Genomic DNA, 285,934 nt, shown 5'->3' with positions numbered 1-285,934 from the left:
GTTCATTTGTTATGATGAACCTTAACTCAAAGCCGGCCTGCATTTTGAGTCAGTTAAAAGACGAACATAGATTGAATGTCTGTTTTTAATACCGGTGAAGGTAGATCATGATCATCAGAAAAGAACTTTGGACGTATAAAATTTACATAATGTTTGATGTTTTATATTCAAGTTCCATCCGTTTTAGTCCATACTATCCGAGTTGACCGGACCCAGTTGCCCGAGGCATCATGAGTCTAACATTAGTTCAGTAGTCAGTTATTCGGCACTGACGTGATTTATAACAAAACTTTCTTAAGTTGTCTTTTTAGTCATATAGTTCTTGAACTGTTTCGGTTTTTATTAATATATCATCACATTAAGGATTCGCGCGGTTTTCGTGTAATTGTAAAATGTCATTTATCTAAACAAAAAACCGCTTCTTAAAAATACAAGTGATATTAACTCAAGAAAATAGCTATTTAGAAATATTCTGCAATTTTTTTCTAGTTTAACCTCACACTGTGTGACATTCTGTTTCTGTCTGTCCCAAGTTAGGAGCCTGTTATTCAGTGGTTGCCGTTTGTTGCTGTGTTACATTTTTGTTTTATGTTCATTAATGTACATGAATAGGGTCGTTCGTTTTCTCGTTTGAACTTTTTTACATTTGTCGTTTCGAACCCTTTTATAGCTGACTATGCAGTATGAGCTTTTCTCATTGTTGAAGGGCGGACGTTAATTTCTGTGTCATTTGGTCTCTTTTGGAAACGTTTACAATGCTTAGAATGCCAAAAAAAACTCAACAAAAAACAGTGCATTCTATCCCCCCATGTTTTAGAAAAAGATTGTACAAACCAAATAATAATTCACAAATTGATCTAGAATTATGATATTTATGAATAAATTAATGACGGGGTAAATTGTACCATCAGGAAAACATCTATCGCGTGGTTATGTCGGCGTAAATGTAAAAAAAAAGGAGAGCACAGCAGGGTGTTTATTTCCATCGTGCAAAGATATACGTTTTGTCATAGATAGTCAGAATAAAGATTGCTGATGTGCAATATATGGTGTATAAATGTACTATAATAGTTGCCACGTGCTCAAAACTCGAAATATACATGAGGTCATTCGTCAAACAATTCTGTAAGTTGGATGGGAATAATTGACTAACATGGGAGAAGTATGCAATTCAACTCGGTTTTAGCGATATACTTCCCCACCCATCAATCACTTTATAAACTTATTTCTAATAATTAGTTGTTTGCATAGACGATAAATTAGAAGTGATAAACAATAAGAAATAGCGATTCTAATATGACGTCCTTATTACGCTTGAACACAAAATATGTTTGACACATGCGCGCGAACTTACTGTTTATATTAATGTTATTTCCATCATTATCCTTTAAAGATCTTTAAAATATATACATTTAAGAAGCTAACATAAACTTTTATTATATATTTTTATGAAACAACATATATTTACCCTGCTCGTAGCTTTTAAACTAAATCAAATATTAAATGCAATGCACAGACTCCTCGAGGACGAAACGGGAACAGCCAAACATTTTTACGGTAATTTCGTACGCTTCGACCTATAAAAATGCTGTATTTGTCCAATTAGAATCGAAATATTTCGTTCATGTCATGCTCTATTCTCATTTTAACATGGATAGGCATTATATTTGACCACATTTTACACCTCGCTAACGCTCAGTGTAAAAAATCGACAAATATAATGCCTACCCATGTTAAAATGAGCATAGAGCATGACATGAAGGAATTATTTCTTAACCAACATATATATTGGTAGTGATTAACCGATTTATAAATAGCGATTAATCGATAAAAATTGCGGTAAACCGGTATATAATTATCGGTTAACCGATAAATTCACCGTGACCTCTTGAACCAAATGGTACACCATATAAATTAGTATTTATGCATATTCATTCAAATTTTTTTTTTAAATCAAGCCGTGAAAAGGGAATAGTTCTAATGTATCCAAAATCTACCGGATGATCAAGATGCGAAAGAATTTCCTCAAAGCTCCCAGACGGCGATCTAAACTTTCTGTTTCTTAGATGTTATCATTGCAACCATATGGCATTGCAATACCAAGTTCCCTTATTCGGACATGTTCTCTTTCTTTTCGGTAGAAGTACTTAAATATAAAAAATCCCGGATTTTTTTTGTTTGATTCAAGATGCTCAATCTTAAGTTTTCCATGTTGTGCTGTGTATACTATTTAGTTTGTTTTAGGTCAAAATTTCGCTTTTTGCCTTGCATTGTCAGTTTGTTTACGACTTTTAATATCAATTTTGTAACACTCATCTTTCTTTTAAAGAAGCATTTTTGTTCAAGTTTAATAGCATCAAACATTACATTATCAATGCTGCAATTATGCCACTTGAATGTGGGAAATTGTAACAGAAAGGGTTCCGGTAGTAACTGACCTCATTTTGTCATCCGGTTGACAGAAGCGGTCCTGTTTTAGGCGGTTTATAATTTTTTTTCATTTATGAAAGTATATGAGACTTGAACGCCAAGAAAGAAACGCTGGTCTGCGTTAAAAATTATGTTCTAGTACTCGATGTCGTTTACACTTATACATTCAGTAAATATACTTTCTTCTACATCATTATCACATAATGATGTTCAAATTTTGAATACTTACTAACTATTTGAATAAATCTAAAAATAAACAAAAATAGATTTGAATAATAATACAAACAAATAAATAAAGAACAAAAATAGTTATATTCAATTGTCAAAATCATCATTAGGTTTGCTATGACAACAAAATAGTTGACAGAACCACTGTCGAAAGCTCGTGAATCCACTGTTATAAACAACGTTCTAATCTGATACAAGGTTGCTAGAGAGGTTTATGACGTTTCGACGTTAGATATATATATCATGTCGGAACGTTTGCGTTTTACTGATCGGTGGTGCGTTGCCTTCCGTCATTTCAACCAATGAGAGTTTTGGTGGATATTACCGAAAAGCAGTATTTGCTTTGCCAATGGAACATAAAAGAAGTATGAAATATATACGAAGAACGCTTTCTTGCTTCTCACAATTTTTCAAGTCCCAAATGTGTAGGTTTGTAACCTGTTGTCACGCAAGATTTTTAAAACAAATATACCCAAATTACTACTAACTTCTTGTTTTATCTTAGCATGATACAATTTAGTACATTTTTGAATTTCACAATCAACATGTATTTTCGGTATTAGCAATAGCTCAAGGTTTTGAAGATAATTATCTGCATAAGCATGAACTCAACACACAAATGATACAGGGGACACTCTTTTTTTCAAAGAAAGATAAACGGCAATGAAATGTATGAATAAATGTTTACAAACTCCTTAGCACAGTTTGATTCGTAACTGTTTTGACAGTCTGGGGAAACCTGGTTAAATTATTAGCCGGAATTAGCTTTGACTGACTAGCTATAGCTTGCAGTAACGGCGATTATCTCCAACTGTGAAAGTAATTAATGAATTTATAGTTATAGCATAAAAATCTTTGAATCTTACGACAGTTGTTTATTTCGGAGCAAAATTGAACAAAGTTCCTTCAATAAAACATGTCTACACTTCGCAATGCATGACGACAGAACCGTCGGTTATAATTTGTAAGACAACTTCCAAGCGAACCATAAGACATTGTTGGCAAAAGTTTTGTGTAGCGTAAAAAAGAATTTAAATTGTCTAAGTTAGTCAGACAAATACGAAGATGGACAACACAATATTTGGAAATCTATAACTTTCAACAACAACAAAAAAGCCAAAACAAGCTCAGAAACATAACTTTAATAAATGCATTATTTATTCGAAATACTTTTTATCCATCTACATGCAACCTGTTATTCCCCCTTGCTCATCAACTTCTGAGTTGAGTTGTTGAAAGAAGAAAATCGCATGACGAAGAGCGAAATTCAATAAAATTATTTCAGTAAAACCTAGCTTCTACTCGCAATGTCATCTGGTATAATTTTAAAGACCCTTAAGACAATGTTGACAAAGTTAAGTGAAGCGTATAAAAAATAATTTAAATTTATCAAATTCAGATTAACACGAAACTAGGAACTCAATAGGCAAACCAATTTTACTGGCACTATTATGTTTATTAAAAATTTGTAATACGTACAGCATTCTAACAACGAATTAACTGATTGGTCTCTTTTCGTCTCTAGACGGTAGAGTGAAACCGAAAAAGTTTAACTTTGAGCAACAAATCTTCAGTGTAAAGGATGCGAGACAAAAATAACAAAATTGCATGTTTAATATTAATATACCATTTTCATGTTTGTCAGGAGCTCAACAGAACTTGATAAATTGAAAATACTTTTTGAACTAGATAACTAATACTTTTTGACTGGTTAACTAGATTACTTATCAAGTTGGGCTATAAACAGCTTGTACTTGCTTATGCTAATCAAATTTTTACAACTCTTACATATTTGTGATACTGCATATACTGAATTAATCTATACTAATAATAGGGTGTATAAATTTTACAACTTGGAGGCAGTGTCGTATTCATTGTGTTCTTTATAATAGACGTATTAAGTTTATGGTTGACTAACTCGACTTTAAAACCGCCGTATTTATACTTTTAAGTGAATTTTGAAGCACGCTAGAAAAATATTGAATATACAGATTATAATGGCTCGAAAAGACAACCGTCGGAATATATGTATGATTTTATGTTTTGTGACAGTAGTCATTATTGCATTACTTGCTGTAGTTATATACCTTGCCGCCAGGGGGACTAACTGTCCAGGTAAGTAAAGCTTGTGTTATTATTTACAAATCTTTTTATAGATACATATTCTTAGATAACAAGGTCACTTCTATTCTACAGTAAGACAAGACAAATGTTATGCAGTCCGTTAGAATTCAAACTTATAATTCTGAGAAAACATTTAAACACGAAGCTATAATTTATCCATTTGATATCTATACTTGTTTCGATCAATCACTCATCTGAATCCAAATTTAAAATAATGATAGTAATTTCACAGTCTCGTGAAAGGTCAATGCTTAATGCAAGTGCAAATTCTCTATTTATCATTTTAAAAAATCTTCAAGTTTTGTAAACTATAATGCTAATAGTACAAGGTCGTCATAATTGTTATTCGGTATAGGATATCATACTGCAAACATCGAGTAAATAAAACAAGTGTTGTATGTGTATATATAGTGAGTAACACATTGTGTTTTGGCTTTTTACAGAAAGTGAAATGTCTTCGATCTTAAAAGAAGAATATGGAGAGTTTAAAGGAGAACAGGTTTATCAGTAAGTTACTTTATATTTCAAAAAAATTAGGTCAACCACTTTAGCGTAGCTTGACTCTTGAATTTGTCGCTAGACACATTATTTGCAGCTGCTAGTCTCATGTGTCAGTCAAAGGAAAGGGGCGGTATACTTCCTTTGCAATGTCAGGCTTTCAACTTTAAAGGATTAGATCCCTAGGGTGACTGAGGAATAGATATATGGGCACTTTCGTCTCTCTTTCGACTGTCAGTCCGTGAGTTAAACTAGTGTCAAATTGGGTCGCCTGTTGGATTATGAGGGATGTAAAAGTACACAGCCACGTCAGTCAGAATGGGGTCGGTTGAATCCGATTCCTCGTTTAAAATAGATGGACGCACTGCGGTTTCTGCGCGTTAAAAATAGACCGCCTTGCAACAGTTATTTGTGCAAGTGGACCTGTTGGAAATATTGATTTTCTGTTCCCACACAATTTACCCTCACTTTCAAGTAGTAGTCCAAAAAGTCATAAAAAAAAAAACATCTATAAATATTCATGGTATGCTATACCCTAGTGTGGGAAATCACATTGTTGTTTACTTTAACATGTATCGTCCAGTGGCAAACATTTCAAAAATATTCAATACAAAAACAAAGCAACAATAAGACGAATAAGAGGATTCTGTAATGATATAGTCAAAGGAAATGAATTTCAAATGATATATAGTACGGGTTAGGAATTTATAAAGTGTGAACTGTTAACTATTAACTTTATATTTTTATGAGTATTGTCTTAAATATGGATAACAGTAAGAGTATACATCAACCCATGAAATTCTGCCTTCTTACATTATAATATCGGTCGCTGAAGTTCTAAATAAATTTATATATGTAGCAACGTCACAAGCGGAGTAAGAAAACACAACCCTAAGGCTTTGTGATGCTCATCATCGGATACATAATGTAATTATATGTCTCTGTCATCTGTAAGTGGCGAAAATATATGTTGTTTTTTTCTGTTTTAGATATACACTACAAAACAAAAATAATGTAAAAGTACAGATTATCAATTTTGGAGGAATAATTACCAATATTTTTGTTCCGGACAAAAATGGTAAAATAGCAGACATAACTTTAGGATACGATAGTTTAGAAAGTAAGTTACAGACTTTTGCCCTTTTTTATAATGGTCGATATAAATGTGCATTTTAAGCTAAGTTTGTTCAGTTGAAAAATGGATATATAGCCACAGAAACCATGTACTGGTATCGACAGGTGTGATGCATGTTATAAATGAGAATTACTAGGTAGAGCAGATCCTTTAGTAAGAGAAGTGATTATCTTCCATTGATGTGATAGTCTTCTGCTATTGCGATTCGTATCGCAAACGTAGTTATGTTCTCCAAAATATAACAAAGCATACTATTTTTAAATGGCGAAATTTCAAAAATATTTAGATACACTGTATATATATTATCAGACAATTCATGTCTGTTTGAATTATTCAAATATTTAAAGGACCCTTCAATACTATTTATTAGTAATGTTTACTTATATAAGTAACACACTATATGTTTAACCACCGTCAAAAATGCGTACGTTGAAGAATGAATTGAACCATTAAGTTAATCTTACTTTTGATTGTTGTGCTCAATTTGAACTGTCCTGAGGTATAGGGAACTAAAAGCGCTCAAATTTTAAGTTATTATTCTGTTCTATAGGATACACAACATCTGGTCCGTATTTTGGTGCTATCATAGGAAGATATGCAAACAGAATAGCTAATGGTAAATTTGAGCTGGATGGAAAGAATTACACGTTAGAAGTGAATAATGGCCCAAATGCACTACATGGTGGGAAGTTTGGGTTTGATAAGGTATAAACATTGAAATAAAATGATGAATTGCATTAAAACATATCTTTGGTCAAGTCGCCAAGTTCTATATGCGACACTTGGCAACAACAGTCAAAAAGCTATATAAAAAAAACTAACAACATCTCATGGCATTGAGCTTTTTTTTTAAAGATTTCAAGGGTTTGAATGTTATCACATTCATCCTATTTGTAACATGAATGTACATCTCTCTCTGATCTTCAAGGGAGTGATCTGATATTATCTACAGATGAATGCATTAACAGATCGTTATGCCTACTTTATGGACATTGTGGTTTCTGGTCTGTGCGTCGTACCATCCGTCCGTCCGTCATACCGTCCGTTCATCCCATTTCAGGTTAAAGTTTGTGGTCGATGTAGTTTTTGATGAAGTTAAATTCCAATCAATTTGAAACTTAGTAAACATGTTCCCTATGATTTGATCTTTCTAATTTTAATGCCAAATAAGAGATTTTATCCCATTTTCATGGCCCACTAAACATAGAAAATGATAGTGCAGATGGGGCATCCGTGTACTTGGGACACATTCTTGGTTTTTTTCTTGGTTCGTTCGTCCATCCCGCTTCATGTTGAAGTTTTTGGTCAAGGTAGTTTTTGATAAAGTTGCAATCAACTTGAAACTTAGTACACATGTTCCCTAAGCTATGATCTCTCTAATTTTAATGCCAAATTAGAGTTTTGACCCCAACCCCAGAGTCCACTGACCATCGAGAATGATAGTACGATTGGGGCATCCTTATACTATGGAAACATTCTTGTTTTTTTATGTATTGTACTATTCTATTTCCACGTTACCCACTTGTCAGGAATGACGAAGAATAGAATTTAAAGACAGTTCATTATACAGCCGATTGCATAGAGTGCGTAAGCAAACATAACATATTTGGTTAGCTTGCTTGCTAGCCGAACCGTGAAGTCATTACTTTATTAGGTAAACTACCCTCCTATAAGAGCAGACTAGTCCGACAGATAACCAGTCTATGTGTCTGTTTGACTAGGCTACTTCGAAAGATGGGTAGTATACCTTAACTAATAATGACTTCACGGTTCAGCTAACAAGCAAGCTAACCAACGATATTACCTTTGCCTACACACTCAATGAAATCGGCTGTAACTTCTATCTCAGAAATTGTTATTGCACTGTCTGGTTCCACTTTAAAATGAAATTAAAAAAAACAAACTTGTAACTATGTAAATGTGTTTCAGAAAGTATGGGAGGCTTCAGAAGATGATGATATCTTAGCATTAAAGTATGTCAGTGCTGAGATGGAGGAGGGTTATCCTGGAGAAGTGACAGTCGTTGTAACCTACATGCTGACGGAAGACAACGAACTTGTCATCCATTATACCGCTAACACCACAAAGAAAACTGTCATAAATCTTACTAATCATGCATACTTCAACTTGGCAGGTCAGGTAAGTGTTTGTAAAAGACAAGCGAAAGATACCAACAGGATAATCAACCTCATAAGTCGAACACGAACGGACAATGGTATGGCTAAAAACGGAAGCCGACATAAAAAAACAGTATTGAAAACGCAAAATAGAAAACTAAATACTCGAACACTCGGGAGTTAGTTCGTGTGCTTGGTAATCATGCTTGACATGTGGCACCACCCTGTAAATAAAAGATTAAAGGCTTTCTAGCAAGGGAGATTGGTACTAAAAGTAATTGGTGACAAACCCATTAAACAGCAGTCTGAATGTTTAGTTGACAATACATAAGCAAGCAAAAGCTGGTCACTTACCATGCTGCAAATAATATCTTTATACGATAATGACCAAGAGAGTGTGTTAAAAGATTGATACACACATATATCAAACTTTCATTATAAGAGACATGAATGGCTTCAACAGCCTCAGGAATATAGAACAAGCAAACAGAAGGATAGTAAACATGCCGTTTTGATTTTGAATTTCAAATGATCTTTTCAAGTTATCTATTTTCTATTCCTGAATTTTGAACTTTGAATTCAAATTAACTGTTCTGGCTTGTTTTAAGCTAGAGAACCACACATTCTAGTGAACTGAAGTTTGCCATCCTCCCCAAAATTGACCAGACCAATTTTCTGTTCAAAATACGGTGTATGTTTTCATACTAATAATACGAAATGGTATAGCTTAGAATCGATTTTTTTTTTACAGTTATGGGTAATAAGTAATTTTTATTTTTTTTATATTTTTAGGGCACTGGTGATATTTTGAAACATACTGTAGAACTGAATGCCGACAGATACCTTCCCGTAAACGATGTTTCTATTCCAACAGGTAAAATCACTATTCAGACATAAAATGATTTACTTATCCCTTTTATGTCCCAAAAGTATGCATCTGTATATTGAATTTGTAATGAAATGAATTATAAAGTTACCTGTTCTCCCTTGAGAAGTATGAACATTGATTATTTAAGATGTCAGATTCTATTATATCTTTTGATATTGACAGATTCAACTGTTGGTGACATGCAGTCCAAAAGTTAATGCAAATCCCAAAACCTTTGAAACATCGGCGTAGTTTCATGATTTAACATTGAATGAGCAGTGACTGCCTATGTTTATTGTCGCCTACCAAACACCCTCCTTTTCTCTTATTATGATGGGCATATAAACTGGTTCCGATCAGTTTCATAAATTTTGATAGAAACCACATTACATCACATCACATAGTTGTATCTTCCAATTTCTCGCCGTATCCATATGGAACTTCTCCTATTTTCATTGGAGAAAGAAGATCACTTTATAATGTTAGCTTTAATATAATATTCATCCACTTTCCATATTATTTTTTTTATTTTAAATGTTTTATACAAACATTAATAAAGTAATTTTGCAGAATCTATATATATTTATAAATGAGATGCTCTTCAGATAGACAAGTCTGAACTTGCAGATTTACTATTACCCGGTGTGACCAATAAATAAGATGTTGAACGATCATAGCTTTTATTTATCTTTTCAAAGGCGATCCTGAGACAGTAGAGGGAACTAAAATGGATCTCAGAACTTCCATAAAGTTAGAAACAGTGATAAACGATGTGCCAGGCAATGTAGGATATGATCATTGCTACTGTTTTAATGATGCTGGCTGGAAGAAACTCAGAGCAAGGTAAATTAGCATTTAACTATGATCATCAAGATATCTCACATCGTCGAATCAAGAATATTGAAAAGGAGTGTGTTAGCCTTTCATATTGGAATACGATTTGTATTCGTAATCCTTTGCTACTTGCATTAGCCATACATATATGTTTGCTTCTTCATATAGGAACAAGACTCCTTGACCTCTTAATCCACTATTGTGTTTATGATTACAGGTCAAACTTTAAGCTAGGCAGGTTTTATTGGTACACAAAAAACCCACTCGACCTATAGCTCTCTGGATTTGAAATTAGTGAAAGTTGAACTGTAAATAAGAAGAGAATAACGTCTTCTGATTAAAGTTGAGAAGCAAAGCGATACTATAGACAATATTGGTTGATTGGAATGAAATATCTGTTCATAAGTGTTAACAAAGATGTTTTAATATTAATAGCATCATTAAATTCAAATAACATATTTTTTGTCTGTAAGATGTTTCCGCCTTATAGCTTCATTAAATTCAAATAAAAACGTTCAAAAGTTGTCTTTAGATGTCTCGAGTTATGAAGCAACTTCAAAATTCTTTGTAAGATGAGTAATCTTTCATATGCATTCCAAAGGATTATATATATATATATATGTTGGTTGCAAGGCCAAATCAGGACACTGTTTTTTTAAGAATTAAAATATACCAAAATAATGCCAGCAAGCATGTATCACTGAAGGGTGATTACTTTTTTGCAGAGTTTATGAGGAGGTTAGTGGTAGGAAGTTAGAAGTATACAGTACTGAGCCCGGTATGCAGTTCTACACTGGTTTTTATATAGATGAACCCGGTAAAGGAGGTGGACATTATCATAAATATAACGGGTTTGCATTAGAAGCACAACATTATCCAGATAGTCCAAATAATGTAAGTACGACCCTAGAAGTATTATATTGACTATAATTATACTTCCATGGTATGAGTCTCTCTTATTACCGTTTGAAGGCAAATGTCGTGACCTTAAGCTGCTCACCAAAGGTCACCTAATTCTGTCCATGTTGTCTCTGGTGTCTTTGCATGATGCAAAAACTAAAAGTTCAATTAATGACAACAGACCACTGCACTGTTTCTGTCAGTTATAATTTGTCAAATTAATTATCCATAGTTTATTAAAACATAATTATATCCACGAATCGTAATTACAGTCTGAAAATGAAAAAAGATTTTTTATAATTGCTCATTTAATAGAAAGAGCAGAGATTCAAAAAGAAACATACCTAGCTACAAGAACAACAAGACGAGTGTATAACGTGAAATCGGGTTATGCTTACCCACCAGAGCACCTGCACGAAGTCGCCCTGTTATTTTTGTTTAGGTTAGCATTGCTCAGTATTTAGTTTTCTATGTAGTGTTTAATAGTAGACAGTTGTTTATCCTTTCTCCGTTTTTATTGTCTCTTTATTGTATCTCCCAGGCTCGTAGCCAGGAATTTCCAAGGGGGTGTTATTTGGACTCATGAACTCGACTTTAACAGTCATAATTTTAACAGAACGTTGACTTTAACAGTGCTTATTTGGTCGTCCGAACCCCCCTGGATACGGGTATGTCTCCTGCCTTTTAAAAAAATGTGACTTTGATTCAATTTTTATCTTACAGAAAAATTTCCCATCAACAGTACTATCACCAGGAGAAACCTATTTACAGACCACATCATATAAGTTTGGATTAGTGTGAGGAGAATAGATCAAATAATCACAGAAAATGACACAAATGTTTTGAGCATTACGACTCAGTAGCTGTCAGACCCAGAAATGACTTAAACGCGTTATTGAATGCTTTAAAAAAAGATGGGGATTTACTATGCAGTCTATTTGATGGGTTATATGACGCCTATCTTTACTTGGTAACCCTTTACTTATACTAAAAGTGTGGGTATAAATGAAAATGTGTAACAATTTGTATGAATAAAATTCTTTTTATATTTCCTTTAGCTATTAAGCTTTGTTGGATCCGATAAAATGATGATGAAAACGACACTGTCAAGTAAAAAATAACACTTTTTTTTACAATTTTATTAACCTTCCGGCATGAAGTTCACATTTCTACCTTGTCACGTTCATACATAATCATTTATCATATTTATCATATTTATCCTAAAATAAACCATTGAAAAAAATACACGAAGGGCCAAAGTATCATCCTTTGTCTGTTTCGGTGTCTTCTTTGTCTTTTGATAAAGCATCTTGATAAATAAGAGCTACTATTTCTTCTAAGTTTTGTTGTTTTCCAGTATGCGTTTTATTAACAACTGCACCATCTAAACATGGATCTTGTGAAGATGAATGTTGAGTATTACTATCCAATAACTGATGCATTTGGCCTTCTTTCGTTTTTTCAAGGGCTGAAAGCATTTCTTTGGCAGTTGGCTCCTTTGCCTGATTTCCTTTAACTTTGTTTAGTCGTCTCTCTATAGAACAAAAACAAACAGATGAAGAAACATGTTGGATTGGTATGTTATGGTAAATGAATCTGAATAAATAAATCGATTAAAAAAGTGCTGACCAGTATAAAAGTCTGCAAATGACCATGGATCAGGGTCTACGTGAGGTTTACAGAATATTGACAAAAAGTGCTTAATAAATTAAAAAAAATAGAGGATAGTGAAAAATAGAGTAAGTTATCAATGTTGTTTTTGGGCTGAAATATAAAGAATACAGATCAAAACGGTCTTAAAACATGAATGGTCAAGACGCCTCAATCCAGACATTCATAAATATATTTCCAACCAAGCCAGCTATAGAATGGAAATCATGTAAGATGGTGTGCTTCTATACGACAATAAAAAACGATAAAAGAAAATATGCGATATTTACTGTGCATGCAGGACACATGAGATGGAGGACACTATAAGCATGATGCCGTGTGACTGTCTGACAAAATTTATTAAAAAAATACAAAACGTGTACTGATGAAAAGTTAACCAATATAAGACTTATGTAATCAGGATAAGTGACCATCTACATATTGTTGACCAGCCATGTGTAATTTTTCCCTAAGCATTTTCTCCATCCCTCTGGAGAGCAAAAAAACAAGAGGTCAAGGCTACATATCAAAATGACATAAGCTACTTTCCAAGAACAAATATGTCTACATTCTTAACATGGTAGACTGTCAAAAACACTATTAGGAATCATACCTATTTTGAAAGAGGCGTGCGTACACAGGCACTTGTTTTTTTTAATGCATAGTCGACCTTCCTATGGATAGAAACAAGTGCTTGTGCGTCCGTACACTAACCAAGTGACGTCCAACAGGTCGAGGAAAGCGGACAATGCTTTGACAGAAAAAAACGAAATACTACCAAAAGACACACAAACTAAGGTTTACAGAATATAACTGAGAAAACTAAAAATAGAGTAACACGAACCCCTACAAAAACAAGGGGTTATCTAAAGTGCACGAGAGGGTTATCTGATCCTGCTCAAGTATTTTTTACACAAATACATTGACCACTGGGCCCGAGGTTAAACAGAGGGCATGACCAGACAGCATATTTTATTCGGACATGTATAGGCTACGCATAGGAATAATAAGAATACAGGAATTAAAAAGTGTCGACCTGAAAATCATATTTTCTAAGAAATCGAAGTCCTAAAAAACCCGAGAATATAGGATATGCATAATGGCGGCAGCACATTTTTGTCTCTAAATTAGAAACGATGCTTCTGTGACACTATGACAACTCGACTTTCATTGTTCCCAGTACCCTAGACATCTTGGTAAACTTGTCTATGTAAAACATAGCTTTCATTAGTCGATTGATGCTATTTGGTTCCATCTAGGGTTGTAACTATGTACATGGCCTTGTTGACATGTAGATAAGCTGTTACTTATACAATGCAGTTATATGCATCAATATCGTTCTAGTTTGTAGTTGTTAATAAAATTGTATAAATTATTACAGTTATTACTTATTGTTGATATTCGATTCTGAATTAACATATGTACTAGATGAATTGTATTACAGTTTATACAGTACAACAATAATGTATATTATATTTCACACTCCTTCAACAACAAAAACACCAACTATCATTGACCTATCATGAATACCTACTTCGGATTAGGACTTATTTCAGAGAAAAACGTAAAACTCAAATTGAATACTGACTGGAATAAGAAAATAAAGTTTAAGTTTCAGTGTCAATAACAAGATGCTAAATGAAGAAGCGAAAGATACCAAAGGGATGTTCAACTGAAACTGACAATGCTTTACATTGCAAAAAAAACTTACTTGAAAAATAATCCCAAAAGACAAATAACATCCTGAGTACACAAAACACAATGAAGAAAACTAAAAACTGAAGAAGAAGCCTAAGTAGAACGATTTTCACAAACTGAAATGATTTTGCTTACCTTTGAATAAAAAAAAGATACAAAAAAATAACACTTCTAGTGTATACATATATATATATATATAGAAACCTCGTTTACCTTATCGGAGTACAGCAAATTCGCACATGAGATCAAAATGCATGACAAATTTGCTTCTGAACGTTGAGAAAACAACAAGCTTTTACAATAGATCAAATAATAACAATCCAAATCCCCGAGCCTCTCTAAAATATCTCGTATCTGAATCACTTAATTAAAGACATGAATAAATCATTTCAGATAAACTGACTGTACGGTGACCTATAATTGTGATATCTTCTTCATGAATAATAATACCACATCCTTTAATTTTAAATATTGATCAGCAGTATAAACGATCTAACAGAAAATTGAGATCATTCTACCCCTCTAACTACATAAGCATGAATAGAGAATAATACTATTCTACAGTACATGGTTTTAAATCAGCATTGATGAAGTGGGAGTGAATATCAATTTAGACTTGCATGCAGAATCATCATAAATGAAAATAGAAATAGGTCAGATGTTAACGAACAGCGGCGAATATTACATGTATTACCTTGACGGTTATCTTCAAATTACATGCATTGACTTGACGGTTTTCTTCAGAAAATATAAGGTGAAAACTTAATTTTTAACATACCTAAAGAGTCTATGTACCGCTCTGAACTGATAAGATCATGTAAAGGTTCAACTGGGGGTCCAAGTTCTAATTTATGTCCAGTGCTCTTCATGATTTCTTTTTACCGGAAGTAAATAAATAACATTATTAAATGTAAACATTGAATTTTCACAAATGGTTATTTCCCTTTTGCCATTGAGTGAAAAAAAATCCATTTTATGGGCAAATGTGTTGTCAACTTAAAACTAAGACTGATTTTGTCTTACTTTTGAACATATTGTTGAAGCCGTGTCTGTCATGGAACATAACTTCCTTTATAAGTATCTGGTATACAGGAATGTTGTCTTCATTTCTTTATTTTATATCTTATTTTACCATTTTTCTCTATCTTGAATTATTTTTTACCGTTATTGTCTATTCTCTTTATTTCAGCACCGCTTTATTCTATATAATTTTTGTAATGCTTATTTTTCATTATTCTAGTAAATTTTCTAATTTATCCCACCTGCACTTTTTATTCCCTACTCTGGCCTATCATCCTATACCCTCCTTCAAAATATTGTTATTTCCAAGGGAAGAAATATGGCATAGTGTGTACCTGGTGAAATTAATGGTTTAGGATATTTGTTCCAACAGGAACAGATATTATAGCGCTGACAGCCTGTTTATAAGTTTCCATAGAAACTACTGCGGTGGGACAACTTAAAAATGGTAGTGTGATCGCAGTTGTTCGCATTTTTATACTTTGGTCTTTGATTGATATATATTTTTTTGTATAATACGAAAGACAACACTGTAACATACCTAAAGCGCCGTTTCTTTGGTTAGAGTTTTTTTTAAAGTGAGTTGAGGGATTGTGTGTCATGAACTAATAGCCCACACTTCGACGGTCTAAACGAGGTTCTTTTTCTGTACTTTTTAGTTTTTTATGTCATAATTCTCTATTCTTTATATTTTTTAAAGTCCTATTTTTTTCTATTTCATTCTTATTTCCTGGTCTCTTTATTCTGCATTTTTTGCCCAATATTCTCCTGATCTCTTTATTCTGCACCTTTTGTCCAATATTCTCTTTTCTGTAAACCAATCCAGACCCCCATTTTATAATTTTCCATTGCAATAGGGTTGTCTTTTGGTCTTCCTTTTCCTGAAGATGGAGAATAGCAATAAAGTGTGTGTCCTTTATGGTTGTGTCAAATGCTTTTTTTGGATTTAATGTGCCTTTTTTCCCCCCTTTTTTTCATCACACAGTTGTTCACTGTGTTATTGTACAATTTAGGTAATACATATTCCAACTGTTGTTTGCGGTGGGAGCGTGGCCACAACAAAGAAAATATTGTTCGTCACAAGATCATCATTATTTCGATAAACAGGTTTGGAAAAAGACATAAGTCAATTATGATTTATGATTTACATGTACATAACCATAAATACTTATAGATGACGTGATTTAACTTTATACTTTAAATCAAATTTCCATATTTATGAATGATAGTCCTTTAAACTGATCAAAATCCAAGTTGAAAAATAGTATAATGAGATTTTACCGCAACTGTAATCATCGTACGTTAAAAAACAACAACAAGATGGAAAGAAAGAGGTGAATGATCTGAGAGGGGTGTTTGTCAATACTAATGACCATGATCATACCAGTCAGTATGCGTACTGATAGATGTTATCTTCAACAAAGCATTCCCAACATGTCCCAGTAAACAGTAGCTCAAATTCATTTTTATTTAGATTTTTGCCTGTTTATACTAGAGTCATGCAGTAAATGATATAAAAATGCACATTATAATAATTTTTATTTGCAAAATACACCCATGTCGGTAAAGTATACACAAACACAAACACATCTATTACAGATGTATAACCGACACTGTCCTAGACTGGACCTAAAAGTAGACGGGGCATGTCTGTCTTTCTTTTTCGAAAAGTAAAAAAAGAAAAATACCGAACTCCGAGGAAAGTTCAAAACAGAAGTCCGTATTCAAATGGTAAAATCCAAACCTCAAACACATCAAACGAATTGGAAACAACTGTCATATTCCTGACAGTGGATGACAAACACATTCGGTCATACTACTGTAAATTCATTCAGTTTGTTGATCAGCCAGTTAATGTATTCAAACTCCTACTCTATATATGGTTCATGATTGACTGTAGAAATATTATTTGAATAGGTTGAATATGAATCAATTGTATAAATTATATTTAAAACATTGAATATAGTTAAAAAGGTTATTGGATCTTTATTAATGTGTAAAATCGGCCTTTCACTGACTGTGACACACCTATTAACCTACATTATGGCATATAATTTCGATCAAATGCACTTACATTATGTCAGCAGAACGTAAAAAAATATTGAAATTATGATATAATTTGGTTAATGAGTCCAACATCAAAGTCTGTTTTTCTTTTTTGCCTATGAATACCTACTCGTGTCGTCATGCACGGGTTTATACATGCATACACTTTTAGGTTATCATGGTGCTCACCAATGAAATAAGACCTAACGTTCAACATTTGAATTGAAGTGGTAAGAATACGCTTGCTTCTCTAAAGCCAATGTTGTCATTATCTTCGTATCGTATTGAGTTTACCTAGGCTATTGTCAATATTGTAAAATGGACTTTGGCAATACTAGTTGTAAAATGGACTTTGGCAATACTAGTTGTAAAATGGACTTCGGCTACTTTAAAATTGACTTTGGCTACTTAAGTGAATTCGAAAGCGTATCTAAAAGATCAAAAGTACACTCTTGAGAATCAAAGCAATTAAATGAATGAAAAAATGTATGTATAAATATCTGCAAGTCTAATTGGCATATTTTTAAACAATATAAAGAGATCAAGCAATATATAATTAGCAATTTTGATATATGGTCTGCGTTCTGCTTATATAATGCACGTACACACACATCGATCAAATTCAAAATATTGTTCAATGATGGAACAAGGGCGATACTGACTATATACATATACAACATTCTATTTAGAAGCAGGTTCTGTTAAAAATTATGCACCTATGCATGACTTAAATTTGATTAATGAGTCTAACATCAAAGACTACTAAGCAATTAAGATACACCTGTGAATAAGGTAAACCTAATTTATGTGATGGCAATAGATGTATGAATTTCATAAATGATATTGAAATGACAATTTAAGTGACTCCATTAAAATATTTTAAGTGAATGTCAGTTGCTTAACCTTTTGATTTTTAGTTTAAGCTAACCTTGATAAGGTCAGTCATCAATGTTGTAGCAAGATCCTTTTACAAAGAAGACATGTACAACTGCATATCTTTTCGTGTTTTATATCTTAATTCATGAAAAGAGTATTAAAATAAACATGCATAAGTACATAATGATTGAATTCACAAACTAAGTGAATTTTTACATAGAATCATATTCAAAACAGTGTGGTCCTGGCCATTGATTGACGACCTCAATTATCCCATTGACTGGGACAGATTAGGTGAACGTTTGTCGGTAACAACCACTGCTCACTATGTACTTGTTAAAGACACTGAATATTTGGGGTCACCAAAGGTTTTCAGCACCTATAAATAAAGCAATTCGAAAAACGAATCCGGAATAATACAATGTGTAGATTTATATCAATAATATAAATCAAAACATAAAGGTTATTCCTGAATAATTTTCCGAATTCTTCCATTATTAGAGGCGTTAAGAACCTTTGGTGACCCCACAGTTTAAATTCTATAATAAGTCAGAAGTGAGCAATGGTCGTTACAGACAAACGTTCACCTAATCTGTCCTAGTCAATGGGATAATTTAGATCGTCAATCAATGGCCAGGACCACACTGTTTCGAATATGATTCTAAATAAGGCCGTTAGTTTTCTCGTTTGAATTGTTTTACATTGTCTTATCGGGGCCTTTTATAGCTGACTATGCGGTATGGGCTTTGCTCATCGTTGAAGGCCGTACGGTGACATATAGTTGTTAATGTCTGTGTCATGTTGGTCTTTTGGGGATAGTTGTCTCATTGGCAATCATACCATATCTTCTTTTTTCTTTGTATCTGACGAAGACTTGGGGTGAAATATGCACATGGCGAAGACTGAGGCTTTCCTAGGTTAGCTTAAACTAAACCAAAAGGTTAAGTAACAGACACACAATTGGGCCGATTTGATGAAGTAACTTATCTTTCCTATCTAGAAATTTATTTACATGTCAGTCTGCTTGGTTTACATTAGTTGAAAATGGGATTTGAATTAGCAGTCGCATTCTGTAAAATAAATTACATGTACTCTCATAGGTCGGCTCTTGTATCTTTTATCCTTTTGGTAGTTGTTTTTGGCTTAGCTTATCACTTTCCAACTCGTGGCTGTTCTCTAGTTCTATGTTGTTTATGGGTATTTGTTGCATCGGCAAAATCACATGTTGGTTAAACTTATGACAAATTACATCGAATCGAGAATGGATACTGGTAAGGTGTCAAAAAGACAACAACCCGACCATGCATGGAACAGAAAACAGCAGAAGGTCACCAACAGGTCTTCAATGCAGCGAGAAACTCCCGCACCCGGAGGCGTCCTTATATTTGTTTTGGTAAGAATAAAATAAACCCGGGGTCTAATATCATGTATTGGCAAATCTATAAAGATAGAAATACTGTAAATATATGAAAAACTGCAAAAATAAGCCGCTGAAATAGCACACAACTATATATATACAGATCAAATAACTTCAAATAAGTCCTCCGTAATAATGAAGGCGTAACCATGTTGTTATGTTGGATATTCACATGGATACATTTGTGGGTTTTCCCGTCTGGTCGAAGATCATAATTATATATATTTGAGAAAGTTGTTTAACGAAACTGAGAATATTTATATTTATTAAAAACCGAACGTACGCATATATCGCAATAATCTGAATAACATTATTTGAAGTAAGACTAATGTAGCGTTCTGTAAAGCAGAACTGGTTGTCACTGGACGTTAAGCAAGCACAAATCCCTCAGTAATTAATGAATCTTTCCTTCAGTTTATTCGTGTTGTTTGGTGGTAAAAAGGGGTTAAACAAGTTTATTCCTAGGTGACCCCAAAGTACATGATGTGATGATAAATCCGTGCAAGAAGACTCTACCATCGGCAGAAAATTAAAGATACTTTATTTGTTTACTTTTTCTAAATTGTTATTTTTTTGTCAAAACATCCTGTTTTAATCAACATTCTTGATATTTTTACTGAATTTCTTATTACTGTTTATGTATTCTTATAACCCTCTGTAAATAAACCATGCTGAAAGGTACATGATGATAATAAAAATAGAATACATTTCTTAAAATAATAATCTAAAATAGATATATTGAAAGATTACATATAGATATGATCTATACAACTAAAGGAATTTTGCCCAGTTACAATGCTTCAAATTGCGTGTTGGTAATGAATATATTTTGTTCGGAGTTAAATAAATATAATTGTTTATAAGCAGCTGACATAAGACAACTGTTATTTGAGTAATTTGTACGTCTACACGCTATGTTAGTTCAATTTTAGGTATAAAGTAATACATTTATACTTATTACAATATATATGGAACTAATGAGGGCATTTACCTACAAAATCTACATCTATATTAAATGTAATAACATTCAATACATGAAGTTATTAAAAATAAAACAAAACAATCTTCGAGCAGCACGTAAAGCATAAACAGGGACAACTTACACCAGAAAAAAAAGCTGTATATAGTACTTAAAATCATTAAAGGGGTGTAAGATATTTGTCACTGATGGGATAACACCCAACAACAAGAAAAACAAAACATCTAGCAGTCACCATTTGGTTTTCAATAAGAGACAATATTCAAAGTTCTTAATCGCATGGGCCCATAAAAGAGATGATAAACAAAAGATTACCAAAAAAATCTTCCAACACCACTACCCCAAAAAATGTCAAAATAAGCACTATTAAAAAAAGATACAAGCTAATGGATTTTCTCTCTGTCGAGTTTTGTAGGACAGTGTAAAAATTATCAAGTCACTTGATAAAAAGTCAGAAATTATTCGGATCAAGTATAAACACATAAGAGTTTTTTGAAAGTTTTGGTGATATCAGTTGGTGACAGGGTTCAAGAGAATACTAAAGACGGACGGCAACACGACAAAATAAGTATTTTTACTAATTTATGAAAATACATTTAGATAATTACCAAATACAAAAAAAAACCACAGAGACAACAGAAACAATAGAAACAACAAACAACTCGAACTGATCAAAAACAAATGCGTAATGTCCAAGGTCTGGGTATTACATCTCTATAATTCTATATTAAAAATCAGAACAAGTGACATAGTGACAAAAAAATTGGTACAGTCACACACATAGAGAATACTAAACAAAATTTGTCATTGTTTTTTTTATTTCACAATAATAAAAACAAGACATATAAATAGTTGTTCGTTCAAAGAAAAAACAATGCAAGCAACAACCACGAAATTACGAAACAAATTGCATGATGTCCAATCCCAATGTCTGGGTTTTACATCCCTATAATTCGGATATTTAATCCTTATCGAAAATCAGAACAGATGGCATAATTAAACCCAAACAAAAGTTCAAATTTTAATCAGATGACCAATATTACAAGAATAATCCAGTACTTTGTACCGAAAACCACTTGTTCTGTCAAAGTGGTCAAAATCTGTAAATGGTTGTATTGTATTTAAAAAGATTGAGAGTTAATGAAATGATAAGTATTTATATGTCTTAATGTAAAATTGAAAAGAAATTCATTCTAATCTAAATCTCGGGATTACATGTTGAAAAGAAATAAATTCTATACCGCAAAAATTTCAAAAGACATTTAGGAATGGAATTACAAATATGTTTTATTTACACTCAAATGATTGTCTCGTGATAAATTCATAATTAGAAATTCAATTCTTTCCATAAAATGACTGAATATCTAATTTGTCAATCAATCAAACTTTTAATTTTTGAATTTAGTCATCAAATTTATGATTTGTTTTGTGTATGACACTGCTTGCTTTTAGTCATACTAGGGGTACTTTATGATTATTAAGTACATTGAAATAAAATATGATGGATAAACAAAAAATGTTAAATATTCCGTGAGACATAAGAAAAATAGAAAAACAAATTACATAACTATAAGTTTAGAAATGTTAAAAAAATCTGTAGACAAAATCATAAAAATAATAAGAATAGGAAAACAAAACACAAACTATTAGCTACGTTTATAATAGTAATTTGTTAACTTCTGCATAATTTTGGTCTCCTTGAGACTGGTGGAAAATTGTCCGTCATTGTCAATCATTCCACATCTTATTTATACAATTACGAACTGTGTGCGTCAAAACCCTTTCCTTGATAGAATCATTCTTATAACAGCGTGGACAAGACCAATTGTGGGGCGCTCATGTTATCAATTGACTGGGTCAGATTAGATGACCGTTCGTCTGTTACGATCACTTGTCATATCGGACGTGTTATAGACATTTTTACTGTAGGGTCGCCAAAGGCTCTAAACGCCTAAATCAAATAATACGAATAACTAGCAGATGACTTAAACTTGTGTGTTGATTACTTACACTTTCTTTTTTGCTTCTCGTGGAATGAGCTGCATCTACTTTACACCTTTATTCTATTTATCCCCATTGGAATGCCTCTGACAGTCTGAGTTTACACTATTATATCGATAGCCGATGACAAACAAGTTAAAGGTAATGCGGGGTTCACACATTGCCGATTATTGCTCCCGTTTGAGACCAGACAGCAATACGACACGAAAAGTGAAAAAGTCGGATTAGTATCCTCAATTATCTGGAATGTCCTATAATTGTCTGAACGCATTCGTTTTAGTTCGTAACAGATTCCTACGGGTAGGGAAGGGTCCGAATAGTTCGGCTAAGCATTCCGACAGTTAGGTGCGTCCCGTAACATTCGGGGCAACTCAGCCGATTTTGTCTAGTCAGATTACAATCGTGGCTATGTCGTGACAGATTCTGCTGTATCGGATCAAATACCGAACAATGTCCTGTGTATTCTGGACGGTGTCCTGTTGAACGGGAATGATCCGGAGTAATTTTTCTTAGCTGTTTTTCTGCCGATTGAGTCCAGATTGCATCCAGATATTATCGATTACGAACCGTTTTTTGCCGAAACCGTTCCGAAACAGTCCCGTTATTAATACGAAATTCGTCAATGATACCCACGTCAGAGTCCCGACAATTACAGAAAACAAGACGACTGAGACCAGACAAAGCCGTTTGCAATGCGATAGAGCGGACCGTGATAGGATTACGTTCCGGTGTTATATAGTCATTCTTCCCCCATGCCAGTTTTTCCCCCGGGGGAAAGACTGGCATGAGCCAATCTTTCCCCCGGGGAAATTTTGGATCGTTGTGATTCTTCCCCTGCGGAAAGTTGACAATACGTATACATATAGTAACTTTTCCCCCATGCCAATCTTTCCCCCATCATAGATTTCACTATGTGTGTATAGAGTCTGGAAATTAAACCGAACAGTGTTAGAATTATATTTATTTATAAATATACAAATTTGTTGTTCATTTACATTTACACAAATCTTTCTACAGCCAATGAATCAACTATCCACAAAAGACAAAAAAGACACAAACATTAACAACTATAGGTCACAGTACGGCCTGTCTATGAGTCAACAAGTCTGTCTCTCTATTCAATAGTCTTTATATGTGACCTCTAGTCTTTTTACATTTTTAAATGACTGTCTATATGTCCACATGCAAGGAAAAAACTACTGACTGGTTTTAAGTGGTTAAAGTACTAGTAATTGTATTTATTTGGTCAATGATACCAAGGGTCCACTAAAGAGAATGGATGTGATCAAAATGTGCTTCGTGTGAATAAATATATATATAGATATACGAAAATGTGATATGAGTGACAATGAGACAACTCTCCATCCAAATAACAATTTATAAAAGTAAACCACAATAGGCCTTCAATACGGAGCCCTGGCTCACACCGAACAAAAAGCTATAAAGGGCCCCAAAATTACTAGTGTAAAACCATTCAAACGGGAAAAACAACTGTCTATTAAAGTTATATAAAAACGAGAAACGAGAAACACGTATTTTAAAATTACATAAACAAACGACAACTACTGTTCATAAGATTCGTGACTTAGAACAGGTGCATACATTTGCAGAGAGCCGTTAAAAGTTTTAATGGTGCCAAACCTTCTCCCTTTTTCTGAAACAATGTTATACATCACAACATAGAAAAACACATATAAATACATATCAAATGTATATTCACACGATGAAGCTTTGGTAACTATAAACTGAGAAAAAAGTTACTATCATTTAAAAAATCTTATCGTGACGTCGCCGACGTTATATTACAAGGCGGAAAATTTAGCTTATCATGCTTCTCACGGGGGAAAAATTGGCATGATCCTAGTTTTCCCCTTACAACGCTGAAGGGGAAAAGTTGGATCATGCCAATTTTTCCGGGGGGAAATATTGGATCGATCCAGTATTTCCCCCCGGAAATGTTGGCATGGGGGAAGAATGGCTATAGGACACCGGTGTTATATAGCCATTCTTCCCCCATGCCAGTTTTTCCCCCGGGGGAAAGACTGGCATGAGCCAATATTTCCCCCGTGGAAAGTTTGGATCATTGCCATTCTTCCCCCGCGGAAAATTGACAATACGTATACATATAGTCACTTTTCCCCCATGCCAATCTTTCCCCCTATATTATAGATATTACTGTAGATATATACACGTCTGAAAATTAACCCGAACAGTGTTAGAAATAGGTTTATAGATACAAATTTTTAGTTCTTTTACATAAACAAAAGTCTGTCTGCAGGTTTATCAGTCTATCTATGTTTCAACTAATCTGTCTTTCTTTGTGTCCCCTAGTCTTTATACATTCTCAACTGCATGTCTGTCTATGTGTCGAGAAGTCTGTCTACATATTCACCCGTCTGTTCACATGTTTACCAGTCTTTCTACATATTCAACCGTCTGTTCAAATGTTTACCAGTCTGTCTACATATTCATCCGTCTGTTCACATGTTCACCAGTCTGTCTATGCTCACTAGTCCGTCTATATTTTCACTAGCTTTGAAATACGTTTCAGTAGCTGCGAGTACTTTTATTTCGGTGTTTTGTTTCTATTGTTTTTATGTAAGTGATTATTGTGCAACGTTTCAACATTTTTAGTGAAGCCAATTTCAACTGATATTTTTTTCTTGCGGTGTGCTGTCCTAGGTTGGGTTCATTGGGGAGGGTTGAGTTTATGGCCATCACATTGTTTATGCACCAATGCCCATTCGAAAGCCAGGAACATGTAGTACCGGTTACAGTGGTTGTTGTTGGTTCATGTCGTTTGAGTTTGGTTTTTTTGTAAATTATTTTGTAATCAATAAGCCTGTTAGTTTTGTTTGTTTTGTTCCCTTATTTGTATGGTCGGAGCATTTTATAGCCGACTGTATATGGGTTTTTTTCTTTTGGGGGCCGTACGGTGGCCATTTATTACTTACTAATAGGTCCGTGTAACTCCGGTGGATATTTGTATCATAAGTGCTAGATCGTGGTCGACCCTATATATACACCTTTAGGGCAGGTGGAATATTTTTGTAGATCTTGTACAGCGAGTCACAATAATAGAGGTAGTTCCTGTACTTCCAATCCAAGTTTCCACTGCACGTCTCCCATGCTGGTTGGAGAGTGGGTTCATATCTCCCCTAGGTTTGATGAAGTTTCACACTTATCGGACTTTTTCTCCTGAATGAAAGCTTAAAGGCGATGAGTATTTTTCTCTATCCATGCCTTTGATGGGTACTTTTACCTTGCGGTACAAAAATGATTTATAATGTAAAGTCAAAATCTTCAAACTGACCAGAAGTGGTTGTATTCAATAGGTCAATGATACCAAGGGTTCACGATTGAGAATGGATGTGATCGCTGCATCAGAATGTGCTTCGTGTGTATGTATACATGGTGTATATAAATACATATCAATTTATATTAATACGATGAAGCTTTGGTACCATTAAACTAATCAAAAAAGATAATATTCTTTTTTCAGGATAAACATTTCTAACTGACGTCGCCGACGTTATAAGTTTATAAAGGGGAAAAAATAGCTTATCATGCCGCAAAGGGGAAAAATTGGCCTGATCCTCGTTTTCCCCCTATAACGTTGAGGGGGAAAAGTTGGATCATGCCAATTTTTCCGAGGGGAAATATTGGATCGATCCAGTTTTCCCCCCCGGAAAAATTGGCATGGGGGAAGAATGGCTATAGGACACCGGCACTACCTGATCATCCCGAATATGCCGACAGTTTTCGAACGGATTACTTCCGTCAGCGTCGGTTTGTTGTCTGGTCACTGTCTGATCTCAGTCGGATTATATTCGGTAGAGTCGGGACGCAGTCGTGACAGACTCGGTCGAATGTTAGGTAGCACTCCACAGTTAGGTGTGTAGTTTCGCATTTTGGCCCATGTGGATTTTTTAAATATGAGAGCTAGTGTGCAATAAAATTCATTTTTGGATAGCTGAGTATTAAAATAGCCTTTGTATTGGGTTTATATGAACATCAAGGTTATGTAATGTATGTAATATAGGCTGTTTTCTGTATGACAGTCCGTATTTGCATGTCCATACCATACATTGGTCCGGCAATTATTGTAATGTTTTTTTCCAACTTTTTATCGCACGAACTTTGTGATTGGATTTTACGAAAAAATGAGGCGAAAGACACCCATTTTTTATTTGATCATTAGGAAGATTTAAGAAAACAGTTTCTAAAAAGGTATCACTCAAAGGCATTGAAATTCTAGTTTGATCCAAATTTTGGGGGGATATATGACATGTTCACCCCCCTTTTTGCAATATTTTATGGTAAATAAATGCTGAATGTTGCCATGGATACACATAAAAGGAATTAATTTTCACCCTTTTAACTTTGGAAAATTGAATCTATGGAAGATACTGATTACATACATATGCACATGTACAACACAAACAGTTGGGTTAATGTATTAGAAATCCAGAAATAGGAGATGATAAAACATTTTGGGGCTCATTTTTAATTTTATTTTCTAACTGTGGAGTGCTACCTTATGGCACATCAGAAAGCACAGAAATGCACTTTTAAAGTTAAAATTGACCACAAATCTTTAGTCTTTTATGTTCTTGTTTTAGTTCTGAAGGTAAAAAAACTGCTAGGAATGCAATTTATGTTAATTTTATTGTTTACTGTCCTTAGCAACCAAATATACACATTTTGACACTTAGACATGTTGCGGTCTTAAATTTGTACCCCGTTAGCTTTGCCCTTGTAACCAAAGATTGCGCTTTATATGATAATCTCAGAATGTATCGCTTTATATTTTTGAATGCGAATAAGTCAAATAAACATTTTTAGCAGGATTTTATATCATAATTTGGCATTAATTAAATTTAATGATGCCAGTACTGTTATAAATTTATACCCTGCTTGAGAGCATCTAAACCAAGGTTAGGTATGCTATTTACAGCAAAAATTACCTATAAGTGCTTTCAAACACCTAAAACTTGTACAATTTGTCCTCTTTTAAGGTAATTTTATAATTTCAAATAAAAAAAAGGAAAAGTTTTAGAAATTTAACCCAAAAATGAGACAGACTTGAAGTTTTTCACTATGATCCAGCATTTATTTTAAAATCACTTTTTGTCGCGTTTCAACACCAACTGCTAACCTTCATAAAATCTTTATTACTGAACCAATTTTAAAAACCAAGGTACCATTTTCATCGTAACAACTAGTAGAACACAGAAAACATAAAAAAAGTTGAGACAGGAGGGGAAAAATTTCACCTTAAGGTAGCACTCCACAGTTAGGTGTGTAGTTTCGCATTTTGGCCCATGTGGATTTTTTAAATATGAGAGCTAGTGTGCAATAAAATTCATTTTTGGATAGCTGAGTATTAAAATAGCCTTTGTATTGGGTTTATATGAACATCAAGGTTATGTAATGTATGTAATATAGGCTGTTTTCTGTATGACAGTCCGTATTTGCATGTCCATACCATACATTGGTCCGGCAATTATTGTAATGTTTTTTTCCAACTTTTTATCGCACGAACTTTGTGATTGGATTTTACGAAAAAATGAGGCGAAAGACACCCATTTTTTATTTGATCATTAGGAAGATTTAAGAAAACAGTTTCTAAAAAGGTATCACTCAAAGGCATTGAAATTCTAGTTTGATCCAAATTTTGGGGGGATATATGACATGTTCACCCCCCTTTTTGCAATATTTTATGGTAAATAAATGCTGAATGTTGCCATGGATACACATAAAAGGAATTAATTTTCACCCTTTTAACTTTGGAAAATTGAATCTATGGAAGATACTGATTACATACATATGCACATGTACAACACAAACAGTTGGGTTAATGTATTAGAAATCCAGAAATAGGAGATGATAAAACATTTTGGGGCTCATTTTTAATTTTATTTTCTAACTGTGGAGTGCTACCTTATGGCACATCAGAAAGCACAGAAATGCACTTTTAAAGTTAAAATTGACCACAAATCTTTAGTCTTTTATGTTCTTGTTTTAGTTCTGAAGGTAAAAAAACTGCTAGGAATGCAATTTATGTTAATTTTATTGTTTACTGTCCTTAGCAACCAAATATACATTTTGACACTTAGACATGTTGCGGTCTTAAATTTGTACCCCGTTAGCTTTGCCCTTGTAACCAAAGATTGCGCTTTATATGATAATCTCAGAATGTATCGCTTTATATTTTTGAATGCGAATAAGTCAAATAAACATTTTTAGCAGGATTTTATATCATAATTTGGCATTAATTAAATTTAATGATGCCAGTACTGTTATAAATTTATACCCTGCTTGAGAGCATCTAAACCAAGGTTAGGTATGCTATTTACAGCAAAAATTACCTATAAGTGCTTTCAAACACCTAAAACTTGTACAATTTGTCCTCTTTTAAGGTAATTTTATAATTTCAAATAAAAAAAAGGAAAAGTTTTAGAAATTTAACCCAAAAATGAGACAGACTTGAAGTTTTTCACTATGATCCAGCATTTATTTTAAAATCACTTTTTGTCGCGTTTCAACACCAACTGCTAACCTTCATAAAATCTTTATTACTGAACCAATTTTAAAAACCAAGGTACCATTTTCATCGTAACAACTAGTAGAACACAGAAAACATAAAAAAAGTTGAGACAGGAGGGGAAAAATTTCACCTTAAGGTAGCACTCCACAGTTAGGTGTGTAGTTTCGCATTTTGGCCCATGTGGATTTTTTAAATATGAGAGCTAGTGTGCAATAAAATTCATTTTTGGATAGCTGAGTATTAAAATAGCCTTTGTATTGGGTTTATATGAACATCAAGGTTATGTAATGTATGTAATATAGGCTGTTTTCTGTATGACAGTCCGTATTTGCATGTCCATACCATACATTGGTCCGGCAATTATTGTAATGTTTTTTTCCAACTTTTTATCGCACGAACTTTGTGATTGGATTTTACGAAAAAATGAGGCGAAAGACACCCATTTTTTATTTGATCATTAGGAAGATTTAAGAAAACAGTTTCTAAAAAGGTATCACTCAAAGGCATTGAAATTCTAGTTTGATCCAAATTTTGGGGGGATATATGACATGTTCACCCCCCTTTTTGCAATATTTTATGGTAAATAAATGCTGAATGTTGCCATGGATACACATAAAAGGAATTAATTTTCACCCTTTTAACTTTGGAAAATTGAATCTATGGAAGATACTGATTACATACATATGCACATGTACAACACAAACAGTTGGGTTAATGTATTAGAAATCCAGAAATAGGAGATGATAAAACATTTTGGGGCTCATTTTTAATTTTATTTTCTAACTGTGGAGTGCTACCTTACCTGGCGAAAAATACAAATCGGATTAGAAGCGGATTCAGAACGGGATTATCGGGACTAATTCGCTTATGCTCGCGTCACACTGTCCCGATTTTTAAGCCGATGGAAACACGATTATGGAAATTTTCAAAATCGGGACTGATCGTTTCAGATCGAGCTATTCGTAGTGCCACCTTTAACCATCGCAGAACCATCGGCCACTTTTTCTAGTCTTCGGGGACAACTTCGGGAAGGGTTCTAAATTTTTTAACATGTTAAAAAATCCCCGAAGGTGCATCCGATGTTGAGGGTTCGTATTGAGTTCCTATCACCATCCTCACCATCGTAATGTCACCGGAAAAGCATCTTTGAACATCGTATTGCATTCGTGTTTCCATCGTTTCCATCGGTCAGTTTTGACATAACGATGTCTACACGAATGAATCACGAAGCTAACTGAAGGTCTTACGATGACAACACGAATTCGTGAAGACCTCGTAATCCCGTCGTGTTGCCATCGAATAAAAGTACGAAGGCAACAAGATGGAACTACGACGGCAATAAATCCAGCTAAATGTAAGTTAATTTTCGCGCTAAAATACATTTAAAGTGCAATGCGCGATATGCACTGGTCAGTCTAATACGACAGTTAAGGGCATACGAAACAGTTTTGATCCTATATTTACAAGTTGATGAAAATTTGCATAGAGGCTATTTTTTATCTGATTAAATCAAATACGTAATAAAAAATATACCTTTATGTGCTACTTTTAAAGTTAAATGAGGTCGAAATTTTGTATATTTGCTCAAAATTCGGATTTGTGGCCGTATTTTCCTTTTCAAAAGAAAGACATAACTTTTTTGTTTTAAAAGATAAACACAAATTGTTTTTGTTAAATAATTTGTAATTTCTGTATTTTATAAGCATTTTAAAAGTGTATGCATTTTATGTTCAGAAATTACTCATATTTATCAAATGGTCATGAATTGAGAAAAAAACGTAATTTTCTGCTGTATATTTATCAAAATTAAAAAAAATACACTATTTACAGTTTTATAAAATTTGGTCCACATAATCTTCCTGCAAAATGAAAGAAAATGTCGGTTTAAAAAATGGGGGTCCATGCACTCGTTTTCAAATTAAATCAGTTTGAATGATAAAAATCAGTCGAAAAATGAATCTTTTCCCGATATGTCACAGTTTGACGTCGCAAAAACGTTCTCAAAACATGGAGCTCATATCATATGAATCTATGAGAGCAAGAAAGGCGACAGCGTTGTTTCTACTAATTCAAATGGAACAAGAAGAGCAGCTATTACGGGCTCAGGATTTACTTTTACAAGTAAAATATTATTTTTTTGTCAATTTTTCATATCAAGTAACATAATAAAAATCATAAACGCCAACACTGCAGGTTAACTTATATAGGGGAACCAATTTTTTCTTCATTATTCTGCATCGTAAGCTGTACACGACGTCTTTTAGACATCGTATGGCCATCGCGCCATCATCGTATTCCATCGTGTAGCCTTCGTGATCCATCGTATAGGCTTCGGGTGAGATATGAAGCTTAAATGCCCGTCTTCGGTTAACCTTCGTATGTCCATCTTTTGCTATCGTATATAATTTCGGCACCATCGTATAGACTTCGTTATGCATCGTACTTGCTTCGGTCACTTTTTGTATTTTAACGGGATCGGGACCAACTTCGTACGAACTTACAATTTTTGCATTCGGGTGTCCATCGTATATAAAAATCGGGACAGTGTGACGCGGGCATTAGAAACGGTTGAATATCGACGCTTCCTGAACACTATCTGATTGTTGTCGTGATCAAATTATTTTTTTTACAAATTTTAATTTAAGTTTGAATTGCCATCCACGATTCACAGGATCTTGATCAGACTTTTAATCAATTTTAATCGGGAATGGTCCTGTCAAGAACGGTAGTAAAAATCGGGAATGTGTGACCCCAGCTTAAATGATTCATCATTCAGTATTATTACCGACATAAGTATCGCGGTTGTCCACTCAGTAATGCTAATGATTCTTTAAACACCAAAAACATTTGTTTTAAAGAACGAAGACTATATATAATTTTTCATTAATAATCGATTGAGTATTTACTTTTAGAATGGAACCCCAAATCTTTTTAAAATACTTACTAGTAGTCAATTCATAGTAGTAGATCAATTCCGTGTACCGTTCTAACCACATCATCTTATGGATGTATATGGTGCATCCCCAGCATAGAAGCCAGTAGTCGGACGGTCGGTCAAAAGGTAAATTGTTTATTTACTGCAGATCTAGAGATGCCAATTGTTGAATGGTCTCTCAATATCAGATGCGGATTTAGAGCCCCCCCCTTTCTGGAAAAAAAATTGGTGGGTTATATAGGGAATCACTGAAGCATTACCAGAGCGGTCTCCCTCTAAAGCAGTCACTGGGTCCCCAAAATTTCTGGATCCGCCACTGAATATGTAGCCGGAATGTGAATGGTGCATCTACAGCAGAGAAGCCAGTAGTCGGACGATCTGTCCATGTGTAAATGGTACACATACAGCATAGATCCCATTTGTTGGACGGTATGTCTGTATCTATGTACCAGGAATGTGAATGTAATATTTACAGCAGAGAAGCCAGTAGTCGGACGATCTGTCCATGTGTAAATGGTACACATACAGCATAGATCCCATTTGTTGGACGGTATGTCTGTATCTATGTACCAGGAATGTGAATGTAATATTTACAGTAGAGAAGCCAGTAGTCGGACGATCTGTCCATGTGTAAATGGTACACATACAGCATAGATCCCATTTGTTGGACGGTATGTCTGTATCTATGTACCAGGAATGTGAATGTAATATCTACAGCAGAGAAGCCAGTAGTCGGACGGTCTGTCCATGTGTAAATGGTACACATACAGCATAGATCCCATTTGTTGGACGGTTTGTCTGTATCTATGTACCAGGAATGTGAATGTAATATTTACAGCAGAGAAGCCAGTCGGACGGTCTGTCCATGTATAAGTGGTACATATACAGTAGAGATGCCACTTGTAGCAAAGTGGTCTATCTGAGGAAAGAAACCTCTTGTTTAACGATCTGTCAATATGTTGCAGGAACGTGAATCGTCTATTTGCAGCAGAGAAGCCAGTTGTCTGTTTACATATACATATATATATATCAGTAAAGAGCATACAGATAAGTTAATTTATAACGGTCTGTCCATATGGAGCAGGAGTATGTTATCTACCACAGAGATGCTTATGGTCGAACTTTCTGTCTTCATATAGCACTAGCAGAAATACAAATGGCCTACCAAACTTAGAGAAGCTATTGTCGACCATTCTATCAATATGCCGAAAAGTGGATTGATTGTAAAAGGTCAATCTCAACTGTCGCATACAAAAACAGGAAAGTCGATTGCAATTTAATCAAAATAAGTTTTGGGAAAAATCTCCTGCAATTTCTGTATACATAACAACAATATATGTCAGTCCTTTGCTATGCATGTATTGTTTTTTTTTTCATAGTCTCTGAAGTACATGTATAAAAAAATATATCATATTTTGCAGAAATTATCATGACAGTCGGAAGTAAGCAGCCCATATCAGCATACCCAAGTTGATAAGCCTCTGTCGATTGCTCTTCGAGAACCAAAGGCAGATAAACCTTTGTGTGCTCAGGTACATACTGATATGTGATTAAATTCTTACTTCCGGGTGTTTACAGAAAATGTTACTTTAAATCCTGAAATATGAACATTTGGATGCTTAAATGGATCGGAAACTTATTGGCATTATGGATATATGGTTCATATACAATGAATTAATAGATGAAATGAATAGCTGAAATGAATAATTGAAATGAATAGCTGAAATGAATATAGCTGAAAGAAAATTGAAAGGAATAGTAGTAGCTGAAATGAAGTCCAAATGAATAATTGAAATGAATAGCCGAAATGAGTATAGCTGAAATGAAAATTAAAATGAATACTAGTAGCTGAAATGAAGTCCAAATGAATAATTGAAATGAATAGCCGAAATGAATATAGCTTGAAATGAATCGCTAACGAAAAGTTGAAATGAACAGTATAATGAATAGTAAAAAAATGATAATTTTATATCAGTTTGCTAATATTAATATTTATTTTGATGATCATTGGCAACTATACATCCGAGTTAATAATATAAAAATAAGGATATCTGGTAGGCATGATAATGGCAATGAGATAGCTATCCACAAGAGCTCAAATGACAAATAGGAAAATGGCAATGAGATAGCTATCCACAAGAGCTCAAATGACAAATAGGAAAGTTTCTTTTTTTATTATTACCTTGTCCTTCGAATTACGAATCTGTCATGGCATCATTTTTTGTAACATTATTGCATTTCGTGGCCTTTTAAAGCTAACTATGTGGTATATGCTTTGCTCATTGTTGAAGGTCACATGGTGATCTATAAGTGTTAATTTCTGTGTCATTATGATTCTTGTGGAAAGTTGTCTCATTTGCAATCATACCAGATCTTATTTTTTCACATCTGAAAAAGTCTGTAACATTTTTTTATTTTTTGGCACGGTCAATTGACTTAATCTAACACTAGTATATCCTACACAATCTTCCCTGGCGAGATAAACTGTATATTTAGTACGTATGTCTTCAGGGCTATTTGACAACATCAGCTATGATATAAGAAAATTACATCACATACAAATTATTACGGTGTATCCTTTGAGTTCTGACCATGGGTTCACATTACTTGTTTTAATTACTGTGATCGAGGCGCTATTTACGGTAATAAACTGATAAACGGCCGACCTTTGTAGATGTTTATATCACATTTTATTCTAAAATGGTATCTTGATAAAGATCGTACATGTATTGATACGGCTTTGGGCTTATAATAAAATCTATCAACTCAAATGCTTATATTACAAATATTTCAAAACATGGCAACTAATTTCGTTTCTTTGATTTTCTCTTTATGATAACAACTAATTTAACACTTTTGCTGGCCTGGGGACTATTTAGTTTTTTTCTTCCATCCGAGAGCAACTTCACGTGTGATTAAATTTCAGAATTTCAAAAATTTTAAATTAAGAATTGTTGTAATTAAATCGACCACAGACTAAAAGTTAATAACTGCAAGTGGAAAAAGCTAACAGAAATTCTTTATCAATAGAAATTTTACCTTTTGTGCAAAACTTGACAAGTGAAGAAAAAATATTAAAAAGAAATTTAATAATTTGATATTGATTTTTGACAATGTACATGATGATAGCCAATTTAATTAAGTAACGCTGCATGGCACAGTTTTCTGCGGTGGTCTACCCCCTTTAGAATACAAACATCAGTGCGGTTTAAATTTTGCATTAGTCATGAACTTAAAGTTTTGAAAAATGTTAAAATAGTTTAACAAAAGTAGTTTCTCGTGGATAAAATGTAATTATCAGTTCAATCTGATAGATCAAACAATTTATAGATATTATATCTACTGTGAAAAAAAAAATCTTCAAATATTTGAATGATCAATGCGGGTTTCCTATTTAGTTCTTTTTTTTGCAAATCTTCTCATGCAGACAATAAGCGCAGTATGTCATTACATATATGTTACCGCAGCTTTTCGTGGGTGACTGTATGTCCATCCGGCCTGAGATTCTTGTAAGACAGAACAGAATAAAACAAAAGTGCACACGCAGAGATGTCTCGCCTCCTTTACTAATCATTGATATAATGTTGATAGTCCTAATTATAAAACTGTCACATAAACTCAACATTAACCAAGAAAACTAAACATTGATCAACGAACCATGAAAATGAGGTCAAGGTCAGATGAACCATGCCAGGCAGACATGTACAGCTAACAATTCTTCCATACAACAAATATAGTTGACCTATTGCTTATAAATTGAGAAAAACAGACTAAGACACAAATACTCAGTAACAGTTTAGCAATAAACCGTGAAAATGAGGTCAAGGTCAAATAAAACCTGCACGACTGACATACAGATAATAAAATATTTCCATACACCAAATATAGTTGACCTATTGCATATAGTTTTCGAAAAATAGACCAAAACCTCAAACTAAACCTTGTTCACTGATCCATGAAATGAGTTCGAGGTCAAGTGAAAACTGTCTGACAGGCATGGGACCTTGCAAGGTACACACATACCAAATATAGTTATCCAATTACTTATAATAAGAGTGAATTTAACATTACAAAAAATATTAACTTCTTTTTTCAAGTAGTCACTGAACCATGAAAATGAGGTCAAGGACATGTGACTGACGGAAAGTTCGTAACATGAGGCATCAATATACAAAGTATGAAGCATCCAGGTCTTCCACCTTCTAAAATATATAGCTTTTAATAAGTTAGCTAACGCCACCGCCACCGCCGCTGGATCACTATCTCTATGTCGAGCTTTCTGCAACAAAAGTTGCAGGCTCGACAAAAAGGCTGAAGACTGAAAAAGCACAAAAAAAAAAACCAAAACATCGGTATTCATCGTTTTCACAATCTGAAGATTTATAAGATTTTTTTTTTCTTTTCTTAAACCAATACCAAGATGAAAATAACAATACGTCATTGATCTAATTTCAAGTCAAAGGACAGAATACTTTGTTCAAAAGCACAATTGATTAAAACGAAAACAAAACATCTATGAACTGGCATCACAAAAATATAACAGACAAGATTATTGTAACTTTTGCAGATCATGTGTTTCAACAAACAATCGACGATCCAACTGCGCCCCTCTTTTTCGACTCCCGCGTTTAATATATAAGACAGACTTCATACAGGAGCATCTTGGAAGAATTTGAATAAGCTAGAATTATCCTAGTTCTGCTATATAGATGATGTTCTCATAATAAATCAATTTAAAAGTATTGCATCTATCCAATCCAGCTTGACATAATTATAGAGTGTTTAGTCCCTCTCATATCTAGACTTACCTCTAGAAATTGAAAATGACGGTCGCTAGCTTTGTGACATGATGTTTTCCAACATCCGATATTGAACAGAAAAATTTAATAAGCACCCGCAAATGTGGATTATTTATCTCCCATGCCAGTAGATAATATGATATACCAGAGCTTACGTTTCCTTTTATGTATAAAATAGAAGAAGATGTGGTATGATTGCCAATGAGACAACTCTCCACAAGAGACCAAAATGACACAGAAATTAACAACTATTGTAAGAATGTTGGTATTGATGTCACTATATGAGGAGCGCGACATCCCTTACCCCTCCTAATAAAAATATGTACACTGTATTACCCTCCCCTTTTCCTAAGATAAAAATTGTAAACTGTATTAAAGTCACAGCTTATGAAGCCGGACTCCGGTATCTAAGACTTAAATGTCACTATTTTTAACAATTCAATTAACCAGTAGGCAAAACGGGACCCTCTCATACCTTTTTCGTTCCAAATTATTTAATGTTAACAACACAATAAACTAATATACGCGCAAACACTTCCTTTTAACATAAATTATTGGTTTGGACAGTTTAAAAGCAAAACAAAAATAATCAGTTGTTGGATTTCGTCAAAATGTTGATAAATGATTGAATAGTTCCTGCTTGCTTTTTGTGTTATTTTTTCCCTTATTTATCAAATATTTATTCACCAAATGTAAACTGATTTTATTTTGGGTAAACATCAATTTTACGGCTTTTTAGAAGATCGATTAGCCCAGATGTCAGCGGTAATGGATATAGGAAAACATTTATAACATTTATAATTTAATAATACAGTTGACGAACTTAGGCCTAGGTATAGTCATTCATTCGTAGCTACTATAGGGGGTCTGATATTCATACACCAGTGTAATTCCATATAGTCAAATATGATTTTGTATGGAAATATAAGAAGAGCGAACATAGTTCCGTACCATTTATTGGAAAAAGTAGTGTCAAAACTATGTGAAGGATATATGTAGTTTTAACTTTCATTTATATGTATGGAAATGACATATAGGAATGCAAATATTGTTTGCCAAATTGAAATATGGCCAAGTTGAGAAGATATTATAAAACGTTGCATAAAATAAATCTTTATATTATTATGAGTAGAGACATATAATACATGTATATATTTTATGTCTCTCACGGCTATGGGTGACCTACATATATAGCTGTTTAAATTCTCTTCCTTTTGACTCTATAGGATAGATGCCCAATTGGCAGTCACACCACATCTTCTTATTTTTGTCATTAAAATGCTCTAGATTATTTAAATGCTGTCGTTAATTTATTAATTAGATTGTAGTTTGCAACGATTTCGTTTTGTTCCACTATTCAATTATATTGTTTTATACATTATAATGGTTATTTTTTTGTTTACAAGGAAGATTACTGTTGAAGTATGTGTAGTATAATTATTATGCTGCAACAGTGCACCTAGAACCATCGCCCTTTTGTGTCTCCCGCTGCAAATGCACAACTATTTATCAGCTATAAGAATGATGTTATAAAAAGGGGGGGAAAAGAAGTTTGTCATTTTCAATTTAGAGACGACGAGAAGTGCAAACAGGTTCTAATGCACTGTCTCCTATACCAACCGACTCTCAACCTCACCACGCTTTTATATATAAAGATAAGTTATTTAACAGTATACATCTTTAATGATATTAATTATGATGTGAACCCGGGCTGCATCGCTTAACTGTACTTATTAATATGTTTATTTATATATTGCAATATCTGTCAGATTATATTATGCTGTATAATGTATCATGTATTATATGTTAGTTGCTTATATTGTTTATGTATTCAATAATTGAAATTGTTGCTTGTAAACTATATATCGTGAACCGAATCGGGAATTTCGATTTTCATATACTGTGTACTGAAAATAGCACCTTTCAAAACTTTATGAGCCCAGAGAAATTGAAAAAGGACGCATTTTCAACAAGTTTAAAGAGTTTAGCGTTAGTTGTAATTTTCATATATTATATTTGCTATTGAAGATATGCACAGAGCCTATAAATTCGAATACAGAAGCCGATTTAATTCTGAATGTATCATGGATATATCGGGGTCAAATTATTCCAAAGCCAGCTAATGGCCTCATTACTCTTGAAATTCGGATACGGTATATGACATGTGGTCAGCGTAACCGATTAATATATCAGACAAGAACACACTTATAAGCACTGAACAATAGAAATAAACGTTTAAGTAAGCATTCCTTCGTATATGATATAAACTCAACCCTTTTGGCATATATTTGTACTCCCGAAAGGAAAGTTAACTACCTGAAAATTAGATCAATCGTCAGAAAGGGGTGCTTCACTGCTGATTAAGTAACGGACATTAGAAAGGGACATAAGACAAGTGCTGATCAGGCATTATACGGGGACAAAAATGCCGATCAGGCATTATAAAGAAACATCAGTGCTGGTCGGGCCTTAACAGGAAACATAAGAGCTGATCAGACATTAGAAAGAGACGAAAGTACTGAGCATGCATTATAATGGGACATAAATTAAATCAATAGGATGTTGGATACGAAATGATTGATATTTTAGTCTAAGATACATGATTTTTTAATTTATTATTGGCTTTGGTCAAAGGGACTTTTTAAATGTGAAGATCCTGCATGGAAAAGGTACTTTAGCGCTGTTCGGGATTTGAAGAGTACAGTTTCTCTCTTATGAAAGCTAGAACGCTGAGTGTAAGTCGAATTTAAGGTTCGACACATAAGCTTTTATAATATTGAATGTTACATATCTTTTTTCACTATCAACCCGAAGGTTGGACTTGTTAGTACGTTTATTTATGCACCTATGTATGCATGGTACAATGTGATATGAATCCCAAGCACTTACGTCATAGACCAAAAATTTAATAACAGTTGTATTATTACATATACTTTTCTTGATATATGCAGCTGAGTTTCCCATCAGATATTTTTTTTCCATATAAGCACCTGGTAAACAAGTGACTTTATATATATGCTTGTGTATTTTAAAATTTAAAATGTATTTGAAAATTCGGTTAACGGAAATATTATATTTTAAAAATGCCTTCAGGTGAATATAATAGAAATCATTCATAAAATAAGTTGTATCATATTCGGAGATTTAATGTATGTGCCGACAAAAGACTGCCACTGGAAAGTATATATAAGTATTTGAAAAGACGTTTAATTTTGTTCGTCTTTAACCGTGTGAGGTCATGGTTGTTTACAAAAACATATGTATAATCTCTTGTTAATTGCATAAACAATGTTTAATCTGAATGGGTAAAGATCGTATGGGGATGGGTCGGTTCCTAACACGAGCTGTTACAGAGGTGTACTTGGCCTTATTAGTTCGGGTCATTATAAAATTACGTTGATACTCCTTTAGAACAACCTTATTAGTTCAGGTCAATTCATATCACTTAATTCACTAATAACCACAGTAGAGTGAAATGGATTACAGCTTGAAGGATTTGATCATCTTAGTTACTATTTAAAATCCTGAGATTATAGTACTCCTGTTTTCACAAAACTATGCACAGGGAGAGGGGTGTCCTTTTGTATTAGGTGTGCACTGAGCAGCTGAGACCTTCCTACAAAATATTTAAAACTGCAAATGAAACCCTATGATACATTTTTAACAAACTTGAATAGACCATGGAAGTATTATTACTTCCATGAATAGACCTGTAGCTACATTACACTATTTCGTAGAAATTATAAATAGATTAAACAAATATCTGATGACTGGATTAGTCAGATCTTTTAAAAGATTCATATCTGAATCAGAATTTTCGGATACTAAGTATATGATTAGCAACCTCATTGGCGGATCCAGGAAGGGTTCAGGGGGTTGGAACCCCCCCCCCCCTTTTTTGGACGATCAATGCATTTGAATGGGAGCATATAGTTGGAACCCCCCTTTACTCTGCGTTGGGACCCCCCCTTTTTAAAATGACTGGATCCGCCCACGAACCTTATCATATATTTAAATCTAAATTCTCGCAATTGTAAATTTTTCCGAAAATTAGTGGCACATTCCTACTACTCAGTACACGTCAGCGTCCCTCCCTAACGTCCCACCCTGGATACTTCAAGCATTTTTACATTGGTTACGGAGTATCCGAGACATTTCTCCACCAAATACAAAATGACGTTTATATAAAGAAGTTCGCAACTATATGTTACGAAATGACCTTCAACAATGAAAAAAAAATTAAGAAATCGCGAAAAATATTACCAGAAATTCGTTTGAATGAAAGGAAGGAAAATTCAGTATGCTCAATTTAATTTTGGTGTATTTTTATTTCTGTGTGCGTATTCTTCATGACTAACTAGTATAGGTCATTGACGCAAAGATAATTAAAAAAACAATGACCTTTTTTATATGAATACATAGCAGCAATAAACCATATCTCAGAACATCAACAAAATAGCAGAAATTCTTTCGAGTGTAAAAATTATATGATCTTTACGGGAATATTTATATCATTTAAGTCAAATGTACTCCTTAAATTTGGCATAAAATATACTAATTTTAAGTTTTCAAGATGAAATTTTAATCAAGAACAACGTATGTTTAGTCTAGTATTGACGTGTTTTTGTTAGTGTCACTGTGTGCGTCAGTTTTCTTCTTGACGGACAACCATAGATTTACGTTGTGACCATGTGACTTGACGAAAAGCAACAAAAAAGACCAATGACCTTTTTTTATATAAATACATAACAGCAATAAACAATATCTTAGAACATCAACAAAATACAAAACAGTAATAAACAATATATCAGAACAATACAGATCACGAGATCAGTTTGTCACAAACAAATCATCAAAGTTTGGGAAAACCAAATTGTACAAGATTTAAAAGATACACGACATTCAACATCTGATAATTCATGTCTTTATTTTCTACATCCTGATTGAAAAGTCAATAGTGTGAACCTTGAATGAAAGTTTCATGAAATAACTTTCGTTGCGTACCACCAAAGACGAAACATGTCAACGAACAATAACAAAAAATTCTCCAATTTCGATGCAAGATGGTTTAATCAGTCTGTGAAATTGAATGACGTAAAAGGTTTAATAAACCACCGTGTTGCACACCATTTCGAATGCAAAATATTTTAATAAATCCAATTCAAACTGAAAACGACTTTAATCTCTTTGTAATTTTTAAATAAAAATGGTCGTTTAATTTTCACAGTGAATAATAATACTAATATCTTTGTACCCCATTCACCTGGAAATAAGAAGCCGCAAACAATTTTTATTACTGTTTAAAAAGTATTTATATGTTTTTAAAGCACCTTAAATTAATTTTTCACTAAATGGTAAAATTGATGTTATCTTTAAAACTCTCATTTTACAATGAAAATCTTCAATATACTAAAATGCCTAATAAAACCTCTAACTGTTTTTAAACAGTGTTCGAGATATTCTTTTCCGCACCACAAGCTAAGAGTACCGAGTAGCCCCTATATATATAGATATTTCACATCACCGGGTAACCTGTGAAATAGTTTCGTATTCAAATGGCTTGGTTTTATATACTGTATTGTCGTATAAATCACCCCTAAATAAAGGGTTAACTGTTACAAACCCAATCATCATAAATTCACACTGTGTAGGTAGCAGTACAAGAAGGGTTTTACACATCTCCGCTGGAGGTCTGTATGTAAACTTCGTGGGGACTACGCTGACTCTTGTGTCCTTACGGGACCATGAAAAACAATACATCTCTTACAATAGTTAACAGTAACTGTACATCTTATTAAGGTGTGTGTCTGTAATGATGAACGCTTCATTGTTCTCGTAGAAGGGTGCTTGTCTCGACTGCGGCTGCTGGAGGTCGTTGGTTCGATCCCCGACTGGGTTAAAACATAAAGACTAAAAAAATGTATACTAGTAGGTGTGAGATCAGTATTTGTCAGGTCGGAGACAGAATAAGTTGTTCCAAGGAGGTGGTTATATAACCTCCTTGGTTGTCCGAATATAGTTAAGTTTCTCTCTCTATATATGAACATTTCCTTGTTAGCTATCTAATAAAAACAATTACTCAGCGTGTGAGTCTGATACAAAACATAACATCTTGGCGGAGACCTCGTGAGCTTAAAAGTTGTGTCTTGTCCATGGTATTTTTTTTTTGTCTTGTCAATAAATTGTATGTGAAAAACTCTTAACAAAATGAAACATCGTCGTCTTGTCTTTAGTCTAATTAAAATATAAATCTCTATTTTCGTTATACTACGCTATATTACATATGAGTATAACGTAGTATAACGAAATCAGAGATCTATATAATTACTAGTAGATTATGTTTTCTGGGTCTTTTGTAGCTGTCTATATCGTATGGGTTTCCGCTTTATCGAAGGCCGTATGGTAATGTATTTTCATCTTTGAACTTTTTGCCTTTAGTGGATATAGGTGTCCAATTCGCAATCATGCAACAACTCTTGATTTTGTCTTGGAGGAATACTTTTATTTAAGTATGAATTCTCTGCTTTTCTCTATAACATCTTTAAATATAAATCACGATCTCCAATTCACAAAACGTCCATTGCATACGCGCGTGTGTTATCCGACACCGCGTGTGTAATCCGCATCCGGGACCGCATCCGGGACACTTTCCACGTCACATGACACTTTTATTGATATTGTATATTTGCGCATCCGCAGACGGAATGGCCGGACAAATAGAGATTTTTAACTATTCGTCCGGCTAGCCGGACGAATAAACACTCCGTTTATTTAATGACATAACAGGAGAAGTTTGCTCAATGCCTCTGCATGATCCACCACTGTGACAAGAGTGTTTTTGGCTGTTAGTTGCACTGATTTTAGTGAAGGGCTAACATATTTAACAGCATTTACTCCATGTTTACACTTGTTCTGTATTCACCATGCACCAATAGAGTCCCCCGACCCCTTTGATGCTCTTACGCATCAAAATGGGACAATTTCCCCCCTGTTTAGCCCCACCAACCGGTTCCCCGTCTTACCATGTAAGTAAGTGCAGTTTTCAAGGAAACCTTAAAAGTAATTAGTGTGTCTAAACAAGGAAAATGTTACATAATAATATAAATTTAAAACTTGTAATGCACTTATAGAAATTACATGTAAATATAAAATCAGCAGGGGAGCATCTCATTACATGTCTATCAACAAATAAATCATTTGTTACCGGGATATACATAAGTTAATGTATGTACTTCAAAAAATTAGCCATATATCTATGACTTTATTCCGTTGTATTTACAATAATTTGGCGGTGCTGGGGTTTCATTTACAAGGTTAAATCGGGCCATTTATTCTAAATAATCGGGTTAAATATAACAATTTAAACAATTAAACAAGAAGTTACAAAAAATATAATTTAATTGAAGGATCAAAAGTTTGATTTACACATTGAATAAATTTTAAAGAATGGTAGAGCACCATATTGGTGACAATAAAAACTGCAACTATTCTTACAAAACGAGCAAAGAAGACCCCATACATCGTTTTTTAAATATCTTCCTGTCACTGAAGTCTTGAAACAAACAATAGTCCCAGCTATAAGTTGTCACCCCCCTACTGTTAGATGTTACCTGTCTGTGACTCACTTGTTATAATTATAACACCTGTTAGACTGCGGTTCACACATTTACAAGATTTATTTTTTCCTTTTGAGTCATCACATCCCTCATCTGTTTACTGTAGATTATTGTTCTGGACATGATAAATATGAACATCATAAACTTTTAATGGAAAAGTAGCCACACGAAATCCGGTAACCAAACGAAATCCGTATGACGCGTAAAAAACCCCTGGGTGTTCACCCAACAGAAGGAATTTTACTGAAAAAGAAGCCACAAAATTTCATATGACGCTGAGGATGTGAAAAAAAACCCAATTCGTTTACCGAAGTGATTGTAGCAACGGAGCTACTGTTTTAAATTTAAGATGACAAGTATACCCAAGTATAAAACAATACATACGAATGAAGAAACACTGAAAATGATAATAAATGGTCCAGTGGCAGATTCAGGGAGGAAAGGGGGGGCGGGACAGGGGATACCCCTTAATTTAAAGAAAAAACTTCAAGCTGGTTTTTTTTTTAATATTCGTGGTTTATGGTATACCATACCTTGGTATTAAAGTGTAATAAGAATAAATTTATTAAGAGAAACATGAGTCTTTGTCCGTCCATCTGATTGCGATCCTTCGTTCATTCATTCGTCCGTCCGTCCATATCTATCCTTTGAAGCTTATCTTGGCGAGTATCAATAATTGATGTTCTCCAAGGTTTCCGAAATTGTTTACAATATTTTATTGTATCACGACAAATTCCATTGGATCTCTTTTATAAGTCGTTCCTTCAATCGTACTAAAATAAACTCAACAATTTGAGACATATCTCTTGATATCAACTTCGATTAAATATAAAAAGTATTTGATTGTTAGAAAAAAAATCTGGATATAGAAATTTAAAAGTTATAAGTATTATGACTTGCGATGTGATGTAATTATATCAAAACTGACCGAAATGTCACTGGATTGTGGTTTAGAAGTGCATGTTACCTCTTTGACAGAGTTTTATATTTCAAACAATGGCCAACCACGATGATATGTATTCTCAGTTATTGCTACCACAATGGGAAGTTGATTTTTCGATGCGGTATTTAATATTTATATTTTCGACTTATCTTTGTCAGAACGTCAAAGTGGTTCAATAATTTTAAATGACGCACATATTTTTATAATTTTTGTAATCACATGTGTCATTTGAGAATCGGTTATTCTATTGTAACCAGCAACAAAAGACGGATTTCCTCCATAATTAAATCTTCTTCGACAATTAATACATTCTCGTCAAACCCAAATTATAGCAATTCACGAAATATGAAGAGTACATAGACCTCAATCAAATCGTAATTGTATTATTTCATATTTCTAATAATTGATTTGATTAATGTTATGTCATTTTTTTTTATCTCCTTTTGCATATGCAATCAATACGGTTAGCAAAGTGTTTGTTCTTATAATGTGTATGAGGATTTCAAACTATCTGAGCAGTTTCTGCGGCATTGAAAAATAGGAAAGGACAAGAGTAGGGGGCATCCCTCCCCCCCCCAAAAAAAAAAGAAAAATAAATATGAAAATTAAAGAAGAAATTGGCTCTTTCCTAGACTATATATGTTTTTGTCATTTTCCTCAAGTATGCTCCTCCTAACAGTCGAAAAGAGTGGTCAAATGATAATTTCAGACACCGGTGATCACAGCATATCATACTTTTCGTTAAAATCATAGCACAAAAAATGTTTCTCAAAATATGTGATTTTTTTTAACAATGACAAACCGTAATTATAACTTTGATAATGAAATAGATTTTGAATATATACATATATCAATTTTCGTAGAAATACTGGAAAACGACAAACTACAATGTTCTATCATCAAACCATGCAACGATACCATCAAACTACAATTTTCTATCATCAAACCATGCAACGATACCATCAAACTACAATGTTCTTTTAACAAGCAATCAACAGTACCATCAAACTACAATGTTCTTTTAACAAACAAACAACAGGACCATCAAACTACCATATTCTATCAACAAACGAACAACAGTACCATCAAACTACAATGTTCTTTTAACAAGCAATCAACAGTACCATCAAACTACAATGTTCTTTTAACAAAAGAACAACGGTACCATCAAACTACAATGTTCTTTTAACAAAAGAACAACGGTACCATCAAACTACAATGTGCTATCAACAAACGAACAAAGGTACATTCAAACTATACGATGTTTTATCACCAAACAGAGCAACAAACACAAATGTTCTATAAACAATAAAAAAAAACCGGAATCAACAAACCGAACAACAGTTTAACAGAAAACTACAATGTTCTATCAACAAACCAAGCCACACCATTGACAAACCAAGCAAATCGATCAACTCAAAACTATACCAACAACAAATGATTATACTGCTTTATAAACAAATAGCGATTTGATTTATCTAAATCAAGCCGAGCTTTTCCATCAGCAATCTAAATCTTTATCAATAAGCAACACAATTTTCATTCTACACGATATTGATTAATCATGCAAATCTTCATTGCGTCTCTATATTGTTCCAACAAGTCTGTAGGTCAAAATGACATTAGCTCTATATATATAAAGTCTAGTTATGAAATAATATGACAAATGTCTGAATCATAAAACTGAATTCTATGCACATCTGGACAAATTGATTGGCTTAAAGCATCTTAATTACGCATGCTTTTAAGGTTTACAAAGCTTAGCAACTAAACTGACTTAAAACAAACGATCTTCGATTCGCCCATTGATTTATGAATAAACAGGGCCCAAAGCCACAATTGCTGTTCATAGAATTCGTAAGAGTATTTGTCTGCTTTTTGTGAAAATGCAACGACTGATATAGTCCGTTTATAGTCAGCTTGTCAGTCCCACAATTGCTTAAAGGTGAGAAAAAACTAGTTCCGTAATGCTCACGATTTCTTATTTAAATTAATCTTTTATGACAAATTTAAGACTATCAATAATCATTAATCATATGTTGATTTTTTTTGTCTTCTGTGTCATGTATGGGAACTCCGTTGATCGAGGAAAATGAAACCGTCAAACTACGACAGGTGAAAACTTTGATATTTTACCTAGGACAGTTTTTATGAGCAAACATGTATTATTGTCAACAATACACATCATAAAAACAAAGGTGTAGATCAAATAAGATGTCATTTATAACTTAGAAATCTGTAATTTGTCCGCTCCATTACACCAAATAATAAGACTTAATATTCAGACCTTTCTAAACTAATCAATCTGATTTCTCACAAAATATATAAGAGAACATAACATCAGAAAAACTATTCATACACGATTCAATAACAATCATAAAATGTCAGAAAGATATGCTTTATAAACATATTTTCGTTTTTTTCTTGCTTAAATTATTTTTTCCCATCGTTTGTGTGGTCTTTAATATTGTGCATTTTAAAGGGTAATATTAGATTCCGTTTTAGTTTAATGCCATTTTAAGCACGTTGATAAGATTGTGTGTGCGCGTGTGCATGTGTGTGCGTGTGAAACAAACAGTAGAGCAGTAATCAAGACACAGGCAAAACCTGTATTTAGTCGAAGAAAAACAGACAAGACAAAAAGAAAAACGCTAGACACAGAAACAGGCACTAATTTTCAAAACATTACACAGAACACTAACGACTGAGCAACGCAAACTACGCCAAAAAAATGATAAAACGGCTTGGGTTCTCCGGAAGGGTAAGCACAACAGTTGGTGCCGTCGTGATACCCATGACAAGTAAACATTTAGTTATCACGTATTATATTCCAAAGTATTGAGACTTTGTCTAGAAAATGCTAAGTTTAAAACAACTTTGCAAATGTCTAACTATTAAAAATTAAAATTCTTTGATATTTAATATGTATTTCCTTGTATCTCATTACGGAGAAACGCGAATCAATCAAAAGATCTGAACCTGTGGTATCAAATGTTGGTTTTTTATCAAAAAATCTTTTTGTATATATACATAAAGTACATTTGCACCTCCTCTGGTTTTCTATGTCGCTAATATACATGCTTTGTATTCTCTTGTAGATACGTAAGCCTAAATTTAAAAAGATATGTATCCATGATTATGAATGGACGAAATAGTGTACAACTATAAAAACGTGATACGTTTTGTCAGGCTTCACATACGTAAAATTTGGCATTATATGTCTAAATTCTTCCATCAACTTTGTTTTGATATTTATATATTTTTGTAGATTTTAAAAAACTAGTATTCTTGTACTTAATGCATGACATATTTCTCCATCGATTGTGTTTAGCAAACAATTATCAATCACTAATCAACATTTAGGGATCAAATGGTTGAGTAGAGTATTGGGAGATATATAGTTACCTGGACTCCTCCCATCCGACAGTAGGACTCATATAAATGCATCTTTCCATTTTGGCTTTATGGGAGGTAAAATACACAGCCACGTTAGGTCTGAATGGATACCTTTAAAATCATATCCCTCGTGAACTATGAAAGTTCAAAGCTATCTACACGTAAAAACCATTTGAGGGGTTGTATGGTTTATTGCGAATTATGTTTTCGTCCTGAATATGTAAGAACTGATATTTCCTACTGGACGTTAAAAAAACAATAACCAGTCAATCAAAATAAGTATCTAAACGTATAGGGTTCTCTCCAAAAGAAGATGTCATCTCTGATGTGTTAAGAAAAATAGAGAAGATACCAAAAGACCAATCAAAAGTCCAATTTAAACAGAAATTACCATGGCCAATCAGAGAAACATCAAGACAAATATAACGGACTCAAAACATTACACAGGTCTGAGGAAAATAAAGAGAAGATACCAAAAGACCAATCAAAAGTCCAATTTTTACAAAAATTACCATGGCCAATCAGAGAAACATCAAGACAAATATAACAGAATCAAAACATTACGCAGGAAAATAAAGATTGAACACACAAACCCAAAATACCAGGAGGAGAGCTGTACCCAAAATACCAGGAGGAGAGCTTCACCAAAAATATCCAGGAGGAGAGCAATAATGCTCCGTAAGGATCATCAGTTTATGTTCCACTAGTGTCGTGTTGATAATGCAAGCAAAAAGCTGGGCGAGAAGGACGGGATACATTGTGAACAGTAATCCTCCATATAAAAGAAAATCATGACAAAAACACAAACTCTTGAATATCGAATCAATTGACAGATCCATACTTCATATTCAGGATATATAGAAATGGAAAGCTTACAGTGAGAAAATTGAAATCATCTCTTTTGTCGTTAATTTTAGTTCCATCTGAAACAAGTATTTAGAATTACCTTAGTCCGAGATTACTGTTGTCTGGCAAAACAGCCGTTGGACGTCAGAGTAATCTCGGACTAGAATTACCTATGTCAGTAAGACAGATTTGATTCAACAGAAACCGCCCAAGATCTGACTTAAACACCAACTACAGAGGAAATGGACAAACAATTCTAAAGAAAACAGAAAAAGACAGCTTGATAGAGAAATACACAAAGTGACAATTGATGTCTTTACTGTCAAAACTATAGTTGCACATATTAACTGTGTTATATTTGTTTGGCTGAGTATGACGAACCATTTCATAAATGAATACCGACTTGATAAAATGATTGTGGCTATATTTTTCTGACGTTAATTCAGTTATCTTAATGTATGTTTCTGATTACTGTATATCAACAAGGTGAATTCTAAGCACATTCTTCTCATCATTTGACCTACAGTAAAGGACTGGCAACTGGCCATCATATAACAATGCATTTATCTGTCATAAATTCTTTGTTTTATTAAACAGCAAATAATATATCAACTTCAGGGACATATTTTTACAGATAACAATAAATAGGTTAACCATCTTCATTTGATAACCCATAACAATAAAAATCCGGCATCTTAAAAACATTCAAACAATTTGTTTACAAATATCTTAATGTAAACAACAATAAAAGTGTCTTGACCTAACATAACGGTGGGAAATTTCTAACCTCCGTAAAATCAATTAAGATAAGATGTAAAAATACAAGAAAAATCAATCAATTAGCAAGTACATGTAATAAATTACTTATTTACTTCTTGAAATCATAATATTTGTATATCAAAGGCATGTAAGTTCAGTGGGCCGAGCTTTTTTATTTACATATTTCTACACTAAAAAAATTTAAATCTCAGAAAGACAAATAGTATTATGCTAAAGTTTCTGTTCATTTCGATGTAGACAAAAAGCGGGGTCTTGAAATTTGAAATAAAGTTGTCCATATGAAAAATCGAAATTAGGACGTATTTAAACACAAGACCTCACGTACAAAATTCACAAACAATATGCACTCAAATCTGGACTTAAATCTCATTCAAGCACGTTAAAATCGACAAATCTCGGTCATAGTCTTTTTCTCCTTTAACTGGAGGAATCGAATCGACCAAGATGTGACGAGTAGACCCTTCAATTCAAAATTAATTCAATTTAAAAGGGTGTTAATCCAGTCATAAAGTGCACGTGCTAACATGTATGTTTCCCCAAACAGTGATGGGTTTGTCTTTTTCACATAAAACCTGTTCCAATAATCATGGATTGTTATATGGTGTTAGTTTTGCAAACATTTAGTGTTGGTTGTTAAACGAATTGTGCAGTTAATATTTGCACTAGTTAAGCACACCATGAAGTCGAGATTTGGATTAATATCCGAAATCAGGACATGTTGATATTGTAAAAGATACCTCAAACATGCATACAGTGCAAGCACTTTAATACAATTTTGTGGTTTATTAGCTGGAACACCAAACTTAAAGTGTTTAATCTTTTTGTAGTCGGCGCTAAATTAAAGGACAAACTTCAATCTCACTTCAATATATCCATGGGAAATTCAGATTAAAATTATATAATGTTTTCAAATCCAATATAAATAGTAAAATTATCAAAAGTTTTAATATAAACATTCTTTCAATTTACATTATCAGAGGTGAAATCTGTCCTTTAAATCAGATTGGAAAGCTACAAAAATCGTACCCATCACCATTAAAAATATTGTACCTCGTTTTAAATTTCAAAACAACTTTGTAATCGGTACAGCCAAGCACCAAACATATATAAACCATGCCAAACGGACATAGCATAATAAATACTGGAAAAAATTGAATGTCTGAATAAATGATTTCATTGACTAGTTAAAAGATTAAGATTTATATGTCAAACAAAACGTTAAGAATCGAAGATTTTCGGTTTGTCAATAGTAATAACTAGGTCAAGGGTCTATTTGTTCTTTCAAAAATAAAATTTATGAACATGAATGTTTAAAAAATCTAATTTTGAGCACAATATTCCTTGAACCACTTTGAGAAAAGGTAGAGATTTCAATCAATAGTAAATAGATTAAATCTCCATTGATTCGACAATTTCAAAAGTTATGAATGCATTTCAATATGCATAAAGTAAATAGTGTATAAAAGGATGGTTTAAATCTTTTCAAATAGGAAAGGAAGGAGACACAAAGCAAAATCAGATATTTTGAAGTCTTAAGAAATTTTTGGCTGATTTTAAGATACATCTTTTTACAGAACTCGTTTTCCCACGAATATAACAAGTTCTCTGGCAAAATTTGAGCGCTTGTCAACACGACATTCAGATAACTAGATTAAAACTATTAGGATCAGCTTAAATAAAACATTCCATGTTGGAACCTCATTAAACTATGACCCATATTGATTTTAAGACTGATATAAACTATAAGCAGATAAAAATCAACATGCTTAAAAACTTACAGCATTTAAATTATGCAAAAGATCAGGGCTAATAATAGTACTGTCTTTAAAAAAAAATTGAACTCAAAATTTACAAATTAAAAATTGCACATGCGTGTATCATCATTCAAACGTATCTATTACTTCACATTGGCCAGCTGTTGTAGAAAATAAAAGCTTTGAAATTTCTATATCAATTAACTTGATAAAAAAATAAAGCAAAGCTCAGAGAACAAATAAATTAGTGACGTATATTGCATTTCCCTTTTTTCTACAACAACCGTTTGAAACAGTAGAATCTCATTCATTCTTATATAAATTAAAATCATTCTTGGCATCTGGAGACTTCTTTGAAGAATCTCACTCAATAAAAACCTGTCAAAAGTTGTTATCATCAAAAGCAACCATAATGGCTACTAGTTTTGATTTAATTGGTCCCATGAATCATACGTTCATATTTTGCATAGAGAGTCAAAACAATATTGCAACTGGAGATAAGCAAGGAAAAACGTTCCATTGCACTAAGCATGCGTTATAAAAAGCAACAAAGTCGTTTCCAGGAGTTCTTTTTGATACACTTTTCTGTCGTTTTGACTGGCGGTGAGAGTTTTTTCTCCTTTTTTGATCTTCGTACACTTTTGTTTCTTTTGATAGGAGGTCCAGAGAGCGCCGCAATGATGGCAGTGTCAAATACTTCTTTCAGATTTTTTTGCGTTAACGCCGAACATTCTACATAGTCTGCGGCTCCAATTCTTTCGGCTAAAAGTTTGGCCTCACTTTCCGGGATTGGTTCTTCTTTGTAATGAGCAAGTTCTATCAACACTTTGACGTCATTTCGCAAGTCACTTTGTGTACCCACTAAAACAATGGGTGCCTTTGGGCAATGTTTTCTGATTTCAGGAACCCATTTTTCTGTCACATTGTGAAATGATGTTGGAGTCACAACACTAAAACACAGTAAAAAGACGTTGGTATTTGGATAACAAAGAGGTCGTAAGGAGTCGAAATCGTCCTAAAAAAAATAAAACAAAATTCACATCAGCATATTATTTTATACAGGTCGGAAGCAAAAACACAAAAACTTGATCATTAGTGTACATATGTTACGTTTTTTTAAGGAAGTTAACCAGACATCTGACAAAACAAGCAGTGCATCTGTCATTGTTTTGTCGCGGGAAATTTTTGCAATACCTACACAACTAAGGATACATGTTGTGTTTACCTGACAGTTTACATAAGTCATCCGGATCCTATACAGTTATTTGACGACAGCCAAAAAATTCTTGTCACTTTCAGTTCTCATTTTTCACTTGTAAAATTTATTATTAAGTAGTTAATTTTATTTTTTTTACTCGTGAAATATTTAAAAAGCCATGTTAAGTATAAATCTCGCTTGGTTGAATCATCTAAATACTTTAATCGTTTGTTATAAAATGTCTACTCATTAATACGGTCAAATCTCTTATTTTTCCCCATGTATGGAATATTACTTAACATTTATTAATAACAGAAAAGTAATTATTCTTAAGTGAAGTGAAAACTTTTAGATAAAAATGACAGAATTTTTTAATGTAACATTAGTTGCTACAATAAATCATGTGACATATTTATTGATATATCATATACATGAAGTCATCACAGATGTTTATAGATGTAATTAATTACAGAGAGGTGCAAATGATTTCTCTGAACTTTATGAGGTTAAAATTTGTATGCAAATTTATGCATAAATAAGTACTTAATGGCGAAACAGTTTAGAAATATTCTCGACATGGTGTTACCGAAAGGTTTATGATTTTTAAAAATAACAAACCCATTCAGTGTAAATTGTCCGTCGTTTATGAATGACTACAAACGCCTCTTTTCACATTTAACATTTTCTTAAGTTCGTCACTGTTTGAAATGTAATTTTTATCTCTATTCATAAAGAATATTTAAATTTTACATGATCATTCATGAGAGATACCTACTAAAGTATGTAAAATCAAAACTTCAAATATTCTCCCCGTCTTAATGATTCACTTCAATGGGAATTTTATTGGTATTTTATATAAGTTTGGATAATATCCAGTTAGGTTTAAAATGTTTAAAAAATACATGATTAAATTTCTGCATTTTGTGTTTTTGTCAATGATGTAAAACGAGAATTTCGTAATCCGGGAATATAATTTGAAGTACTAAAGCATATAGCAATATTCTGTTTATCTACTTAGTGTTTCAACTTCTTTCTTACGTAAGGCGTGGGTAATATACAGTTTAAATATACATTTTCCCCAACTTTTTTTTACATTTAGAGTATCTAATTGTATCATGCGTAGGACGGGACTCAAAAGAATTTAAACTTTTGTTCCGTGTATTGTATGTATATTTAAAAAGGATGGGAAAGATTTTCTTTCCTTCTAGTATTAAAGTATTATTAGGGGCATATAAAATCATTATCGAACTAGTGAATGTTGGGGGAAATTCAGAGTCTGACGGAGTATACGCTATAAATACACAGCAACTAAAAAAAAACCAAAAATAACATCAGAGGACAAATATTTTTGTGGAAAGATCGTGGCAGTTGAATTGAAAAAATAGACACTTCTCAAATGACACGCGTGACATGCTGACATACGATCAGTGTAAACAATAAATTATGCCCTTCAGGAAAACAAATAACCTCTGCATATCTTCATTTGTTCATTTATTTGCATACCGCAGCGTAACAGCGTGCGCTGCAACTGACAACTTATCAACTGTGCAATTTGCATACATGTTTTCATTCCTAATCCCATGTTTTGTATTTTGTGCTTTGACACGAATCAAGGTTATAATAAAAGATGCTTTCCTTTTTTTAAAGGCTATAGTTCACCATTAATATTCATATCAAATCTTTTTATTTACCAACAAGGTTTCTGCGGTTCTAGGCAAGACTAGATTTGATCTAATAGATAGATAAAGCAACAGTTAAAGCTTACTTTTGTACTTTTATGGGACTAGTCGTTAGTATTCACACTTCACAGTAGCAGAATAAAACTTATTGTCAACAATATTGTCACCTTGAATGGACCAGTTTAAAATGTATTGTTCATTTCAAGTGTCCCCCCGCGGGACTGTTTTTGTACTGACCAATTCGATCGTCTGGTGTCCATGTCATGTACAGAGAATCTCCCTACAGGTTTTCAATAAGATATATCAAGAGATAAAGTACTGACCACCTATTTTACAACTGTTTTACACCTGGTACGAGGTAATACAAAACAATCCTCAGTCAGTCCCTATCATTAGTACATACATATTAATGATAAACAGCTGATCAATGTCTTCAGGTTAAAAATTCAGACTAAAATCTCAAATGTTTCTATTTCTTTCAGTTGTATTTACATAATTGCTTTACGTATTAAAAAGAACTGACCGCTTTTCATAATTTACAGAAAGAATGTCAAATTATTACAAAAGAGAATTATAAGGACTCGAAATACAATCCGTGAAATTACTAGCTCCCGTAAATCATTTCACTTTCTGCTCTAATTCGACTGAAAGAATCTAAATTAAAGAAAACCTTTCTCTTTTCAAATCTCGAGAAATGGGTCAATAAGAAGAATTTCTTATTATTTAATCAAGTAAAAATGTTTGTAAAACTGCCAGCTTTCTAAATATTTCATATGCTCTAAATAAGAAAAAAATGTGGCACAGACAACACGGTCATTTATACCCAAGTTGTATATTTGGAAATAGAACTCGATAAGCACGCAAACTTCAGAAAAAAATAGAATGATAGCAATCACAAAGTGTTTCTTGTGGATGAAGACCCAGTATGTAGGTAGACGAAGAAACTCAACACCAATAGGCCTAGTGGTTCTATGTCGAACACTTTGATGTTGTATCAAAACATTACCCAAACGGATTTTATAATTTCAGTACTAGTATACCCAAAAATCAATGTCGGTCGACAAAAAAAGTCATAACACAAACAGGCCGACATTGTTCATTGCCAAAACCCTTGATATAGACGTATCAAACATTTCCCAAACGATCTTCTTATTGCAGTACTAGTATATAAAAAAAAAAGTGTCGGTCCACAAAAAGAAACACAACACCAACAGGCCAAAATGGTCATATGTCAAAATCCTTGATGTCGTATCAAAATCTTTCACAACCGACTTTATGATTTCAGTATATCCAAATTAAATGTCGGTCGTAAAAAAGATCGGACATCAACAGGCCGAAATTGTCCGATATCAAAACCCTAAGCTTGATGAAGTATCAAAACATTTCACAAACGCTCTTCTTATTTTAGAATATCAAAAAATAATGCAGGTAAAAAAAAAACATAACATCAACAGGCCAAAATGATCATATGCCAAAATCCTCAAGTTGACGTATTATCAAAACATTTCTCAAACAATATTCTAATTTCAGCACATCTAAAAATACGTATTATTCTGTTTTGTCTTCTCCCTGTGGGAACCTTGTTTTACATTGATGATTCACCACCAGAAGCAAATGTAATATTCTGACAAAAATATGAGTTAACCAAAATATAGATAGGAATAGATACAGATAGAGCTGATAAAGCATACACTGCTGAGTATTCAATCAACAGTTTTATCAACATCACATACATGTAGGTTAAATATTACTTTGTATATAGATAATAGATTTCACTCAACTGATCGACCTTCAGTACGATTTTTTGTATTACTCATTGCACTTTCATAAGACACCTCTTTGATTGAACGTGCTATGCTTTCATTCAATTTTGAATGCTTAACAGTTGTTTGCAACTTTTACAATATATAAAAGTGTACCTAAGACATGAAATTATTTCAATGGGTATGTCCAATGCCTGCATAACTTTATAGAGTACAGAAGGATTGTCAGAGCTGCTTACACAGTGCTGATATAAGTATCTTTGGGCAATTCTGTCAAAATGTCCATCACCCGTAAAAAAAATATATACAGGGAAGAAAATGTCTAAGTGAAAACGTTCGGTTCTGGTTCCAAAATAGGGAAAAAACATTTCTGTGGTTAATTTGTAATACATGATGTATATTGGCCATGTACCTGGTGAGATAATCAGCTGATCGATGTTATAAGTGCTGATGATTAATACCTTCAGGTAAACATGACATAATATATCAAGAGATTATTTTAGGTATCAGAGGGTCGATTTTCTGGATAATTGTATAGTTCATATCTACATTTCAAATATGAAATCAAATAACACAATTATATCCCACGTTTTAAAAAAAATCATTTTTTCAATGAATGAATAAATACCAATCATTTTCTGTTTTAAATCGTTATGAACAATAGTGTCACCTATACCTTAATTACAGAAAATTGCTTCCAGGTGTGCTCTGACAATTTTAATAAGACATGAAAGTCCAATATTAACATTTCTAAAACATGATAGAATTTTGGCATTTTCAGCACTTTTTAATCTTATTAATTATTAATTAAGATAACTCACCTGGCCAGCAGTGTCACATAGTTGAAGTTGGACAGGTGCTTCGTCAATTGTTATAACCACTGAAATAAATAAAAAATAGAATATATTATAATTAAATTAACTCAATCAGCTAGACATCTTAAACAGATGTTTCTTGTCTATTTTTGATTTTGCAGTTTTCATGTTTGACTCATAAATATTTCACAGGAAAATTACAGTCTAGTATTTCATACTGTACAAATAAATTATGCTGGAAAACGGTTAGAGTTTCTGTCGATGTGTGGGGTGTGTATGTTTTTTTTCTCATTTTCTGGAGTAAAATCATTCAAGAAACAAAAAAAGAGGCCGAGAAATAGCAAAAAAAAAAAACTTACCCGAAAAGTTGTCGAAAGCTGTCGGTGTGTATTCCGTGGGGTATCCATTTGTAGTATAACTAACAACTAAGCTGGTTTTACCTACAGCCCCGTCCCCTAAAAGAACACATTTCATCTTTGCTTGTGGGTTGGGTTCATCACCCGCGGGTAACAAATTAGTATTATGGTCCATCATTGATTGAGGCGGCATCGTCTACTTTTTAATTTTCCTATTAATTTAAATTTCTATGTAATGTCATAACAAGTGTTTTTTCTGCTTCAATTATATTCCCACTATATATCAATATGTTATTGAATAATTTTCCAGATGTATATTTTTGTTAATCCAAACACTATTTAACACATGGAATACACATTACTTCTCTTATGTACCGTGTTTACCTGTGTTCACGTTATTCTTGTCAAATGATATGTGTTACCTTACTAATATGAATCACTTAGTAGATAGACTGTTTTCATTGGTTCAAATCTGTGACGTAAAAACATTGACTAATTCATTCAGTCTGTCAGTTCCATTTGCTGAATATTAAGAAATCTATAGATCAAAGAAAAGGCAAATAAAGTCACCACATTTTAAATCTACTAAAACTAGATTTTAGTAATGAAATTAAAATGAGGTTAATTTCAACTGGACTAGTTCATCAGTATATTAAAATACCATAAACAGAATAATTGAAGCGTTTAATACGGTCATGAGAAATATTTTCTGTTGTGAACAATATACATACTTGTAAATTTCGGTTTACTTTACATTATTAAAAAAAATCAAGGGTGTCATTGCCGAATATGGAAAATAAACCGCCGAGCGAGTCGATTTTTATTTATCACCCTCTTTGACTTAGACCCCCTTTTGAGTCCTATCATCTTATATCAAAGACGTTTATCATTATGTTAGTTAGTACTTAAGTTAGTTTGAAGACCTTGCAAGCATGGACAGAAAAAATAATCTACTGCAATTTTACAATTATATACAATATTACGCTACATTAACTTATCATGTACTAGTACACAATTCATTTTGTTTAAACTTTGAAAGTAGTTTCCACCATTCTGCATGACTAAACGCTTGTGTGCATTTTACTACTGAGATTGTTTATTTTCTGTCGTTTAGGACTGATATTTATACGAACATACAGAGTTCGGATGTTATAAGTTATATAGAATCCGGTTATTAAAAGTACTTTAATATGAATGATATTTAAAAAATAATCAGCGATCTTTTTTATTTCAGATTTCAATAATGATCATAGACAATATTGCGTGTAGATTCTATACCTTAGTTCTGTTGACTAGGTGCCGACTTAAGAACAAAGACTTGATGAAATCTTTATCATAATCCGATTGAATATTTATAAAGTAAATCTCTTTGATATGATATAATTAGCTGTCCGGGTCAAAGTAAGGCTAAGGTAAATTGATTACCTAAAAGATACTTATGATTCAATTAAGGTGTTAAAAGGCTTAAAATATGTCATTTATTTAATAAGTAAAGCAAATATTGCAAGAGTACAATACCAGTGAAACAAAAGTTGGAATGTGCTAAAGCCAAAACATAAACATCTATTTAAAAAAACAACTTTTAAGTGTCCGCAGGTGACAAGAATTTTCATGATTAATTCCATTGCACTTGACTAAGGTCAGATTACTCGAAATTTCTCCTCGTTATTTGTGCACCTTTAGGCATCAACAAAATTTTCGTGTATTCAACAGTCATCAATCAAATGTTAACTAGAATATTAAGACAGGTATCGCGCGAAATGGAATCATAATATTTTGTAATTCAAGCATTTCTTCCATAATATCTGAATATTTTGTGATTGAGAGCATTTTTTCTCTTTTATCTTATTATTTTGTAAATCAAGCATTCTCTCTCTCTAATATCTTATTATTTTGTATTTCAAGTATTCTTTCTCTAATATCTTTATATTTTCTAATCCAAGCATTCTCTCTCTCTTTTATCTTAATATTTTGTAAATCAAGCACTCTCTCTCTACTATCTTAATATTTTGTAATTCAAGTATTCTTTCTCTAATATCTTTATATTTTCTAATCCAAGCATTCTCTATCTGAAATCTTCATATTTTATAATTCAAGCATTCTTTCTCCAATATCTTCATGTTCTGTAATTCAAGCGTTATATATAGACATCGCTAGAACATTATCATTTTCGCTAATAGCAAACATTGACACATTTATAATTGTCAGTTAATGACTTTTACAACGATTAGTCAAGCCCGTTACTGGAAAAGAAAAGTCTTCGTGACTTTACAGACGTTTTCGAATAAGAAGTTCATCGTCACTAAAATTGAGAATGCCAGAAATAGAGAATATATCAACGAGACAACAACCCGACCAAAGTGCAGATTTGACAGTCGAATTGGACCACAAATGGGTCTTCAACGCAGCAAGAAAATCCCGCACCCGAACTCCAAAACATGTAAAGAATAAGAATAATGAAAAGAATATTTTTTATTCCAATCAAGGGTTCCTGATGGGCAGCATAACAGGACATAACATGTACACATAAAACAACACATCATGATTTGTAACAGAAAAAACAAATTTTATAAATTAAAATGAAACATTAAACAGTTCATATTTTATTATCTTCATTCTATGAAAATCACATACATTTAATTCCAGACAGGATCAGAACTATACAATCATTACAATTATCATTGTAAATGAACTTAATAAAGTTAAAAAAAGTCCTAACAAACTTATGTGTAAAATATGAGACCATGTACAGACACAGTCTCACCAAATACTGTATAAAGCATAAATATAGAAACACTGCCTTTAATACCAAGTACAGCATATAACATGAATAAAAAGGACAGCCTGACTTAATACCGCAAATACGATAAATAAAGATACCTTATCTAACTAAATACTACACGAAACACGAATAATGAATCAGTCCCGCAACCACTATGAATATACTGCATAAAACATAAACATGTATATAGAGACAAAGTCTCACTAAAAATACTACAAAAAGCATGAATATAGGGGCACAGTCTCACTAAATACCGCATAAAGCCTGAATATAAAGACAAAGTTTCACTATAACTGCTGGATAAAACATGAATATGGGGACACAGTCTCACTAAATAATGCATATATCATGAATATATTTAGACAGTCTCACTAACTATTGAATAACGCATTAATTAATAATGACTGAGTTCCACTAAATACTGCATAAAACATGAATATATATAAAATATGAAGCACCAACGTTATATGCAAAAAATAAATCCAAATTTAAGAGTACTTTAAAAGCAACCGGAGACACATTATCATGCAGACATGCACGGGAATAATGGGAAAGGCCTTCCAACACATATAGTGTTGAAATGATCAGCGTGTTACAGTATATATTACAAATCATGTACTTTAACTAACTACTTTACATTTATTGGACGTACATATCTATCACAAACATGTATAAAGAAAACAGATTAACATAGAGTATCATCGTATTCGTCAACAGGTTAGGAAGAAACTTTGATCCTGGTAGCATGGCCTCTAAAATGTTCTAACGTCTGCTAACCACGCAATACGCTGTCAGCGCGTCTCTTCAAATATATCGTTTTACATGTGAACAACGTAATAGTTACTTAGAATTTGTATAAAACACAACCAACCGTATATCATATAATAACAGACTCGGTATTTTATTAATTCTAAACTATTATTTCGCGTGTACATTTGAAATTTTTGACGATTCACGCGGCGCCGGGATCAAGAATGGCGAGCTAAAGTGAACTTCATAACACGAAATATTATATACAATACATTGGATAAAAATGAAAAATGTATCTTATGACAAAAATATAACATAGTTTGTCTATACCATCTAATGTTCACGCTGTTCGCATCCTCACAACTCCCACTGTCCGCTAACAGCGACTTGACTCCTCCAAAAAGCATGTAAATTGGCGACAATCCGCCCCGGGCGAGCTGCTTTACAGAAAGCATGGACTATATTTTCAGTTTATCCCTAAAATCTCGATAATGAGCTTGGTTACGTCCTAACACCATCTTATACTATAGAGCACCGACAATGAGACAGTTGAACCACCAAAGTGAATGCACTGGCTCCTATTTCTATCCATGAGTCGGACTTCCCATGTATAGGAACAAGTGCATGTCACAGAATGAATGGCATAAACCGAGGGTTTATACATCATATTCCTTAATAAATATGTCGTATTAGTTATGTATAGAATGGGTTGTTTAATCTAGAATAAAAATCAAAATTATTTGGTAAGCTAAATTGAAAAACATAAAACACTATACAAAAATTTGCATGAGCTGAAAAATCGAACGCAGTCAAAACAATAATATGTTAAAGGTATAACGGATATAACCAAACTGCTACACAGCACAAAAGACAACAGACAACATCCATCACTCCCATGCACCAGACTATGCATACAAAGAAAGAGTAATAAAAATATAACAAATGAAACTATAAGAACACCCGAATAATAGAATTCAGTTTAACTGGAAACATCAAAACCTGACAAAACGCAGATAAATAAAAAGTGACAAATAACACGAGTTCGAATAAAAAAATGAACAGAAAGCATTGCAACCATATGAGACATAAGGTCTATCTTGAAAAAAATAATCAGAAACTGTTCCAGCCTGAACCTCCTGAACAAAGGATCCATGAAAACGTCAAGTGAACAGCCCAGGCAGATGGACGTGTATCTTAAAAAATTCATAGACATACTGTAAATTACGTCCTATTGGAATTTTATGGACAGACATGACTGCTACTTCTTTTTAACATCTCATCCATTATCTAACGGACACCTCCCCTTTATAACAAGGATGCTACTACCGGACATGAGATTTATAGATTTCGTATAGAACATGACATGTTATATCTTAAATTAGTATTATTACAATACAAATCACTATATGCTTTATTAAAAAAAAGGCCAATATTTTTGGTTCAATTGGAGAACATTGAATCAGCAACACGACAGAAGGCGCACATGGAACAGTGTCTCCTTATCCTTCCGGAGTACATGATATCACATCAGTTTTTGGTTGTGTATGTATTGCTCAGTCTTCAGTTTTCTATGCGTTGTCGACTGTTGTTTGTCTCTCGTGGGTTTTTTTCATGACATGGTCAGATTTTCTCCAACTTATGATTTTCACTTTGAATATATCTCTTTGATATCTTCCGTCCTTCTTTTGGTTTTATCAAATTGACAATATTGATGCATCTTAATGTTATTTATTCCTGGACAGAGACACATGTTTATTAAACTGAGATGTCGTGACTTTGAAAACCGGAGGAATTGGATAAATGGAATATTTATAACGAAAAAAAAAATCTATATCTCATTTGCGTCACCAGATTAATTTGGCACTTAGTTTCATTACGTCTCAATGGAAGAAATAAACACATTCCACAGTATTGCATATACCTAATGCCAACAAGGGTCAATGTTTTCTAGTAGAAACGTTTAACAGTTCAACTATATCGAAACACAAATTCTCAAGTCCTTAATTTCTACAGATTGTCATGCCATTACTCCTTTGATGTCGTGACAAAAACAGGTTTAGTTTTTGTATAAACTTAGTTCACCTTACATAAAACATTTAATAAATTAATATCCATTAAAAATTTTAATATTGGTTCGGACGTTTATACTTCATTAAATTGCGTAATAAACATAAGTATCCTGTTACTTCAACGAAACAATTTTATTGTCATCAGATATGCACAAAATCCTCCTCGGCTTGCGTGCAGATATTTCTTTTTTCTTCCGTTACTGGACTTATTTTTCTCATAACAATTAACAAATAATACTAAGAGTCAAGTTAGTACAATATCAAACAGAGGGGATATGTTGTAATTCTTTCAAATTTTGAAATAATTCATTAAACATGTGTTTTGCAGATTTTGTTAATAAATTGTAAAAAAAAATAATTGTGTCAATAAAATTCAAACGGTTAAGACTGTATGACGCTTTCATATCAAATGACATTTTCTTAATTGGAAAATACCATATTGAGTTAAAACTGTTGAGATCATTTATTAATATATCTTTGTCATAGATAACGTGGAACGTCATCCAGTTAAGACTATTCTAAGTAAATATATTTGTACATATATATGTCCCATTAGCACAGTTTAACACCTTTACGTATAAATATATTTATTATCTAATTTTCCATCTATGGAAATGTCGACTCTGTCAAATGACGTGATTCTTAGTCATATCTAAGTCAAGAAAATAAGGTTTTTTTTTAATTTTCAAGGAGATTGAAAAGATGACTTCATTTTTTTTTTGTAAAAAAGGCAATTTAAAAGATGGAATGTGCTTTATATTAAATGTGAGATTTTTTTCTCTCTCTTTTTTTTTTTTTTTTAAACAGAATCAACTTAATTGAGACTGTCCTTGAGAAAGCGACACAATAATAACATACATTTTGGCAAAAATATTAAAGTACTCTCTTTGAAAATGCTTGACCTTTTTAAACTGACATCCACAGTAATTTATGCAAATACTCTTTATAGACTGGACGATTTAAAACTTGACAGATATAGATACCTATACCCGTGGTCACATGTCTGGTGAGGACTGCAGGTTGCCATTTAGATGAATTTTTGTTAGTTATTTATGGCGTAAGGTTGTGCTTATTGACGTGTGCTCCCTTTTTTACAACAATTGCAGTTTTCAATTTCAGTTTTCCGTAACTGTCATTAACTATATCAAAGATGTAATCCGGTGTACTATAAATTAACTCGGGGCCTCGGCAGATGCAGAGGGGTGGGCTTCCCAAATTCTAGATATGCCACTGCTCGGTGGCTAATTTGTCTAATTGTTCATCTATATGTAGTGTCCACTGTCAACACTAGGGATGCGAGTTTGAACCCCACTCGATTGATAGCATAGAAGCAATATCTAAAACGATGCTATAAATGGGGATATATCTAGAACCCCCTGTTCAGTGGCAGATGCAGAGGGAAGGGCAAATATACACCCCATTTTGATCAAAAAGAATATGGCCATAGTACATGGGTGCCCCACTCGCAGTATCATTTTCTATGTTCAGTGGAATGGGGGTAAAAACTCTTATTTGGAATCATAAAAATTAGAAAAATATCATATTAAAGAATCATAAGGTTTTCGATATCACAAACTAGTCAAAACATTTACTAAATTTTATCATCGGTATAAAGACATCATTCGTAAATATAGCTCAACATGCAGACTTCTTATACGTTCAGGTATTTCACATCCAATTTTTTATGGAAATATTCTTTATAAAGCACAAAGGTGTCAGTATTCACCTCATAAACTTACAAAACCTTTGAATAGACTTATTAAGAAGGGATATAATTACGATACTGTTGTCAAGTCATTAAAGATTGCATATTTTGGCGTTAATATTGAGTCACTTATAAGGTCTTTGCGTCGGAACTAAACACATTTATTCTAAAAACAGTTGTTGGCATGACACGGGTTATGTTCTTCTCATATATGTTATGATGGTATGATACTAAACCCCTTACGGGAAGGATTGTGCCTGATGTTCATATGATGAAATCATAATCTTCCCGTCAGTTTAATTGAAGTCTGGAGCTGGCATGTCAGTTAACTGCTAGTAGTCTGATGTTATTTATGTATTATTGTCATTTTGTTTATTTTCTTTGGTTACATCTTCTGACATCAGACTCGGACTTCTCTTGAACTGAATTTTAATGTGCGTATTGTTATGCTTTTACTTTTCTACATTGGTTAGAGGTATAGGGGGAGGGTTGAGATCTCACAAACATGTTTAACCCCGTCGCATTTTTACGCCTGTCCCAAGTCAGGAGCCTCTGGCCTTTGTTAGTCTTGTATTATTTAAATTTTAGTTTCTTATGTACAATTTGGAAATTAGTATGGCGTTCATTATCACTGAACTAGTATATATTTGTTTAGGGGCCAGCTGAAGGACGCCTCCGGGTGGGGGAATTTCTCGCTACATTGAAGACCTGTTGGTGACCTTCTGCTGTTGTTTTTTTTATTTGGTCGGGTTGTTGTCTCTTTGACACATTCCCCCATTTCCATTCTCAATTTTATACTGTAAGTTGATTGGACTTCAACTTCATCTGAAAGTACATTGACCAAAAACTTATAACCTGAAGCGGGACAGATGGAACGTGGTGACGCGGGACATACGGATCGTGGCGAACGAACGAACAGACAAAAGCACATAATGCCCCAAAGTTGGGCATACTAAAATTCGCGTAATTATGAAGATGTGAAGTTATCAGTAAGATGTATAGCTAGCCAAATTCAATCTGATTAAAATTTAGATCTACATGGTATCTTAACTCGCGTGCTCGTATAACGAAATCGGAGATCTATATTTTAATTAGATTACAAGTCAATTTTGTTTGTTTTTTGTTAGGTTCCCTTTTCTACTGAACAGTTCAAATGTAAAGTAATAACACATCTCGTCAAGACGTATTGATGTCTTAAGAGTTCGTCTAACTTCGTTAAAGTAATAACAACCAACGTAAAGATCTTAGACCCATGAACCCGCATATCATTTTCATATTAATCGCCATGGTCTAGTCTAATAATCTAGATGATAAAAATCAAGACCTCCTAAACTCACGTTATCTACTGTCACTGTGACTTTCAGTTTTCTTTGTATAAGGACTAAAGAACAGTACTATAATGCATATGTCATATTGCACAATACCTATACATGTAAGTTAAAACACTGCCAATCACTGATCGTTATCTTACTGCTTGTTAAAATAAATTGGATTGTATATAACTGGTATCCCTGCAACCTTCTAGAGTGATCGATATTCATGTTCAAATGTTTGTTTTTCACGCTGTTTATCGAGGGTAAGAAATGGATTCTGTCTGATGACAATTAATCAAAGCTTGTCTGCTGACAATTTGGCAAAGGAACAAACATACACCTTCTAAATAAATAAAGTATACATGATGACGTTTACGTAAATCGGTTTAATTGCATATAATTAACGGAACAATACTGGCCAGATCTGGCGACTTTGGAAAGTGTTCCGGAAGTGAACTCATCTGGTCATCTAAATAAAAAAAAATTCAGCAAAAGTTGATGAACACCCTAGTGCATCTATGAAGAAAACGTATATTTTATAGCCTTCAATGTTTTTATCACATTTTTAAATTGTAAACTGGAAATAACAATTCTCGGTTTTTGGTGTGATTCGCGTTGCTCAATCGTCAGTTTTATGTGTAGTAGTTTGTGTGGTTGTTGTGGCTCCAACATAGTCCGATTTGCGAACTTGCGACCTGATGTCTCATTTAATTCAACCTCGGGCCTCTGAAGTTAAAAGAATGTTGTAATCCTCACTTATAGTACTTACTTAGTTTGCTTTACATTGACCTTGTGAACTAAGACACGTCAAAAGAGACCCCGAGACCTAAGAGGGAATCCTACTGGAGCATCACTGTGTTTGTTTCAAGGACGTATATTAGACGTATGTTAGTTATACGTCCTTGGTTTGTTCGTTCCCCCTTTTTTTTGGGGGGGGGGGGGGGGGGGGGGGGGGGGAGGGGCTTGGGGCTGTCTGTTTTTTTTATTTATGAAATGTAGTTTAAGATTCCCTCTGGTATTTTTCCCATCTTTTTTTTTTCTTTCTTCAAAAATATATAACATCTCCCTAGAAGTTAAACCTGTTTATAAACTTAAAATTTCAGTGCTGCGTTTCATCCTTGCATAAGGTTTAAGATACGTAACCAAATGTGCTATACAAATTCATCGAAAAGTGAGAGAAAATACAAAAAAAATACCCGCAATAAATGGTTAGGATGAAAACACGCCGTCAAATTCGTCATATCATTTCAGCAAATATTTACGTTTAAAACGAACCAAAAGAATAAAAAAAATACCTAAAAGTAATCCCAGGTGTCTCGTTTACAAGCAAAATTACTAATACAGAAAAGATAGAAGATATGGAATCATTTTAGAGAGACGCATTCATATCCACAAAAGACAAAAATGACAAAGATGTAAAGAACTATACAAATATTCAACCTTCAATTTTCGTATGACCTTCACTTTCAACGGTTTTTTGCGTCCACATTACAATTGTAAATATAAACTAATCGTCAGACATTTTCTCATTATAGCTTGACCCGAAGCTGATTTATTTTATCGCATTGGGAAAGTTGAGAAATAACAAAAATGAGGAAACGGATGTCTATTGAACACATTAATTCCGGCTCAATTTCTACGTATATACATGCAAAACTTAAGAATGAACTTTTCCTCATGCCAAGTTTTCCCATTATAAATGTATATAACCAGTCTGATTTAATTTTCGTTAAATTTTATTTGTACAAATGAATGCTTTTAACATCATGGTGTAAAAGTATAATTTAATTGATACTGTAGGCGATTTGTAGCCCTGGTTTCGTAACTGTATAAGTAAGAATACATTATATCTTGTTTTTTTTATCAATCAGTTTATTCTTAAAATTACAGATATAATGAAATACTTACAAAGGTGGATCTGATAAATACAAAGTATTAGTTAACACCTATTGTGAAGTAAGTGTTTCAATAATAAGTGGACCAAGAATTTAGTTAGGCAATTGTTTAAAGTCTTTAAAAGGTTGAATATTTGACCATAAAAGATCATCTTCACGGATGTGAAGTCCCGTTGTAATTTTTATTTCATTGTGGACCTTAATAAAGATTTGGTATTTGGTCTCGTAAAAAATGCTTTTAAAACATTTTTGATCATTTCTCATGATGTTAAAAGTACATTATCCACAAATGATTAACTATAGTATGCCAAATCACGTTCCTGCTTGTGTATAATTGAAGGTTATCAGAGTTATCTTAAAGATGGTGGAAATGAAAGAATTACTTTTGTTATGTCAATAATTATAAATGACTCGGATGTAAAAGATTAGCACCTTCTTTTGGTATAAAGTTTGGACATAACGTGTTCCACCGTGAAGTGGGATAGGACTTGTTTCCCTAGCTCCCGGGTCATCTGAGCACATCAATTGCGTGTTAGTGTTTTGTGTGTTGTTATGACTGTTGTCAGCTTGATTGACACTTTTGTCATGGTTTTGTTTGACACTTTTGTCATAGATTTGTTTGTCATGAACATGTTGATTTTATTGCTTAATTCATTCTTTTTTCATTCCTAAAAGGTCTTTATTGAAGAAAATATGTATGTAGCAATTTTTTTATTATAAAATGAGACTACTATAACTGATAACTCAAAAATTTACCAAAAAGACTAAAATTCAAAATCTCAATGCGTCCTAGTAGATCATATTTTGTCACAGTTTCAAAAGTTTTTCTGAAATATATATTTGAGCCTAACACCAAGAGGACACAAAACAATGAAAAACTCAAGATGTTTTCCTTAGTTGAATAAACTATATTTTTTTGGTAAAAAAGATCGCTATGTCTCGCTTTCACAACTCGAGTCGCAGGCGAGACAGAACAGTTGGTCACAATCACGCGATTTTCTAAGTGTAATTGAACTACAAAAGTATAAGAAACTTCCCTTGTGTAGTACATAATGCATTTCAGAACATGCTATAAATAAGTTGATTTATTGAAAACTTACAGGTAGGCGTTGTGATAGATAATTTGTTTCACAAACCCTTTGATCTATATATAATTGTCAGGTCACATTATAATACAATAAATTAAATATATTCATTAATTTTCTCTTTTCTTATGTCAGAATTGAACGTAAAACCATAATTATGAGTTCCTCCCATAATTTATCAAACAAAAACGATAGTAATTTAAAGTCAGAAAAATATCAGAAAATTCGGTTGACAGTTCTTAAAAAAATAACATTCTGGATGAGACGTATAATAGGTTCTGCTAACGTATCGGATTGTGTGGTTTCAAATTTTTGCTCTAGATTCCGTTAGGTTAAAAATATCATCCGAATATGGTTGCAATATCAATTTGCAAAATATTTACCTACAAGTATTAATCGCGAATGGCAATCTTGATAATTTAGGTATATAAAATGATTTAAATATATTTTGATAGACAAAATTTGGCTACTCTCTCCAAAGTTTCCGGATACCACGAATAACTGTCTCATATGACACTGTGGTGATGCCAACTTCAACAACAATAATAAGAGCGAAGTGGGTTTCTTTTCAATTTAATTATCATATCCTTAACTAGAAGTTTAGTTCTAATGAATTTCTGGATTCTACATACGACAGCAGACGCAAGAGAACCTTGGTCTAATATTTGCTTATCCCGTAGTAAATCTTTCAGCGATTTGAGATTTTGTAAATTGATAATTGATGCAGATTTATTTTTTGGTAAACTGATGATTTTCTAATTTTTTTTCTTCAAATATTTGATTTGTTTGTGTTTTTTACATGACAAAGATTGGGATTTGGTTCAAGGTTATTAAATTTCAAAAGTACATGGCCTAATCATTATATAGTAAGGGAGATAAGTCATATTAATATTTTTAAAAAGTCACTGTAATTTGCATGAAATTGTCTCCCATGTACCAATGTACATTGTTGATCGAAATGCAGTAAGATTGGATGCGATACTTCTGCTAGTGTAATGTTAGACCAAGGGTATCACCAGCCCTGAAGCCAGCACTTGTCCTCGGTACTAAGTATTAAAATACAGATATTGTGTTATTCAAAGATGTAAAATTTTGGAAATTATTGCAAATAAAGGAATCTATCTCCCTCATGCAAAGCTCTGATCTGTCCTTTTGAGACATGATAGATCCATAAAAATGCAGTAGTATATAAATTCAAAGGGATTCGGAAACAAGGTTTCTCTAATAATAATCAATCTCTCTGGCATTAAGAAAAAGAAAAATAACTGCTAACTGACATATAGTTAATTTATTTGGCCAGATCTTTTCTATATGTATGAACAAGTAGCGGTGTTTGTTTCCAGGAATCTTCTTTAAATCTATTAAAATATATGAAACTTTATAAAACAGAATTAAATTTTCTTCCCGACTGATAATTACGCTGCCTAACACTGAGTGTGTTAGTGTGTTATATTGAATTGGAACGGAATTTTTCTATCGCACTTTTAGTTTAATCCGCTGTTATTTTTTTTTAAATGCTTTTTGAATTTTCTAAAGTTTAGCCTACAAACCCCCAAACATTACTGAAGAAACAATATTTGTCTAAATGGTATATGTAATGTTAATTTTTATTATCATTTCTATTGGCCTACAATTCTAATTCACCATAAAGATCGCATCTTCGCTAGCCAGAGCGGGAGTGGATCATCGTAACCCTTGGCGAGCGAATATGTAAAGATCGATGCAAAGCAAGATTTCTATTGTAAGAAACAGCACCATTACAAGGCTCTACCATAGTCTAAGACCAGTTAAATTAAATCACCTTCGATAAAACCGTGAACTTTTTATAAAATAGTTGATAACATGTTCTATCTGGGAATAGGTCATTACATTGCATTCCAGGTTTTGTTAGTCATTTCAATGATAATAAATTCAGTTCAATCAGGAACATATATATTATTAGATATACTCTTCCCAGGTTCAATGTTCACATACTCATTCCATAGAGTTTTTGTTTCTATTACAATGTAAATGTATATGTCTTCCATGTTGATTGCCGCCTCAAAATAATATAAGCACATAATTGTTTTAATTTTCGAAACCGTAAAAATACGTCTATATTTGTTTAGTGGCCAGCTGAAGGACGCCTCCGGTTGCGGAATTTTCTCGTTACATTGTTGGTAACCTTAAGTTCTGCTGTTGTTTTATCTATGGTCGGGTTGTTGTCTCTTTGATACATTCCCCATTTCCATTCTCAATTTTAAATTTAAACAGCAGCTGAGGACAAACAAACTGATATAAGTAGAAATGACAAAATAAAAGAATATTTCACTCCAAAAAAAAGAAAGAAAATAAGCTAAATTATTTTGGTGTCCGGAAAAATAATCTTTACAATTTTTTTAGTGAAACACAGACGACTGAAATTATTTATTTTTTTACAATACCGTAGGTACTCGAGTATAAGTCGACCAGCTTTTAAGTCGGATGCCCTTTTCAGCTTTAAAATCTAAGTCGGTTTAAATTTGGCCTTTTTTTGCAGCATACAATAGATAGGTCCTTTCCCACAATCTGTCAAAATGTCTGGCGTTTATAATTTGGAAATCGGTTCAGAAATAACATTTAAATGAATATTCAAACCTATACAAAGAATAAGTTAATATTGAAGGACTTTGAAAATGGCGCCTGGTGTGAAATAAACTGTTCCCCGTCTCTTTAGACTGGGCACTTACTAATCTGCATGTATTTGATGAAATCCTTTATTTGAACTTTTTCTCAGATTTACAAGGCGACTTTTTGTTTGCTAACATACTGTCAATTTCAAACTCTCTATGTACATATTAACCTTACACGACTCAAAAAAATAGAAAGCAATTAACACATATATGATTACATGTGTAATGTGTTAATTTTTTGTAGACGTAAAGTTGACCAATTTATTTCTACTTTATTTGCAGTTTTCTGATTTCATACAAATAATTTTTCAATATATACAGTGTATTATATGTATCTGATTGAACTAAGAAGTTCATCATTTCAGATGGTTAAGTATTTGACTGAGCTTCATTTCAGATGGTTAAGTATTTGACTGAGCTTCATTTCAGATGGTTCAGTATTTGACTGAGCTTCATTTCAGATGGTTCAGTATTTGACTGAGCTTCATTTCAGATGGTTAAGTATTTGACTGAGCTTCATTTCAGATGGTTAAGCATTTGACTGAGCTTCATTTCAGATGGTTAAGCATTTGACTGAGCTTCATTTCAGATGGTTAAGTATTTGACTGAGCTTCATTTCAGATGGTTAAGTATTTGACTGAGCTTCATTTCAGATGGTTAAGCATTTGACTGAGCTTCATTTCTGATGGTTAAGTATTTGACTGAGCTTCATTTCAGATGGTTAAGTATTTGACTGAGCTTCATTTCAGATGGTTAAGTATTTGACTGAGCTTCATTTCAGATGGTTAAGCATTTGACTGAGCTTCTGTTCAGTAACTGTAAGCATTCTTTTATACAATTTGTTATACTTGTAGTTTTTGTTTTCCGTTAAACCATTTTCAGAGAGTTTAGTACTATTCTATTATTAATTCTTATTGTATGTTCTTTTATGTACCATAAGTCATTTTAATAATGACTTAAAAAGGGAAGAGAGTTGATAACTGGCACAACTAGTGAATCCCCTTGTTAGTCCAGTCAATCTAGCACAAATTTACCCTAACCTAAAAGTATTTGCAACAAAAGATTTTTAAGTTTTAATCTTTAGTATTATACCATAAATATAACCAGAAAAAAGTCCCATAAAATCTAACTTGAGGAAGACTAAAAAAATCACCATTTAAAATTCCTATGGAGATTTGCATTGAAAAGGGTGATAACTCTTGCAAAAAAGACACAAATATCAATAAAAATTTGATTCAAAATTATAAATTTTCCGCTTCTTTACATCAAAATGTATTGATTCTTGATTTTTTTAGCAGTCTTTAGAGTATAACAAACAACTCTTAAGGTGTTCTCATATATTTTATCAAGCTATTATCTCGATTTTGTAATTCATTAGTTGACAATTTTTCAACATGTCAAGGTAAAGAATGTCAAATTTTATAAAAATAATTAAGCATGTATTCTTCTTTTGTGCTTTAAAGTTTCTTTAGATAAGTGAGTGGCTGAAAAAATAAAATATAAAGATTTATACAATGCCAAATTTTCACGTTATTTTTTCAAAATGGTTACAAAGCTTCAAATTTGCAATTTCTTTAATGAAAAATGCCAGAAAAAAATAAAACTACCCATAACACTTCGGTTTTGTACATCTCATGAGCAGAAGATAATATAATTTAGTCAAATACAATCTCATAACTCCATTAAAGTATCATACTTTACATAAATTTCAAGAAAAACAACCAAAAACTGACCAAAAAAGACTAATTTTTGCAAGAGTTATCTCCCTTTCCAATGTTAATTTCCATAGGAAATTAAAAATGCTGATTTTGAGTTTTCCTCCAGTTAGATTTGATGAGACTTTTTTCTGTGTGTATAAAGAGCATGATGCTACAGATAAGAACTAAAACATTTTCTGTTGCAATTAGTTTGAGGTTAAATCTTAGTTTGACTGGACTATTAATTTTCTGTGTTGAACATTATATTGAAAGGTAATTGTTTGATTGATATGGTCATCACATATGCTTCTATCCATCTCAGTCAAAATCTTTTTGAAAATAATCATCTATGCTTATTCCAAAGTTGCTGAGAGCATGAAATTCATTGTGTGAAAGACAAAACAAAGAAAATGCAGACTTTCAGAAGGCTTTGATAATCAACGGTTGCTTTTGTTCCTTGAAGAATAACAATCAAATTATTCATATCATCATAAGATGGAAGTATTTAAATTACAACCAGGAAATTTATAAAATAGCAACTCACCTCATTGTAACTCAAATAATTAAAACTCCTTTGTGTGTTTTAACTATATGAAAGACTCCTACATTTCTTTTTTTTTCTAACCATTTTAAGCGCTTAACTGTTTTCTGGATTTGAAAATATGAATCTTTACATGGCAAAACTGTTTCTTGAAATAGAAAAGTTTCCTAAGATTGCCTTACTGGCTGACAGCATTAAAGCGATCAATCAATTTTATCAACATGAGTAAATATGAATTTGGCTTTTATTATCCATAACTTGATGGTAACATCTGAGTATCAAACGTTCTTCTGATATAATTAAAAACATTAGAAGCTCGTTCCTCTGTCATTTTGCCATTAGTCATTATAGTTTTCACATCACTGCATAAAAAGCTTGCCACAGTTTTGCAATTATTGCACAAAAACAGACAATGAACGTAAGATAAATGAGGTATAGATCTATAGAACTTAACCCTGTTCTGCTGATCAGTACTCAAATTAATGGGACAAGATATTGCACAGTTCTTTCTGTTCTCAAGTTGACATAAATCGGCTACGATAGATGCAGTTTCCAACTGATTTTCCGTAAAAAACAATGTCATTTTAGACTGAATCAAATGAACTAAAGTTTTATCAACATATTTAGTCCAGTGTAATATTCTACCTTTTTCTTCTGGTTTACATTTATCTTTCTCAATGATAAGGCAAGGTTGCTCATAAAAGTCACACATGTCCAGCAAACGTTCTGTCATTTTAGCACGATTTGTTCCATTGCTGAATTCAGACCATTGTTTACGATCTACTCCCATGCGGACACTGACAACATAATCACAGCTGTCTAACTGGGCAGCAACTACATTTATGTTATGATTGAATCGTAAAGTAGAAACAATGTCCTGAGCACCATTTATTTCACGTGAATCCACGATTATCACAGATTTGTTATTAGACGATTTCATTGTATTCAACAATAAGTCACTGTCTTCTGTAAGTAGTGAACTTTCCTCTGTAATTGTTAAATCTTTCCTTGTCAATAAAGCAGTATCATCACAATAACTATTAGTTTTGTCTACTGACTCATTATTTTGTTGCTTAGCAATTAATTGTTTACGAAATTCTTCCTGTTTTTCTTTTTGTCTTCTAATACGTTCTTCTTTATCTTTTGATATTGTCATATCTGCACTAGCGTCTAATATTCGAGAATCTGAGAGCTGATTACTTGTAACATTCGCTAAGTTTTGTTTGTTAGTTTTTATTCTACTTTTAAGTGAACACATAATTTCTGGTGATATTACTTCCTCTTTCTGTTCATCATCACTGCTTGATAACAACTGACGACTGTTTCTATTACTTGATCTTGAACTGACTGTACCATGCCCTTGAGTCATTGCAGGAGAATCTAGGAATTTTCTTCCTGGATCTGCAGGTGACATAAAATTCATGTTCTGGTTTTCAGATTCATCCTCACTTGAAGAATCTGCTATTCTTTTTACCCTCTTTCGCTTGATAGGTTTCACAGTGGGCATCACTTTATGTCTTGCAGGTTTTGACCATCTTGTCCTTGGTCCAGCAAATGATTCATTGTCAATGATATTGCCTTTATCTAATATGGTGATTTCATGTCCCTCCAGAAGATCATGCTCCTCTTCCTCATCACAAACAAAACTATCATCATAATACTGTGACTCTTCATCTTGGGGAACCTGAGAATACACATCAATATTATCATCATAGTCATATTTAAGTTTAAATTTACCACCCTGACCTGTTGGGCTACGTACTGACTTTAAGTAGATGGCCTGAAGTTCCTCATGTTGACCTTGAGAAAGTTGAGTACAACCTTCAGAAACAAAACTTTCTTCCATCTGATCTAAATCACTACCTTCCTCCTCATCTGTAGAAGCTTCCTCATCTTCAGACACATCCGCTTCATCTACCAAAAAAGGATTAGAGGGAGACTTGGATTTTCTTTTTTTATTTTCAGATGAATCCCTTTTGTTGCTGTCAGAGGTTTTTGTCTCATTGTCAGTAGATTTGTTTCTCTTATCCTTTTTGATGCTCATAATGTCTTCAAAATCACTTTCATCATCAAGTAAATCATCTACACAAAACGAAACAGCCTTTTTTGGTTTCTTCTTTTTTAGTATACTTTCTTCTTCACTAGAAGTTGAGGAAATATTTTTCTTAACTCTAGCAGTAACTGGTCTTAATGGTGTTTTAAAATCATCAAAATCATCTTTTTTCCTTAGGTCAGGAGTTATTGGTGAGTCTATTATGAGTGTCTTTTTACGTTTTTTCCTCACTACAAAACTGTCGTCCATAGAAGGAGAGTCCTGAATTGACAGATTTATCAAGGGAGATTTTAATTTCAAGGGTGATTCCTGTTCAGGAAGATCCATTGCCGAGAAATCAGATTTCAGACCATCTGGTGATTTTATTTCAAGATTCAATGATGAAAAGACTGGTTTCTGACTGAGTGGTCTTTTACCAGATAACACTGGAGAGGATGGCATTTCAAAGTCACCATGAAGGTCACTCAAATTGATGTTATTTTCGTCCTCATTTTGCTGAGTTAACTCGTTATCCCCAGCATCAAAATTCACTGGATTAACATTAAATGGATCTTCCTTTCTTGAAAAAGTTGAGGATTTTCTTTTATTACCCTTAGAAACTTCATCAACTTTGGTATTCGACGTTTCAAGGTCGTCACCATCTTCCTGTTCTAGTTCTTCTTCCTCTCCTGCAGGTGACAAAGCAGGTTTTAAGACAGTAGAGTTTTTAAATCCAATTAATCGTGATTTGTCACACATGAATGACAAAGATTTCCTACTAGATAGAAAACTTTGACCTAGATTTTTAAGAACAGATTTCTGTGAAGTTGTTTCACTCAAACATGGTGATGGTGGAATGATATCGTCGTCAACATCAAAGCCAAGGTCAAAGAGAGGTACATCTGACTCCTCCCCATCATCACTGAAAGCATCCACGTTATCCATATTCACAATTTCATTAATCAAATTAAGTTGTGACGTGTCCAATTTATCATGAGGTTTAATAGCAGTAAATGCTCCAGGGCAATCAACAGCAGCTTTATTTTTCTGATGGTCAAAAGTACTTGAACAAATGCTTTCATCATTTATAAATTTTGCATTTTTCTTTTGTTTAAATAAGAAATTCACATTCATATTGTCCTTTTCTTTTTCAATTGGAACTTTAAATGTTCCACTCTGTTCCCTTTCACCAGAACTTTTGTCCGTACTATCACTATCATGAACAAATGCTAAAGCTTGACTGAAAGTATACTGTGAAGGTGACATAATTCTTCCTGTAGACTGACTAGCATTTTCCTCAACAACAGCTTGTGTCTTTATAGCCTCCAGAACACTATCATTCATAAATGAATCATCAAATAGAGAAATGTCCATAGATTTGCATGAACTTAACTTTTTATTGTTAGAACTGGAAGATTTACTGCATTCGGCTTCTCCTGTTCTTTGCTTTTCAATACAGCTAACAGATTCTCTAAAAAGTTCTACACATTGACTTGGCTTCAATGATGAATCTTTATTCTTAATTCCTTCATTACTTTCATCTGAATTTATTTCTTTAAAAAAATCATCACTAGCCAGCATAAAATTTGACTGAGTGTCCAGGAAGTCATCTGATCCAGAAAAAGAATCAATTTCCATTTCAACATCATTTTCATTTAACTTGTGTGTTGGTTCTTCAGCAAGATCTGTCATTTCTTTATTGTTATTAGCCAAATCACTTTGTGCACTGCTATCTCTTATTCTATGTTCTAAATTATCAGAGGTACTGGTATTATGTTGCACTGTAGGACTAGTCCTTTTACTTTTATTTGGTTTATTTGTTAGTGGTTTAATAGGGCTATCAAAATCACTTGATATGTCCATATTAAAATTGACCGTTTGCTTTTGATGAAAGCTGCCATTAGTTGATAGATTAAAAGATTCACCAAATGCATCAATATCTTTGCCTAAATTTCCTTTTTCACCCATATCTTGTTCAGATGTTTTATCACCACATACATCTGAATATTTTAGACTGCTTTTGTTATGTTCAACATTTTTGCTATTCTTTTTTTCAATCTTACTTGTATGCTTTGTATTCAAGCCAGAATATTCTAATGTCCACTCTTCAACCAGTTGTGCCATATCTAATTTTGGCAGTGTTGTCAAATTATTTATATTTTCAACTAATACTTCAAGTTCATCTATTGAAGGAGCATCAGGCACAAGAAATACTTCTTGATTTGTTTCTGTTATTTTCTGTGGAGAAACAATGTCTACAGGCATTGTGAAAAATATTGGTAAAAGTTTTGTAAAATCTTCACAACATTCATCTTGTGATTTAGCTTTCATTTCAGATATTTTCTCAAAGTCAGAAGCCTCCATTTTAGACATGGAGCCTTGTTCTATATCTATTTGTACATGTGTACTATCTTCATCCCTAATCTCATTACTATCTTCATTTGATTTACCTCCTTGGCTCTCTTCATCAATGACAGGTAATTCAGGAACAGTTTCTACGAAATCAGTTTCTACGAAATCGTTAACATCAGTGTCAGCAATCACTTCAACCACTGAAATGTTCCCACTAAAGTTCCTTTTCTTTTGTTTATGCTTTTTCTCACTCCTATTCAAATTTGCATCTATGCATATACTTTTTCTGTACGCTTTTGTTATTTCAACAGCTTTAATTTTAGCAACATGTTCATCATCCTTGTCATCCTTTTTGTCAAAAATTGCTGGAAGGTCATCGTCATCACTTTCACCTGATACGACAAATGCCTCAAACTCTGGCAGCTGATCACTTCTTCTTGGTTTATTTTGAATATATAAAGACTTCTTTTTCTTTCCATGTTTTATGGTGGTGTCATTGCCAACAAAGAATTGCCTAATATTTCCACCGTCTTCATCATTTTGACCTGGTTTTAAGATATCAGCCTCATTCAGGAAAACTTCCATTTCCTGGCCGTAGTTGTCTTCATTAGGATCTAAAGCCTCTGAAAAGTGTAAAACAAGTAAAGAATTTATAGCTTTATGCAACCACATATTTTCAAAGTTATTTTCAAGGAGTTCCTTTAAATATTTCTCCACAGCATAATTTCTGATGATATCAGCTGGTCATTTGCAGTTTATGAAACATCATAACATTGCAATGTTTTACTTTTTTTCCTCTGATCATTTGTCATTTCTTTTCAAAATATATAGTTGTGTGCATTGTTAATAAATTTTGATTCATTTTTTCTAAAAAGGGGTTTGAAACTGTACTTTTTTCAACAAAAAATATAACATGGGTTTATATGGGAACTATTTTTTATCATTTGCAGAGACACATTTTCCATATTCAAATATATATAAACCTTATACTGTAAGGGTAATATCATCAGGAAAATAAAGATAAATTGTATTGCAGTTAACCCAATTTAGAATATGTGTAGTTCCAACAAAGCAATTGATAAAATGTCAATGATTCATAATGATGATTACAGTACTGAATTTTGAGGCTTAAAGGTTGATGAACTCTGAAAATTCTGACAGTGATACAGTTCTATGATAGAATATCACAGAAATTGAGAAGATAATAAATAAATAATTAAACCTCTATCATAAGATTATATCAAAATTGGTTCGTAGAACATTATTTGAATTTAGTTTACTTATTAAAATATTGAATTTACTCATCATAATAAAACGGTAAAGCAATTTAATATTGTACCATCTACTTTAAAACATACCTTGTAACTCTAGAAACTGTACCATTTCTACAAAGTTCTTTGTTAGGTTTGAATGATCAACAACAAATGTTGGTTGCTGTCTATTTTGCCATGGAAACCAATCTGACAAGGATAGGTGACTTTCAGTTTCAGTCTGAAAAGTTCAAAGTAAATTTTTTTTAATGTATTTATATATAAAAACAAAAAATGTGTCCCAAGTACATTATCATTTTCTATGTTCAGTGGACCATGAAAATGGGGGATAGAAACTCTAATTTGGCATAAAATTAGAAAGATCATATAATAAGGAACATGTATACTAAGTTTCAAGTTGATTCCACTTCAATTTCATCAAAAACTACCTCGACCAAAAACTATAACCTGAAATGGGATGAAAGAATGAACAGACAATTGAACGAACAAACAAACAATAGGATGCACAGACCAGAAAACATAAATGGGGCATAAAATGTCTGATTTCTTTTAGTGTCTCATCAATTTCTTATTGATTTTGAGATTTTGTCGTTAGATTTTTATATGATTGCTTGATCTTTGGTGTTATAGTGCCAGTTTCAGAAATATTTGGTTATTTCGTTGAGGTCAGTTATTATTGGTGTATGAAGCCTGATTGCTGCTCTAGGTTACATAAAAATTCTCATAAAAAGATCCTATCAATGAAGGAACCATGGAAATAAAGTGTATGTCTGTCTATTTTGCTGCTAACTGATAATAGTGTAGCTAAACGTATTTGATAAACCTAAAAATGAAGAGTAATGGATGTAAAAACTCATCACATAGTCAAGCATCATTACATAAAGGTTGATTCCAAAAATCAGTAAGCCTGGATTTAAAGTTTTAGAGAAAATTGTAATGAAAAGTTCATCATGTTCATAAATGACCATTATGCAAAAGAATACTGATGCATTCATTAAACATGTAATTACCGATGAATCATCAAACAATATTCTGCTGAAATGAATCTTGATGCCAAATTTCAGGAAACTAGAATTTGTAGTTCCTGACAAATTAAAATTGCATAACAAAATTTGTGGGACAGACAGAACAGATGTAAACCAGTCTATTAATGTATTTTTGTCTTTGAATTTTACCAAATAGAAACATATTAACCAGTTCTAGTCTGTAAAAAAGTGACGAAAGGTACCAGAGGGACAGAGATGTAAGTTACAAATTATATTCTGTGAGAAATTGAAATATTTTCAATTTTTAATTTCATGTAGTATTTTCATGAAGTCAGATTATTGATATGATATTCATAATGTCAGACTTTTTTGCAATGCATTTACAACTTAATTTAACAACATATTTATGTTTGAGTTTGAGTTTGACCGACAACATAAGGCTGCCATTTGAAAAGTGTCGCAATTATGGACAGAGATACAACAATAGCAATTTTGTCAAAATATAGATAGACCAATGATAGGAGTTTTAACTCCACTTTTAAGCACAACTTTCAGGTTACTCCGTAGGTCAGTTTTTATGGGCGAAGGCAACCAGTGTGCAGGTAACCTGTTGTGTTCTTAGGGAGGCCGTTGCCTTAGTAAAGATTTAGAAAAAGTTCTTATCCTTCCAAAAAACACTAACCTTCAAAAGGAAAACGAACAATCTTAGTAAATTAAGATTGGAGTTGAGTGCACCTGCACGTACTTGGTTTGAACTCACAACCTCAGTGTTGACTGGCTATATAGTACAGTAGTAGAACTACTTACATCACTTAGCCATTGAGGCTCTCATCGTCAAAATAAGTTTTGTTTGAAATTTCTCTGAGGAACATATAAAATCGTTAACAAATATTCACCTGATTGGTTTCCCCTAAACAAAGCATAGTAGACTTCTCTGATAATGTTTTCGTGGATGGGTCACCATCATAGAATCTTTTTAACTCTTCATACTCTTCCTTTGATATCCCACCATCTCCATTACTCTTACTGTCTGAAAATAAATCAACAACTATATAATTCAGAGCAATCTATTTTGGATTTCATAAAAAAGTATTATTCCACTGTTTGTACTTGTTTGGCTTTTTAACTATTTTGATCTGAGCGTCACTGATGAGTCTTATGTAGACGAAACGATCGTCTGGCGTATTAAATTAAAATCATGTTACCTTTGATATTTATACATATTGATGGTTTACTCATTATATTGATAGCCCTCTTGAAATACGAATATGCATATTCTTAGTGAACGAATCTTCATAAATAAAATAAATGTAACAAGAGTGCACATGCTGAAAATATCACACCTTCTTTGCTAATCATTGATATTATGTTGATAGCCTAAATATAAAGCTTTACTACAACTATCACATTAACTTACTATGATCCAGGAAAATGAGGTCAAGGTCATATAAACCAAACAAAAAATACATTTACATCTCACAATCATTCAGTACACAAAATATGTTTGACCTATGGCTTATAGTTTCTAAGAAAAAGACTAAACTATGAAAACTAAATATTGACCAATGAACCATGAAAACAAGGTCAATGTCAGACATGCCAGACAGACATGTACAGCTTAAAATTCTTCCATACAACAAATGTATTTGACCTATTGCATATAGTTTAAGAAAAACAGACCAACACCAAAACTTAACACTGAGCAATATTAATGAACCGTAAAAATCAGGCCAAGGTCAGATGACACCTGCCATTTTGACATGTACACATAAGGAACCCATAGACCACATATTGTTACTCATGATAAGAGAAAGAAACTTATTTTTTCTGTATAAGATGCAAATACTGTAACAACCATAAATTATGTTGGAAGATAACTTGTCCAAAATACCGAGGAATAAAAAACTAAATCTAGACCAAATAAAATCAGTTGATATTCCCCAATTCTTATCAAATTAGATCATTGATCCTAGCATCTTAACTTTAAAAACACCCAATGTCCAATAACTAATATCTAATTTTATACACAAACAAGTTCTTTCCATCTCATTTACCAATACAAGTTGTATAATTTTAAGAGGAAAATTGTTGTTATAGTTTCATATAAGGAAAGAAAACATTTAAATTCATTCGACACAACTTCATAGGGCAGCAAGCACACATTGATGAAATAAAATTCTATTAACTCTCTAAGGCAATTATCTATTTACAAGTTAAACCCATACATCAACAAAGTCCAAATTCAATGATTTTATAAACATTTCACAAAACTTGCTAAAGGTATGACCAGTTTCATCACAAACAATTGTTCCATTTTTGTGTTCTCCCTAAACAAAGGATACCATTAAAATAAAATGGCTGTAGAAGTTAAAATAATAAAACATTGTCATATCTGTATAATGTTTTGTTTAAGTCAAAACATTACTTAAATGAAAATTGGAATAACTCATATTTGAATGTGAATAGGTAAATATTATTTTAGCAAAATGAAACAACTTATCACAAAAGCTTCTAAAACCAGGAGATAACCTTCTGATTATTTTATAACTAAATGCAAAGCTCTCCCATGAAAAATAACAATATATATATATATAAAATGTCCTCCCACCAAACATACCAGTGAATGGAAATTGTAACATTTTTGGAACAGCTTTATATTTGGATAGCCTTTTTTGCTTATGCAATTAAAAACTAGAACTGTCTTCCTCTGAGTATCACGAGAGACTCTTTAAAGAGCTGCTTCAACATACCCACAGTCAGTAAATTAATCATGTGCAAATTTATTTTCCCTCAATAATATATTTTTTTTAAAAAGTGCATCAAATGGAAAAGTTAAAATTGATTTTATTGTTAATTGTAAAAATTTCATTGTATAAACGTTTTCACTTAGCCATGTGTAGTAAAAGTGACATATAATTTAACATCTTGAAGAGGGTCTCTACAAATAAGAAGAAGCATTTATTTCAACGTTTCACTCTCTTTAAAGGGGCACTAGATACAAAATATGAAAAAGTAAAAGTGAAACAAAAGTGAACCATTTCGTTGACTGATTCCATCAACAAAAAATCATTCTTATACATGTAAAAACGTTAATTAACTTATTTGTTTAAACTATATCATGAAATCAAACAGACCAATAAAAATTCAATTGCACAAGGTCACAATTCATCTATATTTATGTTAATATCAGGTTATGTGACTGTCGACAGTATTTCATGTTCATTACTTAATTAGATGGCGTCTAAACAAAATACACAAAATTCTGATATAAGTTATCAATAAACTATTCATAGATATCAGGACTAAATTTAGAATATACGCCAGACGTGCATTTCGTCTTCATAAGCAGTGACGCTCGAATCCAAAAAAGTTAAAAAGGAAAAAAATAAAGTACGAAGTTGAAGAGCGAGTACATGCTTTAGACATTTTTGCGCCTGTCCCAAGTCAGGAGCCTCTGGCCTTTGTCAGTCTTGTATAAATAAAGGCAACAGTGGTATACAGCTGTTCAAAACTCATGTATAACTCTTAATTTTAGTTTCTTGTGTACAATTTGGAGAAAATTTAGTATGGCGTTCATTATCACTGAACTAGTATATATATTGGTTAATGGACCAGCTGAAGGACGCCTCCAGATGCGTGACTTTCTTGTTGCATTGAAGACCTGTTGGTGAACTTATGCTGTTGTTTGTTCTATGGTCGGCTTGTTGTCTCTTTGACACATTTCCCATTTCCATTCTCAACTTTATTTGTTAACTATAAAAAAGAAGATGTGGTATGATTGCCAATGAGACAACTATCCACAACTGTCTATTTCAGACTTATTGCAATTTGGCTATAAGTATTAGTATTTTATAAATAAAATATCAGAATTTCAGTTAAATCGATGATCATGAATTTAACAGCTTAGCTGCACTTTTAACAGCAAATAAACCTTGACCAGATCAAATATTATAAAGGCAATCAGCTAATTGCAAGTAGATACTGAGCTAAAACTCCTATCAGCATAGTATGTACATATCTAATGGTTTAATACACATTCATTAAACTTTTGATTTCATGTAGATACTCACTCATGGTTCCATACACTTAAATAGGTTCCATACACTTTTCAAAATTAGTAGATAAACAAACCAAACTATAGTTTCCAAATTACTATAGAAATTTTGATCATATCGGTCCTTTTTATTTCTCTTCATTTATACAAATAAGCAATACTAAAAGAAGATTGTATTCAGTCATATCTTAATATAATGGCCAACTGAAATAACTGCCTGTAAAAGCTTTCAGTATCAGAGTGTAAACCCACTCTTGATTCTAAAAATGTTTGCGAAAGTGCTCTCTTTTCTTATGATATTATTTATTCTTAAGGCAACTGATTGTCAGAAATTAATAGACTACAAGAAACTACACAATGACTTATTCCATGATTATAATCCAGATATAGCACCATTTGACACTGAAAATGGCAATTCAAATAAAAAGTTGATTAAGTTTCAGTTTTATAACCTTGGAATAAACCAATATGATGAAGTAGATGGAATATTATCGTTGACTTAAATGACAGTGCTTACATGGCTAGACTCTTCACTGCAATGGAAACCGTCTGATTACAACAATATTACACAAATTGCTGTTTCTACAGGTAGTCTGGTTCCCACATATTATTCTAATGAGTATTGCAAACAAACTTGAACCATTTGGCAGTACCAGTCCTTCCAAAGTCAGCATTTCATATGATGGGAACATAGAGTGGTACACTGCTCATGTAATCAATTATAAATGTCCAGCTAATATTAGAAAATTTCCATTTGATGAACAAAAATGTTCATTACCATGTTCATTAACATTTTTTGGATGGGAACCAAGTAAGCAGATATATCTTGAACCAGTACCAATGCCATGCAGTGACTATTTTGAAGCTAAAAGCGCAGATTGGATGGTACAAAGTTAGGAAGTTAAACCTGATAAACAAGGAAATTCTTCTTTGGCAGTTGTTCTGAATATCAAACGTGAACCACTTTATTATAACATTCTCGTATTTAAACCAATAGATGTATTAGGATTATTGAATCCACTGGTTTTCCTGCTTCCCCAAAACTCTGGTGAAAGAATATCTTATGGAATGACAATATTGCTTTCTTGACATTGGCGTCTGATAAAATACCAGCTACATCAAATCCCATATCATTTCTGATTGTCTTCATTGTCTTAGTGTTTATAGCAAGTGCTGTCATACTGTTGTTTAATATCATCAACTCCTACTTCTTTCACAAAAATGACAAGGAAATAAAAGGATTTCTGAAGCATATTGCAAAGATTTTTTACAGAAAAGGGAGAAAGGAGAAGGTCTCTGCGTTTAATGAAATTACTATCTTCTACAAAGACATGGCATAAGGGTTAGACAAGTTCTGTTTTGTAATGTCTTATATTTTTATGTTTAGCTTGATAACTGTATATTTCATTATATTACTATACTAATACAGGCACTCACACTCCATCTTCCTATATCTATCTACAAACATTGGGAATGTATTGTATTGGTGGTTATAAAAAATGATAGCCTAATTAAATGTGAAATTAATCGGACAATTTCCCTTACAGTGTGACATAACACAATGATAGGTGTTGTCAATACATTTTCAAAGATGTTGCATCATAATACATTTGGATTGCCTGGAACAAGACATAATTACTTATATTTTATAAGTTATTTCATTAAAAAAATCCTTGTATATTGTACCTTCCTTAGGTGTATATTTCATTAGAATTATTACTCTGATTCAAAAAACATATATAAATAAACTCTTCATAGATACCAGGATTGAAATTTTATATTTACACAGATGCTCGTTTCATTTACAAAAGACTCATCATTGATGCTTGAATAAAAAATTGTTACAAAGGCCAAATAAAGTACGAAGATGAAGAGCATAGAGGAACTAGAATTCCGAAAAGTTTTGTCAAATACAGCTAATGTAATCTATTCCTGAGGTAGAAAAGCCATAGTATTTAAAAAATTCACAGTTTTGATAACAGTTAATTTTTTATTATGAACATATCAATGATAACTCAAGTCAACACAGAAGTTCTGACTACTGAGATGGTGATACCCTCGGGAAATTCCACCAGCAGTGGCATTGACCTACTTACATATGTAAAGTCATTTATCGATTAACATAAAATAACATAGTTCCTATATTGTTTATATTGACCTAGGGTATAAGTTTTAAAAATCTAAAACAAATAAAAATCTCAACAACGGGTTGTCCCATTCATCTTTAAATTTCAGGGCAGATAGATCTTGACCAGATAAACAATTTAACACCTTGTCAGATTTGCTCTAAATGCTTTATTTTTTATGTAATAACCAAAAACTGCATTTAACCTCCATGTTCTATTTTTAGCCGTGGCGGCCATCTTGGTTGGTTGGCGGGGTAAAAAAACACAAATTTTTAAACAAGATACATCAATGATGATTGTGGCCAAGTTTGGATTAATTTGCCCCGATAGTTTCAGAGAAGAAGATTTTTGTAAAAGATCATGGAGATTTACGAACCTTGGTTAAAAATTGACTTTAAAGGGCAATAACTCATAAAGGGGTCAACTGACCATTTTGGTCATGTTGACTTATTTGTAAATCTTACTTTGCTAAACTTTATTGCTGTTTACAGTTTATCTCCATCTATAATAATATTCAAGATAATAACCAAAAACAGTAAAATTACCTTTAAATTACCAATTTAGGGGCAGCAACCCAACAATGGAATGTCTGATTCATCTGAAAATTTCAGGGCAGATAGATATTGACCTGATGAACAATTTTACCCCCATGTCAGATTTGCTCTAAATGCTTTGGTTTATGAGTTATAAGCCAAAACTGCATTTTACCCCTATGTTCTATTTTTAGCCATGGCGGCCATCTTGGTTGGTTGGCCGGGTCAAAAAACACAAATTTTAAACTAGATACATCAATGATCATTGTGGCCAAGTTTGGTTTAATTTGGCTCAGTAGTTTCAGGAGAAGATTTTTGTAAAAGTTAACGACGCCGGACGACGGACGCCGGACGCCAAGTGACGAGAAAAGCTCACTTGGCCTTTTAGGCCAGGTGAGCTAAAACAATTTATATTGTTTCTTTTTTGTAAGTTCACATATCCCTATAAATGCACAATCTAAATTTGAATATTATGCATTCATTTTTAAATCAATTATTTAGAAGAATTGTTAACAATATAAACAAATCTGTGTATATATACACTGCTTTAACGTTATATAATAAATATATTCATGCATCTCTTTTCAGTTCTTTTCAGTCCTTTTCAGTTCTTTTTGGTCCTTTTCGGTTCTTTTCTGTAAATCTTTGGACAGTCCTGTTTTAATCACACAGTCCCGTAACTCAAAAAGTTTTAATATTATTTTAAAGTATACGGATGCATGTTGAACCATCATAAGAAATAATTATATTAATTTTCATTAAAATTGGATAAGTCGTTCTCAAGTTACGGTGCAACATGTTTACGCCGGACAGACGAAAAGACGGACTCCAGTCATTTGCATACCATATTACGTCACGACAAAATTTTGACTGGTGAATAAAAACTGCTGCCTCCCAAACTGGTGATCCCTATTATAATAAAACTTCCATCAGTATTGGCATCGACCAATTAGTTAAAGAATACCAGGCTTAATAAAGGCAACAGTTGTACATCGCTTCTCAAAATTCATAAATTGATGGAGAAAAGACAAATACGGGTTACAAACTATAACAGAGGGAAACACATCAAATATACAAGGAAAACAATGACACAACAGAAATACTAAAATGCAACACACACAGAAACAAAATTTAATATAACAATTAAGTACACCAAATCCATCAATGATGATTTAAAAAAGACAGCTGGAAGGCAAAATCACCAAAAAGTTGTGCAAAAAACGGTAAGAAAGTCTCAAAATTATTATAAGTATATTTCTTGAATATAACAGAATTAAACAAGAATGTGTCCCAAGTACACGGATGGCCCATCTGCACTACCATTTTCTATGATTAGTGGACTTTGAAAATGGAATAAAATATTTAATTTGGTATTGAAATTAGAAAGATCATATCATATAGAACATGTTTACTAAGTTTCAAGTTGATTGGACTTCAACTTCATTAAAAACTACCTTGACCAAAAACTTTAACCTGAAGGGGGACAGACGGATAGACGAACACACTGACCAGAAAACATAAGACCCATAAATGGGGCATAAATATATAAACGGTTTTCAACCAAGTACAATTTCTAAATTTATTTTTTTAGATAACTTATATTTTTTGGACATATAGATATTTTTCAAATAATCCTACCAAGTATAAAAGCTTTATGTCAAACAGCCTCTGATGGACATACAATCTGACATACAGAGACCCTAAAAATATCCCATTGGCGCAACACAATGGGAACATATTGTTACTTGTGGGACCTAATACTAATATGGGGGAAAACCTTTGTAAATCATAAAATGACTTGTCAAGTTATTTATGATTTAATTCATTTAATTGAATAAAATTGAGAATCATTGAATGAAAATGGGAAATGGGTCAAAGAGACAACAACCCGACCACAGAACAGACAACAGCCAGTCACCAACAGGTCTTCAATGGAGCAAGAATTTCCCGCACCCGGAGGATTCCTTCAGCTGGCCCCTTAACAAATATATATACTAGTTGTGAAACATTTAAGGTAAACATGTTTTGTTTCAGATCTCTGATATAATTTCAGAGAAAAATAAATGTCATCAATTTAATTATGGAACAAAGCGTTAATTTCAGGAATTCATGCCTTTTCTTTCATTGTTGCTAACATTTAACCTTAAACATATTAAAATGAAAAATCTCCACCATAATCAAATATCAATTCAAATATGACGTGCTAGCCTACTTTCGCTTTGTGAACACACCCATGCTCTAAATCCAATAAAATTTGTTTGCACATGTATAGATTGACTTCTTCAGAATAATGCATTCCAACTATCATGCACTTCATATATTTGCCTAACTTATAAACTCTTAAATGGTGCACACGATGTTACTAATTCATTTATTATGACTGTTATGTTAAGCATTCCAAAATTGACATATTTGACCTAGAAACGACAACCGTTCATGCTGGCTGTTCAAACTCCTCCCTCTGAAAGTGCTAGCCATTTGCTTCTTACAAACAAAAAAGGGTGGTTCATGGAAGAGCATACACAAACGTTTTTACACTTATACTTATTGGACATAGAAATTACCTTTATTGTCCTATTCAGAATCGTAATAATTAATTCAAGCTATACTTTATTGTAGTTTTAACATGGAGGCATTATATTTGTGATTATCTATGCTCGAGCGATAGTTAGGGCTAAAATAACACAAATAGAATGCACATCCATGTTAAAACTACAATAAAGTATAGATTGCATCAATTATTTCTGAATTTTGATATTAAAAAAAACACCTTTCAACTCATATTCCATTAAAAGTAATATGTTGGAATAGTTTTATATTTGGAGAGCAATCATTCCAATTATTCCAAACACCTTTTTGGACAGCCACAACAATTGACCCGGTCAGATATTATAGAATCGAAATCATAACAGTGTGGCTGTGGACATTGATTGACGCACTTTAATATCCCATTGACTGGGACAGATTAGGTGAACGTTCGTCTATAACGCCCATTGCTAACGACGTCCTTAGTATAGACATCTAAACTGTGGGGTCACCAAAGGTTCTCAACGCCTAAATAAAATAATTCGAAATACTAATCAGGAATTTGTGTTTTGAAAAAAGAATGACTCACTGGCTTCAAAAGTTGCAATGCATGTGTTGATTGATTGATAAAAGAAATTTAACAATTGCGATTGTAGAGTTATGTCATCTTTTAACTTTTATCTGGTCTAAAACTTTATTTTAGAACGAATGCATAATACACTTTCAAAAGTTGTGCAAATACAGAACATATAGACAAAATATACTTCTGCCCTGTCTTTTTCGTACTTGAAAGTTATTGGATAGTAAGAAAGCTATTTGGATTAAACCTTGTGAAATTTGCATGCATTTACGGTATTGTATTTGTAAAACTGTTCTGATATACTGCTACTATACTTGAGAAAAACACTTGGCAACAGAAACGCATTCATCTTATTTATATTCAAATCGACCTAATTTACATAGAAATGGACGACTTCGTGCATTTTGTGATCGCAAATAAAATATGTGCCGGACCATATGCGTATGGTCCAAATACTTATACGGCCCGAACACATACATATTATGTGCGTTATATATCGTCTAATCATTTTTTCTTCTTCTGTTGATGGATTTGACGTCTTTCTGTGAGTGATTATTTGTTTTAAATGACTTTGAACTTACTTGCAAATAATTTAAAACCAAGACTTGAATTAAATGTCTAAACAAACCATGATTTTTTTTAACATACATCACATCCATTGAAAAAGACTAAAATTCGCCAGGTCTTTAATTTCAACTTAGTGAGTTGACTAAAGTAATATTGTGGACCATTTTCTAATTTTCATGCGGTATCCTTATTTTTTTCTCTCGCTCAACTTTCGTGTTTGTTTTTACATGCCAATATCTCTTGGAGCTTTCATTCTATCAAGTGTGTATTTTTCTAATGGTTAAAGGCCATACGGGGACCTATAGTTTGCTAACGCTTGTTGGTCCCTGGAAAGAATTTGTATGATTGTCTATCACACCACATATTTTTTTTTTACATGAAGTTATATCTATGATAAGAATGAGAATTGAATTGCCATAGAGACAACAACCCAACCAAAGAGCAAAACAAGCCCAAGACAACATATAGATCAAGGGAATTGCTATAAATATATTTATTTCAGGTTAATAGTATTGGGCCATACTCAAGTTGTAAATAGATCTTGTCGTCAACTTTTGCAACCAGCTTCTATGTTTCTATAATGCACCGTTCATCTTTTTTTGGCCTCGACCTTTCCATTGGACAGACAATTTTGTTTTCGACTATTTTTAAAAGATGCATTTAATTACAAAATCATACAGAACGCATTTGTTCCTCCTGTCCAAAGTAAGGGGCATCTGGCCTTTGTAAATCTTGTATGTTTATTTATTTTTGTTCATTTATTTGTTTAGTAGTTAAAAGTAAAATCACAAAAATACTGAACTCAGAGGAAAATCAATTAGGAAAGTCCATAATACATGGCAAAATCAAATAACAAAACGCATCAAAAACGAATGGACAAGAACTGTCATATTTCTGACTTGGTACAGGCATTTTCAAATGTAGAAAATGGTGGATTAAACCTGGTTCTATAGCGCTAACCCTCTCACTTTAATAACAGTCTCATCAAATTCCGTTATATTTACATGATGCGTTAAATAAACAGTCACAATAAGTGAAACTGCGAGCTACTGCTCACTGATCATACCCCCGCCGCAAGTGGATAATATTAATAGTGTAAAAATATGCAAGTGTTCGGTAAACACGAAGTTGTCGAGTGATGAATCTGAAACTGCATCACACGGTATAGCTGACTTATATAAATCCTGAAACCAAATTTCAGAAATCCTTGTATTGTAGTTCCTGAGAAAAATGTGACGAAAAACTTGGCTATGATGAGTAAAATCATACATTGTTCGGTAAACAGGAAGTTGTCGAGTGATGAATCTGAAAACGCATCACACGGTATAGCTGACTTATATAAATCCTGAAATCAAATTTCAGAAATCCTTGTATTGTAGTTCCTGAGAAAAATGTGACGAAAATTTTCAACTTGGCTATCATGTGTAAAATCATACAAGTGTTCGGTTAACAGGAAGTTGTCAAGTGATGAATCTGAAAACGCATCACACGGTATAGCTGACTTAGATAAATCCTGAAACCAAATTTCAGAAATCCTTGTATTGTAGTTCCTGAGAAAAATGTGACGAAAATTTTCAACTTGGCTATCATGTGTAAAATCATACAAGTGTTCGGTAAACAGGAAGTTGTCGAGTGATGAATCTGAAAACGCATCACACGGTATAGCTGACTTAGATAAATCCATAAACCAAATTTCAGAAATCCTTGTATTGTAGTTCCTGAGAAAATGTGACGAAAATTTTCAACTTGGTCATCATGTGAAAAATCATACAAGTGTTCGGTAAACAGGAAGTCGATGAATGATGAATCTGAAAACGCATCACACGGTATGGCTGACATATATAAATGTTGATACCAAATTACAGAAAGGGTGGATGTGTAGTTCCTGAGAAAAATGTGACGAAAGTTTCATGGGACGGACTGACTGACGGACGGACTGGTGGACTGATGGACGGACAGACAGAGGTAAAACAGTTTACCCCCCTTTTTAAAGCGGGGGTATAATTAATAAATTTATTAAAATAGTCAAAATATGGGTACATCAGTCATCATCGTATAATAATTTTAAAAGGGGACAATTTAACCGAACACAAAAACATCTTCTATCTACGAACACATTAATTGATTTGAGTGTCTGACGTCAGAAAATTTTATACGTCACATACATTTGTCGTTCAATGTGCATACAGACAGTTTTAAAATTTACATAGGCAATGTAAGCATACAGGGTTAAAAAGTCAAAAGTATGTAAGAATAAATTACAGAAATAGACAAACTAGTCCAAACGTTATAGGTACAATTTATGAGAATCCAAAAACAGCTAATACCACTATGTGATTGAATGATTTTGACGTTTGTGGTTCAACGTATATAGTAATTCATAATAGAAACATATCACAATGACATACAATAGACCAATACAATACTGACGGGATCTTTCAAATTATAGAGTCACGCAATAAGAACAAAAGAAATACAAAAAGTCGCATACACAAAACAAACCACAAAAAAAATGAAAGCCAATACAAACACACTGACGAGATGTATAAGTACCGAGCCACGTCAAACTGATATCACAGTAAACCATTCAACAGTAAAAGTAATACCAATAATAGAACAAAGACAAATGAAAGAACAATAAAACATGGTCTTGATACCTTCCGATGAACTTTTTTAGAAAAAGGACGAGACGTTCTTTGACATATCCCTGGTTCATCAACTTTCTACTCAGACACTGATGACGTTTTACAAAGTCTGAGTAGGAGCTGCAAGCTCTTGAATATCGAATAAGTTGGGAAATATATATCCCATATGCAGGTGAAGTTGGTATATTGCTACTAAGGTGGGGGAAATTTATAATTTCAAAATTAAAATCGTCTCGTTTGACATAGATTCTGGTACTGAGATGACTGTGTAAGTCAAATTCGAGATATAAGTCTAAAAATGAGGCGGAGGAAGCTATGCCTATTGTTTCTTTAATATCTAGTTCTGGGGGATATATCAATGGAACCTAATCAGAAAAGTTCGGATTGTTTATGGATAGAACATCATCAAAATATCTGAAAGTGAAATGAAATAATCTGGCTTCTTTGATCCTCTTGTGTCTGGAGGAACTCCCATTCATATGAAAATAAGAAGAGGTCGGCAAGAAGAGGCGCACAGATTGTTCCCATAGGAATGCCGACAATTTGTTGGAAAAGTCTACCTCCAAAAAACTTAATTAAGTTTGACGTTCATTTTCACTGAACTAGTACACTTTTTATAATAGTTTTCGATATCGCTCGGGCAAAAATAATCATGAATATAATGCCTACCCATGTTAAAACTACAATAAAGTATAGTTTGTATCAATTATTTCTTAAACCTACCATTTTTTGTCTGTGTTGGATTTGTGTGGCACTAAAAAATACGAGAGTATAAACTACACAGTGCAACTTCCAACAAGAATACTAGATTTATTGAATTTCAAATGCGATCAAAAGTAAAAATTTGCTCGCAGCGGAAAATTCAACAGTTTGATTTTCAATTGAAATGAAATAATTGTTATGATTTACACACCGTTACTTTTCCAATACAAATATTCGAAGTATATTGTTTGTTGTTTGCTTTATAAATTTACATCATTTTTAAAAAGACCACTTTGTGACTTCGATATTTAGTAGACTATAAAAGCGATGTTCATTATCTTTCTTCTGTTGTAAGTTTAATTTAGTTATTTAGCCATGAATGGCATCTCGTATGTTTTTAAATTTGAATAAAGTGGAGTCAGGTTGTCTTATATGTCAATGATACACACACCAAAAAAACGACAAAAAAATTAAATAAGGTGCAACATTCATTCTCAATCGAAAGAATACATCACATGAATGTAATTTTTGTAAGAAAAATACCAATTTCGTGAAAAGTTGTGTGTTGGACTTGAAGAGCCAAGGCAAATTGACAAATATCTGATCGATTTATGGTTTATACCAACAACGAAAAAAAAAAAAATTTTTGTCATCTGGAACTCTTCACAAACATAGCCCACATGGTTAGCATTGAATAAATCAAAGTTCACTCTTAAATGATTTTGTTCTCTTAATCAATAAGATATTTTGTGAAATAACACGGGTCCCCATTACTTAAAAGTTGGGTTTTTTTTTACAATGAATAAACTTTTTTTTTTATTATTATTTATTGATATCAGCTCTGAACACTATCATTCTTAAAAGTGAAACTGTAGTAAGTGATGGTAAAAAAAATATTCAAAACAAATTCCTTAAATGATTAGTGAAAAGAAAGTTTCATTTTATGTATCAAAATGTGTTAACAAGAGATTATTTAAATCCCCACTTAAAGGCCTCCGATAGACTGAGTGAGCATAAAATCATCGCCAACGACAAACAAGTTATAGGTGAATTTTTCAGTATAATTACTAACAAACGTTTTACCGTCGACCACAATGTTATGAATTTAAATCTACAATATATAGGCAATTAGCTAATTGCAGGCAAATATTGAACTAACACATCAATAAACAAAGTAAACACATATAAAAATTACCAAATAAACACCATACAACTTCAACTAAGACTTATTCTTTCATTGAAATGTGAAACTCCCCTTAGGATACAAAATATCAATTTAGATATACAAAATGATTTTATTTTTAAACAAATATACCAATAATTGAAAATTGTTTTATTTTTCAATAGCCTCCAGCCTTTTAGCATTGATTCTTGCATCACTGAAATAAAGAAGTATAAAAGCTTCTAATATCAAAGGTTGAACTCATTTTTGTTCTCAAAATGTATGTGAAATGGCTTTCTTTACTTATAATATTATGTATTATTAAGGCAACTGTATGCCAGAATTTAACACTCTACAAGAAACTACACAATGACTTATTCAATGACTATAATCCAGATATAACACCATTTGACACTGAAAATGGCAATTCAAATAAAAAGTGGATTAAGTTTCAGTTGTATAACCTTGGAATAAACCATTATGATGAAGTAGATGGAATATTATCTTTGACTGCAATAACAATTCTCACATGGATGGACTCTTCACTGCGATGGAAACCGTCTGACTATAACAATATTACCCAAATTACTGTTTCTACAGGTACAGTCTGGTTACCATATATCATTCTATTGAATGATGCAAACAAACTTGAACCGTTTGGCAGTACCAGTCCTTCCAAAGTCAGCATTTCATATAATGGGAACATAAATTGGTCCCCTGCTCATGTAATCAACTCTAAATGTCCAGCTAATATGAGAAAATTTCCATTTGATGAACAAAAATGTTCATTAACATTTTTAGTATGGGAACCAAGTAAGCAGATATATCTTGAACCAGTATCAATGCCATACAGTGACTATTTTGAAGCTAAAAGCCCAGATTGGATAGTACAAAGTTGGGAAGTAAAACCTGATAAACAAGGAAATATATCTTTGGCAGTTGTTCTGAATATCAAACGTGAACCACTATATTATAACATCCTGGTATTTACGCCAATAGCTGTATTATCATTACTGAATCCACTTGTATTTCTGCTTCCACAAAACTCTGGTGAAAGAATATCTTATGGAATGACAATATTGCTTTCATTCGTGGTATTCTTGACACTGGCGTCTGATAAAATACCAGCTACATCAAATCCAATATCATTTCTGATTGTCTTCATCGTCTTAGTGTTTATTGCAAGTGCTGTCATACTGTTGTTCAATATCTTCAACTGCTACTTTTTTCAGAAAAAAGACAAGAAAATCAAAGGATTTTTGAAGAATATAGCAAAGATTTTGTGTAGAAAAGGGAGAAAGGAGAAGTTCTCTGCAAATGATGAAATTACCATCTTCTACAAAGACATAGCATTATGGTTAGACAAGTTCTGTTTTGTAATGTCTTATATTTTTATGTTTAGCTTGATAACTGTATATTTCATTATATTACTTTACTGAATAGTAAAAGAATAGGAATTTATTACATTGGTGGCATTGAAATATAATAGCTTAAGTGAAAAACAAGGCTAATAATTTTAAAATGTGAAATCAATCAGACAATTTCACTTACAGTGTGACATAATACAATGATAGGGTTGTCAATACATATTCAAAGATGTTGCATCCTCATTGAAAACAAAGACATAGTGACTTGTATGTTATAAATTAGTTTATAACTTATTCCATTTAAAAACCCTTGTTTATTGTACCTCATGTATATCTCATTAGAATCATTACTCTGATTAAAAAAAACATATATAAATAAACTCATTGTAGATACCAGGATTGAAATTTTATATTTAAGCCAGATGCCCATTTTGTCAGTGGAGCTTGAATCTAAAAATGTTAAAAAGGCCCAAAAGTGTACAAGTTGAAGAGCATTTAGGACCAAAAATTCCTAAACAATTTGCCAAATACAGCTAAGGTAATCTATTTCTGAGGTAAAAAAAAGTCTTTGTATTTAAAAATTCAAAGTTTGGTTAAATAAAGGCAACAGTAGTATATCGCTGTTCAAAACTCATAAATCCATGGACAAAAAACAAAATCGGGGTAACAAACTAAAACCGAGGGAAACACATTAACAGTTCATTCATAATTATAAGTCAAGTCAACACTTAAGTGCTGACTACTGGGCTCGTGATACCCTCTGGGAATTAAAACTCCACCAGCAGTGGCATTGACCTACATATGTTAAGTCATTTATTTATTAAAATAAAAGAACATAGTTCCAATATTGTTGATTATAACCTAGAGTTAAGTTTTATAAGAATGTGGCAAGAATTGTAACCTTGAGAAAGCTTACAAGGACATTTCAGTAAATTTTATATTTCCTAACAAGATAATGCTGATATTAACTGAAGTTTTATAAATATCTGGCTAGAATTGTAACTTTGAAAAAGCTATCTAGGTCGTTTCAATAAATTAAGAATTTCCAGGGGACATAAATTTTTTGAAAAAAGTCCACCATTTTCGAAATTGTCCAAGATATTTCTGATATTAACCTAGAGTATAAGTTTTCTTAAACCATGGCAAGAATTGTACCTGTAAGAGAACAAACTAGACCAGATGGATAGACGGACAGATAGATAGACATCCATTACTTCCATGTCCCCACAATGTCTTACGCAGGGGACAAAAAACGTACATTTCATTTTTCCCTTCATGTTCATGTAATCAACAAGAGTACCAATGATGTTTCATGTCAAAATAGAAGTGCTGACTACCTAGTTGGTGATAGCTACACCAGTGGTATGAACCCAAAATTATTTTTTTAACCAAAGAACAAGCTTACACTTAAGCACACCAGACAAATGCAAGGAGCACCAGTGATGCTAGAATCAAAATGTTCGAAGATTAAATCAAATATAAAGTTAAAAAAACGCTGAAAGGTCTGGCCTTCTTTACTAATCATTGATATTATGTTGATAGTCCTATATATGAAGCTTTATTACAACTGTCACATAAACTTAATATTAACCAAGAAAAATAAACATTGACCAATGAACTATAAAAATGAGGTCAAGGTCAGATGAACTATGCCAGACAGGCATGTACAGCTAACAATTATTCTATACAACTAATATAGTTGACTTTATAGTTTAAGAACGAGTGCACACACTGAAATGTCTTGTCTTATTTACTAATCATTGATATTATGTTGATAGTCCTAAATATAAAACTTTATTACAACCGTCACATAAACTTAATATTAACCATGAAAACTAAACATTGACCAATGAACCATAAAAATGAGGTCAAGGTCAGATGAACAATGCCAGGCAGGCATGTATGGCAAACAATTCATCAATACAACAAATATAGTTGATCTATTGCCTAAAGTTAAAAAAAACAACAAGCCAAAACACAAATACTTTACACTGAGCAATGAAACCACAAAATGAGGTCAAGGTCAAATAAAACCTGCAGGACTGACATATAGATCATAAAATATTTCCATACAACAAATATAGTTGACCTATTGCATATAGTATTAGAAAAAAAGACAAAAAATCAAAAACTTCATTTAAACCACAGTACCATGAAAATGAGGTCAAGGTCAGGTGACACCTGCCAGCAAAACATGTACACCTTACAATCATTCCATACACCAAAAATAGTTGACCTATTGCATACAGTACAAGAAAACAGACCAAAACACAAAAACTTAAATATAACCACTGAATCATGAAAATGAGGTCAAGGTCAGATGACACCTGCCAGTTGGATATGTGCACCTTACAGTCCTTCCATACACCGAATATACTAGACCTATTACTTATACTATCTGAGATATGGACTTGACCACCAAAACTTAACCTTGTTCACTGATCCATACATCTGAAATGAGGTGGAGGTCAAGTGAAAACTGTTTTAAGGGCATGAGGACCTTGCAAGGTATGCACATACCAAATATAGTTATCCTATTACCTATTATAAGAGAGAATTCAACAATACAAAAAAAAATCAATTTTCTTCAAGTAGTCACTGAACCATGAAAATGAGATCAAGGACATTGGACATGTGACTGATGGAAACTTCATAACATGAGGCATCCATATAAAAGTATGAAGCATACAGGTCTTTTACCTTCTAAAATATAAAGCTTTAAAGAAGTAAGGTAATTCTGCCTAAGCTGTCACTAGATCACTATCCCCATGTCCAGCTTTCTGTGACAAAAGTCGCAGGCTTGACAAAAAAATACCTAAAAGTTGTGTCTAATAGTTCAATATTTCATTGACAGTTAATGTACAGAAAATTATCGTATTAACATTTTGTTTCACAAAAATTGCTGCCTTCCAAACTGGTGATCCCTAGTAGAATAAAACTTCCACCAGTATTGGTATCGACCACTTAGCTGTGAAATACCAGGCTAACAATTTAGTACACAAAATTCATCAGTGATGGTACAAAAAAAGACAGCTTGGAGACAAAATTCCTCAAAAATTATGCAAAAATAGGTAAGTAAGTCTGCAAAATATTCAAAGTATATTTCACAAATGTAATAAATTTAAAAAAGGCTTTCAATCAAGTGCCATTTCAAGATTTGTTTTGATTTTTTTAGATCATTTTTATTTTTTGCACATATATTTCAAATAATCCTACCAAGAATGAAAGCTTTATGTCAAACAGCCTCTGATGGACATACAAGGGGACATGCAGAGACTATGACAATATCCCAGAAGTGCAACACAATGGGGACATATTGTCACTTGTGGACCTAATTATAATATTGGGGAAACCTGTAAATCAAAAAATTTGTAAGGGTTCCGCGGAACCCAGTGTCTCGCCTATATAGCTACTTTTGCTGTAAATCGCAGGCTCAACAAAAGTGAGGAAAAAAATCAATAAAAATATTCCTCTTGATACTATCTTATGATTGTAAGAAGCTTCTGTCCAAGTTTGGTAAAAATCTAGGATAGTTAATGAATCTAATAAATGTTTTGAAAACTTTAACTGCAGACTGTATGTAATGTAAACTGGAAGAAAATCTAAGTCCATTTAAAAGTAAAATACAGAAAAATGGAGTTATCTTTTTACAAAATTTACTTCTGGATACTATTTTATGATCATAAATAAGCTTCTGTCCAAGTTTGGTACAAACCCAGGATAGTTTAAGAAAGATGTTGAAATTTTAAAAACTTTAACCACAGAGTGAATGTTATGTTTCCCCGCAGAAAAAAACTAAGTCCATTTATAAGTAAAATACGGATAAAATGGAATTTTATTTTTACAAAATTTACTTCTGGATACTATCTAATGATCATAAACAAGCTTCTGTCCAAGTTTGGTAGAAATCCAGTATAGTTTAAGAAAGTTATTAAAATTTCAAAAACTTTAACCACAGGGTGAATACTTGTGGACGCCGCCGACGACGACGCCGACGCCGACGGAATGTAGGATCGCTTAGTCTCGCTTTTTCGACTAAAGTCGAAGGCTCGACAAAAATAACTTATATAATTTATTTGATTCAATTCGTTTTATTGAAACTTTTAAGGTTAAAATATTTTGTTTTAGATTCTGTAATCAAACTATCAGGAGAAATAAAATGCCCAAAATTTATCATGAAATTAAGTGTTAATTTCAGAAATTCATGCATGTTTCATTCATCGTTTCTAACATTTTACCTTAAACATGATAAAATACTCCTCCATAATTTAAAAAAATCAATTTTGATATAAAAAAAAACAACTTTCAACTCATGTACCATTAAAAGCAAATTGTAATATTTATATTTGACGAGCAATCATTTCAATTATTCCAAACACCTTCCTTGGACAGCAACAAACATTGACTCAATCAGATATAATACAGGCAATTACCTAATTGCAAGCATATATTGAATTTAAAAACACATAAAAAACAAAAGTAAATACATATTAAATTACTAAATAAACACCATATAATTGTGTTCATCTAAGCCCTTATTCTTTCATTGAATTGTAAAACTCCTCTATACAAAATATCAATTAAGATATACAAAATGATTTTTTTTTAGCAAATATACCAATGATTGAAAAGTGTTTCATTTTTTAAAAGCTTCCAGCCTGTGAGCATTGATTCTTGCATCAATGAAGTATGGTACTATAAAAGCTACCTATATCAAATGTTGAACTCATTCTTGGTTCTGAAAATGTATGTGAAAGTGCTTTCTTTGCTTATGATATTGAATATTCCTAAGGCAACTGTATGCCAGAATTTAACAGACTACAAGAAACTACACAATGACTTATTCAAAGACTATAATCCATATATAACACCATTTGATACTGAAAATGGTAATTCAAATGAAAAGTGGATAAAGTTTTGGTTTTTTAATCTTGGAATAAACTATTATGATGAAGTAGATGGAATATTATCGTTGACTTCAATCACACTGCTTACATGGCTGGACTCTTCACTGCGATGGAAACCGTCTGATTATAACAATATTACACAAATTACAGTTTCTACAGGTACAGTCTGGTTCCCACCTATTATTCTATTGAGTGATGCAAACAAACTTGAACCGTTTGGCAGTACCAGTCCTTCCAAAGTAAGTGTTTCATATAATGGAAACATAGAGTGGTCCCATGCTCATGTTATCAATTCTAAATGTCCAGCTAATATGAGAAAATTTCCATTTGATGAACAAAAATGTTCATTAACATTTTTTGTGTGGGAACCAAGTAAGCATTTATGTCTTGAACCAGTATCAAAGCCATACAGTGACTTGTTTGAAACTAAAAACCCAGGTTGGATGGTACTAAGTTGGGAAGTAACACCTGATAAACAAGGAAATATATCTTTGGCAGTTATTCTGAATATCAAACGTGAACCACTATATTATAACATCCTGGTATTTACGCCAATAGCTGTATTAGCATTACTGAATCCACTGGTTTTCCTTCTTCCACAAAACTCTGGTGAAAGAATATCTTATGGAATGACAATATTGCTTTCATTCGTGGTCTTCTTGACACTGGCGTCTGATAAAATACCAGCTACATCAAATCCCATATCATTTCTGATTGTCTTCATTGTCTTAGTGTTTATTGCAAGTGCTGTCATACTGTTGTTTAATATCATCAACTCCTACTTCTTTCACAAAAATGACAAGGAAATCAAAGGATTTCTGAAGCATATAACAAAAATTTTGTGCAGAAAAGGGAGGAAGGAAAAGGTCTCTGTAAATGATGACATTTCTATCTTCTACAAAGACATAGCATTGTGGTTAGACAAGTTCTGTTTTGTGATGTCTTATTTTTTCATGTTCAGCTTGATAACTGTATATTTCATTATATTACTATTCTAATACAGGAACAAAGAATAGGTATTTATAATATTGGTGGCAATACATTTATGATAGCCTCAGTTCAATAAAAGCTAATAATTTCAAAATGTGAAATTAATAAGACAATTTCACTAGTGTGACATAACACAATAATAGGTATTGTCAAGACATTTCCAAAGATTGACTAGAACAAGACACAATAACTTATAATTTGTACGTTATTCCATTAAAAAAACCTTGTATATGGTACCTCCTTTACATGTATATTTCATTAGATTTATTGCTCTGATTAAAAAAATATATATAAATAAACTCATCATAGATACCAGGATTGAAATTTAAAATTTATGCCAGACGTGCATTTAATCTACAAAATGCTCAACAGTTACGCTCAAATATAAAAATGGGGAAAAGGCCGAAGTATGAAGTTAAGTTGAAGAGCATTGAGGAGTGAAACCTCCCTCCCCCCCCCCCCCCCCCCCCGATTTTTTTTTTTTTAGATATCTCTTAAATAAAATTTTGAATCAAAACCAAAAAGTATACTGATCTTAAGATTAGTATAACTAAAAAGTAAGTAAAGTTTAAAGCAATAACCGAATAACCATGAATCGTAACACTAATAAGTGTGTAAAGTTTTAAGCAATAATCATAAAAAAAAATTGAGATACTGCGCGACAAGTGAAAAAAATACACCCTGTTTTAGCTACTAAGTCCCGTAACTCAAAACATTTTTATCTAATTTTCACTAAAGAGTATTCAGTTAATTTGACCATAATAAGAAACAACTATGCTAAGTTTCATGAAATTTTGATAAGTTTTAAAAATATTAAAATGAAAAATATCCTCTATAATGAAATATCAATTTTGATATTAAAAAAAATCCTTTCAACTCATATTCCATTAAAAGTAAATTGTTGGAATAGCATTATATTTGGAGAGCAATCATTCCAATTATTCCAAAAACCTTTTTTGGACAGCCACAATAATTGACCTATCAGATATGATATACGCAATTAGCTAATTGCAGGCAAATATTGAACTAACACAGCAATAAACAAAGTATATACAAATTAAATTACTAAATAAACACCATACAATTGTCTTCAACTAAGATTTATTCTTTCATTGAATTGTAAAACTCCCCTATACAAAATATCAATTTAGATATACAAAATGATTTTTTTTTAGCAAATATACCAATGATTGAAAATTGTTTTATTTTTCAATAGCCTCCAGCCTTTTTGCATTGATTCTTGTATCACTGAAATAAAGAAGTATAAAAGCTTCTAATATCAAAGGTTGAACTCATTTTTGTTCTCAAAATGTATGTGAAATGGCTTTCTTTACTTATAATATTATGTATTATTAAGGCAACTGTATGCCAGAATTTAACACACTACAAGAAACTACACAATGACTTATTCAATGACTATAATCCAGATATAACACCATTTGACACTGAAAATGGCAATTCAAATAAAAAGTGGATTAAGTTTCAGTTTTATAACCTTGGAATAAACCATTATGATGAAGTAGATGGAATATTATCTTTGACTGCAATGACAATTCTCACATGGATGGACTCTTCACTGCGATGGAAACCGTCTGACTTTAACAATATTACACAAATTACTGTTTATACAGGTACAGTCTGGTTCCCATATATCATTCTATTGAATGATGCAAACAAACTTGAACCGTTTGACAGTACCAGTCCTTCCAAAGTCAGCATTTCATATAATGGGAACATAGATTGGTCCCCTACTCATGTTATCAACTCTAAATGTCCAGCTAATATGAGAAAATTTCCATTTGATGAACAAAAATGTTCATTAACATTTTTAGTATGGGAACCAAGTAAGCAGATATATCTTGAACCAGTATCAATGCCATACAGTGACTATTTTGAAGCTAAAAGCCCAGATTGGATAGTACAAAGTTGGGAAGTAACACCTGATAAACAAGGAAATATATCTTTGGCAGTTGTTCTGAATATCAAACGTGAACCACTATATTATATCATCCTGGTATTTACGCCAATAGCCGTATTAGCATTACTGAATCCACTTGTATTTCTGCTTCCACAAAACTCTGGTGAAAGAATATCTTATGGAATGACAATATTGCTTTCATTCGTGGTCTTCTTGACACTGGCGTCTGATAAAATACCAGCTACATCAAATCCAATATCATTTCTGATTGTCTTCATCGTCTTAGTGTTTATTGCAAGTGCTGTCATACTGTTGTTCAATATCTTCAACTGCTACTTTTTTCACAAAAAAGACAAGGAAATCAAAGGATTTTTGAAGAATATAGCAAAGATTTTGTGCAGAAAAGAGAGAAAGGAGAAGTTCTCTGCAAATGATGAAATTACCATCTTCTACAAAGACATAGCATTATAGTTAGACAAGTTCTGTTTTGTAATGTCTTATATTTTTATGTTTAGCTTGATAACTGTATATTTCATTATATTACTTTACTGAATAGTAAAAGAATACGAATTTATTACATTGGTGGCATTGAAATATAATAGCTTAAGTGAAAAGACAATTTCACTTACAGTGTGACATAATACAATGATAGGGTTGTCAATACATATTCAAAGATGTTGCATCATCATATGCATTTGGATTGATTAAAACACAGACCCTTGTATACTGTACCTCATGTATATCTCATTAGAATCATTACTCTGATTAAAAAAAACATATATAAATAAACTCATTGTAGATACCAGGATTGAAATTTTATATTTAAGCCAGATGCCCATTTTGTCAGTGGAGCTTGAATATAAAATGTTAAAAAGGCCCAAAAGTGTACAAGTTGAAGAGCTTTTAGGACCTAAATTCCTAAACGTTTTGCCAAATGCAGCTAAGGTAATCTATTTCTGAGGTAAAAAAAGTCTTTGTATTTCAAAATTCAAAGTTTGGTTTAATAAAGGCAACAGTAGTATATCGCTGTTCAAAACTCATAAATCCATGGACAAAAAACAAAATCGGGGTAACAAACCAAAACCAAGGGAAACACATTAACAGTTCATTCATAATTATAAGTCAAACCAAGGGAAACACATTAACAGTTCATTCATAATTATAAGTCAAGTCAACACTTAAGTGCTGACTACTGGGCTCGTGATACTCTCTGGGAATTAAAACTCCACCAGCAGTGGCATTGACCTACATATGTTAAGTCATTTATTTATTCAAATAAAAGAACATAGTTCCAATATTGTTGATTATAACCTAGAGTTAAGTTTTATAAGAATGTAGCAAGAATTGTAACCTTGAGAAAGCTTACAATGACATTTCAGTAAATTTTATATTTCCAAACAAGATAATGCTGATATTAACTCAAGTTTTATAAAAATCTGCCTAGAATTGTAACTTTGAGAAAGCTATCTAGGCCGTTTCAATAAATTTAGTATTTCCAGGGGACATAAATTTTTTGAAAAAAGTCCATCTTCCACCATTTTCGAACTTGTCCAAGATATTACTGATATTAACCTAGAGTATAAGTTTTCTTAAACCATGACAAGAATTGTACCTGTAAGAGAACAAACTAGACCAGATGGATAAACAGACAGATAGACAGACGGACACCCATTACTTCCATGTCCCCACAATGTCTTACGCAGGGGACAAAAAACGTACATTTCATTTTTCCCTGCATGTTCATGTAATTAACAAGAGTACCAATGATGTTTCATGTCAAAATAGAAGTGCTGACTACCTAGTTGGTGATAGCTACACCAGTGGTATGAACCCAAAATTATTTTTTTAACCAAAGAACAAGCTTACACTTAAGCACACCAGACAAATGCAAGGAGCACCAGTGATGCTAGAATCAAAATGTTCGAAGACTAAATCAAATATTAAGTTAAAAAAACGATGAAAGGTCTGGCCTTCTTTACTAATCATCGATATTATGTTGATAGTCCTATATATGAAGCTTTATTACAACTGTCACATAAACTTAATATTAACCAAGAAAAATAAACATTGACCAATGAACTATAAAAATGAGGTCAAGGTCAGATGAACCATGCCAGACAGGCATGTACAGCTAACAATTATTCTATACATCTAATATAGTTGACTTTAAAGTTTAAGAACAGAGTGCACACACTGAAATGTCTTGCCTTATTTACTAATCATTGATATTATGTTGATAGTCCTAAATATAAAACTTTATTACAACCGTCACATTAACTTAATATTAACCATGAAAACTAAACATTGACCAATGAACCATAAAAATGAGGTCAAGTTCAGATGAATAAATGCCAGGCAGGCATGTATGGCAAACAATTCATCTAAACAACAAATATAGTTGATCTATTGCCTAAAGTTAAAAAAAACCAAGCCAAAACACAAATACTTTACACTGAGCAATGAAACAACAAAATGAGGTCAAGGTCAAATAAAACCTGCAGGACTGACATATAGATCTTAAATTATTTCCATAAAACAAATATAGTTGACCTACTGCATATAGTATTAGAAAAAAAGACCAAAAATCAAAAACTTAATTTTAACCACAGTACCATGAAAATGAGGTCAAGGTCAGATGAACCATGCCAGACAGGCATGTACAGCTAACAATTATTCTATACAACTAATATAGTTGACTTTAAAGTTTAAGAACAGAGTGCACACACTGAAATGTCTGGCCTTATTTACTAATCATTGATATTATGTTGATAGTCCTAAATATAAAACTTTATTACAACCGTCACATAAACTTAATATTAACCATGAAATCTAAACATTGACCAATGAACCATAAAAATGAGGTCAAGTTCAGATGAATAAATGCCAGGCAGGCATGTATGGCAAACAATTCATCTATACAACAAATATAGTTGATCTATTGCCTAAAGTTTAAAAAAAAAAACAAGCCAAAACACAAATACTTTACACTGAGCAATGAAACAACAAAATGAGGTCAAGGTCAAATAAAACCTGCAGGACTGACATATAGATCATAAAATATTTCCATAAAACAAATATAGTTGACCTATTGCATATAGTATTAGAAAAAAAGACAAAAAATCAAAAACTTAATTTTAACCACAGTACCATGAAAATTAGGTCAAGGTCAGATGACACCTGCCAGCAAAACATGTACACCTTACAATCATTCCATACACCAAAAATAGTTGACCTATTGCATACAGTACAAGAAAACAGACCAAAACACAAAAACTTAACTATAACCACTGAATCATGAAAATGAGGTCAAAGTCAGAAGTTGTACATTTTGGTCATGTTGACTTATTTGTAAATCTTACTTTGCTGAACATTATTGCTGTTTACAATTTATCTCCATCTATAATAATATTCAAGATAATAACCAAAAACAGTAAAATGTCCTTAAAATTACCAATTTAGGGGCAGCAACCCAACAGTACTATGTCTGATTTATCTGAAAATTTCAGGGCAGATATGTCTTGACCTGATTAACAATTTTACCCCTTGTCAGATTTGCTCTAAATGCTTTGGTTTTTGAGTAATAAGCCAAAAACTGCATTTTACCCCTATGTTCTATTTTTAGCCATGGCGGCCATCTTGGTTGGTTGGCCTGGTCAAAAAACACAAATTTTTAACTAGATACATCAATGATGATTGTGGCCAAGATTAATTTGGCCCAGTAGTTGCAAAGGAACAAATTTTTGTAAAAGTTAACTACGCCGGACGACGACAGATGCCGGACGACAGACGACGGGCGACGAGCGACGGGCGACGGACGCCAAGTGATGAGAAAAAAGTTTTTCAATCAAGTGCCATTTGAAGATTTGTTTTGATTTTTTTTAGATCACTTTTATTTTTTGCACATATAAATACATTTCAAAGCTTTATGTCAAACAGCCTCTGATGGACAAACAAGGGGACATGCAGAGACCATGACAATATCCCAGAAGTGCAACACAATGGGGACATATTGTTACTTGTGGACCTAATAATAATATTGGGGGAACCTGTAAATCAAAAAATAAAATATAAAATTCATTTGATTCAATTCGTTTTATTGAAACTTTTAGGGTTAACATATTTTGTTTTAGATTTTCCAATCAAACTATCAGAAGAAATAAAATGCCCAAAATCTATCATGAAATTAAGTGTTAAATTCAGGAATTCATGCATGTTCATTCATTGCTTCTAACATTTTACCTTAAACATGATAAAATACTCCTCCATAATTTAAAAAAATCAATTTTGAAATAAAAAAAAACAAAAATTTCAACTCATATACCATTAAAAGCAAATTGTAATATTTATATTTGACAAGCAATCATTCCAATTATTCCAAACACCTTCCTTAGACAGCAACAAACATTGACTCAATCAGATATAATACAGGCAATTACCTAATTGCAAGCATATATTGAATTTAAAAACACATAAAAAGTAAATACATATTAAATTACTAAATAAACACCATATAATTGTGTTCATCTAAGCCCTTATTCTTTCATTGAATTGTAAAACTCCTCTATACAAAATATCAATTAAGATATACAAAATGATTTTTTTTAGCAAATATACCAATGATTGAAAAGTGTTTCATTTTTTAAAAGCTTCCAGCCTGTTAGCATTGATTCTTTCATCACTGAAATATGGAACTATAAAAGCTTCCTTTATCAAACGTTGAACTCATTCTTGGTTCTGAAAATGTATGTGAAAGTGCTTTTTTTACTTATGATATTATGTATACCTAAGTCAACTGTATGCCAAAATCTAACAAATTACAAGAAACTACACAATGACTTATTCAAGGACTATAATCCAGATATAACACCATTTGATATTGAAAATGGTAATTCAAATAAAAAAGTGGATTAAGTTTCAGTTTTATAACCTTGGAATAAACCATTATGATGAAGTAGATGGAATATTATCTTTGACTGCAATGACAATTCTTACATGGCTGGACTCTTCACTGCAATGGAAACCGTCTGACTATAACAATATTACACAAATTACTGTTTCTACAGGTACAGTCTGGTTCCCACCTATTATTCTATTGAGTGATGCAAATAAACTTGAACCGTTTGGCAGTACCAGTCCTTCCAAAGTCAGTGTTTCATATAATAGAAACATAGAGTGGTCCCATGCTCATGTTATCAATTCCAAATGTCCAGCTAATATGAGAAAATTTCCATTTGATGAACAAAAATGTTCATTAACATTTTTTGTGTGGGAACCAAGTAAGCAGTTATGTTTTGAACCAGTATCAATGCCATACAGTGACTTGTTTGAAACTAAAAACCCAGGTTGGATGGTACAAAGTTGGGAAGTAACACCTGATAAACAAGGAAATATATCATTGGCAGTTATTGTGAATATCAAACGTGAACCACTTTATTATAACATCCTGGTATTTACGCCAATAGCTGTATTAGCATTACTGAATCCACTGGTTTTCCTTCTTCCACAAAACTCTGGTGAAAGAATATCTTATGGAATGACAATATTGCTTTCATTCGTGGTCTTCTTGACACTGGCGTCTGATAAAATACCAGCTACATCAAATCCCATATCATTTCTGATTGTCTTCATTGTCTTAGTGTTTATTGCAAGTGCTGTCATACTGTTGTTTAATATCATCAACTCCTACTTCTTTCACAAAAATGACAAGGAAATCAAAGGATTTCTGAAGCATATAACAAAAATGTTGTGCAGAAAAGGGAGGAAGGAAAAGGTCTCTGTAAATGATGACATTTCTATCTTCTACAAAGACATAGCATTGTGGTTAGACAAGTTCTGCTTTGTGATGTCTTATTTTTTCATGTTCAGCCTGATAACTATATATTTTATTATATTACTATTCTAATACAGGAACAAAGAATAGGTATTTATAATATTGGTGGCAATACATTTATGATAGCCTCAGTTCAATAAAAGCTAATAATTTCAAAATGTGAAATTAATAAGACAATTTCACTAGTGTGACACAATAATAGGTATTGTCAAGACATTTTCAAAGATTGCCTAGAACAAGACGGTTTACTCCTGGTTTGCCCACTTTTAATTCTTCTAATTATCTATTAGTTAAGAAAACAAAAAAGACAAAAGGTTCAATGAGCATACAATTGTATAGTCTATTCCAACCTAGGTATATAGTTTGTAAGTGTTTTCTAGATATTCAGGTTGTTTTTTTGTATAGAAAAATAATTGAAAAAATCAAATATTTTTTCTGAATAATTTGATATCAGTTCATTCAACATACATATAAAGCAAATAACTAAAACTGATATTCAGTTATAAAAGTGTCTTTATGTTCATTAGTTTCTGAATGATTTTCATGATAAAAATATATTTATACACTGAGTTCTCTTTTATTGCTAACATAATTTAATTTATTAATCAATTTTATAAATGCATTGCATAGGGAAATCAATTAAGTACAAAATAAGTAACAAGAACACTATATGTAAAATGATGTAAAATACACTCTTTTATGTATACATCAAAAGTAACAAAACATTTAATGATTACAAATTCACAATTTACAATATTAACTTCCTTGTTCAAATGGAGAAGATTGGATTTTGTGTCAGAGGAATCTACTACTTTGATGGGTCCTTGTTGGTATCTGTCTATGAGTCTGGTGTCTATTACTCTGTATCGTCGTCTTTAAGGTGGGCGGGTTCCTCATGCTGCATAGTGGATAATGTTGCATTCTGTTAGTGTCTTTGTCTTCTTCAGTAGCTCAATAATCTCATAGATGTTGTAGGCGTTTTTGAGTCGCTTCTTAGTTTGGTGTGCCATCCTACTAGGTGATTTATGCATGGTCCTGGGTCCATCTGTGTTATAGTGGTTCCATAGAAACCGGTAGTTTTCAACCAAAAACTCAGTCACGTAATCTGTAAATGAAGTTGTAGAGGGTTTATGTTTTCAGCTTCTCAAATGTCTTCTAAAGTGCTTAGCCAATCATCTTCAACAAGGTGGGGTGGAACAAGAGGTAACGGTAGTACTGCAGCTCGTCGTATCAGTTAAGTAATGACTTCATTTTCTTTATAATAGGACTGTAGTCCATATTTTTGTGCTTCCGCCATATACACTGGGTTAAGTGGAAGAAGCAGCCTTTCATGGTTACCCCTGGACATACTGTTTGTGTTACGTTGTTGTTTGCTGTCTCGTAGTCAATAGATAGTGTTTCTGGTTGAAGTTGTAACTGGTATTGTTGATCAATGGCTACTGAACAATTGCATTTATATTCTAGTTGTTAAATTTAATTGGATAATTTTATATTTTACTAAATTTTGAAAAAGTGTGTTGTATTGAAATTAAAAAAAAAATGAAGTTGAATAAATTTAAAGATATTCAAATGAGATTTATTCTATTAAATCTTTAGTTTCTTTATTTAACTTTTCACTTTTTTTCAGAATGTACCAATAATTAAAACTATTTGTTGATTATTCATTTTAGTACACATTTTTTCCTAATTTTTTTTAATAAAATACATTATCCTGTCAAATATATATATAATATAGACAAATTTTGCACATTTTTCTTGATTTAATAGCAGAATGTAAATATTCTTTTTTAATTTTACAGGTAAAATAAAAGGTAAAAAATATGACTATAATTCAGAAATAAACTATAATTGTTAAAACAACAATTCCCTCTATGTTTACATATGCATATAATTAAAAGTGGGCAAACCAGGATGACACCAACAAGACACTATTACTTATAATTTGTAATTTATTCCATTAAAAAAACTTGTAAATTGTACCTCCTGATTAAAAAAAAATATATAAATAAACTCATCATTGATACCAGGATTGAAATTTTATATTTATGCCAGACGTGCATTTTATCTACAAAATGCTCAACAGTGACGCTCAAATATAAAAATGTGAAAATGGCCAAAGTACGAAGTTGAAGAGCATTGAAGACTACAAATTCCTAAAACTTTTGCCAAATACAGCGAAGGTTATCTATTCCTTAAGTAGAAAAGCCAAATTATTTGCATAAACAGCTAAGCCATGAGCGTATGATATGCCCTTCCTCTTGAGAAGTGAATTATTATGCAATAATCATAAATAGTTTCTGACATACAGCGCAACATGTGAAAATCCACAATCACTCTTAAATAAAATTTTGAATCATCACCAAAAAGTATACAGATCTTTATAAAGATTAATATAACTAAGAAGTAAGTAAAGTTATAAGCAAAAGTCATAAATTATTTTTGAGATACAGCGCAACATCTGACCCCCCCCCCTTTTTTTTAACACAAAAACCTAGATATCTCTTAAATAAAATTTTGAATCAAAACCAAGAAGTATACTGATCTTAAGATTAGTTTTACTAAGAAGTAAGTAAAGTTTAAAGCAATAACCATGAATCATTTTTGAGATACAGCGTAACATGTGAAACTCACTCCCCTTTTTTACAAACTACTCAATTTCTCAAAATTGAATTATAAATCATCACCAAAAAAGTATTTAGATCTTTAGATTAATAAAACCAAGAAGTGTTTAAAGTTTTAAACAATAATCATAAATTGTTTTTGGAGATACTGCAGGACATCATACTGAAGAAAATAGACCCTGTTTTAGCTACTAAGTCCTGTAACTCAAAACGATTTTATCTTATTTTCACCAAAGAGTATTCAGATCATTTGACCATCATAAGAAACAACTATGCTAAGTTTCATCAAATTTGGATGAGTTGTTCTCAAGTAACAGTGCAACATGCTTACACCACACAGACAGACGGACACTGAATATTTGTATACAATGTACCATAATAATTTTGACTGGCGTATAAAAATTCAAAGTTTTGTTTATAGTTAATTTATAATTATGAACAAATAAATGATAACTAAAGTCAACACAGAAGTGCTGACTACTGGGCTGGTGATACCCTCAGGGAATTAAAACTCCACCAGCAGTGGCATCGACCTACTTACATATGAAAAGACATTTATCAATTAAAAAAAAAAGAACAGAGTTTCAATGTTGTTGATAGCAACCTAGAGTGTAAGTTTTATAAAAATCAAGCAAAAATTGAAACCATGAGAGAGCTTACTTACTAGGCCATTTCAATAAATTTAATATTCCCAAACAAGATATTGCTGATATTAACCTTGAGTCTAAGTTTCGTAAAATCTGGCAGGAATTGAAACCATGAGAGAACTTACTTACTAGGCCATTTCAATAAATTAAATATTCCCAAATAAGATATTGCTGATATTAACCTCGAGTATAACTATCAAGTTTCATAAAAATCTGGAAAGAATTGAAACTGTGAGAGATCTATCTAGTTCATTTCAATAAATCTAATACTTCCAAGGGACATATCTCTTTTAAAAATAGCCAATCTTCCACCATTTTAGAACTTGTCCAAGATATTGCTGATATGAACCTAGAGTAAAAGTTTATAAAACCATGGCCAGAATTGTACCTGTAAGAGGGCTATCAAGATCAGATGAACAGAAGGACAGATAGACAGCCACACAGTATTTCCATGTCCCCACAATGTCTGATGCAGGGGACAAAAAAAGCACATTACATTTTCCCCTACATGTTCATGTATTTAACAAGAGTACCAAGGATATTTCTTTCCAAAATAGTAGTGCTGACTACCTGGTTGGTGATACCTACACTAGTGGTATGAACCCAACATTGCATGTTTTAACCAAAGAACCAGCTTAATTATAATTGAGCACACCAGACAAACTTTTCTGTCAAGAATAAGGGCATTAGTGATGCAAAAATCAACAGTGTTGGAGGACTATACAAATACATAGATAAAAAGCAGTAAAAAACAAAACTACCTAAATTATGTGTCGAAATAATTCAATATTTCATTGACAGTTAATTTATAGAAAATGATCATATTGATGATATTTCATTTCACAAAAACTGCTGCCTTCCAAACTGGTGATCCCTTTTAGAATAAAACTTCCACCAGTATTGGCATCAATCACTTAGCTGTAGAATACCAGGCTAACAATTTAGAACACAAAATCCATCAGTGATTGTCTAAAAAAAGACAGCTGGAAGGCAAAATTCCTCAAAACTTGTGCAAAAATCAGTAAGTCTAAAAACATATTAAAACGCTATTTCACATATACTGTATAACAGAAATAAATAAAAAGATAAAAGGTTTTTATTCAAGTGCAATTTCAAGATCATTTTTTTTTTAGATTACTTTATTTTTTGGACATATAAATATATTTCAAATAATCCTACCATATATGATAGCTTTATGTCAAATTGCCTCTGATGGATATACAAGGGGACATACAGAGACCATGACAATATCCCAGAAGCACAACACAATGGGGACATATTGTTACTTGTTGGACCTAATACTTACAATGTATATGGGGGGAAATCTTTGTAAATCAAAAAATGACTTGTCAAGTTATATTTGATTAAATTCATTTTATTGAAACATTTAAGGTAAACATGTTTTGTTTCAGATTGAAATAAAGTAACAGTCTATTATTTGAACTTGGAATTATTTTTACAAAATACATTGTATGGAAAGTGTTTTGAACCACTCAAAACATTATATTACCGAATAAACATGGAATTTATCAAAAATTTCTAACACAAGAAATTGTGCAAATTCCATAATTAAAAATAATTCAATTAATAGCCTGTTAAGTGTTAATTTCAGGAATTCTTGTCTTTTCTTTCATTGCTTCTAACTTTTAACCTTAAACATATTAAAATGAAAAATCTCCTCCATAATGAAATTTCAATTTTGATGTTAAAAAAAATCCTTTCAACTCACATTCCATTAAATGTAAATTGTTGGAATAGCTTTATATTTGGAGAGCAATCATTCCAATTATTCCAAAACACCTTTTTTGGACAGCCACAATAATTGACCTATCAGATATGATATACGCAATTAGCTAATTGCAGGCAAATATTGAACTAACACAGCAATAATTATAGATTATCGTTGATTATCTCAACGAGATTGATTTTCTCGCTTGAGCTGGTACAGCGAAAGTGAGAAAAGCAATCGAGTTGAGATGACCAATGATAATCTGTTTATCGCTATTTTACATATGACGACGTTGTCAATTTCAATGTCAATTTCGTTAGCAACCGGCCACGTGGCCTCCTTAGTTTCTAGCGATAATTTTTCCATCTCAAGCGAGAAGCATGATATGAAAATTATCACAAAAAAGGGTCAAAGGAAAAATGCACAAAATAGCGATAAACAAAGTATATACATATTAAATTACTAAATAAACACCATACAATTGTCTTCAACTAAGACTTATTATTTCATTGAATTGTCAAATTCCCCTATACAAAATATCAATTTAGATATACAAAATGATTTTTTTAAGCAAATATACCAATGATTTGAAAGTGTTTTATTTTTCAATAGCTTCCAGCCTTTCAGCATTGATTCTTGCATCACTGAAATATTGAATTATAAAAGCATCTAATATCAAAGGTTGAACTCACTCTTGTTCTGAAAATGTATGTGAAATTGCTTTTCTTTACTTATGATATTGAGTATTCCTAAGGCAACTGTATGCCAGAATTTAAAGGGAAACTTCGCAAAAAAACAAAAAATCGATATTATGTTCATTCTGTATAAAAATGCTCAAATTCATGAATATTAAAGTTTTATTCTGCTAGATAAGAGACCACCATCGATTTTAAATTTAGAGTATCAATTCTCTCCGGTCGGCCATTTTGTTACCTTCTCCGATCTGCACCCAAGATATGTCTAAGGACCAAAACTATAGTAACCCGATGTAGTCGTAATTGCGTGTCGATATCTTGTCAATCGTACGGTTGTTTTATCCGACTTGTTAACTATAACTAAGTTGATACGGAAACTTTTCTTATCTTTTTTTTTAATAACCATGATCTGTTATTTTTTAACAATAATGATAATATTGGAATTAGTTAAAAAGTAAAATTTCAAATCATAAATAAGTGTTCTGTGAAACTTGAATTGTTTTCGGAAATCTAATTATTCTTTTATGTAATAAACTTTATTCAAATAAATTAGGATCTTCGCTCCACTGATCACCTGCATGGCTAAAGGTATTAGTCCCAAAGGTATTGCAGGGGGTGTGACACGTCCTGTCGAGCTTGCAAATTCATGCATCGTTTCACTTCTTGGGGTATTGGTCAGTGTACACGACCAATAACTTCCAACTTTCCATTTTGAACTATTAGGTGTATAATATGAATCTCTATCTTGCGTGTCCGAAAGTGATATTATATACTAGTCATTACTAAACTCATACGCTTGTTTATAAATAACATTTCTGATGTAAAGAAAATTATTGATAAAAATATAGATAATACCTAAAAATAAACAACAGATTTGATGAAATAAAAATATATATACATATTTTTTGTCAATGGTGAAGGACAGATCGGACCATACCAGAAATTTTGATTTAAAAAAATATACGCACTTGTCGACCATTCGTATATACGCCAGGATAAAAAGAAACGGAACTATAGCGAAAATTCAAATATATACATGTATACATTGTACATAAGAAAGAAACATACATTTTGTGTAAATTGGGGTAAAAGTTTTGTTAGTAGACTAGTCCACGTATGCCAACAGTATGTAATCATCAAATGTCGAAAGACTATTGTATACCAAAAGAAGAAGAAAAAGAAGAAGAAGAAGAAGAGATTTAAATGCTGGTCGATATATAACTTTCTTTTGCTCATCGAAGTTATGGACATTTATATATCAATTAGATAGTTCTCGAATAAAGGAAAAAATTCTTCATCATCACAATTGTTCCGACATGCATGTTATATGTACCCAACTGGACATACACTAATAATCCCTAAGGCCATAGTTATTATATTTTTAGTTTTACGAATTTTTTTGACAAAACCAATGGGGAGGAGGACGAAAAAAAAAACACAAAAAAACTGCTGCTGCTGATTTTTTTTTTAATACCAACCGTCAATATCAAAAAAAAAAATTTTTTATTGCACCAGGAGATTTTCTACTAGTGTAACAACTATTTTTTTTTCTTGACAAGGTTTGAATTGAAAATCAATGTGCAACAACTTACTAAATCACCAAGAGCATAAATTTAGATTCTTTCATGCAGTTATGAACTAAAATTTTTTTTTTTTGCATGAAAAACACTGGGTCGGTCGGAGGAGAAAAAAAAATAAAAATCAACATTTTTAATTTTATTTTTTTTCCTATTTGGCAAAAATTAGGGTAGGAGGGTTCGTAAAACTAAAAATAAAAAAACTACGGCCTAAGGGATATGATTATTTTCCAGGAAAACTATAGAGTATCAAAGTTTCAAATCAATTTCGGGATTTATTTTCCTTCTTGATATTCAATGACAGCACTTTAAAGAACAAACTGCTAGTCCGCTTTATGGGTATTCTTGCCAGTTGAAACAGACTTATAACATTCAAACAATAGGGAAAGATGACATTAAATTCGTTCTGTTTTTTTTATACATTGTTGGTCAAATAGCAGAAGTATTATATATAGTTGGGCCCGATATAGTTACAGTGTGAGACGAAGACTATTTTGTTAAGGACATTCCCGATTATGTATAAATTTTGTTGATGTTTTTCACACTTGAAAAGCATATATGTTCGTAAATTTCGAATCCATTCCAAAAAGATTCTTAAATTTTCTCTCAATTTTTTTTAAAAATTTATCAAATATCTGAAGTATTCGTGCGTTGTGAGGTTTGACATATTTTGATGAAAACACTAATTCCTAAATAGGTAATTGAAAATAACTTCGGATGGACTAAATTATATAATTGCAATTGTTAATGATCTGTTTGAAATATTTAAGGCTGCCGATCCTAATCTAAGATAGTACAATTTTTAGTTCATACACTCGTGATTAGAAGGCTATTTTTATTTATGAATTTATACTTCAATTAAAAAAATTAAGTATTTTATCGTTACTGAATTAATCAAAAGTCATAATTCATTTAAAAGTGATCTTATCATGCTTATGCAAAATATAAAAATATACAACAGCTATCCAGTTATTGTGCGACCTTATTATTCCCGTTTAATTAATTTTATTTTTTTTACATTTCTGCAGGGACGTCTATATAAGTCTTTGATTTCTGTGTCTAAAACTTTGACTGACTCCCGTTTTCAATTCATACGAAATGTTGTTCACACCTTCAAGCCAGTAAACCGTGACGCCTAGATTTCACTAAATGAGGATCAAAGGATTAGAATTACATAATGCTAATCCTTTAATTACCTTGATTTAACCGACGCACTCAACATTCTTTAGGTGTCTCACAACAATACACATTTTATTTCCACCGTACAAGCAAGTGAAAATGTTTGCTGGAATGAAGCAAAAAGGTCAGAATACAAACGTGTATTTTTATTACACTATTGATCATGTCAATTTCATATGTTTGTTTAAAGTATTTGTTGAAAAAAACATAAAAATGTTCTATTGTATGAATTAATTTTATTATTAAAATTCGTTTCAAAATATCCACACGATCTAATTTTAAAAGTTGCATGGCTATCACTTATTTTTCGTTGGTTAATAGCTACACCAAAAGTCGTTGATGCGCTTTAAATCGCGTTGTTAGATGGTTTACGAACAAGACTTAAATGAGATATTTTCACTCCCGGCATGCATCAAAGACTTAAACTACGTCACATAAGTCAGGAAGTTTCAAGAAATAAAATCAATAATTCCCAATTTTCTCCTTTATTTGATTTCATATCAAAATAAAACTTGGTGAATATGTTTTTTATGGTATTATAAACATAATAAGATGAAAAGTGAAAAATCGCGAATTATCCCTTTAACAGATTACAAGAAACTACATAATGACTTATTCAATGATAATAATCCAGATATAACACCATTCGATACTGAAAATGGTAATTCAAATAAAAAGTGGATTAAGTTTCAGTTTTATAACCTTGGATAAACCATTATGATGAAGTAGATGAAATATGATCATTGACATCAATCACACTGCTCACATGGCTGGACTCTACACTGTGATGGAAACCTTCTGATTATTACTTGAACCGTTTACCAGTACCAGTCATTTCAAAGTCAGTGTTTCATATAATGGGAAAGTAGAGTGGTCCCCTACTTTGTAATCAATTCCAAATGTCCAGCTAACATGAGAAAATTTTCATTTGATGACCAAAAATGTTCATTAACATTTTTTATATGGGAACCAAGTAAGCAGATATGTCTTGACTCTTGAACCAGTATCAATGCCATACAGTGCCCATTTTGAAGCAAAGCCCAGGTTGGATGGAATAAAGTTGGGAAGTAAAACATGCTACAGAAGGAAACATATTTTTGGCAGTTGTTCTGAATATCAAATGTGAACCACTATATTATAACATCCTCGTATTTACGCCAATAGCTGTATTAGCATTATTGAATCCACTGGTTGTCCTGCTTCAACATAACTCTGGTGAAAGAATATCTTATGGAATGACAATATTGCTTTCATTTGTGGTCTTCTTGACACTGGCTTCTGATAAAATACCAGCTACATCAAATCCAATATCATTTCTGATTGTCTTCATTGTATTAGTGTTTATAGCAAGTGCTGCCATACTGTTGTTTAATATCATCAACTCCTACTTTTTTTCACAAAAATGACAAGGAAATCAAAGGATTTTTGAAGAATGTAGCAAAGATTTTATGCAGAAAAGGGAGAAAGGAGAAGGTCTCTGCATTAGATGAAATTACTATCTTCTACAAAGACATAGCATTAGGGTTAAACAAGTTCTGTTTTGTGATGTCTTGTATTTTCATGTTTAGCTTAATAACTGTATATTTCATTATATTACTATACTAATACAAGAACAGAGAATAGGAATTTATTATATTGGTGGCAACGAAAAATTATAGCCCCAGTGAAATAAAAGCTAATGATTTCACAAGTGAAATAAATCAGACAGTTTCAATCCTGTAACTACATACAATGAAGGGTGTTGTCAAGATGTTTTAGTGATGTTTCATAATAATGCATTGGGAATGCCTAAAACAAGACATAGTTAAAATGTACTTATATTTCACAACTTATTTATATTAACAAGCTCAGATTCAGATTCAATATTTTATTAGAGTTTCACCACTTGTATAACATTATTACCTCATCTCAAATGTAATCAAAAGAAAAACTAACCAAAGACATCAAATAAAGTAAAATTTTGGTTCATTTCAAATATGTTTGATGAATTATTTCCCCTGATTGATCACATTTACATAACAATGCATTATAACATATCTTTTTTTCATTGATAAACAAGTAAAAGCTGTGTCAACCTTATACCTAAACACTTTTATTAACACTTATGTATGTAGTATTTAATGGTAAGGTTGTGAAGTTTATAAATATTTTTAGTATGAGCTTCACTAATGAGTCTTATGTAGACGAAACGCGCATCTGCCGTACTAAATTATAATCCTAATACCTCTGATAACCTTAAGGTGTTTATGAGCACCAAATGTAGAAAAAGTTTACTTGAACTATTGTAAAACATTACCAAGGGACAGAGGTTGAATTCTAATGTAATGCCATATCATGAATTAGGAAGACTATGATTGATATATGAGCAAAATTTCTGGCTGTTTAAGTTATGATTTTAAAATTCATGGTAGTGAAAATTGTATTATAAAGTCATGCTACAAAGTATTTATAGCCAATAGAAATAAATGCAAAACTGGAAAACATGTATTAAAAAACTTTTATATAATCTTAATATCATCCACGACTCATCCACGACTCACTCCATACTTACTGTATGAAATGGATAAAACGGGAAAAAGCTGACAAAAAATCTTTGGACTCTTTTTTTAATTCAGTAATGAAGATAGTTGATATACTTATTCAACATTTTAAAGAACATTTTACTATTAACAATAACCACAATAAACCTATTTCTCGTATCAAACATAAACTAAAAGACCTAGCCAAGGAATTTGTTTTTGTCCCGGCCGATAAAGCTGCTAATAATATTATTATTGTTTGACGTAAATTTTACATTGAGGTTCTGAAAAAGGAAATCACCAATTCACCAACATTCCAACTGACTCCATTTTCAGAAAATGAAATCTGTAATAAACATAAACTTTTAGCCACCGCTTTACAAGCAGAGCCAAATACAATGAAAGTCCCAACTATGTATTGGCTTCCGAAGCTACACAAAACCCCTCACAAATATAGATTTATTTCGTCTTCAAGCCATTGTTCAACTACTAAATTGTCTATTCTTCTTACCAGCACACTTGGTACAATTAAAACCCTTATAATAAATTGTTCAAATAAGGCCTTCGAACATAGTGGAATAAATTACTTTTGGAGTGTCAAGAACTCGTTGGAAGTACTTGATAAATTGCATGCTTATATTGGTGAATTTGAATCTGTTCAAAGTTTTGATTTTTCTACCCTGTATACCACATTGCCTCACACTTTCATTAAGAAAAAATTCACACACTTAATCAAATGGGCATTCAAAAAATCAGAATGTGAATATATATGTTCAAACTCTTTTAGGTCATTTTTTAGTAGCAATGTTAATTGGACATGCTTTGATACTATATATGCCCTTGAATTTTTACTAGATAACATTTTTGTTCGCTTTGGGGATTCCGTATATCGTCAGATTATCGGAATTCCAATGGGGACTAACTGTGCACCACTTATTGCGGACCTCTTGTTGTATTGTTATGAGTTACAATTTATGACAAAAATAAGCAAAGACCCATCAAAACAACATCTGATAAACAAATTTAATAATACTTTTAGATATTTGGATGATATTTTGGCTCTCAATAATGACCACTTCAGTACGTATCTATAATACTAAAATTACGAGGTCCAATTTGTCAGCCGTCATCATGTAAAAACGACAAATCCAAGAATTCAACTTTATATATAACTAATATCGGACAATAGTGTTGATTAAAAATTACACCACTCCAGACCCTTTTGTTTTCCACATAATTAATATTGCCAATAATTAACAAGTTCCGGGTCGAATCCGATACCGATACCAATATTATAATATATATTCACCTGTTACCTATTACCTTATCTGTACATTCTGCATCTGACATGTGCACCACCAAAAATTGTATTTAGGATGCTACATATATTAGAAGGGTCATAATCACAGGGTTGACACTACTAAATTCAATCATAGTCAATTTGTTCCCTATTGCAGTATTTTAATTAGTAAGACTTTCTAAGATGACCATACGATTACTAAAAATCTGTAAGGCGTAGTTTTCAATTTGTTAGCGGGCATGACGTAAAACAGCGAATCAAAGAGTTCAACTTTATTTATAACTCATGTAGGACAATGCTGTTGATTTAAAAAATACTCCATTCAAGCCCCTTTTGATTTCCAAATAATTGATAAGTTCCAGGTCGACAGGTTCAAGCAGAAAGATTTTGAAAGCAGAGAAAACTGTTAACTTATAATCGGTATGACTTTATCTGATGACAATACCAATACTACAAGAAGACTTACGCATAGTAATATACTTTTATTCAGTCACGGACCCGCGATTTCACGGGTGTGTTCTAGTATTAATGAAATTTATCCTGCTGAACTTACTTTAAATAAAGATAATACTAACAATGACCACTGCCCTTTCCTCAATCTTGATATCTATATCACTAACGGAAAGCTGAATACTAAAATTTATGATAAAAGGGATGATTTTTCATTTCCTATCGTTAATTATCCGTTTTTAGATTGTGATGTTCCCTTGTCACCATCTTACGGTGTTTATATATCTCAACTTGTACGATTCACTCGTGTATGTAACAATGTTTTAGAGTATAACGAGAGAAATTTGTGTATTACTGAAAAATTATTACACCAGGGTTTTCGATATCACAAACTAGTCAAAACATTTACTAAATTTTATCATCGGTATAAAGACATCATTCGTAAATATAGCTCAACATGCAGACTTCTTATGCGTTCAGGTATTTCACATCCAATTTTTTATGGAAATATTCTTTATAAAGCACAAAGGTGTCAGTATTCACCTCAGAAACTTACAAAACCTTTGAATAGACTTATTAAGAAGGGATATAATTACGATACTGTTGTCAAGTCATTAAAGATTGCATATTTTGGCGTTAATATTGAGTCACTGATAAGGTCTTTGCGTCGGAACTAAACACATTTATTCTAAAAACAGTTGTTGGCATGACACAGGTTATGTTCTTCTCATATATGTTATGATGGTATGATACTAAACCCCTAATGGGAAGGATTGTGCCTGATGTTCATATGATGAAATCATAATCTTTCAGTCAGTTTAATTGAAGTCTGGAGCTGGCATGTCAGTTAACTGCTAGTAGTCTGTTGTTATTTATGTTTCTTGTGTACAATTTGGAAATTAGTATGGCGTTCATTATCACTGAACTAGTATATATTTGTTTAGGGGCCAGCTGAAGGACGCCTCCGGGTGCGTGAATTTCTCGCTCTATTGAAGACCTGTTGGTGACCTTCTGCTGTTGTTTTTTTATTTGGTCGGATTGTTGTCTCTTTGACACATTCCCCATTTCCATTCTCAATTTTGTTTGGTATGAATGATTATTGGGACATTCAGTTGTTACATTATTTGGATAATTCATGTTTACAATTTACCAAAAAACTGTAGTACGACCCAGCTACAAACATGATTATTGTGCCAGACTAAATATATTTGCTGGTACCAAATCTTCCACTTACCCAGACATGTGTAATCGTTATCAGTAATCTTAATCAGCTGTAATCGATTACATCATGCAACGTAATCCCATTTAATCAGTAATTATGCTATTGTAATGAAATCAATTACATTGGGAAAAACAGGTGTAATCATGATTTATTTTAATAGATTACATTCATATTATTACTTGTTGATTTCAACTTTTGTATATGAAAACTGTTTTTGATAGACAATATAATAATAAGAAGATGTGATGCATATATGAAAAAATATCAGGCTAGTATTCACTATCATTTTTGTGAAATTACATGGAAATTCAATACCGTAAAACATTTACTCCCAATTTGACTTTGATGGTCAACATAATTGAGCCCACTTAATTTATAAAGAAATTAAGAACAAACTTTCATTTTTTTTTTGTATAAATTTTGTTTTCCATAAATATTTTTATATGTGCTTTCAAACTACAATTGTATATCATTAAGTATTAAAAAATTTCAAACAATTAAAGAAATAATGAAAATAAACTAATTACAAATTGATTGATATTGCAATAAAGATAATTAAAAATTCTTATTCCCAAGCTCACCTATTGTTTGTTAAAAAATGAAAGTAGTGATTTTACACCTGAAAAAAACATATGGACGTGTCAATTATATCCCCACAGACAATAAAATTATACTTAAATGGGTTTTCATTATTTGTTCAAGTTTTGTGTTAATTTGGCAGCTGGCAAGGTTTAAAAAATAACCAACAATGTTTTATCTTATACCCAGAGAAAGAACAATTGTCTATGATATCAAACTTTACATATGTTACACTGCTTCTTTTCTAAATTCTTATTAGATGAATAGGTTAAGGATGTAGAAAAAACAACCAAAATTAGCTTTCGTGAGGATAAAATCTTATTAAGAAATTCTTTAATACTACAATATACAATGCAATCCTCCTAAATAATCATGATTACTTTAAAGAAAAGAAATCTAATGTAATCAATTACATGTAATCAATTTCATTAAAATTAGCTGTAATCATAATGTAATCAATTACATTAAATTAGCAAAGTAATAGTTATTTAATCAATTACATTTCAAAGAAATCGACCCCATCCCTGCACTAACTTGGGACAATTAGGAACAGCAGGACATGAGAACGAACAGTTATTATCACTTAAAAAGTATATCTCATCAGATCAACCAATGCATATTTAAAATTAAATGTCCATCCCTACAGCTACATCAGCCTGCTTTTTTGCTTTCTGTAATTCTCGTATCAAGGCTTCAAAAGGAGACCAGGCATTATCAGCGCTGTCACAATGCGAAAGGAGACATTATCAAGATTTCTTTAGTCAACCCTAAAACTGTCGTTGGTTCACATTGTGGCTCGCAGCTGATATTTTACGATATCAATGTGTAGAAAACCTGATTATCTATACAAATTAACTAAGACTGGCTTGATACCACAGAGATAATTCTTTAATACCTTTATGATTTAAACTATTAAAACATTGAATTTTCATTTAAGTACAGGAAATATTGACAAAGTTGTAAGTTCCACATTTAACTATTTATTTTTTTTTCTTTCTGAACATTAAATGTTTGATCTGCAACTGAAAACTTGCATATGCTCTACTGCAGGAGCAGCTCATGTCATTTAATTAATAAATAACTTAAGTATCAAATAAATCTCACACGAACTCTTGAATTTCTTTTTATCTCAATTTAAAAACAAAATAAAAATGTTGATGTAACATAACTTCAAAATATTGAAGGTCGATACTACAGCAGACATCCCCCCACCTTCAGGGGTATTTTTTACCTTTCTTCTAACTGCCTAGCTTCTTTTTGTCATGCTAGGGTTATTAACCTTACCATTTGTGTTGTGATGCAAGCTATGTTGTCTGTCTTATATTTTTTGTATATTCTGTTTGGGTAACTTACCATGTGAAGCAAGCATGCTGGTAATTTCTGTCTATTCTGCTTTGGTTACTTCCAATGTGAAGCAAGAATTCTGGTAAATTTTGTGTATTCTGCTTTAGTTACTTACCATGTGAAGCAATCATGCTGGTAATTTTGTTCTGGTTGGATGTAGTCGCTGCCTTTGAAGGTTTAAATTTCTTACTAACAGTGATGAACATTTTATGACATTTTGGTGTCCAGTCATCTGGTACCATGGCAGGATTATTCTGGTAGAAATGTAACGTCTTTGCACTATTTAATATAGCTTTATGGATACTTTTCTTTGAATACTGGCTCTGATTATAAATCTAAAATTAAAAAAATCATGTATGGATAAATTATATTATCATATACTTAGGCCAAATAACATATGATTTTTACTGTATGATAATAGCATTAAAATTATGTAAACTCCATATTTTTTCGAATTGGTGCTTAGCGGGCTGATACGAAATATTTATCACATACTTCGGAAGTTATCACATGCCTTTCCGTCAATGTTATCACATACCTTTCCGTCAGTACTCGGCGATTTCCGGTATATGTTTACAAAATGGCAGAACTAAACAGGGCAGACAATATTGTGCCTAACGTAAATGAGGTTGACGAGACAGCAGAATTCATTGAGGCAATGAAAAACAAGAATACTAAGCGGAAGACTGCAAGTGATGTCAATATTTTCACTAATTGGCTTTCAGCAAATAATGAGCATGGAAAAATGGAGGAAATCCCAGTGTATGAACTTGACAAGCTCCTCGCACTTTTCTTCAAGAAAGTCACCAAATTAGATGGGACTCCATATGAACCTGGAACAGTAAAGGCCTTCCAAAGTACTGAGTAGTATCTCCAGATATATGACTGATAAGTTAAACATTAGTATAATAAGAGACAAAGAATTTAATCATTCCAGAGAGGTTCTGTCGGCCAAGATGAAAGAACTTAAGACCATGGGACTAGGTGCAAAAAAAAAGAGAGCGGATCCATTCTCCACTGAGGAAATAAACTTATTTTATGAAAAAGGCCAGCTTGGAAGAGGTGAATATAAAAATAAATATGTATCTAAAGAAATAAAATAAACGCAATATTTATATTTATTATAACGACTTTATTTCAGGTAATCCAGGTGCACTTATCCAACTTACTGCATTTTGGGCTACCCTCCCGGGAGGAGCACGCAACCTTACGTTGGGGCGATATAGAACGAAAGGTAACCTCGACGGGTGAAAAGTATTTGGAGCACACGGAAAGACAAACCAAGACCCGGACTGGTGCCACTTCTCATTCAAGACCATAATTTCTAGGCAAAAATGTTTGAATATAAAGGTACTTATAATATGGGGTAACTTTCACACACTCACGCTTATATATTAGAGTTTGCATTTGTAATTTTTTTTCACTCAGACTGGTAAAGATGTTTTTTTACGTACTGGTATGTATAACGCTATTGATTTTCTTAATTCAAAAACCATGAGACTGGGTACATTGTATGTTCATATTTTCACTTTTATCATGTTTATTTTGTCTGATAATTACATGCACATTTCCATTCCCAATTTTATGTATCACGCTTACTGAAACTAGAGGCTCTAAAGAGCCTGTGTCGCTCACCTTGGTGTATGTGCATATTAAACAAAGGAAACAAATGGATTCATGACAAAATTGTATTGAATACATTCAATACTTCAGATGTATTTGAAGTTCTTACTTTACTGAACATTCTTGCTTCTTACAATTATATCTAAAATGAACTTTGCCCATTATTAACAGAGAAAATTATTTGGTAAAAATTTACATAAATTTACCAAATTAATGAAAATTGTTAAAAATTGACTATAAAGGACAATAACTCCTTAAGGGTTCAATTGACCATTTAGGCCATGTTGACTTATTTGTAGATCTTACTTTGCTGAACATTATTGCTGTTTACAGTTTATCTCTATCTATAATAATATTCAAGATAATAACCAAAAATGACAAATTTCTTTAAAAATTACCAGTTGGGGGGCAGCAACCCAACAACCAGTTGTCCTATTCATCTAAAAATTTTAGGGCAGAAAGATATTGACTTGATTTACAATTTAACTCCTTGTCAGATTTGCTCTAAATGCTTTGGTTTCAGAGTTATGAGCCAAAATCTACATTTTACCCCTGTTCTATTTTTAGCTGTGGCGGCCATCTTGATTGGATGGCCAGGTCACCAGACACATTTTTCAAACAAGATACCCCAAAAATGATTGTTGCAAAGTTTGGATTAATTTGGCTCAGTAGTTTCAGGAGAAGATTTTTGTAAAAGTACTTAGATTTACGAATAATGGTTAAAAATTGACTATAAAGGGCAATAACCCCTTAAGGGGTCAACTGACCATTTCGGTCATGTTGACTTATTTGTAAATCTAACTTTGCTGAACATAATTGCTGTTTACAGTTTATCTCTATAATAATATTCAAGATAATAACCAAAAATGACAAATTTCTTTAAAAATTACCAGTTGGGGGGCAGCAACCCAACAACCAGTTGTCCTATTCATCTAAAAATTTTAGGGCAGAAAGATATTGACTTGATTTACAATTTAACTCCTTGTCAGATTTGCTCTAAATGCTTTGGTTTCAGAGTTATGAGCCAAAATCTACATTTTACCCCTGTTCTATTTTTAGCTGTGGCGGCCATCTTGATTGGATGGCCAGGTCACCAGACACATTTTTCAAACAAGATACCCCAAAGATGATTGTTGCAAAGTTTGGATTAATTTGGCTCAGTAGTTTCAGGAGAAGATTTTTGTAAAAGATTACTTAGATTTACGAATTATGGTTAAAAATTGACTATAAAGGGCAATAACCCCTTAAGGGGTCAACTGACCATTTCGGTCATGTTGACTTATTTGTAAATCTAACTTTGCTGAACATTATTGCTGTCTACAGTTTATCTCTATCTATAATAATATTCAAGATAATAACCTAAAAACAGCAAAATTTCCTCAAGATTACCATTTCAGGGGCAGCAACCCAAGAACAGGTTGACCGATTCATCGGAAAATTTCATGGCAGATAGATCTTGACCTGATAATCATTTTTACCCCATGTCAGATTTCCTCTAAATGCTTTGGTTTCAGAGTTATGAGCCAAAAACTACATTTTATCCCTGTTCTATTTTTAGCCATGGTGGCCATCTTGATTGGATGGCCAGGTCAACGAACACATTTTTCAAACTAGGTACCCCAAAGATGATTGTGGCTAAGCTTGGATTATTTTGGCCCAGTAGTTTCAGAGAAGATTTTTGTAAAAGATTACTTAGATTTACGAAAAATGGTTAAACATTGACTATAAAGGGCAATAACTACTAAAGGGGTCAACTGACCATTTCAGTCATGTAGACTTATTTGTAAATCTAACTTTGCTGAACATTATTGCTGTTTACAGTTTATCTCTATCTATAATAAAATTCAAGATAGTAACCAAAAAACAGCAAAATTTCCTCAAAATAATCAAGTCAGGGGCAGCAACCCAACAACGGGTTGACTTATTCATCTGAAAATTTCAGGGCAGATAGATCTTGACCTGATCAACATTTTTACCCATTGTCAGATTTCCTCTAAATGCTTTGGTTTTTGAGTTATAAGCCAAAAACTGCATTTTACCCCTATGTTCTAATTTTAGCCGGGGCGGCCATCTTGGTTGGTTTGGCGGGTCACCGGACACATTTTTTAAACTAGATACCTTAATGATGATTGTGGCCAAGTTTGGTTCAATTTGGCCCAGTAGTTTCAGAGGAGAAGATTTTTGTAAAAGCTAACGACGACGGACGAAGACGATGGATGATGACGACGGACAACGACGGACGCCAAGTGATGAGAAAAGCTCACTTGGACCTTTGGGCCAGGTGAGCTAAAAAGTTGATAATTTCTTTTCGCATATATCCCCTTTAAAATCAACTAATTAAACATGTTAATAATGTAATAATACCTTATCAAAATGCAAACAAATTTGTTTAATAAATCAACCAAAAAATTAAAAAAATATATTAATCACAAAAAATAACACAAATTTGACATCATGTTTTTGTGTTTATTGTTATTACGGAAAAAATCAACAAGGGGGTGAAATAAAAATTCTAAATAACAACAGATAAATAAATAATTAAAAAAAATGTATGATTATCTTGATTATGTATACAACATTTCATTTTCACTACTGAATAAAAGTAAGCTTAATGTTATTTTTATTTTTAGGAAATCCTAGATGTCCTGTTGCTACTTACCTAGAGTATGCAAAGAGAAGACCTGAAGACATGATGGAAGCTGATGGTCCTTTTTATTTAGGGATTAACCGAGATATCAAAGATGGAGTATGGAATCGGAAGCAGGCCATGGGAAAAAACACACTTTCTGATTTTGTGAAAACTATGTGTGAAGAGGCCGGAGTCCAAGGGCGTAAAACAAATCATAGTGCTAGGAAAACAACCTTCACCGCTCTCGCACATGAAAAAATCCCTCCTTCTCAAATTATGCAAATTAGCGGCCACAAAAATGTTCAATCAATTAATGAATATTGTAGTGCTTCCTTGGATCAGCAACAAGAAATGTCTCATATTTTATCAAATGTCGGTAGTGGTGGTATCTCAAAACAACTTGAACAGAAATAAGGAACTGATCAAAACAATAATATTGATGACATACCATCTGATGATGATGACCAATTGCTATCAGCATCACAAGAAGCTGAATTAGGCCTTGTTTTGAAAGATATTACTAACTACGAGTCAAATGATGTCAAGAAACCAAATGAAATACATGAAATAGTCCATGAAAACTACAAAGAAAGACAATTCAGATGTTTTCTGGGGCTCATATAACTGGAAACATAACAATTAGTTTTCCAGCATAATTTATCAAATAATCATATAAAATACATTAATCTTTTCTTTCTTTCTCTGTTTAGCCATATAAGAGAAGTATTTAATTTATTTTTATTCAGTTTTCTGTAAACTTTTCACTTTTTGAAGTTCTACTTGATTAAATTACTTAAAATGATCAATATATTAAACTTATTTTTCTCCATTGTTGAAGCATATGATAAAAAGATCATAACATGGCATTTTTCATATCGCATGTATTATCAGCCCTCGGTTTAATATCAGCCCTTGAGCCATGCGGATCTTGGACTGATATTGAACCTAGGACTGATAATACATGTGATATGAAAAATGCCATGTAATAATCTGATATTATTTCCCAAATAAATATTCTGACATTGTAATGACCCAAAAGAATTGAGATATTGACAAGGTTATTACGATATTAAGGAGGCTGCCTACCTTGAGTGTTCAAGGATAACCCTTTTTCATTACTGGGACAAGGTATTCTTCCTAAAGAAATTTGGGAAAAAGGCATTGTCATCTTCACAAAAGAAAAACATAATCCTGTATGACAAATGGCAAAAAATCTAAAGTGTCAAATTTTTAACTATACACTATCAATAGTATATCTGAGTTCAAAGTATAGATGAATTGCTTGACATGGGCAATCATAATCACCTCACTGCAAGTAAGGTAAGGTATAGATGACACAATGACCATCTTGTCCACAAAACCATAATAAATAGTGTAGGACAGTCGGGCCAGCCAAAATTTTTTTGGGCCAGTACAAAAATTATTTCACAGGCCCAAAATGCTAATTGGTAGTCCAATTATTTTACTCAATTTTTTCTCCGTGATGAGTCATAAAAAATGAAAAAAAAAACCACATGAAACCTCACTGTCCATTGCCTATAATATAGATCAATATAGGGTTTTGAAGAGGAAAAGGTGACCTCTCATGCCATGAGAGTAGCGAGAAGTGAAGTTCCATTACCGGTTTCGGTTGCATAGTGATGTAGTGCTCATCACTGAAGATTTTGTTGTTGTGTGTAAAATTAAACATGTACAGTTTTCTGCGAATTGATCACAGGCACTTGTTTCTATCCATACGAAGGTCGACAATCCATATAAGACCTTTGTGTGGATAGAAACAAGTGCCTGTGGAATTGATATATTAAAATTAGTACTGAGAATTTCCGTAATATTCTATCCGGTCAGTCTTTTCAAAAGTTTGTATTTTAGTACAAAATGTCAGTGCAAAACAAAATCAAAAGACATTTTATAAACGTAATATTTTCTTATCACTTGTTTCTGTCCTTGGGGGTTCCGTGAAAAATAATTTTGACAGCTTCTCATTTGTATCCGTGTTTGGAGTTCTTTTCATAATTCCCTTGTCCTTGTTTGGTTTAGTGGGTCAGACGAGATTTTACTGTCAATGACTGTCGTTATCTTTTATAAAACAAAATTTGTTGAGCGATCACCATTGCCAGTAAAGCCTTATTTGACCCACTTAACAGGCAATAATCACGCACGACGTGTTTAATTATTGTCATCGGCCATGTTGGTATTCTATTGCACTTATTCTTCTTATATATGTATATCCTTCCAATTATGGAACACCTCCTCAACTTGTACATTTCAACGGTGTGACCAGAGGATATCCGAAAATGATTGTTCCGAAGTTGGGGTGTGTTATTTATAGGAGTATTTACGATTTTGAGAATAATAATGCACTCGCCCAATGATTTATTTTTGGGTCAGTAACTATCTTCCTTTTTACAGTTTCTAATCGCCCAATCAAGGTTTTGGTCGCATTTGGCGACCAGGCGATCGGCTGTGTCCTACACTAATAAATTTAAATAAACAGTATCATGTAAATAACCTGTTCTTCTTTGCCTTCGGTAACAAGCATTACAATACGTCCTTCTCGTTTTCTGCCAGTTCTTCCCATTCTTTGTACCAGACGTATCGGACTCTTATGGGCGTCAAAGCATACAATAAGGTCTACATCACCAATATCTAAACCCTCTTCACCAACACATGTTGACACCAAGGTGTTATAACCACCCTCACGGAAATCTTTCATTACCTGCAACACGTGCATAAATATAAATGTACCTGCAACGCAGGCATAAAAATAAATGGAAAACTTTGCTAATTACAGCATATGAATATTTTTGGTTGTACGTGTATTTTATGATTTTAAGGATTGTATATTTTCATGATAAATAATACTGTAAATTCAGATTTTATTGCCATGTTTTTATTATTGCGAAAAATGCGACAGGGTTATCATCGCAATTATTAAAACTCGCATTTTGAAATTTTGTCTTTGAATCAACAGGATTTTTCTGAATATCGCAAAAATAAAAATCGCATCAAGGTCTAAAATGACAAAATCGCAATAATAAATGCATGTAATAATATCTGAATTTACAGTATACACAAATACAAAAGAAAATTTAGATGCACCCTACATGTTCACCTTGTTTACTTTAAATAAACTCAATTGAAATATTAAACAACACTAGTGCGCCAAACATAAAAATCCAATATAAATGAATAAAAGGACAAATGTACTAAAGGCCCCAAGCCCAATACAACAGCTTTATTGTTCAACTAACAATTTTTAGTCTTAACTATATTAATTATTTCCATTAATCCATTAAAGCTACTTATACTCTGTTTCAATTTGTGGGTTATTCCCATCAAATTGAAAAAGAAATCTGTATTTAAGAGTCAATAATTTGGAAAACATATCAAAACTAATTAGGTACTAATTTATTGACAATATTAAATTTGTTAAAATAACTACATACATTTTGTAATGATACCTTACCTTACTATGGAAAGTATCTTGCTTCTTTTTAATGTCAATTTTGATTGCAAGAAAACTAGATTCAGTAAGATCTATTGAAGTTTAAACACAAACATACAACCTAGGTTGAGGCAGGGGGCCTCTTGATCTGGCCATAGGGTTACCCCTTTAAGCAACTAAGACAAGATAGAGACTATCAATACACAATTCTTCTTTTTTCTCTTAATTTTTTCAACTCAGGTATAACCAACTAAAATCTTTCTTTTAAAGCTTAAATTAATATCAGAAGTACAAATTCAATACCTGTAGTTGTTCTTTCTGTGTAAATCCTTTGGTAGACTTTCCAGCAGAGGACTGGCCAATAAAACTCATCACTTTAACCAGGGGGTGATGCTGTTTTAAAATATTAGTGATTTCTGATACACTGTCACGATACTGGGAGAATATCATCACTCTAGTCTCACCATCTCCTAAAATATAAACGTAAGTAGATGTGGAATGATTGTCAATCAAACAACTATCCACCAAAATTCAAACGAAGTGAATGTACGTACAGCCTCCAACTATGAGACTGAGAGAACCCCATAGTTTTATTAAGCATTATTTGTCCTTAAATTTCAACAAATTTAATTTTTATTTATTTGGAATATTATAGTGTGTTGGTATCTTTTTATTTTTATGTTCATGACCACTGGACATAAAGCAACACACAGTGACTTAATCAATTTATGTTCATGGATATTTGATCCCTCCCTATATAAAATTAACTTTTCTTGAAAATTGAAATGAAATGTTCAACTTCAAATGATTTACAATGATATTGAAGTTTGAATAAAAATTAACCACTAACTTAATCACAGTCAAAAATGGAATGATAATTGCTGTGTCTTGCTTTCGAGACTTATGTCTTAAGAGCAACTATTAAAGTTCTACCTGAGTTGAATGTATTGAAATGATCAAGTACCACTTGTTCTAACTTCTCCATCTTAGGATGACCTGTTACCAGAGGCTTTTTACTGCTCTGACTTGGCCTGAAAGTAACAGTATCAAAACTATTTAAAGTTTACAATTTTATCATACATAAGTATGGCAAATTATCCAAAAATTTGAGATGAAAATCTCAATATGTACTGGTACCCCTTTTTCTGAGCATAACAAAAAACTAAACAAAGCCAAAATGACTTTATTTGTGTAATTCTATTAAGAAAAAACATATTTTTAAGAAGTAAATGTTCTAACTTGTTTTTCAAAATTGATCAAGATAGTTTTGAATAATTGTTTTTTAAAACCCTGCAAATTCAGAAATAATTGCTTGCAATTAACATTAAATTTTTTAAAAGAATAAAAAATTCTAGATTTATTATTTGGATTGAAAAATATCTGCCTACAGATTTATGTATCAGAAATCAGCATGAGGGTTCTTGTTATTGTAAGTCTCATCTAGTGGCATTAGTTCCAATAAAACCCTTGCAATTACTTCTAAATTTACAGTAAGATATTATCATTTAAATGAAACATGTATTTCCTGTACTGTACATTTGTTACCTGCAGTCAGGTGGTGCAAACTTTTCTCTTAACAAATCCATCAATTCATTAAAGTCATGATTCCTCAGTAATTCTGTTTTTGTACGGCCATAACCTTTGTCTCCATGTAATATTCCATCAAGGTAGTTAAATAATGATCTTGATCCATGCAACTGGAGCAGTTCAAAGCCATGGTACAAACTTAAAGCTAGAGCAAAATCTCCTTCTACCATACCATAGTTGTTTCTCTGAAATAGAGGTTGACTACTGTAATTAAACTTACTTTCAAAAGCAATTCTTCTATGTGATTATTTTGTGACAAGACAAATAACATGATTTTTGTTTCATAGGTGACGCCATTATACTCCCACAGACATGTTACAGATATAATAATATGATTGCAAGCCCACTTTTAAAAGACAACAGAACTCGTTTTATAAGTAAGAGTTAATATATGTAAAATTCAAATAAAAATAAGCCAAATTGATATTCTTTAAATGAGAGTCTTTTGTAGTTACAAAATATTAAAGTTGTATAAAAAAACAAAACAAGAATGTGTCCCGAGTATAAGGGTGTCCCATCTGCACTATCATTTTCTGTGTTCAGTGGACCATGAAATGAAGTAAAAAGTCTAATTTGGCATTAAAATTAGAGAGATAATATCGTAGTGAACATGTGTACTAAGTTTCAAGTTGATTGATCTCCAACTTCATTCATAACTACCTCAACTAAAAACTTTAACCTGTAGTGGGTCAGACAGACTGACGGACGCAGAGACCAGAAAACATGATGCCCATAAATGGGGCATATAAACTGAATATCTGTTTTTAAACCACCAGGTTTTTTTTATGACTTTCTTTAAATACAAAGACCATAAATGAAGGATACCTGCCATTATGGAGAAAACTATATGTGACTTGTATTATATAATTAGCAAAATTATGCCATGGCAGGAGATAAGTAATCAATGCAAAATATTGTCATCACATTATTAAAGTCCATTATTCTTTATTCACACAGTTACTATTGGCTCCCCGATAGCATATAAATCAAAATCAAAAGGCAAACATTTTTTTACAAGAGTAGAATTATATTTACCTGTAAATTGGGTGGTGGATTCTGTCTAAAGTCTTCTCTTGCTTTTAAAATTAAGAACTTTGAAAAACTAGTTGTATCTCTGTTGTATATTACACCATGTCTTTTTAATTTGTTTATGGTAACATCCAAAATCTATCAATAAAAAGAAAAGAAAGTAAGACATATCAAATGCATCCAGTCATTAAGTTTACTCTACAAATTTATTCATATCATTATTTGGATCTCTGCATTCCAAATAATAAATTTGACAAATAGAATTTCAAAAATTGTTTGGATCCCTGTGTCCCAAATAATAAATTTGTCAAATAGAATTTTAAACAGAAATGAAACATCTAACAAACTGTGTACATGTATTGGAAATAAAGTTGCTACAGATTTCATTAAATTACAAACACTTCCAAAGAGCTCATCTATGTGCATTTCATAGTTGGGTAAAAAAACATGAATTATCTACCTTACAATATATTTTTAAATATTATTTTACACTAGAAGATCCATTTAAAAATAAAGGAGTAAATTGTGTACGTAAAAATATATAATAAAAAGAAAAAGCATTAACAGAGGAGCGAAAGATACCAGAAGGGTAAGCAGATCCTGCTCCACTGACTCACCAGGAAACATAAACAGTAATTTTCAAGTTTCAAAATGTAAAAAGGTAATGAAAGAAACTTGAGTCTTTTGTGATCAATACATACCTGGACATATTTTTTCTTGACACTTGTTAATTCATCTCCTAATGGGACAACTATCTTATCAACTTTCCTTTCATGAGAGTATGGCTTAATGTCTGTGGATTCCTCTGTACGTATTTCTATGTGTGATATCAATAGGTTAGCAAGCACCTGTTGTACTGCCTGAAAGTAGATCAAAATTCATGTGTATTTATGATGAAATGGTCACTTTATTTTCAATTCAAAATAAAGTATGATAAAAACATGTAACAATTGAATGTGTAGGTATGAAATGAATGCCCCTGCCTGCTTCCACCTAAAATTTTCCCATTAGTTTTAAGGTAAAAAGGCCATAATTCCATAAAAGTACCTTTTTCTAAACAAAACACATATTTTCAGTTTAGCTGTTACTCATCATAATGTACTCACTAATCAAATCACTCATAATTTTCAGGTATACAGAAAAACAATCTAGACAAACTGTTTTATTTAAGGGAGCTCGCTGGTCTAAATCATTCTTTTTTTAAATATAGGATTTCGCTTTTTTTTCTATAAATAATCTTTATCGTATACTTAATGGAAAAATATGAGGTCACCGTTCATTTAAGCTCACAATCTGCCTTAAAAAGAAGCATGCATTTTTGTTGAAGTACTTTTTTTCTGTTGAACTATAAAAGAAAAAAAGTTAATTCGAAATGAAAGTTCAGTTCACTTGAAAAAAAAAGTAAAAAATATAGGTCACCGATGAGTTAAAAAAGTTATTTCAATTTTATGCAAAAAAAATGGCATTTTTACATCAAAGGGAGATGATTTGGACCTTTTTCAATGATATAAACATTTTAAAAGTCATCTGGGGCAAAAACTAATTGGGTTTTTTTTGTAGATTTTTGTACCATATCATACAGTAAGAACTAATAGTGTAATAAATAAAAAAAATAATGAAAAAATAAATGTTTCAATTTTTGCTGATTTTTTTGTACCCTCTAGCCTCCTTAAAACAATGGAATTATAAACATGACAAACCTCACATAAAAAATGAAATAAATACCTTAATATCACCTCCAGGCGTAGCACTCAAAGCCAATATACGGAATTCTGATGTGTACTTAATCAATTCTCTAACAACCTATAATACAAGAGTAAAATATCTACCCAAAAAAAACACATAATTCTTACTCACATTATAAAAGTTAATGCAGCAGTCCTTTACCTTAACATTTAGTTAGATATCTAAATAAATCTTTACTCAGATTTCTAAATGCAGAAAACATAGAGTTTCAATGTCCCCTGTGTTGCACATTTGTCTGGGTTGTACTGACATGAGCAACACCACAGGTGCCACATGTGTAGAACAGGAGCACCTGAGATCACCCCCAGTTTCCAGTTGGGTTCATGTTGCTAAGTCTTTAGTTTTTAATATTGTGTTTTTGTGTACTATTGCTTGGCTGTGGTTTTGTTTTTAGCCAAGATGTTGTCAGTTATATTTTTTTCACACAACATTGGTATTATATATATTGTAGAAGGTTAATACGTAAATCATCACATATCGTGGTACCATGTCATAATGAGACTTGCTGATGTGTGGGATTTTATTATATTGTTTATAAATCATTCCTCTCAAGACAGTAAGAATATACAGCGTGTCAAAACAAGCATTTAAGAGGTTTTAATAGAAATTTATCACAAAATTAAATTTTAAATCGTAAATACGGCATTATTTTACAGAAGTATTTAATTGTATTAATATAAGAATAGACTGTTCAGTTCACATGGATAACGTTATGTTTAGAAAAAATATCTCAATTTCAACGTGCAATTTATCGGTTTGTTCTACGTTACATTCTAGCGTTGACTTCTGATAACGACGTCAAATGCGATAAGGGTGGTTTTTGCTTGACGGGCGTCATATATATATATATACATATATATATTACCTGACAGTAAGCATGGTTGCCTGTAGCTTTGTGAGCTTCATCTATAACCAGACATCTAACATCTACAGCAGGACAGGTTCCTCTGCTTAAGTCGTTCATGATGACTTGAGGTGTCAAAAAGAACACTCTCTTTTCCATCCAAACTCTTCTCCTCTCTGTAGGTGCCATTGTGCCTAAGTTATGAGTTAAAAGACATTTGAGTCACTTGTAAAGAAAAGGTGGACAAATTAATTGAAATACAAAATGTAAAGCCCCTAATATGTAAAATAAAAAAAGTTTCAAGTGAAATAACACACCCAAACCCATAAAACCATGGGATCATACAATATTCAACATAAAACTCCCTTTAAAACACATTTAATTCTAAGTCTTAGTCAGCATTTTGTACGAACTGGAGCTTTTGGGGAGTTTATGCATAACAAAATGTGAAGAAAAATAAATTAATGATAATAAGTAACCAACCATAATCACTGGATTACCGGCTCTTTACTGTGCACATAAAATATTTATAATTCACCTGTCATTTCTGCAGTATCTTCCTGTGGTATACCCATTATATTGTAGCAGGCTTCAATCTGTTGTGCTACCAATGGTTTGGTTGGAGCCATAAATACAACTTTTCCTTGGGGATACCACTGATAAAAGTTATACATCACAACAGCAGCTATAAATGTCTTTCCTAGACCTGTTGGCAGCGTTACCATGGTATTCTTCAGCAAGGCCTTACCAACTATATTGTATTGGTATTCTCTAACGGAGTAGTTGGTGGGATAGATCCATAACTTTCCAGCAACTCTGTCAAACCCTGGTGGTACGTTCATCTGTGTCAATCCCTGTGTTGATACTGGGAAACTCTCAGCTCCAATTGATATGTTACATACATCAGATGTCCCTTCATGGCCATCATTAGCTGTCTGTCCGCCATCATTAGCTGTCTGTCCGCCATCATTAGCTGTGTGTCCAACATCATCACTATAGTCATGCAGACTTCTCTCCATAGCCTTAAAATGTAGAATATGTAAAGATACAAAAAAATTCTATGCACCTTTTTTGGTTTGAGAAAAAAAATGATTTACCTGCATATATTTATATTATAAAATTATGGTTTCGCGTACGCTAATATGAAAACAACATACAACTGAATTTGTGGTGTTTTTTTTTGTGATTGATTCATGTATTTCAATATAGTGTCACTTGTTCAATAGCATTATACGTTTTTCTGGGTTCTTGAGTTTTGTTTCTTCATCCACATCAAATGTATTTTCAAATGCTTTGGGTTTTTATAAATATTTATGTAAATGTATATGTCTTTTATAATACTACCGGTATGTATTTAATTTTAGTTGTGAATACCTTTTATTTTATTTTTTCAAATTGAACAAGATGTTGTATGTTGTCTTTCTTTTTTCATGTATTCTTTTGACATGCACTTTTGAAATCTACAAGAAACACTACACAATTGTAGACGCTGATATTATAATTTTAATTACTACTAGTACTACTAGAGGGTGTTAAACCACCTTGACGTCCCATGAAGGTCTTGCAGTCAGTAAAATATTGTTTTGTAAATCATACCTCAGCCAATAACTGATCATCATCTTCATCCAAACCCTCACAAAGATCAATAACGTCACTGCTGCCTTTATTATCTGTTTGTACATCCTTTTTCTTTTGTCCCCAACTCTGAAACAGAGTAGCCTGTTTTCCTTTGTTCATGATGCAAATTGTTTTTTCATTTTCTTTTATCCTGGGACATTGGAAGTACCCAATGCTGCAAAATAAAAAAAAATATGAAATATTACAATTAATATTCCCTTTAGTGTGTATATAATACCTACAATGACACATGTTTAAAGGAATTTTCAAAATTCAAAAAATATTTGACGTATTTAGTATTTATTAAATTCAGAATATTTTATCATGTTTACTATTGTGAAAATTGCAACTGGATTGGTTTCGTAAAAATTTAAATTGCATTTACTGACAACAGCATTATTTGTTTCCATTAGTTACTGAAATCAGAAGGGGAGGGGGGGGGGGGGGGGGGGGGGGGGAATTCCATGGTAAAATCAAAATAATAAATGCATGCAAAAATATCTGAATTTACATTTATATCCAAACATATAAAATCTGGTTCATGTTTGAAAAAATTGCTGAATACAATATATATCATGTGCCTGTCATAATAGAATAATTTGACTCATGATGAATTAGTGCTTGACACACCATTCATACTGAATAGTATATAAAACTCTCATTGCTCTTTATCAACTGAATTTTGAATAAAATAGGTCTCAGTTGGTTTTATGTTGTTGCCGGATTTTTTTCTTGTTTATGTTTATCCCAAATCTGCAATAAGCAAGTCATCTATGAGATCAATTTTAATGTCAGTGAAGAGTTCATTACTTAATACTACATGTAGCTAAACTCAGTTGTACTGTTTTGCAGCTGTATTGGTGTTGAAGTGCATTGTAACCATAATTATTTAGACATATTTTTTTTAGGCTTGGGTTATTTGAGAAGACAATTACACAATCATGTAATATTTGTATCAAGACTTCAAGCGACGTCACAATGTGAGAGGAGAAGTTATCAGCGACGACACAACGCGAGAGGAGACGTTATCAAGCTTGCTTTTGTAAAGCGTAAAACTGTCTTAGGGAGAGGAAAAAAGACCATCAATAGAACGATAAACAGATAATCGGGTTTTCTATGTATATATAGATGTCGTAAAATATCAGGTGTTCGACACAATGTGAAACTTTTTAGCTTGTTCACTACGCTCACAAGCCAAAAAGGTTCACATAGTGGCTCGCGGCCGATATTTTACGATATCAATGTGTAGAAAAACCGATAATCTTTACTGATACGTCCTTGACAAAATATAATGGTTTAAAAAAAAAATAAGTTAGGCATCATATTTTTTTCTGTTTTACTGGGCTAGATAACAGAGTTCGTCTTCTTTCTTAGGTTACACCTGTCACATACTATTTGAAATCATATTTTCTAATGGATGATGGTTAATATATTTTCAACTGTCTGTAGTTTAATATTTTTCATATTTGGAAACTTGTTTACATTTTTAACTTTGAAGTGATGGCGCCACGTGAATTTATTCACCGTCGTCTGAACGTTTGAAATCGTTTTAGAACCTAGAACCCACAACCTTAACTCTAACTGTACAGGCCATAACGTACCAGTTTTGAACCACATGATCACTTTTAAGTCATATCTTGGATTTGATTTTTGATTTTGAGTGCACTTTGAGGCCTTTAATTAGTTTTCTATCTAACTTCTGTTATTCGTTTTAATTTTAAACGGGAATAATAAGCACAGAGCGGGGTGCTCATTTTCGCAATAGCTTTCCATGTTTTCCGCAGTTTATGTTCAGGACTGGGTTGCACAAAGGTCTTTTAAATTTAAACGTGATTTAAAGTTAAACAGTACTCAAAATTATAATTCCCAATTAGTTAAAGAAGACTTTAAAAACCGTTGCACAAAGCGTAATTAGTCTTTATGTTTTTGAAGTATACTGATATTTTCATATGAAGATTACATCAAAAACAAAATATTCTTAGCTTAAAAATGTTTTTTCTTTGAACAAAAAATCATCTGAAAAGTTAGATTAAAGGCTTTTTGAAATTTCCTCATGTTTTGTCAAAGGGGGACACATATTCGCCGTTTTAACACATCTATTTTACCCCCCCCCCCCCCTCCCACCAAAAAAACAACCTGCAGCTTTAAACACTATTTATCAAATTAATTTCATTATAGATGAATAGCAGACATATCGTGTAAATAACAGTTATTTAGGCTAATCAGTCAAAGAATTACTAAGTTATACTTCTTTGAAATCATTTTTTCACAAGTCAAAGTAAGAAAATTGGCCAAAAATCGTTGTCTGTTTTTCGGTCCTTTGCGGTAAGTGCCGAAATTTTGTCTAAGTTTTAAAAACAATAATCATATTTGTTATAATAATAAAAAAAAAATCCATTTCACGTGACCCATCCATTGAATTTTTTACTCCTTAAAATCATCATTGAAAACGGCAAAATTGTGTCCCCGAGGAATATGAGCACCCCACTCTTCTGGCTGAAAGGAAATATAGGCCATTGTATTGTAATCACAATATATACGATAGGGCCTGAGAACAAATATTCAATCTTGATGATTAAATTGCTTCTCTTGAAAAATTGTTTTGTTATGCACGATGTATAAACGTGTATGTCATGAGACGACATCAAAAGTTCAATGTAGGAATGTAGGATAAAAAAAACTTAATTCACATTTTTTTTTCAATGAAAGGGAATTTAGTGAATTTTTCGTGCTTCCGTGAGTTTATTCTTCTTGAAATAGTGACATTTTAATTTTACGTGGGAACCTAGAGTTAAACGACTACACATACAAGGTTTGGACTTGCTTATTCTTTGGAAATTCAAGATTCAAATTTCACCCCGGCAACCTGTTTTTGTAATTACTTTGTAAGCCAGTTTTCTTCAAGAAGTTTGCAAATTTGACGTTTCAGCCATTGTAGCCTGTATTTTACACTGCAATGTTAAAAGATTCGATTTTTAAAATAGCTCAGGAACCTGTATTTTTGCAACAACAGTCATTATGTTTCGTTTAAATGGTTTATATTGTTGTGTATATTCATTTTCTGCCCCGGCAACCTGTCTATCACTTAAATTAAAATGAAAATAGAGTGGGGTACTCATTTTGCCACATCTTTTCATGTTTTCTACAGTTTATGTTCAGGTCTAACTGTTTTTGAATTATGCTGATATTTCTATATAAAGATAACTTTAAATGCAAAATATTCTGAAGCTTGAAAAGGTGTTTGGTTGAATATTTTCAACTGAAAAGTTAGATTAAAGGGTGTTGGAAATTTCCTGATTTTTTGTCAATGGGGGCCCATATTCGCCATTTTTACACATCTATTTAATACCAAATAACCACAGCTTTAAACAACATTGATCAAACAATTTCATTATAGATGAATAGCAGACATTTCAGAGGTGTTTTTAAGAACTGAAATTTAGGGCATTCAGTCAAAGAATTACTTAGAAATACTTCTTTGAATTCATGTTTTTTCTTCAGGAAATTGGCCAAAAATTGTTGTCCCTTTTTCGGTCCTTTTCAATAAATGCCGCAATTTTGTCTCAGTTTTAAAAAATATCATTTACCGGTATATGTCTTCCATTTCAGCCATCCTTTAAAGTTTTTACACCTCAAAATCATTAAACGGCGAAATTGTGTCTCCGGTGAATATGGGCGCCCCACTCTAGACATTTTTTCGAAATTCCCTATCATTTTAATGTAATTTCCGTGACCCGTTTCCGATTTCTTTAGTATAATATTCAAATAAGCAGAGTGGCGTTGATTTCTGGATATGTAACAATTTTTGAGACACAGATAGTCGTTAAATAGTTATCAAAGGTACCAGGATTATAATTTAGTACGCCATACGCGCGTTTCGTCTACATGAGACTCATCAGTGACGCTCATATCAAAATATAAAAACATTTATCAATATAAGTGTGAATAGCTAATAAAGGAATTTATAACAAGAAAAAATAAAAGAAAATATTGCCTGAAACATCCGTTTGTTGCAATGAAATCATATATAAACATGAAATTGAAATTATGTCCAAAATAAGTCAGTCTTTTCAATGCTACAATTGTATAGTCTACATAAGATTGAAATCTCAGATTTGTTTACTGTATGTTATATTCAACCAAGGATTTGTATAGTAGATCTAAGTCTTTTTTTAAATCCCTGACTCAACTAGTGCATTAGCGATCTGTAAAATTCTATAATCTGGTAATGGAGTTTTTCAACTTATATTGCATGGTGCATATTAATCATTTTATTTATAAATTTTATTTTTTTCACATTTTATTTTCTTTTGCCCGACAATAATAGATAAAAGCTTATCCAGTTCGTGGCTGTCATTTATCCCAAAGTAAACCTTTTGGTTATTGGGTATGAAAGCGTCTAATCAACACTGAATTTTTGTTTTGATTTTTTACCTGTCAAAACTTGTCTATCCCAACTGATTTGGTTGTAATGTTAACACCGGAATAAAGCAAGAAAACATGGACTCTAAACACGCAAGGCTGAAAAGGGACATAGAGTCTTTATTTTCATTAGAAGTAGTGGTTGAAAAGATATACATACCGCACGAAGTATGTCGGTTTCCATCTGTGGCATTTAGACTTTTAGATTATCCAACTATTTTAATTGACCATGTAGAACACGATCTAGCTTCCAAAATAAGAAGGAAAGTTTCATCTGATCCCTATTACGAACTTCCGAAACAAATAAACGAACTAACCGACAAACATGGAAATTTTGAGCTGAAAAAGGGGAAATCTTGCCTTCTGAAACTGCATTTCAACACAATGCAAACACATTTATCAAATACACCTATGTATGTCATGATTATTGACAGCTACCCACAAGTTCCAAAGCTTTTAGGAAATACAACCGTGCCTTTGGATGAGGTAATAAAGGATATTGCTGAAGATATTCGAAAAGTTGGAGACACTGTTCCATCTGTACATGGGGACAAAGGATTATTTAAAGTGTTCAATTTGATGGGGAAAGAAATAGGTTATATAATACTAGGCTATAGATTGATGTGCCTAGGATCTGGTCTCATTCCACATATTCCAGAGAGAGAAATTGCCAAACGCCAGTCAGAAAGCATTCAAGAACATTCACAGCAGATAGAAGAAAGCATTCAAGAACAATATCATGCACCGACGAAAAGCAACAAAAGTGCTAAAACTGTCCAAAGAGCAAAAACAAAAGAATCAAAGAAGTTGTCAACATCACAAGATATGGGTTCAATGACAGATCCTGAAAAAAATGATGTTCTGATGCAAACAATAGATATGTGCGACAAAGAAATTCATGTTGCCTTATCTGATATTAATACAGAAAAGCCGAGAGACTTACAAACTGTGTCAACTCAAACTCAAAAGAAGTTGAATAAAAATAGAAAAGAACCCAAACTGGTTAGTATAGAACTTAAACCCCCAGCTGATGACAGTGACGATGAATTTATTATAAATAACATTGTGCATCCTCCGCCATTATTTTACAACAGTGAAAATGAACCAAGAGTTAAAATTCAAAGGCCTTACCTGTACTACCAGGATGATGCATCTAGTGTCTATACAGATGAATTAACAATAGATGATTTTTCAGATGAAGAAAAGACGCTAAGTAAACCACCAAGAAATGTACCACTTCAAAAAGTGGCATCAACAAAGCCCAGAACTAGAGAGGAAAACCATGTGAAAATTCAGCAACCTTCAGCTGAAAAAGCACCTGCACTTGGACAATTCCAGAGTTTAATGCTGGGATTTCCTGGATCAATGACAAATGGACCTTTATTTCCAATGCTGACAGCCTTATTAAATGAGCTTTCTAAAATACAAGATCCCAGATTTGTTCAGTCTGCAGTAAATCAAGTGAATGTAGCCACACAAGATAGGCAACAGCCAAGACCATGTCCTGTACCTCAGCCTCGCATGACACAAAAGTCTGACATTATAAATTCTCCAAATAAATCAAAACTACATGATAATAAGGAAAATATTCAAGCTTGTGAAAAAGATGTACAATTAAGAGGACGTAAAACCAATAAAGTATTTACAACACCTTCTGATGGTGTTCCTAAAAAGAAAGGATGGATCAGAAAAACTCCAAATGTTAGTGTCAGCAAGTCCAAATTAGCATATGGTCTAACAAATACTCAAAGACTGAGACTTGCAAAAGTAAACCCTGAATGGTTAAAGACTATTGAAAAAGAAGAAAAGGAAGCAAAAGCTTTGAAAGCAAAAACATTCAAAAGGGAAGATGAAGAATTTGAAAAAGGAAATCTTTCTGATACGCTGACAGAAGTAAGACGTTTGGCAGAGAAAAACTTAAATCAAATGGATGATACAATAGAACAAAATGAGTCAAACTTTGATAATACAGTGAAATCTACAATGAAAAAGAATCTGAGAAGAATCTCTCCACCAAGGAAACCAAAACCATCTGCGCCAAGTCCTGTAAGAAAACGATCAAAATCTCCAAAACACAAATATTTGAGTAAAGTGCAAATATCCAGTAAATCTGAATCTAGAGACGATGAATTTACAACTTTAGGACAAATAGAAAAAGAAGAACATGTTTCTGATGAAGAAGATGCAAAGAGTTTCAAAAGCATTGAAGTGCGAATACCTAGTGCTCAGATGTATGAAGATGATAGTGACTTTGCTGACAGTCCTAAAAGTTACAAATATCCTGGACACACGGATAAAAGTAGATCTGAAGAAAGCAGTCCAAATGATAATAAGTTTCCTGGATTTATGGATCATAATGTTTCCGTCCCTGCATCAATAAATGGTAAAACTAATGAATCACTGAATTCAACAAGAGATAATTATTATGAACATGATGAAGAGGATTACCAACCACTGGAGTCTACAAGATATTCCAAACCTAACAAATCTCATGATGAAATTGACACACAACAGTTTCAGTCAACAGAAGAACCCGAACTTCAGAAACTTATGAGTTCTGGTGAGAAATCCGAAGTTTCAGATATTTTAAGCACAAGTCGATCTGAAGTCTCACCAAATGTAATACCTCCTTTTGATTATAACATGACAGCCGCCCGATTTCAAGTTCTTAATCCAAAAACTTCAATGCAATCACCATTACCAGCCATTCGTAAATCGCAGACAAAACTAGACGGATCTGGTAGAACATCACCTGTGGTTACGCCCAGATCACCGGGTAGTTCTCGTCATCCTACTCCAACACCAAGAAAGAAAACAGCTCAGAGAAAAAGAATGGACTTTAAACCAGACTCTATTCATACAGAATCAGTCAGTTCGTATATTCCCTCAGACGACGAAGATATGCTCGGTAATGATGGGTACTCAGATGACTTTAATGACAATAGTAGCTCACGAATGTCTCCTATTGTAAGCCACTCTAACAAATGGATTCCTTCCACAAAACTGGGTTATACTATAAGTTAAAACAGTTTTTAACAAAACTTTGTTATTCTATAAATTGTAAAAGTTAGGTTAAATTGATAATATATATTTAGTCATTATATGGCTAGTTATTGTACATTTTTTTTACTTTTGAAATTTTAGATAGTCGGTACACACATATTTTTTTTATTAAGAAAATGAAACCATACAAGTATAATATTGTGCATGTAATGTATAATGTACTGTAAGATTTCCACATTTAAAAAAAAAAATGTTTTTAAATGTGTCTGACTTAATTTCATATCAGTCTAAAAGTCATGAAAGTAATCTAATATACAATTGAATGGATCATATTCTACATTTTCATATTTTTCCCCTTGCAAAAAAATGTAGTCCTAAAAATTTTACCTGTATAATTTGTGTACATGATCATTTTTTTTTATTATTTATTTATACTGTGTATATTAAACATTTCTAGTTGCTTTTCATATTTCTCGAGGATTAACTTAGGTGAAATTAAAAAAAATCTTGAATTTGAAATTGATACTATAGGCTAGAAGAACTTAACTTGAGAAACAAAATAAGTTAAAAATATTAAAAGGTTATGGAGCTTTTTCCTTCGTAAAATTCAGATTCTAGTTTTGCCAATGGTCAAGGATTTCATTTTGCAATGAAAAATGCATGCATTAATTTCTAGAATCAATAATCTTGTTGCATTAAATTAAATCTCCTAAAGTTCAACATTGACTTCTTTACTTGTTTTATTTTTCCATCTATTTCATGACAAATATGATTTTGTTTTCTCTTTGTATACATATAGTGTTCACAGATTCATTTCTATTTCACAAGTATGCATTCAAGACTCGTGATAATATTTGTTCCATTTTCCATTATGACCTTTTGATTTGTTAAATCAATTTGAGTCTTTTTTTGAACAGTGAAACTTTTTTTTAATTTGATATTTTTGTGATTCAGGATACTTTAAGGTACATGTATTAAAATTTTTAACCTTCAATTGATAATTTTTCATATATAATAATAAAGTAATCTTTGTTTTAAACTATATTTTGAATCATCATATTTTTTTACTATGAATCAAAATGGATAGATATTTACATGTATATATGTAAAGAATATGGAGGATTATTTTATTAGAAAATTGTACACATTGTATAAAGATATTTATTATTTATAAAAGAAATATTATCATCAAATGACTACATTGAATCATTCTTGAAATACAATATATTTAAAAATACCATTGAAATTTTTTGTTGTTAAAGTATCAAAATACTCAACAACAAAAATGATTGATTATTGGTTGCTTAAAGTGACAAATATTTTATGCATGTTCAGCACTTCTGGACAATCAATGAATATCACAAGTTACAGTATGACCACTAACCTGAACAAGGATTTTACAGACGGCATAAAAGTTCTGTGACTTGATTGTAACCTAGGCTAGTCATTCTTTCACACAAGCGATCACAGGCATTATTGTTAGGTATGAGTATGTTAAAAAGTCTGAAGGACCCAGTGGCGGATCTAGAAAATTAGTATGGGCCCACTCCTTTCTTGCTTCAGTGATTCCTTATATAATCAACCAATTTTTTTCCCAAATAAGGCCCCCCCCCAATCTAAATGTGCCTCTGTGAGATGGATTACATCAGAGAGTTGAAAGCTTTTCTATAATCTATATAATCTAAATCATGAACAATAGATTTTTTTCCCACACAGCAAGAAAAAGGGAAAACTTACGCCAGACAGATAGACAGCTGGACAATGGACATTTGTACACCATAATACGCAATCATTTTGACGTGCATATAAAAGAAGATGTGGTATGATTGCCAATGAGACAACTCTCCACAAGGACGACACAGAAATTAACAGCTATAGGTCACTGTACAGCCTTAAACAATGAGCAAAGCCCATACCGCATAGTCAGCTACAAAAGGTCCTGAAATAACAAATGTTAAAACAATTCAAACGAGAACTAAAGGCTTAATTTATTTACAAAATAAATGAACAAAAACCAAATATGTAACACACCAACAAGTGAAAACCACTGAATTACAGGCTCCTGAATTTGGACAAGCACATACACACAGAACAGGGTTAAACATGTTAACGAGATCCCAACCCTCCCCTAACCTGAGACAGTGGTGTAACAGTGCAACATACTTCAGAACAAACTATAAAAATCAGTTGAAAAAGGTTCAGCTTATCAGATGGATTCAAATAAAAATACATCTACCAAAAACACAGTATAGAAGTGGCCATACTTGTATATTCCAACAACATAAGGAAAATAAGTACAAATGTACAGATAAATAATTATCAAAGGTACCAGAATTATAATTTAGATCTTCAATAGAGTACTTGCAATAACTGACAGCCAATTAAAAGCCACCAACAACCTATTCAACTAAGAGTGCACACGCTGAAATAGTCCTTAATATAAAGCTTTATTACAACTGTCACATAATCCAGAAAACTAAAAAATGACCAATGAACCATAAAAATGAGGTCAAGGTCAGATGAAAATGCCAGGCAGACATATACAGTTAAGATTTCTTCCATACAACAAAAGTATTGCTAATATAATAGTTTAAAGAAAAACAGACTAAAACACAAAAACTTAACACTGATCAATGAGCCGTGAAAATGAGGTCAAGGTCAAATTGTATCTGAGCGACTGACAAAGATCATAAACTATTCCCATAAACCAAATATAGTTGACTTGTTGCATATAGTATTGGATAAAAAGACCAAAATCTAACTTTGACCACTGACCCATGAAAATGAGGCAAAGGTCAGAGGGCACATACCAGCTAGACTTGTATACCTTGCAATCATTACATACACCAAATATAGTAGACCTTTTGCATATATACAGTATATGAAAAACAAACAAAAACACAAAAACTAAACTATAACCACTGAACCATGAAAATGAGGTCAAGGTCAGATGACATCTGCCAGTTAGACATATACACATTAAAGGCCTTCCATACACCAAATATATACTAGATCTACTGCTTATAGTATTCAAGATATTGACCACCAAAACTTAGCCTTGTTCACTGATCCATGAAATGAGGTCGAGGTCAAGTGAAAACTGTCTGTCGTGGACGAGGACCTTGCAGTAAACACACATAACAAAAATAGTTATCCTATTACTTATAATAAGAGAGAATTTAACATTACAAAAACTCATATCGTTTTTCAAGTTATCACTGAACCATGAAAATGAGGTCAAGGACATTGGACATGTGGTTGACAGAAATTTCGTAACATGAGGCATATATATATACTAAGTAAGACAAGCATATATTATTGCTCTCTTATCCCTAAAGATCGTGCGACAGAATCTATGGTGTTCACCAGTTGAGTTTCATCAGGAGCGATGTTGTCTGAAACCGTGTTGGTAGTCCACTAAAATGCTGTTTTTTTTTTCAAGTGGTACATTATGATCATGGCGGAAGATGATATGTTCCATTGTTTTACAGCATATAGAGGTTAGATAAACGGGTCTGTAGTGGACTGCTTGTATGCGACCACCTTACTTGTAGATAGCTGTGATGTTAGCTAGCTTCCAGTCTGGTGGTACTGACCCAGATGCCAAAGTCTGGTTAAATATGTTTGTCAGGAATGATGATATAATTTGGTCCACTGCCTTTTTTAGGATCCGAGTTGGAATCATGGTGGACCTATGGCTTTTGATGTGTCCAGCTTTCTAAGTAGCACTTTTTTTACGCCATTTGCTGTTACTCTTGGTTTGTCTATGTCTTCGATGTTGCCAACATGAGGGTGTTTCCAAGAGATGGCATTACATTACATTTTGAAGTTCAGCTGCTATACTTAATGAACAGTCGAAATGTTCGTTTGTGAATACAATATCATACTGTTCATTGTAAAAGTATAGCAGCTGTCCCCTTACTGTCTATTAGTTCTCAGTGTTACTGAGTTGTTCTTCAAGGTTGATATGTTGACTGTCTTTTTTTCTGGACTTTATGTATTGCCAGAATTTCTTTCCCATGGCTTTTTCTGTTCTTCATCACCATTGTCATCGACTAATATGCCCCTGGTGTATCGATCGTTGACCTCCGTCATGGTCTACTTAAAAATACCTCTAGCTGTTGAACAGTTCTGTATTTTTTTTCCAGTTTTCTGATGTATCGTATCTTTAAGCTGTATTGTATCTGCCTTGACGTTTTCTGATTAGTCGCTTGATGGTTTGGTTAATCAAAGGTACATCTCGTTTTCCACTAATTGTATTTGAGGAACATGTTTGTGTACACTGTTGACAATTGTGTCTTTGAAAAAGTTATTCCAGTTATTTTTTACGGAGTTAGTGAGATCATCTTTGTTTTTCAAATGATCTGTAAAGTCTTGTTCAATATCATGTTGATGACTATTCATGTCGGCTTTTTGTAACTTATAAATTTAGACATTTCTTGATTGTTTGCTGTATGCTTTTGCTTTGATGTTGAGTTGGAACCTAGCCATCTCTGTTTTCATTGGTCACTTTTAGCGGTCACCGCATAGCTAATTCCAATCTATCCTGTACGGGTTACTGTAGTATAAAGGGAACACATCGAGATCACTACTAGCAATTTGTGAATAAAGAAGTGTTTCACATCCCAGGATTATATCTGTAGTTTGTTTTATGCCCCACCGCCCCACCTACGATTGTAGAGGGGCATTATGTTTTCTGGTCTGTACGTCCGTTTGTCTGTCTGTCTGTCCGTGGGTCCGTTCGTCCCGCTTCAGGTTGAATTTTTTTTCGTCAAGGTAGTTTTTGATGAATTTGAAGTCCAATCAACTTGAAACTTAGTAAACATGTTACTTATGATTTGATCTTTCTATTTTTTTACCCCAATTCCACGGTCCACTGAACATCTAAAATGATAGTGCGCGTGAGGCATCCGTGTACTGGGGACACATTCTTGTTCTATGAGGTTTTGAAGATCTCTATCATGATATGTTTAATTGGAATTAAAAAGAAATATCTTGTCTCATGAATAATCCGCTGGTGAGAATTATTCCTTCCGTATTCTCTAGTCTAACCTGTTTTTGCACCAAATCACAACCACAAACACATCAAACGAATAGTATTGACTTGTTGAACACAGTTTTCGAAACTAATAATATCCATGCAGTTATATTTCCCCTTAGATTATATCTCATGCATATACTTAGAATTTGATATTATGTTTTATTTTTATGTTTAAACTGGGAACAGTATATCTATGTTCCTGGTTTAAATTAACTATAAAACATGTCAAAAACTGCTTGTGAATGTTCCAATACAAGGTTCTTTATTTTTGGCAATCAATCAATCTTTCGATCATCTTTCATAGTCTAATTAGACCATCGATTTTTTATATGGGTTAGCATGCTTTGCATTTGTATTTTAAATGAATTCATAGTATTATTACAGATTTCCTATTTAACATGTTAAAAAAAATACTAGTATCAGTTTTAATATTTATGCTTTTTAGAGACTTTTTATTAAAGTAATGAATATCAATTTTAATATTTATGCTTAGAAGACCTACTTGCATATGATAGAGATTTATTATTTATTATAAATTAATAAGTGTAACTTTATGATTCTATATTTTTTTCTGCCTATAAATAATGTGACATGTCCGGAAAATAGTCACTTGTGTTTCGAGAGTGGACCGGAAATTAGAATAATATAAACTGGTCTCGAATAGTTGCATTCTCATTTCCTCTACTCGCCCTTCCATTACTGATGTAAACAAAAACCAGTAAAATCAGAAGATTCAACTCGTACTATGTCGTCTTTAAGGAAGGTAAATGTTTATTCAAACTGTTAACGTTCAGTGTTCCAACCATATTATGATATTTCCCTATTAAAATGCAATGATCGTCTAAAAAAAAGGGGGTGGGTATTCTAACCCCACCCCCTGAACCCATCCATCTCTGGACATATAAGCACAGGTGTTTGAAATCCTGACTGGCTTACAATAACTTATTATAAGGGGGCAAAAATATACCAAAGTCGACTATCACGGTAGAGCTTCTCTCGAAGAGATACGATAACCATACAATATGACGGTAGAGTAGTTTATTTGGTTTGTTTTGGTTTGTACTTTTTTATTTGTTTTTGTATTTGAATTATGTTTTAATGTTAAGGTTCATCATAAGGAATTTAAAAATATGGCCGTGTTTACCCCTCAAAATTTACTATGAGTACAGAGAAACTGGTACATCTAGGAAATTGTTAAGGCATGGCAGGAACTAGATCTATAAAAGTTATATGTAGTCTACGTTTCAGAAAATTAAAAACATACCTGGATTTTGATGTCCAGTTTTTTCCAGTCTGCAGAAGATAGCAAAAAAAACACACCCCAGTTTCATTTGATATGGACCACTCATTTACACAGTTTAAATCACCTGTTGTCTGCAGATGTCTATTGTCAATCTATTGTCCATTTAAATCAATACTACTCACAACATGTATTATATGAGGGGAGATTCTCAAACCTCTTTCCCGACTTAGTTTATTTTGGCACCTTCTGCAGGAATGAAAAAAACTGGATAGCAAAATCTAGTCAAGTTTATAATTTTCTAAAATATAAAATGCATTTAAAATTTATATATCTAGTTCCTGCCATCCCTTAAAACTTTTGCAGGTGCATAGGTTTGTCTGTACTCAGAGTAAAATTTGTGGTGTAAATACGGCCATATTAGGCAAAAAGTTATGATGAACCTTAAGACTTGGGGTATCAGGTCCGTTTGTGCCCAATACACTTTCGCACCCTACACATTAGCACCTTGCACATTCGCATCCAAGGTCCGTTCGCGCCCAATTTTAATTTAAATTCTAGTTGAATAATTGGAAAATCATGATTGTTGTTTTAAATTGCTTTGGTGTAAATACTGAATGTACATTATTTATAGCTTGGTATGAGTAAAACTTTGAAGATTTTAAATGAAAAACACAAAAGATAATTGTTTTTAACAGATTGGCCCCTTTGATCTGAAACAATGAAACAATAAAATATAGGAACCAAAATATAGCAATTCACTATTATAACCGAAACATGATAAAATTTATTCAACACCCAAAAAAACGTAGTCAGAATCTCACTTCATTTTGAAACAAGTCAATGAAACAAAGTTGTAGCAATACATGTACACTAACCAAAACATGATTAAGAGTTATTCACCACAAAATAAAACGTTGACATAATCCCACTTAATTTAGAAAGGACAGAGACATATATACGTCTCTGGAAAGGATTATTATAATTTTTTTTAACCATACCCTATCCAAAACATGATTAAGATTTATTCAACATAAAAAAAAATGGTGTCTCTCTTTATTTTGAGACAATGACAACAATTATACTTATAAGAATAAAGTATTACAAGGTTATTAAACACAAAACCAATTAAGATTGGGCACGAACGGACTTTGGGTGCGAACATGTAGGGTGCGAAAGTGAAAGGGGGCGAACATAGGTGGTCAACTACACCCCAACCCAGCCCTTCGAGGGAAGCTCTACTGTATGTGTACTGTGAAAGTCGACTTTGGTATATATTTACCCACTTATTGATAGGATTTCAAATTCCTGTGATATAAGACACAAAATGTGCACCATAATTCAGTTACCTTGTTTTGTAAAACCCATTGACATAATGGTTACATACATGTACCTACCTCTGGATCCACCACTGAAACTATGAGAATTAAAAAAAGATGTGGTGTTTGCTTACATCCTCGTTCTTCAGTCTCTAGTGGAATGTTTTCTCATTAGGCAATCATGCGAAATCTCTTATTTAGGTCTGTCAAAAACTCAAACAGTCTCTAAATTACGAAAGGATTGTGCCTGATATTCATATGATGAAATCATAATCTTTCAATCAGTTTAATTGAAGTCTGGAGCCGGCATGTCAGTTAACTGCTAGTAGTCTGTTGTTATTTATGTATAATTGTCATTTTGTTAATTTTCTTTGGTTTCATCTTCTGACATCAAATTCGGACTTCTCTTGAATTGAATTTTAAATGTAAGTATTGTTATGCGTTTACTTTTCTTCATTGGCTAGAGGTATAGGGGGAGGGTTGAGATCTCATAAACATGTTTAACCCCGCCACATTTTTGCGCCTGTCCCAAGTCAGAAGCCTCTGGTCTTTGTTAGTCTTGTACGTATTATTTTAATTTTAGTTTCTTGTGTACAATTTGGAAATTAGTATGGCGTTTATTACCACTGAACTAGTATATATTTGTTTAGGGGCCAGCCGGGTGTGGAAATTTCTCGTTACATTGAAGACCTGTTGGTGGCCTTCTGCTGTTGTTTTTTCTTTGGTCGGGTTGTTGTTTCTTTGATACATTCCCCATTTCCATTCTCAATTTTATAAGATTACATACAACAAATTCTTACAAGGTTTCCAAATCTTGACAGGTAGTCGTACAAGTACATGTATGTGAAAATATGGTCATGTAAACAATGAAAATTAAACTAACTTTTGTAGAAGTAGAAATGTAAATTGTGTGCATTTGCCATAAATTTGTGTATGCTTATATCATGTATATAATGTACTATAAATTTAATTCATAATTCATCAATATAGATTCAAAGAAAAATTTGGGCAACTATTTGAAATAAAAGAAATTGTGAATTTAGATTTATATGTAAATAGAACATATTTTAATTCATGAATATGTATTTTTACAAACAAATTGTGTTTGCATGAAGTCCAGAATAGTAATGCATTTAGATGTTACTATATAAATAACACATAGCTGAGAGGGTGATAGAGCAGATTGGTACCCCGAGAAAACATTGTCAACCGCGGCGAAGCCAAGGTTGACAATGCCTTTTCGAGTGGTTCCAATCTGCTCTATCACCCTCTTAGCTATGTGTTATTTAATTTATTATACTGAATGTCCTATCATTATTGGCTTTTACAGATTACTTTTATTTTAAAATTATTTTCTATGACGTCCCCTTCATAACAACGTTACCGGCATTAGAAAAAAACCCAACAAAAGTCAAGCAAGATGTTTTATTTTATTTATTTTAACAGTCCATAATAAAATCTGAGCCAAAACGTAGAACTTAAGCATTGTATAAAATTCCTTGATGTGAATTCAATTCATTGTTCTTTGAATTATCGATTACTGATTGGTCTAGACGAGAGGGTAACATTAAAAAAAAATTTCACCCGCTCAGCCATGTGATAGAGTAAATTGACACCCTTGCCGTAGCCAATCAAAATATGGCATTTTAAAGTGAAGTATAATAAAGTTATTTATCTCGTTAACATGGTGAAAAGAATAAAGAAATAAATTTTAATAGATACATGTACCAGGATTAAAATTTTGTATGCCAGGCACATGGTTCTTCTACAAAATACTCATCATCGACTCTCAAATAAAAGAAATTAATAAGGTCTCAGAGCATCGAGGACCCATTAATAGGTTGTAGTCACCAAATGCGCTTTGGTGAATTTAAAAAAATCGAAATCTTAAATTGGTACATTAAGTTGAAAGAGCATTTAACAGGCTATTATTTGAACTTGGAATTATTTTTAACTATAAAATTTGCACAATTTCTTGTGTTTATTTTTTTTTTAACAAATTCCATGTTTATTTGGTATTAAAATCTTTTGAGCGGTTAATAACACTTTCCGTACAATGTATTTTGGTTAGATAGTGTTGTGCGTGGCACAGTGCATTCTTTTAAAAATATACTATTTTTTAGTTTGTAATAGAAAGTGTTATGCGCAGCACAGAACAATTCAGTACAGAAAAAGCATGGAATTTATTAAAAATTTTAATAACAAGAAATCAAGCAAATCCCATAATTAAAAATAATTCTAAGTTCAAATCATAGTCTGTTATTTGTAAAGATAGCTGCGGAACTCTAACTCTCATGGTCCCTTTTAATTTTTTTTGATTTTGCGGACCATAGTGCTACCGATTTTTCCTAATTCAAAACGTTTGGAATTGCGCAAATAGTCAAAAAATAACATAAGGACCTTAGAGCTACAGTTCTGCAGCTATACTAAAGAAACAAAATAATGCTAAAAATATTGATAGGATCTTTTATCGAGATATTTTATTTTTTACAAATGGCTGGAAAAGGCTGACTGTATTTGGGTCTCAAATCAAAAGAAAATAAATGTAGAATCTGCTTTAATTTTGGTAAATTACAATTTATAAGCTCAGTCTGCACCGTTAGCCACTAGTCCGATGCCCCAGACTAGTAAATTTTGATTTCGGACAAGATTTAAAATTTAGTTTCCGGACTAGTAGATGCAAAAGTATTTAGCGCAGACTATTTTTAAAAAGCTATTGAATCAAATATGAATAGAAAAATGATTATTGAGCAAAATATTTTCCACTGTAATAAAGGAAAGAATCCAGGCTTAGGAGCCTGAACATCTGAAACAAATTTCTTAACCTCATCTAAGTATGTACTTCATTTTGTTTATTTCAGAGTTCTGTAGAAGATGAATACTGGGATACATCTAGGGCATCTGCAAAGAAAAATAAAGCATTTAACCTGTTTGATGATACAGTAAGATACACATATCTAAACTTAGTGGTGCTTTTGCTTTTTTATGCCCTACCTTAGTAGGGGCATTATGTTTGTCAGTCTATGTCTCTGGTCATCTGTATGTCCCGCTTCAGTTTTTGATCAAGGTAGTTTTTGAAGAAGTTGAAATCCAATTAACTTGAAACTTAAATACACATGTTTTTATCATATAATCTTTCTTATTTTAATTCCAAATTAGAGTTGGACTGTCCATTGAACATAGAAAATGATAAAGCAAGTGAGGCATCATCACACTATGGAAACATTCTTGTTTATTATATGCATTTATTTTTGTAATTTTCAAGTTTATAATTATGAATTCAAATTTTGTAAGGATCAATGTAATTTTTGACTTCCAAAGTGATCTAGTTCCATTATGACACAATTTAAATTTGAGTTACTTCCCCTGGCTGTCATTTTGAAGTGGTTAATGGTTGATTTACATATTGGACTAACCAAGTTGAAACATGTCATGTGGTATAAATAAGTAGGATAAGAGATACTTACTAAATCAGTGCAGAGTGTTCAAAAGAAATTTGAAAAAAAAATTAGAATTGTTCAGAATACAACTTTTACTACCATCTAGCAGTCCATAAAACAAGTTGAAATAATATATCCAATCTCTTTTTCCCTTTTATGGTCACTTGCATTTTATATGCTGTTTGTCAACAGGTGTCTGTAGAGACAGCAGATGATTTACGGAAGTCCAAGAGGCTACTACGATCATTTGATGATGACGATGATGAGTCAACTGATACCATTAACTGGGATGGGACACCTTCGGCTGAAACAGGTGATGCATGTACCATTCTCAGATGTTTAAGTTTTTTGAAGTGTATAAAATATTTTCAGGTTAAATCTACCAGCTCTACAAAATTTCTGTATAATTATTTGTTATAATTAGTTCTGATTAAATATTTTGATGGTACAGGTAGGTAATACAATTTGAGAAGATATTGCTGATAGATTTGTGAAATCCAAATTTCATGTTGCTGGCTGGCTCCATAATTAAGACACTCTAGAACAGGATTCAGTACACCTTTTTCATAAAAAATGATAGGTAAAAGAAATAAACATGTGATTTAAGTGAAGGATATATTACAATACCTGCAGTTAGTATGAACATAAAGCCTTATTATAGTAGAGTGATTGTTATTTAGTTTCTATATTTGTTGATATTTTGAATGTTTGATTTGATTGTTTGCATGTGTGCATTAGAGTCTGACAATGAAAATTGTAGTATGACAATTAGATAATAAAGATTATTACTGTCCTATCGATGGAGGGAATTATGACAAGAAGTTGATTAACAAATGTAAAACAAAAATGTTTTCTGGCAATTTATCAGCTTATTTTAGTAACAAAAAGATAAATTTACTTTGATCATGTGTTGATGCTTAACCAACTAGCTATTGAAAAGTATTGATAAGCAATGGCAAACAAAGCAAACTGTTCAGATTGCCTTTACAGTATTTATAATTATCTTTATACATTTACATATTTGATACTTCTGATAGGCAGAAAAAATGTTTCTTCTGTTAATTTTATAATTTTGACTTTATTTTACAAATTGTCATGCAGCATGTGTATCAAAGCTAGCATAGATATTTTCAATTTATACACTATAGTATTGTGAAAATAAAGCATGTTCGAATGTTATATTGTATCTGTTTCATACCAATATATGCTTGCATTTATCAAAAGCCTCAAGAACACCACAACCAACCACTGTTTCTCCTTCCCCAATGCATCAGCCAATCAAATCATCCCTTTCACATGACAAAACAAGAGAGAGGCTACAACCAATTCAGCAGATGACACATACAAGATCCCAAAGTTTTACCATCGGTGAGTTTTCCTCCAGACACGTGTGGAACTTTTGTGTGATTCACCATATTTTACTAATTTAAATTTTGCAGTTGCATTATGCAAGTTCTGTTAGCATTGACAACATAATGTTCTTCAGAGTTTGCAAGTACAATGTAGGAAATCTAGTAAAAAGACATCTGCTAACTTACAATATTATTTTGGAAAAAGAATCTATAAAATTAAACCAATTTTAGGTAAAAATTGCATGAATTGCAATCAAAATCTTTTGGACTGACTTGATATCTAAATATTCCAAGGCTGATCACTGACTTTGATACACAAAATATAGTGCATTGCAATTTGGTCATAACATTCTATACATACTATCCATGAACATTCCCAGGAATTTATCGATGTAATATATGCTCAGATATTCAAGGCACAAATTGATGTTTCACTTGTCAAGAAATTTACATAACTTTTGCAAGGTGCAGGAATCTGATATCTGTTCTAAAAATATAAATTATGTCATTGTTAACCTCATCTTTAAAAATTGGAGTTATCTTCCTTTGTCTAGAATAGCTGTTAAATCAACAACAACCAATGCAATATATAATTTTACTTCCCACTGATAAATTGAAGCAATATTTAACGTTAAGTGCTTACAAGCACTTTCATGTTCATAATGCTCTCTAAAAGTTGTCATTGTTTGTGATTGCATACTAACCACCATGTTAATTTTCCAGACGCACAAGATCAAAGCACTAAAATTGAAAGTATGAACATCCTTGCATGCTCCCTTTTCATATTATAATTTTGTTAATTTATGTATATTCATATTATTCCTCATGTTATCATTGCAAGCTTTATATTTGTTTGTGTTGTTTCATTTTGTTTAAGTTGACCTTCAAAACTTTATGAGCTTACTTAGCAAGTTACAGTAATGATTTTATTGAGCTTTTCTCTGTTATTGTCATCTGTCCTGACACAATATTCAGACCCACAACTGGATGGCAAAATCAAGTTTTCTCAATTGGATTGTTTTACATTTTTCATTTTGGCGGCTTTTATAGCTGACTATGCATTCATGGCTTTGCTCATTGTTGAAGGCTGTACGATGACCTAAAGTTGTTAATTTATGTGTCATTTGGTCTCTTGTGGAGAGGTGTCTTATTGGCAGTCAAACCACATCTTTTTTTATATATTATGTAATCATAGTCTTTGAAATACTTTGGTTTCATGTATTTGATATTGCAGTACATGTACCAATATTCATAGATTTAGGGAATTTGTACTTTCTTGGATACTAGAGTTCTTTGCTTGAAAAATTCCTCAGGCGCGGATCCAGAAGAGGGGGGGGGGGGGGGTGTGGTGTGGTTCTGAGGGTTGGAACCCCCCATTTTTTTGGGACAATTAATGCATTTGAATGGGGACATGTACTTGAAACCCCCCCCCCCCCCCCCCCCCCCTTTGTCCTTGGTTAGGAACACAACCCCCACCTTCTCCCCCACCCCTTTTTAAAATGGCTGGATCCACCCTAGTTCTTCATGCAAGCAAATAGGAAATTTTGTGTTGAAATTTATCAAAGTTCATCTTTTTACCCTGAAATCCTTGAAAATCATTATCCAACAAAGCATGCATTGTGGAAATACATTTGAATATCTAGTTTTTGGTAGAAAATGCATAAATGCATAAATCATTCATGTTTTGACCATTTTTCTTGTAAGAGTTCAATACTTTCATGACATTTGCAGACGATTTTTTTAAAAAAATTGTTAGATATTTAGGAACAGTTTGATGGTAGTAAGATTCAGCCTGAATTTTATGTGACTAATTTACACATCTCACAATGATAGATAATATTTTGGTAAAATGGAGCAATGGCTGAACAGATTTGAAAACTTGTCCAAAAACTATTTTAATACATGAATGGTTTTAGCTATAAGAGAATTCCTTCCTGGTTGCCTACAGCCTAAAACATCTATATTCATATTATATTCATATTCATATTCATATTCATATTCATATTCATATTCATATTCATATTCATATTCATATTCATATTCATATCCATATCCATATATGATTATGTCAGAGCTTTTTATTGTATTTTATTAACATAATTCATTGACATATGGTATATACATGTATGATTTAACAAAGCTTGAATGTACATTTAAAATGTAATCAGAATATATATCTATCCATGTTATGATAGTTTGAAAAGATTTTTGTTTGTTGAGCAAGACAACTTTTAAAAATATCAGTATTGTTTCAAAATGTAACTTGAATTGAAACATTCGTTATGACCATTTGGAATATCACTTTGAATTATAAACATGATTAAAGGAGAAATTACTCTCAAATAATTCTTAAGAATTGTTATAGATTGAAATTTAAGGTATACAGGTATTTTATTTATGATAAGAATGAATTATTGAAAGGTTTTGTTTTTTCTAGGTGCAGGAAATGTGTCATTTCAGCCAGATTCTGGGTCGATGTTGTACAGCAAATCACAGGAGAAACTATCTACCAGTTTGTCTAACACATCTTTGAATAATCAATCAATTCATGATGGTAAGTTACTTTGGTTATCAGATACCATCCACTACTTTCTTAGATATTGATAGAACAGATTTTGGGTGATACTCAGAGAAACAGTTACACTGGGGAAAAAAAAATAGGTTTTTAAAGGGGTTGAGTAATATGTTATGGCTTGTAACCTTTGTATTCATATAGACTAAATGAATTACCCATGATGCAAAGGATGATGACAACCCACCATGTTTTGTGTCAGAATTATGTTGTGATGATGAAATATTGTTGTCATTTAATTATGACTTAGTCATTGTCTACAGGAATGCAGAACAAATATTGAGAAAAAACAAATTTCAAAAAATATTTGTGTGTTATAAAAGTTTTGATTCCGTTATTTTTGTTTTTATTACATAGTTGTTATATCCAACCAACCTAAAACTCCACAAACAAATGATCCAAAGAAATTAGTGGAACAGATTCAATTTTTACAACGACAATTAGAAGTAAGTATTGAGTGTGTCCCAAATAGATGTTGAATATACACACATCTGTCAAAGTTTAGTGGAGGGTTGGCGCTTGCAATTTAGTTTAACCCTGCCACATTCTGTATGTGCCAGTCCCTAGTCAGGAACCTGTAATTCAGTGGTTGTCCCTTGTTGCTGTGTTACATTTTTGTTTTTCATTCATTATTTTGTACATAAATAAGGTCCTTAGTTTTCTCTTTTGAATTGCTTGTCATTTCGGGGCCTTTAACAGCTGACTTTGAGATATCGGCTTTCCTTATTGTTGTGTCATTTGGTCTATTATGGATAGTTATCCAATTGGCAATCATACCACATCTTCTTTTTAGCTCACCTGTCCCAAAGGGCCAAGTGATCTTTTAACATCACTTGGTGTCTGTCGTCCATCGTTGTTAGCTTTTACAAAAATCTTCTCCTCTGAAACTACTGGGCCAAATTAAACCAAACTTGGCCACAATCATCGTTGGGGTATCTAGTTAGAGCAAATCTGACATGGGGTAATATTGTTAATCAGGTCAAGATCTATCTGCCCTGAAATTTTCAGATGAATCAGACAACCCGTTGTTGGGTTGCTGCCCTTGAATTGGTAATTTTAAGGAAATTTTGCTGGTTTTGGTTATTAACTTGAATATTATTATAGATAGAGATAAACTGTAAACAGCAATAATGTGCAGCAAAGTAAGATTTACCAATAAGTCACATGACCAAAATGGTCAGTTGACCCCTTTAGGAGTTATTGCCCTTTATAGTAAATTTTTAACCATTTTTCTTAAATATTAGTAATCTTTTACAAAAATCTTCTCCTCTGAAACTACTGGGCCAAATTAAACCAAACTTGGCCACAATTACATTGGAGTATTAAGTTTAAATAATGTGTAGCGTGACCACGCCAACTAACCAAGATGGCCATCATGGCTAAAAATAAAATATAGGGGTAAAATGCAGTTTTTGGCTTATAACTCAAATCAAAGCATTTAGAGCAAATCTGACGGGATTAAATTGCTTATCAGGTCAAAATCTATCTGCCCTGAAATTTTCAGATTGTTCAGACAACTCGTTGTTAGGTTGCTGCCCCTGAATTGGTAATTTTAAGGAAATTATGACGTTTTTTTTTTTTTTTTTATTATTTTGAATATTATTATAGATAGAGATAAACTGTAAACAGCAATAATGTACAACAAAAATGGGCAATTGACCCCCTTAGGAGTTATTGTCCTTTATAGTCAATTTTTAACAATTTTCATAAAATTTGTTAACTTTTCTTACATTTTCAACCGAAACTACTGGGCCAAGTTTATTATAAAAAGAGATAATTGTAAGCAGCAAGAATTTTCAGTAAAGTAAGATGTACAAATACATCACCATCACCAAAACACAATTTTGCCATGAATCCATCTGCGTCCTTTGTTTAATATTCACATAGACCAAGGTGAGCGACACAGGCTCTTTAGAGCCTCTAGTTTATATATTTGAATGGTAACTATAGTTATTCCCAACATAGGAAAGTTTTCTGGTCTCTGTGTCTGTTTGTTTGTTAGTTTTCCATTCTCTATCATGTTAATATTTTTGGTTAAGGGAGTTAATGATAAGGTTGTGGTCAACATTAATTTGAAATTTGTAACCAATATAATGTAAACTTTTAAAATTATGATCAAAATTATGCATTCGCTACAGAATTGATGTTTTACTGAACATGGTAATTGGTTGGATAAATGGGAATAGTGTATAAGGGCATAACTTTATACAATGGTGAACCTTCATGAAATTTAATGAAACTTTGACTAAAATCATAGTAATCACTTATAAATATCAATTAATAGACCACTTTAAGTTTTTTTCCCATGAAATAAGTGGTAAATTATGTGCCCCTTTATGACATCATTTACCAGATAAATAAATATCCCTGTGCTAATAACATTCATTAAGCGTCTTAGTGATCTTTATTGTGCATTGTAAACTAGAAATAATGTTTGTAGGTGATTAATTTCATTTCCACTCTTGAGAGCAGTGCGGATTGTCAATTATGAAAACTCAGTTTGCCAAACAATCAGTGCAATAAAGAATCATAGTTTTACAACCACTTGCTCAACATGGAAGTGACAATGCCCTTAAACTTATGAATGATGTTCACTAAAACCAAAGTTTTTGAAGGAAATGCCTCGAAATTCTAAAGTTACTTATTGAATTTTATAATAACCATTTGTTAATTAAGCAAATGGTTTAAGAATTTGAAATGAAATTAAAGAGCCCCTTCTTTATAAAAAAAAACATGGCTGCAAATGTAAACGATAAGGTGGAATCAACATGTGTTTGCTTGTGTGTACATTTGTACAACTGCATGATATGTACCCCTGTAGTACAGGTTTATTGTTTAATTTTCAGAGAGCCAAGGCCAGTGGAGGCAGCAAGATTCCTGTTGATGAGACAGTACAGAGAATTATAAATGGAGAGGTATGATGCAAAAATCTCAATGACCTCTAGAGGTGTTAATATGATCTTCAACAATACATAAATGTCTATGCGAAATGTATCATTCTTAATTCCCTGAATCTCTACAACATTTGCATTAATTTGACAGATTTTTATAAATATCTGCCATCAAAAACCAATTTCCTAAATAAAAAAATAAACAGCATTAAGGTGTAACAGAGGAAACAAAAAATGTGCTACCTTACTTGGTACATAAATATGTGGTCAAATTGTTTCTTTAAACTGACAATTCTTTTTTATGTCATAATTTTTCTGGCATCATATAATGATATAGTGAGTTTACTGATGTTCTACTTTCTATTTACAGCAGATTTCAGTCAGTGTGTAGCTAATGATAATATATTTGGTTAGCTTCCTTGTTAGCTGAACCGTGAAGTCATTGTTAGGTTAGGTAAACTACCCATTTAATAGTAGACTAGCCCAACAGACAACCAATCTATCTCTCTGTAGGACTAAACTACTTTAAAAGGAGGGTGGTATACCTTACCTAACAATGACTTCACGGTTCAGCTAACAAGCAAGCTAACCAAAGATATTACCATTAGCTTCATACTGACTGAAATCTGCTGTAATATTACTTACTATTTACAACTCAGTGATCTGAATTTTATACTTTTACAATATAAGTGACCTTGCTTTCACAATGTTTTATAAATTTCAGCAATACAGTCTAGAGATGTACAAGTCAAAGAACGACAAATTTGCACTTTTAGATCAAGCTATAAAACTTCATGATGGGAATGCTATTACAGCAGTGAGTATTACATATATATAGGCAACAATAGTATACCGTATTTCAAAAGTTATAAATAGATTGAGAGAAAAAATCCTGGTTACAAATCTAAAACCAAGGGAAACACATCAACTGTAAGGAGAAACCAATGGATTAATAGAAACACTGAAGTGCAACAAAAAAAAATGCCAACATACATAGACAAGAAACTATTTGATAACAACTGTCATATTGCTGACTACATACATCTGACCAAAAAAAATTAAAATCACAATAAATAAACTGATTTTACAACAACAACATTTTAGGATCAAGATTTCGTACATTGTTAAAGAATAAAGATTAAAGTCATTCCTTTCCTGATCATATGCGTAATATTTTAGAGATTTCAATTAAACAGTCCTCCAAATCATAAAACTAACTACTACAACATTGTACAACTGTAAAATTGAAAGTGTTCAAAATCAAGTAAAACATTATTCATTTCATGACCTATAACATATAAGCTTTATTAGTAACTTTAGCTTTAAATTGAATTCTATGCCAATTGGATTGGTTAATAAGTGGGTAAACTGGTATGGAATGGTATCTACCATCATAATAATATGAAAATGAAGATGTGGTATGATTGCCAATGAGACAACTCTCCACAAGAGAACAAGAGACATAGAAATTAACAGTTATATGTAACTCTGCAGCCTTCAACAATGAGCAAGGCCCATACCACACAGTCAGCTATAAAAGGCCCGGAAATCACAAATGTAAAACAATTCAAACAAGAAAATGAATGGCCTTATTAATGGACAAAACAAAAATGAACGAAAACAAAATATGTAACACAGAGTTAAAATAATCTTTTATTATCTGTCCTACAAGATAAAGTAAAATAAAATATTTTAACCTATAATAAATTTTTCATTTCAGATCATCCTTTTTATAAAGAAAACAATAAAGCCCTCCATATTTAATCTAGAGTTACAGAGAAGGCCAGTAGCAGCTAATCATTTGATCAGTTATATGAAAGCTCATTTTGACTTGAAAGAATTAGAAGATCTACTTGGGTAAGTATAATTTTATACTCATGGACACATACCATAGTAAATGAACACAAGTACAGAATCTTGCATTGTGTCAATCCAATAAACAGCAAGGCATTTAGCAATTTCACGGATATTTGATACATGTATTGTAGTTATGCCAAAGTCTCCATACAAACAAATACAAAATGTGTACTCTGTTAAACATTTAAATTCATTTTTGAACTATACCCACACAAATCATGAACACTGGTATCCTACAGATAAAAGTTTTAGAGTCAATAAAGGAATTCCTTTAAAAGAGCAATATAAATATTTATGTTTCAGGATGTTAGGGAGGAATGAAGAAGCAGCAGTATGTATGATATATTTAACTCTTGTTTATGGTACCTAACACTACAGGGAGATAACTCTGTAAAGTCAGCTAAACGTTTTAATTACAATGTGTTGTATAAGGAATATTAAGCTTCTCAATAATCAAAATTGGTGTTTTTCAAAACTGCTATATAACCAGTGTAATTTTTCTGACAATATGGTTGGTTCAAAATTTTTGAAATTTTTATATTTATGTTAAAGGGTCAAAGTAAAAACTTTGACAAAATTTTATGAAAATTAAACAAGCCAAATTAATTTTAGTGAAAGTGTTGGGTACCACCTTACTAATCAATTGCGGAAGGTCAAACAAATGGTTTTTTTTTGGAGGACATCAGGATAAGAAAATTATTTAATTTCCAGCAAAAAATTAAATGTTAAGGCCACACCAATTTAATTTCTTGTTCTACGGATTTTTGGACTTCAAAAATTGGGGCGAGCGAGCGATTTGAAAATTTTAATAAAAAAATATTTAATTTGCAAATTTTTTAGGCGAAGCTTAAAAAGTAGAGGCGAGCGATTATAATTTTTTTTTGTAAACATAAAATAGTAGGTTTTTACTATATTAAAACTTGATTTATCACTTGTACCTTGACATTTCTTTAATTTATGAAATATTTTTCCCCTGTTCATGCTGTTCAACAAGAAATAATTGAATAATTAAATCTGGTCTATGTATGTGTGACTGACAATGAGACAATTCTTCATCCAAGTCATAATCAGGTTCAGAACAACCCCTTAATGTTATGAATATCCCTTTTATGAGGGGTCATAATATAAGTTATAATTATTTTTTTTTTGTAAAAACACTTTAAGTACAAAAGGGCTAATATTTCCCCAAAGAACTATAATATTTGGTATTAAATGGTCAAAACGTGCCCAAGAATTTTGTAATATTCCTGGACTTTAACCATGTTTATAACGCATTTACTTTAACAGTTTAATATTATTCAAAATATGTGGACCCATCCCTCTTTTAGAAAAGTTGTTTAAAATATAATGTATTTCTCCTCTTTTTGAGTAAAACATTCTAAGTTGTCAAAGGTTTTGTATAGTAGCACTATACAAATCCTTAGTATTTCTATTTTCTTTTCTACTTCAGTAAACATGGTAAAATGACCCCTTCAAGGCCACTTGTCTGAGGGAAGGTTGTTCCCAACCTGATAATAACAAACATATGTCAAAGTACGGCCTTTTACACAGAGCTTTTATCCCGACCAATCAGCAACCTTTAATGGACCACAACTTAGTTTTGTACACAATTCGAACAGGAAAACCAACGATCTAATTTATATTTCCAAACGGTAAAATACCAATGAACCACATCAACAAACGATAACGGCTGAACGACAGGTCCTTGCACAAACCTGCAGCGGGTATGATCGTCACCATACATTATAATTGCAGTTGAAGGCAAATCCTTCAGAAGTTCTTTGTACTTTATTTTAACAACGAACATTTTTTTTAGGGAATACAAGTTAGGGGGAAAGAAACTAACGTTTTGTTCTGTACTGGTATTTCCGGTTATATCGGAGCACTCCAGGTGAAATAAATTGGTTTCATGCTGAAACAAATATTCTCGCAGATATTTACAGTGTTGTGGGGGTACTGATAGGTTTAAAATCGTTATATAAAGGCTAGACTGAGATTTTATAAACAAATGTTGCGATCTTTTTATAATATTTACAAAAAAACAGTGCGGGAAATGGACATGATTTCATTTCCGGATGCGGGAAGCGGGAATATAATAAAAATAAAAAAATTCTGTTTTGAAAAAAATAGGTGCGGGCGGGTCCGTCGAACAAGGAATCAAATTGGTGTGGCCTAAAATAAAAAAAAATATTATTGGATTTATAGCTCTATTATTTTATTAGTTCTTATGGATTTTTTTTTTTTATGACACTCATTTAATTTGTTCAACAAATACCTTTTTGCAGTGATATTTAAAAAAAATCAACTAGAAAACTATTTCATCAGCCCCTTTCCTTAAGAATTAATCAAAAGCTATTGGTCATTGGTTTAACTAATGGCCTTAGCTTAAAAGAGAATCTGCAGACAATAGAGGAACATTCAAACTCATAAGTCAAAAATAAACTACAACCCCATGGCTAAAAAAGAAAAAGACCACCAGACAAACAATAATACACAAAATTTATGGAATCTTCATAAAAAGGAACTTTTCCATCTCATGAAAAAACAAGTTGATCTGAAAAGATATAGATTTGTTTCAATGGCATATACAGAAATACCGTAAAGGAGTTACATTCTGAAATTCTGAACACTATAATACAAGACAGTTTTATTACTAAAAAGATTTTTTTAAGTTTTCAGTAATTGTTGAACTGATGAAAATCAAAAAACAGCTTTTTAACTTATTTTCAATCCATCACAATATTAAGTTCAGGTTTATAAATGTGGAAAAGTATTGATTAGTTGTTCTTTCATTGTGTGTTGGAATTTGTAAACAATTGTATTATTTCCTTTTAATTAACAGATGTTGAAGTATAAGCAAGCAGTTTCTATAAGTGATGCAGGTGCTAAACTAAAATCATTGGATATGTGTTTAAGGTGAGTATTTTGTTCTTCCCATAATGGTTTAATTATGCTTAATATACAAATGAATAGGGTACGCCTTTTGATTTTACTAATAGCAAGAGTTTTTGTTCTATCAGTAATTATAAGCTGTATTCAAATAAGAATTTAAAATACTGACTTGAATTAAGCAGTAAATTTTAGATTGAAATCCTGAATGCTCTAACAGTGAGTTACTATGTTTGATATAACAATCATGATTATGATAAAAAAAAAAGGTAAAATCACACTGGTTTCTCCGATTTAATAGATAGCAAATGTTTTAAATTATATTTTACATAGAATCATTAGGTAAGAATCATTTTAACATTCCAAGTACCGATAAACCCCTAATATCATGCACAGGATCACAATTTCGACAGGTATGTTATGATGCACTTGAAAGAACGCTGCCTGTAGTTCTTCCAAATTTTATCATTTCTAATAGATTTCTATCAGTTGGCTATGATTTATAATTGTTACAATATTTAATTTATTGACACACTTCTTCTCATGAGAATTTTACTCAATACTATAAATTGAGTTTTACTCATATTTCAGACTTTCAAATATTTATTTGAATATTTCAATACTTCAAAGTTTATGTTCAGTTTTCACATGAGTTTTGACTTATCATTAAATCCAAGCAAATAAGTACCTATTAAAATCTCAGATTAGTTATCTGACAGACTAGTTTACTCTTAAGGTGGCTAGGGCGTCTTAATTAAAACTGACAGAATTTTTTGATAACTTGTCAAAATGAAGCTTTAGGGGTCACTGAACTTGTTTTCTTGCTACATATTGAAATAGGTAAATTCATAACACTTTCTATTGTAAAAACTACTTTATAGGAGTCATCTCCCCTTATTTGGTAAATTTTGATAAATCTAATGAAACAGAAACAAAGTGTTTTTGCAAAATTACAACTGCAATTATGTTTAAACATACAATTTTCTATATCATTCAAAAGTCTTGTACAAAAATTACATAAAACTCTAAAAATTTGCATATTTCACCAAATATATAGACCAAAGATGTCTGCTTATTCAAAATCCAAGATGGAGGAAGACACAGAGCCTCCTTAAAGGAGATTAATAAACCTAACTTACACAGCTCAGCTAGCTAGCCAGCAAACCAAAGATATTACCTTTAGCTAAACACTCAATGCATTCTGCTGTAGACAGGTCTTCATGAGGTGGTTTTCATTTCAAAGGTATCTAGACAAAATTGAATTAATGTCTAGTTATATTCAAGCCATTTAAAAATAAAATGCCAGGCCAGCATGTTCTTCAAATTTAGAAAAAAATGCTGAATTTAAAAATACATAAAACTATCATCTAAGTTATCACTAATATACAACACAAAATATTGTGATAATTGTTCATTAAAACGTTTTTATTCTACAAAAACTTACAATATAGCTATACTCAAATATTTACCTCTTGCTTATTATTTTACTTTTCCATGTTATTTTTCCAATCTCATGGAACTCACTCAATACCTCAGCAGATCCATTTATAGCTATTTTTAGCTCCGAGTGTTCCTCTTGAAGGTTAATTGAGAAATGCACAGATCAGAATAGATGGAATAGCCTTCTTGTCTTAACTGCAAATGTTGCTGATGCCATAAAATATATATATGCTTATTTTGCAACTGTGAAAGCGTTCTTAAAACTATTTGTAAAAAGAAAATATTTTTTAATAATTGATCTATACAAACCATATATCAAACATGGTTGTCTCATGTTGAAAGTGGTTTATGTCAGTTGCCCTTCACTTCATTTTCATGGTAAATTAAAGTCCATCACCAGAAGAAAAAAAACATTCAAAATTAATTTTGCATGGTTAAGTGATCTTTCAGCTGCTTTGATCATTTTATCTTTTTAAAAGAAATCATTGTATTTTCTAGAGTTTTTAGGTTTACTTTCATGGGTTCTTGATCAATGTATAATAGTCATTTGATAAGTTACTCAAATTGTTACTTCTATTTAATTTGGTGTAAATATTGAATTATATATTTCAGAGCACACTTCTCAGCTAATCCACAGCTATCATCTGAAACACCATTGTTACAGGAACACATAGCATTATTAGAAAGACAAAGACCAATAGAGGTAAATAAGAGTTAAGTTGTATGATGATTTTAATTGTATTTAGAGACATTTACCTATAATTATTCAGCTATCATCAATTAAGCAAGTTATACATTTCAATGTGTGTATTCCTGTATTACAGTGATACATGATATATATTCTTAAAATGACGAAACGCAAGTCTGGCATACAAAAGTTTAAGCCTGTTATCTCTGATTTTTTTAAAGGCAGTGCTTTAAGGCCTGACTTTTAAGTCATGAGGTTCATCTTTTCATACGCAATCCATGCTGGGGGTCTTTTGGCCAGATATAGATCCGGAAATGTTCGAATTTCTCCTCTTCTTTGTATGGTATGATATGGTTTTTGTTTCTTTCATTTACATTGGGGACTAAAGAAACGACCAGTGTGTATTGTTCGTTTTATAGAACTTGTTAAAAGTGTGTATTTTGCATTATAAGCAGTCAACCTGACTACAAACTATCATTATTTGTATATTCCGTGTGGAAAGAGGTCGGGTCAATTTCCAAGTGTTATCTGACATCTAAAGATTCTTTAATTAGTTCAGACGTTGATATAACAATGAAAAGTCGACTGAACATGATTAATATTGCATCTTCTATAATTCAAAGCGGAATTCGGTTTATGAACGAGAAACCGTATATTTCGGTATTAGTTATGTATGTTTTCTACGTATTATCCTGGTTACCGGTACTACGTTCCGGGTATGAGCTATTTGATATATTTGATGTGTAACATTACAATCGGGTACCAGCCAATCTACGTGTGTATGTGTACATGATTTACCGCCAAAATGACCGACTTAAAAAATAGTCCATAAACGTTCCGTATAATGATATGCAAATTCATAATTAATCGTAACTTTTTTTTATCTTTGTATAATTAATATAACAAAATGGATTCCACAAAATTGAAAATAGCATTATTTTACGAGGATTTCTCATATTTTTTTCACTTCGGGGCGCAGTAATACGTATGTTTTGAAGAAGCTCGACGAATTTGACAAAGTGAATTGAGAAGGGAACGGATAGATATATACGTTCTTGCTATCAGGTAAAACAATTTAAATGTACAGAACAAACACATTTACTTCACACAAATAGTACAGGCTTAAGCTTTTTATTGTCTAGCTTATACACGACTGTAGTCAAGTGTTTAAACGACGGCGGTGACATACTGGGTCAAGTCTAAATATGTAAACATATCCACGTGCTATTAGGTAGAACGCATCGTAATGCAATATCTACAATTTTTCCTCCTTTATACATCGTTTAACCAGATATATTTCTCCTTTTTACATCGTTTAACCGGATTTTTTTTTTTTTCAAATACACTTAAACACGGGTTGTATGTACGTATCTTTTCTAGTGTTTTCTTGTTGTTATTAAAGTTCATTTGTTGATGTTTAGAAATTTTTGAACGACTGAACACAGGAGTGAATGAATGCAACAATTATATATACTGAAGACTTGGGCTGTACAATGATAGTATACGTATATCATACTGATAATCATTCTAGCAGTAATTATGTTAGTTTAGGATGTAATGTCTAATGACAGGAATTCATGAGCTATGCCTCAGGCTTTCTGAAAAAATATCAATGACAATGTAAACAGGAACAAAACATTGACACGAATGATGCTCTCTTCTATGTTATATAGTTATTTAGGTATATGTGTTGCACAAGTTTCAATTAAACTTAAGTTATAAAACTTTTTTTTCAGGGCACAAACCCACTTTAAAGGGACTTGTCTACTGCCATACCCATCCTATTTTCATGCACCATTTGCAAGCGAGAGACTGAATGGTTTGCAAAATTAAAAATCAGGACGGTGTCCAATTAAAACAAAAGAACTAAACTGGATGAATATTGTAGGAGAAATCTAGACATGCTAGAGGAAAGTTTTGATTTGTGAAATTGGTTTTCCTGAAAAGTCAGTCATCCTAGCCTGCAGAAAGGAACTATAACTGTCCACCACCAACTGACGAGCTAATGTTGAGCTTCACATATGGAATTACTCAAATACCATCAATGTCTATGTTTTCAGCACAGATTTCACAATTTATGACACAGCTGTGCTTTTTTTATACTGTTAAAGAGTTGTATACTAAATTTTATTTTTTTATCAATAAATATATATTATATTAATTGTGTCATCTAAGAACAAAGTCTTGTATTTTGCCAAAAGATGCATACTAGTGAATGAAAGTGGTGCAGTTCATTTTGCTTTGGTATATAGAATTGAATTACAATTGTTCATGTTATTGGAATGCATATAAAAATAAGGAGATGTGGTACAATGTATATGATATTTAGTGAGTTTATCAAGCAAAAGTGAATACGAAATAGGTATAAGCAGTTACAGGTACTACTGTACAATCTCAAACAAGGAGAAAAACTCATACCGTAAAGAGAATTTCATATTTACAAGTAAGTTTTGTTTTTGCGTTGAATAATTTTCTTCTATTGTTTTAATTGCAAATATGGGAAGTGGTTAAAATGCTAATGAGACAGCTGTTATGGCCACAGAGCCTTAATTGAAAACTTCTTTTTCATTCATACCGGTAGATTTTGCCTGGAGTTAGAAACATATCTGCCAACTTTTCAAAATGTACATGGGGGTTTTATGTGAAAGATGGTTCATATAGTCATACAAAACCTTCAAGGGGGGCTTCAAATCGAAGCAGGACAAGTCGCCCCACTGGCTAATCGGCCCACTTTTTAAAAAAACACCACAAACTGATTTATCAAATCACCCCACATGTGAAATTGGTTATATCATGTTTAATATTACTCCTGCCAACTCGCCCCACATGTGAAATTGGTTAAATCATTTTAAATCAGGGTTCTCGCTAAGGATTTTTGAAGGCGAGTCCAGGGACTCGTCATTTTTGGCCACGGTGAGTCATGGTAACTGTGTTCAGTTTTTATACAAAATATTTCAATATTGATGTATTTGTGGACTCACCAGTTTTGAAAATGGTGAGTCCAGACAGATTTTGTTGAGTCCAGGACTCATGGACTCGCCTTAGCGAGAACCCTGTTTAATATTACTCCTGCCAACTCGCCCTACTTATAAAAAAACGGTAATTTTTAGATTAATATATATATATATATATAATTAAAAATAAAAACTCGCACCACTTTAATGAAAACTAATCTACACAGAATACAAACAAACCGAAAATTAATTTAATTACTATTATTGATATATACTGAAGAATAAATGTAAGTTTTGAAGCTTAGTTATTTGCATAACAATTGAAAAGAAACCTGTTAATTGTATCATAATGCAATATAAGGAATTGAACTTATATTCAATGGGATAACATCTTTTTCCATACGTGGGGCGAGTTGGCATTACTAAATTCATCCTGGTTAATAATATATTTATCTAGATTTCACCGATTTCCATTAGGTGGGACCAGTTGGCAGGAGTAATATTAACAGAATTTAACTTATATACACATGATACAACGGGAGAACAACTTTTTACATAAGTGGGGCGAGTTGGCATTACTAAATTCTTCCTGGTTAATAATATATTTATCTAGATAGTATCGTTTTCTATTAGGTGGGGCGAGTTGGCAGGAGTAATATTTAAGGGATTTAACACAGTTCACAAGTGGGGGGATTTGGTAATCCAGGTTGGGGCAGGTTTTTTTTTAAAGTGGGGCGAGTTAGTGAAAAAGTGGGGCTATTTGCTAATGGGGCGATTGTCATGGATTCCCTTCAAATATATTCTAATGTGGTTTTTGGCTTCTTCTTGCATTAACAAGCTTATAGCCATTGTTGAATAAATTGTTTTCTTTAAATAGTCGACAAAATTGCTCTTACAAAATTTCCATTTGGGAGCCTCAAGCTCGATGGGGGAAATACTCTGCAAATACTGACAGTTGGCAGGTATGGTCATCAAAAAAGTTGACATGTTACTATGTACATTTACCATTATGTTACTTGATGTTCTTGCTATACACACAGTACAGAGACTAGTCAATCTTTGTGAACTATTTTTTATGGGAGTCATAGAATATGCCTATACAATCAATAATTAAAAATAGTCTATTTATATTGAAAAGGAAAAGTTCTTAGATGTCTAAAGAAGAGGGACGAAAGTCACCAAAGGGACAGTCAAACTCATAAATTTAAAGCAAACTGACAAGGCCATGGCTAAAAATGCATTTCATGGCGAGGAACAGAAAATATACTGTAAACAGTAGACTATAGATATAGGTGAACTAAGGTACAAAAGAACTCTAAATCTTAAATTCTACATACCACCTCTGTTCTATGGAAGATAATGATATAACTGGACTAGAAATACACACAACCTGTAATTAACTGCCTTTACAGCGCTTTCGCGCTTTGATTATGCACTGTTTTGAGTTGATTTAAGAGTATGGGTCAGTGAGCAATATCTCACAAAGCATCTTATTTATGGTTTACATTTCAGGATTCTGATAGGAAAGCAGAATTAAGTGGAACAGTAATGATGTTTAAGCAATATCCACGTAAAGCTTCTATACTTAACATGTCAGCTGTTACCACACTTTACTATTGTTGTTTTTATCATTCCTCAGAAGGGGAGGTAAGTGACAGCCAAATTAATTTGTATTGTTTTAATAATACATTGGAAACTTTAGATAAAAAAATGTTAGCAGCTGATTTTGGCTCATTTTGCATTTAGAATATAATTGTGAAAAAAAATCCCTCATGTTCAGGATATTGAGCTGACGTTCAGAAGAAGGTATAAATAAAAGAAAGAAAGCTTCCAGTATAAAACTTCACACCTTAAATCTGGAAAATCTTTGCAAAAAATAAACCATGTAGGAGTAATTGATTATTTACCTTTATAAAGATATGAGAACATGCGACCAAAAGTACAAGGAGTAAATGTTTTAGTAGATTCCAGATGAGTAAATCTTAAAACCGATGAATTTGAATTCCCACCAAAAAAAGTTTTACACAAATTACAAAAAATGATCATAACATTGTACTATAAAAATAAAAGTGTCCATGATGACTATGAATTTATTCAGAATTTGAGTAATTTTTAAATTATATAAGATCAATCGTTTCTTGAAATGAGTGTTTGTAAGTACAGTCAGGTTTCTTCGAAGAAATTGTTTGAGTTTTTTGCTTGATGAAACAAATATTTTTGTGTCTTTCAGAATCATTTGGCATGTCCAGAAGCAATTAGAAAACAACACCAGGTAAGACAGCTTTCCTATTAGTATAAAAGGAAAGATTTTATTTTCCCTATTTCTTAAGAATTTTAAAGTTTGAAACAAAGTTTTTAAATTATTTTGATATATGACCCCTTATAAAACTAATAACTAGCGGTTGCATTGTTGTAAATGTTGCATGGTCAGCTTTCCTATACATCTCAACACTCTATTAACCTTTTTAATATTTATTGGTCAAAATTCAAACCAAATAGTTTTATTTTAGTTGACAGATAAACAATTTGTATGGACGGCTTTATCTGCCAGAGCTAGGTTAAAACAGTGGAATAGTGTAGACGAATTACTTACAACTAAGGTAATTAAACTCTTAACATAAATCTATGTACTGATTACCATAAAAGTTTACCATTTGGTCCGAGAACACAATTAATTCGTAGTGCATTTCTTTTAGAACATAAATGAAAATAAAAAAAATCCCACCTGCGCTTTCTCAAAGAAACTTTTACAGTGTGTTGTACTACTTTTGGGACAAATTATATCAAATTTATAGAAAACTTCATCGCCTCTAACTCAAAATATGGACAATTTTATGTTTGGGGCGTCTTGAAATCTTTTGACAGCATCGGAAGTGCTCATTTTCAACCTTTTATCAGCTGGACCAAATCACTACGTTCCTTTAAAATTCTGGACCCAAATTTTTTTACAGTGTAATTTCATCCCCCTACTTGCAATTTGAGGCATTGAACATGGAGAAATAAATTTGGAAGGGGTATAAAAATTAATGGCAAGTAAACCCACTGTCAACACTAGGCAGTGATTTTGCTAGCGCTCGTCACTTTCGTATTTTACGAAAAGGTTTTCGAAATGACGAAAATATTTCATATCAATTTCGTCACTTAAATTTGGAAAGTGTAAAAGTATTTACACATCAAATTACTTGAATTCTACCTGTCTTTATGATTCTGACAAGTTTATGGCCCTCAGGTAATTAACGTTTACCAAAGGTGTTAAAAGTTGTGATGACAAGTAATCCGCTTATAATCGCCAATCAGATGGGTCACTAATCCCTTAATTATCATTATAAAACCTCATAAATGACCATCATAATAATCTATTTAAGTTAAATCAGTCAGTCAGCATTTCATTTTAATCATTTCTCACAGTTCAGTCGTATTTTCGTCATTTGAACAAAATTGATAAACTTCCCGGACATTTCAACTTTATTTTAATTTCAATATTTCCCTTAGGATTATAATTTGCAGTTTGCTTGTCGTAGTTTCGTCATTTCAACGTATTTCCGTCATACTTTATATAAATATATTCATCAAAAACTTTCGACAACTTCGATTAAAAAGAATGAACTTTATTCAAAACTTAAATATTTTCACTTGCAAACAGGTGCTTCCTGTTCAATGCATTGCGCATGCGTAAAAGTTCGTAGATGAATCCGGTTTTATTCTAAAATTATTATTCAATTGTCACTTCCCGTTTTCATTTCATTTCGTTTAAGAATCGAAAGTAAACGTGATCTACAGTCTACAGTCATTAGAATTGTCCCATTAAGTATAGATGCAGATCCTTCTATCCAATATTAAAGAAATTGATTCCAAATAGATGTTAAAACGTATTTTCAAGGATATAAATGATTGTGAAGTGAAAAAGTCGTTACAAGTTCATTTGTGCAGTGGTTAAAAATAAAGGCACCCAACTTTTGTTGATAAGGGGTGTGCCCTGAAAATAACTGAAGTGAAGTTTTGACCATATTACCAGATCCCTGTTCTTATCTTCATATCTTAGCATCACATCAGTCAATTCATTCAATATTGCAAATAACTGCCTACATTAGCAATCCTAAAGTCTTCAAAGATCCTAGACTAGTCCTTGAAGGACTTTGACATATATGTATAGGTAGTTTGATAAACATCCTAGATCCCTTGCTTTATAAAAAAATAAGGCTGATTTTTATCAGGCGCAAAAGTGACTAAAGCCCTCAAAATCCTAGCTAAAACCCTGACACTAGGGACTATATTTGTGAACAACAATAATCAAGGGACGACAATGGTGGTCTCGGACCATTTGGTATGCTCTTAATAATAATTGAACTGTTATAATAGTAAAAAGGTAATTATGAATAATATTTCATGACTATGAGGTTAATGAAAGGGTTTACAATGCCATCATATGAGAACTTTGATATAAGATAAGTTAAAGGAGTATGCAAGTTACATTTACCCATAAAATTTTTGTAAGGTACATTCTTCAGATTGCTTTGTTTTAATTTATGGAAATTCAGATGTTCAATGAATAACATATTTTCAATAGAAATTGTATACAGAGATAGGCAAATCCATGAAAACAAATATACTCAAAAGTGCAAGTTTTCAGCAATCCACAGAATAAATGAATCTACAGAATTCGGAAATGATATATATTATTATTAAAGGTAATACTAAATTTTTTATTTTATTTTATGAACTTCTGCTTTTTCATGCTTTGTTAGTAATATCATGATTATTATAGGGTTGGTTTGGTGGTACTAAAGCACGAGCTGTGATTGGTTTTGACCGGGTGTGTCAGATACTCAACCAGTGTAATCCTCCATTAGAGGTAAAGTACTTAGCTATCATTACTTATTCATCCATTGCAGCAATTAAGAAGTTATGTAAAAAGGAAAGAGCATCTGAATTTTGTCTGAAAGATTATTTGTGAAGTTAATTCACAGATTTAAAAATTTTAAAAATTTTGATAATGTGATGAATTAGCTAATTTGGATGGCTAAAAATAATAATTGTCTTTTTAAAAAATAGTACATTCATGCCATAGAGTTTCATTATTCATTTCATTTACAATTCAAAAGAATTAAGTTTTGTTGCAGAAGGGCTGATGTAAGTAAGTGGGTTTCAAATCCCTTTGTAGATACTCTCAATGCCTGCATAATGTGCCTATAGATTACTCAATGATAAAAATTTGCATAATGTAACATTTAGCCATTTCTTCTTACAGGTTCTTACAAAATATTTGAAGTTGATTGATAATACAGAGAAAAGATTAGAACTGGCTAAAAAATTTAAATGTCATAATGTCGTTATTGAGGTAAGTAACTTAACAAATAAATCATTATTTATTTTTTAACTTGATGAATATACAAGATTACAAGATAGAATTTTGAATACACTTTTAGAGACACTTATAGGTTTTTATTGCTCAATCTGTAAATTTCAAATTTTAGATGTTTATGTTGTAAATTGAAATATAATTGGTAAATTATTTTTTAACTACAAAATTAATTTTGCAACATATGACCAGAAGGGATTCTTATAAAAAGAAACCTGAACTACCTTCAATGTAAAAAAAATTGCAATTAACAGTCTTGGGATGTGGGAACATATCAATGTCGAAATACATTACATTTAGTTGACCTCTAAATGTATGGAGAGCCATTGAAACCCAAAAATAATAATAAATGTCTGATCCCCTTAATAGTTTCTAGTCAAAAATCTGGTATGCAATTACCTGCAAAGACTACCCCTCCTGACAATGATATTTTATTTTAGACACTAGCATCCATGAAAGATCGTGCACAATTAGAGTTTTATGGAAGAAAATTACAGCCAGGAACAATAGAGGCAAGAAGTGCTGCTGCAGCTCTTAATAATTCTGTAAGTTTTTGTAACACACCAAATAACTTCTACAAAATATTAATTTTTCTATTCATTGTAAGGGAACAAAGATTTTGCTCAAACTTATTCTATTTACAATTTCAGCATGCAATTTGATACAGTTAACAAGTCAGATTATACATTGGATCAAGGATTGTAATAAGGGGGCCCACCAAGGGATGTTAGAAGTGTTCTTTGTAAAAAGTGTATACATTAAAAAAACATATATGTAGCTTAAAAAGGGGGATCTCCCTCCTACCTTAAATCCGCCTCTGTCAAATAACTTGATGAACAGGTTTAAAGATCAATATTTCTTTATGTAACACAAGCTTTAATTATCAATGTAAAGTCTCATGTTTCCTAAAGGACATACCATTGTATAACAACAATGAAATGGCAATTATAAATAGAGTAAACGTATAGTTTTTTTAACAGTTTTTTTAACATTTTATTTTGTCAACGAACTTTGCTAGTTTTATTGGACAGCAGTTGCTACTTTCTTGTCAACAGATATCAGATTTTCAAAGGATTTTTCTTTTTATTTACAGAGTATAAAATGGAAGAATTGATGGCATGAAAAGTGATATTGACTGTGATATATTGTGCAATAAAGATTATTTTATGTAAACTTACATTCCAAGAGACTTCATTCATGTGAAGACCATAAGATAAAAACAATGATTAAAATGACATTTTATTAGAATACTGTAAACAAATGAATTTTGTAAATCTTACCTTACCTGTTTACTGTAAATGTTAACCTTCATAAAAATCCTGGCGATATTATTATGAAGTAAAGCTGTCAAAAATTTTACTAGAATTTTTTTGTTGTTGTTTGTGGGATTGAATAATTACCATCATTTAGCCCAATGTTTATGTTAAGATCTGCCTGTTACAGTGTATGTTGTGTATCCAAAGCATAGTAAAAAGTCATTAGAGCTTTGGTGTTTCTAGGTGAAACATGCAGGCCTCACTGTGACTGAGATGAAGAACATCAATAAAAGCACTGTTCCTTTGCTTTTTGTTTGCATATTTTTTTGGCTGATCATGAACTGATTTTGTGTCATAGATGGATACCCTATATCCTTTGTTTTTGGAAAATGACGCAGTCATTGTTCCATAACTGCCGACCTGAACTTCATTACATTTCTCTGCCTACCGCGCTTGGTTTCGTATTTCCTATTTTCCATACAAACTGGAATCTGCTTGTGTTATCATTATGCATCATTGTGTAGTATTAAATCAGCCAGGACCCAGTTTACACTGGTTTTTGCTTGTATTCCACTACACTCGAACAAATTGTTGTAATTTGACGGGAACCAGTTTTAGAATTTGTAAACTACAAAACGTAATCGGTTATTGTTCATTCCGTTTTGGTGTTTCATACCGACTTATATGGTTTGAATAAGCTTAAGACCCTTCAAACATTAATGTGATAGGTATATTAAAGATTGTTTTACAAAAGGATTGAACTGTTTTACTTTCAAAGTCGTACTATAGGGATATCTGTCATATACGGATTTCCACTCTCACCGGTTAATTTCTTCTTTTACACGTGCTTTGGAAACTTCCTGTTTAATCGCAAGTTTTAAAATTGTTTTTGAGTGAATTAAACTTATTTTAACAATCATGAAGCGTTCCAGAATCATTTTAAAGCAGTTTCTTCTTCTCTTTGATGATGGAAAATAGGTTTTCTCAAGAAAATACCGCAAACGATCGCAGAGGAATTGAAACGTACAAGTCAAGTCGGCACCTGGTTAAATTGGCATCTAGTCAAATCGGCACCTATTTGACGTCAATTCGGCATCCAATAATATTTGTTATAATATTTTCTATTCAATTAATTAATTACTGTTACCAAGTACATAGTGAATATGTTGTTGTGTATTTTGGTAAACCATGAAACGAAAGTGAATATGTAGTGTATAAAGGTAAACAACGAAGCCCTTACCAAAGCTGTTGTTTTAACAATTAGACAATTTGTGTAATTGTAAAAACAAGTCAATTAGAATTTCAAACTAGAATTCTTTGACAAATGTTTGAAACTATCTGAGTTTCATTAGACCTTTGATAGCAGTAACAAAAAGATTATTTACTTAATATTTTGTGGGAGAAGGGGGTTCAGACTTTGTGGTATCAGGTCTGTTTGTGCCCAATACATTTTTGCACCCTACACGTTCGCACATTCACACTCTACTCATTCGCGCCCAATTTTAATTCAAATTCAAGTTGAATAATTGGAAAATCATGGTTGTTGTTTTAAATTGCTTTGGTGTAAATACTGAATGTATTTATAGCTTGGTATGAGCAAAACATTGAAGATTTTAAAGGAAGTAACACAAAAGATAATTGTTTTTAACAGCTTGGTCCCATTGATCTGAAACAACGAAACAATAAAACATAGAAACCAAAATATAGCAATCCACTAATATAACCAAAACATGATTAAATTTATTCAACACGCAGAAACAAACAACTATAGTCAGAATCTCACTTCATTTTGAAACAAGTCAATGAAACAAGTTATAGCAATACACTAACCAAAACATGATTAAGAGTTATTCAACACAAAATAAAACGTTGACAAAATACTACTTTATTTAGAAAGGATTATTATTATTTTTAGCAATACCTTATCCAAAACATGATTAAGATTTATTCAACACAAAAAAAAATTGCTGTCTCACTTTATTTTGAGACAATGACAACAATTATACTTATAAGAAAACACTTGCTTACAGAGTTATTAAACACAAAACCAATTAAGATTGGGTGCGAACATGTAGGGTGTGAAAGTGAAAGGGGTGAAAATGAGTGGGCGCAAACGTGAATGGAAGCGAACGGACCCAGATTCAGACTATGTACCAGTGAGAAATATACAAGCCTTTCTACGGTATTTATTTGTACAATTCAGCTAGTCTTGACCTATTCATTTGTCTTAAAAAACCAGCCAGTTGTCACCTTCACTTCACACACACACACATATACGAATATCAATTATATGCTCACGATACATGTTGCATTGTTAAACTTATTACGGTATGTGAAAATCAAGACTTGCATAAAAACTATCCCAATATTAGAGACAGTGGCGTCATTTTTCTTCAGAGCTTTCAGCTCTTTGATTCTTGTACTGCAAAGTCTGGTTAACTAGAATAATGAGTCATTATAATATTGTTGCTATGTGAGAACATTAATAACCTGGCCCAATGAAAGTGCAGTCTGAATAAGTGAACTTTGTGAGTTTGAATCCTGCTTGTCTGTGTTTGACTATGATCTTAATTGACGAGGGTTGCCAATTTCCTGCCCAAGGTCAATGGTGATATTTAGGCTTTACAGCCTCCTCCTCCAAGATAATCTGTTTGCCATGATAGAGCAAAGAGTGTTAAAAGTGGTGATAAACACTACAAAGTCCAGATGTAAACAAAATTCATGATCATATCACATTTATATATCTAAATATACCGGGTAATTTAATAATTAAGGTCAAATATCCCTTGAATCTTCAATCAAACATTGTAAACAGCAATGAATCATGAAACATATTTACCATGTTTGCTAAATATTTTGTCTTATTCAACCCAAAGTAGACAGACATACCAAACAGAAGCAGTAACTGGTGCTGTATTGTTAGTAGTCAAATATTTATGATATGTAAATAGTGGTTGTAAGTTGACTACAATGTAAATGAATTCAATTCCTATTGTTAAGCATTTTTATGAAGACAATATCTATGAAAATATTATATTTTGCATTGTTAAAAATGAAAAATAAAATGCAATTCTTTTATATTAATGTCTATTTGTGTATATTATTTTTCAAATGAAAAAAACTCAGGACTGTCCTAGACCGCTAAGACACCTGGTGAAAGATGATTCTGTTTCCTTGGCATCCAGAAGCCAAGAAGCTGACTTTCTGGAAGACCAATGTGCTTCTTCAGATAATGACAGTGTTGGTAGCACATAAGGAAATGCTATGATTTTTAAGGAGCTTTCTTCAGGCAACCCCTCTGAATGGTTTCAGAGTCTAGTTTATTGTATTTGTAGGGATATGTCGGATATGACCATGTCTTTTACACCAAGGATTTCGACTGCCCTTCAGATTTTATGCTCTAATTTAGTCAAGCCAGATTTGAAGTGGTATCATTTTTGTCCAGACTTGGGTCAATTCACAACAGGCTCTCCCACAGACACTTTTTAGTTTTCCTTGGTTTAGCAAAATTTGAAATAACAAAAAAAAACTGAACTAGGAAAATTCAAAAAGGAAAGTCCCTAATCAAATGACAAAATCAAATGATAAAACACATCAAATGAATGGATAACAAATGTCATATTCCTGACTTGTTACAGGCATTCTCAAATGTAGAAAATGGTGGATTGAACCTGGTTTTATAGCTTCAAACCTCTCACTTGTATGATAGTCGCATAAAATTCCATTATATTTATAATGATGCATGAAAAAACAGACAAAATAGGTTAAATTGTCAATATAGGGATACATCCATCATTACAATGTCACAATCTAAATCAGAACAAAACACATATAACAAAGAAGCACAAAAAAGGAAATATAAAATTTAACAAACACATGCATTATACAGTTAGGATAAAATACAAAAATTTACTCTCATAAATTTTACCATTTGAACATTTCCCTTTCTTTACTTTCTTGCAAATTAAACTTACTATTTGTGTCATATGTGTGCATATGTATGTAATCAGTATCATTCATAGATTTTATATTCAGACATATTATTTCTTTTTTGTGTATTAATGCAATTATTTGCATATCTGTCCTAGTCAGGATCTTGCAATTCGATGGTTTTTATTTGTCATATTTTTTTTCCTTCATTGTTTTATCATCAATCCGTTAATTTTTCTCATTTGAATTGTTTCACGTCGTCTTTGTCATGTGGAGGCCTACAATAGCTTACAATAATGTATTGGTTGTGTTCATTGTTAAAGGTTTAACGCTGACCTACATTATGTGTATATCCATTTCCAACTCCTGAAAACAAGCATCTTGATGCATGTTTGAATAAGTTATTTCGTTGAGTTAATACTTTACTGATACTTTGTTAGTCCAAGGATAAATAACGCTCTTGAAAAAAGTTTATAACATCTTTTTATTACAAAAAAACCGACAATATCGACAAAAATTTAATAAAATGAATCACGATTTTTTTTATATAACAATATGTACATAAACACAAAAAAATAATGCTAATACTTGTTTCCTCCTTGCATATCATTAAATACAATATAATTTTATTAAGTTATCCTGAATCAGAACTTTTGTTTAAATCTACAGTAAAATGATATTTCTTTAGTCCAAGGATGGACAACACTTTGGGGATTTTTTTTAAAAATGTCTTAATTAAAAAATAAACAATATAGACGACATTAATTATGTATGTGCCTGTCCCAAGTCAGGAGCCTGTAAATCAGGGGTTGTCATTGTTTTATGTGTTACATATTTGTTTTTCGTTCATTTTTTTTTATATAAGTAAGGCTGTTTGTTTTCTCTTTTGAATTGTTTCTCGTTATCATATAAGGGCCTTTTATAGCTAACTATGCAGTATGGGATTTGCTCATTGTTGAAGGCCGTAGGGTGACCTATAGTTGTAAAATGTCTGTGTCATTTTGGGCTCTTGTGGACAGTTGTCTCCTTGGCAATCATACCACATCTTCTTTTTTATGTAAACATTGAATAAAATAAATTAAAAATGTTTTATATTACAATATATTCTGCAGCAGTTCAACAAATAAAACTGTTTGCAGAAAAAAGGTCACTTTATTTTATCAAACTTGGATACATTTAAAAGTACATGCGTTTGCACTAATGGAAATAATAGATACTGGATGACGTTCAAACATAAAAACTATGGGAAGCCATTTGTAACAATAGTAGCTCAGTAACACTCGAATACAAGGGATCTACAATACATACATTCTGAGGACCATACCTGACAAAGTAATTTAGGGGGGTGGGGGGGGGGGGGGGGTAATACCAATGTAGGGGAACTCCAGGAGTCATATACTGTATTTTAGTGTTAATCAAGTAAACTACCGAGTATAGAACAGGATGCTCTCAAATGGCTTACAGTATCATAAGACATACAAGCATATGCCATATAAAATGTTGTGATCCATCTCATGTTTTTGCCATGGTGCCCATGAAGCAGAACTCTCAGTTGATACACCATCACTGCCAGTAACAATTTTGGTATTTTTCTGCTTCTTGTGCTTCTGGTTTATCAAATTGATGTTTGTTTTTCCGTTGAATCAGCATTTTCTTTTTGTTTTCATCTGTAAATTATTAATGTTGCAAAAATAAAATAGAAAAGAAAATGATGATATTCTTAAATGATTAATTCTGATCTGAATTCAAATATCACGTAAATGCCCGAAATGCTTTCAGTTTAAAGTTTGGTTTTGTGTGTTTCAACATAGAATTATATAGTTTATTTTGTCCTTCTTAGATTGTCTGCACAACTATATATTTGTGTTTGATAAACAAACTGGCATTTTGTTTGATTTTCATGCATTGTCAGAAACTTTATGCTTATACTATTACATATCATGATTAATTTTATCAATATGTTCCGTGATTTGTATTGTCTTTGAAAGAGAAAAACTCGTAAATTAAATAATCTCTATACAGAAGATTTGATTTTGAATTCGTATAAATTGACTAATACGATTATATTGCTTAAGATGTTAACCTTCCTGACAGAATATTGACGAAGTTTTGATTAGCTGTTAACTGAACGATCTTTTTTTTATTGTTCATTGTGATTTTTGTTGGTTAAAACCATATTTTTTTTATTATAATCTTTTAATTATGTTGAATGTTGACATGAATATCAATCTATATGTCATTTTTATTTTATAAATTTCCTGTTACAAAACTTTTCAAAATCTAAGGATTTTCTTATCACAGAAATAGATTACCTTCGCTGTTTTTGGCACAACTTTTTGAAATTTTGGGTCATCAACACAGGCACTCGTCCCCATTTCCCTCACCCTATATATCTTTGTAAAGATATATAGGATTTGTTTTTTCTTAGACGAGTGCCTGTGGTCATCAATGCTCTTTAACTTTGTACTTGTTTGGCTGTATTACTATTTGATCTGGGTGTCACTGATGAGTCTGATGTAGACAAAACGGGCGTCTGGCGATTTAAATTATAACCCTGGTAACTTTGATAACTATTGACTATTTCGGAAAGAACATACCTTCATTTTTTTCTCAAAAGATTATTATGTCCAATTCGTCTTTGCCTTACAGACAATCCACTCGTACCATTGTCACTCTGACTTTTAGTTGATATTGGTGTGTTTGATACATCCATGTTTGATGACACTTTTTGGTCAACACTTTCAGTGTTATTGTGACTTTTTGAGAATTTGGATATTTCAGTTTCATTTGCTACCATATCAACCAGGTTGGTTGTGCTCGGTTCGGTAAAGCCTGTACAACGTTCGTTGTCGTTCTTGTATTTAGTCAGTTTGAACGAATTTTCTTTCTTGACATACAACTCCGGGTTTCCATCACCCCCAATGTTGCTAATAAATTGAGATTCTGTAGTGGAAGCCTGTTTATACTGTTCTATTGGCATTTGCATGCTTGATTCTTTTATGTCATGCTTATTTGCATTGTTTTTAATTTCAAATTTCAGGGAGGCAGATAATTTTTCTGAATATTCATTCTCCGGGGAAAGATCACCTTTGGGAGTTGAAAAATCTTTCTGTGTGTATATATCCTGCAAACTTTCTTTGCTTCCTGAAACAACAAATGAAATAAATGTGTTTTAAATATGACACTTTTAGTTAAGCTTTTCTTCAGAATTTGTTTCATGCATTAATGCAATGAGATGCTTTTAATTTTTTTTGTGAGAAATTATCTCAATGATTACTGTACCAAGAACAATATATTCATTTTAACGGTAAATGCCGCATGTGGAGCAGATCCTGTCACCTTTCCGGAGCACCTGATGTGGATTGTGTTGCTAAGCTTTAGTTTTCTATATTGTGTCTTATTATGCAACCGCAAGCAAACATATTTTGCGGTCGTAAACCGGTATTGGTCGTCGTCCGCGTTGTCGAAGACACTTGGTTTCTGGACAAATAATTTTAGTTTAAGTGAATGGATCTCTATGAAATTTAAATACAAGGTTTGAAATCACAAAAGGAAGGTTGGGGTTCCAACAGTTTTGGGATTTGGTGTTAGTGTATGGATCTTTCTGAAATTGTACCACTAGGATCCAAATCACAAAGGCAAGGCTGGGATTGAGTTTTGGGGAATGGGTTAAACAAACAATAACCCAACCAAAGAGCCAAAACCATATGTTATATGTAAACCAACCTTTTACGTTTTCATGTGTTATTAAACCTTGCTGTATGTTACTGTCCTTTGTGATATCATTCATTTCGTTGTTTCCATTATCTGGTTCACCATTACCACAGAAACTGTCACTCTCATAAGTTTCTTCACTAAAGTCTGATTCATAAGAATAATTATCAGTACAATCTGTGTCTGAAGTGGAGCTATCTGTTTCATCATCACTGTATTCATCATCGCATCTTCTTTTTCTATTTGAAGTTACATTATTGGTGCTTTCAGTCGATTCTTCGCTTACACTATCCTCAATATCTTTTTGTTTAGCCCTTTCTCTGAGAATAGCATGTAGTTTCAAATATGCATTGGTTACATTATTGGTGCTTTCAGTGGATTCTTCGCTTTCACTATCCTCAATATCTTTTTGTTTAGCCCTTTCTCTGAGAAAAGCTTGTAGTTTCTTATATGCATTGGGTGGCAAAGGTGGTTTTCTAAATAAAGGTTTTTCCACTGGTTCGACAGGTTTTGGTGCTTCATTAAAAGACACGGTATCTCCCTCGCCTTTACCAAAATCACTCCCCAAGATAGATGCTATGTCTATATCCAAAGAATCTAAACTGACACAATCACTGTTAGACAAGATGTTACTTTTCTGGTTAACTATTTCTTTCATTTGTTTATGGTCTTCTATGGTATCTGATAATTTTAGCTGCTCTTCATTATCTTTTATGCTAGTACCTAAATTGTCTTTTTTGTCCTGAGGAGTGTCCGATTTTAGCTGCTCTTCATAGCATTCCTTATCTCTTATGCTAGTACCTAAATTGTCACTTTTGTCCTGAGAAGTGTCCGAATTTAGCTGACCTTCGATGCATTCCGCAATTCCTATTATAGTACCTAAACTGTCTCGTTTGTCCTGGAAAGTGTCCGATGTAATCATTGGTGGGGGTTCGATATTGGTACTGCTTGACATACTTGAACGACTTGACCCTAAGTCAAAATATCTCGTGTGTTCGATCCTGCATAATTCATTGCTTTCTTTCTGTTCTTTTTGTTGTTGCATGAAAGTGTCAACAGCCAGAACCCATTTAGCCGCTTTGATTACCCGTCTTTCGTCAACAGGTTCAATATCATGACCTTGATGTCCTGCCATACCTGCTTCTGGTGCTTCATCTTTTGTTTCAGTAACTTGAAGGACATCTTGGGACTCTGCAAAATATAATTAATATTTTTTCACGGGGAATTTCTAAAAAAAAGGGTAAAGTTAACTTTGTGATTTTTTTTTGTACTTCTTTCAAATGGTAAATATATTTTTATTTTTTTAAACTTTAAAAAGTAACTACTAGTATATGACATGTATCATTTTGTATTCACATGAGGGGGGGGGGGGGGGGGACAAGCATTATTTTTTTAAAATATCGATGTAATTACCTTTTGGTTTTGTAAAATCATTCACTTCTGCTGATGTTAAGTCGATGTCCGCCTTAATAAAACCCATGGATACGTCACTTCTTCTTGTTTCTTCTTGCTTATAGTTATCGTTTTCGGTAAAAATCTCATCAATTTCTGATTCGTCGTCTGGCATCATATTTTTATTTACTCTTTCAAGTATTCTTCGTTTGACAACAGCCTGTTCTTTTACATTTAATGTATCTTCTGAAAAATAATAAACAAGCTATACTTACTGGAAAAAAATCATTACCACGAACAGAGAAAAAAAAACATGATAAAAACTGATTGAGATAAGTTACAGTACTGAAAAGTGTTCGTCTTTTAATAGCTAAGAAAAATTGTTTGCAAAACAAGAAACTGTTATATAGTGTCTTTCGAGTCGAGTATCAATTAAAGACAGAAAATAATTGTAAAATTAGAAATCATTTTTTATACGACCGCAAATTTTGAAAAAAATTTCGTCGTATATTGCTATCACGTTGGTGTCGTCGTCGTCGTCCGAATACTTTTAGTTTTCGCACTCTAACTTTTTATACTATTAAATAGTATAGGACAAGGAAGAATTAGAATAATTAATATAAGCCTTAGGGCACATTTTACATTTCACATTTAAACACCGTCATTATCATTGGAACTATTCTTACCTCTTGGAACGTTACAAATAGACAAGGATGCACTGCTTGTGTCTTCTGATTCATACATTTCGTTCCTTTTAAGCCAGTTCTTGAAGGCACCTTCTGACTCGCAGGTGCTGAGCGACAACATAGAACTTTCTGTGTCAGAATTAACAGGATGATTTTCATTCATAAAAGAAAGGTCTAATTTGGGAACTATCAGATTTTCTCTAAAATACTCATCGTCTGCCAAATCAGAATATTGGTCTGGGGCATTGGCTGCCCAGTTGTATGGAACGGCATCAATGGTAGTATAATAGGAAAATTCTGAAGGATGTGACATGCATGTGGGATTAAAGTCACTTCTTTGAGAGTTAGGCACATAAACGTTGCTTCCTGGTGCGTAATATTTGGTACTTGGTGGCATTGGCGTGGCTAACTGGTTTTCGTTCCACTCATGAGTATGGTCGAAATGGTCGTACATCATTTCTTCGAAGATGTTTCGTGCGATGTTCTCCATTTGATTTGTACAAACATCAATTATGTTAGCAGCTACTGGTTCCATCCGCGTTTCAAAATCAATGTTGTCATAGTTTGGTTTACTGAATACATTGCTAATGCATCTTTGACATGGCTGGTCATTCAGATTTGTCTAAAATGCAACCAACAGATTTGTATGAATTAAATGAGTTGTTGGATATATGCCAATCAAACGCAAAAAAAATTATGCTAGCATTTTATTAAGTTTAAAACAAAACGTTGTTTTAAATTTTTTCTACATTTTTGTATGTAATTTTGGATGTCACAAAGTCTATATAAAGACTTTTCCACAAAACACAGTTTCAAGAAATATTTAAGTATACACAGAATTTCATGGACAATTTTTGTACGGCAATATCGTTTACACAAGTTTAAAAGTTCCTCTTTTCGCCCCCCTTTTCCCTAAATAAACATAACAGTATATATCTACTTCAAGCTACCCAAGTTTGATTAGAATTGTACACCGTTGCTCCTCCTTTTTGCTCTGTTGGTGTATCTCTCGGTTTAAGTATGGGACATGGATTTATTTCTGTAAATCAATTTATGACTTCTGAACACCGGTATACTATTGTATTGTCGCCTTAGTCCACACCAACGCCAATTGTCTTTTTAATTAGACGTACCGTTTTGTACTAGAAAAAAAGGTCCATAATTTGAGATATAGATGTTGGAAGATGTGGTGTGAGTGCCAACTTTTATAAATTGTTATTTGGATGGATAGTTATCTCATTGGCACTCACACCACATCTTCCAACATTTAATCTCAAATTATGGACCTTTTTTTCTAGTACTAAACGGTACGTCTAATTAAAAAGAAAATTGGCGTCGGTTGCGGATAATCCCGTTGCTCCTCCTTTTTACTCTGTTGATTTATTTCTGTAAATCAATTTATGACTTCTGAACACCGGTATACTATTGTATTGTCGCCTATATGTATAGCAGATTCTGCTTTATTTTTTTATTTTGTTGTTGTTGAGGTCTGTATAAAGGCTTCATACGATCTCTTCATGTGATCATATACTCTAATCAAAGGTACGACCAAAGAAGTATGTTAAGTCTTATTTTGACATCAATAACTAAAGCGGTAGAAATTGCAATGCAGTACGGGTTTAGAAATTTAAATGTAGGAGAATAGTTGCCAACATGTTTTTAAATCACAACCCTTTTCCTTCCTATTTTGCCACGATTACAGAGTCTAGAATGTGTTTCTGTGTTAGTTACATTTTAGCCTTTTTGTGGTGTCGTTGTTCTCCTCTTATAGTTGATGTGTTTCCCTCAGTTTTAGTTTGTAACCCGGATTTGTTTTTGTTTTTTCTCAACTGCGAACAGCGGTATACCTATGTTGCCTTTATTTTAGTACTAACTGCTTTCTATTTAAGACTCTTCTACTAGTGCTTCCAGTTGTGATATGTTTCTTTTGTTCGATGTCTCAACAGTACTTCTGCCAGTCGTTTGGTGTGTTTGAGCTTTTGGTGTTGCCATTTGATTACGGAGTTTCCGTTATGAATTTCCCCAGAGTTTGGTATTTTTGATATTTTACTTTTTCTATTCTACTCCTTAACAATTTACTCATCTTTTATATTGTTTGGTGTCCTTATTTTTTAATATGTATAACAAAATCTTACCTTTGTGCTATGAATATTGATTATTCCTTTCAGAGATAATTGTAGAAAATCCTTTATATAACCAACTGCATGATCTAAAAATTAAAAGGAATAAAACGGTTTTTTTTTTGCTAAATACATAAAAAAAATATCTTGAAATACCTCAACAAGAAACAAACCGACTGCCGTATTTGACAAAAGAAAATGCGCTACAAAAAGTTTACTTATGCAAACCAAATGGTTTATTTTTAAAAAACGGCACAATCTCAGTCTCCTTTGGAATTGGGATTTTAGTTTTTGAAATCATGAAATAAAGAAAATAATCAGTATTACTATTACACAATCTCAGAAAACAAACAACAACGGCAATAAAAAAATCAAAGTAAAAAAAAACACGAAATAAGTTAAGTTATATATATTGTATAATAGTACCTGGTACATTAGCTAATGCATCTAACATCAATGTTGTCAACTTGTCGGTGCTGACTGTTTTCTCATTTTCTGTCTGTACAGAGGCATCGACAGTATGGACAGTTTGTGTTTCTTTATTTTCTGTTGCTCTCAACTTGTCTCCACCTGACTCGTTGGTGGATTCGTATTTCCTATCTGACTTCAAGCTATTCTTTGAACGGTAGTCTTTGAAATCCTGGAAAATGAGGAAAAGTATTGAAAAACTGAGTTAAAATACAATGACCGCATTGATGTATGTTCAATATTCATTTTATATATGTTTTATGTCACATAAAGTGTGTCTGTTGCATTTATGTTCCTGATGCATATCCGATTCTCATAAAACAATGCTTCGACAAACGAATTACTGTCATATATAGGATTTTTTTTATTATCCATGTACCGCTCATCTTAAATACTGAAAGATATACTTGTTCATTATTCATTAAGGCTTAAGCATTACCAAGAGATATGAAAAATGAATAATAAGCATTTTTATAATTTTAAAAATTAGAAATTAAAGATTTGGACGCATTTCAAACTATAATGGTTTAGAAGATAAAACATAAACTGTATACTGCATGGACAGTATTATATATTTTTTTACATTGTTATAAAGCCATTTCACAAGGTTTAACTTAATGTTGAAAAGTCATGAACAAGGTCAAGAATATTGCAGTTGCTATCAAATAGTTCGTTTCTATATATGTTGGCGTTTGTATTCGCTACACTTTAGTGTCCCTGTTTTTCATTTGTTTCTCTCTAATAGTTGATGTGTTTCCCTCGGTTTGAGTTTGTAACCTGGATTTGTTTTCTCTCAATCGATTGATGATTTATAATTTTGAACACTGGTATACTACTGTTGCCTTTATTTCGTTCATCAAATCAAAACTTACCAGCTTTAAGCATTCTTGTGCAATTCTTCTGGCATCTTCAATCTTTTGCTTAAACTCCTGGTCCCTGACGAGAACTTGAAACATGTTCAGTTCTGTAATAAAGAAACATAAAACATTGTTCTAAAGTTATACTTGGTTTTTTTTTTAATATTGTCATCAATTAAAGATGCACCATGAAAAGGTTAAGTAATACATGTGTATTCAATTGATTGCAATGAAGTATAAAATAAAACGAAATGTTTTTACTGCTGAGTTAATCGTTGAAGATCTATCTCCACAAGATTTTAAACAAAAAGCACAGTATTCCATCTAATCTTCTTTTTTATAAAGTAATTTTCCGTATTCTATAAGTTGCAAGTCGAGAGTATCATTAAGAGGATGAATGAGTTTTCTCTTCAGTATTTAAGATATCTAAATATAAGTACATGTAATAAAAGTATGGTAACATAAAAAAACCCGGAAAGTCACTTATCAAAACACAAAATCAAAGCTAAAACACATTAAACGAATTGAAAATAACTTCCATATTTTTGATTTGGTACAGGCATTTCCTTTTATAGAAAATGGTGGATTAAACCTTATAGCTAGCTATACCTCTCACTTGAATGACAATCGCATAAAATTCTATCCGGGATAAAACATGTGAACTCCAACTTGTTATTTCAAGCTATCCGCTTAGTATTTAGCTATACGTGTTTTGAGAGCATACTTACGTTTTGGTGTCATAGGACCGGTGATTTTCATGATATCAGTTAGATATCCAGATAGTTTGCAATGCTCATGAATATCTGAAAGAGGATGTAATATATATTGGAAATCGAACAGACCTGCTGTGTTTGTTGAGAGAGTTGGGGAGGCAATATAGTTGTTGTCTCAAACCCCTCAAAAACTTGCCAAAAAATATTGAATGATAATAAGTGTCGGTGTGTAATGTTAACTATTCTGTTTACATCATCACAGTTTAGGACACAAATGGCACATACTTTCCCAGCAAATAATTATTTATTTTGTAGTAAAGAAGTTGTTTCAACAATTAGACTAAGAAGGAGTATTATATATCTATTGAAAAAAAAAACATTCCAATAAAAAAAAGGATCAATACTATCCTATTTTTTAAACCACAACATTTTTTATTTAACGAAAACGGGAAATACATGGTTATTCAATTCAAACTATATCCAATTATGTGAAGTCCGAATATATAAAAAGAAGATGTGGTATGATTGCCAATGAGACAACTATCCACAAAAGACCAAAATGACACAAACATTAACAACTATAGGTCACCGTACGGCCTTCAACAATGAGCAAAGCCCATACCGCATAGTCAGCTATAAAAGGCCCCGATTAGACAATGTAAAACAATTCAAACGAGAAAACTAACGGCCTTATTTAAGTAAAAAAAAATGAACGAAAACAAATATGTAACACATAAACAAACGACCACTGAATTACAGGCTCCTGACTTGGGACAGGCACATACATAAATAATGTGGCGGGGTTAAACATGTTAACGGGATCCCAACCCTTCCCTAACCTGGGACAGTGGATAACAGTACAACATATAAGAACGAACTATAAAAATCACTTGAAAAAGTAGCTCACTCATTCTTCACTACTTGCCTTATTCTTGTGTGTTTCTATACCAAATCGGATGAATTCAAATTTAACTTGAAATAACATAATTTGCTGGCGATAGCAATTGACATAAAACTATTCTTTTCATACATGTAACAAGAGTGCACATACTGAAATGTCTCCCCTTCTTTACTAATCATTGATATTATGTTGATAGTCCTAAGTATAAAGTTATATTGAAAACTGTCACATAAACTTAACTTTAACCAAGATAACTAAACAAAGACCAATGAACCATGAAAACGAGGTCAAGGTCAGATTAACCATGTCAGACAGACATGTACAGCTAACAATGCTTCCATACAAAAAATATAGTTGACCTATTACTTATACTTGTACTTATAGTTTAAGAAAAATAGACCAAAACACAAAACCTTAACACTGAGCAAAGAACCGTAAAAATGAGGTCGAGGTCAAATAAAACCTGGGCGACTGACATATAGATCATAAAATGTTTCCATACACCAAATATAGTTGACCTTTGGCATATACCCATGGTAGTATTAGATAAAAAAGACCATAACTCAAAAACTTAACCTTGACCACTCAACTATGAAAATGAGGGCAATGTCAGATGACATCTGCCCGCTAGAAATGTACACCTTACAATCATTCCATACAACAAATATAGTAGAACTATTGCATAAAGTATAAGAAAAACAGACCAAACACAATAACTTAACTATAACCACTGAACCATGAAAATGAGATCAAGGTCAGGTGACACCTGACAGTTTGACATGTACACCTAACAGTCCTTCCAAACACCGAATATACTAGCCCTATTGCTTATAGTATCTGAGATATGGACCAAAACTTAATAAAATTGAGAATGAAAATGGGGAATGTGTCAAAGAGACAACAACCCGACCAAATAAAAAAACAACAGCAGAAGGTCACCAACAGGTCTTCAATGTAGCGAGAAATTCCCGCACCCGGAGGCGTCCTTCAGCTGGCCCCTAAACAAATATATACTACTTCAGTGATAATGAACGCCATACTAATTTCCAAATTGTACACAAGAAACTAGAATTAAAATATTACAAGACTAACAAAGGCCAGAGGCTCCTGACTTGGGACAGGCGCAAAAATGCGGCGGGCTTAAACATGTTTGTGAGATCTCAACCCTCCCCCTATACCTCTAACCAATGTAGAAAAGTAAACGCATAACAATACGCACATTAAAATTCAGTTCAAGAGAAGTCCGAGCCTTGTTCACTGATCCATGAAAAGAGGTCGAGGTCAAGTGGAAACTGTCTGACAGTACGCACATACCAAATATAATAATTCTTTTACTTATAATAAGAGAAAATTCAACATTACTTCGTAACATGAGGCATATATATACAAAGTAAAAAGCATCCAGGTCTTTCACCATCTAAAATATAGATCTTTTAAAAAGTTAGGTAACGCCGCCGGATCATTATCCCTATGTCGAGCTTTCTGCAACAAAAGTTGCAGGCTCGACAATAAAAACTAATCACTGCAAAATCTGTCAAAGATAATACTCCTAGACAGACACAAAATAAACTGAATAGTTAAAAAAAATACTGCTTTCATGAGTAAAACATTAGTATCGTGAAAATATTAGCAGGGCGTAGGCTCAAGCAATGGTCTTTTGGAAATGGACAGTGTCGGACAGTTTTCATACATCGGAAATTTATAAGTTTTAAAAAGCTAATTGCATTACTTTTTTTTAATTTGTTTTTATGACACAAGCCTTTGTTTTTTCTGAATGTTCCTTATGAAGAAATGAAAATGAAACCATATTGGGTATTCAGCAATCAGCAGTTTGTAAATATATATCAGATGTCGATGGAATATTGTATAACTTAAGAAGAAACGGACAAGATAATGCATGTAAATAAATAAAAGATATATAGTAACTTACCCATTATTGATTTTTATCCACAACTGGATAGTTTGTCATACGATATTTAACGATAAACGAGAAAAGATCGCAGAACGGGTTGCTAGAAATCTGTACGCAATGACGAATTTTTCGCAACTGACTTGGGCGGAAATCAACGTTGACCTGGAAATGATCTATGACGTTGCTTCATTGTTTGCAAAAAACACCCTAGCATTTACTCGATATGTAGCTTCAGAAGGGGGATCCGGGACCCTACCACCTAAATACGCCTCTTATTCGGTATTCAACAATCGAAACACTACCAATATCGCACTTAAAACTATAAAAAGGTCACAATAAGACAATTGTAAAGCAATTCCAACGACAAATCTAAAGGTCTAATTTATTAACAAAGCAATAAAAAAGCATATAGAATCTACAACAATAACCAACCACAACTGAATAGCAGTCTTCTGGTTTGGGACAGGCACATACTGAATGTGACAGTTTTGAAAAAGTTTGCGGGCAACCAACAATCCACCCTTATCTGGAACAATGAAATAATAATTATAGACAACAAACATCTATTTTTTAATGGTTAAAGGTAACGTAAATGGGTTGTCCACCGATTTTTAAAAAAAAGAAAGTGTATACACATAGAACTTTAAGAATAAACAGAAAAATTGACAAAAATCTAGTGGGTAACCGAAATTCTTTGATAGTTTCAGTCATTAAAAAATGATCGAAAAAACACCATGAAGTTCATAGACATAACGTCAAATTTACGCTAAAAATAAGAAATTTCAAGCCTAATTTTATCTGCAGTTCAAACCATTCCTACGATTTTTTTATATTTTTTTTTAATGATAGAACTTTCCTTTCTATTGATATATTATATATACTTTTCCTATGGTCAACGGACACCCTTTTTATATATCAGTCGTTGAAAGGGTGTTGCTGACGGGAAAAGATAGAAATTGCATATAACGTCGCCGAAAAGGATTACGCAACGTCAAGTCTTCATCAGCAGATCATCGTCGTCTACCAGTATGGAAATATTGTCACATAAGGACAACGACCGCTTCATCAAGGTGTCTCTTTGATTAAAATTTGTTCTGAAACTAATGCTCTATAGTGACTATAAAATAATTATCCTGTCTGCAGAGCGAGCTTTATACTGCACTCGTTTTATTTGAGCAGTCAAAATGCGTTGACTGTATATTTCTATGTCATATACAGTCAATGACCTGATATTACTTTTCCTCATGAATATTTAAATAGAAAATGCCGAAATAATATTTAATTATTCATACGACCTCTTCAACCTGTTCTTGTTTCCAATGCATACAACGATGTGTGGATCGACTCAACCTTGTTTCTTTTGCAATTATTGGAAAAACATATTTCATTTGTTTATACTTTTTGTTTGCAACCTATAAAACATTATGCTTCATGCTTATGGTTGATATTTTAAAAGTCCATACTCAAACGATTTCGATCACCATCGAGTGTAAGTTTCAACAGGTAAATATGTACATTTCATTGTGTTGTATATTTCTCCGCGAGCATGATATGAGGCCTTTGGAAAGGGGATTTTCCCCAATATTTAAATCAAATAAATAACCTTAACGCATTAAACAACCATTGAAAATGTTGTTTTAGATTGCAGTATAAAGACAATAAAAGTGCATTGACTTGACATATCAACGATATAAGGATTCGGCCCGAAACGGGGAAATAGCTCGGCACAGCCTCGCATTCCCCCGTTTCTAAGCCTCATCCTTATATTGTTGATATGTCAAGTCAATGCACTATTATTGTCTATATATAGCGCCTGTGAAATAATTATCCTCTCTGAAAAGCGAGCTATATAGCGCCTGTGAAATAATTATCCTGTCTGAAAAAAATATAACTAGTACTAGTTAACGATATTTATTTTTTTACGGATTACAGGAGACCCTAGTCAGGTATAACTTATTTCTTCTATCAGTGTGGGGTTTACGCCAATGAACAACAATTAAGGCAATCATTTAATGATAAAAAGAAATCTTTAAACAATGGACTGGTATTGTTGAGTCTGTAAAAGTTATAAACATTTAATAATAAACAGATTGTATGATTTTCAATTTTGGTTTCTTGTGTATAATTCGGAGGATTATAATATGACGTCCTTATTACGCTTTGTAAACAAAGCCGTGTTCTAATGAGCATAAAAAATATGTATGACACATGCGCACGAACATACTGTGTATACTAACGTTATTTCCATCGTGATCCTTTAAAATGTATACATTTAAGCAGCTAGCATAAATTTTTATTATATATTTAATAAAACAACATATATTTACCCTGTTCGTAATTTTTAAACTTATCAAATATGAAATGTAATGCACAGACTCCTCGGGGAGGAAACGGGGAAAAGCCAAACATGTTCACGGTATTTTCGAACGCTTCGACTAATAAAAATACTGTATTTGTCCTATTAGAATCGAAATAATTCCTTCGTGTCATGCTCTATGCTCATTTTAACATGGGTAGGCATTATATTTGACCACATTTTACACCTCGCTAACGCTCAGTGTAAAATATCGACAAATATAATGCCTAACCATGTTAAAATGCGCATAGAGCATGACACGAAGGAATTATTTCTTAAGTTTAGTATGATGTCCATTATCACTGAACTAGTAACATATTTGTTTAGAGGCCAACAGAAAGACTCCTCCGGGTGCGGGAGTTTCTCGCTGCATTAAAAACCCATTGGTGGCCTTTGGCTGTTGTCTGCTCTGTGGTAGGTTTTTTGTTTCTTTGACACATTCCCCATTTTCATTCGCGATTTCAATTTTAGAAACAATCAAAGGTATCTTTAAAATTCCCCGAATGACGATATACATTCATTGATTACATTTTCGACCCGAAAATACATGAAACATTTGCTGCTGCACAATACGGGGAAACGAAATGTACCAAAGCCGAAAACAAACTGGCAATGCCATGCAAAAAAACTGTAGAAAAAGCCAAAAGAAAAACAGTTGTAAACAAAATACAGCATTTCTTTTATTCCTTTTTTTTTTAATTCAAAATCAAAAACTGATATTATCATTTTGTAAAGCCTTAGTCAAAATTCTGGAATCAAAAATTTTTGAATTGTGACCAATCAAAATGCATTTTGGGAAGCCAAGCAATAAACTGTTTAAAAAATTCACTCTCTTCGTCTGTCTGTATTATTTCCACGTTTTTTTTTTCAAAATTAAACTACTTTTCTTTAGAAGCAGATGGCGAGATACGCTGACTGGGTACCATATGCCGATTCTAATTGTGGTTGTCATATGTTACAGCTAATTGAATGATACCACAATCAGTACCTGAAAAAGAAACAATTCAAAATAAGTCTTTGGTATTACTACTTTAAAAAAAAAAAGTCTTATCATTCATCTTTATGCGATGCACACAGCATTGTAGCTCCTGTACCATTTCAACGGCTTAGTTTGACTCCATCGACTTTGCACTTCCAGTATGATTTTTCCTACTACGATCGTGATGTCCATCTCTCTTTTCATCCCCATACTTACATTTTCTGCAGTCTGATGATTTAGTTTCTTGACTCACACATTTTCCCTTTTTTTCACCTATCATTGTAGCATGACCTACAATATAATTATAAGATAAGTTTGAAATCGATAAGAATAAATAACGGCATTCATATTGAAAAATATACATCAATAAACTGTTTCGCTGAGCGCAGCTGTATACGCCCGCAGAAGTCCAACCCTGAACAGTTTGGGCAAAAATGGACACAATATTCAAGCTTGATTCAGGTCCGAAGAAGGATTTTAATTGAATATTTGCCATATTATAGGTTTCTGAATAAATATAGTCACAAAAACTTGAAATTGGTTATATCAATTGAAATAGTATTCAATTAAAGATGTCTTGTTGTGCAATACACTGTGATGTTGTGCAATACTTAGTACATCTGTTGTCAGACTATCAACAAATAAAAGTTCAATTAATCCTCAATGTCACATAAAACAACGAAAGGGAGCTCACAACAATAGATATAAACAATTCACCAAAGTTATATGATAATTGGTTAAAGCGTTTTTAGTTAATGTTCGACATATTGACGACGGACGGACAGACGGAAGGAAGGACGGATAACGGTAAAATACGTCCTGTAAACGGATGTATAAAATGTAAAAGAAGAATTTATCTGGGTGCACAAATGCCCCACCCAAAGGTTTGAAATGTTTCGAATTAAAAAGAGCATAATTTTAGAACGGCAAATAACCCAATACCGAAATTCGAACCCGGTTTACATGTTGTGATTCTCAGTAATGTATACGACATTCATAAAATTTGCATGACGTAAGAAATAGTGGGGAAATTAAAACACTTAGAATATTCCCATTTGAAAGGGGCATAAGTCTAGAAAAGAAAGCGACTCACTGCCAAAATTTGAACCCTGCATGTCTGCAAATTGTTGTTTTTAACATTGAGGGTTATTTTAATCAAATGTAAAAACAAAAATGGGACGGATGGAAGGAGAGTCACGGATAACACTTAATGCCCCCTTCGCCTAGCCTCTGGGCATAAAAAATCATTAAGCAAATAAGAAGCGTTTTTTTCGGGGTAAGGATTGGGCTCTGTTTTAGCTATGTATAGTTTCTCTTTGCATATTGGTATACCTGTCAAGCAATTGCTGTAGCTTCTTCCACTTCCTCTTTTCTCCCAAGCACCATCAAAAGAAACTGTAATTGAAGGTCCATTTAAATGATCTTCTTCATCACTAAAAATACACGCTTTGTGTTAATGGGCTGTTTACATAAACGAGGTCTAATTAATCGCGCAACATAACTTTTTCTCATTTCAAAATAAATTAATCAATGCACGCACAAATTTCTGTACTTTCTGTATACTATATGAACTTGGCTAACCGTTTTATTTTTGAAGCGGTGGTATAAAGAATAATTTTCCCTTCTCGTATTTTCGTGGTTGAAACTCATTATTCACCATATTCCTAGCAAATTGAATTGAAATAAACGTGTAAACTTTTTTTAAACTTTTTTTCTTTAATTGATTTGAAAGACCATTTTACTTCCCGTTGTCCGTACACAATGTCATTCAAATTTCGATTCGCAGTCAATTTTATATTCCCTTTCTCTTGTTCATTACCGTTCGGTCCAAATGTTTATATTTGTGTGAGAAAATGATTGTCTAACACGAATGTCATATCAAGAATACTCATTGTTAAGCATATGAAAGAATATTCCCTCTTTTTTTTCAATTCACGTCCCATATCAACATTTCCTTTTTTGAAGTCTCTGACCTGTGCCGTTAAGAGTGGGACAAGGGGGGGGGGGGGTATTTTCGACATGATTTTCCATGTTTTATGCTGTTTATGTGTAAGGTCTTTATGTTTTTGAAGTATACTGATATTTCTATATGAAGATAACAACAAAAGCAAAACATTCATATCGTCAAAAGTGTTTCTTTGAAAAAAAATCATCTGTAAAGTTAGATTAAAGGTCATTTGAAATTTCCTGGTCTTTTGTCAAAGGGGGTACATATTCTCCGTTTAAACACATCTAATTAAAACCAAATAACTGCAGCTTTAAACAATATCTATCCAATCAATTTAAATATAGATGATTAGCGGACATTTCAAAAGTTTAAAGAACTGAAAGAGGTAGGGCCAATTTGTCCTGATTTTTTTCACAGAAGGGTCAATTTCAAAAAGTGCCGACAGTATAAAATGTACTGTAAAAACCCAAAAATAAAATGCTTTTTGATCAATATCTCGATTTACATATATTATGATATGTGTGATCAATAGTTAAGTTAACCCTCAAAAAGGATGAAAGTCCAATATGCGAGATTTCTGGTGTTTTTAGGTGGGAAAAACAGGGAATCCCCCGATAAGGACACTTCAAACCAAATCAAAATGATGTTTTTTGAAATTGTTGTTATTTACAGAATTTCCCCCCTTGAAATTGAAATTGGTTTGGTGTGTTCTTAATACCTAAAAAACAACTTTTTAACAAAAAAAAAGTGGAACATCATGAATTTGTACCTATATAAGAGCTTAGTAACGATCATGAAATGTGTAGTCTCCGTGGCTCCATCGGTAGCGTGTCGCGCTGTCAAGATTTTTTTTCAACAAGGTTTCATATAAATACTCTTGACTTACTTCCTATTCCTGTGTTTACATTTATTATGACTATACAAGGAGCAATTCGTTAAACTGAAGTAGGTGCTACCGTACATAAATCAGAGAATTGATTGCATACCAATGAAGCCTAAATGCTGTGTGTGTAATATACACATAACGAAAAGGGCCATAGCAGAAAAATTTCACAACAAAAACAATTTTTCGAAAACTTAAACAAGAACGTTATTGAAAATGCTATCATTTGTAACAAATGCAGACAGCAGTTTTATCGGCATTCCGCCCAATGTGAAGATATAAATACTGACATTGACACTACCGTTCCTGCACCGGTATCTCGGTCAACAGAAAACACACTGACACCACGGAACGAGTCAATAACACTTCCGATCGTTACAGTAGGCAAAACTTCAAGAAAATGTTGTGTCTGTGTTACAACAAAGGGTCCATTTGTGACAATGCCAGAAAAGGCCAGATTACATGTGTTTGTAACACAAGGTATTCTAGTACCAACTGGTGTAAGATGTTGTCCGGGTCATCTAGACGGTAAAACCTAAAAACAGGGACAGAGATAGATGTATCCAGACTGAGAAAAACATCATCTGAGTTAAATGCGTCCGACATTATTTGGCTGCTTGACAGATTACGGGGTATGGTATCTCATGCTAAGAAAAAGAGATTAGACTTCGATGATCCAAATTCTCTTACGGATGAAGTTATTGTGAGCCTGACCGGAATCACCAAGGAGCAATTTGATTTTTTTGGTTTTCAGTGTGTCTAAATTGAAAAAGTCTGCAAACAGATCTCCAAGAACAGCAAAAGCAATATTGTTAGTTAAGTTAAAAACTGGACTTTCTCACACGTGAGTTTTTATTCTATTGTCGTTTTTTTTATGAAGGGTGCATAAACCCGCACTTGTTGTTGGGCTTGTGTAAGTAAACAGTTTTTTTTCAGATAAAAACAAAAGGCTATAATGTCGGAAGTAAATATAAACAAGAAGTGAGACAACTCTCCTTCCAAGTTGCAATGCATAATATCTTTATTGTTTCATTTTAAACACTTAGATGCAGGTATGGCCTTTAATACCGAGCAGCAAGTTATGAAGGTCACCATACATATATACTTCCTATGTCGTTCGGGTGAAGAAGGGTCACCCAAGCCGTGCAGATTAAATCACATATACCGCTTTGCTTGGTCAATATATATAACATCATATATCGTCTAAACATCAACCCAACAATGTTAGATCTGTAAATTTGCTTTCGCAAATTTTTGGTTCTTCCCTCGCCGGGATTCGAACCCATGCTACTGTGATATCGTAACACCAAATCGCCTGCACTGTAGCCGTCCCGCTAGACCACACGACCACCTGGGCTCTCAAAAAAAGAGCTTTCGGTGGGCATGTGTTACCTTTCCACGTCAGTTTTAATCTAGCGGCGTACTACAGTACATGATATATAAGGCATGAAGATGTTATTGTTACAGATCAGCTAAATTATCTATAGTAAAGGATCCTACAAATTAATGTAATATACAGTCACAGAAAATAATTACATTCATAAGTATATATATATAAAATGACTGAAAAAATAGTCAACGATCAATCTTACAGGGCGATGGATCATGTAATATGATTCTGTACACTACAAAATATAATATATAACAAGTCAAAAAGGGTACAACATCACCATAAAATAACTATAAAATATACAAATATTAGATATTTCGGATAACAGATATCCTTCTTCAATAATAGCACGATGTCAAATGAATCATGTCAATTCAAATTGAGACTCTATCAAAATCTTGATTTATACAATTTAAGCGAACGCTGGAACAATTTTAAAATTTCCAAACACACCGCAAAGACTACAGAAATATGCCAAAAATAAAAATAGTTATTTACAATGTGAAATGGCACAACTCTAGATTTCCAAAGGATGTGACAGTTGAGATGTAATAACTGCATTGAGGGCAGTCCTCAGACAAAAAAATCAAAAAAATAAAATATGTCCTAACCGATCCAGGATGGTATAAATTATGAAACGGCAGGGCAATTACAACAGAACTTACATATCAAAGCCTTCCAAACGAATAGCAGTCTAATAGTGATTGAAAAAAAAGTTTTGTATAATGAGTAAAATAATTGAACGTGGCAACGTACTTATACATCATCCCAAATCAATGAAAACCTGTAATTTAAACTGTTATTTTAAAAAATAATTTGGAACTGTAAAGCCAGTACTAAATCCGGCGTTGTTTGAAACAGGTGGTCACAGGAAAATGAGGGACTCGTTCTATGTTTTTTCATTTATGCCCTCTGGGGAGACTGTCCGTAACTTTCTTATCCAAAATCTTTCCCGAGCGACTCTGTCGACCTTCGACCAACACTCGTTGTGGTCTATGATCGTGATGGTAAGGTTTTTGAGATCAGCTTGTGTGTGTCAAGGTGATCTCAAATGACGACTTACGGGTAGGTCGGGCTTGCAAGTGTAGTCACTTCGATGACCATTCATGCGTTTGTTAAATGGCTGCTCTGTCTCGCCAACATACTGCATGCCACATCGACACTGAAGGAGGTATACAACATTCTGGATTTTGCAAGTTACATTGCAATATATAGTGTACACAGACCCAGTCGAGTGGCAAGTGAATGTTTGAGTATTCAGTATTTGTTGTTCGTCAAAAAAATCTACGTTATCGGCTAATTAAGGTAAGCGGAGAGGATGATGAAACGCAGACCCTTGGACATGTTTCCTCTGAAATTGAACCTAGTGAAGTGATGTCTTCTCATCTGACTATAGCAACTAACAACTAAAACACCATATCCTGACTCCTGATATCGTTTTTGTGACATGGTAAACGACGTGATAAAAAATGGGATTTCCATTACCATTTATATTTCAAAGGGTCATAACTGGTTAAAAATATTTGAATATTACTTATTTTTGAAAGTGTCAAAGACATTGCTGATGATATGAGTTTCACTTAATCTGACAAAAATTGTACACATGAGAGTGCTAACACGACCGGTTGGTCGGAGGCCCGGTATTTTTATGTCTCCTGCAACGCGTTTAGCTAAATACTAGTAATCAAAAATCAAAAACCTAAGGTTGTAGACGCAAATTCCTGGAAAGAAGAGTCACTTCAGTTCCTATATTCCGAAGTTCCTTAATTATACAAAAGTGCCGCTGTAATGGGTCCGTTTTTGATATGTCAAATATAAAATTAGGTGGGAAACTTTTAAATGCAATATTCATGAATTAAATGAAGGTACTTTCGAGGAAACAATAAAATTCAGTTGAAAATATAAATATATGAAAAGGTGGGTATTTTGAATTTAAACAAAAATGTAACTAGTGTCGGATTCTGGGGGAGTACATGTGCTTAAATAAAAAATAATTTTCTGCATAAAAAGGTCCAAAATTTTTTAGCCTCGCTCCGCTCGGCGAAACATCCACATCATTTCAACCCTGGCTACGCCACTGTCAATGATGATTGTGGCCAAGTTTAGTTTAATTTAGCCCAGTAGTTTCAGAGAAGATTTTTGTAAAAGCTTTAAGCTTCTGTCAAAGTTTGGTACAAATCCAGGATAGTTTAAGAAAGTTATTAAAATTTCAAAAACTTTAACCACAGAGTGAATATTTGTGGGGGCGACGACGGAATGTAGGATTGCTATGTTTCACTATTTCGAAAAATGTTGAAGGCTAGCAAAATTAAGACCACTTGTAAGTAATATACAAAACAACAGGAAATACATTTTTACAAAATTTCCATCTGAATATTAGCTTGATTGTAAACAAACTTCTGTTCATGTTTAGTACAGAGTTATTAAAATTTCAAAAACTGAGTGAATATTTGTAGAAGACTACAAAAGAAATGTAGGATGGCTTAGATAGTCTTGCTTTTGACACTAAAGTTGCAGGCGCTATAAAAACATGAAAATAAGTTCATGGTCAGATGTACCTCATCAGACAAACATGTTGACCCTTTTTTGAATATCTCTTATAACTTTTACTTATAGTATCCAAGAAATAATCCTCATCACAAAATTTAGATATGAACAAATATCCATGAAAATAAGGTCAAGGTCAGAAGAACCTTGTTAGACCGACATGTGCACCATACAATCATTCCATCCATTAAAACATAAATAAACATGAAGAATTACCTTGTTTCAGAGAAACAAATACATAATCACAAAACTGAACATTAATCACTGAACCATGACTTGTTTAGGCTAGGCATTCCCTCAGGATGGTAATAATGAATTGCTGTTTAAAGTCCTGTGGCAATTAAATGCATATTCAGGACAGGTTCGTGAATATTAAGCCTACTTTGTGCAATCCACAAATAGAGCAGCAGCAAATGACATTTTTTAAATCATTGGTTTTAACATGCCAGGGGGTCCAACTTGAAACCAACGCAATAACACAAGACCACTGATGTAATCTTTGTATGAAGGACATGTATACCTTTTTTATAACTTTATAATATACCAAATATATAGTCAGCCATATTACACATAAGGTTGCAACCATTTGATTTTCTGGGGGGGGGGGGGGGGCTATGGTTTTTTTTCCCTGTGCAAACTTTTTTTTTCGCCTTTGGCGAAGAACAATATATTTTTTTAGCGACAAACCAAAAACATTTTTTTTCTTTCAATTTTAGCATTACATAGTGGCAGCTGAGGGTGAAACCAAAATTTTTTTTTCTCATGGTCCAAAACAAATTAATTTTTCACCAAAACCTGGAAACAAACTTTTTTTTCCATAGCCCCTGAAACTTGCACTTTCCTTTTCTATTTTAATTGGACCGTGAAATTGGGGTCAAAAGTCTAATTTGGCTGTAAAATTAGAAAGATCATATCATAAGGAACATACATACTAAATTTCATGTTGATTGCACTTCAGCTTAAAAAAAACCTACCTTGACCAAAAACTTTAACCTGAAGCGGGACAGACGGACGAACGGTACGACAAACGGACGAACAGACCAGAAAACATAATGCCCCTCTACTATCATAGATGGGGCATAAAAACACCCTGGTTATTGAACCTGAAATATAGGGTAAAATGTATAATGAAACACCATGCGGCATCTGCATACAGATATGGAGCTATCGAGCCTCTTCTACAGTTTGCATAATTATGATTTTACATAAATCCTTTTAGCATTATAGTCACCTATTAACAGCATTGGTAGCTATATGATGGTAATCAGCAAACACAATGATCAATTCTGTAAGATAGTGCTTAAAGCATCGTTTATTTTGGGTCTTATTCAAACCAGCAAAGAAATTACACAAAAAATTCTTAAAAAAGTTGAATGATGATGATCGACACCTAATGGAAATATAAATCATCTGCATGTGTGTCATACCGTGGACCACAGAAATCTCTTCCCCCTTTACTTATCCAAATTCAAATGAAATGAGGCTGGTTTTTCAAATATATTTTATTTACAAATTATAATTATTATGATATATCACAATGATACAAAATATCCAAATGAAACCAAACACAATCTGCTTTTGTTAGGTGTGTACGAATATCAAAAAACAAATTGATTCTAGGGATATGATTTTGGACACGTCTGTAAATTATCTCTACAATAAAAAGGAGGAAAAGGATCTGCATCATGGGTTTTGTATCATTAGCATAATATTACATTTATACAAAATAAATGTTGACATTACTGAGGATTCTATTTATTTTCCGGGTTGTTTTTATAATATTGTTTTGAATACTAATTAGGGGGAGATAATCCTAATGTAATTTCCAATTAAATAAGCATTATGAATTAAATTAAATCATGTCTAATTTTTGATACATGTATTAAATTCTGTAAACAGAGTAATTATTCTTTGTTTAATAAAAAAACACTTTTTATTGCTAACCAAACTTATAAAAGAATTCCATAAACAACAGAATCCTCAATTAGTGCCAACTTTTAAAAATGACATTAAAAAAACATTACAATTCTTAAACAAAGGAAATTAAAGCTATGTTTATGCTACAATAAAAAGTACATGAATCAAATTATTTTTTGAGAACAAACTCAACTTATTTACTGGGTTATAAAAAAACAAAATAGCAGAGACGTGGATTAAGAGGATTTTTGAGAGGGCCCCTTCAGTGGGAAAAATTTTGTTTAATATTTAGGGAATCAGTAAAACATGACTGGAGCAGGGCCCCGCTGAAGCAGTCAGTGCCCCCCATATTCCTGGAAAATTTCTGGATCCACCACTGACTAAATATCTTGATCTGTGCAAAAAATTATTAGATCACCAAGGATATGTTTAACAATTCATTTCATATTTTTAATCACATGCTGTTTCAAAATAAAAAGTAAAGTTTATTTACTCACACCAAATTTCTAAGCATATTAATCTTTATTAAATATCCCCGCTGGCCCCCTCTAAGAAAGTCCTTTAGGACCCCGCAAAATTTAAGTTTTAATGATTCATCAATTAAAAAACAATAATTGAATGCAAATGGAATACAAATAATATAAATAAAAAAATATCCAATTTGAAACTCAATACAGGAATAAAAACAATTTGTTTACAACTCATTCTGCCACAAGATTACTGTCTAAGGATTCTACTAAAAAAAGATAGTAACAGTTCAGCCACAGTTTGCAGGATATTGTCTGAAGATTGTACCACACAAGGCAGCAAAGGTGACACTTTCAACTGAAAAGAAATAAAGTCAAGTTTTAATTATTGTTTGATTTCGAATTAATTATTATTCTGGAATATAATAACATTTAATGTGCAATTTTTCAAATAAAAAAAGAACCTGATATCACTGAATGTGAAATATAAAAAATAGAAGATGTGGTATGATTGCCAATGAGACACCTCTCCACAAGAGACCAAATGATACAGAAATTTAAAACAACTATAGACTGTATGACCGTCGACAATGAGCAATGCCCATAAACCATTATCAAGTCAACTATAAAAGATTCCCAAAATGACATCTGTAAAACAATTCAATCAAGATAACTAATGGCTTCATTTATGTACAAAAAATGAACAAAAAACAAATATGTAACACATCAATATACAACCCCAGAAACAGGCTCCTGAAGACAAAAATAAACTTTCCAAACTTTTCTGAGACTTAAGGTGGTACCTTACACTACAGGGAGATAACTCTGTAAAATCAGCTAAACGTTTTAATTACGTTGTGTTATTTAGGGAGGATTAAGCTTTTTAATGATCAAAAGTAGTGTTTGTAAAACTGCTATATAATCAGTGTAATTTATCTGATAAAATAGTTCGTTCAACGTTTTTGAAATTTTTATATTTTTGTCAAAGGGTCAAAAGCAATACTTTGTCAAAATTTTATGAAAATATAAACGAGCCAAATTAATTTTAGTGAAAGTGTTGGGTACCACCTTAACATCAATTTTACGGTATGTTATTTGTTGTTTAGTTGACACTTACTCCACACAAAATTTATGTTAAAAATGTAGGAATAAAATTCTTTTGAAAGTTGAAACGAATATATGAACCACTGAATGTAAGGCAGTTATTATGCATCTTTTTATAAAAGCTATTTTTTTACTTGATATCAGGTTATATCCCCTTCATATTTCTTGTTCAGGAAAGGGACAAAAAATCAGTAAAAATGGATACATAGATATCTAGGGGCATAGATACATGTATAATTAAAATTTAAATTGTTAGTTGATTAATAAATTCTCACCTTAAACAGCTCTCTTTACTCCTCAAGCAAGTTACCCAAAGGAAACTTGTGATGCTAACCTGTAAAACAAAGTTCAAGGTCAGTTATTCGCAACTTTAAAAAATATATATAGATCATAATAATTGATTAAAAGTTCTCGAATAACATTCAAAATTCTGTGAGAAAATAATTGGTATTCAAAATCAAACTAATGGTTATGTTTTCTGCTCTTTGTATGTTTTTTTTATCTCTCCAACTCATTCTCGATTGCTATTTTCAATTCTATTAAGTTTGCAATACAAAAATAAACTTGTACTTTATCATATAGTATAGTATTTCAAACCTTTAAAAAAACAATTGATATCAATTACTATTAAATTATGAAAAAAACTAAAAGCTTGTATACCTACCATCATGTTAACAATATCAGATATTCAAGTCTTACTCCCCACACCATGAAAACATTGTAATTTCAACAACCTGGAAAAAAATGTTTTTAAGATTAAATTGTACATAAGATTTTTTTTAAAAGTGTAACAAAATTATGCCTTGTCACATTTCTTATGAATTTGTCTTATACTATCATTTTCTGTATGTTAACTTGATACCTAAGGTACAAAACAATTCAATTGAATACAAGTTGTTGTTCACATCCATTTGTATTTCTGTGCATCTGATGAGTTGAGCCTTTTTCAACTGATTTTTATAGTTCGTTCTTATGTTGTACTGTTATACCACTGTCCCAGGTTAGGGGAGGGTTGGGATCCTGCTAACATGTTTAACCCCGCCACATTATTTATGTACATGCTTGTCCCAAGTTAGGAGCCTGTAATTCAGTGGTTGTCGTTTGTTTATGTGTTACATATTTGTTTTTCGTTCATTTTTTTTAAATAAATAAGGCCGTTAGTTTTCTTGTTTGAATTGTTTTACATTGTCTTATCAGAACCTTTTATAGTTGACTATGCAGTATGGGCTTTGCTCATTGTTGAAGGCTGTACAGTGACCTATATTTGTTAATGTCGGTGTCATTTTGGTCTTTTGTGGATAGTTGTCTCAATGGCAATCATACCACATCTTCTTTTTAATGTGTTATAAAATTGTTCAGCATTGATGTAGATGTCCTCAAAATCAAACCCATTATAAACAAATAATTTAAAATGCCTATAATAATATGATCATTAGTTTTGTGGAATATTTCAACTCACCACATATTTTTCATGGTAAGGCCTCAGACTGGGTTGAAGATTTAATTGACCATCTTCCTTAAGAGCTGCTATCCTAACCTGGAAGGTGGTTTATGTCATCTTATTGTCCATTTGCTTTCAGAAATAACATTATGTAAAAATAAATATCAGATGCACTTTTTAAGTCTTTTGAAATTTCACCTAATCAATTGTAGTTACCCACAATTTCTCCCACCCTCCAAATCTATTATCTATAGCTAGAGCTCTGCTTACATTTTTTTTTATTTACAGAACTCTAAATAAAAGTAATTTTAGCAAGTATACATCTGATATTTAAAGAAAATGTGTACAAAAGTGAATATTTTAATTAAAAAAGTTCTATTCCATATAAACACTCAGGAAATTTCAAGTATAATGAGTATAACAAAGGAATTACCTCCCTTTTGTCCTGAAAATTTCACGCTGTTGAGACTCCACACCCTTTAAATATTTAACAATACAAAATTTGTATAATTAAAATAAAGAAATAATAATATGTAACAAGAGTGCACACACTGAAATGTCTCGCCTTCTTTACTAATTCTTGATACTATCTTGATAGACCTAAATATAAAGCTTTATTACAACTGTCACATAATGATAAACTCAACATTAACCAAGAAAATGAAACATTGATCAATGAACCATGAAAATGAGGTCAAGGTCAGATGAACCATGCCAGGCAGACATGTACAGCTAACAATTCTTCAATACAACAAATATAGTTGTCTTATTGCTTATAAATAAAGAAAAACAGACCAAAACACAAACACTTAAAACTTAGCAATGGACCATGAAAATAAGGTCAAGGTAAAATAAAACCTGCGAAACCGACATAAAGATCATAAAATATTTCCATACACCAAATATAGTTGACCTAAGGCATAAAGTATTAGAAAAATAGACCAAAACTCAAAAACTAAACTTTGACCACTCAACCATGAAAATGAGGTCAAGGTCAGATGACACCTGTCAGCTAATCATGTACACCTTACAATCATTCCATACACCAATTATAGTAGACCTATTGCATATAGTATAAGAAAAACAGACCATAACACAAAAACTTAACTATAACCACTGAACCATGAAAATGAGGTCAAGGTCAGATGACACCTGCCAGTTTGACATGTACACCTTACAGTCCTTCCATACACCGAATATACTAGACCTATTGCTTATAGTATCTGAGATATGGACTTGACCACGAAAACTTAACCTTGTTCACTGATCCATGAAATGAGGTCGAGGTCAAGTGAAAACGGTCTGACAGGCATGAGGACCTTGCAAGGTACGCACATACCAAATATAGTTATCCAATTACTTATAATAAAAGAGAATTTAACATTACAAAAAATCTGAACTTTTTTTTCAAGTAGTCACTGAACCATGAAAATGAGGTCAAGGATATTGGACATGTGACTGACGGAAAGTTCGTAACATGATGCATCTATATACAAAGTATGAAGCATCCAGGTCTTCTGCCTTCTAAAATATAAAGCTTTTAAGAAGTGAGCTAACACCGCCGCAGCCGTAGCCACCGCCGCCGGATCACTATCCCTATGTCGAGCTTTCTGCAACAAAAGTTGCAGGCATGACAAAAACTACAACACATTTCAATAAAGGGATGCGCTTTAGCACATGATACGGCCGTTGCTCTTTTAAGTTTCACCAAAACTGCATAAAATCCCCCTTTTTTAAGTATAAAAATTCATTACTTAAGAAAACGTAAAATCTAAAATTAATAAAAAGGATAGGGAGCTTATGTCAATAGATATAAACAATTCACCAAAGTTTCATGGACATTGGTGAAAGCCTTTTTGAGTTATTGTCCAGGTGTGAAAAATCCCCCTTTTTTATGAATAAAGCCCCATAAATCCAAAACTTAAAATCTGGAATTTATAAAAATTGAAAGGGAGCAATAACAAAATGTATATAAAAATTCAGGAAACTAAAAAAACCCACTTTACATATTTTTTTTTAGATTCTCCATTCTAAACCAACTGGAGGCCTTTTGACTAGACAGACCATTATTAAGTTGACAAGTAAAATTTGTCTGTTCCAATTCATTTTCAAAGTTAAAATGAAATAGAGATACAGGGGGTGGGGGAATAACGAAGAAGATCTAACAATTGTAAATACAAGCTTCCAATCCAATTGAAAATGGAGAATCTTTACACCTTTTTTTTTTTATTTTTTTTTTTTTTTATAAAAAATTACATTTTTTGAAATATATACAAAAAAAATTTGAATAACATTCTTCAGTTTTATCACATAATCATTGCTGCAGCCACAGCTTCCTGAAATAGAAATAAACATTCTTAAACATATTTGTCAAAACAAGATCAAACCGATATACCGATTTTTACAATTATTAGCAAAAAAGGATGATAAAATCAATGGTTGATGTGCATCATGTTTATTTTCCTTTATTAGTTGTATGAATTAATGCATTGGTTTTCTAGTTTGAAACTGTTTCACATTTTGTTATGTTCAGGCAGGGCCTTTAAAACTGGTACTGTAAAACCAGAAATTATTGCATGCTATTCTTGTGATTTTTCAACAAATGGATAAATATGCAAGATAAATAATCCCAAGATTTCAGAAAAATCTGGCCTCAAAGTTTTGCATTAGAGATTAGATTTATTAATACAAGTTCCTATTGTGATATTCAACCAGTTGCATTATTTACATTCATATAGGTTTTGCTCATTGCTGAAGGTCCTACAGTGATTGTAATTTGCTTCTCTTATTGATAGTTGAGTAGTTGGCAATCTTATAACATCTCTTTATTCTTAAATACCCAATCCAGATAACCAGTATAATTAAAACTATTAATTTGGAAAATATTTCAAAATACATGTGTTCATAAAAAAATACATGGTGAATTTAAAAGTTCATTAATCAATATTTTAGTTTCTTACCATAAAATTCAGCTCCAATGGCCGTTTCCCAGCTTCAATCCTTGCAGACAAGCTGTGGTGCTAACCTGAAATATAAAATACAAAATTGTTTTAAAGGATAACTTCTGAAATACTGTATCTATGATATATAAAATGGGTTATATATGCGATAGGTTTTGAGAACATTGGTTAGACATCAATCCAACAACACAATTCAATCCTAAAAGGAGTAGCTTAAAAGGGTTAAGTTGGCCCTAAGATTTTTATTTTTTTTAAATCAAGCCCAAATACTACAAATTTAACATATATATTGTTCTGGTATCATTATTGATACAAAATAAACACTTCATTTTGGCACCTGACACTATAAACTATTAAGTTATGACATATTGATTATGCAATTCTGGTGTATTCGCAAAAGCGCCAATTAAGGTCCAATTTTTCACAATTCATAACAGTTTTTAGCATATCCAGTAATAGTTTACGTCTTTTTATTTAAATACATGTATTACCCTTGGTTCCTATAAGTTACAAAACATTTTGGATCAAAGGTATTCTTTAAGCTTTTAGGTAAGAAAATTCAAAAAATTTTAGCATTTTGATAATATCTCCCAATATAGCTAATTATGGAGACTACAATGTATTATAAAGTAGCGATTTATTTTAAGTCACATTAAGTTTCTTGAAATATATCCATTTAAGATCCAAATTGGGGCCCCTTTGATATTCTATGATAAAAGTTGAAATTTAAAATCTATTATAAGGCCATACTTTGCCAAGAGACCATTGTCATATGATACTGATAAAATAAAGAGTATATACTGTTGACCAAACTCTTATAAACCTTTAACCCTAAAAAAGTCAGTATTCATTTTAAAATAATCTTATTTATAGTTTTTTTTTTTAAACAGGATTAACAATACTGGTACCTACCTACATATTAGCTGTATTTGACCACCAAGTCTTATTCCCACACCATGAAAACATGCCACAGAAAGTACCTAAAAAGAAATTAACACATTTATTAATTTTACAAACCAATTTCTATGTCAACCTAAAGAATGATTTACACATTTTTCTGATTTCTTACTTCAAGTACCAATAGTATAAAATCCACATATTTTGAAAAGATTGAAAAACAAACAAAAGTAGTCAAGGTTTATGATTTGAATTCTGCACTCAACTAATTTGAATAATGAAAATGAGTTGTCTCCCATTGAATGAACAAATCTTGCTGTTAATTGTGCTAGTCTCCCCTTGAAAGTTAATTCCTATCTTAGAATTTACTCCTGCAATTGTAATAGAAATTCTTGTTAATGTACAATCAAAATTACGTGATGGATATACACACACCGGAAGTTACAGTCGAACTCGCCGCTTGAAAGGTTAGTAGTTGCATTTTCTTGTTTATATCAATTAAATTTTGATTAATAAGTTGGCACACCTAATGTCGGATAGTATGTAGTTTTAAAATACACAATTGTTTTTGCTAGAAAGCGTGCAGTTATTGTAAACACTTCGACACAGTTCCAAATTTTCAACGAATTTTTGTGTCGAAGTGTTAGCATTAACTGCACGATTTCCAGCAATGATAATTGTGTATTTCAAAACTAGATAGTATCCGACATTCCATGCACTACCTTGTTTATTAAATTTCATTGATATAAACAAGTAAATACGACAACTTACCTTTCCGGCAGTCTGCTCGACTGTTATTCCCGGTGTGTGTATATCCATCACGTGATTTTGATTGTACCCCTTGACAATGGTATCCCAAAATATTAAACTGGTAAATAAATTATTGAAAGATGTTTTTCATGCAGAAAATAAGGATGAATATGTACATTTAACAAATATTTCTAGAAATTGTATAGAAATTGTTTGACTTCAATAAACTTGCCTTCTCAATTTCATGGTAAAGCCTCAGACTTGGTTGAAAATTTTATTGACCATCTTCCTTAGAGCTGCTCTCCTGGCTGCCAGAGTGGCTGTCATCATTATTTTAATTGCAATCTTTTCGTTTTTGGTCCATTATTTATAGAAATAAATAAAAAAAATATCAGATGCACTCTTAATTAATCATGTATCTTGAAAATTTCACCAAATCAATTCTACCGATAGTGTCCCCTAATTTCTCCCACCCTTAAATCTATTATCTGGAGCTCTGTTTACATTTTTTTTTATTTACAGAACTCTGAATAATAGTCATTGTTAGCTAGTATACATCTGATATTAAACAAAAAACTTATACATATGAATATTTAAGTAAAATAATAAATTTAAAAGAATGAGGAGTTAAACAGGGGAATAATTTATTACCTCCCTTTGCCAAAAATTTCAACTGTTTAGACTCCACATCATTGCTATATCTAACAAAAATACAAGATGGTATAGCTATAATAAATAATAAATAATTTGATATAAATTATTTAAATAATTAACAAAAATATTTAGTACATCATTGTTCACCTAGGTGGTTCACTTCCATTACTCCGATTTTCTCAACCAATTGAAAAAATGGACACCAAGATATATAACAAATCTTGCTTATTGTGGCATTTAACACTAAAAATCTGAATTAATCTTTTCTCACCAAGATGTGGTTTTTTCTATGCTTCTTGTGAAATAATCTTTTTTATAGCTAAAAACACTGCAAAAAAATAACAAACTAATGAAGAAAAAAAGAGATACATCCAACAAATCAGAAAACCAAAATGTACATTTTAACAAAATAACATTATTTTTCTTTTTTTTTTTAGATTCTCCATTTTTAACCTTCTGGAAATGTTTGATAACACATTGACCATAATTAAGATATCAAGAGTAGGTCTAAATGTAAAATCGGAAAATTATGAAGTATCAATTTAGCCAACAACTTCCAGCTTTGTTGAAAATGGAGAATCTTTACAATTTTTAAATTTTTTTCTTTTGGTAAAAAAATATGAACATTTTTTAAAACATACACAAAAATAGTCTGAATTACATTCTTTTTGGTTTCAGTTGTATTGCACAATAATTTCCTGCAGCCACAGTTGAAGTCACCTGAAAAAGAAATATACATTCTAATATCTTTCAGAACAATATTCAATGCAAAGGAATAAGTAACTAGTTAATAAATGCACTTATGATGCATAGAACAATAGAACATTGCTTTTACTTTGCTGTGAAGTGATTCTGTAGACTGAATTTACAAACAACCAGTCTTCAGTAGCAAACAAGGGATGACAAGTAGTTGGTTGTTGTTCCACGTATTTATAGATTATCGTTGAGATGACCAATGATAATCTGTTTATCGCTATTTTACCTATGACGACCTTGTCAATTTCAATGTCAATTTTGTTAGCAATGCCACGTGGTCTCCTTAGTTTCTAGCGTTAATTTTTCCATCTCAAGCGAGAAGCATGATATGAAAATTATCACAAAAAAGATCAAAGGAAAAATGCACAAAATAGCGATAATTGTTATTATTTCATGGTTTCATTATAAATCAAGCTGTTGGTTTTCTTGTTTGAATTGTTTCACATTTTGCCATGTTTCTAACTTTTAAAGTTAACTGTAAGGTATATGTTTGGCTCATTGTTGAAGGCCATAGTGACCATTTGTTGCTTACATATCATTTGGTCTCTGGGAGATAGTTGTTTCAGTGGCAATCATACCACATGATGGTCCACATCCCATTCATTATACAATGTATATACGGGAACAATTTTAGAAAACTTACAGATAGTAAGATTTTCTAAGTAACTGAATAATTTTTTTATTTCCTTTATTTATCTTGATACCTTCCTTTAGATTATATCACAGTTATAGTTCAAGAAAAATTAAAGTTTACTACGTCTCAAGATCTGCATAATTAAAATATAACTAGAACACACCCGTGATATCGCGGGTCCTTGACTGAATTAAAGTATATAACTATGCGCAAGACTTATTTTTGTATTAGTATTGTCATCTGATAAAGTCATGCCGATTATAAGATAGTTATCACAATTTTCTCTGCTTTCAAATCTTTCTGTTTGAAACCGTCTAACTGGAACTTATCAATTATTGGTAATATTAATTATTTGGAAAACAAAAGGTCCTAGTATGGAGTATTTTTTTAATCAACAGCATTGTCCTATATTAGTTATAAATAAAGTTGAATTCTTTGATTCGCTGTTTTACGTCATGTCCGCTAACAAATTGAAAACTGTACCTATACGCCTTATTTTTAGTATTCGTATTGTTATCTTATAAAGCCTTACTGATTAAAATACTACAATAGGTAAAAATTTGACAATTTAGTAGTGTCAACCCTGTGATTATGACCCGTGCATATAGAATATCCTGAATACACCGTTTGGTGGTGCGCCTGTCATTTGCAGAACATACAGATAAGGTAATAGGTAACAGATGAATATACTATTGGTATCGGTATCGGACTCGACCCGGAACTTCTTAATTATTGGCAATATTAATTACGTGGAAAACAAAAGGGCCTGGAGTGGTGTAATTTTTAATCTACACCTTTGTACTATATTTGTAATATATAAAGTTGAATTCTTTGATTCGTCGTTTTTACGTGATGACGGCTGACAAATTGGACCTCGTAATTTTAGTATTATAGATACTTCTTTGCATAACATTCTAGGGTATTTACATGTTCTTGGCTAAATGACTCATTAATTTATGTATTGGTTCTTACCATATTAGTCAGCTCCAATGGCCATTCTCAGCCTCAGTCCTTACAGACAAGCTGATGCTAATCTGAAATATAAAGTGTTAAGTCTTACCAGAATGGTTTCAAAAGATCACTGTTACCATATGAAATTATAAAGAAATAGGTTATATATGTGTAATAGAGGCTGAGAACATATATTAACTAGATAGCAATCCAACAAACTAAATAATTAGGTTCGATATTCAAAATTACGTTATGTTTGTACTGATAAAAAAAAAATGCGTAAACTAGAAACCAAACTCTTAGAAACTTTCAAGCCTGAACCACATAAAATTTAAAAAGAATATTTATAAAACATTTATTTTATTCGAAACTGTATACTGGCACCTACCTATATACTAGCTGTATTGGACCTCCAAGTCTTATTCCCACACCATGAAAAAATCTCACAAAAAAAACCTGAAATATATGAAAATTTACAATTTATATACTTTATATTTCAATTTCCCTGACATTTACCAAACATTATTCCAATTTCTTACTATAACATAAATAACTGTAAAATCAATATAAAAGATTAAAATCAAAAACAGTAAGTCTTAAGTTTATTGATTGAATTTTCAACTCCACAAAAATAATAATTTAAATATATTCCATTGTTTAGAAAGGTAAATTATGAGTTATCTCCCATTGAATGGCAAAAATAACATTTTACATTAGCAACATCAACTCTATCATATGCCCTTAATATACAATTTTTATCAAATTACTGATTGTATAGAAAATGTTTGGCTTAATTAAACTTGCCTTCTTATTTTCTTGGTGAAGCCTCAGACTTGGTTGAAGATTTATGTAACCATCTTCCTTGGAGCTGCTGCCATGGCTACTTTTCATGCTTTTCAACATAATTCTTTGTGATAACCAGTTCACTGAATCCATTTTAATATTCCAATGTCCTTTCCGTTGTATATAATCCAATATACAATTGTCCAAAGAATGTTCCAAAGCATCTCACAATATTTTCTTTTTACATTCATGGCAGCATGGAAGTAATTCTCAATATAAAAAATAATTGTTTGAACTCATACATAAAACAGTAAAAATATCAGATGTGCTTTTATACATGTAACTTGAATTTTGAAAATTGACCAAATGTTTTTTTTTAAATACCCACAATTTCTCTTTCCATTTTTATTTAGAACTATGTTTACATTTTTTTTATTTACATAGCTCAAATTATTGCTCTTATATTAGTTAGCAGACATCTGATATGTAAATACCTAAAAAAAGAGGTTATAAAAAAAGAACAGAATATTTATTGGCTAACACCTATAAATCACAAACATTTTTTTAATATTTTGGAGCATAGTTTAATAAAATTTCCCTTGTTTTAAGTTTCTCTTCACACACATCATAAGTATGAAAATAATTCTACAAAAATTGATCATAGCCTGAAGTAGCTCAGTTGTGCAAGTTCATATTTTCCATCAACAAAGGAGAATGGTCTTTTCTGAAATTTAAATATATGGAAATATAAAGGTCAAACATTTGTGATGACGATTAACCTTAATCAATTTGCATGCTCATCATGTGAGTTCTAAACAAAAATTGTTACATTCTTACAAAGGTTTAAATAAAAATCTAATTCAAGAATAGAAAAAATTATAACTGCAGGAGTTGATTACACAAACGAGTACTGTCTGTAAATTTTAATAAAATTTCACAAATTTCGGGAAAATGGGGGGAAATTTCTCAACCAGTTTCATACTAGGAACAACACAACTTCAACGTGAGTGCAATCTTCCTTTGAAGTTTCAATGGTAAAAGAAACGCTGATAATATAAAATACAAATATAATACAAAATAGTGGTATGTTGTAAGAAATCTTTACATTTAGGATAAAATTTAGGATGAAATATTGTAAACTCAAAAAATCCTGTTTCTTTAAATTAAAAAATAATTGTCCAAATTCAAATTCCATGTAATAAAATCATTAAACTAGAATAGTTGAAGGAAATAGTTTCAAAATTTACAATTCAAAAGTAACATTTTTGTTCCCAAATTAAGTTTGATACATGAACCATATTAATCGGTGATGTCAAAATTTGTTTTTCATAAGAATGCTTCCAAAAAATAAGAGAAGAGAAATCACTGATATCTTGACATTAATAGAGATGGACTGACACAAGGTAAACTTTGGGAATGACTGGTTCCTTAAATGGAGGATAACAGTCAGAACTAGCTCCTGTCAATACACAAGACAGGAAACACCTCTTTTCTGCCATTTGGAAACAAATCCCATGTAATAACGTAAATAGTTTTTTCCATCTTCAAATGATAAAAAAGCAATTATTCTCCCCCAGGGGTGGTTCCAGCCATTTTTAAAGAGATGGGGCTCCCACCCAGGATAAAAGGCAGGGTTCAAACTAGGTTCTGTTCTCATTTAATTGCAACCAAAAAATTTGTACAGGTTCTGCAGATCCCAGTGTCTCGCTTACTTTTGCTGTTAATCCCAGGCTCAACAAAAATGAGGGGGGGGGGGGGGGGGGGGGGAATATCAATAAAAATATTCCTCTCAGACTATCATTTGATTGTAAGAAGCTTCTGTCCAAGTTTGGTAAAAATCCAGAATAGTTTATGAATCTAATAATTGTTTTAAAAACTTTAACTTCAGAATATAAGGTTAACTAAGTCCATTAATAAGCAAAATACGGAAAAACAGGAAATAAGTTTTAACTATTGTTTGTCTAGATACTAGCTTTTGATCATAAACAAGCTTCTGTCTAAGTTTGTTACAAATCCAGAATATTTGAGGAAAGTTATTAAAATTTTAAAAACTTTATAGTGAATGTATTGTATCCTGGCATTTATAAGTAGAATATGGAAAAATTAATTTGTTTCATTTACAAAATTTACTTCTGGGTACTATCTTATGATCATATACAAGCTTCGGTGGAAGTTTTAGAAATCCAGAATAGTTTTAGAAAGTTATAAAAATTTCAAAAAACTTAACTTAAAGAGTGAATTTTTGTGATCGCCAATGATGACGCTGCTGACAGAATGTAGGATGGCTAAGTCTCATGTTCTTTTCAATTAAAGTTGAAGGCTCGACAAAAAGTATTAATGGTTTAAAAAGAATGTTAAATAAAATTTGTTGAATAGTGTTTAATCAAATATTGCAGAGGTACATGCTTCCAATTGGCTTCCCTCAGAGTTACATGCCTCTAATTGGGACCGCACTGCCAGGGGTACTGCTTCTAATTAGCTTTAGCAGACAGAGGTATATATGTACTGCTTCAAATCAGCTTCGCAACAAGACAGAGGGTATGTGCTCCCAATTAGCTTCACTAAGAGGTACATGCTTCCAATTGGCTTCGCTCAGACAAACGTACTGCTTCCAGTGAAGAAATGGTACGGTAAGCAAGTCTGTACTATATCCAGCCTAGTAAATGGTACATAATTGCAAGTCTACTATATCCAGCCTAGTAAATGGTACATAATTGCAAGTCAAATGTCGTCCAAATATACAAAAACATATTTTATTTAACATTCTTTGATCTAGTTTATTTTCGCATCTACCTTCACTCTCCTATTTATAATTTATCCTGATGGTGACATTGTGAAATGAAAATTATCATTACAGGATTCTGCAGTTCCCTATAGTTTCAATCCTGATGAAGGTGCCACAGGATCCAAAATATGGCTATCTTATCAAATTCACTTTAGCAATCCCTTAATTTTTTTTATTATCTTTTGATTAAAAGAAGCATGTCCTAGTTCTGTCAAAGTTTGGTAAAAATCCAGAATAGTTTATGAATTTAATAAATATTTTAAAAACTTTAACAGCAGACTGAATGTTATGTTAACTTGAAGAAAAACTAAGTCAGTTATAAGTGAAAAATACAGAAAAATGGAATTTTATTTTTACAAAATTTACTTCTGGGTACATGTACTATCTAATCATCATAAACAAGCTTTGGTCCAAGCTTGGTACAAATCCAGGAGAGATTAAGAAAGTTATCAAAGTTTTTAAAACTTTAACCACAGAGTGAATGTAATATTTCCCAGGAGAAAAACTAAGTCCAGTTACAAGTAAAATACGAAGAAATGGAATTTTATTTTTACAATATTTACTTCTGAATACTATCTTATGATCATTTACAAACTTCTGTCCAAGTTTGGTATAAATCCAGGATAGTTTAAGAAAGCTATTAAAATTTTAAAAACGTTAACCACAGAGTGAATATTTGTGGACGATGCCAATGAGGGAATGTAGGATCGCTATGTGTCACTTTTTCAATTTAAGTCAAAGGCTCGACAAAAGGAGGATCCAACCTCTCCAGAACTCCCACCCTCTGAATCTACCACTGCCCCTAAAGTATGGTACATGATCTAATTTGAACCTGCTTAGTTATAAAAAAAGAAGATGAGGTATGATTGCCAATGAGACAACTATCCACTATCCACTAAAGACCAAAATGACACAAACATTAACAATTATAATATGTTTAAAGTGAATATTGTATGCAATTTTTAAAAGAAATATAAGGGGAATTTCGAAAAGAAATGTCAAAATCTTGTCATGATGAGTAATTGTTAAATGTGACGAAAAAGTTAAAATTAAAAATAGTTGTTAATTATGTACTTATAATTATAAACCAAATAGTTATACCAAACATTTTTAAGAATTACACTGATTTTAGAAAAATATGATGCCGAATGGACAAATGTCATTTTTAGAAATTTCTTAATGTAATTAAATTTGAAACAAGTTATCTCCCTTGCTTAAAAGTAAAAGTTTTCAGCTGTGTAAAGACAAAGCAAAGAAACAAACAACTATTTCGCTTAAATACAACATTCGAGGCTAATTGATGAAACTTGATTACAAATATTTTTCAAGCAAAATGTGAATACTGTGGATTCCTTATTATTGACAGTTATTATTATTATTATTCATGTGAATGACAAATTTAGGTTTTCACAAAATTATTTTTTTGGGGATTTGTATGGAGAATTTGTAAAATGTCTGAATGAAAGCATATTATTGGGGGTTAGAGTTAAAAATGAACCCAAGAATGATAAATTTGAAGCAAAATAATTAGATACTTCTGTTTAATACTAGGGATTTTTATCTAAATAACTCTGGGAAATGATGATAGTTTCAGATAAATAAGAATGAAGGTTTAAGGGGGGTATTTGAAATGATTTAAATACTTGTTCTTCCCACTTGGTCAAAGCATTAAGTGAATTTAATTTAAAAGGTAGATTATAATTTTGAAATGTTACTTTTACTTCACCATTATCTTGTTAGCAATCAGTGCTTTTAAGAAACAGATACCCTGAAATAATTTTGATGACGCTTAAGTATATAACATTTTGGGTAATTTTTCACAATAAGGTATTTGAATTCAATCTAAGATACAAAAATATTTTTAATATTTTGGTTTCCAATACATCATAATATGTCAAATATAATTTAGAATTTGATTAAAGACCTTTGTTTTTGACATTGTTTCGAAAATTATAAAACTTTTTTACAGATTTAAGCTCAAAATTATAATTATTTTAATACTTAAATTACCAAACAAATATCAAATATTTTCATTTCAGAATTACATATAAAGATTCCCTCAAAAGCAGAACACCATATCCTGAACACTTGAAAACCATGACACCATTCAAAGAACCAATGAAAAAACAAAAGAAACAACCAGACCCTAGCAACTGCAAGCTACTCCAAAGAGAAACTATGTTAGTAATAGATAAGAAACGCAGCGCTCTGAGCTCAATGTATTTCTGAAATGGTCATTTGATATTTGCTTAGTCTTCAAAAAAAAAATCAAGATGAACATTAATGTTCAGCTATGAAACTTTAAATGCAGATGACAAACTTTAATTTAGTTTCAAGTACAAATGTACTGTTATTCTCCAATTTGACAATCAAGATGTATTGAAAACAGTAAAATATTTAGGGAAGTTGTTAAATTACAAAACTGAAATTTCAGTTTTATCATTTAAACGAGTGTATCACCAAAAACTGCATGAATTGTTTTGAAAATTTCAACCACCCGAAAGCACTAACAATGCAAACAAGACAATGTTTAAAAATGTTTTATAAATATCTGTTGATCATTTGATCCAAGGACCTTAAACTGTTTTACAACCTAATAAACCTCATCCTAAGTTATTTCAACTATCACCCTTTCTGCATTGATCAATTTGATAAAGAAATTAAATAAATGGGCGTTCCACTCTGGGTTAATCTCCAACCTCTTTTTTAGCTTCAAATGTTGTTGCATATATAAGTATGGAGATTTGTCACATTGGCACTCATACCACATCTTCCTACATATATCAATTTAACTATTGAAATTGATGGGCAAACCATTTTGCTGCATTTCAGAAGAAAATCTTGTTCAATGGTTAAATAGTGTTGTAATCAAATTAAATCAATCTTCTTCCATGGTTTTATCATTTAATATCCAGTTTTTAATGTATATTATAATTTGTATGCCTGAATCTTTTTTTGAGTTTTTTTCGGTCAAATTTCTAACTTGGTTGTTCACATGAAATGCTTAATAAAAATCTCTGTCATTTATGTATTCAAGCTGAATATGTTCTCAAAAAAAATACTTTTTGGTAATTTTTAAATATGAAATGAAAATTATTCCAGAATCCACCGACAAGAATCAAATAAGTACCACTTGTATTTATATCGGCATATTTATCTCAATATTTTTAAATTATGAGAAGGTGTCCATGGCTTTAATTAATCAAATTATTATTTGGCTACAGTTGTAAATTATTGGATGAAAACTTTTACAACAAAAAAAAATTGCTCGACATAATCTTCCAGAATCGTTGATGGTGAATGTTTGGGATAATCATAAGTATTTTTTTTTATTACAATATCAACTAATTTCAGAAATTCAAAATCTTATTCAATTAATCTGAACCAAACCATATTTTCCCCAATTACTAAATACTTTGCAGACATATCTTAATTTTCAAGCAGTTTTTTACCACTTCCCAAGGGTAAAATATACATGAATTTGATCTTGGCATAGTGTACCTGAATTTTACTTCACAAATTTAGAGCAAAATTGCATCATTTGTTGAAATACCATATCGTATTGATACCCTCATTTTATACAACTTGCCTCCCTTTCTAATTTAGTGAATTTTTATTTCGCTACTCAGTGGCAGAATCCAGAACTTTTCATGAGGGGGCCCCCTCTAGTCATACTACAGTGATTCCTTATATAATCAACCAAAAGGAGTATGTTCGATAAGGTCCTAAAATGGCACCCTTTTTAGCGTAAATTTCAAATTCAGATTAATCAACCAATATCACGATAAATTACAGCTAATCCATTGACTAGCTAGGATATACACCATTTTGTTGGAAATTTTACGTTTCTGCGTTTCATTATGACTTCACAAGTTGAACTCATATTGATTTTCACGAAAAAATCAATGAAAATGGGTAAATTTCCATAGATTATTGGACAGGAAATATAGAGCAAATACGTCGACAACAAAGATCTTTTAAAATAATGTTTGTGAAGACATTTCACACGTCTTATTTGAATCTTAAGCTTGTCGACGCCTGCGCTCTATGTTTCCTGGTCCTTCATTTGGTTGCAATCTGGCTTATTTTGACAAATTTCACCAAAATCCATTATTTTGACCTTTTAGGGATGTAAAAATTAACGTGTTAGAAGTAAACTTTGACAAAAACAGTTCTGTGTAACTTTCTAACATGTCTTTAAGGCAACTTGAAACAGTTATTGTCTTGTTACTATGAACTTTATAATTGGGGCCAAATTTGGCTCTTACCGAACTTACTCCTTTACCCACAAAAGGGGGGCAAGGCTCCCTGGATCCACCTATGCTACTGTCATTCAAGATATCAGTGTTTTCATGTAAACCCGAATCATAATTTGTCATTTTACCTAATATTTTCTGTAAAAAACAATACATTATTATATTCTGGAACAGTTCAATTGTAAAAACTCTTAGAAGCATATCTTAATTTTCTAAAAAAAAAATATAGAAATTTTTTATTTGAAATCTTTTATTTAACACATTTATTAATTTGGTTATGCATGAAAAAGGTTTGAACATTTATTTTCATATTCGTTGATTAAAAGTAAATTAACATTTCCAATAAAAAAAAAATTATTCAAGAAATTATTTACTAATTATTTTTGATAGTCCAATGGAATTTTCAAAAAATTTCAATATGTAAAACATTTTGAAGAAAGAGATGAAAAACACATAAAAATTTCATGTTGCATTTTGACAATTTTTGATAAAATAAATGCAGCACAGAATGAAAAAAAAACATTTTACTTACACAAGTAGTAGATAAGTTAACATATCAAATACTTGCTAACATTCTGTGGTGTCTGAGATCACCCTTTTTTTGTTTTGGTTGGTGCTTGGTGTCAGATCATTCCTGGTCTTTGGTAAGGTTGTTGTGTCTGAAAGCATCCCTGATCTTTGGAAAGGTTGGTGCATGGTGTCTGAGATCATCCCTGGCTATTTAGTTTAGTTGGTTGCATGGTGCCTGAAAACCTCTTAGGTCTTTGGTTGGGTTGGTGCTTTTTGCCCTAGTTCATGTCTGTTCTTTGTTTTGGTTGGTGCTCAGTGCTGGAGATCATCCCTGGTCTTTGGTTGAATTGGTGCTTGAGAATCTCTCAGGTCTTTGAATGGGTTGTTGCTGTATAATATTTTGTTGTCAGTGTAGACAATTTTCCGTCACTTTTTTTGGTTATGTGTTGTCTTTTTTCACCACATGGTTTGAGATTGTACCTCTTGTTGATCAAAATATCTGACTGTTTTGTTTGAATTTTGAGGATAGTAGTAAAAATACTATTAGAGATATGCTATTCCCAGATGTTCCAGGACATGGATACCTTCATGATTACACTGTGTGTGCTGCTTCCTTGATAAAAGGTGAAAACAAGATGTCTCATGTTAAATTTTGTGAGGTAGGATATTTCTCGTGTTCCAGGGTGTTCTCAAATTACACCAGTTAATACTTCTGATTGATTTGTTCTGTGGTTTTACCTCATTGACAAAAATACACAGAGACAAAAATAATAAATACTGCATACCTATACATCTTCGTAAGAACTCTGAAATAGATATGAAGAAGAAAGATTAGTTATTTGCACTTCCATAAAAGAAATCTACATGCCACTCTTCTTCTGTCACAACATAGCCAAACTCTAGGGTGTATGACTGAGGTTGCATCTACAACAAAAACAAATTTGTAAATTATTAGTGTTTGAGAATGTTGGTGTCACTTCCATCAAATGAGTCCATGACTGAAACATCCTCTCGGCTGCATCTGCAAAAACAAATCTGTAGTGTCGTGGAGAACGTTGTTGTCACTTTCATCAAACGGGCCCTTTAACAAGCTCATGGTAGAGTGATCTTGTTACTATTGTATAGTGCTGCGGAAACTCTGCGCTACCCTCCCTGGCCTAGTACAACGGAGTCTATCCAACGTCTATGACTGTAACATCCCACTGCTGCAATCTGCGAAAAACAAAATAATAGAATTAATAATCTGTTGTTGAACTCTGAAATGAAATAAAAATACATATACAACATTACACATATAAGAAAAAAATCAATTAAACTTTATTTTCTTTCCTTTGAGGTAAATTTCAAAAATTAAATACATATTTTTTTAATTTAACTTTGGTATCTTCCTTTTTTTTATGTAGCTCTTGTTGACCATTATACCAGACTGTTTTAACTATTAGGTATTGTATTTCTAGAAGTTCAAGGACATGCATACATTCTTGACTACACTGTGTGCTGCTTCAATGAAAAAAGGTGAAAATAAGATGTCGTGTTAAATTTTTATGAGGTAGGATATTTTTTGTGTTCCAGAGTGTTCTCTCTCAAATTACACTAGTCAAACTTATTACTTCTGATCGATGTACTGTTCTTTGGGTTTTAACTCATTGACAAAAATACACCAAAAGACAAAAAATAATAAATATTTTATACCTATGCATCTTTGTAAGAACTCTGAAATGGATATAAGAAGAAAGATTAGTAATTTGTCACTTCCATAAAAATGGACATACAGAAGTCTATATGCCACTCTTCTTCTGTCACAACATAGCCAAACTCTAGGGTGTATGACTGAGGTTGCATCTACAACAAAAACAAATTTGTAAATTATTAGTGTTTGAGAATGTTGGTGCCACTTCCATCAAATGAGTCCATGACTGAAACATCCTCTCGGCTGCATCTGCAAAAACAAATCTGTAGTGTTGTGGAGAACGTTGGTGTCACTTTCATCAAACGGGCCCTTTAACAAGCTCATGGTAGAGTGATCTTGCTACTATTGTATAGTGCTGCGGAAACTCTGCGCTACCCTCCCTGGCCTAGTACAACGGAGTCTATCCAACGTCTATGACTGTAACATCCCACTGCTGCAATCTGCAAAAATCAAAATTATAGAATTAATAATCTGTTGTTGAACTCTGAAATGAAATATAAATACATATACAACATTACACATATAAGAATAAAATCAATTAAACTTTATTTTCTTTCCTTTGAAGTAAATTTCAAAATTAAATATTTCTTTTTTAATTTAACTTTTACTTTATTTTCCCACAAAATTTAGCTTTGTAAATGTTGTAAAAATACACAAATTATTAGTCTGTTTCTTTTGTTACCTTTTCTGAAGTTGGACACAGACTTCTTTTTAACGAGTTTTACGGAGCAAATTGCTGTGTTTGTTTTTTCTACATTGGCTCATAGAGTTATAAGAGTGGGTTGAGATCTCTCAAAACATGTTTAACCCACTGCATTTTTGCACCTGTCCCTTGTTAGAAGCCTCTGGACCTTGTTAGTCTTGTAGGTTTTTTAATTTCAGTTCATTTTAATATATGTTTGAGTTTAGTATGACATCCACTTTCACTGACCTAGTGAACATTTGTGTAGGGGTCAGCTGAAGCCTTCCTCCAGATGCTGGATTTTCTTGCTGAGTTGAAGAGTCATTAGTTGATTCGGCTGTTTTTTGCTCTTTGGTTGGGTTGTTGTCTCAGACATAATTCTTTTGTATAAGATTTGTACTTTGCAAATAATTGCACTCAAGTGAGTAAAAAATTGAAGCAAAAACATTTGAGTTTTACCACTGAAATAATATTTTTTGTTGGCAAAACCGTTTTATTTTGACATTCTGTTCTTTTTATTATCTGACCAAGCTGAGCAACCATCTACTACAATGGTTCTTATTAAATGTTGTATGCATACAGACCAAAATGAGGTTGAATTGTGGTTTTGGAAAAAAATATGAAATCAGCAATGCTTTTCAGATCATTTTTACCAATTTAACTATAAAAATGACTGTTAATAATTACAAGTCATTTCTTCATTATTCCACTTTTATTAATATTTATAAAAAAAACAAAGTGCTGTTATTGTTTATCTAAATCATTGCAAATGCCTCTTTAAGTGATAAATTATCTAAATGTATTTTTTTTTTAGCAGAAGGTGGCTAAAATACACAAGATAATGATAATTAAGTAATTTTTATAACAATTTGAAGCTCCTACCTAAGCTTAGGAATTTGATGGTTTCTTTAATGTTTTTTGAGTGAAAGTGACAAGCTCCAGGGGAGGATCCAGCCATTTTAAAAAGGGGGGTTCCCAACCCAGAGTAAAGGGGGGAGGGGTGGGGGAGTCAAACTATATGCTCCCATTCAAATGCATTGATAGGCCCCAAAAAAGGGGGGTTCCCAACCCAGATTAAAAGGGGGGGTCCAACTATATGCTCCCATTCAAATGCATTGATGGGCCAAAAAAAAGGGGGGTTCCAAATTCCAGACCCCCCCCCCCTGGATTCACCACTGAGCTCATTGTGTAAAAGGCATATTCTATTGTGCAAACCATAAGCCTTGCTATCAACAATAAATTTGGTGAAAACTTTATCAAAAATGAAAGTCAAATCTTCTTATCACTAAAAAAAGGTTATATTGCTTTTTGTTCAAACTCATTTACACTCTGACGAAACTAAAAAAAAAATCAGTCAAAGTCAATCAAATGTTTAGCATTGACAATGCATATAACATTTCAATGGAACTAACGTACATAAGGTTCTTTGTGACTCAAGAGGTGAAAGCCCATAAAACTATTAACAATGACGAAATGCTTTCCATGTCTCCAACAAAGTTGTCACTAGTACCATTCAACTTCAATCAACATTGTGTTTGTCTTAGTCAAAGTCAAAGTGCAGTGCTAGTGAAATTGTCTCAACAGAGTAGAAATGAGTAAAAAATGTTTTTGAAGATACTTGAACATTTATAAAATTATATTTATTTCAAGATGTAGGACACACGTTTGGACATTTTAGTGTGCTGATTAGGGTCTCCATGCTGTGGTATTTTGTTAGAAGAATGGCATCCTACATCTTAGTCTTGGAATTTATTTTGAAAAATGAAGAAAAAAATCTTTTGTTGATTGTAAGCATGGCAAAAGGCAAAACAATTTCTGTTTTTCTTTTATCTTAGTTATCAATTATATATGTGAGGGGGATAGGACCTATATTGGGACTCAGGAATCTGGTATTTTAAAGCACAGGATTTAGGGATTGACCCCTTCAGGATAAAGTTTTTTTTTTTTTAATTTCTTGATGTCAGGATCTAAATTTATTTAAATATCGGGAGCTCAGGATTTTGTGTTTTTAAGCCCGGATTTCGGGATCAGGACCCCTCTTTAAGTTTTCAGAATTATTCCATGTGGTCAGAGTTATCTCCCATTGATCAAACAACTCCATATTTACTTACATTGTTAAATTTTGAAAAATGACCAGAGCAACTGAATTAATTCTAAAGACCATTCAGGTAGTGGCCATTTTCCTCAATGATAAGAGTGACATTTTTCTCTTGTTGGGGAGTCAAGATTTCCATTATTTTTTTAAACCATAAATTGGCTTATTTAAAATTTGAAACCCCTCAATTTGAAAAGTTTTCTGTATGAAATTTTGTCGTTAAATGGTTAGGCATTGCACAAAACAGGCTCAAGCTTTATTTAAAAAAAAAATTTCACCCTGCAACATGCTCATGTGCTTAGGTCAGATATTTGTGTGTATGTAAGTTATTTGTCAGTCTGTTCATTTTATTCACAAATATTTTAGACTTTGGATGATTTACAAGTTCACGTATTGTATAAACATCAGACTATAGTTGAAACCTCTAGATGGTTTTGGTTATTTATTTTCCTTTGGTCACTGTCTTGTTGGTGTATACCCTTGATCCCCCATTTTCCATAATGATGCTTAATATTTAACCAACAATAAGAATACTCACCAAGTATAATTTAAGATGAGGTTCTTACCATACTCTTTGGTAACCCCAAATATACTTAATACATTGCTGAGGTATATAATATACACGGTTCCTGATACAATCACCGTAACTATCACCGTGGTTTGTGCGCATGCGCAAGAAACGCCCACCGAATTTCCTACTTTCATTTTTGAAAAATCTTCTATTTGGAGATAGATTTGTACGCATCTATTTACATTTAATCTGCGAAAGAAAATACACTTGCTTAGTTGCTGAAGTGGCTCTCTTTCTCGTCCTGAAGAGCACACATAACTTCTAAAACGTAAAAAAAATTATGTGAAAGGTATGAAAAATAATGCATTGTAACAATGAAAACATACATCATCTTTAAATGCAAAATAACATTTTAAAGGAAAAGAGGCTTCACAACCCCCCCCTCCCCCCCCCTTTTTTCCTTTTCCAACTACAAAATGTGATCTGGTTCAAGAGCCGGACAATTAATACTTTTCATGTGTATGTGTCAGGTCAGTGTTCATAGGAGGTGGCCGAAATGTTTTCTTGGGGAGTCCAGAAAGTTTTAAAAAGATTGTTATGGATAGTGCATGTATGAGGGGGATAGGACCTTTATCAGGGGTCCCATTGGGGTGTTCCGATCCCGGATCCCGCTTACTGTTTTATCAGATTCCCGTATCCTGCTTACACTATATACGTAAGCAATTCTCATTTTTTTGTCATTTCCCTGGTCCCGCAAGACCTCACTTCCCGTTTTCATGACACAATAATTTGACTTTCACGTGGCATGCTTACATATGAATTGGCAATCCCATGTCACGCTTAGACATCAATGAGAACCACTTTATCGTGACTCCAAGATCAGGTGTTTTTCGGAATTGACTATTTAGGGATCCAGGAATTCTTTTTTTGAATTTCGGGATGTTGGGATGTCAGGATTTAAATTCGGGAATTCAGGATTTCATGTTTTTAAGCCCAAGATTTTGGGATCAGGACTCCTCCTACCCCCGGTTATGTATGAGGGCGATACTTGTAATCCCGGGAAATCTTGGTACCTCTGTCTTAATGAATAACCGTAAAAAAAATTTGCCAAATGACAATTATAACAGTAATCACCACTTTATTCATCTATCAACACACTGTATATATTTATCACCATTCAGTATTAATCATCATTCTGTATTAATCACCACTCTATTCATCTATCAACACACTGTATATATTTATCACCATTCAGTATTAATCATCATTCTGTATTAATCACCACTCTATTCATCTATCAACACACTGTATATATTTATCACCATTCAGTATTAATCATCATTCTGTATTATTCACCACTTTGTACAACACAATATATCTATCACAATGCTATATATTTATCACCATTCTGTATTAATCACCACTTTGTACAACACTGTATACATCTATCACCATGCTATATATTTATCACCACTCTATAAATCTATCAACACACTGTATATATCTAAAACCACAGTATATATTTATGGCCACTTTGTACGACACTGTATATATACATTTTTGTACCTAACACCAACAGTGTTTAATTTAGATCTTTCTGTATATATTTTTCATTATTGAGCACAATATATATTTATCACCATCTACAATATCTATCACCTAACTTTATCTCTCTATCACCATACTTTATCTGTCTATCACCATACTTAATATATATACCACTTCAGATATATATATATATATGTTTACATGCACACGTATAAAAATTGTGGTTTTTATCCATCACAATCATAGGTTTGAACGTAGTTTTCAATTTAGACTTGTTTATATAATTTGCAAAAGCAAATTTACAGATCTAACATTGTTTGGTTGATGTTTAGACGAGTTGTATATATATATATACTTATGAATATAATTATTTTCTGTGACTGTATCTTACATTAATTTGTAGGATCCTTTACTATAGATAATTTAGCTGATCTGTAACAATAACATCTTCATGCCTTATATATCATGTACTGTAGTACGCCGCTAGATTAAAACTGACGTGGAAAGGTAACATATGGCCACCGAAAGCTCTTTTTTGAGAGCCCAGGTGGTCGTGTGGTCTAGCGGGACGGCTGCAGTGCAGGCGATTTGGTGTCACGATATCACAGTAGCATGGGTTCGAATCCGGGCGAGGGAAAAACCAAAAATTTGCGAAAGCAAATTTACAGATCTAACATTGTTGGGTTGATGTTTAGACGAGTTGTATATATATATATATATATCCACTAACTATCCACTAACTTGAACTATATATCTATGTCCTTACTATACATCTATCACATCACGTAATCTATCACTACACTTTATATCACCAATCACCACTTTATATTAATATCACCACACTGAATATATATATATCACCACTTTATAAATCAATAACTGCTTTATAATTCAATCAACACACTATATATAACTAAAACCACTGTATATAACTATCACTGTTCTGTATAAATATCAATTTGTACAATACTGTATAAATTAACCACCAAAAGATGTTTATATTTGTATCTCTCTGAATTTCTTTCCATACTATAGACCTCAACTGCCTCCCTTTATATGTTTATGGCTTCACTGTTTATATTCATTGCCTTGCTAGATATCTTTTAGGTAGCTTCACATATCTCTTCCCACAATTCATATATCTATCACCTAACATTATACACCAATCACCCCACTTTATATATCTATCACCTCACTGTTGTCTTTCACCATACTATATATATGCATCACCACTCTTTATAAAGCTGTCACCACACTTTATATCTAGCACCGCACTTTATTTATCTATCACATCACAGTTTTACCTATCATCTCTCTTTATATTTGTATCACCATACTGAATATATCTAGCACCTCTCTCTATATATATGACTTTTCTACATTCTTGTAATCATGCACATGTTCTATGTACATGAAAATAGGAATATGGTATAATGAATGTTGGTCAAACAACCTTATTGAATACATGTATATATCCTTTAGTAATTTTTATAGTGACTATTTTAACACATGAAATTTCATTTTTATCATACCACACACTGCATATCTATTGCTACAGTCTCTTTATCTATTACCATACTCTCAATATCTATCACTACATCCCTTTGTGTATTACCACATTATAAACACCTATCTCATGGTATATATCAATCACTACACTCTATAATTATCATCATACTGTTTATATCTAAAACTTAATTGATATCTCAATGACCTGAGTAAATATTTAACACCCCAATTGATACATCTTTCACCTTTCTTCATATATCTATCATCTTACTTGATACATTTATCACCTCACTTTACATATTTAGCACTTCACTATAGCTATATATATTGATATTGATATCCTCACTATATATACATATGTATATCAATCACATCACTTTATTCATATATCTATCACCTCACTTTATATATCTATCACCTCACTTTATATATCTATCACCTAACTTTACATATTTTCCCCTTAACTTTAAACATCTGTCACCACAATGTATATCTATCACCACACCTTGTATATCTATCACCACACTTTGTATATTTATCACCTCATTTTATATATCCATCACCACGATTTCATTATCTATCATCACACTTAATATATCTATCATCACACTTAATATATTTATCACCTCACTATATACATCTATCACCACACTGTTCATATGTCACAACACTATATATCTATCACCACACTTTGTTTATCTATCACCACCCAATATACATCTATCACCACACTGTTCATATGAAACAACACTTTATATAACTATCACCACACTCTAAATATCTATCACTACACTTAATATATCTATCACCACACTTTATATATCTATCACCCCACTTTATATATCTATCACCACACTATTCATATGTCAAAACACTTTATGTATCTATCACCACACTTTGTATACCTATCACCACCCTATATACATCTATCACCACACTGTTCTTATGTCAAAACACTATATATAACTATCACCACACTTTAAATATCTATCACCACACTAAACATATCTTTCACCACACTTTATATATCTATCACCACACTTTATATATCTATCACCACACTATTCATATGTCAAAACACTTTATGTATCTATCACCAAATTAAATACATCTATCACCACACTGTTCATATGTCATAACACTTTATGTATCTATCACCTCATTTTATATATCCATCAACACAATTTTTATATCTATCATCACACTTAATATATCTATCATTAAACTTAATATATTTATCACCTCACTAAATACATCTATCACCACACTTTGTATATCTATCACCACCCTATATACATCTATCACCACACTGTTCTTATGTCAAAACACTATATATCTATCACCACACTTTGTTTATCTATCACCACCCAATATACATCTATCACCACACTGTTCATATGTAACAACACTTTATATAACTATCACCACACTCTAAATATCTATCACTACACTTAATATATCTATCACCACACTTTATATATCTATCACCTCACTTTATATATCTATCACCACACTATTCATATGTCAAAACACTTTATGTATCTATCACCACACTTTGTATATCTATCACCACCCTATATACATCTATCACCACACTGTTCTTATGTTACAACACTATAATCTATCACCACCCAATAAACATCTATCACCACACTGTTCATATGTAACAACACTTTATATAACTATCACCACACTCTAAATATCTATCACTACACTTAATATATCTATCACTACACTTTATATATCTATCACCCCACTTAATATATCTATCACCACACTATTCATATGTCAAAACACTTTATGTATCTATCACCACACTTTGTTTTTCTATCACCACCCTATATACATCTACCACCACATTGTTCTTATGTTACAACACTATATATCTATCACCACACTTTGTTTATCTATCACCACCCAATAAACATCTATCACCACACTGTTCAAATGTAACAACACTTTATATAACTATCACCACACTCTAAATATCTATCACTACACTTAATATATCTATCACCACACTTTATATATCTATCACCCCACTTTATATATGTATCATCTCACTTTATATATCTATCACCACACTATTCATATGTCAAAACACTTTATGTATCTATCACCACACTTTGTATATCTATCACAACCCTATATACATCTACCACCACACTGTTCTTATGTTACAACACTATATATCTATCACCACACTTTGTTTATCTATCACCACCCAATAAACATCTATCACCACACTGTTCATATGTAACAACACTTTATATAACTATCACCACACTCTTAATATCTATCACTACACTTAATATATCTATCACCACACTTTATATATCTATCACCCCACTTTATATATGTATCACCTCACTTTATATATCTATCACCACACTATTCATATGTCAAAACACTTTATGTATCTATCACCACACTTTGTATATCTATCACAACCCTATATACATCTACCACCACACTGTTCCTATGTTCCAACACTATATATCTATCACCACACTTTGTTTATCTATCACCACCCAATATACATCTATCACCCCACTGTTTATATGTAACAACACTTTATATAACTATCACCACACTCTAAATATATATCACTACACTTTATATATCTATCACCACACTATATACATCTATCACCACACTGTTCATATGTCACAACACTATATATCTATCACCACACTTTGTTTATCTATCACCACCCAATATACATCTATCACCACACTGTTCATATGAAACAACACTTTATATAACTATCACCACACTCTAAATATCTATCACTACACTTAATATATCTATCACCACACTATATACATCTATCACCACACTGTTCATATGTCAAAACACTATATATCTATCACCACACTTTGTTAATCTATCACCACCCAATATACATCTATCACCACACTGTTCATATGTAACAACACTTTATATAACTATCACCACACTTTAAATATCTATCACTACACTAAACATATCTTTCACCACACTTTATATATCTATCACCACACTTAATATATCTATCACCACACTTAATATATCTATCACCACACTATTCATAAGTCAAAACACTTTATGTATCTATCACCACACTTTGTATATCTATCACCACCCTATATACATCTATCACCACACTGTTCTTATGTTACAACACTTTATATCTATCACCGCACTTTGTTTATCTATCACCACCCAATAAACATCTATCACCACACTGTTCATATGTAACAACACTTTATATAACTATCACCACACTCTAAATATCTATCACTACACTTAATATATCTATCACCACACTTTATATATCTATCACCCCACTTTATATATCTATCACCACACTATTCATATGTCAAATAACTTTATGTATCTATCACCACACTTTGTATATCTATCACCACCCTATATACATCTATCACCACACTGTTCTTATGTTACAACACTTTATATCTATCACCACACTTTGTTTATCTATCACCACCCAATAACCATCTATCACCACACTGTTCATATGTAACAACACTTTATATAACTATCACCGCACTCTAAATATCTATCACTACACTTAATATATCTATCACCACACTTTATATATCTATCACCCCACTTTATATATCTATCACCACACTATTCATATGTCAAATAACTTTATGTATCTATCACCACACTTTGTATATCTATCACCACCCTATATACATCTATCACCACACTGTTCTTATGTTACAACACTATATATCTATCACCACACTTTGTTTATCTATCACCACCCAATATACATCTATCACCACACTGTTCATATGTAACAACACTTTATATAACTATCACCACACTTTAAATATCTATCACTACACTTAATATATCTATCACCACACTTTATATATCTATCACCCCACTTTATATATCTTTCACCACACTATTCATATGTCAAAACACTTTATGTATCTATCACCAAATTATATACATATATCACCACACTATTCATATGTCATAACACTTTAAGTATATTTCACCACACTTTGTATATCTATCACACCTCACTTTATATATCCATCAACACACTTTTTATATCTATCATCACACTTAATATATTTATCACCTCACTATATATATCTATCACCACACTTTGTTTATCTATCACCACCCAATATACATCTATCACCACACTGTTCATATGAAACAACACTTTATATAACTATCACCACACTCTGAATATCTATCACTACACTTAATATATCTATCACCACACTTTATATATCTATCACCCACTTTATATATCTATCACCACACTATTCATATGTCAAAACACTTTATGTATCTATCACCACACTTTGTATACCTATCACCACCCTATATACATCTATCTCCACACTGTTCTTATGTCAAAACACTATATATCTATCACCACACTTTGTTAATCTATCACCACCCAATATACATCTATCACCACACTGTTCATATGTAACAAAACTTTATATAAATATCACCACACTCTAAATATGTATCATTACACTTAACATATCTTTCACCACACTTCATTTATCTATCACCACACTTTTCATATTTATCACCACACTGCATATCTATCACCACACTATTCATATGTCAAAACACTTTATGTATCTTTCACCAAATTAAATACATCTATCACCACACTGTTCATATGTCATAACACTTTATGTATCTATGACCTCATTTTATATATCCATCAACACAATTTTTATATCTATCATCACACTTAATATATCTATCATTAAACTTAATATATTTATCACCTCACTAAATACATCTATCACCACACTTTGTATATCTATCATCACCCTATATACATCTATCACCACACTGTTCTTATGTCAAAACACTATATATCTATCACCACACTTTGTTTATCTATCACCACCCAATAAACATCTATCACCACACTGTTCATATGTAACAACACTTTATATAACTATCACCACACTCTAAATATCTATCACTACACTTAATATATCTATCACCACACTTTGTATATCTATCACAACCCTATATACATCTACCACCACACTGTTCCTATGTTCCAACACTATATATCTATCACCACACTTTGTTTATCTATCACCACCCAATATACATCTATCACCCCACTGTTCATATGTAACAACACTTTATATAACTATCACCACACTCTAAATATTTATCACTACACTTAATATATCTATCACCACACTTTATATCTATCACCCCACTTTATATATCTATCACCACACTATTCATATGTCAAAACACTTTATGTATCTATCACCAAATTATATACATATATCACCACACTATTCATATGTCATAACACTTTATGTATCTTTCACCACACTTTCTATCACACCTCACTTTATATATCAATCAACACACTTTTTATATCTATCATCACACTTTATATATTTATCACCTCACTATATATATCTATCACCACACTTTGTTTATCTATCACCACCCAATATACATCTATCACCACACTGTTCATATGTCACAACACTTTATATATTTATCACCACACTCTAAATATCTATCACCACACTTAATATATCTATCACCACACTTCATTTATCTATCACCACACTTTTCATATTTATCACCACACTGCATATCTATCACCACACTATTCATATGTCAAAACACTTCATGTATCTATCACTAAATTATATACATCTATCACCACACTGTTCATATGTCAACTAATTTTATGTATCTATCATCACATTTTATATACAGTCTCTTTATCTTTTACCATACTCTCAATATCTATCACTACGTCCCTTTGTGTATTACCACATTATAAACACCTATCACCTAACTATCAGCTGACGGTATATATCAATCACTTCACTCTATAATTATCATCATACTGTTTATATCTAAACCTTAATTGATATATCAATGACCTGAGTAAATATTTAACACCACAATTGATACATCTTCCACCTTTCTTCATATATCTATCATCTTACTTGATACATTTATCATCTCAATTAATATATTAAGCACTTCACTATAGCTATATATATTGATGTCCTCACTGTATATACATATATATATCTATCACCTCACTTTATATATCTATCACCTAACTTTACATATTTTCCACATAACTTTAAACATCTGTCACCACAATGTATATCTATCACCACACCTTGTATAATTATCTATCACCACACTTTGTATATTGATCACCTCATTTTATATATCCATCACCATGATTTTTATATCTATCATCACACTTAATATATCTATCATCACACTTAATATATTTATCACCTCACTATATACATCTATCACCACACTGTTCATATATCACAACACTATATATCTATCACCACACTTTGTATATCTATTACCACCCTATATACATGTATCATCACACTGTTCATATGTCACAACACTTTATATAACTATCACCACACTCTAAATATCTATCACCATACTTAATATATCTATCACCACACTTGATATATCTATCACCACACTTTATATATCTATCACCACACTTTATATATCTATCACATTATTCATATGTCAAAACACTTTATGTATCTATCACCAAATTATATACATCTATCACCACACTGTTCATATGTCACCTAATTAATGTATCTATCATCACATTTTGTATATCTATCACATAACTTTGTATATCTTTCACCTCACTTTATACAAATATCACCCACTGTGCATTGTCACCACACTATGCATATCTTTCATCTCACTTTATATATCTATCACCTCATTTTATATATGTATGGCCTCGCTGAAAATATCTCATTGACTACACTGTTTATACTTTTCACCACATTTTATATATGTATCTATTACCTCACTGCACTGTTTAAATCAATTACAACACCATCAATACTTGTCACCAGCCAGTATATATCTTAATACTATTCTCACTCAGCAATAGTGATGGTAAAGTTTTTTTAGAAAATGATACTCAATAAAAGATATATATAGTGTGCTGGTTGATATATTCCACTATTGCTACAGTCACTGTATTCATCACCACACTCTCCATATCTATCCCAACACTCTCAATAGCTATCCCAATACTTTGATTATCTATCACTACACTCTCCATTCCAAAGCCAACAGTCGTCATTATGTATATCATAATTGTCTGTATTTATATCATAATAGCCTCTATTTTTTTTATTGAGTTAAGCCTGCCAATTGATATTTTATCTTGCGTTTTGCTATGTTGTGATGTCATGCTATTGTTTCAGAAAAAGGGAGAAGGTTTGGTACCATTAAAAGTTTTAATCCCCCTGCAAAATTTTTCACCTGTCCTAAGTCAGGAATCTAATGTACAGTAGATGTCGTTTGTTTATGTAATTTATACATGTTTCTCTTTTCTTTTTTTTTTATATAGATTAGACTGTTGGTTTTCCTGTTTGAATGGTTTTACACTTGTAATTTGGAGCCCTTTACAGCTTGTTGTTCAGTGTGAGTCAAGTCTCCGTGTTGAAGGCCCTACATTGACCTATAATGGTTTAATTTTTTAAATTGTTATTTGGATGGAGAGTTGTCTCATTGGCACTCACACCACATATTCATATATCTATCTATATATATCATAACAGTCTCTATGTATATCCCCACATAATAAACACCTATCATCTTACTTTATTTATCCATCACCTCACTTTATATATCAATCACCACAAACTCTATATATCTATCCACATACTTTCGATATCTATCCCAACACTCTCTATATCTATCCCCATGCTTTTGATATCAATCCCCACAATCTCTATATCTTTCTCCTCAGTCTCTATGTATATGTCCTCACTATATAAAACCTACTCCATTACTTTATTAATCAATCATCTTACTTTATAAATCAATCACATTCTCTCTTTGATTATCATCAGACTTTCTACATCTTTCCCACAGTTTCTATGTTTATTGCCACATGATATTTAATCTACCACCTTAATAAACATACATATCACCTTAATTTATTTATCAATCACCTCACTACATATATCAATCACCACACAATCTCTATATCTATCCTCATACTCTCTATATCCACCACAAATGTCTCTCTGTATATATCCATATATTAAACACCTATCACCTTACTTTATTTATCAATCACCTCACTTTATGTATAAATCACCACACTCTCTATATCTATCCACATACTCTCTATATCCACCACCAATGTCTCTCTGTATATATCCACATATTAAACACCTATCACCTTACTTTATTTATCAATCACCTCACTTAATATATAAATCACCACACTCTCTATATCTATCCACATACTCTCTATATCCACCACAAATGTCTCTCTGTATATATCCACATATTAAACACCTATCACCTTACTTCATTTATCAATCACCTCACTCAATATATAAATCACCACTCTCTATATCTATCCACATACTCTCTATATCCACCACAAATGACTCTCTGTATATATCCACATATTAAACACCTATCACCTTACTTTATTTATCAATCACCTTACTTTATTTATCAATCACCTCACTTAATATATAAATCACCACACTCTCTATAATTATCCCCATAATCATTGTATCTATCCCCACAATCTCTATGTATATCACAACATTATAAACACCTATCACTTTACTTTATTTATCAATCTCCTCAGTTTATACATGTTATACATCAATCACCACACTCTCTTTGTTTATCCCCATATTCTATATCCACCCTAAAAGTCTATGTTTATCTGCACATAATAATTACCTATCACTTTACTTTATTTATCAATCACCTCACTTTAAACATGTTATACATCAATCAACACACTCTCTTTGTTTATCCCCATAGTTTATATCCATCCCCAAAGTCTATGTTTATCTGCACATAATAAACACCTATCACCTTACTTTATTTATCAATCACCTCACTTTATATATCAATCACCATATTCTCTATATCTATCCCCATGATCTTTGTATCTATCCCCCACAATCTCTATGTATATCACAACATTATAAACAGCTATCACTTTTCTTTATTTAACAAACACCTCACTTTTTTTGTTTATCCCTATATTATATATGTACCCCGAAAGTCTATGTGTATCGGCACATAATAAAAACCTATCACCTTACTTTATTTATCAATCACCTCACTTTATATTTCAATCACCACATTCTCTATATCTATCCCCATGATCTCTGTATCTATCCCCCACAATCTCTATGTATATCACTACACTATATACACCTGTGCCTTTAGTTAAAATACCAATCACCTCACTTTGTAAATCAATCATTTCATTTTATATGTATCACCTCACTCAAAATATCTATCACCTCACTGTTTATATTTTCACCTCAATTTGTATATTATGTCTATCACACCACTGGGTATATCTCTCAAAGCCCTATTTATACCAATTTCAAAGTGGATATGAGCATAATAATAATCCACTTTTCTGTACAGAAATCTGTTTATGTGTTTTTAGATTTTAAACTAAAAATTACTCAATGTGACACCTATCATTGTTATTTTTTTTTCAGAAAAGGGAAACTAGATATTTGAGAGATAGAAAATAGAAGAAAAGGAAAAGGTAATCTTCATTTTTTTTTATTTGTCTATCACCACACTATGTTTGTCTATTACTTTAGTATGTTTGTCTATCACAACACTTTATATTTCAATCATCACAGTTTTCATATTCACCAACACATTCTTATTACCAATACTAGATAAAAAGAAATAGTTATGATTAAGCCTTGTTTTCTCCCTATATTGACATTTCATAAAAAAGGTAAATCATGGTTCTTTGAAATGCATTTCTAATGAAAAAAATGATTTGAACTTTTCATTTAAATGATTGATCTCACAAATGAATTGTATTTCTGCATTACAAATTTTACAATTTGATACAATCTGGGGATTATTTGCTGTCTTTGCATTGATGAAACACTCCTATTTACTCTCAGATGGAAAATAAATGTCAACTGTTTGAGACATTTAAATTTTGTATTGTATTAGACTAATTATTTATTCAACTGAACCATATATTGTTTTGTAGGTTAATCAAGATTTAGTGCTGGCCACACACTTAAGAAAGAATAAGAACAAGAATGTCTTTACAGAATAGGGGAGACTATTTTACTGCACTTAGATTTGTGTTTTTGTTATAATTAACTGATATTGTAATTTGTCCTTGGATAAAATATCTGCAATGTGGAGGACAACTGAACTGTGTTCTTATATATTGAAGACCTACAATGATTTAAAATGCATGAACTTTATACTACTGGAAAATGGTTATCATTAAAGTAACAAACACAGAATTTATTTACATGTATAAAATGTTATCTGAAAGGTGAAAGGTGAAAGTAAACAGATTCCTGGTTGTTTGAATACAAATCAAAGCAGTTGTATTGTGTAGTTAAGAATATATTTACGTTGTTTATGCATTTATATATTGGAATATTTAGAATTGTACAATATGTTTAATTTTCTAAAACCTTCGTTCTATGTTATGTAGGTTTGATTTTCATGAAATAAAAAGTTCTAAAATTTTATTATTACTTTTACTTAATATCAATGTGATTATTTTCCAGCAACAATTGCTATATGATTGCTTTTCTATATATATAATGAAATTCTTCATCACTTTATTGAAAAGAACTAAATATTGTGTCTATGATGATAATAAGAAATTGTAAACAGTCTTATGATAGGGAGACTTGGAATATCTTGAAATGGTTGTATATTAAACTCATGAAATAGAGTTATTGGTTTCCGAAATTTTTCAGATTATTCCGGAGGGAACATCTACAATCTTTTATGAACATTTTATATATTACCGACTGTAAGACATAGGTACTTTAGTCAGGGTGAAATATCCAAAAGACACTTACATAGTAGGGTGTATTATTGATATTTGAGCGGGAACATCAACAATGCATCATACACAGTTCTATGGTATTTTTCTAAATGCAGGAGAGATATATATATAGGTACACTATTATGGATGATATTCTCCATGAAAATTTATTCAGTAGCTGCAAGTGTCGAACTACGATGACATCTACAATGCTTCATACACATCTGATATTTACTAACTGTAAGGGATATATAGGTTTATTAGTAAGGATGAAATTTTTCCAAGAACATTTATACAGTAGGCTGCAAGTGTTGATATTTAAGAGGGAAAATCTACAATCCTTCATACACATTTTGTATTTTACCGACTGCATGACATATAAGAAATGACAGAAATATGAAATATTTCCAGGAAAATTATAAAGCTGTGGTTTGTGCTCATAGTTGAAGTCCGTACTGTGACCTTTAGTTGTTAATTTCTGTGTCAATTTGGTTTCTTGTGGAGAGTTGTCTCATTGGCAATCATACCATATCTTCTTTTTTGTCGAGCCTGCAACTTTTGTTGCAGAAAGCTCGACATAGGGATAGTGATCCGGCGGCGGCTGCGGCGGCGGTGTTAGCTAACTTCTTAAAAGGTTTATATTTTAGAAGGTGATAGACCTGGATGCTTCATACTTTGTATATAGATGCCTCATGTTAGGAAGTTTCCGTCAGTCACATGTCCAATGTCCTTGATCTCATTTTTATGGTTCAGTGACCACTTGAATAAAAAGTTCCAATTTTTGGTAATGTTGAATTCTCTCTAATTATAAATAATAGGATAACTGTATTTGGTATGTGCTTACCTTGCAAGGTCCTCATGCCTGTCAGGCAGTTTTCACTTGACCTCGACCTCATTTCATGGATCAGTGAACAAGGTTAAGTTAGGTGGTCAAGTCCATATCTCAGATATAATAAGTAATAGGGCTAGTATATTTGGTGTATGGAAGGACTGTAAGGTGTACATGTCCAACTGGCAGATGTCATCTGACCTTGAACTCATTTTTATGGTTCAGCGGTTATAGTTAAGTTTTGTGTTTTGGTCTGTTTTGATAACTAATTTCTCATACTTTATGCAATAGGTCTACTATATTTGTTGTATGGAATGATTGTAAGGTGTACAGGTCTAGCGGGCAGAAGTCATCTGACCTTGACCTCATTTTCATGGTTCAGTGGTCAAAGTTAAGTTTTTAAGTTTTGGTCTTTTTATCTAATATTATATGCCAAAGGTCAACTTTATTTGGTGTATGGAAATATATAATGTGATCTATATGTCAGTCCCGCAGGTTTTATTAGACCATGACCTCAATATCACGGTTCATTGCACAATGTTAAGTTTTTATGTTTTGTTTTATTTTTCTTAAACTATAAGTAATAGGTCAACTATAATTGTTATAAGGAAGCATTGTTAGCTGTACATGTCTGCCTGGCATGGTTCATCTGACCTTGACCTCATTTTCATGGTTCATTGGTCTTTGTTTAGCTATCTTGATTAATGTTAAGTTTATGTGACAGTTGTAATAAAGCTTTTTACTTAGGACTATCAACATAATACCAATGATTAGTAACGAAGACGAGATATATCAGTGTGTGCACTCTTGTTTATAATTAGGAGGATGTAAGTGGTGATATTTGAGAAGGAACATCTACAATCCTTCATAAATAGATATAAGAAGATGTGATATGAGACAACTCTCCATCTAATTAACAAGTGGTAAAAGTAACCAATTATAACATTTTATAAATCAAAGTTCTGTCTTCAACACAGAGTTTTGGCTCACACCGAACAGCAAGCTATATAGGGCCCCAAAATCATTAGTGTGAACCATTTAAACAGGACCACAAACGATCTTATTTAAATGGAAAAAAACGTGAAACACTTATGAACCACGTCAACAAACAACAACCACTGAACATCAGGTACCTCATTAGGACAGGCGAAAAAACAAATGCAGTGGAATTAAATGTTTTGATACCAAGGTACCAAGCTTAACCCTTAAATGAACGATAGTGTGACATCACAACATATAAAACCTCACTATAAAATATGAATTAAAATGGGTTAACTTAATCAAAGGACATATTACCACAAACGTGAATATATACACTAAACGAATGAGTTTGATATATGCCACAATGATAATACAAAATCATTAAAATAAGGGATTATATGTTAAACAATTTCACAAGGATAACCACAACCTTTATTGTAAAGGTACACATTTGGGAGTTTACCGACTTCAGGAGCTATATAGCTACTTAGGTATAATTGAAATCTATCAATGTACATTTATACAGTAGGCAGTATGTGCTTGAATTCGAGAAACAACACCTACAATCCTTTGTGTACATTTGATATAATAAAAATTGCAAGATAATGGTTAGAATTTGTGAATCTGCACAAACTATCGTATCGTTTATGTTTGCACCACCACAAAACGTAAATCGTTAGTTCTTTATCTGTGTCTTTATCTTCAAGTTGTTTTTGTATTTACTTTTGTGGTACATGCGATTCATCATATCTGCTCATTATTTTACTCATTGTAATGATCACCATCTGCTCCAAAACTCCTAACCGAAATGTAATAATCTTTTGGCATAATGTTTACTCTCTAATGTTGTAGTGCAATCTATATGCTAGTAGAATTTTGGGTCAGAACTGTATGTGGGTTTCTTTGCCGAAGCATGAACGTATTTTGCAATAGGTTTATTTGAGAGATACATATTGTTAAGGATTTTTATAGTGAAAATGATTTAGCGGTTTATACAAATTCTTGACAATTTTTATCCACAAACTCTAAAAATCCTTCATTACAATGATTTATACCTTCTTATAATCTTAATCATATTATATGATATTTTACACCTAATTTTCTAAAACCATATATTACAATAAATTAAACTTTCTCATGATCTTAACCATATAATCTTTTAGCATCCCATTTTTTATCAGATTTGTTATAGCGTATACTTTACACTTGGAGATACAGTAATATTCCCATGAAAAGCCAGAAATTAACTGGCACGCAAGCTCAAAATATAATTGTAGTTATCTTTAAGGCAAATTCGTTTTGGCATTACTTGAAAAAAAATCTGTATGCACTTAATCTGGTTAAACTTGGATGTAATTTTTTCTAGTTATCTTACTCAAACCACATTTTCTTATATAAAAATGATTTATAAACATTAACAATTTAAAATGCATGCAGGAGGACATATCTTTTGATAAAAGACAACTTATAATTGCAAGTCTCTTAAAACACACAACAGCAATAAACTATATAACAATTGAATATTATACACTGAATGGGCACTTTACACGAAACATGCGTCATAGGACTTTGAACACATATACAGCAATCCCTAAATGAACCTGTATTCACTGTTTATAAAATATCTCAATTATTTTATAAATATAAGGTTAAATTTTTAGTAGTTAATATACAATTTCACGAAAGGCTGTTCTCTCAGTCGCATTGATAAAAATGAACAAAGGCATTGTCTTCAAAATAACCGATGTTGCTTCAATTTTATTCGCTGTTTCAGACTGTTTTCCTTATTTTTTTAAATAGCAGACAAACTTGGTCCAAGTTGAGGAGTAACTTTTAATCAATTATGCGACAGTTATATCAAGTGTCCATAAAGCACTTAACACTTTTTCAACATGGTATTGAAAAGTCCAACATTATAGGTGTAAATCTTATTTTAACTGGTGTTTTCACGTCAAACTTTAAGATCAACGGGTTATAGTTTATAAAGTATCATCATTCATCGAAACATTTAAGAAATTAAAATATTTTCTTCATTCCATTGTAAAATATGTTATAATTCTGAACATCGGACAGACGCTAAAGTAGTTTTTAGTCAAACAAATGTGTTAATGCTACGTCCATTTCTATTATTACTGAATAACTGAATGCAAACCAACAGAAAAATATATCGAAAACTTCTTCAAATCTTGTATCTTGTATGTAGTATTAACAAATATCAGTATTTCTTCAATCATTCTAAACCACCCACGGAAAAAGATATGTTTAGTGAAGATTTTTTGTGTGGTTTGTGTTGCTAAGTCTTTATGTGCTTTTTATGCTGATGTTTGTGTTTGTGATTTGGTCTTTTTCTTTTTTTATCCCTGATGTTGTCACTTTATTTTCGACTTCTCAGTTTGTAAGTCCCTTTTATATCGATCGCCTCTCTAAAGCTCAACTTCTTGGAGGTTTTAAATAACTGCATCTCCTGTATGTTCCCTTCAAATCGATTGATAGTTGTGACTTCTTGATTTGCGTACTTCATTTCTATTTCATAGGTTAAAGGTTTTTTAAAATAGCCAGTTGTTATCAGCAACTAATAGCATGTCCTCTTCTGTCAGGAAAATGATGAATATGGCACATATACTTATAAAGACCCATGGTTATATCATGTTAGCTATACATTTTCTCCATGAAAACTGTATATTAATGTTTGGCAAATAAAGTTAAAACGCATGACTGTCGTTTTTTTTTAAAATTTTCCACATTGTTCTTAGATTTGTTCGTGTGTTGTTGTGAACAAAAGTGTATTATCAAAAGATAGTAACGACCGTGTAGATTCCATTCACTACAAAACGTTAAAAATATCTACCGGTACCTTCATGATATTTTTTGCTTTGAATAATTAAGACTTGATTCTCTCAATGCTAATATGAAGAGATCAATTCTTTCGGCTTATGTCTTTCGGGATTTGATATTTCACCTTATAAAAAATTGCCAACTATTATCAAAATCATGAGATAACGTCTTTTGCGTAACAAACAAGTTTCAGCTAATCAACTGTGTCAACTCTTTAATAGTTTCAGTACATACAAACAAACAAAATACTCAGAATGACGGCTGATACAAGCTGGTTCCCAGACTCAAGAACAATACCAACTGCCTATACCTCTTACCATCTCATAACCATAAACAAAACATATACAGACTGTATATGGGAATTACAGACAATAAAAATAAACTGTAGATGTATCTTACAACCACCGAAATACAAAGACTGTTTTTAGAACCACAGACTATTTACATTCAGATTACTTTTAAGAACCACAGACAATACATTCAGACTGTGAGGAGAACCACAGACAAAACACACTAACGTACCTAACAATTAGACAATTCATTAAGAACACATGCAATACATATAGGTTTAAGTGGATTAACGACCCACCTTTTATGTAAGTTTGTTTACACATTGTTGTCAATATAATGGAATTTTATACACCTGAGAGGTTAAGCTAGCTATAAAACCAGGTTAAAGCCACCAGTTTCTACATCAGAAAATGTCTGTACCCTTTCAGTAAAAAGACAGGTGGTATACCAAATATGTCTGTGTTTTTTTTCAAACATCGTTATACATAAATGGAATTTGATGTGACAGTCATACAAGCGCTATAAAGCCAGGTTAAATCCACCATTTTTTGCATTTAAGAATGCAGGTACAAAGTCAGGAATATAACAGTTGCTGTTTATTCATTTGATGTATTTTATCATTTGATTTTGCCATTTGATCAGGAACTTACCGTTTCTGCTTTTCCTAGGAGCTCTGTAATTTTGTTATTTTACTTCATACAAATGAAGCATATTCTTTTTGCTGTGCATGTTCTTATTTTGTGTCATGGAAGAATACCCATATCATGTGTTATTCTAATACATGAAGAAAATCTAGAAGTAATCTTTCAACTTAAAATTGTTTCACACATGCTTAAAAATTAAACACTTGAAATGTGGTATGATTATCAAGAAGATAACTATCCAATGGAGACTTTCAAAAATGGCAAAACACATACCATATTGTATACTTTAGTTCAAAGGAACACAACCAGCCATGTCATTAGTGTAGAAAACTTGGGGTCAACACATTCAGAAAGTGAGTAGGTTAAAATCAATCCAGTTTAGTCTGGTGTAAAATCATTCTGTAATTGCCAAAAGTGCTTTTGATATAAAACATGTGTAAGGCAATTTCCTATATAATTTACATTTCCAAGGGACATTACTCATGGAGAAATAGTGGATTAATTGAAATGAATTTCAAACTAACCCCAATTATTGCTAAGATAAACCTTCAATATGAATTTCGTAGCAATCCTATGAATGATGTAGATTTGAAAAAGCTTTCCATGCAATTTTTCATATGATTTATATATCCAAGGGGAATAACTCCATCAATAATAATTGTTTGGCACTGATTATGACTCCCCTATAAAATGAATTCTAAACACTAACTTAACTAGGAGCTACATTCAGTTTAAAGGTAATCAAGTATAAAGGCATATTAAAACTGCTTCTGAAATTTCTAGTTGTTACAGATACACATGTTAGAAAAAAGGTTAAAAAAAGATATGCATTTTTCACTTTACTAGGAGTATCCCATTTTGGCAAAGAACCCCAAGCATGAGAAGGAAAAATGACATAAAGTATCTAAGAACATAATATAACATGATTTATTGTACGTAGCTCTTTAATACTAATTGAATATAACTAAAACACAAATCTAAGTGCAGTAAAAATAGTCTCCTCTGTTCTGTAGACATTCTTGTCTCTCATGCTTTCTTAACTGTGTGGTAGGCACTAGATCTTGTTTAACCTAAAAAATAACAATATGGTTCAGTTGACCAAATGATTATTCCAAAACAATACAAAATTTAAAAGCTTCAAACAGTTGTTATTTACTTTATATCTAAAGACAAATATGATGTTTCACCATTGCAATGGCAGAATCCCAAGATAGTATCAAAATGTAAAACTTATAATGCAGAAATTCAATTCACGTGTGAGACCAATCATTTAAATGAAAAGTTCAAATCATTTTTTTCTTGGGTAATTACTTTCCTTTGATTTACAACTGTGATGATTAAAAGAAAAAGTGTTGTGATAGACAAACATAGTGTGGTGATAGATAAACATAAAGTGGTGAGAGACAATAGTGTGGTGATAGACAAACATAGTGTGGTGATAGATATACAGACTGTGAGGACAGATTTATACAGTGTGGTTATTGATTATGTGTGGCAGTAGATATATTATATGTGGTCATAATTATATATTATGTGTGGCAGTAGATACATAATATGTGGTGGTATATACATTATGTGTGTGCCAGCAGATGTATTATGTCGACAATGTACAATAACACCGAAACAATATATTTATTAGGTTTACTCATCATGAATGTTAGAATCATTGACAGACAGTTAGTATACCATATTTGCTGCTTTTATTGAAAAGACACCTAACATGATATTTACATATAATATTGCATAATATGTTGAAGCAGTTATTCTTTAAAAACATTTCTTTTAAATTATTTCATTTCAACCAGGATTGTTTCATGCTAATCCACTTTCAAATTGGTATAAACAGGGCTTTGAGAGATATACCCAGTGGTGTGATAGACATAATATATCAATTGAGGTGAAAATCTAAAGAGTAAGGTGATAGATATTTTGAGTGAGGTGAAACATATAAAATGAGGTGATTGATTTGCAAGGTGAGGTGATTGGTATTTTTAGTAAGGTGATAGGGTATATTGTGTGGAGATGTACATAGAGAATTTTGGGGTAGATATAGGGTTAATTGGGATAGATATAGAGAGTGTGTGGTCATTGGTAATTCATGTGAGGTGAAAGTATGTAAAGTAAGGTGATATGTGTTTATAATGTGGACATAAATAAAGGTACTGTGTTGATAGATATGGATAGCATGGGCATAGATATAGAATGTGTGTGGTGATTGATATATAAAGTGAGGTGATTGGTAAAAAAAAGTAAGGTGATATGTGTTTATGATGTGGTCATAAACCATGGAGACTGTGGGGAGAGATGTTGAGAGTATGGGGATAGATATAGAGAGTGTGTGGTGATTGATATATGAAGTGAGGTGATTGATAAATAAAGTAAGGTGATATATGTTTATTATGTGCAGATATACATAGAGAAAGTTTGAGGTATATATCGAGAGTATGGGGATATATATAGAGAGGGTGTGGTGATTGATATATAAAGTATGGTGATTGAATAATAAAGTAAGGTGATAGGTGTTTAATATGTGGAGATATACATAGAGACTTTTAGGGTAGATATAGAGAGTGTGTGGTCATTGATAATTTATGGTAGGTGAAAGTATGTAAAGTAAGGTGATAGGTCTTTATAATGTGGTCATAAACATAGAGACTGTTGGGATAGAAATGGAGAGTATAAGGATAGATATAGATATTGTGTGGTGATTGATATATAAAGTGAGGTGATGGATAAATAAGGTAAGGTGATAGGTGTTTATAATGTGGTCATACACTTAGAGACTGTGGGGAAAAGATATCTAGAGTATGGGCATAGATAAAGAGTGTGTGGTGAGTGACATAGAGAATGTGGTGATAGACACAGAGATGATGGGGATAATTATAGAGAGTGTGGTGATTGAGATATAAAGTGAGGTGATTGATAAATTAAGTAAGGTGATAGGTGTTTATTTCGAGAAAATATACAAAGAGACTTTCAGGGCAGATATAGAGAGTGTGTGTGTGGTGATTGATTTATAAAATGAGGTGATTGATAAATAAAGTAAGGTGATAGGCTTTTATTAAGTGGAGATATACAAAAAGACATTCGGGGTGGATATAGAGAGTATGGGGATAATTATAAAGAGTGTGGTGATTAATATATAAAGTGAGGTGATTGATAAATAAGGTGAGGTGATAGGTGGTTAATTTGTGGAGATATACAGACAGACTTAAGGGGTAGATATAGAGATTATGGGGATAGATTAAAGAGTGTGGTGATTGATATATAAAGTGAGGTGATTGATAAATAAAGTAAGGTGATAGGTGTTTATTTTGTGGAAATATACAGACTTTTGGGGCAAATATAGAGAGTGGGGGATATATATAGAGAGTGTATGTGGTGATTGATTTATAAAGTGAGGTGATTGATTTATAAAATGAGATGATTGATAAATAAAGTAAGGTGATATGCTTTTATTAAGTGGAGATATACAAAAAGACATTCGGGGTGGATATAGAGAGTATGGGGATAATTATAAAGAGTGTGGTGATTGATATATAAAGTGAGGTGATTGATATAAAAGTGAGGTGATTGATAAATAAGGTGAGGTGATAGGTGGTTAATTTGTGGAGATATACAGACAGACTTAAGGGGTAGATATAGAGATTATGGGGATAGATTAAAGAGTGTGGTGATTGATATATAAAGTGAGGTGATTGATAAATAAAGTAAGGTGATAGGTGTTTATTTTGTGGAAATATACAGACTTTTGGGGTAAATATAGAGAGTGGGGGATAGATATAGAGAGTGTGTGTGGTGATTGATTTATAAAGTGAGGTGATTGATTTATAAAATGAGGTGATTGATAAATAAAGTAAGGTGATAGGTGTTTATTAAGTGGAGATATACAGAAAGACATTTGGGGTGTATATAGAGAGTATGAGGATAGTATGAGGATAGATATAGAGAGTGTGGTGATTGATATATAAAGTGAGGTGATTGATAAATAAAGTAAGGGGGTAGCTTCTGTATAATGGGGAGATATACATGGAAACTGTTATGATATACATGATTGTAGGCATAGTTATGAAGATTGTAGTGATAGATAATCATGGTATGACACTGTTGTGATAGATATGGAGAGTGTGGTGATGACTACAGCGACTGCAGCAATGGAGTAAATTATCAACCACCACACTATTTATCTGTTATTGAGTATCATTTTTTATAAAAAAAATACTTTACCATCATCACTATTGCTGAGTGCTGCTTGGTTGTAAATCATTTAACTATTTTTGTTATTTCATTTATCTTTTCTTCAATTTTCACCAATGACCTGTAAATCCCTGGAAAATCTTGTTTGGTATTTCTGTCAGAAGAACACAAATATAAATAATCAATTTTATAATTGCTACATGATAAGAGTACAATCTTATACAAACATATCTCAGTGGACATTGCATATCTGCATATAATCTTCCACTGTAAATTATACAATGACCAGTCCATTTCTCTCACTTATAGAAGATACAACAATAGTATATCGTCTAGTGAAAAACAGAAAAAGAATGATGATAGATGTAATCGTTGTGCTACTATAAATATGATAAGATGGTGATAAATAGATATAGATTGGTGATAATTGTGGACTTAGTTATAGTTGGGTTATGTGTATATACATAAGGTGAAGGATACACATAACAGTAGTATGATATATACAGTGTGATGATATATAAACAAAAGGATGATATATATATATACATACTGTGTGGTGACATATATCAATGGTGTTGTGATTGATTTAAACAGTGTAGTGAGTTAATAGATACATATGTGCAGGGGATACATATATAAAAAAATATATATAAAATGTGATGAAAAAAAATCAACAGTGAGGTCAATAAGATATTTTCAGGGAGGTCATACATATATAAACTGAGGAGATAGATATATAAATTAAGGTGAGAGATATAAAAATTGTGGTGACAGATACACAGTGTGGTGATATATGTATAAAGTTAGGTGATAGAGATATAAAATGTAGTAATATATGTACAGTGTGGTGATAAATATATTAAATAAGGTGATAGATATATGAAATGATGTCTAACTTACATAAAATGAGGAGATAGATATACAAATTGAGGTGATAGATATATAGAGTGAGGTGATAGATACATAAAGTGCAGTGATACATGTTTAAAGTGAGGTGATACATGTTTAAAGTGAGGTGATAGATGAATAAAGTGATGTGATTGATATGTATGTACATGTATATAGTGAGGTCATAGCTTATAGTGAAGTGATAAATATATAAAGTGAGATGATAAATGTAACAAGTGAGGTAATAGATATATAGTAAGAATAGAGAAATAAATAGTTTGGTTATAGATAAATAGTGAGGTAATAGATATAAATAGTTTGGTCATAGATAAGTGTCTGGTGGAAAGAACATTTACAATGATGTCATCAAGATATTTTCAGAGAGGTGACAGATTCATATGAGGAGGGACTACATATATAAAGTGAGAAAGAAGAAAAATATTGACAGTCAGGCCAATAAGATATTAGCAATGAGGTGATACATCAATAAAATGAGGACATTGATATATAAAGTGAGGTAATATATATATATAAAGGTTGGTTTTAAATTATAGTTATGACCAGTTAGGTGATAGATGTATAGTGCGGTGAAAGATATATAAAGTGTGTTGATAGATATATAAAGTGTGATGATAGATATATAAAGTAAAGGGGTAGCTTCTGTATAATGCGGAGATAAACATGGAAACTGTTATGATATACATAGTGTTGTGACATATGATCAGATACGTGTTAGATATATAAAGTGTGGTGATAGATACATAAAGTGTGGTGATAGAAACATAAAGTGTGGTGACATATGACCAGTTAGGTAATAGATGTATATAATGAGTTGATAGATATATAAAGTGTGGTGATAGATATATAAAGTGTGGTAATAGATGTATAAAGTGTGGTAATAGATACATAAAGTGTGGTGATATATGATCAGTTTTGTGAAAGATGTATGAAGTTAGGTGATAGAAATATAAAAGTGTGGTGATAGATACATAAATTGTGGTGATAGATATGTAAAGTGTGTTGATAGATATATTAAGTGTGGTGATAGATACATAAAGTGTGGTGACATATGATCAGTTAGATGATAAATGTATAAATTGAGGTGATAGATATATAAAGTTTGGTGATAGATATATAAAGTGTGGTGATAGATATATAAAGTGTGGTGATAGATACATAAAGTGTGGTAACATATGATTAGTTAGGTGATAGATATATAAAGTGTGGTGATAGATACATAAAGTTTGAATACATATGATGAGTTAGGTGATAGATAAATAAAGTGTGGTGATAGATATATAAAGTGTGGTAATAGATACATAAAGTGTGGTGACATATGATTAGTAAGGTGATAGAAGTATATAGTGAGGTGATAGATATACAAAGTGTGGTGATAGATACATAAAGTTTTGTGAATTATGATTATTTGGGTGATAGATGTATAAAGTGTGGTTATAGATACATAAAGTGTGGTGACACATGATCATTTAGGTGATAAATGTATAGTGAGGTGATAGATACATAAAGTGTGGTGATATATGATCAGTTAAATGAAAGATGTATAAAGTTAGGTGATAGATATATAAAGATAGGTGATAGATATATAAATTGTGGTTATAGATATATAAAGATAGGTGATAGATATATAAATTGTGGTTATAGATATGTAAAGTGTGGTGATAGATTTATAAAAGGTAATGATAGATGTATATAGTGTGGTGATAGATACATAACATGAAGTGATAGATACATAAATTGTGGTGACATATGATCAGTTAGATGATAGATGTATATAATGAGTTGATAAATATATAAAGTGTGGTGATAGATACATAAAGTGTTGTGACATATGAATAGTAGGGTAATAGATGTATATAGTGAGGTGATAGATGTATAAAGTGTGGTGATAGATATATAAAGTGTGGTGATAGATATGTAAAGTGTGGTAACATATGATTAGTTAGGTGATAAAAGTAAAGTGTAGTGATAGATATATAAAGTGTTGTGACATATGATCAGATAGGTGATAGATATATAAAGTGTGGTAATAGATACATAAAGTGTGGTGACATATGATTAGTTAGGTTATAGATGTATATAGTGAGGTGATAGATATATAAAGTGAGGTGATAGATACATAAAGTGTTGTGACATATGAATAGTAGGGTAATAGATGTATATAGTGAGGTGATAGATGTATAAAGTGTGGTGATATATATATAAAGAGTGGTGATAGATATATAAAGTAAGGGAGTATATACAAAAAGTGTTGTGACATATGAATAGTAGGGTTAAGATGTATAAAGTGTGGTGATAGATATATAAAGTGAGGTGATAGAAACATAAAGTGTGGTGACATATGATTAGTTAGGTAATAGATGTATAAAGTGTGGTAATAGATACATAAAGTGTGGTGACATATGATCAGTTAGGTGATAGAAGTATAAAGTGAGGTGATAGATATACAAAGTGTGGTGATAGATACATAAAGTGTGATGACATATGATTAGTTATGTGATAGATATATAAAGTGTGGTGATAGATACATAAAGTGTGGTGACATATGATCAGATAGGTGATAGATATATAAAGTGAGGTGATAGATACATAAAGTGTTGTGACATATGAATAGTAGGGTAATAGATGTATATAGTGAGGTGATAGATGTATAAAGTGTGGTGATAGATATATAAAGTGTGGTGATAGATATATAAAGTAAGGGAGTAGATATATAAAGTAAGGGAGTAGATACAAAAAGTGTTGTGACATATGAATAGTAGGGTTAAGATGTATTAAGTGTGGTGATAGATATATACAGTGAGGTGATAGAAACATAAAGTGTGTTGACATATGATTAGTTAGGTAATAGATGTATAAAGTGTGGTAATAGATACATAAAGTGTGGTGACATATGATCAGTTAGGTGATAGAAGTATAAAGTGAGGTGATAGATATACAAAGTGTGGTAATAGATATATAAAGTGTTGTGACATATGATGAGTTAGGTGATAGATACATAAAGTGTGGTAACATATGATTAGTTAGGTGATAGAAATATATAGTGAGGTGACAGATATACAAAGTGTGGTGATAGATACATAAAGTGTTGTGACATATGAATAGTAGGGTGATAGATGTATAAAGTGTGGTTATAGATACATAAAGTGTGGTGATATATGATCAGTTTTGTGAAAGATGTATAAAGTTAGGTTATAGAAATATAAAAGTGTGGTGATAGATATATAAATTGTGGTGATAGATATGTAAAGTGTGGTGATAGATATATTAAGTGTGGTGATAGATACATAAAGTGTGGTGATAGATACATAAAGTGTGGTGACATATGGTCAGTTAGATGAGAAATGTAAATATTGAGGTGATAGATATATAAAGTGTGGTGATAGATATATAAAGTGTGGTGATAGATATATAAAGTGTGGTGATAGATACATAAAGTGTGGTGACATATGATTAGTTAGGTGATAGATATATAAAGTGTGGTGATAGATACATAAAGTGTGGTGACATATGATCAGATAGGTGATAGATATATAAAGTGAGGTAATAGATACATAAAGTTTGGACACAAATGATGAGTTAGGTGATATATATATAAAGTGTGGTGATAGATAAATAAAGTGTGGTGATAAATATATAAAGTGTGGTAATAGATACATAAAGTGTGGTGACATATGATTAGTAAGGTGATAGAAGTATATAGTGAGGTGATAGATATACAGAGTGTTGTGATAGATACATAAAATGTTGTGAATTATGATTATTTGGGTGATAGATGTATAAAGTGTGGTTATAGATACATAAAGTGTGGTGACACATGATCAGTTAGGTGATAGATGTATAGTGAGGTGATAGATACATAAAGTGTGGTGATATATGATCAGTTAAATGAAAGATGTATAAAGTTAGGTGATAGATATATAAAGATAGGTGATAGATATATAAATTGTGGTTATAGATATATAAAGTGTGGTGATAGATTTATAAAAGGTGATGATAGATGTATATAGTATGGTGATAGATACATAACATGAAGTGATAGATACATAAATTGTGGTGACATATGATCAGTTAGATGATAGATGTATATAGCTATAGTGAGGTGATAGATATATAAAGTGTGATGATAGATATATAAGGTGTGGTGATAGATCTGTAAAGTGTGGTGATAGATATATAAAGTGTTTTGATAGAAATACAAAGTGTGTTGACAGATATACAGTGTGGTGACAGATGTATAAAGTGATAAATGCATAAAGTTAGGTGATAAATACATAAAGTTATTGGATAGATATATAAAATGAGGTGAGATATATATATATATATATAGAGAGAGAGTTAGGACATTAATATATATAGCTATAGCGAAGTGCTAAATATATAAAGTGAGGTGATAAATGTATCAAGCAAGGTGATAAATGTATCAAGTAAGGTTATAAATGTATCAAGTAAGGTTACAGATATTAAAAGAAATGTGTTAGATGTATTATTTGTTGAGTTACATATATAGTCACGTCAAAGATATATCAATAGAGGTTTACATATAAACAGTGAGATTATAAATATATTGTGTGAGGTGATTGATACATAAGGCAAGATGATGGGTATTTAAAGTAAGTAATAGGTGTATATAATGTGGTGGTATATATAGATACTGTGGGGATATATATAGAGAGTATGTGATTATTATAGAGTGTGGTGATTGATGCATAATGTGAGGTTAAAGGTATCTTAAGTAAGTTGATAGGTGAGGCAATAAGGAGATATACATAGAGACTTTTGGGATAGATATAGAGAGTATAGGTATAGATAGGTATATATATAGAGAGTGTGATGATTGATACATTAATTGAGGTGATAGGTATTTAAACTTAGGTGATAGGTGTATATTATGTGGTGACATACAAAGAGACTGTTGGGATAGCTATAGAGAGTATAGGTATAGATATAGGGAGTGGTGGTTGATATGTGAGGTGATAGGTATATATAATGTAGTGATACACATAGAGACTGTAGGGGTAGATAAAGACAGTATGATGATAATTATAGAGTGTGGTGATTGATATATACCATGAGCTGATAGTAAGGTGATAGGTGTTTATAATGTGGTAATATACAAATACATTCATCATAGATACCAGGACTAAAGTTTGTATATATGCCAGACACATGTTTCATCTACAAAAGACTCATCAGTGACGCTGGAATCCAAAAAAGTTTAAAAGGCTGAATAAAGTAACAGACTGAAGTGATAGATATTGAGAGTATGGTAATAGATATAGAGACTGTAGCAATAGATATGCAGTGTGTGGTATGATAAAAATGAAATTTCATGTGTTAAAATAATCACTATATAAATTTGTTACTAAAGGATATATACATGTATTCAATAAGGATGTTTGACCAACATTTATTATACCATATTCCTATTTTTATTTACATAATACATGTGCATGATTACAAGAATGTAGAAAAGTCATTGATATAAATATTGTGTGATATGCTGTAGCAGTTTTCCTAATAATTATTTTCTAACAAACCCTTCACCATCACTATAAACAGAATTGCTGAGTGCTTCTTTGTTATAAATCATTAAATTATACTTGTTATTTTATTTGAAATTAAATATACCTTTTTCTTTTCTTCCATTTTCACCCATTACATCTTTGTCCTTTTAAAATCGTGTTTTGTATCTCTGTAAGAAAAATCAAAATATAAATAATAATTCCTACATGAAGTCATTATAGGTTTACAAGCTTATACAAACATATATCAATGGAAAAGCAGAATTTGTTGGAATTTCTGTACCGTTTTAAAATTTAAAAAAATTAAGAAGCTATATAACCTTAGTTAAATTTTAGTATTGTACAAGTTTTACAACTTAGTTATACGGTATTAACTGTTTTATTGTATAAATTTCAAAATTGTTATAATCTAATCAAAGAAGATTGATGTGATTCATTTTACATTATGATCATACTGATGAAGGTTAACCAAAATATTTATAAATAATTACTTCATTACTGTTTTGTTTACTTTTAAGGGTTTAATTATATATATCAAGATGAGGTGGTGAAAGATATATAGTGTGGTAATTTATAAATATAAATATGATAAAGTGGTGATACATAGATATACAGTAGAGTGGTGATAAGTGAGGACATATATATATATATAGCAAATTTACAGATATAACATTGTGGGGTTGATGTTTAAACGAATATATATTGTAATTTTTTAATATAGTGCGGTGAAGAATATACAGAATAGCGATTATATATAACTTATGATATATAAGCAAAGTGGAGGTATACATATATACTGTGTGGTGACAAATATAAACAGTGTGGTGATTGGTTTAACCAGTGTAGTGGTAGACATATTAACAAAGTGGTGATGGATATATAGGGGTGACAAGTATCAATTGTGTGTTGAATGATATACATGTTAAGTGTAGTTATATGTACTATTAGTGTTGTTATATATATACAGTGTGGTTGTTGATATATATAGTGTGGGGATATCCAATATAATCAGGATAGTTGGTAGCTAATAAAAAAAAACCTGAATCAATCCATTTCTTTCCTCTAGATACACCAACTGTATTTGAAGCAGTTTTTTCATGGCATAGCTTCTTCTTCTTCCAAATATGATGAATATTCTGGCAAGTTTTGCATGATTAAAATGAATAATCAAAATGAGAAGCAGTTTTCTTCTTGATGTGTACCTTTGTATTACTTCCTTTCCATCATAATTTATCAAGGTCCATTGTAGAATAGCAATCTGAAAAAATTCATATAAAAAAATAACATTACAAATTCAGTAAATCAAAATACATTCTACCATATCAACAAACTGTTATATAAAGCCCATTACTTGTTAACATATATCAAAGCTGTTTTTTAACTTTTTAACATATGGATATACGAATCTTTAATATATAAAAAAAAATATGTAATAGATCTATATAGTACAAGGAAAGACAAATTTTATTTTTTAGATTGTGGTGATAATTGCATAGTGTGAATAGTGTAAAAATAGATATACAGTATGTGGTGATAGAAATACATATAGTAATGATAGCTATTGGGAGTGTGGTGATGGATAAAGAAAGTGTGGTGATAGAAATGTAACATGTGGTGATAGATTTGAACAATGTAGATGTATTCAGTTTGGTGATAGAATAAAAAGTGTAATGATAAATAAATAGTGTGGTGATAGATAAATTTAGTACAGAGATGATATATAGTAAGGTGATATAGATTTCTATTGAGGTGATTTATATTTATCAATATGGTGATATATATTTAGAGAGTTGATAGTCTATATATACAGTGAGGTCATAGATATAAACATACAGTTGTAATAAATAAAAATATAAACATCTTCTATGGTAAATATGTATAACATTGTATAAAGTCGTGATTTTATACAGAATGGTGATAAATATAAAAAAATGTATTGATAGAAGTATAAAGAAGTAATAGATTATTTGTGTGGCGACTTATATATATATATTCATGTATTGTAGTACGCTGCTAGATTAAAACTGACGAGGAAAGGTAACACACGGCCACCGAAAGCTTTATTTTTGTGAAGCCCAGGTGGTCGTGTGGTCTAACGGGACGGCTGCAGTGCAGGCCATTTGGTGTCACGATATCTATGTAGCATGGGTTCGAATCCCGACAAGGGAAGAACAAAAAATTTGCGAAAGCAAATTTACAGATCTAACATTGCTGGGTTGATGTTTAGCAGGTTGTATATATATATATATAAAGAGAGGTGATAGATATATTCAATATGTTGATATAAATATAAAAAGAGATGATAGGTAAAAGTGTGATGTGATAGATAAATAAGGTGAGGTGGTAGATATATGAGGTGTGGTGACATAAGACCAGTTAGGTGATAAATGTATATAGTGAGGTGAAAGATATAAAAAGTGTGGTGATAGAAATATAAAGTGTGATGATAGATATATCAAGTGTTGTGACATATGATCAGATATGTGTTAGATACATAAAGTGTGGTGATGGATACATAAAGTGTGGTGATAGATACATTAAGTGTGGTGATAGAAACATAAAGTGTTGTGACATATGATCAGTTAGGTAATAGATGTATATAGTGTGGTGATAGATACATAAAGTGTGGTGATAGATACATAAAGTTTTGTGACATATGATGAGTTAGGTGATAGATATTTAAAGTGTGGCGATAGATACATAAAGTGTGGTGACATATGATCAGTTAGGTGATAGATGTATATAGTGAGGTGATAGATATATAAAGTGTGGTGATAGATATATAAAGTGTTGTAACATATGATTAGTAGGGTGATAGATGTATAAAGTGTGGTTATAGATACATAAAGTGTGGTGACACATGATCAGTTAGATGATAGATGTATAGTGTAGTGATAGATACATAAAGTGTGGTGATATATGATCAGTTAAGTGAAAGATGTATAAAGTTAGGTGATAGATATATAAAGTTAGGTGATAGATATATAAAGTGTGGTGATAGATGTATATAGTGTTGTGATAGATGTATATAGTGTGGTGATAATGTGGTGATAGATGTATATAGTGTGGTGGTAGATATAACGTGTGGTGATAGATACATAAAGTGTGGTGATATAGATTTCTATTGAGGTGATTTATATTTATTAATATGGTGATATATAATTAGAGAGTTGATAGTCTATATATACAGTGAGGTCATAGATATATACATAGAGTGGTAATAAATAAAAATATAAACATCTTTTATGGTAAATATGTATAACATTGTATAAAGTCATGATTTTATACAGAATGGTGATAAATATAAAAAATGTATCGATAGAAGTATAGAGAAGTAATAGATTATTAGTGTGGCGATATATATATATATATATATATATATAAAGAGAGGTGATAGATATATTCAATATGTTAATATAAATATAAAGAGAGATGACAGGTAAAACTGTGATGTGATAGATAAATAAGGTGAGTTGTTAGATATAAAGTGTGGTGACAGCTTTATAAAGAGTGGTGATGTATATATATATAGTGTGGTGAAAGAGAAAAATGTGAGGTGATTCATTGATTGGTGTATAATGTTAGGTGATGGATATATGAAGTGTGGGGATAGAAATGTGAAGCTACCTAAAAGAAATCTAGTGAGGCGATAAATATAAACAGTGAGGCCATAGACATATAAAGGGAGGCAGTTAATGACTATAGTATGGTGTAAAAGGTATTCAGAGAGATACAAATATAAACATCTTTTGGTGATAATATATACAGTATTGTACAAATTGGTATTTATACAGAACAGTGATAGTTATATATAATGCTTTTAGTTATATACAGTGTGTTGATTGAATTATAAAGCAGTAATAGATTTAAAAAGTGGTAATACATGTATATATATTCAGTGTGGTGATATTAATATAAAGTGGTGATGGATAAATATGTTGATGATACAAAAGTGTAGTGATAGATTAAGTGAGGTGATAGATGTATAGTAAAGACATAGATATATAGTTAGTGGATATCTATATCTGAAGTGGTATATATATAAAGTATGGTGATAGAGAGATAAAGTGATAAAGTGATAGATATTGTAGATGGTGATAGATATATATTGTGATAAATAATGGAAAATATATATAGAAAGATCTGAATTAAACACCTTTGGTGTTAGATATATATACAGTATTGTACAAAGTGGTGATAAATACAGAATGGTGATAAATATATACAGTGGTTTTGGATATATACAGTGTGTTAATAGATTTATAGAGTGGCGATAAACATATAGTGTGGTGATAGATATATATGGGAGTGTTGTACAAAGTGGCGATTGATACAGAATGGTGATAAATAGATAGCATGGTGATAGATATATACAGTGTTGTATAAAGTGGTGATTAATGCAGAATGGTGATAAATATATACAATGGATTGATAGATTTATAGAGTGGTGATAAATATATAGTGTGGTGATAGATATATTTAGTGTGGAGATTTTAATATATTGGTGATATAGTGTAGTGATAAATAAAGTGAGGTGATAGATATATAGATTGGTGAGAGATATAAAAACAGTAGGATGATAGATATATACAGTGGTGATAGATGTTTGCAATGGTGATAGATGTTTGCAATGGTGATAGATATATACAATGGTAATATATATCATGTATGTTTACATTGGTGATAAAAAATAAATATTTTTTTATTATAAATATTGTTTTTATTATAAATATTTTTTAACTCGATATATCGCATTCCCGACCTGTTGATTATTTTCATTTAATCTAGGTGTGGTTAGTTTGATCTTACATTGTAGTTGTTCATTAGTCAATATTTGATTATGACGTAAAATTTCATGCTTTCATCTGAAATTCCCATTGACGACATGAAAAGACAGAGAAATATATTTCACCTCCAAATCTTGTGCAATACTATATTTATCCACTCTTGACTGTGTCAAAAACAATTGATTTTAATATGGCCTAAAGGAATGTGTACTTTTTTATCGTCAAGGATAAAAAATTACTGTTATAAATGTCATAATAAAAATATTGTCTATTGTCTATATTGTCTATTGTCATTTGGCAATTTTTTTTAACGGTTATTAGTGAAGACAGGGGTACCAAGATTCCCAGGGGATTACAAGTATCACCCTCATACATGTACATGACAGGGGGTAGGAGGGGTCATGATCCCAAAATCCTGGGCTTAAAAACATGAAATCCCGAGATCCCTTATTTAAATAAATTTAAATCCCTACATCATGAAATTCAAAAATAGAATTCCTGGATACCTAAATAGTCAATCCCAAAATCCTGAAGCTAAAAACACCCAATCCTGGTGTCCCGATAAAGGTCCTATCCCCCTCATACATGCACGATCCATAACAATCTTTTTAAAAGTTTCTGGACTCCCCAAGAAATCATTTCGGCCACCTCCTATGAACACTGACCTGACACATACACATGAAAAGTATTAATTGTCCGGCTCTTTTGAACCAGATCACATTTTGTAGTTGGAAAAGGAAAAAGGGGGGGGGGGGGGGTGAAGCCTCCTTTCCTTTAAAATGTTATTTTGCATTTAAAGATGATGTATGTTTTCATTGTTACAATGCATTATTTTTCATACCTTTCACATGTTTTTTTTTTACGTTTTAGAAGTTATGTGTGCTCTTAAGGACGAGAAAGAGAGCCACTTCAGCAACTGAGCAAGTGTATTTTCTTTCGCAGATAAAATGTAAATAGATGCGTACAAATCTATCTCCAAATAGAAGATTTTTCAAAAATGAAAGTGGGAAATTCAGTGGGCGTTTCTTGCGCATGCGCACAGACCACGGTGATAGTTACGGTGACTGTATCAGGAACCTTGCATATTATATACCTCCATTGCTTACTCTTCAAGGTCATACGGATCTTCTTTCTGCTCAGTTGTTTGGTCCCTACAAAATCTCATTTTATTTTAATATATGAAAGGATTGAAACTCAAAACTGTATTGTTCATCCTTTTTTAATAAAATGTTTATTCAGTCACATGTTTTCCTTGGTACATCTCCTTTAATCAATGCCATATTTCACCTCATTTCTAATATATTTATTTCAAGAAAGATAAAATTAAACACCACTATTATCCTATAAAACAAACCTCAAAATTTTAACCAATACATACCTGAGTAATCATTTCCAATGCTGTAAAGCTTCATCATAAACTGATTGATGAAATGCAGCTGGCTGATTTTCTAATCAAAATTATCATTGTAATGTTGACTATAGTCTGATTCTCTAATCATTGTAATGTTGACTCTAGTCTGATTTTCTAATCATTGTAATATTCACTGTAGTCTGATTCTCTAATCATTGTTATGTTGACTATACAGTCTAGGTGTCTGTAAGTCTTCACATTTCTCTGGTTCAGCAATTCATCAAAATAAGACTGTTGCATTTTGTGGATAATAGTCTTGTAAATTCTCTGAAAAAACAAATGTAATTAACTTTTATATAAAAAATGTATTCAGAAGGTATTGCCAACAAATTCAGTTGGTACACTGTCAGTCTCCTAGACATATACATGAATGTGTCCCCTATTCCTGTTGTTGTAGGTAGATACTATTTGGAAGCAATACCTGGTCAAGTTACATGGATCTTTCAACTTGAAATGCATGATATATTTGCCACAGGGGGTTATGCACCCACAATCAATCATGAATTTTACCATGGTTACAGAACTTATAGTTACAGTTCGATGATGTTTATACAAGAGTAAAAGCTTGAAAACATAACAACTCTAATAAATCAATAAACTTAAAGAAATGGGGTAAAGTCATCATATTGTAATTTCACATGCAACATGAAAAATTAGTGAAATCATTCAATTCTCCAAAAGTAATTTTCTGGAACTTTTAAAATCTAAAATCCAACACAGATCACATTGAATCAATTAATTGCCTTAAAATTCTTTCAAACATATTTCATGTCCCCTAATATTCTAATGAAACAAGAATGTGTTCATAGTACACGGATGCCCCACTCACACTATAATTTTCCATGTTCAGTGGACCGTGTACTTGGGGTCAAAACTTTAATTTGAAATTAAAATTAATAAGATCATATCATAGGGAACATGTGTACTAAGTTTCAAGTAGATGCGACTTTAACTTCATCAAAAACTACCTTGACCAAAAACTTTAACCTGAACTTTGCACTTTCATTTTCTATGTTCAGTGGACCATGAAATTGGGATCAAAACTATAATTTGGCATTAAAATTAGAAAGATCATATCATAGGGAACATGTGTACTAAGTTTCAAGTAGATGTGACTCAGTTTAACTTCATCAAAAACTACCTTGACTAAAAACTTTAACCTGAACTTTGCACTTTCATTTTCTATGTTCAGTGGACCATCGTAGGTGGGGCATAAAAATGCCTAGGTCTTTGTCCAAGTAAAAATCAATTTAAACTGATTTGGCTTCTAATTCTAACCTATTGATCACACGACCATATATCGGTTCAAATTCTAACCTTTTGATCACATGACCATATAGGTGTTACACAACAATCTACTCATTTCACACTTTAGTAACTGGCTGTGCAGAAAAATATCTACTGACAAAGGACATACTGCAAATAAATTATGTAACTGAACTTTACTCAGATCAATAACAAAAACGTGAAAAAAGTGTTAAAACAATTGAGATTAAACCATGTACATAATATTTATTACCACCAAAACGGCTGTAAGTAAATCGAGGATCAAGGACAATATAATGGAGAATCAAGTCTTCTACTTTTTGAACTATGGCTTTATCATCTTTATAAAAATACAAATAGACTGCATCTACTATAAACTTGAAAACTGTAAACTTGAAATATAATTCCATGTATCAGTAAAATACGAAAAAGTAAAATAAATATTTTCAAATCTTTGCTATCGATAGTTGAGCAAAAATATGCCATCTGCATTTTCAGTTGGTGCAACCTTTTCAAACATGATCATCACGATACTTGCTACAGCATCGACGCAGGCACTTGTTTTGTAGTAACCAGTGCATGCTCTAGTTTAATTTTTTTTTTATTTATTCCGATGTCAATGAACACGATTGATTGTTGGTTACTTTGTGTCCAGTGGCAAATATTTCATGCATATTCAGGACGATCAATGAACACGAGCCAACTTATTATTTAAAATTTCATCAGATAGTCTTCTATATCATATCTTAATTTTTCGAAAAAGATTTCAAAAGTCGTGTTTTGATCCATATTTTTAATAATGAAAATAATCTGGGAAAATACCAAGGGGTTAATATCTACCTTGAGTATGTGTGGTTTCACGAACAGTTCAAATCAAATCTTTTGCTTCTGTAAACTGCATGTGTCCATTTTGTTCGTTTGAAGACAAAGTGCTATTTGAAACACTTCGGCGGGAAGTTTTCCACTGGTCAACAATGAAGGGTCTAAAAACTCCAAACCAATGAAAACTCACAAAATAAGACACACCCTCGGTATTAAAACTGCTCACAAAATTTATTTGACCACAGCTAGCCTTTTTTAACAATAAAATTTAGATCTCAAATCGAGCATAAAAAGGTGTGATAATACATTTGATATAAAAATGACTTGTAAAGATCTTTTTTTATCCTAAAGACTCATGAAATTAAGAGACCGTGGCATTTTATACATAAACAGTTACAAATAATAAATAAGAAACAACACGAACTCCATTAAAAAAGTTACAATTAAATATGTATCATAATCTAGTTGTTCTTTATCACTCAGATCACATTTTTTTCCCAGATCCATCAATAGAACAAACACTACCAGCTTCAATTGGCAACTTGTGACTTCCACATCTAAATTTATTAATAGTATACATCATTTCAGGTGGGGAAACAGAGAGATATTTCTCAAAACCAAATTCAGTCTTACGTTTCTATAATTAATACACTTAGGTGAGTTAAATATTTGTGCTTTCCAATTTTCAATAAATTTTTCATGAATAAACTGTTTAACTTGTCTTGACAGAATAACATTTCTTTTCATAGTTTGGTTATTCCTACAATGATTATAACCACATTCAAGTAAAATTTCGTTGATACATGGTAACCATTTAGAGTAATACACATCATCTTCGTCAAGTCTATATAACATATCATATCGTGCGTGATATTTTCTTTTTTTTACCATTTAAAATAAGTTGCAAAAAGACAACCATTCTGGCTTTAATACAAATAGGCATAGGTTCTCTACCAAGCTCTCCATAAACAATACAATTTGGAGTACATTTAAACAATACAATTTGGAGTACATTTTTTAATCTTTAAAATATACTTGCAAAATTCTATTGCAAAGATTAAATAATTTCATTGTTTTCGTAACCCCTAACCCCACACTTGAGCACCATACAACAATATAGGTGCAACCATTGCATCAAATATTTGTAACAAAATATCAACTGGTAAACAAAGCCTTCTCGCTTTACACAATGCATAGAGCATGGCCTTCCTAGCCTGTTAGACTAGCCGAGCTTTATTTTTTGAAAGTGTACCTTTTCTTAAAAAAGACTGTTCCCAGATATACAGAGGGGTGATAGATATATACATTGGTGATACACATATAGAGTGGTGATAGATATACAGAGTGGTGATAGATTTACAGATTGGTGATAGATATACATAGTGGTGTTAGATATTCAGAGGGTTAATAGATGTACAGAGTGTTGATAGATTTAAAGGGTGGTTGATAATAGACAAAGTTGTAATAGCTATTCAGATCAGAGGTAGATTTACAGAGTGTTGGTATTCAGAGGGGTGATAGATATTCAGAGGGGTGATGAATATACACAGTGGTGATATGTGTACAGAGTGGTGATAGATATACAGGGTGGTTGATAATAGACAAAGTTGTGACTAATATTCAGATCAGAGGTAGATATACAGAGTGGTGGTTTTCCGAGGGGTGATATATATTTAGAGGGTCGATAGATATACACAGTGGACTGGTGATGGATGTACATAGTGGTGATAGATATTAAGATTGGTGATAGATATACAAAGTGGTGATAGATATAACGAGTGGTGTTAAATATTCAGAGATGTGATAGATATACAGAGTGGTGATAGATATTCAGAGTGGTAATAGATATTCAGATTGGTGATAGATATACAGAGTGGTGATAGATTTACAGGGTGGTTGATAATAGACAAAGTTGTAATAGCTATTCAGATCAGAGGTAGATATACAGAGTGTTGGTATTCAGAGGGGTGATAGATATACACAGTGGTGATATGTGTACAGAGTGGTTATAGATATACAGGGTGGTTGATAATAGACAAAGTTGTGATTAATATTCAGATCAGAGGTAGATATACAGAGTGGGGGTTTTCCGAGGGGTGATATATATTTAGAGGGTCGATAGATATACAGAGTGGTGATATGTGTACAGAGCGGTGATAGATATACAAAGTGATGATAGATGCACAGAGTGGTAATATATACACAGTGGTGATATGTGTACATAGTGGTGATAGATATACAGGGTGGTTGATAATAGACAAAGTTGTGATTAATATGCAGATCAGAGGTAGATATACAGAGTGGTGGTTTTCCGAGGGGTGATAGATATTCAGAGGGGGGATAGTTATTCAGAGGTGTGATAGATATTCAGAGGTGTGAAAGATATACACAGTGAACTGGTGATGGATGTACATAGTGGTGATAGATATTCAGATTGGTGATAGATATACAAAGTGGTGATAGATATAACGAGTGGTGTTAAATATTTAGAGATGTGATAGATATACAGAGTGGTGATAGATATTCAGAGTGGTAATAGATATTCAGATTGGTGATAGATATACAGAGTGGTGATAGATTTACAGGGTGGTTGATAATAGACAAAGTTGTAATAGCTATTCAGATCAGAGGTAGATATACAGAGTGTTGGTATTCAGAGGGGTGATAGATATACACAGTGGTGATATGTGTACAGAGTGGTTATAGATATACAGGGTGGTTGATAATAGACAAAGTTGTGATTGATATTCAGATCACAGGTAGATATACAGAGTGGTGATATACAGAGGGGTGATAGATATTCAGAGGTTCGAAACATATACAGAGTGGTAATATGTGTACAGAGTGGTGATAGATATACAGATTAGTGATATATATACAGAGTGGTAATAAATATACAGATTGGTGATATATATACAGAGTGGTAATAGTGGTAATATATATACAGATAAGTGTTAGATATTCAGAGGGGTGATAGATACTCAAGAGTGTCGATATATATAAAGAGTGGTGATAGATGTACAGAGTGGTATTAGATATATACAGAGTGGTGATATATATACAGAGTGGTAATAGATATACAGAGTGGTGTAAGTTATTCAGAAAGATGATAGATATACACAGTCGTTATAGCTATACAGAGTGGTGATATATATACAGAGTGGTGTTATATGTACAGAGTGGTGATAGATATTCAGATTAGTGATAGATATACAAAGTGGTGATAGATATACAAATAAGTGTTAGATATTCAGAGGGGTGATATATACTCAGAGTGTCGATAGATATACAGAGTGGTGATAGATGTACAGAGTGGTAGTGGATATATACAGAGTGGTAATATATATACAGAGTGGTAATAGATATACAGAGTGGTGTAAGTTATTCAGAAAGATAATAGATTTACACAGTCGTTATAGCTATACAGAGTGGTGATAGATATACAGAGTGGTGATATATGTACAGAGTGGTGATAGATATTCAGATTATTGATAGATATACAAAGTGGTGATAGATATACAAAGTGGTGATAGATATACAAATAAGTGTTAGATATTCAGAGGGATGATAGATACTCAGAGTGTCGATAGATATACATAGTGGTGACAGATGTACAGAGTGGTAGTAGATATATACAGAGTGGTGATATATATATACAGAGTGGTGATATATATACAGATTCGTAATAGATATACAGAGTGGTGTAAGATATTCAGAGGGGTAATAGATATACAAATTGGTGATACACATATTTAGTGGTGATAGATATACAGAGTTGTAATAGATATTCAGATTGGTGATAGATATACAGAGTGGTGTTAGATATTCAGAGGGGTAATAGATGTACAGAGTGGTGATAGATTTACTGGGTGGTTGATAATAGACAAAGTTGTAATAGCTATTCGGATCAGAGGTAGATATACAGAGTGTTGGTATTCAGAGGGGTGATAGATATACACAGTGGTGATATGTGTACAGAGTGGTTATAGATATACAGGGTGGTTGATAATAGACAAATTTATGATTGATATTCAGATCAGAGGTAGATATACAGAGTGGTAATATTCAGAGGGGTGATAGATATTCAGAGGTTCGAAAGATATACAGAGTGGTGATATGTGTACAGAGTTGTGATAGATATACAGATTGGTGATAGATATACAGAGTGGTAATATATATACAGATAAGTGTTAGATATTCAGAGGGGTGATAGATACTCAAGAGTGTCGATATATATAAAGAGTGGTGATAGATGTACAGAGTGGTATTAGATATATACAGAGTGGTGATATATATACAGAGTGGTAATAGATATACAGAGTGGTGTAAGTTATTCAGAAAGATGATAGATATACACAGTCGTTATAGCTATACAGAGTGGTGATATATATACAGAGTGGTGATATATGTACAGAGTAGTGATAAATATTCAGATTAGTGATAGATATACAAAGTGGTGATAGATATACAAATAAGTGTTCGATATTCAGAGGGGTGATATATACTCAGAGTGTCGATATATATACAGAGTGGTGATAGATGTACAGAGTGGTAGTAGATATATACAGAGTGGTGATATATATACAGATTCGTAATAGATATCCAGAGTGGTGTAAGATATTCAGAGGGGTGATAGATATACAAATTGGTGATACACATATAGAGTGGTGATAGATATACCGAGTGGTAATAGATATTCAGATTGGTGATAGATATACAGAGTGGTGTTAGATATTCAGAGGGGTAATAGAAGTACAGAGTGGTGATAGATTTACAGGGTGGTTGATAATAGACAAAGTTGTAATAGCTATTCAGATCAGAGGTAGATATACAGAGTGTTGGTATTCAGAGGGGTGATAGATATACACAGTGGTGATAGATATACAGAGTGTTGATGGATGTACATAGTGGTGATAGATATTCAGATTGGTGATAGATATACAAAGTGGTGATAGATATACAAAGTGGTGTTAAATATTCAGAGTGTTGATAGATATACAGGGTGGTTGATAATAGACAAAGTTAGATAGATATTTAGATCAGAGGTAGATAAACAGAGTGTTGGTAGATATACAGAGTGGTGATAGATATACAGAGTGGTGATATACCTTCAGAGTGGTGATAGATATACAGAGTGGTGATAGATATACAAAGTGGTGATAGATGTACAGAGTGGTATTATATATACAGAGATGTGATAGATTTACAGAATTGTTATAGATATACAGAGTGATGATATATATATACAAAGTGGTGACAGATATATAGAGAATGCTGATGGATATACAGAGTGGTGTCAGCTATTCACTGTGGTGATAGATATTCAGAGGGTCGATAGATATATAGATTGGTGATAGGTGTACATAGTGGTGATAGATATTCAGAGGGGTGATAGTTATTCATAGGGTTGATAGATATTCAGAGGGATGATAGATATACACAGTGGTAATAGACATACAGAGTGGTGATAGATATACAGAGTGGTGATATATGTACAGATTGGTGATAGATATTCAGATTGGTGATAGATATACAGAGTGGTGATAGATATACAGATAAGTGTAAGTTATTCAGAGGGGTGATGGATACTCAAAGTGTCGATAGATATACAGAGTGGTAGTAAATATACAGAGTGGTGATATTTATACAGAGTGGTAATAGATATACAGAGTGGTATAAGATATTCAGAGGGTTGACAGATACTCAGAGGGTCGTTAGATATACAGAGAGGTGATATGTGTACAGAGTGGTGATAGATATACAGAGTGATGATAGATGTACAGAGGGATTGATAGATATACAGAGTGGTGATAAACATACAGAGTGGTGATAGATATACAGAGATGTGATATATGTACAGAGTGGTTGTAGATATACAGAGTGATGATATATATACAGAGTTGTGACAGATATAGAGAATACTGATGGATATACAGAGTGGTGATAAGTATACAGAGTGGTGTTAGATATTCACTTTGGTGATAGATACAGAGTGGTGATATATATATATATATATATACAGAGTTGAAATAGATATACAGATTGTAAGATATTCTGTGATATGAGTACAGAATGGTGATAGATATACAGAGTGATGATAGATGTACAGAGTGGTGATAGATATACAGAGTGGTGTTAGATATACAGAGGGGTGATAGATAATCAGAGAGTCGATAGATATACATAGTGGTGATTGATGAACAGAGTGGTAGTAGATATACAGAGTGGTGATATTTATATACAGAGTGGTAATAGATATACAGAGTGGTGATAGTTGTACAGAGTGGTGATAGATATACAGAGTGGTTGATAATAGACAAACTTGTGATTATATTTAGATCAGAGGTAGATATACAGAGTGATGGTAGATATACAGAGTGGTAATAGGTGTAGACATTGGTGATAGATATGCAGAGTGATTATAGATGTACAGATAGGTGATATATATACAGAGTGTGATAGATATTCAGAGGGGGGATATATATACGCAGTGGTGATAGACATACAGAGTGGTGATAAATATACAGAGTGATGATAAATGCACAGAGTGTCGATAGATATTCAGACTTTTTGCCCTGTGACTTTCTACATTCGTTTTAAATACATTCAAACAGAGTCTCAGAGGATTATCAACTTCCTTAGTTTACTATTGTCATGTCAATTGACTGTCTGGAAAAAATAAATAATTAAAACTTGTAGAATGAAATTTTAAAAAACATGTTATTTATTTACCTTAATAAAAAGAAACAAAGTGAAAGTGAGATTTTTTTCTTATAAGAATCTTGACTTTTAATTTTGTAACGAGTGCCTCAGTTTTAATAAATTATCTTGTCTTGTCGGTAAACGGACAGAAAGTCACAGGACATAAAGTCACAAATTTGATAGGACAAAAAGTCACAAATATTTTTTTGACAATTGTTCAAATATATTTTGAAATATTTTCTTTAAGTTTTTATTACAGATAATCCTTTTTAAGTTAAGAAAAAAGGTCATAAACCTTGATAAATGAAGATGTATTAAATTTTAATCATGCAAAGAATATTGATATTGGCAAAATAAAGCCATTTAGGTTCCAAGTCACTTTGACATTTTATTTTCATAACAATTACTTGATCGTTATTGATATTTATTGAGAAGATTTTTATTACAAAGTTGCTTGAAACATAAAACTTCAAGAAAAATGTGAAAAAAATATTTTCAAAATAAATGTGTTCTTGTTCAAAAGTAATCTCAAAACTGAATTGTGACTTTTTGTCCTGTGACTTTCTGTCATACGTTCGCCTTGTCTTACAAGTTTGATGAATTTATCTTGTCTTGCCAATTTTATGAAATCATTTATTTTTACTTATAAATCGACTAAATAATTGAATTGTCTCCTCCATTTTTCATGCTTAGGACCAGCATTTTACAACTTGGTAGAGTTATTTTAATTATGTACAAAATATGCTGAAACATCTGTGTTTGTTACAACACAGAGACAATACCAATATCATCAAGAGGTATGTGAAATTCAGATGGATTTTTGGTTGAACTGGATGAAGTTCCATTCTTTCTTTGTACACGGATTGACGAACACATTTTAGATTTCTTTTCTTTCTTTTCTATATGTTCTTCGTCAATTTTGAAGAGCTCTGAATTAATTATTATAGAAGGATATTTCCTGTGAGAAGGATCTAATTCAAGAAATAAATTCATATCACTGGATTGTGATTTTGTGTCTTGTGTGTTAAAATATGCTAGTTTTTGAGTCAATATTCTTTATTTCTTAAACACCATAAAGATACAATGGTACAAAGAAGTTCATCAAAAGTCATATATCATTACACAAACACACATGACAAGATGAGATGAAAATAACAAATAATATATAATAAACAATATAGTAAAGAAGAGTGGTGATTAACCAGGAAGACTCACTTGAAAAGTTATAATCCTGATAAATTTGCACAGCTTTTTCAACTTATTTTTAATTTTAGTATGTTACATCTGTGTAAGAAAAAGTATCCAAATATTGTGCTTGAAAATTTGCCAAAGAACTACACTGCAAAGTGTAATGAAATTCATCACCAATCTCGTTACAATGACATACGTTACAATATCTAAGGTTTCGCTCAATCTTATACCATCTACCAGTTTCGATGGGTAACTTATGGTTACCCGTACGAAATCTACAATATGTAATTCTATCTTTAACATTTAAAATATTCAGATATTCCTCAAATTTAAAATTTTGTTAATACAATTTGTAGGCCAAACGTTTTGGCGAACAGTCAATATCAGCTCTCCATTTCTGTTGAAACTGATCAAATAACTTTTGTTTTAAACTAATACCCAACCACTTAGAATTGAAATTTCCTTGTGACAACCAAATATTGCTGTATCCACATTTATCTAATATATTTTTAATGTGTTTCAACCAACCTGACCTACTGTTATCATCCCCGTTAACCATTTTTGACCAAAAATTAACCATACGCAGCTGTGTATATAAAGACATGGGATAAATACCAAGTTCACCATAAATCATAAAATTGGGTGTCGACTTCTTAAGGTTTAATAATAGTTTACAAAATTTTAGATGCACTTTTTCTATAATATCAGTATTACTGAAACCCCAAATCTCACACCCATACAGGAGAATTGGCTTCACAATTTTATCAAAAAGATCATATTGTGATTTCACTGACAAGTTGTGCAACCTCCCATTTTTCAATACTTCATACATTGCTTTATTTGCTTTTCAACTAAAATCTTCTTAGCACTCATAAAGCTACCTGTTCTTGAAAAATTCAACCCAAGATATGTCAATTCATTGACTATCTCCAATGCATTTCCGTCATATATAAAGTTAATATTTTTGGGTAATCTACCACCAGAAAAAAATGTTATCTTAGTTTTACTTGTGTTAACTTTTAATTTCCAGGTACTGCAATATTTTTATTCAAAGAATATATCTAATTGCAACTGTAGATTGGATGCATTATCCGAAAATAACACTGTATCATCTGCGTATAATAACACATTTTTAATTTTCAGTTTTAAGTAGATATCAAACTCATTCTCTATTTCATCAGTAATACAATTTAAACCACATACATTTTTTTCTTCAATAAACTGTTGAAGGTCGTTCAAATACAATGAAAATAAAAAAAGAGACACATTTTCACCCTGTCTTACACCGATATTGCATGAAAAGTATTCTGACATTTAACCATTATACATAATACGAGATTTAATACCAGTGTACATATTAAAAATTACATTACACATTTTACCGTTAATATCATTCACAAGTAATTTATGCCAAAGACCCTTTCTCCAAACAGTATCAAAGGCTTTAGCAAAATCTACGAATGCACAGAACAGTTTCTTTTTCTTATTTTTCATGATACTAATAAGCATGTAGATAACAAATAAATTATCTGTAGTAGAATAACCTTCTCTGAAACCAGCTTGATTCGGACATAGTAAACAAAAATCATCGGAAAATTTATTCAAACGTGAATTCAAAATAGAAGTAAATAATTTCCCAAAGCAGCTTATAACTGTTATAGGTCTAAAATTGCTAGGATCATGTTTGTTACCTTTATTCTTAAATAAAGTTATTATATTTCCAGAAAGCCAATTATCAGGGATAGTTCCACTGTCAAATATAATATTAAAAAGTTTCACAAACACCTGTGACATTACACTAAAAGAGTGTTTTAAATATTCATTTACAATCATATCATCACCAGAGGATTTATTATTTTTTTTAACTTTCTCAAAGATTTTTCAATTTCCTCTTCTGTAATAGGTGAATTTAATATAACATTTAAATCTTTTACATTGTTCTGATTTTCTAAAACAATCTCTTCATCTTCAGAATTTCCTATATTTAAATTCTTAAAATAATCAAACAAAATATAAATATGTACACATGGATTGTTTCCCCTTTTACCACCGTTCAAAATCTTCCAGTATTCTTTCGGGTTAATCGATTTTAAGTTTTCTATCTTGTGTCTAATTTGCTTTCTATGTTTACGAATGCTCTTATCCATTACTCGCTTATAACTCTTTTTTAGTTTCAGTCAGAAGTGATAATTTAATTTAGAATAAAAGATAAGAGAAAAATATAAAACAGAAACCTTAGGAATGTTAATCTTTCAAAATATCTTTTTCGTGCATTAGTTATTTTTTGTTTTGTTTTGAGCAGTCTTAAAAGAAACTTTTATTACTTTTTTCCTGTTATGTCAACATTTATTGGGGGAGGTTGTATATTTATTTCCCATTTGTAACATAAATTTGATTTTTTCCTTTGATGTTTTTATGAAATAATTTGCTTAAAAAGTGTGGTGAGGGAAAACCATGGTATATTATATGCAAATTTATGTTGTACCATACTTTGCTAATTAAATATGCAACTCAACTAGATTTCAAAGGAAAAAAGGCGGAGCTTCAGCCATGGTATAACATATTCATGTTCATGTTATTCCATGGCTGAAGCTCCACCTTTTTCTTTAAAATGTATCCGCCTCTAAAATATTTAGGAAACTGTAAAACGTACTAAAAAGTCAAGATCTTCATTTTATAAGAAAAAGCAATAAATTATGTGTACCACATTTTCAACTATATAGGATTGTTACGAATTCCCTTAATTTTGGAAACAATCACTAAATGTTTTTTCTTTCAGTTTTGAAAAATATGAAATGTAAAATTATCATTTCCTTTGCAAAAATTCAATTAAATTTTGATTTATAAAGGGTGTAGGTACGTATATAAAAGAGAATGAATATCGGCTACAAATATATATCTGTGAAAAAAAACATGATTTTTTTTTGCGATCAATCAGAGGGACGTACAATATCTACGCCCCTGGATCCGCCACTGTTTAAATACATTGTTTTATCATTAAAATTGTGTTTTAATAAATAATCTAATAATCGAATTAATAAAATAAGGGAAGAAAAGTATTTTTCAAATAGATGAAGACAGTAATTGAATATTATTCCTTGTATGATACATTGAAAACAAAAAAAACATTCCTACTGTCATCAGAATAATTATTTAATCCTCTTTTCTTTCTGCAAATTCAGGGGTTTTATTACATGAAATACACAGACGATCATACACGAAGTGCAAAGTGACTTGCGCGAGCTTCCATTTCATTGGATAAAACTGTAACGTGATCAATTTTCAATATTAGTTGAAGGTCTGGAAGCTGTCAATCAATTTATTTATATTACAAATTTTATATACCATGTGTCTTACTCATGAAATCAGAGTTTAAACCTTAAAGCCAGATTTAAATTACTCGCTAAGAAACAGGAGAAACCCTCTTCATTCTGTTTTTAAATCTGGATCCAAATAGGGAAATTTTTACATGTAAATGTAATTACGGGTGACATGCATGATTGTCAAACCTATGCCTGTTATGTACTATATATACCATGGTTTTTACGAGTTAGCATATTTAAGCAAACGAATCCGAAGGATGAGTTTG

At 32.1% G+C, this 285,934-nt stretch overlaps 8 protein-coding genes and 7 long non-coding RNA genes across 21 annotated transcripts; 5 read left to right on the top strand and 10 right to left on the bottom strand.

Annotated features, from left to right (window-relative positions):
* The first annotated feature begins 2,992 nt into the window (after window positions 1–2,992).
* LOC134711415 (galactose mutarotase-like) lies at window positions 2,993–12,140 on the top strand. Of its 4 annotated transcripts, none has more exons than XM_063571980.1 (9): window positions 2,993–3,023; window positions 5,226–5,289; window positions 6,270–6,400; window positions 6,966–7,120; window positions 8,345–8,554; window positions 9,325–9,406; window positions 10,099–10,243; window positions 10,960–11,128; window positions 11,858–12,139. In XM_063571980.1, exons 1-9 carry the CDS (start codon window positions 3,008–3,010, stop codon window positions 11,933–11,935), a joined length of 1,050 nt encoding a protein of 349 aa, XP_063428050.1. In that variant the 5' UTR covers window positions 2,993–3,007; the 3' UTR covers window positions 11,936–12,139. The 4 variants fall into 4 exon arrangements, with proteins under 4 accessions (XP_063428050.1, XP_063428049.1, XP_063428051.1 ...); XM_063571979.1 differs by lacking the exon at window positions 2,993–3,023 and adding an exon at window positions 4,471–4,773 and having other exon boundaries at window positions 11,858–12,140; XM_063571981.1 differs by lacking the exon at window positions 2,993–3,023 and adding an exon at window positions 4,795–4,853.
* Window positions 12,141–12,297: 157 nt separating this feature from the next.
* Window positions 12,298–15,386, bottom strand: LOC134709406 (uncharacterized). Its single transcript, XM_063569568.1, has 2 exons — window positions 15,261–15,386; window positions 12,298–12,668 (listed from the first exon to the last, which is right to left on the bottom strand). The coding sequence occupies exons 1-2, from the start codon at window positions 15,349–15,351 to the stop codon at window positions 12,397–12,399; spliced, it is 363 nt and encodes a 120-aa protein (XP_063425638.1). The 5' UTR covers window positions 15,352–15,386; the 3' UTR covers window positions 12,298–12,396.
* A 35,082-nt stretch (window positions 15,387–50,468) lies between these two features.
* Window positions 50,469–58,687, bottom strand: LOC134711414 (rho-related GTP-binding protein RhoU-like). The gene is made up of 3 exons (XM_063571978.1): window positions 58,255–58,687; window positions 57,902–57,960; window positions 50,469–53,455 (listed from the first exon to the last, which is right to left on the bottom strand). Exons 1-3 carry the CDS (start codon window positions 58,442–58,444, stop codon window positions 52,976–52,978), a joined length of 729 nt encoding a protein of 242 aa, XP_063428048.1. The 5' UTR covers window positions 58,445–58,687; the 3' UTR covers window positions 50,469–52,975.
* Window positions 58,688–74,969: 16,282 nt separating this feature from the next.
* Window positions 74,970–143,173, bottom strand: LOC134711413 (Fanconi anemia group M protein-like). The gene is made up of 16 exons (XM_063571977.1): window positions 143,062–143,173; window positions 141,649–141,844; window positions 140,591–141,074; window positions 140,074–140,246; window positions 139,188–139,265; window positions 138,164–138,322; window positions 137,469–137,600; window positions 136,392–136,618; window positions 135,766–135,877; window positions 135,615–135,618; window positions 135,150–135,316; window positions 133,911–134,117; window positions 127,265–127,484; window positions 82,277–82,410; window positions 80,482–80,614; window positions 74,970–79,746 (listed from the first exon to the last, which is right to left on the bottom strand). Exons 2-16 carry the CDS (start codon window positions 141,787–141,789, stop codon window positions 74,987–74,989), a joined length of 7,131 nt encoding a protein of 2,376 aa, XP_063428047.1. The 5' UTR covers window positions 141,790–141,844; window positions 143,062–143,173; the 3' UTR covers window positions 74,970–74,986.
* LOC134711412 (acetylcholine receptor subunit beta-type lev-1-like) lies at window positions 104,824–106,036 on the top strand. The gene has a single exon (XM_063571976.1). It carries the CDS (start codon window positions 104,849–104,851, stop codon window positions 105,926–105,928), a length of 1,080 nt encoding a protein of 359 aa, XP_063428046.1. The 5' UTR covers window positions 104,824–104,848; the 3' UTR covers window positions 105,929–106,036.
* Window positions 143,174–146,066: 2,893 nt separating the features above from the next.
* Window positions 146,067–149,344, top strand: LOC134711411 (microtubule-associated protein 10-like). Its single transcript, XM_063571975.1, has one exon. The coding sequence runs from the start codon at window positions 146,170–146,172 to the stop codon at window positions 149,113–149,115; it is 2,946 nt and encodes a 981-aa protein (XP_063428045.1). The 5' UTR covers window positions 146,067–146,169; the 3' UTR covers window positions 149,116–149,344.
* Window positions 149,345–154,785: 5,441 nt separating this feature from the next.
* Window positions 154,786–183,495, top strand: LOC134711410 (spermatogenesis-defective protein 39 homolog). Of its 3 annotated transcripts, XM_063571971.1 has the most exons (20): window positions 154,786–154,898; window positions 159,556–159,636; window positions 160,327–160,447; window positions 161,359–161,502; window positions 162,210–162,239; window positions 163,924–164,040; window positions 164,416–164,504; window positions 166,905–166,973; window positions 167,674–167,766; window positions 168,670–168,806; window positions 169,110–169,137; window positions 171,649–171,722; window positions 173,748–173,838; window positions 178,290–178,424; window positions 179,008–179,049; window positions 179,288–179,377; window positions 181,543–181,629; window positions 182,026–182,115; window positions 182,577–182,681; window positions 183,230–183,495. In XM_063571971.1, the coding sequence occupies exons 1-20, from the start codon at window positions 154,881–154,883 to the stop codon at window positions 183,248–183,250; spliced, it is 1,662 nt and encodes a 553-aa protein (XP_063428041.1). In that variant the 5' UTR covers window positions 154,786–154,880; the 3' UTR covers window positions 183,251–183,495. The 3 variants fall into 3 exon arrangements, with proteins under 3 accessions (XP_063428041.1, XP_063428042.1, XP_063428044.1); XM_063571972.1 differs by lacking the exon at window positions 162,210–162,239; XM_063571974.1 differs by lacking the exons at window positions 161,359–161,502; window positions 162,210–162,239.
* A 6,424-nt stretch (window positions 183,496–189,919) lies between these two features.
* LOC134711409 (dentin sialophosphoprotein-like) lies at window positions 189,920–197,388 on the bottom strand. Its single transcript, XM_063571970.1, has 8 exons — window positions 197,288–197,388; window positions 196,575–196,666; window positions 195,661–195,874; window positions 195,250–195,323; window positions 193,115–193,736; window positions 192,450–192,674; window positions 191,049–192,227; window positions 189,920–190,466 (listed from the first exon to the last, which is right to left on the bottom strand). Exons 1-8 carry the CDS (start codon window positions 197,316–197,318, stop codon window positions 189,922–189,924), a joined length of 2,982 nt encoding a protein of 993 aa, XP_063428040.1. The 5' UTR covers window positions 197,319–197,388; the 3' UTR covers window positions 189,920–189,921.
* A 14,094-nt stretch (window positions 197,389–211,482) lies between these two features.
* Window positions 211,483–215,509, bottom strand: LOC134711408 (uncharacterized). The gene is made up of 4 exons (XR_010106187.1): window positions 215,136–215,509; window positions 214,341–214,410; window positions 213,952–214,010; window positions 211,483–212,930 (listed from the first exon to the last, which is right to left on the bottom strand). It is a non-coding gene; the product is annotated as an uncharacterized LOC134711408 (long non-coding RNA).
* Window positions 215,510–217,358: 1,849 nt separating this feature from the next.
* On the bottom strand, window positions 217,359–219,060 carry LOC134711405 (uncharacterized). Its single transcript, XR_010106185.1, has 3 exons — window positions 218,990–219,060; window positions 218,078–218,142; window positions 217,359–217,453 (listed from the first exon to the last, which is right to left on the bottom strand). It is a non-coding gene; the product is annotated as an uncharacterized LOC134711405 (long non-coding RNA).
* A 901-nt stretch (window positions 219,061–219,961) lies between these two features.
* Window positions 219,962–223,177, bottom strand: LOC134711406 (uncharacterized). The gene is made up of 3 exons (XR_010106186.1): window positions 223,108–223,177; window positions 222,741–222,802; window positions 219,962–221,098 (listed from the first exon to the last, which is right to left on the bottom strand). It is a non-coding gene; the product is annotated as an uncharacterized LOC134711406 (long non-coding RNA).
* An 8,519-nt stretch (window positions 223,178–231,696) lies between these two features.
* Window positions 231,697–236,118, bottom strand: LOC134711404 (uncharacterized). The gene is made up of 2 exons (XR_010106184.1): window positions 236,059–236,118; window positions 231,697–232,766 (listed from the first exon to the last, which is right to left on the bottom strand). It is a non-coding gene; the product is annotated as an uncharacterized LOC134711404 (long non-coding RNA).
* A 145-nt stretch (window positions 236,119–236,263) lies between these two features.
* Window positions 236,264–249,653, top strand: LOC134709405 (uncharacterized). Its single transcript, XR_010105962.1, has 3 exons — window positions 236,264–236,380; window positions 248,637–248,686; window positions 249,155–249,653. It is a non-coding gene; the product is annotated as an uncharacterized LOC134709405 (long non-coding RNA).
* A 6,798-nt stretch (window positions 249,654–256,451) lies between these two features.
* LOC134709404 (uncharacterized) lies at window positions 256,452–271,920 on the bottom strand. 2 transcript variants are annotated; one of them, XR_010105961.1, is made up of 5 exons: window positions 271,795–271,920; window positions 267,369–267,424; window positions 266,273–266,336; window positions 259,766–259,889; window positions 256,452–256,608 (listed from the first exon to the last, which is right to left on the bottom strand). It is a non-coding gene; the product is annotated as an uncharacterized LOC134709404 (long non-coding RNA). The 2 variants fall into 2 exon arrangements; XR_010105960.1 differs by lacking the exons at window positions 267,369–267,424; window positions 271,795–271,920 and adding an exon at window positions 267,206–267,312.
* Window positions 271,921–272,058: 138 nt separating this feature from the next.
* LOC134711403 (uncharacterized) lies at window positions 272,059–274,592 on the bottom strand. Its single transcript, XR_010106183.1, has 3 exons — window positions 274,471–274,592; window positions 272,332–272,631; window positions 272,059–272,104 (listed from the first exon to the last, which is right to left on the bottom strand). It is a non-coding gene; the product is annotated as an uncharacterized LOC134711403 (long non-coding RNA).
* Between the last annotated feature and the right edge of the window lie 11,342 nt (window positions 274,593–285,934).

The sequence above is a fragment of the Mytilus trossulus genome, chromosome 3 (assembly GCF_036588685.1).
Source record: "Mytilus trossulus isolate FHL-02 chromosome 3, PNRI_Mtr1.1.1.hap1, whole genome shotgun sequence".
In the NCBI taxonomy this organism is placed as follows: Eukaryota; Metazoa; Mollusca; class Bivalvia; order Mytilida; family Mytilidae; genus Mytilus; species Mytilus trossulus.
Note: the sequence above shows the minus strand (reverse complement) of the source record. Positions and strands in the feature narration are given on the sequence as shown.

What these genes read in the sequence shown, in the direction of transcription:
- LOC134711415 (XM_063571979.1), top strand. Translation starts at nt 4,656, where the DNA reads ATGGCTCGAAAAGACAACCGTCGGAATATATGTATGATTTTATGTTTT. An exon ending in CAGGGGGACTAACTGTCCAG is followed by an intron (nt 4,774 to 5,225) that starts GTAAGTAAAGCT and finishes GGCTTTTTACAG; the next exon opens with AAAGTGAAATGTCTTCGATC. An exon ending in AGGATACGATAGTTTAGAAA is followed by an intron (nt 6,401 to 6,965) that starts GTAAGTTACAGA and finishes TCTGTTCTATAG; the next exon opens with GATACACAACATCTGGTCCG.
- LOC134711411 (XM_063571975.1), top strand. Translation starts at nt 146,170, where the DNA reads ATGGACTCTAAACACGCAAGGCTGAAAAGGGACATAGAGTCTTTATTT.
- LOC134711410 (XM_063571971.1), top strand. An exon ending in TTAACCTGTTTGATGATACA is followed by an intron (nt 159,637 to 160,326) that starts GTAAGATACACA and finishes GTTTGTCAACAG; the next exon opens with GTGTCTGTAGAGACAGCAGA. An exon ending in ACGAATTACTTACAACTAAG is followed by an intron (nt 179,378 to 181,542) that starts GTAATTAAACTC and finishes TGATTATTATAG; the next exon opens with GGTTGGTTTGGTGGTACTAA.
- LOC134711409 (XM_063571970.1), bottom strand. Translation starts at nt 197,318, where the DNA reads ATGAAAATCACCGGTCCTATGACACCAAAAC. An exon ending in CACAAGAATGCTTAAAGCTG is followed by an intron (nt 195,875 to 196,574) that starts GTAAGTTTTGAT and finishes CTCATTTTCCAG; the next exon opens with GATTTCAAAGACTACCGTTC. An exon ending in TGCATTAGCTAATGTACCAG is followed by an intron (nt 195,324 to 195,660) that starts GTACTATTATAC and finishes TTTAATTTTTAG; the next exon opens with ATCATGCAGTTGGTTATATA.
- LOC134711414 (XM_063571978.1), bottom strand. Translation starts at nt 58,444, where the DNA reads ATGCCGCCTCAATCAATGATGGACCATAATACTAATTTGTTACCCGCG. An exon ending in AGCTTTCGACAACTTTTCGG is followed by an intron (nt 57,961 to 58,254) that starts GTAAGTTTTTTT and finishes TATTTATTTCAG; the next exon opens with TGGTTATAACAATTGACGAA. An exon ending in TATGTGACACTGCTGGCCAG is followed by an intron (nt 53,456 to 57,901) that starts GTGAGTTATCTT and finishes TATTTTTTTTAG; the next exon opens with GACGATTTCGACTCCTTACG.
- LOC134711412 (XM_063571976.1), top strand. Translation starts at nt 104,849, where the DNA reads ATGTATGTGAAATGGCTTTCTTTACTTATAATATTATGTATTATTAAG.
- LOC134709406 (XM_063569568.1), bottom strand. Translation starts at nt 15,351, where the DNA reads ATGAAGAGCACTGGACATAAATTAGAACTTGGACCCCCAGTTGAACCT. An exon ending in GCGGTACATAGACTCTTTAG is followed by an intron (nt 12,669 to 15,260) that starts GTATGTTAAAAA and finishes TTTGTTCTATAG; the next exon opens with AGAGACGACTAAACAAAGTT.
- LOC134711413 (XM_063571977.1), bottom strand. Translation starts at nt 141,789, where the DNA reads ATGAACAAAGGAAAACAGGCTACTCTGTTTCAGAGTTGGGGACAAAAG. An exon ending in CAGCATGATTGCTTCACATG is followed by an intron (nt 82,411 to 127,264) that starts GTAAGTAACTAA and finishes ATTTATTTTCAG; the next exon opens with ACAGTAAGAGTAATGGAGAT. An exon ending in GTTTAGGGGAAACCAATCAG is followed by an intron (nt 80,615 to 82,276) that starts GTGAATATTTGT and finishes TGAACTTTTCAG; the next exon opens with ACTGAAACTGAAAGTCACCT.